The following is a 288358-nucleotide window of genomic DNA, read 5'->3' as shown; positions in this document are numbered from 1 at the left end:
TTTTTCCAGATAGACCTGAGTCCTTAACTCTCCACCATGCTAGTTAGAAATACTGGAAGTTGCAATCCCCAAACATCTGTAAAACCTTTTTCTCTTTCTAGATTCAAAGTTCTAAGCTGGAAGAAGAATGAACCCAGAATACCCAGAAAACAAATAGGATGAAGACATGCTGTTCTGGTTCTACATTATATCTTGGTTTATGAAGGCAATAAAAAAGTATTGGAGTGTATCTTTGTAGTTCCATTGATTGCTCAAATTTCAGTCCAATTCCACCCTTTGTACATTTGAAAGTATTACCTTAAATATCCAGAGAAAGGTTTTTAGATCTTGTATGAGAAGACTCAGCTGGATCAGACATCTCCTAGATACTAAAAGGAGCTTCTGACCCCCATACATTAGCATTTATTTCTTCTGAATAAGAAATTATATGGCACAGGGCAGGATCACTTTTTCTCTCCATAAATTATGTTAAACAAGTAGGAAAATGCAATTTGGAATTCACTTAAACATCTAATGCTTGATTTGGCATCTAAGCAGAATTTAATTTAATATTTGCTCAGGATGTCATTGTAGAAGTATAGAATTACTGTCTCTCTAGTTTTATTAGCCTTGAGGACCTTGAAATGGGGATTTCATCTGATTATTGTTAATTTGCCAAGATATATTATAATCTGAGGCAATTTAAAATGAAAGGCAATATAGTATAAAATGTAAACCAGCAGTTGTTACTTTTGCTGCTTTGAAAAAACCTTTAATAAGTAGTGGTCCATGAGATTTTAATGATTTCAGATTTCAGATAAAATCAGATGAAAATTTGGCATTCTTGCCTGAAATCTCATAAGATTTTACTGTTCTTGTCTATAATATGTCCCATAATCTAACCAAAACAGCATGTCTTCATCCTATTTGCTTTCTGGGTGTTCTGGATTCATTCTTCTTCTAGCTTAGAACTTTGAATCTAGAAAGAGAAAAAGGTTTTACAGATGTTTGGGGATTGCAGATGTTTGGGGATTGTAGAAACACCACAATCTCACGAAAGTTAGGCCAAATTTAAACAAATTAATTTAGGATCTTCTAGTTTCCATGAGAATAGATCATGACATTTTCAAAATGGAGGGAAGGGAACTAAACATGGAATTTCTTATACCCAACTCCCAAATTATTCAATTATTCAAACATATTTTATCATTCCGGAGAGTTTTTAAAAGTTTTTATACATCTACTTATACACAGAACTAAATATTCATGCATTCTGTTCCTCTTCCATGCAAGAGTAACTCTCCTAAATATATTGTCCTTGTTAAATGTTCCACTCATTAATTTTTATGAACAGACATCACCAGGCTTGAATAAGAAGGCTCAGGTCTGTGCCGTGTGTTCCTGGGAGCCATTAAATGACACCATGAATGCCTGTCAATAAGGACACTTCAGGGGCCACATGGACAAAAAAAACAGCCTACCAGCAAGCTGATGGAGGCTACACCTACAGTCTTTGTTAAGTTATGTCATTTTCTTCGTCTAGCAGCATGATGTTGTGGCATTCAAATTATAAAGGTGTGTCATTCTCCTATTTGGCTACAAATGGAAAAGGCCATCTCTGATCATTTAATTTTGGTAGGGAAACAATGCAATAAAGTGTACAGCTTCAACTGAACTGCGAAGCATTTGCAGCAGAGTTTGTTAGTTTTTAGTGATAATCACTTTTTGTTTAAAGAGGGAGTGATTGATGGAGGTAGCCAGACAAAAGGGAGAAAGTATTCTAGAGTGATGCTCAATACACTCAAACTGTATAGCATGGCTATGTCTGAACCTGTCATGGTTAACAAATGCTGCCATGCTGCCATGGACAACTAGAGCTGATGTGACTTGTTGCAATGGCCCTTGACGCTAAGAGATGGCTTAGCACAGGATGCTAGTGTATTGGTTATTGTGTTGGAGTAGAACTAGGGGAGATCGATACTCAGCTTTAAGTACAGTTATGGAAATTCTAGGTGACTTTGGACCAAGGGTGAGATCTCTGTTATTGGGAAGAAAAAGTAGAAGAGGAGATCCTAGATTAAAGGTGAGACAATCTGTTTAATCAAAAATAAAAAAAATCTTTTCAAAAAAAGTAAACAATATAGAATAAGAATTTATAAGAAACACAACACTGCCTAAGTACAATAATGCATACAGTTTAACATACTCAAAATAATTCAAGAGGCTGTATGAAGTTTTGTGACTTACATCTGTTATGTTCACTTCTCACTTTTATCCACAATTCCAGAGGTATTTCACGAGAAGAGTACCCCACTCCTCTGCTCACAATAAAATACCTCATGCCATCAGACTTGAGATTTTGGGCTTGGAGAACTTAGAACTACACCGATTAAGGTCTGACATAAGCATAGTACACAAAATTGTCTGCTACAATGTCCTACCTGTCAATGACTACTTCAGCTTCAACTGCAATAATACATGGGCAAACAATCGATACAAACTCAAGGTAAACCGCTCCAAACTCGATTACAGAAAATATGACTTCAGCAACAGAGTGGTCAATGTCTGGAATGCACTAACTGACTCTGTTGTTACATCCTGAAACCCCCATAACTTTAAACTTAAACTGTTTAGTGTGGCCTTCACCCCTTTCCTAAGAGGTCTACAAGGTGGCATGCATAAGCGCACCAGTATGCCTACCGTCCCTGTCCTATTGGCCCCATTTATTTGTACCCATTTCCTGTATTCATGTCCATGTTTATACTTATACATGTTTGACTGGCTAAATAAATAAATAAACAAACAAATAAATAAGAAAGAAACGTTATGGCTGTGTTAAATATGTTTTACCAGCCTAATCCATCGCCCTTATAGGAGTCATACCGTTCTGATGAATTTTATCTGCATAGTTTATTAGACATGCTTGCCTACTTTGCTGGGCTGGCAAAATTGTTATCGTGTCAAATTTCCCCAGCAAGTTCATCTTTAGATCACTTTAATTCAGATGATACTTGCCTGAACTTCATTTTGACTTCTCCAGTGATATCAATGACCTTTCTTTATTCATCAGTCGCAAGTGAGACTAGGGCTCAATTCGACATCAGAATTTATCAAAACAGAAGCAATTTTGTTATTAATACATCTTTTTCTTCAACTAAGCATTGAATTATCCTACTAACCGTGTTTATTGTTCTTATTTAGAATCTACTATCTTGCTAATTAAAATGAAGGGTTTAATGTCTTTTCATCTAGATAACTTAATTCCCATTTTTTAAAATTGAAAGTTATATTTAAAACTGATTTCCTGATTAGCAATGGAATTAATAACATGATCAAGCCTTTCTTAATAGAAAGTTTTCATCCTTCACTGTAAAACTAAAAAGAGGTTATTAAATGCCACAGGGTGATATGATTGGGGCCAACTGGGTTATACCTTTGGCACCAAAGTATATAGCAATAGTGGTAAGATTTTAAGTCATAACAGTTAATTTACAATAGTTGTTTTCAGAATTAAAACCAAATATTGCAAAATAGTTTCCTAAGTTACAGACATGAACATTTACATATTGATTTTGTGATTCTTGGAAATGGATGCTCATAACTTTTTAAAACGTATATTTTAGATTTAGTTTTTTTAGTTAGTTTAGTTCAATTATTTATTTAACCTAACAGATTTTACAGAAGTAGAAAAAAATGCAAAAAATTCATTACCTTAATGAATTATTTTAATGAATTTATCTTAAAATAAACCTTATGGCTTTATCTTATGTCATTATTGGTAGACTGTGTTTGAAAGATGCTATAGAAGAGGAACAAGAACTGATAAGTGGATTTTAAAATACCAAACTACCAGAATGTGACCCTGGGCAATTAAACTTGCTGATGTCTTAATCATTCAAAAGCATATTTAAATATTTTTTTAAAAAGTGACCTGGATAATTTTTGTATATTGGATTTACAAAAGAAACTTGTGAAGTTATGAAAGATATTGTGACAAATGATCAAAGAAAAAATGAAACAAAATAAAGTTGTAATACAAGATCATGATTGTTAAAGGTAAAAAGAAGAAAATAAAGATTTATTTGGTTTATTTGATCAAGATTAAAATAGCTATGTTATTTTTTCCAGAGCGCTGCTCAGGAGAGCCCAAGCAAAGGTTAAATACAGCCAAACTGCCCAGAACTGAATTGAAACTTTAAGCCACGCCTCTGGTGCTGATTATCTTCAGATTTTTTCAATTCAGCTAGCCCAGCGAACGCGCCTAAAGTTTCTCTTCATTTATTTTACTAGCTTGGACTCTCTTGAGCATTTACTGTGATTATTTTCAGTTTAGGAGATGAACAGGCTGAGTGAGTGTAATTAGACTTCTTTAATTCGTTCCTGACTCACTCTTCTTTCCTCCGGCGTGCTGTTTAACTCCCAGGCGCCACTCGGAACACAGGCAGCTGCTGGGGCAAGCGCGTGGGTCGGAGTGCCAATGCCAGCGCTGTTGCAACCCTCGCTGAGGCTCCTGCGGTTGGCGTCCATTTCTTGAGTGGTCGGCATGCAGGTGCGGTGCCTCAGAGCCCCGGATGGCTTGGCGGCAACTTTTAAAGTAATTAGATCTTTCCGGCCGCCATTTTGGGAGCTATTTGCAGTTTCAGTTTCTGATTTCAACCTTGTGCCACAGCTGCCTGCAGCCTGATTCACAGCAGGAGCCACGAGGAGCCACTCTTTGTCCAGCCTGGCTGGCAATTTGGTTTGTGTCCCTTTCACCTGAGCGGCAAGGATTGGGGCCGCTGGTCACAAGCCTTTTTCCTGCAGTGCTGGGAGCGCTTTGTTCCACCTGCTGGATATTGGTGCTGCGACCCCCCCATGTCTCTTCAGAGCGTCTGTTGGTTTGCAGGGCTTTTGCAAGGTGGTGAGTGGAGGTAGCCCCTGATTATCATTTGGCCCACAGTTCCTATGTGGCTGAGCAGGCTCCTGAGGATTCCACCCAGGCAGGGGGTTCCTCCAGGGTTTTCTCCAGGCAGGCTGGTGTGGCTGCCAGGGAGGCCATCAGGGGCTCCAAACCATACTCCAGGCCTGGGCCTAAGCAGGGATCAGGGCCAGACAAGGATGTGGTGCATCGCCAAAAAAGCGACCCTCAAAAAGCAATTCTCCAAGGCCCAGCACCAAACACAATCCTCCCAATCGGTGTCTCCTGAGGAGCCCGCCATGGAGGTTCCTCTGGCCCAGCCTAGGCCTTTTTCAGACAGCGAGGATGAGGGCTGGAAGTTTTCCCCATGGCTTCCATGTCTAGAGCAATATCACCAGGGCCCTCAATGGTAGATCAGGCTGATCTTTTCGCTTGCCCTTCGGATCTCGAGGAAGGCCCTGCCCCGGGTCCCCTGGCCCCTCAACTTCCGCCTTCAAGGCCAAAGCCCAGGGCTCGACCCATGGAGGATCTTGGGCCTGACCTTTCAGTGGAGATGCAGGAAGTTATCAACAGGGCCATTTCCCAGAGCATCGAAGCGGGCATGTTGCACAAGGGCAAATGCACCTGCAAAACTAAGCACCTAGAGCCCCAGCCAGTTCCTGTGGTTGCTTCTCCTCCACGTCCCTTGCATTCCCCCCATTCCTCTTCGGATTCCGAGGCTTCAGACTGGGAGGAGGGGGATGACATTCTGCCTGTTCAGGAGGCTGAATTCTCGGGGGAAGAAGGTGCAGCGACTCAAAAGCCCTTTTCTTCGGGTCTCTTTAACATTGCAAATTTCAAAACCATTTTGGACAAGGCCACGCTGGCCATCTGTATGGGGTCCACTCCATCTGTTCAAGCTCCTGCTGAACTGGATGACTTGTCTGAGGATTTGTTTGAAGAACCGGTCTTGGTCCAGGAGATCATTCCTATTCCCAAGATGTTTCTTAATTTGGTTCAGAAACAATGGGCCCAGCCTGCTACCATGGCTACCCCCTCTAGCAATGATAAGAAACTGTACACTGTGGATGCCAGCCTGGAGGATTTACTTAAGCTGCCACTTATCGATCCTCTGGTAGCGGTCCTCATCTCAATGTCTGTGCTTCCGCCTGATCTGTTGGAGGGCCTTAAGGCTGAGGATAAGAAATCTGAGAATGCCTGTCATAAGACACACCAGGCGGCCACATGAGCAATTAAGACGTCTGCCTCGGCTTCCTTTCTTTCCAGGACTGCTCTCCTCTGGTTGAGGAAGTTAATGGCAAGGGTTGCAGTTAAGGATACCAAGTTGAGGCAGGAGATTAATAAAATCATGGCAGCCACTGAGCATACTGCTGATGCCACCCTCAGTGTGGCTAAGTTTGCTTCTCGGGCCCTGGCTTCGAATGTTACCACCAGGCGTCTCTTGTGGCTGAGGCATTGGAACGTTGACATGCGCTCCAAATGGAAGTTGGTTTCTGCCCAACAAAGGGGTCAAGCTTTTCGGGGAGGTCTTGGACTCGGTCCTAGTGGAAAATAAGGACAAAAAGAAGGTGATGCCATCGGTTTCTAAGAAACCCGATAAGAAGGGCTTTTATTCCTACAGGAGGCAGTCCTTTCGGAACTCGGGACCTTCTTCCAGTTCTGCTCAGTCACATTGCCCATTCAACCAGCAGGTGGACAGGTCCCAGGACCGTCAGTCCTTTCGGGACAGAGGTCGCCAACCTTATTACTCCAGACGCCCCTTTCGGGGAGGATCTGTCTCCCGTCCTTTCAAGAAGTATAAGTGGCTGTCGGGAATCAGCTCCCATAGGGGGGCGGCTCCAATTGTTTCATGCCCAGTGGGAGCAGGTCACGTTGGACCAGTGGGTATTACAAATGATCCAACTGGGTCTCACCCTAGAATTCCTCTCTCTTCCTCCCCGTCATTTCATCAGGTGCCCCGTTCCCTTGTGCCCACTCAAAAGATCCCTCATGGAACAGGAAATAAGACATCTCAGGGAATCAGGGCCATAGAGCCGGTTCCTCCGGGTCAGGAGGGGACAGGGTTCTATTCCATCCTGTTTTTGGTCCCCCAAAACTCCGGAGGGTGGAGAGAGATCCTAGATTTAAAGAAGCTAAATTATCATGTCACATATCGGAGGTTCAAGATGCAGTCCCTCCAGTCAATCCTGGGCTGCATCAGGCTGGGAGACATTTTGACCTCCATAGACCTAAAAGAGGCCTACCTCCACGTACCCATCCACAAAGCCCACCGCAGATACCTGAGGTTCACCTACGTCGGCCAACACTACAAGTACCAGGCCATGCTGTTCAGCCTATCAGCCCCCAGGACGTTCACCAAGGTTCTTGCAGCAGTGGCGGTGTCCCTCAGGTCACAACCAGTAAGGCTGCACTGCTATTTAGACAATGTGCTCATCCAGTCATCATCCCCCCAGCAGGCAGTCAAGGATCTGCAGTACACTATGCAGGTTCTTCTGGGTCACAGCTTCTTCATCAACTTGGAAAAGAGCCATCTTCAGCCAAAGACCAGGCTTCAGCACCTAGGAGCTGTCATCGACACCGTCGCCTGCCAAGTCTTCCTATCACCGGAGAAGGTGGAGAGCCTCAGGGCCATGCAAGTTTGGTGGTCTCCTCGTGCCAAGATAGTTCTGCTGTCGCAACTCCTGAGCAAGATGATCTCGTGCCTATCCATCGTTCCGTGGGCACGTCTTCACTCTCGTCCCCTCCAGTAGCTTCTGCTGCCCTATCAAAGGGCCAATGAGAGCAGTTCACCGCGGCTCGTTCCGGTCTCCGCAACAGTGCGTCGCTCACTCAGGTGGTGGTTGTCTCCTGCCCTGAAGAAGGGGTCTCCATTCAAGGAGTCGACCTGGCTCACCATCACAACAGGTGCCAGTCTGTATGGTTGGGGGGCTCACTTCCGCAACCAGATAGCTCAGGGCAGGTGATCCTCGGCCGAGGCATCGCACAGCATCAACTGGTTGGAGCTGAGGGCGGTCTGGTTGGCCCTGCTTCGATTTCAGATGGGCATTCAGGGTCATCACGTGAGGGTGCTGATAGACAACGTCATGACGAAGGCACACATCAACTGCCAGGGGGCACGCGGTCCAGGTCCCTGATGTCAGAAGCCGACGACTTAGGTTGGTGAGCGGAGCTCCATCTGCTGTCCATACAGGCGGAGCACATCTCCGGCAGGGTGAACACCCAGGCGGACTGGCTGAGCAGGGTGACTGTCGATCACTCGGCGTGGTGCCTGCCCCTGCAGCTGTTCCACCACATAATTCAGAGGTTTGGTTGCCCCCAGGTGGATCTGTTCACAACAGTGGCCAACTCTCATCTTCCCAGGTTCTTCACCAGGTTCCACGACCCAAGGGCCAAGGGGGTAAATGCTCTTCACTGCCCTTGGCTGAAGGGACTGCTCTACGCCTTTCCCCCATTGCCTCTTCTTCCCAGAGTCATCAGGAAGATCCTGGAGGAAGCAGTGGACATCCTTCTGGTAGCCCCTTTTTGGCCCAGGAGAACCTGGTTTGCCGATCTGGTGAGTCTGTCCGTCCGAGACCCATGGCGGATTCCTCCACACAGGATTTCTCTCTGCCAGGGGGCCCTTCTTCATCCAGAGACCCAGTGGCTACAACTATCCATTTTGCACTTGAGAGGGATCTCTTGAGCAAGGACAACCTTTCCACCAAGGTGATCAGCACCATTCAAGCATCACGTCATCCTTCCACGACTCGGATTTAAAATGCCACCTGTAGGGCTTTTGTTGCCTGGTGTTCTTCCAGGGGTGTTTCAGCTTCTTCAGCTTTGATTCCGGTCATCCTGGACTTTCTGCAAGATGGCCTTGACAAGGGTTTGGCGCCTAACACTCTTCGTCATCAGGTGGCTGTGCTCTCCGCCATCCTGGCCCCTGAGGGTCACCTTTCTCTCGGCCGTCACCCCACCATTTGCAGTTTTCTCAGGGGGGGGCGACTAACCTGAGTCCCCCAATGGTGCACAGATACCCGTCTTGGGATCTTAATGTGGTTTTGCGGGCTCTGGTCGAACCACTGTTCGAACCTCTCTGTTCGGCCAGCTTGAAACATCTGACCTTTAAGACCATTTTTCTCATTGCCATCACCTTGGCTAGATGTATTTCTGAGCTGGCTGCCTTTTCTGTCCACGAGGACTTGTGCTTGATTCACCAGGACAAGGTGATCCTTTGGCTGGATCCTTCTTTCATGCCTAAAATTAATTCCTGGTTCCACCGGGCCCATGAGGTCGTCCTTCCTGACTTCTGTCCGCATCCGAGGCATCTTCGTGAGGAACACTGGCACAAGCTGGATGTTTGCAGGATGCTACGCAGATACATCAAGCATACGGCCAGTTTTTGACATTCTGAGTCGTTGTTTGTATCCTTCCAGCCGTCGTCTCAGGGCAGGAAGGTTTCCTCGTCTACGATTGGCAGATGGCTTAGGGCCTGCATTGCTCTCGCCCATTTCTGCAGTCTCGACTGGTACCCAGTCACATCACAGCGCATTCGACCAGAAGTGCTGCCACCACCGCAGCCTGGGCGATGCGGGCTCCCATTGAGGAGATTTGCAGAGCGGCCACATGGACTTCCTTATCTCCGTTTGTGCGGAATTACAAGTTGGACAAGTTTGCTTCAGCGGAAGGGGCCTTTGGGAGGCGTGTGCTGCAGGGTATTCATTCCAGCAGAGAGACCCTGTCTGCTTCTGCTTCCTGCCCTAGTGACATTTAGCTTGGGTATGTCCCTTGCTTGGACTCTCCTGAGCAGCGCCCTGGAAAAGGACCATTGACTTACCTGAAGGGTCTTTTTCGGGGTGCTGCAAAGGAGAGTCCACCCCACCCTGGGGTCTGGCTTCACTGTTATCACGTTTATGTCCTTAATGTTCCAGTTGAACTTGTTCCGGTTATGTTTATGTTTGATCCAATGTTGGATTTCTCAAGCGCGCAACAGTTCCACGTCTTCATTGAAAAAATCTGAAGATAATCAGCACCAGAGCGTGGCTTACAGTTTCAATTCAGTTCTGGGCAGTTTGGCTGTATTTAACCTTTGCTTGAACTCTCCTTTGCAGCGCCCCGAAAACGACTCTTCAGGTAAGTCCAATAGTCCATCTCTAATAACCATTAATGGATTTCTACTGTCTATGACTAAACCACAAGGCTTTATGGATTTGTTTATAGAGAAGAAATATGAGGAAATTATTTGATATATTTTAAGATAAGATGATAACTTACTGAAATTGTTGATACTTGTTGTGAAGAAGGGGATGATAAATTCTTTATGTATTTGTTTTCTTTTTCCTTACTACATTTGTCTAAAATTTTCCACTAATAAACACATAGAGGTAACCCATATTCATACACCATTCAAAATAAACAATGAAAAGCTATGAAGGAAACAAAAACTACCAGAACTCATCCTTTCCAGCAGCCAAGACCTAGATAGGCAAGGATTAACACCAAAAATCAAGCAATACCTTAATCAAGAGATATCAAGGACAAATCACACCACCACCAACACTGGCAAGAGAAGCTACTCTCTGTTAGGTAATTAAAGATTTGCAAGCAAACAACCAAACTTAGAGAACACCAAGGACTCCATAGCACAGTCTATGTATAGGAAATCTTGCTTATTTCATTGCCAACAGTCTTTTTTTTTACTTTTTAAATAAGCAAATTATTTAACTCATTGGATTCAGTTTGATTAAGAAAACACTGTAATATAACAATGTTTTGCACTCCAGATCATTCATTTTTGTGCTACATTAGGAGAGCAGACAGAAAGTATGTGATACAATGGGCATTTTGATAATATTTATGAATAGCAGTTCCAACAGAGCTGGAGAGCACCACATTGCAGAAGGTTAATATTTCTCATTTTCTCTGTGAAATGAGAAAAAAAATCATATAGAAGTCCAAGGCTTCAAGTACATGCACAGGGAATACGTTTGTTGTCATTCTTTCTTTGACAAGATTGTTCTTTATTCCACAAATTATATTTAATACAACATTTAATATTATCCACAGAAAAAAATGTAAGATATTCTACAGAAAAAACTACTTTTCAATTTATGTAAAAAATAGTAACTTTTTTGAAAGAAAATACAGATGATTTAATGGGCTCATAAGTAAATAATGTATGTCCCCCCCTGCTCCATGTCTTAATGTGGACTGAAATGATTAACAGGCTTCTATTGTACCCAGGCAAGACAGAATTAGTTTCATAATTGCTAATAACTTCAGAATCAAACATTGGTATAAATGACACGTGAAAGTCAATATATTTACATTTCTATATCTGAAGATTGTGCTCCTGTATCCATGCTGCATGCATGGATACCTCTGCTGATCAGATGCCAATGAAATGACTTTCAAAGTGGGTGAGGCATCCCCGTTGCTTTTGAGCTAAATACAAATGACTAGATAGAATATATTTGCTCAGTTTTCAAATTTTCAAAATCAGTATTGTTTTGAAGAATGGATCACACTAAGTGTAATTATTATCAAATATAGTTTCCATTCATCGAAGTCTTCCAAAGTAGTCCTGAAATGATTCTGGAAGAGCAAATTTAAATTTACTTCTAAATCGAGAATCCTAATTATATAAGGTTCTCCAAAGAACAACTCAGGTGGAAGAAAATTTGAATATATACCAGAACCTTAGAAAACCTTATGGGAATTGTTTTCACTATTGGATTAAATCTGAACTAACTTTAGAAATACTGGACATTTTATTATATTAATGGTTTATTTAAATTCCACTGACGTAGAAGCTAAATTAAAGCACATGCTTAATCATTTCCATTGGACCAGAAGAACTTAGAAAAGTATTTCACAAGGATGAATTCAGGGATGTGCAGTCAGGGGAGGCAGGGGGGGCAGAGCCTCACCACTGTCATCATGAAAAGAAAAAAAAATGTAAAAGGAAAAAGGCTGAGCTAGTTGCTGCCAGAATCACCATGGATGACTCTGCTTAGTGTTTAACTGTTTAAAAAAGCCTCTAAAAAAGTGCTTTCTACAGGAGGCGGCAGGAGAACGAGGTGCCTCATCTAGTCTGACTTTATGATCACTCGAGCAGAGTTAAGCAAGGGTTAAAAGCCGAAAAATTCCTGACGTAGATGAGGCACGTTCTCCTGCCTCCTGTAGAGGGTGTTTTTTTAGAGGCTTTTTAGAAGCTCTGGCAGCAACTAGCTCAGCCTGACCTCAGCTCATGCCTTTTTCCTTTTACATTTTTTTTCTTTTCATGATGGCAAGCAAGAGCAGAGTTGAAATCCTCTCTGAAACAGCTGGAAAAGATACGTGTGTGGGTTGGAGGGAGGGGGAGGAATTCAAAAAGTTTGATTGCATGCAGAGCCACGTTGCCTTTTCAAAAACACAAACACACACACACCTGGATAAAAGTATATAAGCCCAGCTTCACTGATTACAAGTTTGAAAAGGCAATGTGGCTCCACCTGCAATCAAAGGCTCAGATCATAAAGCAGCAAGGGAATGGGTGGGGGGGTATGGCAGAGGAGCTGCTTTCAAGCCATTGGAAAATATATCCAATCCAACTTCTGTGTTTGTGTTTGTTTGAGAGTGAGTGAGTGAGAGAGGGATCCAACTTCTCTCTTTGTGTGTGTGTCTGTTTGAGAGAGGGGGGAGGGAGGGAGAGAGGGAGGTAGGAGAGGGAGGGAGAAGAAAAAGAATGAAGGAAAACTTTTTCACAAAGGAGAAAAACAAATGCTGTCACTTTAAATCGGAACTGAGCATGCCTGGCTATGGAATTCTGGGAGTTGAAGTCCACAAGTCTAAAAAAATTTGAAACCCCTGTGTCAGTGCCTCACCAGCCATAAACCTCACCGCATGTCACTGGTATGTATCTATCTACCTCCCTTAGCTGTAAGTTAAATGGCTGTTCATCTGCAGAAGATTTATGGTACCATCGGTGAAAAGAGTCTTAGTCTTGACAATTCATTGTGGGAAATATGTCCTGCCTATGAGCCAACTATGAGCTCTGTAATTATTTATTTTAAAAAACTGTAGATACTTTGCATTTGACCTGGGCCTGTGTGCAAAGAAGGGGTCCCAGCAATGAGCTACTATGAAGAGTAATGTATGCACTAATATATAATAATTCTTAAAAAAGAAAATAAATATAAATATTTTTTCTATTGAATTGGCAATAAACAGCTATTGTTGTTCCTTCTGTTGCTTATGACATCTTCAACTAAAATCAGAAGAAGCTCCTGTCTGTCTCAGGAAGTTACCAAATGATTTGTTTGCAAGAGGGCTTTTAATAGCAATAGCACTTAGACATATACCGCTTTGTAGTGCTTTACAGCCCTCTCTAAGCAATTTTACAGAGTCAGCATATGGCCCCCAACAATCTGGGTCCTCATTTTACCCATCTCGGGTAAGGCTGAGTCAATCTTGAGCCTGGTGGGATTTGAACTGCCAAATAGCAGGCAGCCAATAGTCAGCAGAAGTGGCCTGCAGTACAGCACTTTAACCACTGTGCCACAGAGACTTTTAAATAATAATTGCATATGGATTCCATTCCATTCATAAAATATAGTGTGGGTGTTAATTAGTCTAAATCTTAATATTTAAGTTGATCACACAAGAAATATTACACTGGATAGATATTTTTATCTTTCACAGAGATTTTGTTAAATATAGTTTTACTAAAAAAATTCCCAGAAACTGCCATTCAACTATCTCCTTTATCTAAACAAAACAAATTGACATAATTTTTTAAAACCTGAGTTTGTCTTTTAACATGTTAACATAGAGCCTGGAAACTGAAATTGCTTTAAAGCACCACATTGTCTGAAGAGAAGAAAATTAATTGCTCTTTTAATAGATTCATTCAATAAATTCTTTGGAAAAAAAATGGGTAATTTATTTTCCACATCAAATATATGGAGATGCTGACGGAGATGCTCATAAAAACTTGATTTATATTCTACTTTTTTCATAAATTTACCATATCTTCTAAATATTATTGATAACATTTGATTCTGAATTTAAAATGTAAGCCCTAGAGTAGCAAGATCAAGACTTTGCAGCATGAATCTGAATATACATTATGCAGAATGCACTAAGTTATAACAGTTCTGAATTATTTTGCATTTTACATTGTGGCTGTAAAATGCGATTATTACCTCTTAGACCTCTGTAATTTAAATATGCTCTAAATGGGAAAAAGTTAAATCTAGCCTGATGGCCCAGTGATTAGAATACAATATTGCAGGCTAACTGTGCCCCAGTCTGGAGTTTGATACTGATGGGGCTCAATTGTTGAGGCCAATATGCTGATACTATAAACCACTCAGAGAGTGCTATAAAGCACTGCGGAGTGGTATCTAAGTCCAAATGCTACTGCTATTGCTTTTGCTGTTTCCTCTTTTTTCTTTTTATTCCAGAACTAACTTTCCATGAATTTCTAACAATTGTAAATGTTCTTAACAACACATTTGAAAAAGTTAGTATATTTGCGATAATGGTGAAAGTTAGTATGGTATATACTATGAGTATTCTTACAAAATAACTGGTGCTCTAGGGCTGGTTAGTCACAAATCTTCACTTACAAGCAGAGGTGGTATTCAGCAGGTTCTGATCAGTTCTGGAGAACCGCTAGTGGAAATTTTGAATAGTTTGGAGAACCGGTAAATACAGTATCCTTCCCTGGAGTGGGGTGGGAATTGGGATTTTAAAGTACTCTTCCCCTGCCACGCCCACCAAGCCACGCTCACCAAGCCACACCGCACCACCAAGCCACACCCACAGAACTAGTAGTAAAAAAAATTGAATCCCACCAGTGCTTACAAGGATCAATGCGATAAAAGTTGTTTCTACTAGTTTTGCTCCTGGCTGTTTCTGTTTCTGTGCTACCCAAGCTTATTTTTGCTGATTTTCTGGATGAGCAGTGGCAACCATCCAACATTTGCAAGAACTTTTAAGTGATATATAAAGATCATGTTGGAGTTGATGATTGACTTTGCAGCAACCAAACCTCCAATTTTTTAAACATTAAAATAATCTTTACATACTGTATATTCTGTAGGACAGGGACACTGATAGATAACTGAGGAAGTAGCTACAGCATACTGATGCCTATGTTAGCAGGCTGCCAACTGTGCTTCAAAATATTAATAGATTAAATAGCCAATCCTTCTGATCTTAATATTGAATCCTAAATTATTTATTAATTTAAAGCTTTTGAAAGTAGTTGTTGCATATGAACTGCATGACCACCCTAATGAGACTAGATACAATTCATCCAGTGATGTGCGGTGAGGTTTATGGCTGGTGAGGCACTGACACAGGGGTTTCAATTTTTTTTTAGACTTGTGGACTTCAACTCCCAGAATTCCACAGCCAGGCATGCTCAGTTCCAATTTAAAGTGACAGCATTTGTTTTTCTCCTTTGCGAAAAAGTTTTCCTTCATTCTTTTTCTTCTCCCTCCGTCTCCTACCTCCCTCTCTCCCTCCCTCCCCCCTCTCTCAAACAGACACACACACACACAGAGAAGTTGGATCCATCTCTCACTCACTCACTCTCAAACAAACACAAACACAGAAGTTGGATTGAATATATTTTCCAATGGGTTGAAAGCAGCTCCTCTGCCATACCCCCCACCCACCCATTCCCCTACTGCCTTATGATCTGAGCCTTTGATTGCAGGTGGAGCCACATTGCCTTTTCAAACTTGTAATCAGTGAAGCTGGGCTTATATACTTTTATCCAGGTGTGTGTGTGTGTTTGTGTGTGTGTGTGTGTGTGTGTGTGTGTGTGTTTGAAAAGGCAACGTGGCTCTGCATGCAATCAAACTTTTTGAATTCCTCCCCCTCCCTCCAACCCACACATGTACCTTTTCCAACTGTTTCAGAGAGGATTTCAACTCTGCTCTTGCCTGCCATCATGAAAAGAAAAAAATGTAAAAGAAAAAAGGCATGAGCTGAGGTCAGGCTGACCTAGTTGCTGCCAGAGCCTCTAAAAAGCCTCTAAAAAGAGGCAGGAGAACGACGTACTTCATCTACGTCGGGAATTTTTCAGCTTTTAACCCTTGCTTAGCTCTGCTCAAGTGATCATTAAGTCAGACTAGATGAGGTACCTTGTTCTCCTGCCGCTTCCTGTTGAGAGCACTTTTCTAGAGGCTTTTTTAAACAGTTAAACACTAAGCAGAGTCATCCATGGTGATTCTGGCAGCAACTAGCTCAGCCTTTTTCCTTTTACATTTTTTTCCTTTCATGATGACAGTGGTGAGGCTCTGCCTCCCCTGCCTCCCCTGACTGCACGTTCCTGATACATACAGTACATAGATTAATAGATAGATAGATCTGGCATCATTAATATTGACTCCTGCTGACTACGGTAACTTGACTATTTCCTGCAATTTTCTGGCAAGATTTTGAATGTGGTTTTCCATTGCCTTCTTCCTAGGGCTGAGAGAGAGTGACTGGCCAATGATCACTAAGCTGGCATCCTCTCATGGAGTTGTCTTCAGTTCACCATTGTTACTCCGAGAAGTGTCTTAATGTATTCGGTTATTTTGAATGGGGCCTTTGCTACTCTTATTTGCACAACAGCCAGTTTGCATATTTTTTCTCAAACCCAATGAAGCTGGAGGAGAAGGACACAATGGAGTACTAGATATAGTGCTCTTTTTGCATACACAAACCCCATTAGTCATCCTGGGGAGAATGCTAGTTTAGCCAAGACGTTCCTTGGCAACAGTGATGTCAAGAGCATAGTTGTGAGAGTCAGGGCTAGTGGATTGTCCTGTTACATCTGCTGTTTGCAATTAGTTTTCTGCACTAGAATTAGTTTCCTGCGCTCAGAAGATTTGGAAATATTATTTGTATGACTTCCACGTGAAATTGTTTGAAATTTTCTGCACCCAAGAATCCATGTTGGGAAAAATCTGGAAACTCTAATCTGATCTGCAAAATAATATGGTAATAGGGCTACTTGCAAACTACTTGTAGGTAAATTCATGTGTGGACAATACTTTTAAGGTGACCATTGAGATGTTGGTAAAATGGAGCTCCAGATTGTTGGGGGCAATATGCTGAATCTGTAAACTGCTTAGAGAGGAGTATAAAGCACTGTGAAGCGGTATATAAGTCTAAGTGCTATTGCTATTTCATAGTGTTATAAAAATAATTCCATTGTTTTTATTAGTAATAAGTTTTTAAGTGATATATTTTAAACTTTATTACATCGTCAGAAATACATTATAAGAGGAGGAGGAGGGGAAAGGGAGAAGGAGGAGAAGGAGACTCCATCATGAAATTGTGTCCTTGTTATTAAAGTAGGACGTAAAGTGAGATTTGGACATTAAGTGTGAAACCTACTGGGTCAGGCTGGACAGCCACTCAGGGCCTCTTTACTTCTATATTAAAAGCCACATAGACAGAGTTGGAGCTTGCAAAAGAACAGGAAGCAAATGCCTAACCACAAGATGTATTAGCCGATGTCCCTATGTCAAAACCTATGTCAAAAGTCCAAGGTTCAATTAAAGTTCGTTAATGACACATACTCCATAACAAAAGGAGAAGTAAGACCCCCCATCTCCTTATAAGGCTTTCTCCTCAAGGTAACCACTAAGAAATGAGTTAAGTGTTTCCGTGTTACGCTGCCTTTGAGAATGTATAAGAACGCGTGCTTCGATAATGAAGGTTGTTCAGAACTTGCAATGCTAGCCATGGGCTAGCTTTCTGAACCTGGTTGCGAAATAAACTTTTCCTGTATCCTGAGAAGTCTAAAGCCTGTCATTTTCTGCAACAATATTGTGAAATTTAAATTTCTATATGGGTTATCCCACTTACCAGCATATTCTCAATAGATACAGCTTATTATTATACTGTTTAATGTAACATAAGAATTAAGAAAATGAATCAGGAAAGTCCCAGATCAGATCCTAGTCACTAAGGCAGCAATGAATTTGCTATATGGCTGTAGGCTAACCACTATCTCTTGGTTCAGTCCATCATCCATAAAATGAATGTAATAACACTGCCAATTATTATAAGGATTATTGGATAATGTATGTGATGTAGTTTGAGCACTTAGGAAATTGGTAATAAAATGCCAAGCATTATTATTCTCTCCACAGCATCAACTGAATTGAAATATTTATTTATTTAAAAGATTTATTTAGCAACCCAACTTATGTAATTGTGACTTTGGACAGCTTACATCAAATAACCTATCCTGCTGTCCATACAATATTGCAAATTAAAAAAAAACATAAAACATCAACAGAAAATCCATCAAACAATGTATCAGACAATATAAGCCAGAGCTTGCCAACTATATACTCTTTGGGCTCATCTATCATCCAAGCCCTGTGCTTGAAGGAGAAGCCAAGTTTTTAAAGCTTTCCTAAAAGCTAATAGGATCAGAGGCCATCCAAATCTTGGAAGAGAGATTGTTCCAAAGGGAAGACACTACAACAGAAAAGCTACATCTCTCAAGTTCCAAGAAATGATGCTGCCTCAACAACAGGACCATGTGAACATGTGGGATGGGGAAAAGTACCAGTCCTGTACTAATATTGTTTTTTCCAGCATCTTGATTTGCATCCAGTAACTTTATATGAGCCAGTGCAGCCCATGAAGTACTGTGTGACATGGTCCCATTGTGATATAACTACCTGGGCAGTTGCTTTCTAGACAAACTGCAGCTTCCAGGAGCTCTACAAGGGCAGCCCATGCAAACCATGTTGCAATATTTTAACTGGGAGCTAAGGCAGGAGTAACTGCAAACAGAGCTTCCTCATTCTAGGAACAGGTGCAATTACTATATATGATGGTGGTGTAAAAACACTCTTTTGACTACAGCTATCATTTCCTCATGCTGTGAATTCAGGAGGACCTAAAATTGCACTGGGTTCTCAATGGGGAGTGCAACCCACCCCAGAATCAATGTGGGAAATCTCTAGGTTCAAGGGGCCCCAAATTCACCTGATGTGCTGTTGCCTGAAGATTGTACATGAGTAATGCCTCTGCTGTTATATTTTTTTAACATACAGAGGTTTCATAATTGTAATCACTTTGGTCATATATTCAAAACAGCAAACATGTTAATAAGATCTCTATGAACAAAACAGACTATCAAGTGAATTGCTGCAGAGTTTGGGAATTAATTCCATTGAACTCAGCAAATTAATTTCTGAGTTAACATGTACTAGCATGGCCTAACTTTGTTCTAACTGAGGGTCTCCATATGATTAATGTCAGGTTTCTTAGTCCCAGTCAACGAACAATCAACTACATATATTAGCAACATAATCCCACACTGGTAGATACTATTTTACAAAAAGGTCCATAAAATTCAGTGCATTTTACTTCTAAATAAAGTACACACAAACTATTCCTTTATGGTATATATCAGATAAAAGTACATCAGAGCTGCTACTGATATATTGTGGATTATTATGAGCACTAGTTCTATTATGTTGTTTTATTATGGATGATGCCCCTATTTTTTCTCGCTGCTTTCCCTTATTTTTTTTTCCCTTTTACACACTCCTCCAAAGGAACCTCTGTGTTCTGATCATCTAGCTTGCTTGTATTTGCTGAGCTGGCATCCCTGAAATGTTGTAAGAAGCGATGCAAGAAGCTATGTCTATTTGAGAGATGGGACATTTGTTCTAGACATTAATTTGTAAGAGTTGCCAAGAAGCTGCCTGCTTGGCATCCCCATTATAGCTTTCATTTCAGCACACACTTCAGAAACAATTAAGGTGGCGCTGACTATAGAATGTAATAGAAAGAAAACAGCAAGTAGTGTCAGCAGCAGGAGGAGCAAGAGGAGGAGGGGGAGGAGGTGGTGGTGGAAGATCTAAGTAGAAATAGCTTATTAAGAGAAGCTGTAAAGTTCAGCTTGGTATCTCATTGCCTTGAATCAATCTGGCAAAGGTGAAATGCTCTTTGGGCTATTCTGTGTCCATTGACCAGATCTGATTTAAGAGCTAATATAATGCTATTGTGAACAAAAAAAGTACCAGAGACAATGTGGTATTGATCTTGCTTCTCCTTCAAACTATAATTAGGCCTGGACTTATTGCAGCTCCCTTTTCTCATTTGCTCCTCCCCTGTCAAATTCTGAGAAATAACCAAAGTTTAATTTCCCCACTCAAAACAGAAAAGATCAGGATAGTCTTGTGAAAGCAAATTATGTTTTTAGCTTCATGGCTGTTAGGATATGAAATGTGGTGACCCAAAAACATAGATGATGAGTAGTTTATCTCCCAGGCTTCAAAGTACTTGATTAAATAAACCAGATAGCTTTCAATTACTGCTAAAAATGAGTAAGAGTAAAAACGTGTGTGAGAATAGATACATAATTATGTAAAAAAATTCATGCTGTTACCCTCTTCCACAGAACCCAAGTCATTGATCTATAAATAACCACCTTGTTCTTATCTTTTGTTCCTGAATAGCTAAACAGATGGTGTTTTTACTTTACTGGTGGTATATTAACTGTTTACAAGTCAGGACCTGCCTTATTATGTTGGCTGAGTAAAGCCTTAAAGCAGAGTCCTGAAAATCAATTAGATGTCATCTGTTGCTGTTATTAAGAATATTGTAAGAGATGCCATCTGTACAACTGTACTAATGCACTCTGTTTATATGTTCCAGATGTATTAAGGATTATAACATATAAGTGACCACAGCAAACCGAGACTGTATCAAAATGATGACACGTGTATGAGGACATAATGCAAACTCCACTCTTGCCCCCTGACTTCCAATGTAAGTATAGAAATTATGATTATGGAATCATGATACATATGAATAAGTGTATTGATCACAACTTTCTCTATCCATACTTCTTGCTTTCTTTAATGTCTTAAAATGGCAGATGGCTAATATTATAAGGAGAATTTCAAAAGTAATCACATCTGTGCATTACTTCTTGGAAATATCAGTAGCAGGTCAAGAATTTCTAGTCCTTGATTTTACTAATTATATAAATCAGGATAAAACCAACCAACTGAGATGGTGGATTTGTGTTTTCAGAATTTATTTGAATTGTAATTCTATTTCAATATTTTAAACTACAGTAATTTTTAACATCTTTTCCATCCCATTTATTTCAAATAAGAAACAGTCCTAGGAAGAAGCAGGTAGGCTTTTAAAAAAGAAGTTCAACTAAATCTATAGATCTAAGAATAGAAACTGGTAATGGATTTTCACAGGCAAGATGAACACAGTTTGATCATTTTCTATTCCATGTACTATTGTTCCTGGTGATGACTGATACTGCTTTTTGAAAATGTGATGATACATGATACAGTATGTAAATACTTATTTTTAACCATTTTCAATTTGATTCTAAAAACCATGTTTTTTCCCTACTGCAGATGGAAATCATAGTCAATATTGAGAAAGGAATACTACGTCCAGCACAAGCTCCCAACTATCATTAAATAGATACTTCTTTCAGTGTTAAACAACATGCAACCATCATCATCCTACTTCCAGACAAATGCCAAACCACGGTTATTATGGACAGAGTACAATATTTACTAAAAGCAAAAGAAATACTAGAAGACAAAAAAGCTTACATCCAGTGAACAGTAACAGAATACAAAAACTGGACAATTGGATTAAGAGAACTCTTAGTGACCTTTCTAAGAAAGGCCAAATTACCCAAGAGGAACAGTGATGGATGAGAATCAGTGGACCCTTCTTCTCATGCTTCTGCAGATGCCCCAAAATACACAAGCCTGACCTACCTCTACACCTAATTGTATCATTACTGGGGACCCCTAAATACACCATAGCAAAAAGAATTAGCAAAAATAACATGGGTACCTCACAAGAGGAAGCAAACACCCCATCAACTTTCCACAACAGTGCATTCAATCAGAAATATGACTATAGATGAGGATGAAATCATGGTCTCGTTTGATGTCACAGCCCTGTTCATCTCCATAGATCTGGAATTAGCCAAAGAATCTATGACCACATTGCTCCACACCATACTTGACTTTACCAAATACATGAAGATTGAAACACCCAATATTATCTCATAAACCTCTGCCTAACCACATACTTCCAATTTGATGGACAAACTTACCAACAAAGGTACACTTATGGGATCACCACTTTCAGGACTTGTAGCGGAAGTCATTATCATATGCAATGTCTAGAAGCCATAGAACTTTCACAAATACAACCCAAAATATGGATCAGATATGTTGATGACACCTTCAACACAATAAAAAGGACCAATTAGAAAATACCCACAGAACAGTGACATGCAGTGAGGTTTATGGCTTGTGAGGCAGCAATTTTTTTTAGACTTGTGGACTTCAACTCCCAGAATTCCACAGCCAGGCATGCTCAGTTCTGATTTAAAGCGACAGCATTTGTTTTTCTCCTTTGCTAAATAAGTTTCCTTCTTTCTTTTTCTTCTCCCTTCCCCTCCTTCCTCCCCCCCCCACAAAGTTGCACCAGGAGGATGAAGTTTTAATTCCTCCCCCTCCCTCTGACCCACATGTACCTTTTCCAGCTGTTTTGGAGAAGATTTCAGCTCTGCTCTTGCCTGCCATCATGAAAAGAAAAAAAAATGTAAAAGGAAAAAGGCATGAGCTGAGGTCAGGCTGGGCTAGTTGCTGCCAGAGTCACCGTGGATGATTCTGCTTAACTGTTTAAAAAAGCCTCTAAAAAAGCACCCTCTACAGGAGGAGCCAGGAGAACGATGTGCCTCATCTCATTGGCTTTTAACCCTTGCTTAACTCTGCTTGGGTGATCATAAAAAGTCAGACTAGATGAGGCACGTCGTTCTCCTGCCGCCTACTGTGGAGGGCCCCTTTTTAGAGGCTTTTTTAAACAGTTAAGCACTAAGCAGAGTCATCCATGGTGACTCTGGCAGCAACTAGCTCAGCCTGATCTCAGCTCTTGCCTTTTTCCTTTTAATTTTTCTTTTCTTTTCATGATGACAGTGGTGAGGCTCTGCCTCCTTTGCCTCCCCTGACTGCATGTCCCTGCCACAGAACCACCACAACCATTTTCAAATTTATCAGAAAAGAAGAAAACAATATCTCACCCTTCCTGGACATAACTACAAATATTCTCCTTTATTGGTAACACGCAACAATTCATTGCATCAAGTTTCTCACTATTCTTCAGAAACATTAAACATAAACATTGCTTTGAGAACAAAATGGAGGAGGAAATGCTATAAATTCCACTGGGAAAAAAAGATACTATGGGTGACTAATTCAATGTTTTTTTCTAACATTATATTAGCCTATTTACTTCAATAAAAAGTATATAATTTTTAACTATTGTGCTCAGTTGTGTAAGATGCTGATCAAGAATATTTTATTCTATCGCAGTTTCCTTTTCTTGTAATTATTTGGTACAAATGTGTGCTTTTAATTGTCCCATGCTTGGAATGTAGTATTCTTCTAATATGGTATGCTGGTTCTAATGAAATATGGTAGTTGGCATTTTGTATATATTGCATACATATTGTTTATATTGTGTTACAAAAATAATCTCAATTCAAATAGCTTCAGATCTACACAATAGCCATTCCAAAATAAATATACATACATAAATATATATCATTATCATAACTTTCCACCCTATGTGAAAACTAATTTTAAAAGTATAGCTTTGCGGCTTAAGTAATAATATAACATGGCAAAATTTAGGCCTTTTCTAAGCAAAATTCATTAAAAGGATTGCAGAGGCAGACAAATACAATTTTGTTCTGTCCTTGTTACTTCTGTATAACCATTTATATGAACAGTGCATGGCAATTCAAATATGGAATTTACGTTCTTGAGAACTGAAGTGTGGAATGATTACATTCTTGGCTGTAACAGAAAGAGAAATTGTCCCCCACATTCTTGTAAATACATTCTGAAATGCTTGGAAATATTTCTATATTATTGTTTCAGTTACTCTTCCACAAGATAGGGGAATTTTTACAGTATGCCTTTCTTCTGAGATATGTGTTTATGTGTGTATGTAACACTCAACACCCCCAACACTCATGCAATCCTTTGTTAATGACACCTTGTTCAATGACCTTCAAAGTTACAATGCCGCTGAATGAGTAGTACCTATAACCAGTGCCTGAACTTTTCAAGACCTATGATCAAGCATTCCACAGTCATGTTTGTGACCTGGGCACTTGACTACTCATTTGCATTTATGATGTTGCATCATCTCATGGTCACATGATTGCAATCTGTGTTCTGTTTTTCCAGCTTCCCATAAGCAGAATCAATAGGGAAGCTGGCAGGGAAGCTCACAAGATCCTCAGGTAAGTCTCTGATACCCATGGGCCTTGATTTCATACTTGTGCTGCATATCTCTGGCTATTTGCACCACAACCCACACCTTCTCCTGACACCAGCCATCCCAAGGCCCGCCACTCTCATGCCAGCATCTTCTGCAGGGGTGGCTTCTGGCAGTCACTACTGCCGGTTCGCTCATGGGCAATCAGCACGTGCACACTTGATGTGCAATGTGCACGAATGCGCCGAAGCAAAAAACAAGATGGCAATTCCAGCCACCCAGGCCTCCAAACCACTACCAGTTCAGTTGAACCGGTCCGAACCTGTAGGAACCCACTACTGATCTCCTGCCACTAATGCACATTCATGCAATATGATCCATACAGCAGCAGCCATTTATCTACCTTCCAGTTCCCACTGACTTTGGTTGTTTGAAGTCAGCAGGAAGTTGCAAGGAGGTGCTTGCTTAATGATGGCAATGGGGACTACAGGGTTGCCATCATTAAGTGATACAGTCATGTGAGGTCACACTTTATGGCCCCATCACATAGCAGTGGAAATTGCAATGTCTCAATTGCCATTAAATTTGAGGATGACATTCATGCATCAATGTATGTCAGATATACGAAGGTCTTGATATATGAACAGACCTTGGCTGATTGTTCGCAAACTTAGTTCTTACCAGACTAAGCAACATCTTCAATGCTAAAAGGGAGTGGGATTTGCTCTCTGTTTATGCAAAAGTTTTCTGGTTTATTACTTGATTGTTGTTAATCCTACTCATCGAGGTATAAATAGCTAGGAAGGAGGTATTCTGTCCTTTTTTTTACTTTTTAGCTTTTTATTGTCTCTTTTCAATAGTGTGTAAATGCTGTTTATCTCTATGTGCCTATTGATGGCTGATTTGCCTGAGTGCCAAGCTTCCTGGAATTCCCTAGCATTTTTTAAAATGTAGCTTGTTCTAACATCTTACAGTTTTCTGGCAGATATATAAATTCTACTGAAATTACATTACTATTTGTAATACATACTACCAAATTCAATTCTATCTTTTATAGATTACATTCAACATTTATGGTTAGGAAGTAATTTATAGTTATATTCTAAGAATACATCTCAATTTGGGATGCTGCCTTCAACCACCTAGGGCAGGGATGTCAAACTCACATCATCACGCTTTCATCACATGCCATATCAGGACTTTCCCATCCTTTGCTAAACTGGACGTGGGCATGGCCAGCACGTGATGAATATGGCCTGCAGGCCAGGAGTTTGACAGCCTTGACCTAGGGTGAGAAATTTCCTTTGAATGCAGTTTATCAAAATGCACTATTACCTGTATTATTTTAGGATTTAGTTTTCTCTCCTCATTCCTTTTTGTGCAAAACTGTATTAATCAATTTATTTTATTTTATTTATTAAACTTGTATGCCCATTTTGTCTTCATAGTTCTTTAGGCAGATTAGATAATTGTTTTGCCATCTATTCATCTTTGTGCAAATATAAGCATATTGACATATTAGCAAAGTAATTGCTTAGACAAATTGAGATAATTAAAAATAATATACAATTACCTTATACAGCAATGGTTATCAAAGAAAATTCGAGGCAAAAAAATAACATGCTATTAAAATGGACAGCTTTGGATCCAATTAAATTGCATGCCTATATTTGCAGGGAGGGAACAGGGCAGGACATGGAATATGAGTTATAAGCATAGTCAGAAAAAAAACCTGAATAGATATGCAAACAGCTCTATTCGGTCAAGAAAATACTTGTGATGCCCTCATGGCTACCTCTTGGCCCCTCGTGAAGAAAGGAGGCTAGAGTTCATTCATGGGCACTGCATTCATTCTCCATAGGTTTATGCTTTTTATGTTACGTGTTTCTTCAATAATGATACAGGTCTTCAGCTTACAACAGTGAGGATTCGGCAGAACCAGTAGTAGCAGCGGCAGGAGGCCCTACACACCTGTCTGGATGCTTCTACACATGTGCAGAAGCAGTGCATCTGGGAGCGCATGGGGGAGTAAGCCCGAACTGGTAGTAAAAATATTTGCAACCCACCACTGGCTTATAACCAGTTGCTTAATGATTGTTCAGAGTTAGAACAGACCCCTCTAGAACTAATTATCATATGTTCTTGGAATTATAATGCCTGCACACATACCACATGGTCACATGATTGTATTTTGTGCACTTCTCACAGTTAGAATAGAGCTGGAATGGATGTTGGAGGTCTTCTAGTCCTATCCCTGCTCAAGAAGAAGACCTTATACCAGTGATGGGTTCTGGGCAGCATGGCCCGGTACAGTCGGACCAGTAGTAACCGGGAGGAGCGGCCATCGTACCGGTATAGTGGCTTGTTTGGCCCACCCGCCCATGTTCCATACCTATTTAAACGCGACTGGCCAATTGTGCATGTGCACACAGTGTGTGGCACCTGCGCTAGCTCTGCTGAGCAGTTGGGTATTGCAGAGTGGTGTGTGCGCATGTGTGTGCAGCATGCGTGCCCGACTAGGATGCCCAGTCCCATGTGCTGCGTACCGGTTGTGACGGGGTTCCACCACTGCCCTATACCCTTTCAGACAAGTGACTGTCCAGTCTCTTCTTTAAAACCTTCAGTGATGAAGCACCCACAACTATGAAAGGCAAGCTGTTCCACTGGTTAATTGTTCTCACTTAATTAAGTTTCTCCTATTTCCAGGTTACTTGTCTCCTTGATTAGTTTCCATCCATTGTTTCTTGTCCTGCCTTTCAGTGCTTTGGAAAATAAGTTGATCCTCACTTCTTTGTGAAAGCCCCTCAAATACTGGAATACTGCTAACATGTCACTCCTAGTCCTTCTTTTCTATAGATAGCCAAATCCAAATCCAGCAACCGTTCTTCACATGTTCTGGTTTCCAGGCCTTTAATCGTCTAGGTTGCTCTTCTCTGCACATTTTCCAAAGTCTCAACATCTTTTTTGTAGTGTGGTGACCAAACCTGGAAGCAGTATTACAGGTGTGCTCTTCTTCCAAGGTTTTATAAAGTGGCACTGATATTTAATATCAAACTTTTTCTTTGATGGCAAAGAAAAGTCAAGCATGTAAAAAAAATAAGAGTGTTCCAGATTGGAAAGCTCTAAAACACACGAAAAGAGAAGTATCCCATTAGGGAATTGCTTGTGGTGGTGTAGGTCAATTGTAGAACATAATCATACATTAGATATTTTTGCTTTCTTCTGTGGTTTAATAATTAAACACTGTTTCTAATTAAAAAGCAAAGTTCAAAGGCATGTTTTGATAACTAAAAATGGCTTCTTAAATATGAAAAGCTTTTGGAAGGAGGCAGGGATGGTATTCACCTACTTTCCCTACTGGTTTGCAAATGTGAGCATGCATGGGCGCTCGCTTCGTTCACATGCATGCGCTAAGCCTTCAGCACATATGCTTTGATAGTGCACGCAGCTGCCACACATGTGCACAGCTTGAAAACATGCTTAAACGGCATAGAGCTGGGGTGGGCGGGCAGGCCCACCCATGATTCCCACTACCAGTTTGGGCAAACTGGTTCAAACTGGCTGAATGCCACCTCTGGAAGGAGGGAAAGAAAGGATAAGGATATTAGATTTAGGAGTCTACATACTTTATCTAGTCTCTGTCAGAATAACCATTGTAATTGATCAGTATTTCCTGGTCTTCAGATATGTGAAAAGTAAAAGTTCTTGGTCACCTAGGAAATTAGCCATCTAAGAAGGGACTATAGGCAGCCCAAAAAATAGTCTTGCAAAACATTATTGGAAATAATGAATTGAATGATTTGCATAAGCAGTTACAGAAAATATGGAAACAGGAAACAATAAAAGATTTTGTAAAACATCTGGGATGGGCTATGCCCAGCTCAGAGAGAGAGAGAAAAAACACTGCTTAGAAAGCACTGAGACAACTTAAGGAATAGCTGAATGACTTTCAAGGTGAGTTTTGATACAGAAATGCCATTTCTTCTTTCATCCTTGTCACAAATGAGCAGCTTGTTGTATTTTTCTTTAAAGCCTTGGAGAGAAAATCTGTAGGATCATATAATGGAGGCAGAATTTGGAGTTAAGCCTCTCTGCATAAGGTTCTTTGTGATAGAATTTCTGAGTGAAGAAAAGGAATACCCACTCTGCAGTGGACAGGAATTGGTTTTATTTTTTTGGAAGGGAAATTTGCAAACAAGAATTGAGCTCGAGAGGATTATTTTTCCTGAAACATATTTCAGATTAGGGAATGAATTGGGGCAAATTGCCACTGAGTTTAAAGGGGTAATTGTAAGCTATTTCTGGTGTAATGAATCTGTACTGTGAAGTGAGCATTATGGGTCCCCCCCTCCAAGCCGAAAAGTGCTTTCTGTATAATTCCAAACTATATACATAGTTTATTCTTTGATGGCTTTAAAGGTATTAAAAATTGTTTTGAGTATATACCCAAAACATCCATTTTAAAAAAAGTCTTAAGTAGGGTAAAAGTACATTCTTCCAGTTGAGCTGAACATTTGATAACTGCATGTCCAAACATGCTCTTATTGCTTTATTTCTGTAACTGATAGACTCCTTCAAACAGTTGTTTTCTTAGCAACTGCAGTATATGGACATGATTTTCCCTTGCTTTTTTCTTTTTTTCTTTTTTAAAATTCTTTGATCCTTGAGTTTCTTGATAGTCTCCTACCCAAAGACTAAATGGTCTGGCCTTGTTTATTTTCAAGGTCACCAAGATAGGTTAGATGCTGCCGGCAAACATTTCACCAACGTTCATAAGAACTGAAGTCTTCAGAGTGTATTCTAAAGCAAAACGTTTATTGAAATGGACGAGTGCTGTGAAAAAGTGATCTGTTACCTTTGCAATTTCAGATACATTTACAGAATGACAATATTGGCCTTTATCACCAGATGTATGTACAGGTGAAACTCGAAAAATTAGAATATCGTGCAAAAGTTCATTTATTTCAGTAATGCAATTTAAAAGGTGAAACTAATATATGACACAGACTCTTTACATGCAAAGCAAGATAATTTAAGCTGTGATTTGTCATAATTGTGATGATTATGGCTTACAGCTCATAAAAACCCCGAATCCACAATCTCAGAAAATTAGAATATTACATGCAATCAATAAAACAAGGATTGTACATAGAACAATATTGGACCTCTGAAAAGTATAAGCATGTATATGTACTCAGTACTTGATTTGGGTCCCTTTTGCAGCAATTACTGCCTCAATGCAATTTGGCATGGAAGTTATTAGCCGGTGGCACTGCTGAGGTGTTATGGAAGACCAGGATGCTTCAATAGCAGCCTTCAGCTCTTCTGCATTGTTCGGTCTCATATCTCTCATCTTTCTCTTGGCAATGCCCCATAGATTCTCTATGGGGTTCAGGTCAGGCAAGTTTGCTGGCCAATCAAGCACAGTAATCCCATGGTCATTGAACCATGTTTTGGTGCTTTTGGCAGTGTGGGCAGGTGCCAAGTCCTGTTGGAAAATGAAGTCAGCATCCCCATAAAGCCTGTCAGAGGAAGGAAGCATGAAGTGCTACAAAATCTCCTGGTAGAAGGCTGTGTTACCCCTGGACTTAATGAAGCACAGTGGACCAACACCAGCAGATGACATGGCTCTCCAAATCAATACAGACTCTGGAAACTTCACACTGGACTTCAAACATCTTGCAGTGTGTGCCTCTCCATTCTTCCTCCATACTCTGGGTCCTTGGTTTCCAAATGAGATGCAAAAGTTGCTCTCATTGGAAAAGAGGACTTTGGACCACTGAGCAACAGACCAGGTCTGTTTTTCTTTAGCCAGGGTAAGATGCTTCTGATGTTGTTTGTTGTTCAGGAGCAGCTTGACAAGAGGAGTACGACATTTGAAGCCCATGTCCAGGATCCGTCTGTGTATGGTGGCTCTCCTCAGTCCACTCCTTGTGAAAATCCTCAACACTTTTGAATGGCCTTTTCCTGACAATCCTCTCCAGGCTGCAGTCATTCCTGCTGCTTGTGCACCTTTTTCTTCCACACTTTTCCCCTCCACATAACTTTCTATTAATGTGCTTTGATACAGCACTTTGGGAACATCCAACTTCTTTTGCAATTACCTTTTGAGGCTTTCCCTTCTTATGGAGGGTGTCAATGATGGTTTTCTGCACAACTGTCAGGTCAGCAGTCATGTGATTCCTATTGAACCAAACTGAGAGACCATTTAAAAGCTCAGGAACCCTTTGCAGGTGTTATGGCTTAATTAGCTGATTAGAGGGGGACACTTTGAGCCTAGAATATTGCACCTTTTCACAATATTCTAATTTTCTGAGATTGTGGATTTGGGGTTTTAATGAGCTGTAAGGCATAATCATCACAATTATGACAAATCACAGCTTGAACTATCTTGCTTTGCATATAATGAGTCTATCTCATATATTAGTTTCACCTTTTAAGTTGCATTACTGAAATGAATGAACTTTTGCACGATGTTCTAATTTTTTGAGTTTCACCTGTATATGTCTATATATTTATCAGAATAAAGGTAAATATTGTCATATTTAAAATACTTTAAATATTTAAAATACAAACTCAAATACTTTGGCCACCTAATGAGAAGGAAGGACTCCCTGGAGAAGAGCCTAATGCTGGGAACGATTGAAGGCAAAAGAAGAATGGGACAACAGAGAATGAGGTGGCTGGATGGAGTCACCAAAGCAGTAGGCGTGAGCTTAAATGGACTCCAGAGGATGGTAGATGATAGGAAGGCCTGGAGGAACATTGTCCATGGGGTCGCGATGGGTCGAACATGACTTCACAACTAACAACAACATATTCCTATATAAGTCCAGAGTTGGTAAGCCCCTCCCCCATCCCCCTCTCTCTCTTCTTGCAATATGACTCTGAAAACAAATAAATATTGTTAGTCTTGTCTGAATAATCTGGCCTGATTTCTTTTATAGGAACTGTTTTGTAGTGAATACAGTGGGAGGTTATGGGCTAGAAGGCAAGTGGTACATGCATTTAAGAGAACTGAAAAACTACAAATTTCTACTTTCTACTAATTCTCAAATTCTAAATTAAATTAAATTTAGTATCTTTACTCTTTAATACACTGATGTAATATTAAAACACATGTTAGGCTGTACCAAACTATTCAAGTCCTTGATTTGCTATGGAGATATACAATCTGGCATCCAAAAGTGCATAATTTGTCTTACTATAGTTACCATTCAGACATGATTTGTGAAACTAATTTGTATATAGCATGTACAAAAGCCATGGTGACACAAGGGTTAGAATGCAGTATTGCAGGTTGACTCTGCCCACTGCCAAGAGTTTGATCCTAGCCAGTACAAGGTTGACTTAGCTTTTCATCAAAGATTAGTAAAATGAGGACCCAGATTGTTGGGATAAACAGCTTAAAGAGTACTGTAAAGCACTGTGAAGCAGTACATAAGTCTAAGTGCTATTGCTATTGTACATTCTTTTCGGCTACAACCAGTTATACATTTCAAGAATTTTCTGCAACTCTTGACAGTTATTCATTTGTATCAAACTGTTCAACTGAAATGGAAATAATAAAGATTATTTAAAAATAAAAACACCAATTTTAAACCAGTAACTGTGAAAATAGCAGCAAACAAAAACAAGCTGCATCACACAGTAGACAATCAAAATAATAGCTGACAGGAAAAAGTGTGAAAAATCCCAAAAAATACTATAGTGGTACCATAAGGGGAGGGGAAGTGTGTTTGTGTTTGTGTGTGTGTGTGTGTGTGTGTGTGTGTGTGTGTGTGTGTAGGCATCCATGTGTGCAAAAAAATATTTCTTCCTTGCTTCAAAAACCCAATGGTCTACAATGGAATGCAGAACTGAAGGAATAATCTAAAATTCTAAAATAGAATTTTTAAGTGCTCTTTGAAGACATTCCAGGGAGATCACCATAAGTCAGCTATGAGGAAACTGAAACTGATATATATGTTTTCTACAGGTATGGTCAATATTGTTCTTTTATCGTTGAAAAAATCAAATGAAAGAACAAAATTGCTCTCAAAACAGCTTAAAATATAAAATCCCACCATTATAGTAAAATAAGCATCCTCTTGAACCTTATGAACATCTGATCAAAATTAAGGGCAGTACCCGACAGAGGGCGGGGCTTGATGTCACAATGTCACGACATGCAATCTTGGGGCTCCAGGATTGCTGTCAATATCTCTGTTGTGGATGTCCCTTTTTGGACCTAAACCATTCTGAAGGAATGGTGATAGAGAAGAGCAGTTCCTGCTGATCTCAGGGACATCGCAAAGTCCCTGATCAATCCAGGAGAAAGCTCTTTTTGCCAGCTACAAGAGAAGCAGTCAAAATGGCTGCAGAAGGTCCCAACCTGGGACAGTCCCCTGAAATGGAAGCAGAACAGGAGAGACAGTGTGTCGAAATGGTGAGAAAAATCCTTATTATTAGAGAAGACAAAACCCAAAAGACTTAGTTAAAATAAAATTGAAGACAGAAGGATGTAAGTGGCGAATTAACCCTGGTTTAAAACTATTGTGCTATCTTTTTCACTTTAATTTTGTTTGTTTTCTATGGATGGACTTTTTACAAATGCTTCTTACTTTTAAATTGGACTGGTTTTTTTCCCTTCTTCCTCTATACTTCTTCCATTTTGATATTTGTGTATTAAAACCTTCTTTCCTCACAAGGCTCGGTCAGATTGTAATCTTTAAACATTTTTTTCTTCACTTCCCAAATTTGGAGCTTATAAAGAGAAGCAAAAACAGAGGGAAAGGATGTAACACTGCCATCTAGAGGCTAGAGGCTTGGCAACATCTGATAATACAAAGCTATTGGCTTTGTTTACTGAAAGGGTCAGTGGCTATACAGGTGTTTCTTTGAAGGAAAGAGAAAGCTTTGACCTGAAAAACTTTACTGAATTTGTTTGAAACCTAGCAAAAGTCTTGGATGTTTTAGTGGCAGTGTCTATAACCTAGAAAAATGGCCCAATATGAAGAAGAAAAGGGACTAACATTGCAAAGAATTATGCTAGAAATTCAAAAAGTCTTAATAATCACAAAGAGAATTGAAAAGAGACTTGAAATTATAGATCAAAATACAGAAAGTACGGAGGGAAGAATTGAGAATACTTATAAAACAACGATGAAATTTGAGGACAGAGTTCAAAAAACCACAGAGACATATGAAAGTGATAAGAAAATTGTTGACACTGACAGCAAATCAAGAGTGGAGGGAAATGATAAGTGTGAAATATGGAAAGGAGAGATAGATGAACTGGAACTCTATCTCAGATGTCAAAATATAGATGAAGAAAGGAGAGAAAATTTGGCAGAAACAATGAGAGTAATTTCAGCAGAAGCACCAGCGATAACAAAAGTCAAGCTGATGAAAGGAACAGATAGAGGATTTCGAATCTTTATAAGATATGCAATGAATAACAAGTTGTCAAGAGAAGTCCACATAAGACTTATCAAGAAAACAGAATACAGATTCTACAAATGGCAAGAGATATTAGACTGCACTATTTCTGGAAGGATACAGGATGATGAAATGAAATGTCACAACAAAATTTAGTTAAATGTAGTTAAATTTTGAGTACTATGTATAAGTCAAAGTAAGAATAGCTATAGTCAAATAAATGATCAATAATGATAATAAAGCATTTATATATACTAGATTGATAATATGAAATTTTATACAAATTGTAAGTGAGGATGATGGGGATGATGTTGAAAAACCTTTTTTAAAAAGATAAATAATTATATATAGAATAGAATATAAAGATATAATATAATTGGATGATTTCAGGATGATGTAATGAAATGCCATAATATAAATTTACTTCAAATTTAATATGTTTTATATAAAAAGGATGTAATAATAGCTATGCTAATGGATGTTTAACAATTATAATAATTTGTATACATATATATTAGATTGGTGATACTAATAATGGAAAAAACATGGAATTGAAAATTATTAGAGAATATTATCAATGCTAAAAGAATGACTTAGAATAGGATATAAAAATTCTATATTATTGGATATATTGAAGATGATATAATGAATCATTATAATATAAATGGATACATATTTAGAATACCTTGTTTAAAATGGAGAAACAATAGTGATAATCAAACAAATGAAGCATAATAATAATAATGTATACAAAGATATTTGATTGACAATATGTGATTTTTGATAAAGCTCAAGTAATGACTATGGAAAGGATGCAGAGAGACCGTGTAACAATCGACACACTGTATACAGTTGAAGAGGTTTTTATGTTATATGTTTTGTCTGTTCGTTTTTGTTTGAAAATAAAAATTGTATTAAAAAAAATAAGGGCAGTACCCAATGAAAGAAAACAAGTGAAGATAAATTATGGGAACAAGCAGAACAATTGTATTAATAAAAGATTTGTCTATAAACTCCCAGAGTTTCAGAGATACCTAAAGATATTTCAGAAACATACAGCAGGGGGGGAAAAATGTCTGGAACGCAATTAACTTAAAAACATTAATCCTTTCCATTCATTTTCCTGCCTGCATAAAGCACAAAACAGGATAAAGAATTCACCAGTTGCTTATGAGAGTTGGTAATCTGTAATTTGCAATGTAATATCATGAACTCTGTCATGCTACATAAGCATTTAATTAGAGTAATTTAACACATTGTAACTTACCAATGGATTTGCAGTCAGTGCATTTCAAACAGCTGAGTTTTAGAATAATGCCGTGATTTCCTTTCCACTAAAACCTCATTGGGGTTCTGCAGCTGTGGAATCTCATGAATTTGACTTATGCATCAGCAGACGAATGATTTTCCAGGAACTTGAAAACTAAAGATAACAGACCTACCTCACTCTAAATAAAAAAGGATTAACTATTGAGGTTATTTACTATTTATCCAGAACAAATGAGAGCCTGGTCCTTATAGCTTCCTCCAACTCCAATTGCCAAGCACCAGAACTTTATTTTGCTATCAGTTTGAAATAGATAGAAGTATAAAAAGTAGTACATACATGAAAATATGTGAAACTAAGGGATTATTTTCCCAAAAAGTAGAAAAGGGAACAAGGGGATCAGCCATATTGGACTTAATTCTCACTAACAGAGAGGAAATGATAGAAGGTGTTGAAGCCACAGGAACCCTGGGGGCAAGTGACCATGCAATATTGGAATTCAACATTAAGCAAACACAACTAGTAGAACAAAGTCAAACTAGAGTCTTCGACTTTAAGAGGACTAATTTCAATAAACTTAGAGAGAGCTTGGGAAGAATTCCATGGATGAGAATCCTCAAGGGAAAAACAACTCAAGAAGCTTGGGAATTTTTGAAAAATGAGAGTACAAAAGCCCAGTCCAGCACAATACCAATGAAGAAGAAAAATAACAGCTCCCAAAAGAAACTAGCATGGCTGCATAAAGAACTCTTTGACAAATTGAAAGACAAAAAAGATAAGTATAAAAAGTGGAAAGAGGGGGACATAACTAAGGCAGAATATCAGCAAATAGCCCGAGCCTGTAAAGATGAAGTGGGGAAAGCTAAGGCTCACAATAAAGAAAGGCTTGCCACAAAAGTAAAAAATAATAAAAATATATTCTTCCAACATGTTAAAAACAAGAAAAAAAGTTAAGGAAACAATTGGTCCATTGCTGGGAGAAAGTGGCAAGAAAGTGACAAGCAACAGGGATAAAGCAGAACTATTTAACTGATTATTTGCAGCTGTCTTTACACAAAGGGATAAAACAGTCCAACCTGTCAAAAACAGCACCACAAAAATCAGATTAGGAACACAAGTTGAAATAGGGAAGAAAATGGTAAGTGAGCACCTGTCTACCCTAGACGAGTTCAAATCACCAGGACTGTATGGATTACACCCCAGGGTTCTGAAGGATGGATGGATTACACGCCAGGGTTCTGAAGGAACTGGCAGACGAGATCTCATAACCACTGAACTATATCTTTCAGAGATCCTGGAGCACCGGGAAACTGCCAGAGGACTGGAAAAGAGTTGATGTGGTTCCCATCTTTAAAAAAGGGAAAAAATAGATCCAGGAAACATTTTATTGTATTGTATTCCCCTCCCCCCCCCATACACTTTTCCTTTAAAACTCAGGAGTGAAAAAATGCTCTTATGCAAGTACATGATTTGGCTTGGCTGGATCAGAGGTGTTATTCAGCCGGTTCTGACCAGTTCTGGAGAACCGGTAGTGGAAATTTTGAGTAGTTCAGAGAACCGGTAAATATCACCTGTGACTGATCCCACCCACATCTATTCTCTGCCTCCCGAGTCCCAGTTGATCGGGAGGAAATGGGGATTTTGCAGTATCCTTCCCCTGGAGTGGGGAGGGAATGGAGATTTTACAGTATCCTTCTCCTTCCACGCCTACCAAGCCACACCCATAGAACACACATAGTAAAAAAATTTGAATCCCATCACTGGGTTGGATGATTGTGTATCATTGCTTTGCCACTGCAGCTGCAAGTTCTTTTAAAAAATAACTGCCATTCCTGTTTGCTAAAGATAGCAAAAGGTTTCACAGGTTCTAATGGACTATTCAAAATTCCAAATTTATTCTTAGTTCCTTCACATATCTGGGGATATTTTCTTCAAGTAGACCAAGCCTGTCTCAATAAGAGATGCATAAAATTCCTTCTGTTCAAAGATTGGAAAGCAATTGTTGATCTGGCTAACATGATATAGTATGGAAATAGCATAGCATAGCATAGCATAGCATAGCATAGCATAGCATAGCATAGCATAGCATGCTGACTCTGTAAACCGCTTAGAGAGGGCTGAAAGCCCTATGAAGCGGTATATAAGTCTAACTGCTATTACTATTGCTAGCATGAGACATTAGTGAAATGGATACAGTTTGATAGCAAGGTTCCAGTGGGCTGGAAAGCTAGAAGGTCAGAGTTTGTAAATAGATATAGGAATGAAACTTTGGTTATAAAGGTAAATAGAGGAGTGGAAAATAAAGTAATTAGGTCATATAATGAGATAAGACGCTTCTTAATTAATTAAGTGTAGTCTGCAAAGAAATGAACTTGAGAGGGTTTTTTCAAAGGTAAGGAGGGGGAGCAAAATAACCTTATAGGAGATGAAAGCTGGACCAAAACTTGGGAAAGACAAGGAAATGTGTAACTTTTGAGGCAGTAACAGCTAGACCTAGGAGGTCTGCTTGATGCAGAAAAACTTGATTCAGGTAAACCAGAGGTCTTCAAACTTGGCAAGTTTAAGACTTGTAGACTTCAACTCCCAGAATTGCCCAACCAGCTGGCTGGAGAATTCTGGGAGTTGAAGTCCACAAGTCTTAAACTTGCCAAGTTTGAAGACCTCTGAAGTAAACCAAAGGGAGGGAGGGTGGTGGGTATAGCTGGAAGAAAAAGAAAAGAGAAGGAAGCTGCTAGCATAGCAAAGTGCCAAGATGAGAGAGAAGAAAAAAAGATCAAGATTTAAAATGAGACAGAAATTTCATTCAAAGAATAAGCAACAAGAAGACAAAGCTTTCAGGTGAGATTAATTAGAAATCAGGCAACTTTTGAGAAGACAGTGAGAGCCAAGCCTTCCAGTTAGGAGAACCAGTGACAGAAAGATTACAACTGTAATCTGTAAACATTTGCAACTGTTGTTAAGAATGGAAATAGTTCTTTATAATTTTCCTTTCTTTTTCTTTTTCTTTCTATGCACTTTTTCACTTATTATTTCCTTTTCCTTTCAAAATTTTCATGGTTTTTATTTATAAATGTCTTTAATAAAAATTTTAATATATTTAATAAAAATAATATATAAGAAAATGTTAAGCTGTTGGGAATGGGGAAGGAGAGGCTGAGTAAGCCTCCAAACCCTGAGATTTCAGCCCTCAGGAGCTACTGTTGTGTAAAATTCTTGTATCTATGTAACAGGTTGTAAAACTGATTATTTTACTTCAAGTAGTAAAATAAAAGTAAGGTTCTTTAAATTTTATTCTATGCAATTAACAAACATTGTAACTAGAATAAGTATTGGATTTTAATTGACAGTGAACCACCTCTTAGGGATTCTTGCGGGTTGGGAAATTGTCAGCAGGTGTGGCTAAAGGTGTGGCACTTAGGGATTAGATAAGAAACTGACAGAGACAAGTTGGGAGTTCTTTGTGGAGCAGCTCTTCAAATTTAGGACTACAAATGAAAACTCTTTGCTTTTCTCTATTAGTTGCAATCCAGATCTGGTGACTGTAGGAAATAAATTTCAAAACTCCCACAGAAACCTTTGTGAGAGCATTTTGTGAAATAAAGAAAATGAATTCATAATCTTCAAAGGTGAGATAAAATGAGCAGATGCAAGAACAGACAAAGGCTATTTTTAATAACTGTGACCAAGATACAGTTTGGTTTGGTGACGGGCTGCTTTTTTCATCTCTGCATGAAGCCAACATCTCGTTTTCCACAGTTATTTCAGATCTGATCACTTTAACATATGGGTCAATTTTCTCCTTTATTTACAAATATATCCCTAAACATTCCTTAGTCTAAATGATTACATAGCTTCTGGTAGCTGATCAAAATCTGATATCACTTGAGATCCCGTAAGGTTTAAGTGAACCTGTTTAGTATCTTACCATTGTAAGAAATAAGAATGTTTCTATTTTGACTTGCTGCATCCTCCTCTTAAAAAAAAAATATATTGTTGGAAAAAGCTGTGAAGCTCAGTTTTCACACAATTCCAAGAGTCAATATGCATGTTATGTTGCCTTTGGAGAAGTTTTCTTTTCTTTGAACTGGGGGCCCATCAGGATCTCTATTTCACAACTTTCAGAATTTTCTTCCCCTATTTACTAAAAACACATGCAGGAAATTATTCAGTGTCTCTGCCATCCTGAAATTTTTTTTTTTGTGGCATCTTCAGTTTTCTTTCAGTACAGGCTGGATTGACCCAATGTACTAATCTAAGATTATATGAACCAGATTTACTGAATTAATCCAATTCCAGGGTTTACACAACAAACTGAGCCATAAATGAAGCACATTATTTGGATTAATGGAGTGTTTCTCAATCTTGACAGCTTTAACGTGCATGGACTTCAACTCCTAGAATTCCCCATCCATTCAGGCTGGCTGGGGATTTCTGAGAGATGAAGTACACACAGCTTCAAACTGCCAAGGTTAAGAAACACTGGATTAATGAAATTAGCCAACACCTTTGTAGCAGAGGTGGTATTCAGCAAATTTTGACCAGTTCTGGAGAACCAGTAGTGGAAATTTTGAGTAATTTGGAAAACTGGTAAATACTACCTCTGACTGGCCCCACCCCCATCTATTCTCTGTCTCCTGAGTCCCAGGTGATTGGGAGGGAAGGGGGATTTTGCAGTAACCTTCCCCTGCCACGCCCACCAAGCCATGCCAACAGAACCAGTAGCAAACATTTTTGAATCCCACCACTGCTTTGTAGGCAATGCCTGTAGATTGTGTGGATCCAGCCATGTTGATTCTCCTGATTTTGCTCTTTTCCCCTGCCTTGAAAACAGTGGGGTTATTCATAAACATATTTATCCATAGTTGTCTGAACCATAGTTTATGGAATTAATGTATTCTTCTGGGATTGTAAAACTCAGTGAACCATAAACCTGCTCCATGCCTAGGTATGCTAAATATGGCTAGCTGATTTATTAAATGTTTTGTGAAAATACAAGTAACTCTCACTATTTTTTAGGCAGCAATGTGGTTACCGCTATTTTCAAAAGTTGGAGATTTCCCCCCCCCCCATCTTAGTCTTAGCTAACTGTTCTGAGATAAAGCATTGTTCTTCCCTAATGATGATTAGATAGCTTCTTCAAACACTGCTATACTAGTACAATGAGTGAAAGAAACAAAGAACACACATTCTTGTCTTACAGAAGAGGTGATATATTTGTAGCTCTCCAGAATTGCTCAAATACAATTCCCACCATATTGAGGTGGCTAGCAAATGTAGCATAGTATTGTTTATAGAATCACAGTTTACCAACTTCATATCTCCCTCAAAACACAAGCGATAAAAGAGGAAGTAAAGAAGAAGACAGTTTACCAGCCTCTGGGTTATAGTGTATGCCAAAGGCAAGAAACAAAGAACACTTGGGTATTTTAAAATTAGTGTTGTTCCCAGGAAAATGAACAAACACAGGAAAGCCCATTAATTAAGGGAAGTACAAACACAAACTCTAATTAAAACCCTTATAAAAATGGTTGTCAAAATGTATATAGTTACTGTATGCATAGTGAAGATTCCTAGTTAATTGGGTCTGATATTATATGATCATATTCTTTAAGAGAGACAATTCTGGAGCTAATTTTGGCTCAGCCAAACTATAAAAAAAGTGGTCTTAGACTTTTATTTATTACTCTCAGCTCTCCCCACCTGCAGTGGCTGTACGTACATAGTACTATAAAATATAGAGGCATTTCAAGAAACAAAACTAGATTGAAAATGCACACAGGTGCTGTATAAAGTAAAGGTTCCCCTCACATATATGTGCTAGTTATTCCTGACTCTAGGGGGCGGTGCTCATCTCCATTTCAAAGCCAAAGAGCCAGTGCTATCCGAAGACATCTCTGTTGTCATGTGGCCGGCATGGCTAAGGTGCACGGAAGCTACTGCCCAGCTCTTCACATCCCAGAGTTCAAATAATTACATTTTACTTTAACATGTTATATGATCTAAAATAAATATGATCATTCCATAATTCTAGTCCATCAAAAACAATAATTACATATTGATGGGGCAATACTTTTATTAGGACAAATCGAAACTGTTCAAATGGTAATGCAGGTTTTCAAGTTCTATGACAACCTTTGTCATTAAGACACTATCACTTGAGAAATACTCATTCAGATAAAACTATATAGAATTATTTTGAATAAAATTGAGACCTTGGCCTGCATATTTTTTACCAAATATTTTTTAAAGATGCATTTCATTTTCATTTCATTCAAGCTAAATTAGGCATAGCTAATACTAGTCATCATGCCATCCAGTCATGATTGACTTTCACACATTTATCTAATATAAGTAGTAAGAGAAAACATTTTTTATATATTAAAATTAATTATAATTGGATTAATGCATTTGATTTAGTATGTGGGATATAAGGTTATCTTTTCCTATTCCCTATTCTTTTAGGTCAGTGGTTCCCAAACTTGGCAACTTTAAGACTTGTGGACTTCAACTCCCAGAATTCTCCAGCCAGCTCTGGAATTGTTTCCCTTTAGGAAAATGACAAGTGAAAAAAAATCCAGGCTGCGCCAATAAACCCTAACTGGCTCAAAGTTGATGAGATTTAGATCCTTGTATTAGTTTCCACCAAATATTTTAAAATTTTATAAAACCAGCGAATCGGTAGCTCCAAAGATCAGCTGAAAGCGAACCAATTCACTCTGCTCTACAGGTGGGCCTGCCTTAAGGTGACCAGATTTTCAGATTGGAAAAGAGGGACGCCCTTGACCGGGGGGGGGGGGGGGGCTTGATTAAAAAAATTTTTTTTTGTCAAAAGGTCACCCCAGGACACTGAAACCAGCATAAATACGAATCTGTTGCCAAACAAAATTTTGATCACGTGACCATGAGGATGCTGCAACGGTCGCTAAGTGTGAAAAATGGTCGCAATGGTCGCTAAGTGTGAAAAATGGTCATCAGTCACTTTTTTTAATGCCATTGTAACTTTGGTCACTAAATGTTTTTCCCCTCCTCGAGACTCCTCACTTAGCGACCATCAGAAATACAAATCTGTTGCCAAACATCAACATTTTGATCGCGTAACCATGAGGATGCCACAACGGTCGCTAAGTGTGAAAATGGTCGCTAAGTGTGAAAAATGGTCATCAGTCACTTTTTTCAATGCCATTGTATCTTCCTGATTATTAAAAGTGCAAATTCACTCAGTGTCAATCATGACTCCTGAGTCCATTTCAAAGTATTGTGCATAGAAATTTTTAAAATGGCTTGTTTCAATTTATTTTGGATAGAATCTTTTTTTAAATAGTCTAAGACAATTTAAAAAAAGAATCAACACAGAATACCACTATTTTAAAAAATCATATGCACAATAAATAAAATATTATTTTAAAATACATTGAGCCTATACTCCTTACAGTAAATGACTCATCTGGAAACAAGCCAATAGCATTTTTTGTGCTTTCAAATTTACAGATTTTCCAAAATCAGCTTAAAGTCCAAATATTTAAAGACCACCCCCCTCAAAGCTATCTTACCAGAGCTTTAAATATCTTCTGGGGAGGCCCTGCTAGTAATCCCATTCATGACAAAGGTAGGGCTTTCTAGTTGGTAACATCTTAATTTGAGGCTTGATTGGAACATTATACAGAAGTTATTGAAAGACAGTAAAATGGACATCAACAATCTCACACCCTGCTCAAAGTTGTGACAGCAAGTTTAAATTTTTGACCTTAACTATCAAGAAAAAAAACAATTTTAAAACTGGCATGTCAGTGACTTCTTAAAAGTCAGGATGCCTGGTCAAGATTAAATTGCAGGTAGATTTCTTATCACTTTCTAAAAAGAGAAAAATTCAGAACATAACAAATAAAAGGTTGTGAATTTCACAGATGAGACAGAAAACCACAAATGGGCAAATATGATCTAGAAAGGCATGACTCTCCCATATTATGGGAATCCCATAAGCCCTGCAGATGTTCATAATGAAATTATATTTAACTATTTGGGACAGAAAGACAACACAGACTATTTTTTTAAAAAAATTCACCAATATCACACCATAAGATTCTTTATCTTTTCTTTGCAACAATTCCTAATGGCACAAGAAATCTCCATCAATATCTATCCCCAAGAAGAAAACTCTTCTTTCACAGCAAAATAATGTAGAAAAATTACAAACAATAACTCTTTTCAGCTTTATGCACCACCCCAGTAAACACAAATGTTTGATCAGAAAAAATATGTCCAAGATAGGAGCAATAAGCTATACACCATGATTTAGGAGTTTGATTTTTTTCAAAAATAAATGCTAAAATACTAAACTGTATATATGCACATTTAGGTAAATAGTGTTCTGTATACCCTCTCGGAGGCGGCGAGCGATCCCAATCACGAACGGACGCCGCCCACAGATAACTTCCACGCGGTTCAGGCAGGGGCTTCTGCCGGGTGGCTGGACCCCCGGAAGTGAGAGGCTGCGATCCCGCCGCCCGGCAGAAGCCCCGGCGATCGATCCCAATCACGAACGGACGCCGCCCGCAGATAACTTCCACGCGGTTCAGGCAGGGGCTTCTGCCGGGCGGCGGGACCCCCGGAAGTGAGAGGCTGCGATCCCGCCGCCCGGCAGAAGCCCCAGCGATCGATCCCAATCACGAACGGACGCCGCCCGCAGATAACTTCCACGCGGTTCAGGCAGGGGCTTCTGCCAGGCGGCTGGACCCCCGGAAGTGAGAGGCTGCGATCCCGCCGCCCGGCAGAAGCCCCGGCGATCGATCCCAATCACGAACGGACGCCGCCCGCAGATAACTTCCACGCGGTTCAGGCAGGGGCTTCTGCTGGGCGGCTGGACCCCCGGAAGTGAGAGGCTGCGATCCCGCCGCCCGGCAGAAGCCCCGGCGATCGATCCCAATCACGAACGGACGCCGCCCGCAGATAACTTCCACGCGGTTCAGGCAGGGGCTTCTGCCGGGCGGCGGGACCCCCGGAAGTGAGAGGCTGCGATCCCGCCGCCCGGCAGAAGCCCCGGCGATCGATCCCAATCACGAACGGATGCCGCCCGCAGATAACTTCCACGCGGTTCAGGCAGGGGCTTCTGCCGGGCGGCGGGACCCCCGGAAGTGAGAGGCTGCGATCCCGCCGCCCGGCAGAAGCCCCGGCGATCGATCCCAATCACGAACGGATGCCGCCCGCAGATAACTTCCACGCGGTTCAGGCAGGGGCTTCTGCCGGGCGGCGGGACCCCCGGAAGTGAGAGGCTGTGATCCCGCCGCCCGGCAGAAGCCCCGGCGATCGATCCCAATCACGAACGGACGCCGCCCGCAGATAACTTCCACACGGTTCAGGCAGGGGCTTCTGCCAGGCGGCGGGACCCCCGGAAGTGAGAGGCTGCGATCCCGCCGCCCGGCAGAAGCCCCGGCGATCGATCCCAATCACGAACAGACGCCGCCCGCAGATAACTTCCACGCGGTTCAGGCAGGGGCTTCTGCCGGGCGGCGGGACCCCCGGAAGCGAGAGGAAATTGTCTGCAGGCGGCTGGCAGCGCCCCAACCTCTCCTCCTGCCGCGGCGAGCGGAAAATTCGATTAGAATTAGATTACTCACCAGTCAGCGCAGCTGCAACCTCTTTCGTCTTTTGGCGAAAGGAAATGGAGACTCGCGCAGGCGTGCTGAAAATTTCCCATCCCAGCCAGCTCACTGATTGGCTGGAGTCCAGGCCAATCCAATCAGTGAGCGGCAGGCTGGGCTGGCTTAAATTTGTAGGAGGTAAAAGGCTAAAAGCACGCTTTTTTGGCGCTCGCCGCTCCCGCCCATCAGCTGCTAGCTTGCTGGGCTGGCTCATCTGGTAGGATAGAGAACAGAACGATGAGCCAGCCCAGCAAGCTAGCAGCTGATGGGCGGGAGCTGCGAGCGCCAAAAAAAGCGTGCCTTTTAAAAAGGCGGGCGGGACGCGGGAAAATGCATTGGAAAGCGGGTGTGTCCCGCCAAAAGCGGGACGTCTGGTCACCTTAGCCTGCCTGCCTGCTCCTGGGCTATACCTATCTATATTTCCTTGTATCTTAGCCTAGCTGATAGGCGTGGCAGACTGGATTTCCGCACCTCAGCTGTTTTCCTCTGAACTGTGCATGCGCGCACAGCGTGCATCAGGCACATCAGTCCTGATGTGCGCTTACTGAACCGGTTGTTAAGTCGGTAGGATCCCACCCCTGTATAAAACCTAATGTTTTGCATTTTCTTGGTACGAGTCTGTTGTTCACACATTTACTTTTATGGCAAAAGTAGCTATCAGAATAGTGTGATCTAAGTGCTGATTGAATTATACACTCAGTCAGCACTTTTCTCTCACAACTATCCTTTATTATAGGGGTCCCCAACCCCAGTTCAGAAATGGGCCACAGAAGTGGCAGGTGAGCACGTGCAAATGGAGCTATGTGCACGCTCCCCCACTGCTCACGTGGAGTCACCCCTCCCTTTTGCTGGTTCACAAAGCTGGAAAGTTTGGGAATACTCTTTTATTAGATGAATGATTGATTTAGCTATTGGTTCATACAGGATACTTGGCTTGTTAGCTTTTCTATAAATTGTAGTGTGGTGTGGATATTTACACTTTATTAGTCATCTTAACTTAATGAAACAATCTACTGGATGTCATATCTAAAATATCCCCCAAGGAAATTCAATAAAGATAGGCATGTAGCTGATAAACATTCCAGCAGTGAAAATTTAGCACTGCTGTCATTGGTGGGTGGTTGAGAAAATATTTATCTAGTCTAATGTTTCCATGGCTAAATAGTTTTATAGCATTACATAATCATCTTTTTAACATACATTTTCAAGTTTCTGTTTGCATATTTGTCTTCCAACTCATTGGGACTTCTCAATGGAAATCCTTGGATTGGTAATTCAGCAATACTTGGTTGACACTATATTTTCTACCTCTTCTAATATATTTTTGAGTAAGAGATAGAGACTTTAAGGTTAATTTAGAACATATGTAGGTAAAAGTAGTGGAATTTGTGTCAATAAAAACAAAATAAATTACATAATTTATTTTTCTTTGAGCAGTGAATATTTGGAATTTGAATATTTGCCTAGCCCAGTGTTGGCAAACCTTTTTGGCACGGAATGACAAAACAGGTATTGTGAGTGAATGCGCATGCATGTGCCAGAAACTGGAAGAGCAACCACCCATTGTGCATGCACACGATAGGAAAATGATCTTCCGGTTTCAGGTGCACACATGCACACTAGCCAGCTGGTCTTCACACATGCATGTGTGCCAGAAACTGGAAGACCAAGTGGCCGGCATGTATGCATGTGCCGGAAACCAGAAGAGCAGTCTCCCAGCGTGCACATGCACATTGGGAGGCTGTTTTGGGGTTTTTGGCGCTCATGCATGCTTGAAGACCAGACGGCTGGCGCACCATCTGGTCAGAAGAGCAATGGATGACGGCTCATGTGCCCAGACAGATGGCTCTGCATATCACTTCTGGCATGTGTGCCATAGGTTCTCCACCACGGGTCTAGGCTGACCTAGATTTCAAAGCAGGGAAAGTTCCACATCTTTCCCCAACATTATTTTTTTTCTCTTTCTACACCCATATCTATGTCAACCTCAAAAACTACTTAAAAATTTAAGAGTATAACTCCACTCAATTGAATGTTATTTTGTTTTTGGAAGAATGGGATTATGATTTATTTCTGGACTTGTTCTGAATTGAAAGTACTTTCATCATGTAACGAAGCAGTAGACATTGCAACTAAGCATATTTTTTTAAAGTAATGCTACAGATCCAACTTACTAATTTTAGATGGTCCTGCAAATTGCAGAATTAAGTCTGGCCCTCTGCCACAAACAGCAGCTGACAGTAACTAACTCCGAATCATATGAGATTCTTCAGATGCTGATCTTCCTAGGGTGTGAACATGTTAGCTTAATGCAAAGTTTGTTTGTGCTATTATATCTGCATCTAAATACTGTTCTTAGGAGAACAGAACCTAGAAATGAACTTCAGATACAGCAGGTAGACACACGTCTGGATTTTCCAGGCCCAACTAGGCTTGTTACATTTATGAGCATAATCTTCTTGCATTCAGCTTTTTCTCATGCATATATAGGTTAGATTTTTCTTTCATTTTTTCTAGTCATTCTCTGTTAAATAGATCATAGATATTCTAAGATGCTGAAACACTATGATGAAATATGCAACATAAGAAAAAGGACACAGGAGATCGGTTCAACACCTTAATTTGCTAGGTTTGTCTTCTGTTATTAGTATTCAATGGCATCAGATCTTATGGTGTGTGAAGCATTCATCTGTTTGATAAATATTTCTGCCATGGAGATTACTCTAACTCCCAATAAAATAAGCCAATGCCCTGCTTTTAGGTCATCTTCCTGCAGCAGGATGCTGTCCATGTCCATGTTTTGAGAAAGTGTGATTCTGAGTTTATAAATTAGCATCATTCTTGCCACAGTTTCATAAGGAATCAATAGACACTCACTTGCAGGAGATATTTAATCCATGCTGGGTTGTTGATAGCAAACTGAGTCATCCTCTTTTTAATAAACCTAATTAATAAGGGGAGAAAAATAAAATGTGATAAAAAAACTCCTTATACTGAACTAAGATATATCTTTTTCTATAGTTGGTGGTCCATGTAGTTTTAAATTTAAACTTTAAAAAGTTTCAATAACTTGGTATTCTTTGTCTTTTCCATTATCCCTGTCTACGTACTGTGCTGACCAGTTTTATTGCAGTGCCTTTATTTTTATTGTTACCTGCTAGGAAATGTAGACATGTTAAGCATCGTTGAGATATTTTATTCATCAAAGCTTGAAAAAAAATCTCTTAAGGATTATTATTGTATAATAATCAAACCACTAAACAAAACAAGAGGACTACATTTCAAAACAGTTTGGAAAAATAATTAAGATTGGGTAAGTATCATAGAAATACAGTAACTGACCTCCAGGTGTTTGAACTTATATTAAACGGTTCATAGATCCATAGAAATCAGCAGTAGTTGTTAATATTAGTTAGCAGTTCTTATTAACCTTTTGTAAGTTGGAGTATGTTGTGTATTTCAGGAAGATTTCAGTTCAGTGATAAAGACCATAGAATGCATAAGGTGCCAGAACAATCTCTAATATCTCCAGAAATTCTGGATCATTTCCAGACAGTATAAGATTGTTTATGGCTTCCTTTATTGTTGGAATTCAACCACTGTGGTATTTAGTTTATGACTTAGAGTATTGTTTGTGAGTCTAGTTGCTAGATAATCTTGGGCCAATCATTCTAAGACTACAGATTTTTTGCGAGAGAAAAAGAACAATAAGCACTGCCCTGAACACCTTGGAAGAAAGATGGGATAGAAATCAAATAATTATATGTGAGGATTATGTTGATAATCATGGGACAAAGTTTTTCATTGAAATAAATAGGAGCAATACAACTGCCATATTCTTATGTAGGAAAAATAATATTTTATTTGCCCTTAAGGTTTTGATTTTGGATGCAGCATTTCAATCTCAATTGTTGCATATATAAATGTGGAATTTAGAAGAAGTGATGAATATTTCACCATCTTTGATTTATCAGAATTTACAGCACTTAGTTCATCATTCTGTTGGTCTTTTCCCTCTGATTGTGATTGAAGTATGGTGTAGCAATTATATTTCAACATGATGTAGGAAATGGAAGAAATATAATCCAGAAGAAAAATGTTCTGCTAGGAGACATGAATAGATGGATGGAAATGAAATAAGAGTACACAGAAAAAAGTGGTCTGATCATTTGAAGACCCAAAAATGAATATGAAAAAGACTGACAAATATCTGTTTGGAAGAAAGTTTTGTTGGTTTTTATGCATAAGTCTTTTCTTTCAGGCACATAGCAAAGAAATGAGTATAATATAATCACATTTGTAAACCAGTTTATATTTTATATATTGGGTTGCTTTTTTAAAAATGTTGCATGCTTTTTTGTTTGTTTGTTTATTGCTTGTTTTGTTCTATGTCACCCAGCATTAACGTTGTTTGAATTGGGTGGTCCTATAAATCCCATAAACAAATAAATAATGAATAGAGTCATAAATAAATAAATAATGAATAGAGTTGAATTAGGGAAGGTTTTGTGAGACTTTAGAGTTGAAAATTGGTTGCTAAGTATGATTAAGAGTCGCATATAATGCACCCAAAGCATGACTGAGAATAAATAGAATTCTTAACAAATGGTTCAACAATGAATGAGATTAAGGCAAGGATGTGTAATGAGTTCTGCGTTCCTTTTTTATATCTATAAAGAACACTTATGAAGATGGTAGAAATATATTGATTGTGAAAATATGTGTATTTTGCATAGACCTTTTGTTGTTGATTGGGGATTCAAGAAATTTTCAGCAAATGTTACTGTATTGTATGCTCCAATGGAGCATGGATCTAAAAATTAATGCATCAAAGACCAAGGTATTTGTCTGATAGGAAAAAAAGAAGAAGTTGTATATTTCCACATCTTTATGAACATAGAAAAATAATGTTGTTTCAGTGAAATGAAAATAGTTTCATATAAGGGCATGTTTTTGCCCACTATGTTTTGCAGGAATGAGAGTTGGTACTGCATATCCGGAGAAACATAAAAGTCAGTTGAAAGGAGTGGGAATTGAGTATTTAGGCAGTGTAGTAAATAAAAAAAAGAATTAGGATTATGAATGATTGCTAATGGTACTGTACATGGCTTGAATTTAAAAGTGAATGATCAAGGTGAAAAAAATGTGGAGATGGGTTGTTTTTATAAAAAGAATGAATGAGGATCAAATTGCAAAAGAAATAGACAAATAAACAATGAACAGTTGAAAAGGGAGAGTGAGAAAGTCTTGGCTAGAGCTGTGAAATCTTGAAAGAGATGCAAAGTTTAAAGAATAAAAGGCAACCTTTGAAGAGATTGGCAGAAGCAAGGATGGTCTGTAGGACAAAAAGATATGGAAGGTATAGTGAATAATATGGGTATTATAATTAGCTAACTTTTTTTATCTTCTTTCATGCATTTAATCCCTGTGGCTTCTTATTCCTTTTATCCTTACCTCAAAGGATATGGGTGTATAGGTACATATGGGCTTGGAAAACTGAACTGGTTCCTTTTTAAATGACTAAAATAGTTGCAAACTTCAGTTTTTATTTGCTTTACAATGCTTCTAAAAAATTGTAGACTGAAATAAATATTTTTAATTATAATTTTGCTTCCCTATGGATAGAGAAATAAGAGAGAAAAATAGTTATAACTGCAACAACAAAAAATCACATTTGCAACCAGCCTCCCTTCCATTGAGGACCTGTATACTGCACTGGTTAGAAGAAGGACTGAAAAATATCCATATCCTATCTCGCATCCTGAACATTAATTGTTTCAACTCCTCTCCTTGGGATGCTGCTACAGGGCATTGCATGCCAAAACAGCCAGACAGAGGGACATCACTCTGCTGAACAGCTAAATCTCTGTTCTTTCTTGAGCAAATGGAAAATGTTCTTGATTTGATTAAGGTCATATTATTGTTTGTCATTTTAACCTTTTAGTTGTGCCTTGGTGACTTTAAAGGCAAGTGTTCTCCATGCTACCCTGTCAAGCACAGTTTTTCCTCCCACTAGTTGTTGGATGTTCATCTTTGTATCAGTTATGATGGTCTCATAACTGATACAGCATGTTTTTTGCTTGCCCCTTTTTCTTGTTTCACTAACCATTCCTAGCACCATTGACTTCTCTAATGAATTTGCATACATAAATGAGCCATGAGGGCGCAGTGGTTAGAGTGCAGTACTGCTGCCTACTTATGCTGACTGCCAGCTGCCTGCAATTTGGCAGTCCAAATCTCACCAGGCTCAAGGCTGACTCAGCCGTCCATCCTTCTGAGGTAGGTAAAATGAGGACCCAAATTGTTGGGGGGACAATATGCTGACTCTGTGAAGCACTTAGAGAGACCATAAAGCCTTGTGAAGCGGTATATAGGTCTAAGTGCTATTGCTATTGCTATAACATGGCTAAAGTAATTCAAATGTAGTCTTGTGATTTTGGCTTCTAGTGATGTGTCTGGTTTTATGGAGTTGGTATTGTTCATAAAATTAGTGATGGCACTGGATTTTGTGGGCCTCTTTGCTTTGGATCCTATGGTAGAGACATTTGTGGATGAAACCAATCTATATAACCATCAAGAAGGCATGTGCAAGAGACGTGGAAAAAACTGCTTTGTTTTCTTCCTCCTGTCCTTCACTCTCCCTACATATTCAATTTGGTGTGGCCTATATATAGCCCTGTTCATTTCCTACATTGAAGAATTGTGCTAGGACCCAGTTTAGGTTCCACAGTTGATATATTAGCAGGGCTGAAGAAAGCTATGGTTCTGGCTATCAAAAAGCAGCATGAAGATATGGAAGGGAACCCACATGCTGCTGAGGGAAGCATTCAGTGTCTTAGAAATGACTTGTCTCTCTGGCCAAAGATTTTGCTTTAAAAAAAAAAAGAATTCGAGATAATCCCTGCGTGAGGAACATGTGAAAAATGCTTGGCTTCTCTATTGCAGATCATATTTTTGCTTTAGTAAGTTTCTCTTAGCTAACAGTTTGTCTTCATTAGCTATTCTGCATTCACTTTACCTTCCCACTTGCCTACTGTCATGCTGGTGCAGAGACAGATCTTAATTATCTCCTGCAAGGATACCCAGGTAATTTACATATGTGAGTATAGTCCAGGATGAAGAAGTGACCATTCAGCATTTTAAAAGACCATACTGGGAACAAAGTGTCTTTGCTATATGGTCAAAAATGCAAAAAAAGAAAAAAAAAGAAAGAAAGATGATGATGATGAAGAAGAAGACAAGTAAAAATGTAACCATATGAAGCAAAACCACCCATTAAAGCAATGAAAAACGAACATCTTGTGCTATACATGTTGATAAATATTGTAATTATGCTTGTTTCTGCTCTTGCAGAACTGATCTAACTATTGCTATTGAACAAATGTTTTCTTTATTGATTGGCCTTGCCTGCTATGGGGGTATAGGATCATTATTCCACAACATTGGTAAGGTAGTGTTTTTTGTTTAAAAATAGAGTTGTCTTCAATTTGACAATAACCTACTGCGTCACTGAATCCCTTTTAGCTTATTTGAAATTTTAAATTACTCTTCAATTATCTCAGAGTAAATTGGACGGCTTCTTGCAATTCTTGAAGGTAAAGAAGCAGCCCAAAATAAAAGTGCTGCCCCAACTGAAATCTGCCATCAGATTTAAGCTTAATTGAAAAGAATATGCAATATGTTTTGTGAGCGGCTGCACTAATTTACGTGGGACTATTCCATTCAGTTCTGGAAACATTAAATTTAAAACACCATTAACGGTCAAATCTCAGAACTCCTCTCCCCTCCCAATTTTCCTTGCTTACTTGGCAAGGGGAAAAGCAGCTCTAAAATGATGTTATTCTGACAAGGTTATTATGCATCTTGTGTTCCATTAAGTTCACAACCATCTAAATGTTCCCACTGGAGTGAAGGGAGAAAAGTAAAACCTTCAGCTAAATGTTTTTAAGTATTATTGCTGAAGAGGGTCTAGTTTGCTTTTTTTTCATACAGTTATCCTTATCTGAGGTACTATAATTTAGAGTGTAATTTAGGCAAGATGGAAATTCCCAGAACCCTGTGCTGCAATTAATATATCTGCCATGTTTTAGATAATACCTTGTCCTAAGTTTAATAAGGTATTGAAGTTCTCATCTGTTGATATTGTCATCACAGTTTGACTGCTACTAAAGAGATGGTAAGATTCATGGAAGTACTTTTGACATCAAAAACGGAATGGGTCATATGTATCTCTTTTTCCCATATTATAAAGTATTTTCCTTTTTAAAATTAACATTTTCCTCCCCACATTAGCTCATGCGATTCTTTTTGTATTTGCTTTTATTTGAGTGTAATCTTAGTGCTATATTATTGTCTGTACTTCAACTTGCTGTTATTTATTTTACTATATTATAAAATTGGGAAGCAATGACTCAGTGGCTAAGACACTGAGCTTTTCGATTAGAAAGGTCAGCAGTTCGGCGGTTTGAATCTTTAGTGTCGCATAACAGAGTGAGCTCCTGCTATTTGTCCCAGCTTCTGCCAATCTAGCAGTTCCAAAGCATGTAAAAATGCAAGTAGAAAAATAGGAACCACCTTTGGTGGGAAGCTAAAAGTGCACCTTCGGTATTTAGTTATGCTGGCCACGTGACCATGGAATCGTCTTTGGACAACGCTGGCTCTTCGGCTTTGAAATGGAGATGAGCACTGTCCCCTAGAGTCAGGAATGATTAGCACTTATGTGTGAGGGGAGCCTTTACCTTTACCTATTATAAAATTATGCATTATGTATTACTGTAGTATATTATTTTAGTATTATATTACTGTATTATATATTTACAGTAAATATATAATACAGTAATATAATAAAATTAGGCATTATGGACAAGAAAAGACAAGGGAGAATGTACAGAGAACATCTGTTATAAAGACACTAGTAAGTTCTCTTGTGCTGTAAGTAATAAGTGAGTTGCAAATGACTTTTTAAACTATCTTTCTCTCTTTGGGCTTGGCATAGCTGATATAAATGGTTAATCTGCCGATACTTGAGACATATACATCCATCATAAGTGACATCGTAGGAAAAAGATTGTGTGACTAGCATTGTCTTTCCTTGTTTTTTTCACTTAGGTCTCAACACCCCCAAAAATGTAGACAACAAAGATGGACAAAGCCTAGTCCTGCTGCTCAAGGCTTTTTCCATTATGTGATAGAGTTATCTAATGAAACGTATCTTTTCATTCTTGGCAATTAGGCTTAGCAACTACCATCCATTTAATCTCTTGTAGTTCTTCACATAATTGGTCTCAAGCCTTTAAAAAAGATCAGCATATGATAGGGAGCATTCAGCAGCAGTGGGACGAAAGAGAGGATCCAGAGAAATCTGTAGAGGTACAAAATAAAAACATTGCACCATCTGTAACTGTTGATGTACAGCAGCACTGGAATCACAATGGAAAGATATCATCTGTGCCTGCAAAGAGGATTCCACAGAATGTAAAAAAAGGAGTTTTTGTCTCCATGTGTCACTATGCAGCTAGAAGAGAATCTGGGAGAAATGTCACTGGAGAATATCTGTTGGCGTTTTTCCAACACGCCTAAGAATATATCTCCCGTGAAGCAGCAGGCACAACATGGGGAAGAGATAATAGCTGCTAAAATGAAACAGCAGCAAGCAGAGGAAGGGGTACGTGGGATGGATTCTAAGTGTCTCCACCAAGAGGCAAAAGAGTTCATTCTAAAAGAAACCCTGCCACAGCAGCTTAGGTGGAACTGGGACTCAAAGCAGCTAATGCTGGAAAAGCTTTTACAAGAAGAGCAAAAAGAAAATAAATTAAAGAAAATAGTCACTGAGAAGAAACTGCATCATGACACCCCAAATGCAGAATCAATGGGAACATTAAATGCTCATCTATGGAATGAAAATGAAGAAGATTCAAAAAAGGGCCACTTTAGGGTTGCTACAGGAGAATATTCTTGATCAACAGCTATTTAGTTTAAATAAAGGAGAACAAAATATACTTGTGGTATAGAAGGTACCTGGAGGCCATAATCTATAATAAACAGAAAAGGGATGTACCCAACTACTTTGTTGCAATACCAATAACAAATGACCAGGCTAAGTGATTAAATGTAGCTTAACTATAGAAACTAAGAAATTTACAAACAGAGCCTTTGTCTCTGATTAGTACCTGGTCTGTTATAAAAAAAGGTGAAATTTATTCATAATCAATTGTTCATATAGTCCTAGCCCCCCTAGCAGGAAAGACATTATTATGGTTGGTCCCTCCAGCAAACCAGTCGGCCTCTCTTCTGAATGGATACATAGACATAGGTGAAACAGATGATGTAGCCTGCGCATTAAAAAAATACTATCTTATCCAGTATCCATGGCAAAGTACACGATTAAAGTATTTTGTCTATAAAGCTGAAACATTGGCTTTTCTACAAGGATGTTATATAAGTGATTGACTAATCTTGCTTAACATTGTGAGATAAGAAAAAGATTAACAAAATAAGCAGTCCAATGTGTTGCAGAATTAGAAATTGCTATCTCTGTATATTGTGCAGTCTGCTCTGTAGTTGAACTGGCAGCAGTCTGGTAACACCTTTGATAAAATATCCACTTGGTTTCAGAAATTCAGAATTATGGAAGAGATATCAGTTCCCCATTACTTAAATTAGAATTACTCCTATGAAAAGGGCTGATAAACACTTCTATGATTGCCAATTCATTCATTTCTCAAACATTTGCATCTATGAGGGTACCATGCAGTGTTTTACACAGGGATTATCCAGGATTATTTCTGTGGTGGTTTTCCTCTCTCATTGTTCTAAATCAAATGATGGGTCCATTTGTTGTGCCACTTTCTGAATCTCAGAAAGTCCCTTCATCCTTTGTCCTATTTATCTTAAAGTTGATGGTCTGATCCATGCTTCCGACTTGTGAGTTGGGGACATGCCACCTATTACCAGGAGCAGTGGTGGGATTCAATTTTTTTTACTACCAGTTCTGTGGACTTGGCTTGGCTTGGTGGGTGTGGCTTGGTGAACGTGACAGGGGAAGGATACTGTAAAATCTCCATTCCCTCCCCACTCCAGGGAACTGCAAAATCCCCATTTCCTCCCTGACTCAGGAGGCAGAGAATAGATTGGGGCGGGGCCAGCTAGAGGTGGTATTTGCCGGTTTTCCGAACTACTCAAAATTTCCATTACTGGTTCTCCAGAACTGGTCAGAACCTGCTGAATACCACCCAGGGGTGGGTTGCTGCCAGTTTTACTACGGTTCACAACCAACCCACACACCAGATGTGCGCCAGACACAGATGTGCTGTTCAATGTAAATTGTTCTTTGTGCATGCCCAGAACAATTTACAGTGAACTGCGCATGAGCAGACACTAAAAACCAAAATGGCGGCAGCCCAGCAGTGATGAGGGAACTGGTTTGGGGGCATGGCAGGCCTGGGTTGTTGCGGTTCTACGATCTAGGCCTAAATTCCACTTCTGGTTCGGCAGGAACAATCCACCTGTGATACCACCTTGGACCAGGAGATTGTACTATAAGGCCTTTTAAGTCCTTTATGGGTTCTGTTCTATGAATTTTCTTGCTCTGGTTCTAAAATATAATTCTTTGTTCTATGCAGGCAAGAGCAGGGAAGACTGATCCACCTGTTATGCTTCAATTTGATCTACTGCTTTCATTCCAGTTGGCCAGTCTCTGTTTCCAAAGATTATTTCATACTGAGCTGGGCTATCAGTCTTGAAAGGCTGGACCATTGCAGATTTTTTGTGGGGCAGGGAGAAACAAAAATGGATCAATGAAGCACTGCCCATTTCTTTCTTTCTTCTTTCTTTCTTTCTTTCTTTCTTTCTTTCTTTCTTTCTTTCTCTCTCCTTCCTTCCTTCCTTCCTTCCTTCCTTCCTTCCTTCCTTCCTTCCTTTACTCCTTTTAACAGTTCAGCAAAAAAGGATGAAATACTAATACCTTTCTTTTTGATTTATTTTTACTGGCTTAGTTGACAAGCGTTCTATGTTTTTAGGCCAAATGAGAGAAAGAACCAGGAAAGGATTGTCTTTTGAGTACTCATGAAAAACAATACGCCCATAGAAGGAAAAGAAATGGAGCTTGCTTTCTTGGCATGTTTGAGAGAGAAAAATAGCCTTTTTGACAATTCCCTTTTCCAATACAATTTTTAATTATAAAAATTCTGACAGGCTTTCTTTTCCTAAGAATGGCTTAGTCTTCATTCAGTCTTCCAGACTCAGGGCATGCCATGAGTATGACTCTGAGGGTTGGTCAGGGTCCTACCATGAGGCAGAAAGGAGGTTTCTTTAGGCCCGGCTCTATATTGGGATGTTTATTAGAAGATTGGAAGACATTAGAAGGCCACATCTATGTATACTATGAGTGTAGCAAGGAGGAGGTCTCCACCAGATTTCTTGGCCTCTGCTTGATCCGTTCCTTACTATGTGAAGGGATGAATGAGAGCTGTATTAGTGGTAACTAAGGTAAGTGTTTTGATTTATTTTGTTATTTCAGGTTTACTATTATTATTGATTATTTTGTAGAATGTATTGCTGCTTCTAGTGTTTCAGAAGCTACTCAAGTGAAGACAGTCAAGTTTGTTATTGTCATACTTTACTTAGAATTGTTGATATTGCTTTCATTGCCGGAATGATTTCCTTTGGCTTTGTCATGTTGTTTTGTTTTGTTTTTATGATCACTATAAATAAAATTTATTGTTGTGTTGTAATTTTTATGTGCTATTGGTCAGTTCAATTTACCATAGAATATTTTAACTACTATGGAAATTTTTTGCTGATCGTTTTGTAAACAACAGAGTTTATATTGATTTGATGGTATATTACTAGAACAAAGAAATGAATAAATTATAAATTTTGCTGTTTCAGGATGAGTTGGTACTATAGATTGCACAAGAATCTGGAGGAAATTGGCCTGTAATGAATATCTAACCAAACTGTGGGAATTCATATGGTAACCTATGCCAATCAGTTTCCCAAAAATTTGATGACCATTCCAGGAACTATCTTCTTCTTCTTTTATTTGGGGTTAAAAGATAATTAGGGATACTGAGGATGTACTTTTTTTCCTTTTGTCAAATCTACCCATTTTGCCCTGAGATCCACCATATTTTTTTTAATGTTCCATGTTCATCTAGTTTCTGCAGTTCTGAATTTTTATTCTGATAACACCAATTTATTTTTCCACTTTCTTTCTTAGATAGTAAATGAACTGAATAATACTTGGTAGCAATTTTGATAAGTATTGCCCATTATAGATGCATTTATCTTATTTTATGTGGAACTTAGGAGAGCAGTTTTAAATTGCAGTTTTGGAACACAAATGGAAATTGCTGACATCCAAAATTCTACAGTGTTGCAGAGATCTGGAATCATGATTTTTTGGGGGTGGTAGCCGGTGTAACATTACACCTGCCTGAAATGTTTTAAAATAGAAAATCCTTCACTCTTGGTGACTACTATGCTCTTGGTGACTACTATGGCTGTATGGTCTTAGTAAATGATGCATTTGGTTTAAGGTGGTCTCTACATATATGCTTACATGAATTCCAAATCACATTTTGCTTATTAAATCTTGATCTTTGCATAGATTTACTATTTTTTTCTGAATTTTTTTCTGGATTATTGATCAGTGTTTTGATTACTTGGTGTAAATTCTATGCCTGCCATAATAGAAATAAGACTTGATGGGCTGTCTACTAAAAGCAAGGCTATGATACACACTTGAAAGAAAACATGGAAGCCTGTATTAGTGGCTGTCTGGAAAGAACAAAGAGTGTTTATTCACAGAGAATATGCACGTCTAACCCTTGTAACCATTATAGGTGGTTAGATGGCTGATAACAGTAACAAAGAGTTAGACATTCGGCATATCTCAGCTACAAGTTAGAAATAGGGATGGACTGGAGTGAATAGAATGTGTATTGGATAACTCCTAGAGCATTCATTACTCCAGGCTTAGGAACAGGGACAACTAGAGACCAACAGAACAAATTGTTAGATCATTACTAAAATGTTTATTAGATGATATTTCTTATACAGTATATCTCACCTGGTCCCGCCTCTGCTTTAGTGAAATTGTTTAAAGCTCTCTTAATCCTTTCTCCTGGGACTCTTTTTGCTGAAGCACTTCAATAAAAGGAAACAAAACCTACACCTCGTGTCTGGTGTTCATCAGCTTCGGCATCAGACTCAGACCCAAATTGGGACAACACACTTACAAAAAAAATAGAGATAGAAACAAACTTGCTCCTCATCTAATCCAATGTGATCTGCAGTCAGCATATCTCATGTTATCTACCAAGTGGCATGTAAGATTGTATAAGTAACAAAATCTTGTAGTACACCAATTTTCATTTTACAAGAGGTTTTCTTCAACTTTTCAGGAAACAAAATAAAATTTGGCAGAGCCCCCCCCCCCGCCCCCCAGTCTCTAAAGTGGAAGACAGCTATGTTTAAAAAAAATGATATTTTTTAAGAACATCAATAGTAATGTAATGTAGCTGCTTAAAATGCCTAGTATATTCTAGGTTACAGTAACAGTGTTCAGATTACAGGAATGCATCTTTCTGCTGTATTAATTAGGCAAAATTTGGATAAGTTGTTTACTGTAGGTCTGGGAATTTGGTTTTCAAAATTAAGAATCAATACATAAGCTAACAGAAACATATCTAGGAAAAAACAAACTGATGAAGGGAGCAGGAGGCAAGTCTTATAAAGTTATAATTGGAAAGTAAACCTTTCTTTCTATATATATATATCTGTTCAATTTCATTTCTTTACCTGAAAAGTTGAAAAAAGTCTTCTAAGATTGAGGAAATTGAGGCAATTTCCTCAACTTTAGAAGATTTAGGCAAAAAAGTGTCCATGCTTGTCAATTATACTGGAACATGTATGTCTTAAAAATGGTTGTAAAGAGACATTTTTCTGATTTACTATGTGATATGTCCTTAATTATTGGAATACAGTGTGTGTATGTATGTATATATATATATATGTGTGTGTGTGTGTGTGTGTGTGTGTGTGTGAAATGTCATTAGTAGTACATATTCCTATATTTTAATCTGTCATGTTTAATACATATTCAGGTATATCTTCCTTTTATTTTTTTATTGAAAAATTATGTGTGTATATAAACCCCAAACTGATAATTTACTGAGAATATCTCCCTCAAGCTACATTTAAAAGGTTATGGAGCTTTTCCACTGGAGGCGTTTTGTGGACTGCAAGTTATTTATTGATTTCTTCCTGAAGAATATGAAATCCCTGGGGTACACTTTTTAATGTTAATTTTCCCTGTTTCAGATGGAACAGTCTCAGTAATGAGGATCAGAAACTCCATAATGATAATAAATTTTAAAAGTGATAGTAGAAGATACTCTACTTTAATATGAAGCAATAGCAGTAGGAAAGGTCTATGCATTGTGTCTTTGCAAAACCTCTAATATTTTTTTCAATAGTCATCAGTATATTTTTGCTGACCTGTATTTGAATCTCTTATGATCTATATCAGTGGTCTCCAACCTTGGCAACTTTAAGACCTGTGGACTTCAACTCCCAGAGTTCTGGGAGTTAAAGTCCACAGGTCTTAAAGTTGCCAAGGTTGGAGACCACTGATCTATATAACTCATGTATTGTGATACACTAAAATGCTAAGTGTCTCTAAATGGTTGTTAGCTTTCTTAATATATGGAAAATATTTAAGTGCTATTTTTTCTTTTCCAGTAACATAAATGTATTTTGCTCTGTTTGAATTATACAAATCCGAATTATAAATTATATCAAAGCTTATTTTCCCTTGGGGATTTCTTTTGTCTTTCATTCTCATCTCACATGCAAGCTTACTAAGGAAGATTCTTTCAAAAGAAGTATTTTTCTTCTTCTGCTTTTATAAATCAGTGATATACATTTGGAATACATTCCAAAGAGATAAAAATGGGCCATGCAATTTCAGAAAAATAATGTATTTAAAAATAACAAATTTAGTCAATTGAATGGATTTATTATTACAATTTATCACATGGAAAAATACATCAGTTTCTTCTTGTAGTCATACATGGTTAATTATGGAAATGCTATTCTATTTTCAGTCTACTAGCAACTGACAACTGCATAAAGATCATGTTAATACTTATCAAAATCTTTTATTTTTGTACTCACAGTGAAACTGAGATCCAAAACAGACAATGACTGATCAATGTTTCAGAATACAGATGACATGTAAAAATTTCAAAAAGCCTCTTATAGCAATGCTAGTTTTTAAGCAAACTGCAGGTGCTTTTTTCATTGTCTCCAATTAATAATATTCAATTGAACATTTTGAAGAGGCTCACAAGATTTTTAAAATCTATAATGAAATAGTATTTCTTAATAGAAACAACTACAATTGTTAAGCTTGAGTCACTTCTCATCCTTCTTTATTTCAGATTTTAGATAAAATTGAAGATGTCCAAGAATCTATATTTACCCAGGAATCTAAACTGCTGAAAGCTTTAGTTCCAATGTAGACAATGCATCTAACCATTATTGTAGCTCATCTGAAAACAGAAAATGATATAAAAAGGTAATGGAACTTAAGATATATTTTTTACCAGCGTTACCATTTCAGAATGTTGGAAATGATTTTTTTACTTTTTAATCATAAAGTAGTTTTATATTTCTGGTTAAAAAAAAACCTCAACAGCTATTTTTAAATTAACTTGAATGAAAAACAACTTAAATATGGCTGCCATCGATACCTACTGAGAACAGCTGTTTTTTAAATCATAAAAAGAATTGTATCACATTTTAGCAAGTTCTAGATAAAAGAGAAATTGGTCCTGTAGCAACACAAAACAAGGGCAACAGTAACATCAGCTGCAGCGGTAGTTAAAGGTAAAATTAACAGTTTATGGTGAAAAAGATTGATGTCACTGGTTAAAAAGTAGAGTATTTCCATGTTGGCATCTAGAGTGATAGGTAGTCTGGAAAATAATGGCTAAGAATGACCCTTGTCTAGATGATACAGCCAGTATCTAAACTACCCTGAAGGAACTCATATCTTTAAAAGATTATAGAGATTTCATATATTATGCACAATTTCCAATTATAACAAGAAAAAAGCACAGTCTAAATATAGATGCTTCCACTCTAGGATGTCAGACATTAAAGATATAAACAGTCAGAATTACCTAGCTTGGTGACTTCCAGGTATAGTTATCCACTGACAAAACAGCATGGTCTGAACAGAGATAAAACAGAACAGAGATATTCTTCTAAGAAGAAGGGTGCAATTTTCTTCTTTTATATCAGGTGTGTCCAGCCTGTGGCTCACAGATTGCATGTGGCCATGGATTGTGATTAATGGAAGATAACAAAACATATTTTAAAAAAATAAAGGAAGATTAATTATATACATTAACTATTTTATATATATTTATGTACATGTGGCCCAAACAATTTCTCTTCACTCAGTGTGGCCCCAGGCAAGCCAAAATATTGAACAGACATGTTTTATATCCATGTGTTACAGATTTAGAATCATGTCCTGTCTTTTTTTTGTGTGTGTGGTAACGAGGAGAAGCAAATCTTTATTGAAGTTCAGGAATGGACTTCCGGGATGTCCATGAGCTGTTTTTCTCCCTCTGGAGGCTTCAGGAGGCTTCCCTGAAGCCTCCTGAGGGTGAAAAATGGTCTAATGCGCAAACCAGAAGTTTGGGAATGGACTTCTGGGTTGCCTATAGCGTTGTTTTTCTCCATCCCTGAAGCCTCCTGAAGCCTCTGGAGGGTGAAAAAAAGGCTGAAAATGAAGGCCAAAATCAGCTGTCAAGCGCTCGCTGGAGCTGACAGGGCAACACCTTGCATGCCCTAAAAAATGGCTGTGCGTGCCACCTGTGGCACTCGTGCCATAGGTTCGGCATGCGGGGCATAGAGTGACTTGCTTAAGTTCCATTAAATAACTTAAATCCTTACAAATCTTGACCCAAAGGTGCTTTTTCCAAAGGCATCTGGGCTTTGTTTTTCCCTGAAGACATTTCGCTTCTCATCCAAGAAGCTTTTTCAGTTCTGAAATGAAAAAGCTTATTGGATGAGAAATGAAACATCTTCAAAGAAAAACCAGAAAGTTTTGCCTTTTGAAAAAACACCTTTGGGACAAGCATGACCGGGATGACTGAGAATATCCATAGACATTGTGAGTCTTGAGTTCAGCTAACTCAAAGAGACATGTGTGGGTATCTCTTGGTTCAAAGCTGAATCCAAATTTTGTTTAAGAGAAAAGCATCAGAAAAAGCATCTGTTTTGAAAAGTGGAATGGCTAGCAAAATATATTATTTTTTTAAATAAAATTTTTATTTTCAGACAAACACACAACAAATATCACATAAAGTCCTCTTCAATTACACACAATGTATCAATTGGTTACAATGTCTTTCTGTGTCCTTTCCGTAGTCTTCACTTGAATTTTATCAAAATTCACTTATTGACAATCAAGGTATCTTTGTATACATTGTTATTATTCTAAGTCATTCAATCATTTTAGCATTGATAACATTCTCTAATGGTTTCCATTTCCATGTTTTTTCCCATTTTTAGTATCATCAGCCTAATATACATGTATACAAATTGTTATAATTATTAAACATCCATTAAGCCCAGCTATTATTACATCCTTTCAACATAAGGCATATTAAATTTGAAGTAAATTTATATTATAACATTTTATTACATTATCCTGAAATCATCCAATGATATTACGTCTTTATAATCTATTCTATATAGAATTGTTTATCTTTTATAAAAAAGGCTTTTCAACATCATCTCCATGATCTTCATTTACAGTTTGTATAAGATTTCATATTATCAATCTAGTATATATAAATGCTTTATTATCATTATTAATCATTTATTTGACTATAGCTGTTATTACATTGTACATTGCACTCAAAATGTAACTATATTTAACTAAATTTATTGTGACATCATTCTATTATTTTAGCATTGATAACATTCTATAATGATATTCAATTCTATATTATTTCCGCCCCCATCTAATATACTTGTATACAAATTGATATAATTATTAAACATCCATTAAGCCAATTATTATTACATTCGTTCAACATAAAGCATAAGAGCCAAGGTGGCGCAGTGGTTAGGGTGCAGTACTGCAGGCCACTTCAGCTGACTGTGATCTGCAGTTCAGCGGTTCAAATCTCACCGGCTCAAGGTCGACTCAGCCTTCCATCCTTCCGAGGTGGGTGAAATGAGGACCCAGACTGTGGGGGCAAGTTGCTGACTCAATCTGCTAAAAAAATTGTAAACCGCTTAGAGAGGGCTGAAAGCCCTGTGAAGCGGTATATAAGTCTAATTAATAAATAAAATAAATAAATAAAGTAAATTTAAAGTAAATTTATATTATGACATTTGATTACATCATCCTGAAATCATATTACATCTTTATATTCTATTCTATATAAAATTGTTTAACTTCTATAAAAAGGCTTTTCAACATCATCTCCATATCCTCACTTACAGTATTGTATAAAATTTCATATCAATCTAGTATATATAAATGGTTTGTTATAATTATTAATCATTTATTTGACTATAGCTATTATTATGTTGTACATAGCAATCAAAATTTAACTACATTTAACTAAAATTTACTGTGACATTTCATTTCATCATCCTGTATCCTTCCAGAGATAGTGTAGACCAATATCTCTTGCCATTTGTAAAGTCTGTATTCTAAATGTTTTCTTGATAAGTCTTATGTGGACTTCTCTTAAGAACTTGTTGTTCATTGCATGTCTTATAAGATTTTGAAGCCCTTTATCTGCTCTTTTTATCAATTTCACTTTTGTTATCATTAGTCCTTTTGCCGAGATTACTCCCATTATTTCTGCCAAATTTTCTCTCCTTTCTTCATCTATTTTCAGACATCCAAAATGAAGATATGGTTCATCAATTTCTCCTTTCTGTATTTCACACTTGTCATTTCCCTCCACTCTCAGTTTGCTGTCAGTGTCAACAATTTTCTTATCACTTTCATATGTCTCTGTTATTTTTTCAGCTCTGTCCTCAAACTTCATCGCTGTCCCCGTATTTTCTGTATTTTGATCTATAATTTCAAGTCTCTTTTCAATTCTCTTTGTAATTATTAAAAGATTTGAATTTCTAAGAAAATTCTTTGCAAAGTAAGAGCCTTTTCTTTTCACATTGTGCTATTTTCCAGGTTATAAACACTGCCAAAACATCTGAGACTTTTTTGGTCAAACAAATTCAGTGGAGTTTTTCAAATCAAAGCTTTCTCTTTCCTTCAAAGGAACACCTGTATTAACAAAACGTTTTCACTGAGCCTTTCAGAAAACAAAGCTTAGAGCTTTATCAAATAATGCCAAGCCTCTAGCCACTAGTTGGCAGTGTTACCTCTTTTCCATCTGTTTCTGCCCCTCTGTCCGAGAGAGGAAAAGAAAAAAAGTGTAAAAAATATGCTCCGTCCCAGCCTTATGAGAGAAGAAGCTTTTAATCCATGAATACAAAAAATGGAGAAAGTATAGAGGAAGAAGGGAAAAAAAGAGAACAGTCCAGTTTAAAAGTAAGAGGCATTTGTAAAGAGTCCATCCATAGAAAACAAACAAAGTTAAGGTAGAAAAGATAAGATGATCATCTTAAACCAGAGTTAATTCGCCGTTGATTTTCTTCTGTCTTCAATTTTATTTTAAATTCCAAGTCTTTTGGGTTTTTCCTTCTCTAATAATAAACATTTTTCTCACCAAATCGACACACTCCTGTACTGCTTCTGTTTCAGAGGCTTGTCGCAACCTTCGGCAGCCATTTTGGTTGCTTCTCTTGTAGCTGGCAAAAAGAGCTTTCTCCTGTATCAATCAGGGGCTTTGCGATGCCCCGGAGATCAGCAAGACATGCTCTTCTCTATCATTGTTCCTTCAGAACAGTTTAGGTCCAAAAGGACCATACATAAACAGAGATATCAACAGCAATTCTGGAGACCCAAGATTGCATGTCGTGCCATTGTGACGTCAAGCCTGCTAGCAAAATTTTGACCAGTGCATTAGAAGAGCAGGGAGTGACTCTGATTCACCACTTTTCTAATCTGCTGTTTGAGAAAGAGGATTCATTCTGCACTAAGATGAGCTTATTCTTGCTTAAAATTACTTTTTTTAATCTCAGAGAGTGAAGCAAATCAGTCTACAATAGGCTAATTATTATTCTTTTGCCACACAAAATCAGTGGGAATGACTAAAATAAATTGGAAGCAAACAGTACCTGTTTTGTAAATTTGTATATTGCAAAAATGAATTTGCTGTCCTACCATATGTGAGGAAGTAGTGATTCAGGGCACAATAGAATGCCAGAGATGCATGCTCTTTTTTTTGTATTCTAAGAATCCTTCCATGGATTGTGCTTAAAAAAACCGGGTGAAGTTCAGCTGCTCTTTTCTTCCTCTGTATGAACAGCTAAAAGCAAAATATAATAGCATATCATGCAGCGTATCAGACAATAATCAATGGAATTTAACTGGATAATGGATTTGTTTTGGGATAATGAACAAAACAATGTAATACAACATTTATATATTTATTAAATTTATATGCCTCCCATCTCATTGTCAAGTAACAGACCAATTAAAAAGTAATATTGGCTTTTTAGACCAGGTCAGACTTAATCTTGGAGAATATTTGGATAGTATTTTCTCCAGCGATTCTCTGAAGTTTTAGAAAAGTTTTCAAAAAGTGAATCCAGTAATTTTGATTCCATCATCCATCTCCCAGGATTAATTAATTTCCTTTTCACTCCCTCTTTACGCTGTCCTTTATTCTTGAAACCAGTAAAATGCAGTTGCCAATGGAAGAAAACTTTTGTAGTTTGGGGTTGAACAGAAGGATCCTTGGTGCTCTTGAGCTTGATAATTTTCTTGTAGACATTTCATTACCAAACTAGGTAAAAACATCAGTACTGATAATGTTATTTATTTTAGTAATGAAGTATTTTCAAGAAAACAACCAAGCTTAGAGAACACCAGGATTGCCATAGAAATAAAGCTGCCTACCATTCACTCCCAACTGTAAATTGCTACTCTTTCTTTGTCAACTGTTAGTTCATTAAACTTTCTGTTTGTATTTTTAATGTTACCCCATATTTGTCACTTTACATTTCCATCAATGAAAAGAGTATATTCTAACAAGGGTAAGAGAGAGGAAGGCTTATCTCTGGCAACAAGAATTGTCTAAATGTTTCAGCCATGTTAATATAATACAATAGCACTTAGACTTATATACCGCTTCACAGTGCTTTACAGCATATTGCTCTCAACAATCTGGGTCCTCATTTATCGACCTCAGAAGGACGGAAGGCTGAGTCAATCTTGAGCCTGGTGAGAATTGAACTGCCAAACTACTGGCAATCATCAGCCAGCAGAATTCGCCTGCAATACTGCATTCTAACCTCTGTGCCACCACCCTCTGTGAGGGTGACAAACAGGAAGCTGTTTGTCATCGCCTTCTCCAGATTCAAGTTCGAAGTTCCTTCTCTGGATGTAATGGGCTGGGAGAATAATCTTGGAGATAGGAAAAAGAGTCGCAATTAGGGCAAAGTCAAAGCAATATATCAGCCCACAGAAGGAAGGGGAGTAGAAAAAGCAGATCAGAAGGGACTTACTTCCTAAAAAAATAAACACAAGGAGAGCAGAAATACTTTCTGAATTGCAAGTTCTGTGTGTGTAACTTTACAACACAGGTACTGTCAGTACCAGAAGTGGGTTGCTCCTGGTTTGGCCCAGTTTGGTTGAACAAGTAGTGGAATTCAGGCCTGGGTCACAGAACCAGCAGCAACCCAGGCCTGCCACACCCCCAAATCAGTTCCTTCGCCGCCGCTGGGCCACCACCATTTTTATTTTTAGTGATTGCGCATGTGCAATTCACTGTAAATTGTTCTGTGCAAAGAACAATTTACATTGAACAGTGCATGCATACACAGTATGCGGATGGTGCGTGGATGGGTTGCGAACTGGGAGTAAAACTGGCAGCAATCCACCCCTGGTCTGTACTCATGGATTTAGTTTTCTGTCTGGACTATCTTCAGGGGCTGACAGTTGATGAATAAGCTTGCTATGTGATTGCAGAGCCCCATCAGTAGCTGCTTTCTTTTTAACCCAAAAAAGTTACCGTCACCTGGAGTTCTATTACTGTTAACATCTTTGTCAGGGTTAGTAGCCCATCAAGATTATAATCCCCTGGGGGTAGGGATTATCCTGAAAAAATACCTGATCTCTCACTATGAGAACAAGATTTAATGTAGCAAACATTATTCGGTATTTGCCTGAAAGAAGGGAGAGGACTGATTTATAAGGATTACCCTCCCTACAAAATGATAATTAGGCAGAGAAAAACTCATCCGTATCAATTACCCTATTCCCAGGAAATTCAAGGTGACCTTTTTCTAAAGGTAAAGCTTTCAGGAAAGCTTTAGGTAAATACCGTCTTTTCCTGCCTCTGACATGATAGATGTAGTATTATGTCACACTGTGTGATTTGAAGCTGGAGCTGGCTCTGTTCCAAGCCACGAGGGCAACAATCTAAGGCAGCAGATGCTGAGAGAGAGAGAGAGAGAGAGAGACAGAGAGAGACAGAGACAGAGACAGAGACAGAGACAGAGATTTGAGCCTTCAGCTCAAGCATCAAATTATCTCTGCTTAACCTAAGCACGCTTATCGGAGAGAAACTGAACTTAGGTTCACTTCCCATTCCTGTCCAAAATAAATATATGCTTAGAAAAAAGCTAAAGGAGCACAAAAAAATGACGCAGTTAAGTTACAATGCTTGAGGATGTATTCCTTTTCCTTAGTTTTCTGAGCTTAGGGCAACTGCGCTAAATTATAAATGTCGTCTTTCATTTTCTTAGGTTGACCTTCTAAAATCTGCTCCAATCTTAACGTTAATTCTGTTACTGCTTTTTACGAGTGTTTTTCCTGCTGCTGAGTGTGTCTCATTCATTTGAAGGGCTTTTTCTGCTCTAGAGCACAGCAAGGCTGAAGTGCAAGCTCTATTGCAGAGGCAACTCTTCTGCATGACATTTCGTGGGATCGGCCAGTTCAACAACAAAGTGATTTATGTTAAAATGTCAGCAGATGAACAGCACACGTTAAGCAAAATTGCAAGTTAGTATTCAAATATTCACTATTTGCATAAGACGAAGTAGATGTTGAAAAGCTAGCTAAAATTATTAATACCTTGAATTTTTATATAATGGTCATTTTCTCCTGAACAATTGCTATATATAACTTTATTTATGCTTCCTTTGGCATTCATTCTCTCATCCTTTCCTTTATCCCTGGAGCCTCTTTTTCAAACGCAAAACATTAGTATCCCAGTTAAGTCTATTTGATTTATGAGCAACAATGCCATATCTGTAATAGTCTTTATAAATATGAAAATGAGATATATCCAGAAGCATACAGATATTTTGGTCTGAATCAGTTGCAGATATGCATGGCTGGAATATCAGGTGACTGAGATAAATGGTGAATGAAATTTGCCTTCCAGTACAAAAGATAATAAATATTTTTCCCACTTGTTTAAAGCTTGCATAATTCCATAATTCCCAACATAGAGGTAATTACAATAAAACAATCCTTATACAAAGGAAATAAAAAGCCCATGAACATCACATAATAATGGTGTGATGCCTTCATAATGATTCTCAGAGGTGGGTTTTTGCTGGTTCGGGCAAACTAGTAGTGGCGGCAGAGGAAGGCTCTGCCCACCCACATACGCTGAAGCATCACACGAGCGTGCAAGCGTGCGCATGAGCAAACCCGTAGTAAAATAAATTGAAACCCACCACTGATGATTTTGTTTAGTGCTCTGAAGTGCTCTTAGTAGTCAAGGAAAAGCAGAAGAAAGAGATCCTATGTGTGCCTAAAATTACTTTATTAGTACTGGAACAAATCACATAATCTTGAAAGTCTGAATCTCTTGTATCTTCATGACTATTCAAGGGATGTCTTCTTATCACCTCCCACAATCTGGGTTTAAGCATTATTTCTGTGTTAATTGCTTTCTAATCAGTCTTCCATCTCTCTGTCAAGGTCATCCTTTCCATCTCCACATTTAATTCAGCATTCTCTATTAACAGAAACATCTGGACCATCTTCAAAGGAGTCCAACATGTAACACACACTGCAGTAGTTTAAATGAGAAGTTACAAGGGCATGGATTATTGTACTAAGGTTGTCTCTAACCAAGTTCTCAACAGAATGAATCAGCCATAGCTAGTGAAAAGTGCTTTGCATCACCAAGGCCAGGTGTGTCTCTAGTGACAGAGTTGAATCCAGTACTCCCAAGCAATGAACTTGATTCTTTGGGGATAGAAGTCCAGAGCAGGTTGATTTCTATTAACCTAGTCAGATAAATAGCATCAGCAGCAGCAGCATTTCTGTCTGTCTGGTCTGACCTTCAGTTTGCTGGCTCTTATTCAATCCATTATTGTAGCCAGGCAATTCAGCAATTCCTTTGCCTCATCTAAATCTGATGAAAAGCAGAGATAAATTTAAGTATCACCAGCATGTTGATGACATTTTATTTTAAATTTTTGAATGTTCTTATCCAGTAGTTAAATATAAATATTGAATAGCATGAGAGATAACATAGAACCATTTTTTAAACCCAAAGTGTAACCATAGTGGGGTCAAGCAAAAAACTCTAAGCATCATATTTTGTATATTGCCAGCCAGGTATGAGTGGAACTGTTCTACTCACACTTCATTTAGATAACTTCTCCAGAAGGATATCAAGGTCAATGGTATTGAAGGTTATTGAAAAGTATGGGGAAACCATTAAGATCACACACTCATCTGTCTCTCAGTAAAGGCAATAATCACCAAAGCAGTTTCAATGGCAAAATTAGATTGAACTTGTGACTGCAATGGACTTAAAAATCTGGATTTCTAAGGTCACCACCACTTGAGCATCTTATCCTGAAAAAAGATAATGGCTATTAATCTGTAATAATTTAGATGTTCAAGGTCCAATTAAGTTTCTTTTATTCCATAAATGGCCATATAATAATCTACTATAATATATTATAAAGGGAATTTGGTGGCTCAGTGGCTAAGATGGCTTGTCAACCAGAAAGGTTGGCAGTTCAGTGGTTCGAATCCCTAGTGCTGCATAACGGAGTGAGCTCCCGTTACTTGTCCCAGCTTCTGCAAACCTAGCAGTTCAAAAGCATGTAAAAGGCAAGTAGAAAAATAGGGACCACCTTTGGTGGAAAGGTAACAGCATTCCGTGCACCTTTGGCATTTAGTCGTGCCGGCCACATGACCACAGAGATGTCTTCGGACAGCGCTGGGTCTTCGGCTTTGAAACAGAGATGAGCACCGCCCGCTAGCGTTGGGAACAACTAGCACATATGTGCAAGGGAAACCTTTACCTCTACCTTTACCTTATAATATACATATTATAATAGTACCACTCTTTGAATGGAGGGATTCAAACCTCCTGGATATCTTCCTAGTAAATATAATAAGCCATGAAGAACAAGAGGCAAGCAAACTTATGTTAGCCAAAGTGGACAAAACACCTTGTCTGCATCATCAGACAATGAAGATTAAAGCTCATCCTAAAGACCTGAACAGACAAAACTCAGGACATTTGTACAGATTGAACTGCTTGGACTGTAAAATCTAAGGCTTGACATATTTGAAGACCTTTGCCCTAAAAGTATTGAGCAAGACAAAAGTAATAGTATCCAAAGCTTGCCAAGTTATTTTAGAACTGCCTCTTTCCATCCTTGGCAGTAAAGATAGAGTAACAACAGATTTATATAACTAGCATTTGCTGATCTTTTATGATTCTTACAGTCTGCAGCTTGAAGTAACTACTTGATAGCCAAGTCAGTCCTATTGCTTACTGTATATTTTGATCCTTGAAAAATAAAGATTTGGAAATTATTTTTATGAAAACTAATGGATGGAATGTTTGATTTTTCATGACCTTAGTCTTTTCCTCCCATTTCCTATGGCTTAAATCAATCTTTTATGAACAAGAGAGGATCCAATTATCGATCTTTGATGGATTCATTATCTCTGTAAGCCTTAGGCTGCCTTAAACTCTTGTATTACAAGGAGTTACGGACTCCTCTTTGTAGCCTCTATAGCAGTGGACTTATATACCGCTTCATAGGCCTTTCAGGCCTCTCTAAGCGGTTTACAGAGAGTCAGCATATTGCCCCCAACAATCTGGGTCCTCATTTTACCCACCTCGGAAGGATGGAAGGCTGAGTCAACCCTGAGCCGGTGAGATTTGAACCGCTGAACTGCTGATCTAGCAGTAGCCTGCAGTGCTGCATTTAACCACTGCGCCACCTTGGCTCTAAATCCCTTAATGTTCAAACAACTTTGTACTCCTTTAGCTAGACTAAGCAAACACATTCAAGATAACTTTGGTTTATTTTGGAAAAAGCTAAGAAAGATTAGACCACCACAAAATCTCAGGTTACACTGATTAGTGAAAGAAATAAAAACAATGGCAACTTTTCCCATACTCTGACCAAGAAAGCCACAACAATCACAAGTTCACTGACATGGAATCTTTACTTTTATTTTTAATTCTCCAAACAGTACTTTCAAAAATTTCCATATGTGATGCTTGAAATAAGTCCCCATTTTAGTTGGTGCGACTTCCAATTCATTCAGCATCTGTATGTGCTGTCAACAAATGGCTTCATTTTCACTCCCTTTCTGCAGGAATTGTACTGAACTCTTTTATGGAAATGAATATTGATGTCTCAAGCAGCAGAGAATTTAAACCACACCTGACATTTCTAAAGCTCTCCAAAGCTTCTGCACTGAGATGGAAGGTAAATAAGTAGATTTAAAGCTGCATGTTTGTGCTTTATTATGATTAGCTTTTTTCATCATGAAAATATTTCCAACTAATTATGAATTGCCACATTGAAAAGAAACTGCTAATTTTATTCACTTCATTGTTATTTCTAAAACAGTGGAAGGATTAAAATTGATGAGTTAGGAACCACTAATTTTCAGCCCTGTCTCCTGAACATGAAGAGAATAGACAACTTTCCCATTAGTCAAAAAAGAAAACCTAAAATTTGAATCCTGGACTATAAGCATATATTATTTATATTAGGCTTCTAATTTGATGTACTGGTATAGGCAGATCTCTCTCTCTCTCTCTCTCTCTCTCTCTCTCTCTCTCTCTCCCTCCCTCCCTCCTCCCTCCCTCCCTCCCTCCCTCCCTCCCTCCCTCCCTCCCATCCTCCCATCCTCCCTGCTCCATTTTTTCTGCACTAAAGGATCTAATCTTGCAGAGTCATGAGTCTTGCCAAAGAACCAGTTTGGTTCCAGAATAAGTGGCTGGAGTTCGGTAAGCTAAGATTCTCAGTTTGCCTGGGAAAAGTCTGATGCAATCTAATAAAATGAAGGGATGATTCATGGTCTTAATTTTGATAAAAGAAGTAATCATGTTGACCTTAAAAAATGCACCTTGTCGCAGATTATATTGAGTCCCCTCCCTCTCTCTTCTATCCCATTCTATAATTTTTCCATTTAAAAGTACTGAACAGATGATGTTCTAAACTGGGAGCTAGTTAAGCCTTGTGTTTTTTTCTGTAAATTAAACACAGAACTGTAACTGACTACATCCTTATTGCGATATATCTCTTTTTATATACCAGTGTTGGAGAACCTATTCGGCACTGAGTGCCGAAACGGAAGTGGGATTCAAACATTTTTACTACCGGTTCTGTGGGCATGGCTTTGTGGGCGTGGCAGGGGATGGATACGGCAAAATCCCTATTCCCTCCCCACTCTCAAAATTTCCACTACTGGTTCTCCAGAACCTGTCACCCCTGGAATGCATGCACATGCGCATGAGAGTGCTAGAAACCAGAAGAGCAGCTCCCCAGCGCACTTGCAAGAGCACTGGAAACCAAAAGAACTGTTTCCCACACACCGGTCACCTGGTCTTCCAGTTTCTGGTGCACATGCGCGTGCAAAGACCAGCTGGCCAGCACACATGCACATGCAGTAAACTGGAAGCTCAGCTTCCCGACACGCATATGTACAACAGAGAGATGCTCTTCTGGCTTCTGGCACTCCCCCGCACATGAACACCAGCTGGTCAATGCACATTTGCATGCCGGAACCCGGGAGAGCAACGGACGATGGCTGGCATGCCCGGAGAGATGGCTCTGTGTACCACTTCCGGCATGTGTGCTATAGGTTCGCCATCACAGCTATATACCATAACGTAATGTTCTGAATGAAAACAAGACAGTACATGTGAAAGTGACATGAAAATGTAACTCTTAAATTTAACCAGAGTGTGAGAGAGATTAGATCAAATTAGGAAAAAAATGTTTTTATTGGATTCAGTCCCATCAGGCTGTAGGAATATTTTCTTTTAATCTAATGGTTATTTCAACTGACAAGAGTGGAAGGAGTTGTGATTATTTGGGTTTTCTGCTGCCCTTTCCTGTGTTACTTTGAATATTGTTCTGGAAGGTGTCCATTTTCTGGAATAAGTTGTGATGCCAGTTCCTCTTACACTAGAGAAGATATTTAAAAAATATTTCTATGAGCAGAGCAGCATCACTGCATTCAGCTTCTAAATAAATAACCATGCTTCTAAAAATGGCCTTGACTAGAAGGATGGCAATGGAGACATGCTGAAATGAAAGTACTCTTGTTGACTGCCTGGAACATCACAGCGGGTGATGAAGCTATGTGTTTTTTTTTAAAGACGATGACATTAAGTAGGCCATTTCCTTGCTATTATAATGCTGCTCCTTTCCATCCCAGTTCTCAAAAACTGGATTTTATGTGCTTTACCCCCATACCACAATTAAAAAACAAAAAACAAATCTGGCACAGTCATGATCAGACAAAGTCCAATTATTGCTGTTTGGCTGCCCTTTTAGTTGGAATAGCAATAGCTCTTAGACTTATATACCACTTCACAGTGCTTTACAGCCTTATCTAAGCGGTTTAGAGAGACAGCCTACTGCCTCCAACAATCTGGGCCCTCATTTTACCCAGCTTGGAAGGATGGAAGGCTGAGTCAACCTTGAGCCAGGCAGGATCAATACTTCATTACAACCCATCCACCCCCGCCATCAGAGAGAAGAAGCACTCAAAAGGTCCATGCACCTGTGTTCTGAAGCAACGTTATTTCCAGAAGACTTCTGAAAGAGTAGAATCCCATAGGGCCAGGATGGCAAACCTATGGCACACGTGCCACAGGTGGCATGCGGAGCCATTTGTCAGGGCATGTGAGGCGTTGCCCTGCCAGCTGGCCAGCGTGCATGCACACGCTGGCCACCTGAGTTCAGCCTTTTCTAAAGACATTTTTTGCCTTCCCCAGGCTCCAGAGGCTTTATAGGAGCCTGGGGAGGGCGAAAACAGCCTCCCTGCAAAGAGGCTTCAGGAGCTTCCAACGTACAAACCGGTTTGCTCGTAGGGCCATTTTTCATCCTCCGGAGCTTTCCTGAAGGTTCCTGAAGGCTCAGGAGGGCTTAAACCAGTACTACGAGCAAACAGGAAGTCCATTTCTGAACTTCCAGTTTGTCCCTAGGGTCGTTTTTTTTTGCACTCGGGAGGCTTCAGGGAAGCTCCTGAAGCCTCTGGGAGGGTGGGGGGCAGGGGAGGCTGTTTTCGCCCTCCCCAGTCTCCTATAAAGCCCCTGAAGCCTGGGGAGAGCTAAAAAAGCATCCAAAAAATGGGTGTCATGCATGCATGCGCTCTGGGGGTGTGTGTCGCACATTGCATTATAGGTGCAGCAAGCCCACACACAACCCCCCTGTGCTCCCCCTGCTTATGGCACGTAAGCCAAAAAAGGTTCGTCATCGCTAGCATAGGGGAAGCATTATTTTAATTTTCTATAGACTGCTGGAAAGCCATGCCTTGAAGGCATAAGCTGCAGTCTTTTATTGTATCATTGAATTATTTGGGGGCAAACGATTTTGAATTCAGTACCACTATGCTGGTGTTCCTTTTGCAGTTATGTCAAATATTATGTATTTTCTGTAATAATATATTAAATATTATGTAATATTATGTTATGTCAAATGTTATGTACTGACCTAAGCATAGTACACAAAATTGTCTTCTACAATGTCCTACCTGTCAATGACTACTTCAGCTTGAACTGCAATAATACATGGGCAAACAATAGATACAAACTCAAGGTAAACCGCTCCAAACTTGATTGCAGAAAATATGACTTCAGCAACAGAGTGTTCAATGCCTGGAATGCTTTACCTAACTCTGTTGTTACATCCTCTAACCCCCACAGCTTCAACCTTAAGCTGTCTACCCTTTCCTAAGAGATCTGTAAGGGGCAGGCATAAGCACACCAATGTGCCTATGTTGGACATAGTGGCGGGGCAGGCAAAAGCCGCTTTCTTTCTTTTGCCCAGAGACGGGCAGCTCAGGCGGGCTGCAGCCTCTGGGCAAAAGAAGGAAAGCGCTTTAGACAGTGGGATGTCGGGGGAGAAGACTGCCTCACCAGCCATAAACCTCACTGCACGTCACTGGTTCATGTCCATGCTTATACATATACTTGTTATCTCGTACATATTTGAGAAATTAAATAAATAAAATAAATAAAAATAAAAATGCAACACAGAGCAATTTTTACTCTTTGAACAGAAGGGCTTCAAATCTCATTTAGGTGGCGCAGTGGTTAAATGCAGCACTGCAGGCTACTGCTAGATCAGCAGTTCAGCGGTTCAAATCTCACCGGCTCAGGGTTGACTCAGCCTTCCATCCTTCCGAGGTGGGTAAAATGAGGACCCAGATTGTTGGGGGCAATATGCTGACTCTCTGTAAACCGCTTAGAGAGGCCTGAAAGGCCTATGAAGCGGTATATAAGTCTACTGCTATTGCTATTTAGTTGATTGCATGATTTATATCAGGTGCTGTTCAGGGCCTTTAGGACTTTGCAATATACTTGTGATATGTTGGTGTAATCGTTAACTGCTAAACGGATAAAGGATCCAAGTTTTATCACTTTACAATTAAAATAAAATATTGTTCTGATTAGATTACAGTCTTCCTGCTAAGAACAATATCTGGCTGGCTTTTTTTGCATGTGTATTTTTATGAGGTCAATGTAATACACCAGAGGAAAAAAAATGATGACAAACCATTGGAAGGTTAATGGACTGCTTTCATGGAAGAAGTCTGGTTTTTTGACCTCAAAGTCCTGGTTGTTTGTTGTATTAGGTATTTCTTCAGCTATCAGTGTCGTCTTTTTGGCATGTTAGTACTACCAAGTCTAGAAAATATCAGTGGTTTACAAAAATAACTGATTATTCCATGTCTCATGTAGTGAGCTGAAATGTTTGCAGTGGCAAGCTTAATGGAAAGATAATGGCTATTTCTTTATTTTAGAGAATGAATCAGCAAGAATTTGGCTATACATAAAATAATTTCCTATAGAATTGGGACATCATTTTTTAGAGGTCCTAAAATTAGTTTAACCTATCCCTGAATATAAATAATAGATGTGCATACAGGAAAAAAAAACCTAGGATCAATCCAAGGCAACAGTAAGGTATAACAAGCATTTTCATGAAATAATTCCCATTTCCTTATGTATTTCTGTAGGTTTTGCTCCCAGAATGCTAGAAATGAATCCATATAGCAAAAGTCCTCATAGACTTCATCCCACATCCATATTCCTAAATTAGCATTTTTATCTGCTGCTCTAGCTATGTCCCGAAACCCATTTAAACTATTTCTAGTAGTCATTTTACTAGTTTGAAATGAATAAAACATTTCATTTTTGTATATGATTTTCCAAATCTCCTCAAGTGAAATTTCTTGAAATGCCCATTCATGTATCACTGGTCCCCTTCCCATTTAAAGGTCTCCACCTCTATAGGTATAGAGAGAGTCTGAGACAGACATTCATTTATGTGTTCCCTAGCTTTTTTTCTTTTACTGCAGGTCTATCCCTTCATTTTACCATGGAAGTCAGTGGCCCATAAAAGAAGAATAGGCAGAGAACTGAGATATTGAAATAATTCTTGCAACTGCATTAGAAATGATCAATGTACTTGACATTTTTGGCAGTTAAGTGGTTTGAATCCCTCGCGCCATGTAACGGAGTGAGCTCCCATTACTAGTCCCAGCTTCTGCCAACCTAGCAGTTCGAAAGCATGTAAAAATGCAAGTAGAAAAATAAGGACCACCTTTGGTGGGAAGGTAACAGCATTCCGTGCACCTTTGGCATTTAGTCATGCCAGCCGCATGACCACGGAGACGTCTTCGGACAGCATTGGCTCTTTGGCTTTGAAACGGAGATGAGCACCGCCTCCTATAGTCGGGAATGACAAATACATATATGCAAAGGGAACCTTTACCTTTACCTATTTATATTTATGGAGATTTTCAGTCATCCAGGTCTTGGTTGTCCCAAAAGTGCTTTTTTAAGAGGCAAGTGTTTTTTTTTTTAAAAAAAAGACGTTTCACAACTCATAGAAGCTTCTTGGAGAAGCTAAACATCTTCAGAGAAAAACCAGAAAGTCCACTTGCCTCTTGAAAGAGCACTTTTGATCTTATTAACTTGAATAAAATACCTTACTTTCCCAGGACTCTGTGTGTTCTTCAGGTTGTCTATTCTGCTTATGCATTTTATGTGTTACAGATTCCTTATATATAAAATAGGTATACATTAGGGGAAAACTTATTTAATCTATTTTGTACATAAATCTACTCACCTGCATGTTTGAGATTCAAGTGTCAAAATTCCTAGTCATATTGGTGGTCACTTATTGACCAAATCCATATTTTTGGATATGTTGGATCATTAAATAATTTGAATTTAAGAACTCTTACCGTAGCTTGTATAAATTTAGGGAAAAAATTATTCTATACTTTTTAATGTTTTTGTTAATATGGAGAGATAGATATAGTTATCAAAGCAATAACTTTCAATATAGAAATACTCTTTAATAATTATAGATCATAATGGGTCTCATTTCCAGAAGATACCTGTGGGAATTAGCTGTTCGTAATTTAAAGGAACTGTGAGTAAATCCTTTACGCAGTGCCATGAAGATGCTGCCAGCAAGACCCAAAAATAGTTCTTAACTTATGACCACAATGGAACACGGAATTTCGATCATAGATTGTTGAACTCATAAGTCGTAAAGTGAGTTATTGCAGTGATTAAGCCATTGTCACTGTTAGGAAAGCTACTGTACATTGTTAAGGGAATACAATATATCCAAGAAGGATGTTTTTGCCATTTTTCTGCTGGAAAATGGCAAAAAATATTGAATATCACATGAGCAGATGATGAAGTAAACCAGTTGCAAGCCAATTGCCTGAAATGCAATTTCAGATATTAAGATTATTAAGATAAATAAGAAACATTCCTGCTTTGCAAAAAATAAAATAAAAAAATTGAACCTGTTAGGGGAGAAAAAAAGAGATATGTAACAGATTCAACAGCTATAATTATAAGAGGTATTCTGATGCCATCTACTGGTTGTAATTTTTTTTCACGCCTTTAAAAACTAGAATCACTATATAGAATATTGCTTCTGTATTACAATTTTAAACTTAAATATGTATGGATTTAGTATTTAGTATTAGAAACATGTTTATAAAATACAGAGTAGTATAGCAGCAGGTAAATAAAACATTCTAAGAATCAGATATCACTTAGAGCAAAGAACAATCAAGGATTCAATTGCCACCTTCAATAGTTTTATGTTATTTTATAATTAATTATTTTTGCATTATTTACCATAATAAGCCCTATAATTAAAAGTTAAAGAAGGATAGTTGTGTGAGTTGACTATATATATTTTAAGATTGATGACTAAAGGTACCCTTGGAAGTTGGTTGAGTTCCAATAACTAATTATGAGCACAAACCAACTTAGCGACAATGTGACAAAACACTTGTGTTCTTTATAAGTTTCTATTTTTATTAATGCAAAATATACTGATAGAATAGTTTGTATTACATAATCAAATCATATGTAGAAGTCAAATTGAGGTGCCAACTATTCATTCAGATTTCCTATAATTATATAAAAGAATATTTTATAAATAGCGTAATTATATAAAATGATCCTCATAGTGTAATAACCTGCCTAGTTAACTTCCTTAAGGGTAATGCAAGACAATTGATCAATAGATACTTGAAAGATTAGCTGAAGCAGCCTTTTTTGCATCACAAAATACTCATAAAATTCTGCAGTGTGATGGATTCTGTCTTGTCAGTCGAAAACTCTACATATTATATGAGATTTTAATATTGCGTTGGCACAGTATATTAATGGATGCTTTGTGCACAATATTAGACACCACTTGATTTGTACTGATAACCAATCAATAATTAGTGGCTTTTGCACTTTTTAATGGATGTGTAGGAGATGGATGTTCTGGAAAGTATACTGTAGCTGTTGTGTCTCGTACGGGCTAAATTATTTCTAATATTGAAATAGAAAAATATGAAGACGCTTATTACCTTGTGGCTTCTCACTAAATCAATTGCAAAGATGCCTAAAAGGAGATTAGCAACTCAGTGTGAACTGTTGAAAAGGAAAATGAGCTACAAAATTGTTCTCTGTGTGCAGTGGTGGGATTCAGCCAGTTGGCCACACTTTGGGAGAACCGGTTGTTAACTTTCTGAGCAGTTTGGCAAACTGGTTGTTGGAAGAAATAATTCGGGCAGAGAACCAGTTGTTAAATTATTTGAATCCCACCACTATCTGTGTGTGAAACAAACACGTGTACATAGGTTATTGATGCAGATCAGAGGTGGGTTCCTATCAGTTTGGACCAGTTCGGTCGAGTAGGTAGTAACTTGGCCTCCCATGCCCCCGAACTGGTTCTATTGGTGAGGCCATAGGCATCGCCATCTTGTTTTTTTGCTTCTGCACATGCGCAGAAGAAAATTTGTCACTACTGCACATGTACGTGCTGCACACATTAAGTGCACGTGTGCCCAAAGCGCATCCCTGAGCGAACCAGCAGTAAAAGAATCTGGAATTAACCCCTGCTGCAGATCCATGGAAGGCAAAAATTTTAATGGCTGCAATCATTTTGGCCAGGAGTCAAGAACAGGAGGATTGTTTCCTTATGTCCGGCTTCTTAGAGCCATCCCACCGGCTAATGCGCAAACACAATGCTACAGTGTAGTAAAACATCTGGAGTCTTCTTATGGATTTCATATACACCATTTTGTTCTTTTCCTCTATAAATAACATATTTTCCTAAGAAATGGTGCAAATTAAAATCAATTCAAATTTTATTATGACCTGATGCTAGTATGCTTAGAACAATAGTCAAACTAAACATCAGAGTATCTATAAATGTATATACTGTATCAAAATACTAAGCTATATACTAATTGAAATGAGAACATTAGTGATGATTTTAATGTTTATGTTCTTCAGAAGTCATTATCTGCTACCTCCTACAACAGTGATGGGCAACCTTTTTGGCGTGGTGTGTCAAAAATCGGCCAAAAATCGAGCATAACTCGCGTTGTGTGTCACTTCGACAAAAACATAAGACTCTCTGTGCCGGCCTGACTAGAGAGAGGCGTGCACTGTTCTCGCACTCCTCTCCTGCGGGTCCTCCCTTGCCGCGCTGATGACTTGTGTGCGCATGGCACGCACGCCTTACCAGCAGCCCCTGCGCTCAGAAAGGGGCGGCGGCGATACAGTAAGTGAGTGTGGGCGGGGGAGATCACACGTCCCGCCTCCCCTTCCTCCAGCACAGATTCTTTCATCCTCGGCGGCCATGCAGGAGCCGAGGATGAATCGCATGAAATCCTGTGCGTGTCACCCCAAATGGCTACGCGTGTCAGCACTGACACGCGTGTCATAGGTTCGCCATCACTGTCCTACAAGCTAAGTAGAAAAAGTTGGCAACATTAAATGTAAAGCCAGTATTTATTGGCTAAAAGAACATGAACTAACTTGAGTATAATAAAGCTTCTTCTTATTCTTATAGCTAATAAGAAGAGCCAAGGTGGCGCAGTGGTTAGAGTGCAGTACTGCAGGCCACTTCAGCTGACTGCTATCTGCAGTTCAGTGGTTCAAATCTCACCGGCTCAAGGTTGACTCAACCTTCCATCCTTCCGAGGTGGGTGAAATGAGGACCCAGACTGTGGGGGCAATATGCTGACTCTGTAAACTGCTTAGAGAGGGCTGAAAGCCCTATGAAGCGGTATATAAGTCTAACTGCTATTGCTATTGCTAAGAACTATTATATTACATTTACTTATTTTATTTATTTATTTCATTAAATGTGCCAATTAGTGCAAAAGAGGGAGAGAAAAATAAAGCAAAATATTACATCAACTTATAGATAAGTGAATAAATTACAAAAATGAAAAAATGGCATAAAAATATAGACATAAATATAAAAGCTGATGAGCTGTTCTGTCTAACTTAACCTACTGTATAAAATCTCTTATCTATAAAATGTGTATATTCTATGCACTACTTCCCTATCATTGGTTAGGTGCACCTAAAAATAAGTAAGAAAAATAAAATACATAAAGTAAATGGGCTACCAGTAAAGGGTATTAGGAATAGTGGTGAGATTCAAATTTTTTACTACCGGTTCTCTGGGCATGGCTTGGTGGGTGTGGCATGGCATGGCTTGGTGGACATGGCTTTGTAGGTGTGGCATGGCATGGCTTGGTGGGCATGGCATGGCTTGGTGGGCATGGCTTGGTATGGCAGAGGAAGAATACTGCAAAATCCCCATTCCCTCCCAATCAGCTGGGACTTGGAAGGCAAAGAATAGATGGGGGTGGGGCCAGTCAGAGGTGGTATTTATGTGGTTCTCTGAACTACTCAAAATTTCTGCTACCAATTCTCCAGAACTGGTCAGAACCTGCTGAATACCACCTCTGATTAGGAAGCTACAACAGGTGCAGAATGCAGTGGTGCAGACAGTTTTTGGGCCCCCAAGAATGGCCCAGAGACACCACTGCTTCACAAGCTGCATTGGTTGCTGGTCTGCTTTCAGGTGCAATTCAAGGTGTTGGTAATCACTTTTAAAGCTCTTCATGGCATTGGTCCAGGCTAGAGATATCCCACTGGGTTGTCCTGCCTTATCCATTCCGGTAAGGGAAGAATGCTGTGAGTCCCATCAGCCCATTTATTCCAGCTAGTGGGGTACAGGGAAGGAAGTTCTCTGCTGTTGCACTTGCCCTCTATCTTGTCCCATTCCCCCCCCACCCAAAAAAAATGTGAAGTCAGCTCCAACTCTCCTGACCTTTTGTTAAGAGCCTGAAGACCTGACTCTGCCAGTTAGCTTGGGAGTATTACAATGAAGATGTTTGATCGATTAAAAACAGATCCCACCTCACCCCTACCCCTGCCTTCCCTATCTGTAATTGCATTATAGTGTTTCATATATATACATGCATATTTTTTCTTCTCTAAGGCATGTCGAGTATAGTTTTGCTAGTCTCTTGTATAAACTGTGACCACCAACTTTCAGCATTTCGACTGTAACACAGTCATTTCCTGAAGCTTTGCCATTTTTCATTTATTTTTATGGCACTTGATACTTCTCCTATTAGGATATCTGGCGTTTCCTCTTTTGTGGGTGTTGTTACTTTTGAGTGATCTTGATTTTTCTATAGCTCTGAATATAATTTTCCAATTATTTCTAACATTTCCTGTCTTGTTCTACACACAGAGCCATCTTCATGTTTTAATGCAAAAACCTTCTTGTATTTATAAGCTTGCCTTTTGCTCTATTAATCCCTTTGTTTTCTTCAATTGCCTTTTTCACAAGCTTCATGTTAAATTGACACATTTCTCCTTGGATACATTTTCTTATGGTCTTGCAAAGTTCAATGTACTCCAATTTATTAGTGAGACTTCCAGTATACTTCAATGCCCATTGTTTTGCCATTAAATCAATAGATTCATCAGAGATTTTTGACTGTACAGAGTGTTTTCTGGCAGTGTTATAGATGTAGCAGATTCAATGATGGAGTTTTTTCTTACTATTGGTTCATTTTAATCCATAATGTTCATCTCTTCCAGCTCTTGAAATAGAGTAAAGTTATTTGAAAAAGAGCCAGGTTATGTTTAATAAATTCATCAAAGAAAGAAAAAACATATCTGGAGAAGAACTATGTGTAGTAGACCACTACATATACTTGGCTAACTGATTTCAATGGAAGGCATTACAATAAAGGAAATTGAACAGTGTGTTAAATGTGGTTGGCAGGCATTTGGCAAGCTAAGCATAATTTTCAAGAACAACATCCCCCATGCCTGAAGAGAAAAGTTTTTGATCACTATAACATATGGCAGTGAAACATGGATACTAACATGGATACAAAAACTAAGAGTGGCACAAAAAGTCATGGAAAGATACATGCTCTACTAAAGATACCACAAGACAAGACAGAAAGACCTGCATAAAGATTAGAGAAGAAAGAAAAGCATACAATATCATCGAGAGAGTAAAAGAATTGAAATGGAAATGGGCTGGTTACATAGCAAGAAGAACTAGTGGCAGGTGGACCAAGGCAGTCGTAGAATGGATCCCACTTGATAAAAACCATCCATGAAAGAGACCTAAAACAAGATGGAGAGACAACATCAGCAAGTATTGCAGGCCCAATTGGCAAAAGACAGCTCTGGACCGTAGTTGGGAACATGCAGAAGAGACCTTCATCCTGCAGTGGATAGACAATGGCAAAATGATGATGATGATATACTATATCATATAGGTATATATGCGCATACATTTATATTGTGTGTGTATGTGCATGTATGTGTGTGTATGTGTATATAAATCTCTGTCTGTCTATTTGTCCGTCTATCTATCTATCATCTATCTATCTATCTATCTATCTATCTATCTATCTATCTATCTATCTATCTATCTATCTATCTATCTATCTATCTATCTATCTATCTATCTCCTTTTAATTGTAAGCCACCCAGAATTACCCTGTTGTAAGATGGATGACCAATAAATTTTATAAATAAACAAATGTAAATAAATAAAGTAGATAAATAACTTTACATCACAGAACTTTAAAATTGGGTGAATTGTATAATGTTGCCTAGCTAAGCCTGCTGATGGCTAAAAGAAAAGCTACATCTGTTCAGTCTGGAGTGGCTCATAGCAAAGAAAAAAGTGTCATGAATCTAAATAAAATCCACGTTATGATAGAATATGAGTGATTGTTTCACCTTCCCCTAACCCACATGGGAACAAATTGTAAACTGTGTGGGATATATGTCATAACATAGAGAAAAAAGTGTTATTATATGCCTTTATAAAGACCAATAATAATTGGGTTGGGAAGGTGCGTAAAGATATGGGCTAGCTAGGAGCTTTGAAAAGCATTGGAAATTTTACAAAAAGTAGACAAATGGGTTAAATAACCACTCTTTTATGTCTATACATTATTCATTTATAAATTTGTTGACCTGGTCCCAATCTAAAATTGTGAATAGATAGCAATAGCACTTAGACTTATATATCACTTCACAGAGCTTTAAAAACGTACTATTTCCTCAATTAGAGCTGAAATAGCTTTATAGAAAACTTCTTGCATCATAATACTTTTATGCTTCAATAAAGTAATCCATAACCGTACATCCTCTTAGGATTGTTGACGTACGTGTGGGTTGTGAAGAACATGATAATTGAAGTATTTACAACTTTAAAGCACCATTTCTATATTTCTATGTTGTGAAATTCTATAGGCTTCATCATCAAATTTATAAAGGCTTCAATCACTTATGATGGGCTGCAAACTGCACTACAGCTCTGTAATATAGAAGCATGAAAAGATGTTATTACGGTATGTTAATTTGTTCTAAAATGACAAAGATCACTGAACATAACGTCTAGACTGCGATGACTCAATGACAGTGCATCGTGCATTGATACGCTTTGGAACAGAGCTTATTTATTAAAAGGTGGCTTTACTATGACACTTCGCTTTACATGTTATCACAGCAGGAAAATTGTTCTCCCAAATTTACTCTTATTATTAAACAGAGAACTAGTTTGATGTAGTGGTTAAGGTGCTGGCATAGAAACCAAGAGACTGTGAGCCAGTGGTGGAATTCAATTTTTTTTACTACTGGTTCTGTGGGTGTGGCTTGGTGGTCATGGCTTGGTGGCCATGGCAGAGGATGGATACTGTAAAATCTCCATTTCCACCCCACTCCAGGAGAAGGATACTGTAAAATCCCCATTCCCTCCTGATCAGCTGGGACTCGGGAGGCAGAGAATAGATGGGGGCAGGGCCAGTTACAGGTAGCTTTTACTGAAATATATTTAGACACTGTTGCCTAATGGATTTATCCTTAAGGCATATTTGGGAACCCAAAACTCAAAGCCTTATATTACATTTGGCTTTTCTTTACCTCCTTTTCTCTTGGCATCCTGGGCTAGGATAACTTCAGTTTGCTGCTCAATCATTCTGTTTCTCTGCATACCACCTTAGGACTAGGAACTAGCTGGTAGTACATTTCTATAGCTAGATATATTCTCAGGTGATTTCAGGTGTATGCAGCTTTGGACCAGTAGAAATACGTTGATTATACCATAGTTCCTCTCCCAGAAGTTAATTGTTTCACAAAGTTACATAAAATCTCAGAATAGGCAAAATAAGTGTGTAAGTAGCAGAAGTGGTATCCAGCAGGTTCTTACCAGTTCTGGAAAACTGGTAGTGGAAACTTTGAGTAGTTCCTAGAACCAGTAAATACCACCTCTGACTGGCCCCACCCCCATCTATTCTCTGCCTCCCAAGTTCTAGCTGATCAGGAGGGAATGGGGATTTTGCAATAACCTTCCCCTGGAGTGGGGAGGGAATGGAGATTTTACATTAACCTTCCCCTGCCACGCCCACCAAGCATGCCATGCCCACCAAGCCATGCCATACTCACCAAGCCATGCCACACCCACCAAGCCATGCCACGCCCACCATGCCATGCCCACAGAACCAGTAGTAAAAAAATTTGAATCCCACCACTGGTAAGTAGGTAATTAAAGTCAAGGTTGTCTGAAGGATAAAGTAATCCAAATACTCGTGAACTTAATAATCTGTCTAATGATACTCTTGAGGTAATATGGGTCAATTTTAGATTGTGTCCTTTTTAAAAGTATGGAATATTGTTGGCATTTGCTTGTTTTGTGTATGTGTGAAAGATAAACTATTTTGAGGGTGTTGGACTAGTGGAAGCAGGACAGGTTTGAATGGAAGAATGCATTATCTGTACCATTTTTTATCTAACTGTGGATACAGAATATCACTAGGAGTTTGCTTTGTGGTTGCCATGGAGAGTTATAGCCTCATTAACAGGACTAGGGAGATGGTAGATTTCCAGATTCTGCTGGACTACAAATTCCCCAGCATCACCAAAGGCTACTGTTGGGCTGCTGGGAACTGTAGTTCAGCAACTTTTGCTTTCTAATAAAAGTTAAACAGCAATTTTGCATAATTGTACTCATGCTGGCCATTAATGCTGGCGTTATATCCGATTCATTCATTGAGGTTTCTGTTTAACACATAATGTCTCTCTTTTATTCTCTAGGGCTTCTGAAAAATTTGTGAGAGCTTGTATGTGGAATATAAAAATATTCCTTTTGGCCCAGAGCTCCTAAGTCAAATGGATCTCTGTCCCATGCATTTAAAAAAAACATAAGAGTCTGGGCACTATTACTGTGACTATTCACTTAATATATGCCCTGTAAATTCTGAAGATAACAGAAATGCAGAACATCAGGCTGATGCCCAGACAGAAAAGTGAAGCAAGTGTTCCTTGATATTATGGTGCATATAAAGAAATGGAAACAGTGCATGGAGACAATGATCTTGCTGTTCAAAGAAATTGTAATGAAGCTAGAAAACATGCTAGAGATTCAATAATTGTGAGGAAGTGGAGATCAAGAAAAAAGAAAAGAAAAGAAAGGACAGATAGCAATTTGGAGAAAATTGTAGTAAATGGCAAAGTTCTAAAAATATGAAGTGTTAAAATAAGTGGGTGAAAATATAAAGTGTTTCCCAAATGATATAAATAAAATTGCCACAGGAAACATCAATCAACCAATGATTGTTAAGATATTTTTCAGTTCTGATTTGAGAGAAAACGTAATTGCTTCAGCAATAATGTTTAGTACATTAGTACATTGATGAATGAAGCAGGAAACAATGAACATTATGTAAGAAGAATAAGGACATAATATGAATATATGATTGCCTGTTTGGGTTTACATTTTGCTATCTTTAATTGAAGTGTTTTATTGAAGTGTTATTATCCTGCAGGATTGCTTTTTCAGTACTAAATTAATGGAACTGCTTATCTGAAATGTATACAGTACTTAATAATAAAACAGCTTCCATGTAAAACGATTTTACTTGGGAATTAAAGAAATAAAACTTGAATGCAATATTTAGCTATAAAGGAAAATATTTCTTATAAGAGTGAAAACTACAGCAATAATTAACATTGGATTCCCCAAATTTCATGTTCTTTGAGCAATAAAGAATGCAGTACAAATATAATGATGCATTTGTTTATTAGAGGCAAAAGAGTGCTTGAATATATATATTACCAATTTTAACTCATGTATGTATGTGTGTGTGTATGTATGTATGTATATATATGTATGTATGTATGTATATGTATCTATTTTATCTATACTAGTCTCCCTTTATTTATCAGCACAAATACAACAAATGTATATGTATATGTATATGTATATGTATATGTATATGTATATGTATATGTATATGTATATGTATATGTATGTATGTATATACATGTATGTATGTATGTATATATACATACACACATACATACATACACATATAAACATACATACATAAGTTAAAACTGGTAATACATATGTAAGCCAAATCAGAGTACTCCACTCATTTATTTTATCAAAAATAAAATATAAAATTATTACATGGTCTTTATCTCTTTTATCTAATACTGCTTGTATTACATTATGCTATAACATTACACTTCTGTCAGGTATTAGTAACGGACTTCCGGTTGATTTCACGGCGGAAATGGACTGGAAAATAGCGGAGCTCTAATGAGTCCCATGAAATTCAGTCAGTACCCGCTGCCGGGGGGCCTTCAAGCCATAGCTGTCTTAAAGAGATGTTGAAGTAAGGAGAGACATTTCGTGGATGATGGGGAATTGGCAATTTCTTCACCAGGACAGAAGCAGCTCTCCTGATTGGCAGCAGGGGCAGCAGCCATTTTCCAATGATCGTCTCGAAGCTGGGGCAACTGAACAAGAATTGAGCTGCAGCAGTGTTTGGACGGAGTACTGGAACTGTGTGAGAGAACTACCAACTCTCACTTAAAGAAAATTTTTGGAAATTGGTAATTGGTGTTTTTAAAGTTATTCCGGAGCTTGTAACAGTGGATATTAGACACTGGGAGAAAAAAGAAAAGAAAATAATTTTGGATTATAAAATAAAAAGCTCAAGAAGAATTCGTGTATTTGGGAAGCTGGGGAAAGCCAATCCATTCTAAAAATGCCATTTACTGGATGAAAAAAAAAGCACTACAAAGTTCAACAAACGGTGAACAATTAAAATAGACAAAATAAGAGAAGTAGCAGTTGGAAGATCTGACCTTGGCTATGCAGAAGAAGATAATTTGGACATTGTGAGAAAATTTAAGGAGTGCTTGTGTTTTTTTCTTCTCCTTTTTGTTTGTTATCTTTGAAGAAAGCTAATTGATAACTAGATTTGTCTATTCATGGAATTGGATTATAATTGGATTATATTAATTCAACAGAGCACCCTACTTTTGAAAAGAAGAGAAATAATTGAAGAAGAAAAAACAAGGAAATTAAATAGACTTTAAATTTGGATTAACTGTGAAGAGAGATAATTGGGGAAGTTTTAAAATGCTGATTCTGTAAACCGCTTAGAGAGGGCTGAAAGCCCTATGAAGCGGTATATAAGTCTAACTGCTATTGCTATTGCTATTGCTATTAAAAGTTTTTTGAATTGTTATAAAATGGAGCTTAAGATATATGGAGAAATATTTTTGATGTTAAAAGTAGTATGTGAATCTTTGATAGATAATAAAGAAACAGAAAGTTTGTTTAATCACACAGAATAGAAAATAGAAGAAGAATCTGAAAGGGGGAATTTAAATGAAATGCAAGAAGCTAAAAGCTTAGAAGAGGAAGAAGTAAAAAATAAGAATCAATTAGACAATATTATGAAATTTATAGAAAGGTAGAAAGAGTAGAGAGGAAATGGGGAAAGCCCTCCCCAAAAAGAAGCAGTTAAAAAGCAAAAAGAGACATATTCTGCAGAGGCAAGTGAAAGTTTTTATGAAGGGGGTGCAAAAAACACAACATAAAGTGCATAACATATAAAGTGCAACACATATAAAAATTTAAAAAAGAGAAATAAGACTTCAAGAAAGGCGGGATAAAAGGCAGATCAAAAAATCATTAAAAATGGAATGCTTAAAAGAGCAAGAAAAGGTTGATAAAAGTGGGAAGATTTGAATATATTGAACTATGATTATAAATATTATGTATAAGATGTGACCTGGTCCACGCTTTGTCCGGAAAGTACTTGAGAGACCGCCTGCTGCCAATTACCTCCACCAGACCGATTAGATCGCACAGAGCAGGCCTCCTCCGAATTCCATCCTCCGGCCAGTGTCGACTGGCGACTACCCGGAGGAGAGCCTTCTCTGTGGCTGCTCCGACCCTCTGGAACGAACTCCCTGTGGAGATTCGCACCCTCACCACCCTCCAGGCCTTCCGCATAGCCCTTAAAACCTGGCTGTTCCGACAGGCCTGGGGCTAAAGAATCGTTGCCCCTATCTCGAATGGTATGATTGTTGCGTTTTTTAATTATGTATTGTTTTTTGTGTTGTTGTCAACTGTCTGTATCTCCCTTCCCTTGTTTGAGTTGTGAGCCGCCCTGAGTCCCTTCAGGGAAAAGGGCGGCATACAAATGAAATAAAACTCTAAACTCTAAACTCTAAATGAAGGGGAAAAATGGGATCCCTAGAAGAGCAAAGGATAATGGATAAGGAGGAAGAGAAGAGAGGTATAATTATAGAGTAAATATTAGTACGTATATATAATGAACTGGCTTAGTACATGGAAATGTGAAAGTAGATAATTAAATAAATACTATTACTTTTGAATGTAATTTAAACAATTTTGGGCGTGTAAAACGTTACTGATTGGGGAAGGGGAATTAGTGAGATAATTTGTAGTAATAGTAATTAGCTGAAGACAAAAAGAAAAGGTGCTTAGTAATAATATGTAAGTTTAAATAAATTAATAGAAAAAGATAAAGGATTATATAAAAATGAATATTGATAAAAGTGGGAAGATTAGAATATATTGAAACTATGATTATAAATATGATGCATAACATGTGACTTGGACCACACTTTGTCTATGAAGTATGTAAGATGGAGGAAAAAAATTGCAATAAAACTTGTCTTTTTAAAAAAAGGTATTAGTAGCACAATTTGTCCAGCAGAGGGCACAAATGAAAAAGTTGGTGGAATTTATTAGAAAAATTGACTGCTTTTATTTTAAGCTTGGTAGTCTAAAAGCAACTATATTTTAAAATTCCTATAAACAAATTTACTGGATATTATTATTCCTATACTATTGATAGTAATATATATTCACAAACAAAGAACATTACTGATTTTTGAGACATTCTAATTCAAGGGGCCCTTTTACAATAATTTGTTCTGTGACTCATGTCTTTGAGTCTTTGGATAGTGTAGAAGATTCTGTAACAATATTTTGCACTGTTTTTGTTTCATTTTATTTTAGCACAGATTGAATGACTATTTAATGCACTTTCAAATTTTGATTATTTGATTATTTATTATTTATTATTATTATTTTTATTACTCATCCCCTTCAAAAATAGTAGGTTTGATAGAGCGCCTTAGGATGCAATTGCTGAAGGCATGATGCATTAGTGATTATTGTTGAAGTAGAATCAGAAAACCCAAGTTTGAGTCCAACCTTAACTGGGGAAATTCACCAGCAATGCTCAACCAACTAATAGTTACTGTTGAGGAAGACCCTGCATAAACCACCTTGAGAAAATATGGGTTAAAGTTCTAACAAATCTTGAAATAATGATTTTTTTTAATTTTAAAAAAGGGTATGAGTGAGTATCTTGATAGAGTAAAATATGCTGGTTTTCGAAAGGATAAAACAAGCGTGTTGAGGAAAAACAAACATTGCTTTTCTCCAAGTTATTCAAAACTTCAGTATATGGGTGACTTCTCCCTGCTTATACCATATATTTTGGTGTGTCTAAGGCAGGGGTGTCAAACCATCATGATGGAGTCACGTGACATATCGGAACTTTTCCCCCTTCACTAAATCAGGCGTGGGCGTGGCCAGCACGTGATGGCATCCTGGTGTCCTGTGGGCCAGGAGTTTCACAGACCTAGTCTAAGGTCTCTACTGCTCAGGCTTATCCTCCTATGTTTTTCCATCTAGGAGTCACCTGTCAGTAGTTAGCCATTTTGGACCGTGCGCTAAAACATTTGTATCTCTGTTCTAACAACTGATAATCGCAGATGATTAAATTGGTCATTGCATACGATAACACTTGGATATTCACTTTTTTTGCCCTACTTCTTAAATTAGGAATATAATATGCAAAGGATAGGAAAATTGCATCCACAATATACTGTTATATTCCAATTGTTGCCATCTTTTTTGTACGCATCCTTGCTAATTCAAGACAACCAAAACACAGTACTCATGCTCTGGTCATCTCCCACCTGGACTACTGCAATATCCTCTATGTGAGGCTCTCCTTGAAGATAATCCAGAAACTGCAGCTGGTGCAGATGTGATCAGCTTTGGGTGCTTTGAGAATTGTGTGTGTAACACTACTGCTGTGCGAGCTGCATTGGGTGTGGTTTGCTCTCAGGTCCAATTCAAGGTGTTGATTATCACCTTTAAGACCCTTTTTGGCATAGGATGCCGTTACCCGAGGAACTGACTTATTACAATCACATTAACCTGAACCACCTGTAAGAAGGCGGGGCTTAGCAGTGAGAAGAAGGAGTTTCAGGCCATTCCTGAAATTCCCCTATTCCAGAGGAATTGGATGGGTCGTTTTCGATCCTAGCTGTCCTGGAGAGACAGTGAAGGTTTGGGGAGATCCAGTGACCTCAGAGACGTTCGCAGGTCTCGGGGGAGCTCAGAATTCAACCCCTTTTGCCAACCCTTTCTGGATTAGCTGTATGCTAACCAAAACTGCAGGTAGCCCCTAAGAATGGTAGAAGTGATTTCAACTGGTAAGCTGATTTTATTACTCAAAGAGAGATGGTCCGCATTAAAATCTAAGCTAATTGAAACCAAAGAACAGAAGAATCTAGCGGCCAATTGGTTTTTTTTTAATGGATTTATGGCTGGTGGTTACCCTATTTCTTAAATGTTTTGAATGCAGTTTACGTGGATAAAGGAAAGTTTACTTTATTTCAACACTCCCTCAGGCTCTCCTTAAGTGGGCTGTAAACCAATTTACTATAATTTGGCTTCTTATAACTTGACACTTTTACTGCTTGGCTGTGTTGGTCTAAGATCAGATAAGATTGCATAGCTCCCAGCGTGTCCTTACTTGCAAATATCTTCTGCGTCACATCATGGCGTCTATACTTGCTTCAAGTGATTCGTTTCAAATGATTTTTTCCGCTTTTCAAAAGTTGTTTGATACATATGAAAAATCTGAAAAAAAACTGGACTATCTGTTGTTTTCAACATTAAAATATGAAGGAAAGAGTGAGAACGTTGAATGTTTGAGTGCGCCTGAAATTCAAATGAAGAATGTCAGAAAGGAAGTCTCTCAACTTGCTGACACGTCGGGCATCTGGTCTACTTCGGAGGCAGAAAGAGAAAGAGATGCAACGCTTGAAAGAGGGGCAGCCATACAGAAAATTTATCTCAAAAGACAGATTGCAGGAGGAATGAGAAGCATTAAAGAATCTATACTTTATGAAAGATTATTTGCAGAATTTTCGATACTACCCTTGAAAATCAAAGACAAATTGAGTGGAACAAGCCAAGGACAACATTATTACACCAGAGGCACCCTAAGCAAAAAGGTGCGAAGATATTTCTGTTTGGACTTGCTTATAAAAACGTTTGGGGAACTTGTTTTAAGAATGGCAATAGGACTAAGGAAGTTTTGCTATTGGAGAGACATAGGCTGATAGATTGAAGAATACAATTGAAAATTAGCTAAATCTATTTACTCTTATTTGTAATAGATATAGCTGAATAATAATTGATATTGATAGTAATGTATATAATGTGGAGTTGATATGATAAATAATAATTGGATATGAGAAAGGAAGGTTGGAAATATTTTTGGATTATATACAAAGGTTATTAATCACAATAATTATCACTATTAAAAATAAAATAAAATATATACAGTTAAATGTTAATTAATATGGGGAAAATGTTATGATATATGATATAACTACATAAAGAAGGGAGAATGATAATAAACTATACTGCATGGAAGATGGACTTTTTGGTATTAAATACTATGGATGTTCAGCTAAAATAGGATATGAGGATTTGATGTTAATAGAGGATTTTACAAACAAGTAAATGAAATGTCAGCAGGTGTTATGAATTAATTCTTTGGCATAGTTAAGGATTAAGGATGTTTAAATAACTGTAGTCAACTAAAAGTGGAGGTATAATGATGTTAATATGGTAAACATTTGAGTTAAGATATTTGAATTAATATGAATTAATGGAAGAGATGCACCAAAACATGTTGTAACCAGCTGATATACTTTTTTTTATATAATATATACCTGTGTTCTTTGTTTTTGTTTTTGTTTTGTTTTTTCTTCCCTGCCTTGTCTTTTATTCTTTTTGTCTTTTTTTTTTCTTTTCCCACTGGTGTGGGCATGTATTGTTTAAGATTATTATTTTTATTAATATTTTTAAATAATAATTACAGTCAAATGAAAATGGATATATGATGATGGTGATATGTATGAATATTTGAGTTAAAATGCTCGAGTTAACATGAGTTATGTTTGTTGACTGTGGAGGAGATGCACGAAAGTTTATTTGTGACCGACTGACACACTTTCTATAGCATGTAAAGAAAGATGTTGTGCTTGTTTTAAATTAAAAATTAAAAAATTTTTAATTAAAAAAAACAAACCTGAACCACCTGGTCAGGCATTGAGGGTATACTACAAGCTCCATAGGTAAATAATTTTGACTGGCTGAGTCTAAGAAAAGAACTTTCTTGATTTTCAGATGACACCAAGCCAGGAGGAATTGCTAACACTTTAGAAGATAGACTACAGATCTTGACAGATTGAGCACTGGTTCGTGTCCAACAAAATGTAGTTCAAGGGTGAGAAAAATAAGGTCCTGCACTTAGACAGGAAAAACCAAATGCATAGATACAGAATGGATAATACCTGGCTCAACAGTGGTAAATAGCTGTCCTAATGAACCACCACTTAAGTTTGAGCCAGCAATGTGCTGCAGCTGCTAAAAATGCCAGCGAAATCCTGGGCGTCAACAGAGGTATAGCATCAAGTTTGGAGAAGTTATAATACCACTTTATACTGTGCTAGTAAATACCGCATATAGTTCTGTTCACCATGATGCAAACGAAATGATGTTGAGACCCTAGAAAGTGGACAGAGAAGAGCCACATAGATGATGAAGGGCCTGGAGGCTAACTTGTATCATGAATGGTTGAGGGAGCTAGGCATGTCTAGCCTATTGAAGGAAATGGTTAGGGGGAACAAAACTGTATTCCAGTACTTGAGGGGCTGTCACAGAGAAGAGGGGATTGATTTGTTCTCCAAAGCATAAGGGGTAGGGCAAGAAGTAATGGGTGGAAGCTTGTTAAAGAATGATTGAATCTAGAAGTAAGGAGAATTTTTTTAGAGAATAAGTAATGAATAGTTCACTTTCTGGATGAGTGGGTGCTCAATCACTAGAAGTTTTCAAAAATAGATTGGACAGCCATTTCACCACAATGGTGTATGCTCATGCCTTGAGCAGGGGGTTAGACTAGAAGATCCCCAAGTTCCCTTACAGTCCTATGATTCTATGTTCTAGATCATTAATCTAGAACAGAAGATAATAGATTTGTGTATGGTGAAATATGACTTTGGATCAGCATTGAGTGTGCAACAGGTAATTACAGTGTGAAGACAATGACTGGCTGTTAATTGTTGGCTTCAATTGGTGTTCAAATGCAACAAAATATTTTTTTCATTTTTTTATGTTTGCCCATGTAAACATAAGAATGATTAAGAGGCAGTATTTTTAAAACTTTTCAACTGCTTAATAACAACTCTTTTTATGGATGTAATTGGCTTATATGACCTATTAACAAACATTCCGTCGTGCAGCAATTATTTTACTAAAGCTCATTAATTTCCTATAGAACATAGAAAATATGTAATAAGCCATACTTATATTTGTTTTCGGGCAGCTTGTCTATTCAAATTCCAAGCTTATATCAATGTCAATACTGACATTTGTATGTAAGAGTTATTCCTTTTTCAAGGTGCAAAATAATTAAGCTTCACTGTTCATTTACAACTAAGGCAAGTATTTACCATGTTCATTAACTTGGCATTCTAATTGCAAATGGCAATAATGTCAAAAATAGCTTTCACACTATCCAAATTTCCTTGCATTCCAAAGCCTGTGATGAAACTAACTTCAAACTTTAGAGCTTTATTGGTATTTACCTGCTCCTGCAGGAGAAGAGTCAGGCTCATCTCTTCTTCTATGCCTGCATTTTTCATCCAAATTAATTAAAAGGATTTTGTTTTAATGCATAGAGTTTGAACAAGCTGAGTGACAGATAGCTTGTCAAGTGAGAGCAGTGATGTAGTTCTAAAGATGATGATCCTGATCTTGATTTAATCTAAAAAGTATGAATTGATTTGTAGAACTAGAGACTATTATTACCTCACTGGCACTATCTGTGATTAAGGAGAAACGGATACACAACAGACAATTTTCAGCTCTGTAATCTTAGAGATGATGCTACTATTACCTAACTTTTTTGTATGGTGACTCGTTCATTGAGAAATATCATGCAAATGTCTAAAAGGAAAAGGTAAAGGCTTCTCTGTCCAGTTGTGTCTAACTCTAGGGTGTGATGCTCATCTCTGTTTCCTGGCTGAGGGATCCAGTGTTGTCCGAAGACAGTTTCCATGTGGCCAGCATTGCCATATGCCAAAGTGACATGGAATGCTAATATCTTCCCACTGAACTGGTACCTGTTAATTTACTCGCATTTGCATGCTTTCGAACTGCTAGGTGGGCAGGAACTGGGGCAAGATGGCAGCTCATCCTGTTGCATGGTGCTCACATCTCGAACCCAGGCTGTTGGCTTTCCAGCTGACAAGCTCAGTGTATTCAGTTGTGAAGCCATCATGTCCTCTGCAAATGTCTATGGGTATTGAATATACCTGCCACAGAAGGTACTATTATCATATGAAATCTCTTCCACATACATATACACAAATCTATTCCATATACACATACACACAGGCATATTCATGTTTATATATACAGATACTTTGGATGGCCATTTTTCCATTGAAGTATGCTATCCATAGTAAATATTATATGTCATGTCTGAAACTCTTTAATCACATTCAGGCATTTGTTATTTGTATGGTTGCAGTCCAGGGCTGGGATACACTTGGCACTTTGCCACTGTCATTTTTTGTCCTTACATCTATGTCTCTTCTCCTTACCTTCAGCTGCAATGCAAGGAAGGGCTGTGGGAGCATGATGTGGGGAACAATGGGATAACAAGGCACCTGCTCAGCATGGACCTTTCCCTGCTCCCCATAATTAGATAAAAAGAAATAAGGAAACAAGCTCTTCAGTTGACCAAGTGGGTGATTGTATTGTATAATGTAAACCAGGGGTCTCCAACCTTGGCAACTTTAAGACTTGTGGACTTCAACTCCCAAGTTCAACTTGTGGACTTCAATTCCTCGCTGGCTGAAGAATTCTGTGAGTTGAAGTCCACAAGTCTTAAAGTTGCCAAGATTGGAGACCCCTGCTGTAAACTGATGACATTTTCATTATATGAAAAGGTGAGTATTTACTACGGTCTTACATCTTTCTTCATTGCTAATGTTATTTCTGGCCTAAGGATATTTCCAGCAATATTTTGGAACAGCATTATATGTCCTCCTGAAATGCTATTCCTCAAAATGATATTACAATCTGTCAGAAGTCATTTTATCTAGCTACTTTGTCTTAATGAAATGGTTGGAAACCATTGTTTTCTTTTTAAGAAAGACTACTCATCTCATAAATGCATTTTTCTCACCGAGAAAAATATGAATCAAGAAACACTGTCATTAAGCTCTATTTAATTACTCTTATGACTCTTCAAATGCTTAGAACCCTGGGTAGGTCAGTTGAAGCTGTATACTGAGACATACATTCTTTCATTAGTACGAGATTAAAAGTTGGGTCACCAAAGTTATATTTTGAATACTTTCACTGTGGCCAATTCAAAGGTCAATTTCCACGAGGGTATGCATGCTATCATTAAAAGGTTCTATGCTTTGGTGGCTCAGTGCCTAAAACGCTGAGCTTATCTATCAGAAAGGTCGGCAGTCTGGCGGTTCGAATCCCTAGTGCCATGTAAGAGTCAGTTCCTGTTACTTGTCCCAGCTTCTGCCAACCTAGCAGTTCTAAAGCATGTAAAAATGCAAGTAGAAAAATAGGGACCACCTTTGGTGGGAAGGTAAGTGTTCCATACACCTTCGGCATTTAGTCATGCCGGCCACATGACCACAGAGACACCTTTGGACAGTGCTGGCTCTTCGGCTTTAAAACAGAGATGAACACTGCCCTCTAGAGTCAGGAACTACCAGCATATATGTGTGAGGGGAACCTTTACATATATAAATTAAAGGCTTTTTAAAGGACATTAACCAAAAAAAAAACCTATTGAATTAGAAGAAAGAGTTCTAATATTGCTTACCAAGGGCCTAGGTAAGCATTTCAAGGATTGAAATATTTTTTTAAAAAAATTATTATTCAACTTCTGTGACAGCCCAACTTAACCAAGTGATTCTGTGGTCTTCTCAATGCTGACATCATTTCTGACAACCCCAGCCAGCATCTTGGCCCCATCAAAGTGCTCCTTGCAGAAGATGCTGAACATGGAACTCTTCCAGAGTGATTGTAGATTTAGTGGCTGCTATCTGCATTTTTTATATGGGTTTGGGGGCTTATTTATTAATTCATATATAATTTATATTTACCATGGATATTTGATGTTATGTGAATTCATTAACTACCAGGAGTCCTAGTAGATTATGGAAGGTCAAATAATTGAATAATTTCAAACAGAAGCAGGATAGGTTTATGAGATTCCTGCATTAAAGATTTTGAAGGGAAAGGTCCCTTTCCAGCATTTTGACCTAGATTCATTACCTTTCACCTGAACATCCAAATGATTAGCCAGTTCCTTGTCTGCTTAAAAATTAGTGATTCTAAATTACTAAAACAAAAATGTGACATAAATGCATTTGATGAAGGTTCCTTTAGTATTTTTCAAATATATATATATATATATATATATATATATATATATATATATATATATATATATATATATATATATATATATATATATATATATATATATATATATATATATATATATATATAAAGTAATTATGCTATCTGGAAATATTCCTCCTTGCCCAGAAAAATATAAAAATAGTTATCATTTATTTCATACTTGTCAACACCATTAAATTCAATGGCATTATTCTGCAGTCAGCATAGGATTGCAGTCTATCTTGCCCAGATATTTTTAGCTTGAGCATTATCTACAGGCCTCAGGCAGAAGCTCTGAGTCATTGTTTGCTGGAAGTCATGTTTCAAAAGGACAGATTCAGCCTTTTGTCATCCTTTAGCAAACACAAATAAGTTGGGAGCAATTTTTTTTTTGCCTAAGACTTGTTTTTATTTGGTATTACTTGCATACATTTGATGGTTTTAAAGGCGTAATTATCAAATACATTATTAACATAAGCAATTGTGTAATTAAAAATATTTTAAATTTTTCCTTTTTTTCTGGAAACACTTAAAAAGGATTAGGGTTAATCATTTATTTTACCCTCTATGTTGTTTGGAAAATGAATGAGAGTAATGTGATACGAAATCCTATACTTTTTTGTTGTTGATGCTTTCAAACCAATGTTGACTGTAGTGGTCTCATCGTGACTACTAGACTAATCCTTATGGTTTTCTTGGCAAGATTTTCAGAAGTGACTTGCCATTGCTTGCTTCCTTGGACTGAGAGTGAGCAAAGATCATCCAGCTGGCCAGTTAAGGTACAGCTAGGACTCAAAAGTCTCTTGGTTTCCAGCCTGGTGCTTCAACTACTATACCAAACTGGATCTCCATTTGTTTTTTAGTACAAGATAAATGTATGAGGCCATTTTTTTTTCTTGTGTTCTGTAGATCTTCTCACATATCCAACAAGGAGTAACGTTATGAAGAATCTGCAGGCTGATAGGGGCTTGTTTCAGAAAGGAAAAGAGAGAAACAAAATAAACAAGAAACATCATATGAATGCAACTTAAGTAACTATTTGATGTTAAACATTTCTAAATGGACAACAGGCAGCATAGGACCTCATCTTCTCTGAGCATGATCTCTCCTACCACTTTAATTGCACTGGGAAAAAGAATGGGGCTTTCGTTGAGTAGTCAGCAATAGAAATTGTAAACTAAATGCTTATGTTTCTTGAGAGTAAGGCATAAAAGCAGAGGTTTCTTTTGCAGAAGACCACTTGTGAGAAAAATTTGGCAGTTTTTGGTCCCACAAGTTCGGAATTAAACAAACAGAAGCTACACTTTGGATTGATGGTTACCCACTCTTTAACTGTATGTTTTACCGCCCTAACTACAATTCACAGGATGGCTACTACAGGCATGAAATGGTTGATAGAGTATGTCAAGAAGAGGGATGTGTGTGGCTTACTAGATGTTGCTGTTCGGTAGTGGCCTTTCCATCAGCCTCCTTGGGTAAGATACGCTGGGCGTTAGCATTGCCCAGGAAAGGAGACAAGAGCAGCTGATTTAAGACACATGCTATGCTTAATGCTTAACATATAATGTGCCATTCAGATAAATATTTATACATTTCCTCCACAATATGAACCCATATTTGGTCACTGACAGAGGATTCCACCAGCTTTTATACTTACAGCATATACTCTAACTTCTATTGCTACTAATAAATTATGTTGTGACATGAAAATATGTCTGCTCTGGCAGAGAAATACTTGTGCCTTGCTATACCACTGTGGCATTTATGACCTTGTAGATTAAGTATGTTCTGTCTAAATATCGGAGCAAGGAGGGAGACATATGGCCCATCAGCTGAACAACATCCACCTGCTCCCACCATCAGGCTGAGTAGTGAGAAAAGCTAAAACATGTACTTCAACAAAGTACTTTTGAAAGACCTCACATTTTCAGACCTGCATAAATGTACCTGCATTGTACCCTTCCATGGTGAACCAGGTAACGTTGATCTTTAAGTGATATTCTTTATAGCATTATTTAGAAAAATGGGAAAAATGTAATGCTGGTATTACACAGTATTGTTCCCTGAGACAGCTGGAACTATCTGCATCATGGTGCAACATCGGTGAAATCCCTAGTTTCCAATAAAAGCAAAGTCGTTTGGGAGAAAATAGGATATGAGTGCTCAATTGTTGTATTACACAGTGACTCTCTTGGCAGCTTTCATCTTTAAATCAATCCATCAGTACGGCTTTTATTTTTAGACGTATGACTTAATTATAGTGACAAAAGACTTCTGGTTCATTGCCATTAAATTTCTATGGATATGACTATTCAGTTGTCCAATGTTTGGCATTCAAAGGCCAAAAGAGGCGTGCAGGATATGAACAAAGAGCATCTCTGCAGTTCCTAAAAAACAGCTATGCCTTTTTCCAGAAAAGAATCATGTAGAGACTGTGAGATCCCAAAAAAAAGATATGTTGGTTTTAGGAACAGCAGATAGAAAGAGGTCCACTCCTGGATATTTGAACACTATTTTGCATTTCAGAAATGCTGCACAGCCCTAATAAGTAAACATTGTTGCATTAATCCATTGTGTCCCATTTAATATTTGGTAATTAGTACTAAAAGGAAATGATTGTAAAATCCAGTTCATTAAGAAAATATAAGTCACTCATCTCAGCTGCATGCAGATAGATGATGCCTTAGTGCAGGGCTCTCAAACTCCTGGCTCGTGCACTTAGCCATGCCCACACCCAGTTTAGCGAAGGGGAAAAAAGTCCTGATATGTCACGTGATGCCGTGACGCTGTGAGTTTGACATCCCTGCCTTAGTGGAAGAAGAAACTATGAAATAAACTTTGATTATTCAATTATTTTCCTCCCAGAATTGAACCATCACTGAAATATCTCTAACAGAACCAAAGGAATCTATTTGAACTTGCCCTTCATTTTCATGCAAGATCTTGCAACTGTATCTTGGGTGCAAGATCCAGTTGCTCTAGTCTTAAGACAAATTATTAAATCCAGAATAGGAGTCAATAGCAGTTCCTGCCAAAGTGAGATTCTTACACCCTGTTAATATAATGCATGTTCAGCCAATGCAACTGTACATAGATTACAAAATTAATACTCATTAGAAAAGCCAATTTAGAAATGCCCTGTACAATCAACCTATATCCTCTTTTTTAAAAAAAATAAACCAACACTTAAGGAAGTGGGAATGGACATTAAAACCGTATTGTCACACATTTTGACACTTGGAATGGCTGTTACAGGATCTGATTTGATCCAGATTTCCTTCTAGGACTCAAGCTAATTCATGACTTGAAGGACACTTGTGCAAAATATCTTTGGATCAACCAGCATGTTTTTAAGTATTGTTTTGATTTTTGATTTTCCAGACCATGATGAAATCTAGTTACCCTTTAATTTCTCTTAGCGCTTCAAAACGGCTTATTATGAAATGAAAATGTGTGCAAGATCCAGCTGCTCTGCTCTCAGACAAATTATTAAGAAATCCAGAATAGGCTTCAATAGTGGTTCCTGTCAAAGTGAGATTCTTATACCCTGCCAAAGATAAGAGCTGAACTGCTTTAATGCATATTCAGCCAATGCAGCTGTACATGAATTACAACATTAATACTCATTATAAATAGAAAAGCCAATTTAGAAATGCCACGTACAATCAATCTTCACCCTGTTTTTTTTAAAATAAACCAACATTAAGGAAGTGGGAATGGAAATGAAAACAGTATTGTCACAAATTCTGACATTTGGAATAGCTGCTACAGGATCTAAAAAGATATAGGTATTGATTGCTGCAGAGCTAATATAGATCCTTTAAATGTTACTTCTGACACCACAAAATAGAACATAAATCTTATGAAATTGAAGACATTACAGCAATTTATGGACCGATTAGCAGGAATGAATATTTTACAAAATATGAATTACATAATTAAAGAAACTATGTGAATTAGGCTTTGTCCAACTTTATTATGTGGAGTAATGCCTAAGCTAAATTGAATCTGCTGAATATCACTTTTTTTTGAATGGAGATCTTTAAAAACGGAGATTTTTTTTCTACTGGAAATTTTCTAACATGTTAAGATTGTTGTCAGCAACCAGAATAATGATAGAGAATGCATGCTGTTTATATGTCAATAACAATCTTTCAATACATGCTGGGAAATTTCCATTTGAAAATCTAAAGCTATCATCATGTCAGAATTCAGGCAGGCACATGTATAACTCACACCATCCCACTTTAGAGTTTTATTTTAAAAATTGTACCATTTGTTCTACTCCACTATCATTCAAGACCAGAGTGAAAAAAATATAGAAAGTGTTTAAAGAGCCTCCTCCTAAAAAACTGATGATGGGGTGAGGAAATTGTGATTAGATTAAATGGAACTTAATGCACTGCAAATTGCAGTTGGGAATACCTAGATCCAGACAAAAGCTACAACTAAGATTGGTATTTGTGATACTATTTTGAATATTTAAATGAAATGTTTGTACCAATATCGATGGGCATCATTGTCCTGTGCAATACATTATTAAAGCTCTGCAGTGCTTCGGATTTGATTCCAAAATGGTGATTTGGAATATATGGAAATACAAAGCAATTGTGTGTTGCAGCTCTTTAAAGCAGCTGCCTCTTTTCCTAGGATCATGGGGCAACAGATACCAGGAAAAATAGGATCCCCCAAAAAGAGGCAACTGCTTTAAATTGCAGACAGTGTTATGCTAAGCATAGAGCTTCTACTTTTGTACTTAACACACTCAGAAGTACGCACTCTAAAATCAAATTTAAAGTTAATAGAGCTTTAATGACCACATTGCATCATACCTTATACTTACTATAATGGCACTGAATCATCTTGTTCTGCTGATTGATATTGATTGACTCACAGCGCAGTACAACATTGATCTGTTGGCAATGGTTGATCAAATTAAGCTATTAAATATGACTGACAGTCATTTGGGATAGCAGGTTTCATGATGATGCTGAAATAAGCATTTTAGGATTAACTAATCAATCTTAACTGGCAAAAGCTATTGTAAAAGCAATCTATTGGCATTAAACAAAATTATATCCAAAATCATCTCATTATGGATCAATATTTGGTTATTATGATGTGGAAATTATAAATATTTTAAACTGTTGGGCAATTATGGTATACAAAAGCAATGTATTTGCTTTTATTCTCAGGGGTGATTGAACTGGCAAAGAAATCCTTCCCATAATTAGATTAAGGTATTTTATACTCAATTTTACAATATATTGAGCCGGTCCATAAAGAAATGAATATTTTCCATAGTTTTAAGAAACATTTACCTTAATTTTCAGATTCTTCAATAGTGAAACACGAAAAATACTTAAAATATGATTGGGCTATAAAAATCTGAACAGGTTCAACAGAACACCTTCAATAGATTGAAGGTGGCAGGTGCAGAAAATTTTATTTAATGCTGTCTATTGGTCCATTTAGATTTTTAAAAATTCAGTTATAGGATCTGTAATGCATAAAATAGGATTTCCCACTTATATTAAAAAGATTTTACTTTGGTTCTATGACTTAGTAAATACTTAAGGATATATTCTGTTCCACCATGAAGGTTAAGAAAATCCCTAATTCTTATACTGAAAACAAAATTTGGCTTCTTTTGTAAGCATTTAGCAGAAAAATTAAATGCTACCTAAGTAGGTTTTGTCATTGTAAACATATTTTATTTCATTTAAAAATGATTATTAATGGTGTTAATTGATACATGTGCAATAATACTCGTACTCATTATTTGAATTTAGGAAACTGGTTGCTCAGCTGGCCACAGTGCTACCCCTTTTTCCTTCTGATAATCCTATTACAGAAATAAAAACAGTGCAGATTTTTACCTGCCACCTTTTCCCTAGTATTCAGCTGCTAATCCTTTGAAAACAGTGTTCCGTACTAACAAAACATCAAGAGAGAGATGCATTTTGCTGGCTTGAAAACCACCTTTATCTAAAGATGGGGACAGGGTGCGCAGGTATGCCATAGCAAAAACAGATAGAAAGAAAATGGGCAAATAGAGTTTTAAAAAAATCAGTAAAGTGCACAATTATTGTCAAACATTCTATTCCTGTTATTTCATTGAATTTACTGAACAGTCATTGTGGACTACAATTTGGCTTGAAAAGAAAAGAGGCTTACAATGCAAACACCTGGTAGGTGCTACTCCTGAAGACTTTTGTAAGAATTGACCAATGCAATTCAAGGATAACCTACTTCGGCTCTTTGGATGTTGGCCCGTTTCCCAGATCCACAAGGGGCAGAAGGATTACAAGTTGTTTAGATGTTTGTCTCCAACTTATTTGAACCTTTAAATGCCAATGTTTTCCAGATCTGCATCTTCCAGGCCAACAATGGCATCTGATCTTGAGATCATGAAAAGTTTCTCTTTATTTGTATACTGCCTCTGAATTTTCAAAGGCTGCTGCTCTGTTTGTTCCTTGCTGGTGCTCTGTGAGGAGCCAATTTCCTCACTGGAGCTAACTTCACAGTCTTCAGGTGCTTTATGGGCAGGGGTATTGGCAACAGACTCCAAGGAGGTGCCCGACTCCTCCAATGGAGTGTAGCCCTTATTGCTTCGGTACTGATCACACTGAGTGCTCTGGGAACCTTTCTGATCCACAGATGGTGTAGGCAGATGAGAATCCCCCAAATCGAGGGATCTGGAGTAGCTGGAAGATGAAGCTTTAGCTAAAAGACTGGAATCAAGGTCAGTGCTACTACCCAGTGTCTGAGAGGGCTCAGGGAACAGGTATCTCCTGGAATCAGGGAGGCAGCTTGTGCTCTGGCGTCGAAGCACTACTTTACGCTTGTTCATCCTGGGCAACACTGTCAATTCCTGTGCTGTGTCTAGGTAGCTGCTCCTGAGATCTTTTAGACTAAGTTCAAATTCTCCCCGAGGAATTTCTTGGCCATCCCGTTCACCCAGCAGCCTCTGCCAGTCACCATAGTCTCTATCAGCCGTTTCCCCCTGAGCCAGTGGTAGCAATGTGAAGGTGCTCAATGAGGAGCCCACGATGGAACTGGCAGTGCTGTGTTGGTCCCAACTATCTGTGGGGGTACAAGATGGGTTACGGACGCTTTGGGCCAAGGCAGCTCTTTCTTTATAGATGCTATAAACGGCATCAGCCAAGCTGGGTATTTGCTCTTGTCTAGAAGTGGGGAAGCAGCGAGGTGAGGAAGCCAAGTCAGGAGGGGAGAGGGGTGCACTCACAGATGGGTGCCAGGTATTCTTGGTAAGCGTGGCAGTGGCTCCTAAGGTTTCTCCTCCCGAGCTGCTGCCAGGTTTCAAGTCCAGCCCACGAGATTGCACACAGTTAACAAAGCCATTTATTGGGACCGAGGCCACAACAGAGGGAGCCCCATCCTTTGGCCGAAGGCTGTGTGCATCTATGACAGTGGAGTACAGGTCCCTCAGATTGATAACCTTAGTCTTCTTGTCACGATTCTCATGCAGCACTGCATTGGCACAAATGAAGAGGAAGATGCCAATACCCATGATGAGGGGCCCAAGCACTTTGAGCTTGTCTGAATGCAAATATCTAGAGAAAAGATGGAAAAGCAAATTTTTTGAGCTGGAGGGTGATGATGGGGCAGGCAGAGGAGAAAGTGCTTTCTGGTTGCCAGAGAAAGAAGAATTGGTGCCTTCTAGGTAAGATTCTCTGGTTTCTTGTGTGTAGTTCTTGGTGTGGCTTTCAGGGACATTACCATATGATTTCAATAATGGGCTGCGGCCAAGGCCCCCTGTCCTATAAAGGGGTTTGGGCCAGTAGCCAACCACAGCCAAGGCAATCCCCACAAGCAGCACTAGAATGCCACAGACAGCAATGAGGCCAGAGAGGGAGCAGATTTTGAGCTTGCCCTTCACCACTACCACATCATTCTTGAGTTTTTTTTTTGCTTTGCGCTTGTGTTTGGAGACTTGGCCCTGAGGCCGCAAGGGATCCTGTTTTCTGGCTGAGATCCTCAAGAGGCCTCCAGTGGCGATCATGGCTGGCTATCCAGGAGAAGGTTCCCTACAGCAGCATTGGCTCCTGTGGCAAAATAGAGTAAAAGAACGTAAGAGCAATGATCTCTTTTAAAATAATATTCTTAAATCTGCTCAGTCACTACTGACTAATCAGCCTCATGTAAGCCCTATGATGCAACATGAGATACTAATAGACAAGAGGAGGAGAATCCTTTACAATAACTTATCAGTTTTATTATCACCAAGCTGACCGCATGGTCTTAACTATGTTGCCTGTGGATCACGATCATGATTGTGATCATCTACTGATACAGTAGGGCAACCGAGAAGGACTATAAGCTTCCATTTCTTTTTGTTTACAATAACTTAGCATCAGATGAACATTTTCTTCTGTGGATATGAATTCCAGTAAATCAAGGCTTGTAATTTGTTCTGGAGGGAACAAGCTAAAATATACACAAAAGAAGATGCAGATTCTGATAGTTTGGGTTTTTACTGTTTTGCATAGAGGTCCATACGTGCTTTACTACTGCATAATAACAACTTTGCACACCTCTAGCACTCCGGAACCTGATTATGTTCTATCTATAGATTATATTAGCTCTAAAGAACTTTTCTATCAAAATAGCTATGCTTCTGTAGCCTTTAATACCTCTGTATTCTTTCATTTAAAAAAAATATTTAAATTTTATAGTACAATAGAAATGGAAGAAAAAGGGGGAAATAAAAAAAGAAAAAATGATAAAAATAAGACAGAATTTTCAATTCTGCTCTTCCCTCAATTGAATAATCACCATCTTACTCTTTCCCCCTCCTTCTTTAGCCCTTTCTAATGCCCCAAATCCATAAATCATTGGCCAAGCCTTTTCTTCTTTCAGTAAAGGCTTCCAGTCTTTTAAAAAGTCTTTATTGTCTCTCTCCTCCCCCTTCCCCAAACAGATTAGCTTTGCAATTTCTGCAAGCTCTGTCCATTTTATAATCCAATCCTCTAATGTAATCACTATATTCCTCAGGTAGGACTGCCTTTAAAGATTGTTCACAAGACAGCAACTATGTAGAAAGTGCTGAAACCAAGAAACTGTTGTGGCTTAGTGAGTGGAAAACAACCATCCATATCAACTTAATTTCTCAGCCCAATTAAAATGCTGCTATTGATTTTTGAAGACTGAAGGATTGCCTCTTTCATATTGCTACATCAAACCCTTAAATCAGCTCCAGTGGTCTTACTGTGAGGTCTACCTCTACTGACTGCTTGATTTATAGGGATCCGATAAAGACTTTTATTGGTAACTCTTTTATTGATAGACCTTTTATTGGTAACCAGGCACAATCTTTTCTTCACGAAACTTGACAACTACCTTAGTCAAGAAGAACATTGTTTATAGATGGAGTTTATTTTATTGTTCTATAATTATGTTTTGGTATCAGTTTTATGTATTCAGGTCTATAGTATTATTATTTGGCTCATTTTTCTTTTGAGGGCTTAATGAATTAAATACTATCTTAGTCACGTAGACAGACAGCATACAAGTAACATGAATTACATTGGTAAATAAATTTTTCTAGGATCAGGGTTTTTCCCTCCAGAAATTCATGCATGACACCTAATTTTACATCTATCATGTGTACATCCCCAAACCTCAAAATATGTTCATTTCTCAACATTTCATATTTATTGATAATCCCATCTGCTTCTCTTTCCTTTTGGTCACCATGTAACAATTCTATCTTAATATTTCCTATTATGCTATTTAGGTATACTAATGATGAAAAAGTACTGCATATTCACACCTCAACTTTTAATGAAACTTCATTTTAATTATATGCACTATCTCTTTAACTTGCAATGGAACTGCATCTTAAGGAACATTTCTTCTTAAAAAAAACACACTTGGGAAAATGAAACTTCATTTTGTGTGAAAGCACTAAGTGACAATATTCTTGTTCATACTTGGTTCTGATTAAAGTTCAAAGGGATTCTGTTGTGGAAATTATTAGTGACTAAATGCTTTCACAAATCCAAAGTTTCATCAGAACTCCGAAATTTTATATTATGAGCAAGTCAGTAGCAAAAAATATCTAGTTATAGATGCTCTTAGTAATGATGTCCCTATCTGAATGCCAGGCCTTAAGTTGCATAAGTACAGAAAGGAGCATGCTCTCTTTGTTAGCTCCAAAGATGGGTAACTTTTTCAAGATTTCACCATGTTTACTATGGCTTTGGGCTAAATAAAAGCAGGTGGAGATGATGTATCATGCTTCATATAATCTGAAAAACTAAAGCCATTTGTACTTCAGTGAATGCAATAATGTATATGTATGTTGACATATACATATAGGGGAATGAATGCTACTCCTGTTTAGACAATATTAGACTATTCTTGGAGGTTACAAGTAGTAAATTTGACTATTTGAGTAGCATATGAGTAATTCAAAGCATGTGAGTAATTCAAACTACTGAAACAATGCATTTTATGCAAAGGAGGTAAACATAATGTAGAAGGATGTAATTGGCATGGATGGTTGTAAAGGTACGTTAATTTCACAGCTTTATTCTAAACTGTAGCTCATATTTTTTTCCATGCTGCATACAAATTTTCTTTTGTATATCTATCCTTAAGTGAAACTGGAACATTCAAATTCCTTAAGGGTCCTCTACTGTAAATATAAGTCTATCTGTTTCATAGAATATCTAGACTGACTTCTGCTCAATCTTTCTGGTATGGGTACTTGGAAACTTCCTTAACTCTGTCTCAAATCTTCACAACTGGATGTATGTTACAAACTGGTCTGGAGACCATATGTTTCTACTTCCTAGGGTTTTCGTTTTTAAAAAAGGCTATGGTAGCATTTATTGAGAACAAAGAATCTTGAGATATCATCTTTTGACCCCAAATTTTATTGGGTTACTTTGTGTTGGTTTTATTTTTTGCTACAGACACCATTTTACTTCTGTTCTGCCAAAGATCCCACGAGGAATAAAAATTGTGGTCCAGCCTGATGTAGGCAAAAGGAGGGAAAAGATTTAGTTTGTTTAAATGATTGTCATTCCCTGTTTGAACATTAAAGGAATGAAAAAGGAAATCTGCCAAGTTAAATATTTCCTGACCTGATAACTATGAAAGGATTAAGGCACAAACAATGTTGCAATGCATGTATTCAAATCCCCACTGCAATATTATGTGGAACTGTTATCCCAGCACATCATAAGAGAGATAAAACTAGAAAGTCAGAAAAACAACAAAACAAGGAGCTTTTAGTTTCATAAAATAAACTAATTAAGGAAAACCAGGTAGACAAAATTATGTCTGCTGAAAAGTAGTGCATAAGGGAAAAAAAACCTTTCTCTTTTTATAATACTATAATGTATGACCACCTAATGTATCTCAATACTGTGGAGTAACTGGTCTATTTGAATTATTTATCACAAGGTAAATAATTGTCACCAATGTGTGTAAATGAAAATGAAAGGTATCAAATATATTTAGGGAAGGCATATTAATATTCAGTACTAGAAAAAGTATGCCTCCAAATACCAACTGGCACGGCACACAAACTTAGAGATGCATTCGTGTTCATATTTTACTTGCATAATTTCCAGAGATAACTCACCCTGTTAGAACAGAATGTTGATTTAGATGGGCTTTTGATTAATTCATCAGCAACCTATATTTGCATGCATGGACATCAGGAGTGAAAACAAAATAACATAGTGCTGATTTCTTCTACCCTTCCTTTCATTAACTGCTCACATTAGAGAGTCATGAAGTAAAATTTAACATTCCTACATGCATAAACGTGATGCATGGATGGAAAAGAGCATGATACTTTTGAATTAGCAACTGAGGGTAAAATATGAAAGAACTGTGGGAAGGTCAACCAATTAAAGATTAATTTCAACTATTCTATAAAAATACGTCAAATCAACTTTATATCTGCCAATTGCAATTTTATATCATCCCTTTAAAGTTCTTTATGTTGCAGTTTTGGCTTTTTTCTATATCAAAATAACCAGTATTTAAACATTTGGCATTGTCTTAAAAGGATAAAAAAAAGCTTGATGAAGCCTTCACATCTTGTGCATTTAATATTTCCTGTTCTTTTGCTATGAATATGTACCTTTCTATGGACATTAGATCAACTAATAAGCCGTTTCCTGGTTTCAGGCTATTGTTTTTGAATGAGGCCAAAAGCTTAGATTGCACAAGAAGCTTAGTAATGGCCATCTATCTTGCAAAGAAAAAGGAATTAAATTAGAAAATGTTGGAAATGAAACTGGTGTGTATTGGGTCATTAGCATTATGTATATTATATACTGTCTTGAACAATATAGGGGTTTTATTTAAGTTAGACTTTCTGTATTACTGTTGTTATACTAAAGATAGTCAGATTTTAATATCAAAAGTTTGTTTTAAGCAAGTCATATTAATCTTTATTTTCTATATAACAGAATTTTTTTAAGTTTAGGGGATGAATATATTCTCTGGACATATGCCTGATTTGGAATCACGTACGATGTTCAAGGTAACTGGTTATGTAACATCAGTGAATTTGCAGTCTATCGATGAAAGAATGCAGTGGCAATAGAGATGTACAATACTAAACCTTGTTTTTTTTTTAAAGAAAAGACACTATTTTGAATAACCCAGAGAACAAAAAGCTCTCTGTTGAAAAGCAGTTTGAAATAATATGCAAGATTTTGTTTATATCACTGCACGAGGTTTTATAATCAGTTATTCAGACAACTGAATTCTGCAGTTCTTCAGAAACTGTTCAGTTGTCTGAAAATATTAATTAAGGGTCATATCCTTGCTTTTCCCAGAGTAAATGAAATACATTATAAGAATGAACAGTAACAGCATTCATTTCAACATGTCGCATAAAGTTAAATCTTTTGCCTTGAAAACAAAAAAGAAATCTGCATCCTAGGTAAGCTTATTTTCTTCATCAGCTAAATTGCCAGATTACCTGAAAACCCCCAGATTCAACAATGTTAAATTAAATGCTATGCCCCCCTCCAAAGAAAAATACTGATTCTGACAATATACCTCAAGTAATTCAGCAATCAATACGATCTCTTGCTTCCTCTTTTATTGCATTTTAAAATAAGATTTGATTTCACACACACAGAACCCAAAGATTCAGCTTTTAATGGGGGGGGGGCACCACTCTAGAATACATATAGGCAGAATCAATGTTAACTAATATGGAAAGTAAAAGAGTCAGAGGTAGAATTCCTCAAAGGAAGCCCACCTACTGACTGTTCATTAATATCATGTGACGAAATACTCTTGATTCTAGATGGACCCGGGTCTTGGGGAACATGCACAGAGATATATCAAAGTAAGCTACATCAACGAATCAGTATACCATTACCCCTGCTACATAACCAAAGCAATTCCAGATGGTTGTTTATTGCCGTTTTCCAGGATTTCAGCAGCGTTTCAAGTCTAAAAGGTCTACAAGAGTACATGCATGCTAGAAGCCCACTCCCGGCTACTTTTCTTTGCCTTTCCCAATGGATGAATGAGTAGAAAACAAAACTAAACCGGGGGGTCGGGGTGGGTGGGTTGGGTGCGAAGCAACCTTCCAAGTCCGTCTGGATATAATTTAATGCAGCCTTCCCAAAAGAGCAGCTTGTTCTTGGGAGAGAGTTTCCTGGCTGCTGCAAGTCGAAACGTCCCTGCAGGGACAGAGCCTAATAAAACATTATGGCTGTCATACCTGCTGCTCTGCTGTCCTACATAATGTAATTAGCCAAGTGGCCTGTGCCTCTGGAGGGCAATCTGCGAAAGATGGAGCTAAGAGGATTCCCGTCATGACGGACAGCCTGGGGGGGGGGGGTTAAAAGGTGGCCGTGCGGAAGACCGGTTTCCGCTTTCGCCGTGGGGTCGGTTAAAAGGGAGACCGGCGTCTCGTCCCGAGTTCCCAGAACAAAACTTCCCGCCGAAGAGAGACATCCATTTACAGGCACTTTTCCATCTGCCAGGCGCCCATTAACCGGAGGTCGTCTCAACTCGTCAGTCCCTCAATTTAGAAGCTCCCGGAGGCGATTTCTCTACGGTGCCATTTCCCCTTTTGGTGCCCCCAAAGAAGAGAGAAGCCGCCACCAGAGCCACCCATCATGGTGGTCCAGGCGGGATGGACTCCCAGCCCCGCTTATGTGGCGGACCGGGAGGCGAGGGATGGGGAGTGGGTGAGGGGAGCTGCAGAATCCCCGGGTGAGTTTCTGGTTCAAAATGGCAGCATTTAGCAAACGCAGAAGCTCCGTCTGGTCTCTTACCGGGGAAAATCGGGGGGTGGGGGGTGAGGTCAGAACTGCAGGCAAGTTCCTCGGAACCCAGAGAGAAATCCGGGAGAAACTTTGCAGCCGGGCAGGTGGGCGCCGAAGACCCTGCGGCCCCTCCAGCCCGCCCCCCGTCGACTCGGAGCCATCCCCGTCAGAGCAGCGAGGCTCTCCCTCGCCTCAGCCTCGCCGCATCCGGGGCCGCCGGGCGCGGCGAGCAGATGGAGTTTCTGCAAAGTGCGTCGCCCGCCGCTCCAGCCCGCATCCTGCCTGGCGCTCCAGATTTCGGGGTCGCCCCTCCGCTCCTCCCCTCTCCCTTCGCCTTCCCCGAGGCTTTTGTGAGGGGTTGCGGTTGCGGCCGCCGCTCGACGCGGACGGCGTCTCCTGCCCCGCGGAGCTGCTGCTGCTGCTGCTTCCAGGCTGCTGCGACTCTTGCTCCTGAATGGCTCAGTGTGAAAGCGGCTGCTGTTGGTGCTGCCGGCCCGACTCGTTGCAGTTGCTAGGATACCGGAGCCATGACACAGGGAAATTGCTGCAGGATGGCAATCATTATACCTTCCAAACTCCCGTGTGTCACCCCCCTCTCCTTTAGGAGGGAGCACTGCCTCGCTCCCTCCTCTCCCCCCTGTTGCTACCACCTTATTTTCTCCCAGGGCACCTGCGAGCGAAGTGGCGGGCTCGTCCCTCTCCGGAGCAAGCAAGCCGCGGGAACAAACTCTTGCAGCGAGCAAAGCCCTTTGATTTCGCTTCCATACGTCCGACGGCCGGTCGTTTGAACGAACGAGAATCCCCCCCCCCCCGGTTATTTTTAGAGATTACTCTGGCGTCGTTGGATGGGCCGGGAGGAAGCCAAATTGTCAATGCGCGGGGGGGGGGGGAAGCTATCGCTTTCTTGATATATTCCTTCGCTTCCCTTTGCTTTGTGCCACCTCCCCCGCAGCTGCTTAGCCTGCAAAATTCAGGAAAACTTAACGCACGCTCTGCACTAGTTTTCATTGAAGGCAAGTGGCTCAGCTCCAAAGTGAGTATGCTGTGATCTGCATTTTTTTTCTTTCTTTTCACTCTTCGTTTGGATTTTGCACTCCGCCTGCTTGAGGGACTCCTTTTCAAAACTGATTAGTCGAGTTCTTTTTTTAAAAAAACACCAATACTTCTTAACTTGATCTGTGTATTGTCCTGCGTCCCAGTTTGGCACATTCCAATTGCACATTCCAATTGCAATTGATTAGATTGTTAGTTTTTGACTGCCCCTGCTTTCAACTGGCTTGAATAAATAATTGTGAAAATTAATTCTCTGAATCCTGTGGGTGATTTAGTATAACTCCTAAATAATTGAATACATGGATGGTTTTATTTTGTACGTGAACAGACTTTTCTGAAGAAACAATTGGTTTTTATTTTCTTCCAAAACATTATTTCCTGCTATGCTTTAGTTTGTACTGTACATACTGTACGGTTTTAAGTGAAAATCTGCACATCTTCCAAAGTTTATAATTATGTGCTACATAAGACTAATACTAATCTCCAGGTCTCAAGACTTCACATCTTGCTGGTGTTTCAAAGACCTGCTTCTTTTCCTGGCCTTTTGTGGAGGTGACTGAAGCCTCTTTAAACAGGTTTGTTTTTTTCTGTTTCTACACTGCTCATTATTTTGCCACCTCTAACCTTTCAAATTTCATACTGTTTTTATTGTCATGTTTCATGTTTTACTTCATTTGTAAACTACCCATCGGAAATAAGACAGCATATAAATTTAATAATAAAGTGTATGAAATAAAGTGGACTCTTAAACTATACCAAATCTCGGAGACTTAATTGGCTATCCTTCTTAATTTAGGCTGCAGTTCTGAACACATTTTGCTATACACTCGGACTGTAAGCAGTCATTATCACCATCGGAAATAAGACAGCATATAAATTTAATAATAAAGTGTATGAAATAAAGTGGACTCTTAAACTATACCAAATCTCGGAGACTTAATTGGCTATCCTTCTTAATTTAGGCTGCAGTTCTGAACACATTTTGCTATTTCATCCAGGTAAACATCCAGTGCTGCATAGGTCTTAGTTTACCTATTCTAGCAAAAGAGTTTTAGCTGACATAAATCTCTTTACCTCAGATAAATCTGACATACAGTACAATTTTTTTCTTTCTCCTCAACATAATAGTTTATGCACAGCTAAAGAAGGCTCTTTAAGTTTCTAATATGTTTCTTTGGGCTTTTTGAAATCAAATTTTTTTGAGGTTTCTGAATTTCCTTACCTTTTCTAACATTTCAGCCTGTAAATGTAACCCTCTAAGACTAAATGACCAGATTAGCCTCATGATAGGTTCTGTTTTTACCCTTTTCAGTTCTGATGGACAGATGTGTTGCAGATTGAGAACTACAGTAACACAGTAACCTGACGCAAATAAATCCTGCCTTTTTCCAGCTTTTCAGAGCTTTTCCAAGAGCACTCGGACTGTAAGCAGTCATTATCACACAGAGCAAGCTACTCAGAAGAGAGGCAAAGGGCTTTTGAGCTGCACCTGCTACAGAGAACATTGGTGTAAGGGCTTGTGCTGCTGTTACAGTATTACAAGATGCAAAGCAGAGAGAGGAGGAATGTGCGTGTTTTTGCAAAGGAGAAATTCAGTTGGATACAGGGAGGTCTGTTTTTTAAAATAGTGCACAGTACGCTAATGAAAATCCAGGGGGTAGAATGAAAGAAAAAAACCAGCTGCTGAAAGGATTTGTAAAATCTTGGCTATGAGGCCCAAAACTATGGTGTTTGGCAGAAGACATACAAATGCCAAGATCAGAGTTGTCTTTGGTCTGCAAATGTCTATCAGAAGATCTTCCCACCCACCCACCCATCCATCCATCCATCCATCCATCCATCCATCCAATTCTTTAGTTCATAGCTATTTTATTTGAAATTTGTAAACATTCAGGGAATAAACTACATGCTCTCTTGAACTACATTTAGGATTGTGGCTTGCCATTGAAGATAACAGGCTCATCTGATTTACATAAGTCATTCGATTTCAATTATGTAATTTATATTTATTGTAGCTATTATAATTATTGTAATTATAATGTATTTACATTGGCGAAATAGATACCTAGGAGAATGTTAGGCTAAGAAATCCAATTGAACTGCCTTGCTTTTAAGGAAGTAGAGTACTCTCTTTTCTCCATCCTTATTAATTATTACCAATTAGCTACAAGCCTATTGAATAATATAGTAATCAGTAATATGTAGACAGATTTAATTATTTATGCAATGCTGTAGATTGTCCTGAAGAAAGAATACAGCAGCCTATTTTTTTAAAAGTTTACTTTTGAGCATTCTAAGGCAAATATTAAATAAAATGCATTCAGTTCTTCAACCTTACCCCTGCCCTCACCCCAAACACCCTAGAACCGTGATGGCAAACCTATTGCACATGTGCTGGAAGTGGTACACAGAGCCATATTGTCAAGCCGGCCTCCCTCAGCAGCCAAGAAAGAAACCACTTAACTGCATTTTGCAGAATTTAGAGTACTTTTACTGGTTATGAAAAGATAGCAGCTAAGCAAACCAAGGTCTGAGGCAAAAGCACGCAAAATCATACATATCAATGTTTCTCCAACCCCCTCCCCCCGGTAACCCCCACCCCATTGTCCAATCTGCAAATCCCTCAGGTGTCATGTGGGTTTCATCTCCAAGGAGCATCATCAGGTTGGTATGCAGACCAACTCTAAACACCAGTCTTCAGCATGCGCAGTAGATGGTGAGAACAAAACTCCCTTTTAACAATCTCTCCTGTACCAAATCTTCCCCTCCCAAATGCCAGCCCCCCCTTCCCCGTTTCAATGGCAACTGGAAGCAAATAGCGAAGCAGAGGCTGACATCCGGCCCTCCTTCAGGAAAAGAAGTCATCCCTGTAAGAAAATAAAACAATAGAAAAGATAACATAAAATATATACATTTCAGATATAATCCAGGCTTATCAGGGTACTTGGCATAGAACTTTTGTAAAAGTCCAGGAACCCTAACATGAGATTTATCCACCCATTCAGCCTGGGAGGGAGGGAATGCTTTCAGAACACTAGATACTGAATTCGATTTCTATGTTTCCTGGAGTCCAAGATTTCTTTAACTTCAAAATGCTGCTCTCCCTCAATAAGAAGAGGAGCAGGGGGTGCAGGTAGAGGCGCATGAAAGGAAGAAGTGTGCTCTGGTTTCAACATGTTCACATGAAACACAGATAAATCTGCTTAAGTGCTTTGGTAACTCCAATCGTACAGAAACAGATTAATGATTTTCACAATAGGGAAAGGACCAACATACTTCAGTCCCAGCTTTTTAGATTTTTGGGTGGTTTGCAGAAACTTAGAAGACAAAAACACATGATCTCCCACTTTGTACTCTTTTGGCTTCACCCTCTTTTTATCAGCCTGTTTCTTATGCGCCCGATGAGCAGCCTCCAACGCCTTGCAGGTCATGGGCCAAAATTGGCGAAGTTGATCACTCCACTCGGAGAGGGACAAAATTTGTGGTTTCTCTCAAGGTAACTCAGGAATCAGTACAAAGTCCTGCCCAAAGACAACTTTAAAAGGGGTCAAGCCGGTACTGCTGTGCACAGACTTGTACGCCACCTCAGCATGTGGTAACAGTTCAGCCCAGTTATCTTGCTGATAGTTGATGAAAGGCCGGAGATACTGTTCCAAAACAGAATTAGTCCGTTCACAAGCCCCATTAGTCTGTGGATGGTGGGTGGAGCTTAGTCCCTGGGCGGAGCCAATTAACTTCAGAAACTCCTTCCAAAAGAGAGAGGTGAATTGGACCCCCTATCCAAAATTATGCGTTCAGGCACTTCCATGTAATCGGTACACATGTGAAATAAATAACTTAGCCAACGACTTAGCTGATGGGATTTTGGAACAGGGCACAAACCTTGCCCTGGCACGCCAGCTATAAGCCGTTGGTCTTCTGGGTTCCACTAGATCTTCATGTGCAAAGGAGCGCTGGAAATTGGAAAACCAGGTGACCAGCGTACATGCACACGGTGGAAACCAGAAGCTCGGCTTCTTGGCGCATGCATGCACACCAGGGAGCTGCTCTTCCAGTTTCTGGCTCTTCCCCGCTTGCACGCACATGCTCTCGTTTTGGCACTCAGTGCCCAAAAGGTTCGCCAACACTGCCCTAGAATTACTTTGTTGCAAACCAGGGTAGATTGGGGTTGGGTCTTTTGCATAGGAAGGATCATATCATCTTTTAAAAAATTTCAGTGATTAAGGACCTAAATCAAATGGTCAAATCTTTGCCTTCTTATCTACATAACAACGATACTGTTATTCCTAATCTTGTTTTTTTTTAAACAAGGGTTGGCTGTATCTGACTGTAGCCATGGCCTCCATTGAAGCTGAACAAAATTTTGACCTTGAGCCAATCTGCATTTCTTTTCTACCTCAACTAGGCGCTTGGTGAAGCTTCTTTTCAGATTTACCAACCATTCAATTTCAGGTGCCTATAGATAAGGCAGTGCTTGAACAGTGAAATTCAACAGTGAGTGAAAAAGAAACAAAGTTGAAATACCATATTGTTATACTCAAATCTTTAGCCTGATTTGCAGCCAAACTAAGTAAATTGGATTATTTTGGTTGAATCTACTGGTACTTGTGGGTATACTCTTCGTCCATTTCTGATGGTTGCTAGCATAGTTTGAAGAGTTTTGTCCAGTATTCTTAAAATATAGAATGTTAAAGAAGAAGATCATCATAAGCAACAAAGGGAAATAAGTGGTCTATTTCAAGAACAACGCTTTCATTTGAGCGTACTAGAGTGCTGTGAAAAATTTTAGACATCATTTCCCAAGCAGCAGGTCATGAGTGATTTTAGCTAAGCTGAGTATTTTTCCTAAATTTTACCACCAACTCATTGTCAATAAAACCAACTTTCTGTCTTTTAAAACCTGTGGTTTTATATTTTATAAAGATTACTGAAGATTTATTTATTTAGTCAATTCATCTTGTCCATCTTGAACAGGTGACTGAGTGATGAACAATATTTAAATTAATGTTATTACAACTGCAAGAACTAAAATATAGAACAGCTAAGAAATATACAGCAGTCTCTAATACAACCCGGTGTGGTGGCTCTTCATAAACTCAGGGCCCAAGGGCTGGGCGGATCTTTAGGACTTTGCAAAAGAGCAGAAGGATTGTGGCCAACCTGATCTCTGGAGGAGGATATTCTGAGGGTGGGAACTATGGCAGGAAAAGCTGACCTTGTCGCTCTCCTCCCCCTTTGCCAAAGAGAGCATTTACAGTTTTGACAACTATCAAATAAGATATCAAGTATCTTATTTGAGATTGAGTGTTAAGTTTGGAAAAAGATGTTCTGGACTACCAATAGTCCTCGATTTACAATAGTTCATTCAATGACCATTCAGCAGCACTGAAAAAAAGTGACTTATGACAATTTTTCACACTTGCGACCTTTGTCCCCCTGATCAAGTGTTCAAAATTCAGATGCTTGGCAAATGGGTCATACTTATGACCGTTGCTGTGTCCCAAAGTCATGTGATCACCTTTTGCAATCATTTGACAAGCAAAATCAATGGAGAAGCCAGATTCACTTAATAACCATGTTACTAACTTAACAACTGCAGTGATTCACTTAATAACTATGGCAAGAAAGGTCACAAAATGGGACAAAACTCATTTAACAAATGTCTCATTTAACCAAAATTTTGGGCTCAATTGTGGTGGTAAGCCAAGGACTACCTGCACTTACTTAGACATCCAACATACAGAATAAAAAGGGTTCAGTTATTAGGCATATTATATCTGCCTTACAAACACCTGAATGGCTGCTAAGCTTGAGGTTTTTCAATCAGATTTTTAGACATCTCGGTGTTCAGCTTCTGTTTTTCTTTTCCAGAACTATAATAACGTATTAATTTTACTGATATGGAAGTAGCCACGATCACATGAAATCTAGGATGATTTAATCCAGGTGGTGGTAAAAATGGAAATGTCATCAACAAGTAAGATGTTTGAAATATAAGCACAGCAGGCTGTGATTGTACTCATAAAGACATAAATGGTGCAATTACATATCTGATTTTTCATAGCAAGTTTTTGAAATTGTTAATATATAGCTTCATGCTCTGGGTTTTTTTTTGTAAAACTTGCTTTATCTTTTGATGATACATTTGTTCATTGATATCCTGATTTGTCATGGTTTCCAGAAGCAGCAAAATATGCATGATAAATGGTTGATGTATGGGGGCGGTGCTCATCTCCATTTCAAAGCCAAAGAGCCAGTGCTGTCCGAAGACGTCTCAATGGTCATGTGGCTGGCATGACTAAATGCCAAAGGCTCATGGGGCACTGTTGCCTTCCCACCAAAGTGGTCCCTATTTTTCTACTTGCATTTTTACATGCTCTCGAACTGCTAGGTTGGCAGAAGCTGGGACAAGTCATGAGAGCTCATTCTGCTATACGGTGCTCAGGATTTGAACCACTGAACTGCCAACCTTTCTGAGCAACAAGCTCAGCATCTTAGCCACTGAACCACCGCGTCCCTTAAAACTATACTATCCTACAATGTATACTATCCTAGAAATGTCATAGATAAAATCGTGAAAATGGTTTTCTTCAAGCCAGGGAATTTTTTATTTTATTTTCCACAACTTATCCTCTCTGCTTTCTCCTATGCAGGTCAATGTGGCATGATATCTACAGAAAAGATGGGACCGATACTTGTATCAGGGTTTGGTTTTTTTTTCATTTTGAGGGTTAAATTGTCAGTATTTGTTAAACTTCTTGTAGACTTAATACATTAACTTCTTTTCATTCCTTACCAAAAAAAAATCAGATAGTGTAACTGTCAAAACTTACTGCAATTGATCTAACAATTCCAAAGTCTGCTATTATAACCATGGGAGTTTGGGAGCAGGTAGCAAAATATGGATGTCACAAAGTCATGGTGCAAGTTCTGCTGTACATCTTTTTCAGATGTGTCATAATATTGCATGTGTGTATATTGGATGGAGCTTGCTTCACAATGCAGTGCTTGGTTTTTTTTTTTCCCATTCTGACAAAAGCCCCAGAATCTTCAGATGTATCTGGTCATCAAGATAACTCAGGATCATAGCAGATAACAGTTTTTTGCATGATTGTTTTGTTCGAGAAACAGGTGCTACAGGCATGGTAGTTAATGTTTGGCATTAATTCACACACCATACTATATTTTTATAAGAGTGTAGTTGGTGAAATTGAAACAACTGTAAAGTGGGATTTAAACAGTAAAGCCTAAATAATCTTAGTGAAACCCTTTTCATATTAAGAAGACTAAGTTAGTTCCACTACTATAGCTTCAGTGTCATATTGATATACTGAAAGAAATGCGAGAACTTTGTCATTCTAGTGGAAAAATATAGCTAACTATTCTTTGGAGAATTTAAGACCTTAGGATTTAAGCAGCAGGGTTTTTCCCCCCCAAATAATAACTTGCTTTGTGCATCATAAGGATTTCAAACTAGATTGTTTTGGTTGTGCAGACAATATTTATTTCAGGCTTCTTATATTTTTGTTTTTCTCCTTTCTCTTCACAATTCACCTTCATGTGCTATTATAGATAAAGTGCAAAAAAATATACTTAATATGGTGGAATGTAGTCTGGAGGTTCAGAAGCAAAGAGACTGTGAAACCTGGAATGCCTGATAGGCAGGAAGAGACCAAGGACAGAGCCTCCCTATCAGTATACTGTATCTATAGTTAGGCAGATAATTGCTTTAGTCTGGTAAGATTCTGTCTGTAGATTAACAATAAGAAACTGTTGATAAATAACTCCATGCGTCATTCTTGTTTCTTAAGCCTAACAAACTACCAATATAATAATTGTGTTTAACTGTAGTAAGTCTGCAACCTTCTACTCACTTACATGGGAGCATCCCCCATATTTTTTGGATTATAAAATGCTCCAGTTTATAAAATGCACCTAGCTTTTGGGAAGAAAAACAAAAAAAAAATGCTTCTGCCTCCCAGCAATTTGCCTCCTTGCAGCAAACAATCTGGTTAGCTTCAGCACAAGCTTATTTAGCACGAGCAGCTGATTGGCGGTTGGATCGGATTCCCAGAATACCACCTATCAGTTGTTCCAGGCTGTGGGGATTGCCGCCTATCATCACCTTCATGCGCTCCATTTTTGGTCTCTGTGTGCCCCATTTTTGGCCTCCTCATGTTCCATTTTTAGCCTATTCCAGGTGGTGAGGATCACCACTGCCATTCGGTGGCGATAGGTGGCAACAGCGCCAATCCCCTCTCCTTGGAATGGGCTAAAAATGGCACATGTGGAAGCCGAAAATGGGGAGATTATGCTGAAGCTGACCAGGTTGTTTGCTGCAAGGAGGCAAATTGTTGTGAGGCAGAGACTGAAAGGCAGGGGCCAGTGGGTGCTTATTTGTACTCTATGACTATCATTAAGTGTTGTACCTTATGATTCTTGACTAATGTATCTTATCTTTTTATGTACACTGAGAGTATATGCACCAAAGACAAACTCCTTGTGTGTCCAATCACACTTGGCCTATAAATAATTCTGTTCTGTTCTGTTCTGTTCTATTCTATTCTATTCTATTCTATTCTATTCTATTCTATTCTATTCTATTCTATTCTATTCTATTCACTAGAACTGATGAAGTTACCTAAATAGGGTAATGAAATGTCTGCAAGAAAAACAAGCTCAGAGAGCCCCAAGGACCCCTCATTTCAGCCATGAGTTACAAATATTTTCCTTTATTTATATCTTTTATTTTTAACCTGGTTGGTAACAGTTATCTACAAGCTCATCTGCACTGAATCACTTCTCTTCATCCATTTGGATCAAGAAGGGTGATCCTTCACTTAGGAATTATCATCTCCAGGGCCCAGGAGTGGAGTCTTCTTTGTAGCAGGCCCACTTCTTTAAAATGTCTTACCATCAGAGATCAGAATAGACTCCATCCTGGAGGGCAGTTATAGTTCCCCCCCCCATTTTATTTCTTTGGTGTTTTTTTTAAGCTGTGTATTTGCAAGATGGTACATAAAACAGAACTGCTAGATTGGAGTGGAATACAAGTCCCTAATAAACATATAAATAAAGTAAATCTTTTCTCCAATTATTAATGTCAGTGATCTATATCAAACTTTGATCCCTTATCATATTTTTTTCAGATGCACATGATGCCAATATGTTCAGATAGTGAATATAATTATTTCACTGAACTTGAAGTTGTTTGAGGAACCCTGAAGAGCCCTTTCATTATTTTAGCAACTCAGTTCAGATGACCAAGCAATACTAGATTTTAGATAAAGAGACTCTAGATTTTTAATGGTTTGTGTAAATTTTTAATGGATTCCTGGGGCAAAATGGCATGTTTGTTTGGGGAGCAAACAAATTTGTATTACCATGATACAAGCATGAAATATATCCTAAAATGGCATTATCAGGTAGTGAATAGTTGTGTGTGTGGGGGGGGGAGAATGAGATTTCTTTTTCATTAAAGGAACTAGCTCCTTGATTGCTTTGGTTATCTCTATATTTGCATTGGTTTATACTTGTGAGCATTGCTGGAAGCAAAATATACTCCTGCCTTCTTTCAAGACTTTAAGCAAGAAGTCTTATCCTCTGGTAATCCTTAGAAGCATTTTGACAGCATCCTTTAGACTTTTATAAAGATAAATGTTGTTTTCAGTGCTAGAAAATGAATGTGGACCACATCAAATACACTGGAAGTTAACTGCTTCTATTGGCTTTAATTTATAGTCTCAAGGATATATAAAGATAATAATCTGGCCAGGAATCAAGTGTAGAAGAAAACAACTGCTTCATTTTGGTTTGCTGCATATCCAAAAAAAAAAAAAAGAAAACGTGGCTATTTTATGTCATGTTATATAATGACACTTTGTGGAAAAACGGTGCTTTTTATTTTTGATGCTTCAAAACAGGTTCTATTTCATTAAATGCTAGGAATGTTTTTGTAAATAAAATGCTCAGACATGACTAGAAGCAGCCATTACTTTCTCTGACTAACACTCAAGAACAACTATGCAGGGAGCACAATGAAAAAATAATAATTCAGAAATAAATCACAGCAAGGAACAGAGAGGTGAGCAGAGCCTCTCACAAAAGTGGTTTGTGCAAGGAGGTGGGCATTCAGTACTCTAAATCAATGGAACAACTTGTGGGTGGTCTATCACTGCAGGTTTTTAAAAAGCGATTGGACAGCCATTTTCACGGAATGGTGTAGGGCCGTGATGGCAAACTTATGGCACATGTGTGCCCTCTCTGTGGGCACACACGCCGTCGCCAGTTGCACTTCCGGATTCCAGCATGTGCATGCACGAAGACCATCTGGCTGGCGCGCATGCATATGCCAGAACCAGAAAAGAGCAGCTGGCTGGTGCGCATTCGTGCTGGACAGCTTGACAGTGTACATGCGTGCGATAGAACCTGAAATATCATCTGGCACGCACGCACGCTCCAGTTTCAGCACTCGGTGCGGAAAAGATTAACTATCACTGGTCTAGGGTTTTCTGCTGGCATAGGGGTTGGACTAAAAGACTCCAAGGTCCCTTCTAATTCTGGTATTTTGTAAATGTGTTATTTAAGATAAATGTTTCCTTATCCAGTCATGTCCAACTCTAGGGCTTATCTCTGTTTCTTGGCTGAGGGAATCAGCATCGTCCAAAGACATTTTCCATGGTCCTGTGGCCAACATCACTATATGTCAAAGGCATATTATTTTGGTAATGCTGTTACCTTCCCACCAAAGTGGTAGCTACTAATCTACTCGCATTTGCATGCTTTCAAACTACTGGGTGGACATTTATTTACATAGTCTTGAATTAGCTGTTCTGCTCTCTAACATTCTGAATTACAAACACAAAAACAATAGTCGTTTCCCCAAATCAGATTACTACACTTGATCATTTCAAGGTATCTTCAGTCATTTCTGTATAAACAATACACTGAACAACATTTATATCCCACTTTTGTGCGGTTTTGAGCAAGTTGATAAAAGCAACAAAACATACATTACAAAATACGCCTTACGTGCATCTCCTGAATGTCGCAACTGCCAGCCCCAAGAGCTTAGCCAAAATTTGTTCACCAAGCTGTATTCTTAATGTGAACAAAAGGGGAAAATGATTAATTATCCAGGAAGTAATTATATTAACTGCATTAATTTAACTTAAAATTGAATTCAGTTTGATTCAGTTTTTAATTAATGTTAATCACATTTCATTTTTGTCCTAGCCACATTTATTCATTCAGTTTGAGAAGAGCAGCTGAAAGTCAAAATGGTGAAAAAGAATCTGAGTAAATAGTGTGGACAAGACTGTACCTATATATTCTGCAAGGCCCCTCTGGCTTGACAATGTATTTTCCTGTGATTTACAGAATACTTTGTCTCCCATGGAGATGAACCAAGGCTTACAATACATAAAGCAGGAGACTTATTTCTATCCCAATGATAATTTACAAATACTGTGATTTTTCCCATTGAAAAGGCTTATTTTTATTTATATGGCTAAAAGTATCTATATAGTAAAAGTAAATGTTAGGAATTATTTTTTTCTTTCCATATTATTACAACAACAGTATTCTGGTCTCACAATTTTCTCTATGGATTATTTTTGTAGCTATATTTTGTAGCAAATTTGTAGCTATATAATTCCTAATCTGTAAGATCTTTGTGTACATTTTCTCCTAAACTACATGTGGTTTGAAGGACAAATGCAATTAAATCTTATATTTTAACAAACGTATTTCATTAATGCAGACTTAAACTATAAAGACTATCATGACATAGTTCTTTATAAAAATGTAAGTGCCATTATTTATACGTCACTTTAGAAGAGGACTTTGCCAAACTTTATTTTTATAGAAGGATGAATGCAAGATTAGCTTGAAGCTAGCATTTGTCTTGCAAAAAAACATCCAATTTCTCCTGTCAGCAGAGGTCACGGTGCTGTTTAAATTCCCAATGTACATTGTACATGCAGGGTTACAATTAGAATGCTCTTCATGATCACAATTTTCTAGGAAATTAAAATAGAACCACTGACAACCAAACTAATGTTGTTTTTCTACTTTATTTACTGAATGATTTTTAAAAAAAATATAATTTGCAATGGTGGTTTGGTTTATTTGAGATCTCATAAAAAATTAACTATGGTTCTAAGTTCGGATTTTTCACTGACTTGCACAATACTTTATCAGGAACTTGGAACATTATGCTAAAGTGGATGTTTGAACAACTCATAAATTTATCTTTTTATAATGAGAGAAGATGACAGTCATGCACGAGTGCCAGATGCTAGACAATTCATATCCTGCTGAAGTTAAACAAATATATATATAACTCATCTTTAGAATGCACAACTGAAGTGTAACAATGAATACTAAATTCACATTTGCAGCCATTTTCTATGCATCCCTGAGACATCTGGCTCATCGAAAAACTTGCAAGTAAACATATCAGATACTTACCATTAAAAAATTAAGTGGTTCTAGTTAAAAAACTGTTTTCAGTTGCAAAGGCAGCAATACTTTTTAAAGGGCCTAAAACATCAGTTTTAAGTAAGGTGACCAGATTTTCAGATTGGTAAAGAGGGACACCTTTGACGGGTGGGGGGGTGGGGGCTTGATTAAAAATTTTATACGGAGCAACAAAATTTTTCATACAACGCAAAAATAGTATTGTAATATTTTTTTTATTTCAACATAACTACAATTTACAAATATAAATTGTAACTGTTGCCAAACATCAAAATTTTGATCACGTGACCATGAGGATGCTGCAACGGTCGCTAAGTGTGAAAATGGTTGCTAAGTGTGAAAAATGGTGATCAGTCACTTTTTTCAATGCCATTGTAACTTTGGTCACTATACCACCTTTCTTGCCACAGTTCGTAAGTGAATAACTGCAGCTGGTATTTTGTATTTTGGATAGAATCTTTTTTTAAATAGTCTAAGACAATTTAAAAAAAGAATCCACACAAAATAAATTGAAGTAAAACATTTCAAACTATTCCACACAGAATAAATTGAAGTAAAACTATTTTTAAAAATTCTATGCACAATATATTTCAAAGTATTGTGCATAGAATTTTTTAAAATGGTTTCACTTCAATTTATTTTGGATATAATCTTTTTTTTAAATAGTCTAAGACAATTTAAAAAAAGAATCTACACAGAATAAAACTATTTTAAAAAATCCTATGCACAATAAATAAAATATTATTTTAAAATACATTAAAAAAATAAAAGAAAAACCCCCAGCTCACCTATTAGCAGGCAGGCACTCCAAGTCAATCCAGAATGATGTAGATGTTAATACAAAGAACGGAGCAAATTAAAATTGTGAAATTAGCCTCAAAGAAAAATATTTTACCATTTTTCCCACACGAGCCGACCTCCAACCTCCGTGCCCCTGCCCTCCAGGAAATCCAGGAAGGAACACTCGCTACCTCTTTAGCCAAACTATTTCCTGGAGCTCTATGGTACTGGGTCATCTTTTCTTATAAAAATAAATAAAATGTGCGGGGCGTGTGTGTCCGTTTTCTTGCTTTAACGTTTTATCTTCAATGAAAGTACTGAGACAGAGAGAGGGGTTAGACAGAGTGTCTTTTGTCTTGCCCCGGTTAGGATTTCTTAAGCAAATCCACTTTCAACATGAAGCCAGAAAATTGGGACTTTTTAAAAACGCTCCGGGACACTGGACAAATTGTTATAAATCATGACTGTCCCGCCAAAATTGGGACAGTTTTAAGACATCATACTGAGCTCTTTTTCTTTGTCCAGTTGAAACAACACGAAATAAGAGCCATTATCCAAATATGACCAGATATCTTCAAAAAGAGCTTTAAGCATCGACTAGAGGTGACACATTTAGGCAACTCTTAAAAAATTGTCCAGGGCTTGGAGATTCGGTATTATAACAGCGATGAATTTGGATAATTTAAGTATCGTAAGTTGTTTAATTATTTTTTTTTGGGGGGGGCAGGTTATTCCAGAGGGTGGTACACAGGCAGAAATAATATTCTGTAATAAAATTTCATAGATGCTTTTGGATTCAGGGTAAATAACATGAGTTACTGAAAGAAAAGCAAGACAAAAAAATTGACTTTTTATTTACACTGCTCAGACCCTCTGTGAAGGGGGTGGACAGCTTAAAAATGAAATAGGTGATTAGATAGATAGATGATAGATAGATAGATAGATAGATAGATAGATAGATAGATAGATAGATAGATAGATAGATAGATAGATGGATGAAAAAGGTAGGAGTCAGACTCAGTCAGACAGACAGACAGATATTGTGTCCATGAAGCAGAAAGGAGAAGAATAGTAGATCTGGGAAGTACAAAAATATGAATGAAACGTAAGTGTCAATGAGGGTCAATGAGACTGGTAGGCATGTATGAAAGCTAGAATATATAGACTGATATTATCCTCCAGTGAATTGTGACAGTAGAAAAACTAGGATGAGTTTTGAAGAAAAAACAAATAAATGCAACCCAGGAGAAAAATTATTCTAAATGAATGGGTGTGAATAAGTAACCATTTGGAGAAATGAATGAGAATAGTGACTCTGGGGAGTATCAGCTTAGAAGAAGGTCTATTAGTTTTGAATACCTGCTATCAGTATAAGCTCATACCTATCCATGGCAAAAGAAAGAATATACATTTGAACACACAATTGATTTGACAACTTATGTAATATTAAGAGTGTGATGAATATAAAAAGAGTTTCTGAATCTGGGACAGACTATTATTTGATTATGTCAGCAATAGACCTTGGGGAAAATAGACATGAAAGGAATAATAAAGGAGTGAGAGAAATAAGAATCCAATAGAATGACTGTAGAAAGAGAAATAACAGTATTGCATGGAAAACAAATAATTAAAACAGATCAATCTCCCAGAGAATTAATTGATTAATGTTTTAGAAGGATGTGTACTTTAGGAAAAAAATGTAGAAAGTATTCAAACCCTGAAAAAAATCCTTTGATATTGTGCAGTGAAAACTTGGATCAAATTTTCCCCAAATATGAAAATCCTTCTTTCTCCTTTGTAATTAAATGGTTTAAAATATGACATTTATGATCTTCAGCCATGGTTACAAATGGAATTATTTCTTCACCTATCAAGATGTCTTGAGGAACTAATCAAACATGTCATCAAGCTTTTGTGTTTAATTTGATATTGGACATGTTATCTCACTGTCTTATATCTTTATCTGAAAGTCACTTCCCCAGATGTAATAGAATGTGTGAATGACCTTGGGGAATGAAGGGAAGAGATGATGCCTAGGAAACAATCAGACAAGAGAGTAGGAGTTCTTGAAGTATGTACTTTCACACTTGCAAGACTCAGTTAATGTTTTACAATAGAGATTTAGTTCATTTAGGCATGTTTTCTGTGTGATTTTTCTGTGTGATTTAACTGGGAGGATTGACACCAATAAGAACAGCCATGAAAATCCGTACTCATTACATTTGTTCATGCTTGCTGAACATCTCAGAACATATAGAAAATATTGGCTATCAATTCTTTCTTCGGAAAACATTTTGTGTTTTTGAAAGTATGACATGATAGAAGCACATTTATAAGTATGTATGATGGGCATGTGTTATTTTTGTCTAGTTTTTGTTTAACATCTATATCGTTATTATTATATGGAAGTTATTAATGTATGAATTTGTTAATGTAGTGGATGATTATGTGTGTTTTATGCTAAAAGAACTGGCACATCATTGATGCAGTGATAACATTCATGAATATTATTCCATGTAGTCAAAGTTTGGTCTTGCGTTTATAGATGACTATTTTATTTTATATGTATTATAATTTATTATTATTTGAATTTTGTGTGTATTTTCCCCTTATTTATTAAAAGCAATGAAATTTAAAAACACGAGTAAGATGAAATGTTTAGTGAATGATTCAGGATTGAACATGATAAGAATTTCTGATATTTCCATGTTTACCTAATTTACATTTATAGATAAATATGTAGGAGATATTTGGGTCATATTAGAGATTGTCAGTTGGGAAGATAAATGTATGCACTTTTATTCCCTTCTTACTCTCAGAATATATTACTGATTCTTTTATTAGTATCCATTACCCTGAAAATCATTAATTCTGCTTATAAAATTGTGTCTACATTGAATGGGTCAAGAAGTATGGGAAAACAAAGAAGTTTTGGTCAGATGGAGTTGATGAGAGGAATGAGGTAAGATTTTTAAAACGGTGCCTTGAGCCCTTTGCTGTGATGTGATCTGTGATGAGTTTCAACTGATTCAGCTGATTCCTGAAGAAGTGGACAAGTTTATCTGTGCTGTCAACTTGGTCACCTGTTTATTGAATTCATGCCCAATCTTCATTTTAAAAGAGGCCAAGGAGGTGACCTGTTTTTGGGTCAGTGCTATGGTGTCAATTGTTGAAGGAGGGAGGCCATTTTTGACTCAATGATTGTAGATAACTATTGTCATGTTTCCATCCTTCCAAGGCACCCATCCTTTGGTAGATCCAGTGGCATCTTGTTTAAGTGAAAAATTAGCACAATAAAATACATTTTTTTACTAAAAGTATACATGGAATGAATATTTAAATGGAATCAATCATGCAAATGTTAAAAAATCCAATCGATCATGCAAATGTTAAAAAAATCCAAGTTACTAAGTAACACAAATTAATAATGACAATTTTCACAAATCTTTGAGAAGAAATATGTGATAATAGACTCAAGATGTCTATACAGCAAAAATCAGTCTACAGCATCAAGGAAATAAGTTCACACACATGCACATGCATGCACGCATGCACACAGATGCACAAAAATATGTATATGTATACCTATACTTTGAATCAAAGGAAAAGGCAAACTTCAAAATCTTTTTACTTGCTTGTTTTCTTCTCTTATAATCTAGCTCTAGTAGTGGTTTAAAGTGTTTCATTTATTACTATTGAATATATTGGGAAGCATTGGATTTCTCAATTTGGTCCAAACTAGACAAACCATGCTGCATTAGATCATTGTTACAGAGCTGTTTCCTTATCTAAACAAAATGAGCATGGATAGGCAAAAAAGTAATGGGAGTGACTTCTGATTGCCTTTTCCTTGTGAGAACCTGGCAAGAGCATCAAAAATTGTTGGCCTAAAATGCACTGTTTTTCCAGTGAACGGTCATGACAATGAGAGCTTTTATAGTATATAGTATGTAGCTTTCAAAAGTTTCCATTTTTAAATGTTTCCTTGAACTTTAAAGTTATTTTTAGTGATCTTTTATTACATTAAAACATTTTACCACATCCAAGAATTATGTCCTTTTCTTTATAACTAATCTCCTAGGAAACTTCTTTACTATCTGCCAGTTAACTTAATCATGATAATGTGCAATTCTTTCTTGTCCACTTTCATTTTCCCTCTTGACAAATACACACATTATAGATAATAAGATTTGTCTGCTTTAAATTATTTGGTCTTCCTGTAACACATTCAATATTTTTCCTGCTATGCAGATTGAATAGATTTTTAACTGCAATTTTAAATATCCTCATCCACCCACATTTATTGTGCATGAACTATGTTGTGAGCTGCTGAACTTAAATAGATGGAACTTTGGAGTTAAACCCTGGAGTTAAAGTGGTATCATTTTTGTAATTGAGTGTTTTGCTTTGCCTCTTCTTTGTCTTCCAAACTATGTCAGGATTTCTTAGCCACTCTCTCTCTCTACAATTTTTGCAAAACAGAATAATTAATATGCACATACTTCACATCTAATATTTCATCCATATATTGCAACAATAATCATTAGCATGTGTAAAAAATATACGGTGAGAGAACTGTAGCCAAAGCTATCTTTTAGCTTTGAATTTATCTCAATATCCTTAAGGTAGTCTTTTCAGCCGTATAATGTTTGTAATACAAATTATAGTGATCTGAATATTTTTCAAACTAAAATAATAAAATAGGAAGTAGGCTAACAAATATATTGTGTACTTTGTGTGTTCACATACAGTATGTATACACTATGCATATACATACATATGTACATTATGTCTCTGTCTCTGTATATATACTCTGTTTTCCCTAAAATAAGGCCTCCCCCGAATAAGCCCAATTGGATTTTTGATCACAAAAGCTAAAATAAGCCCTGTCCTGAAAATAAGCCCTTCCCCAAAATATTGCAGCACAGTAGCAGCCATGATGTGACTACGCTTGCTGCCTGCTGCACCTCAAAAATAATAAGACCTCCCAGTAAATAAGGCCACATGCTTATTTTGGGGGTGAAAAGAAAATAAGACCCATTTATTTATTTATTTATTTATTTAATATATATATACATACACACACATACATACATATACACATACACACACACACACACTCATATATATATGTATACATATACATATACACATACACACACACACATATGTATATATAGTTATTTGTTCAAAATTGCTAATCTCTGAAGGTTCTTCACCGATTGCTTTGAAATTTTGACACAATGTTGCATTCGAATACAAGAATGTTTTTATATATGTATATTATATAGATGTCACACCTGTAACAGGTAAAAACATAATTTTTTGTAAAAACATGCTTTTTTGAAAACCAGCACCATCTGGTGGATGTAAAAGTGACACACGCTATACTAAATATTTCATGATTCTGTTTCAATGTTTCCAGCGCCATCTGGTGGACATAAAAGCAACACACGCTATACTAAATATTTCATGATTCCATTTCAATGTTTCCGATTGCATTGTTATATTGAATTTTCATAGATTTCGATTTATTTTCATTTTGATTTAATTATTTCGTGTGACATTGCATTGGAATTGAGCTGTGTCATTTACCATAGCGTTCATTTAGTGAGCATAGTATATTTGGAACAGTTTGGCCTCTCTCCAGCTTCGTCCCAATGATCCCTTTATATGTGTGGCTGGGCTGCGGCTGCACCCATTGCCCTTTCTGCCCCTCCTCTGATGAGCTTCAGCCATTTCCGCCAAGGGAAGCCAAAGCCCTTCGGCCTCCTCCTCCCCTCTCTCCCCTCCCCTCCCACCAGGCCTTTGCTGTCTGCAGCGGGGCACCACCTGCGCCATCCCTCTCCCGCCCCCCCGTCCTTAAGGCAGCCTACCCCTGGCCAACCCAGCAGAGCTCCAGAGGAGGCAGAGGCGGAGTGTCTCCTCAGCCCGGCCGGCCGCATGCGCTCTCCAACCCCCCTCACAGTGAGCCAGCTACGGCCTCATCAAGGCAGTTCAGATGGGGTGGCTGCAACGGGGCTGGGGTGGCCCCTGGGTGCCCCATGAGGTGGCACACCAAGGATTTCTCTCTCACTCTCCTGGACCACCAACTTGGGGGCGCCCGAGTGCAGCTCCTCTGAGGAGATGCTCAACAACTTCCATGAGGCCGACAGCCCCAGCGCCGTCTTCCCCAACCAGCCTCCCCCGGTCCAGCAGCTCCAAGACCTGACCAATGGCAGCACCCACCCGCCCCACTACGCCCAGACTGGGCCCAGCAACGCGTGGCCAGGTACAACTGCTCTCTCTCTCTCTCTCTGTGTGTGTGTGTGTGTGTGTGTGTGTGTGTATGAATGAGAGATCTTTTACAAATGTGTCCAATCACTGTATCTTTTTAAAAAAAATAATGTATTAAACTTATCAAGATATATAATGCAAAGGAAAATGAAAATAATGGGAAAAGGAGAAGGAAAAGGGAAGAAAAAGAAGTGTAGGGTAAAGGGGGGAAAGAAAGAATCTGATTCTTTTTAGTGCAGTAGAATAACATAATAACATTACAGTAATGTTTCACTTTTGCATACTTACTGTGTACTAACCATTTCTATAACAACTAACTTATCTAATCAGCAAAAGTTGGTTTGATTTTTTTTCCATCTCAAGCACAAAATACAGAGGTGGTTTCCAAGTAGAAACAAGTTGGATGTGTTCTTTGATTAAAGCAGTTAATTCCACTAGTTCTATCAGTTTTTCCTCTGTAGAATATAAAGTATTTTTCCATTTTTGTACATAAAACATTCTTGCTGCTGTCAACATGTATAACAGCAAAGTTTCAGAGGTTTTTTTTCCAATTTCTTTCAGGATAAATTGAACTAAAAGATAGTGACCAGCGCTAAGTCACTTAGCAAGCTTCTACTACATAGTGAGCTACTACAACTGAAAGGGGAACTTCAACCAAAGTTCACCATACAGAAGCTCATCCCCATATTCCGGGCCAATGTATTTTCTTCCCAATTTTGAGGTCAAAAGCACATCATTGTAAAAGGCTGCTAGATTAGCTGAGCCCACTAAGGATGGCAGTGAGCTACTTGAGTACACTGTTGGTGAGAAAATATGGTGAAGTCAGCTCATAAATTTTACTGTGTTCTCACCAGATCAAGCTAGAAAGCAGGAGATGGTGAGTTCTAGTCTTGGCTTAGCCATGCACTCCAGCTGGGCGACCTTGGCCCAGTCACTCTCAGTCCAACTCACCTTACAGGATTGTTGTTGTGGGGAAAATAGGAGGAGGAAGAATGTGTTGGATATGTTTGCCACCTTGAGTTATTTGAATAAAGGCGAAATAGAAATAAACATGATGAAAATAATAAAGAGCCGAGGTGGTGCAGTGGTTAGGGTGCAGTACTGCAGGCCACTTCAGCTGACTGTTATCTGCAGTTCAGCGGTTCAAATATCACCGGCTCAAGGTTGACTCAGCCTTCCATCTTTCCGAGGTGGGTGAAATGAGGACCCAGACTGTGGGGGCAATTTGCTGACTCAATTTGCTAAAAATCTGTAAACCGCTTAGAGAGGGCTGAAATCCCTATGAAGCAGTATATAAGTCTAATAAATAAATAAATAAATAAATAAATAAATAAATAAATAAATAAATAAATAAATAAATAAATAAATACATACATACATACATACTTGGTGGCTTTCTTACAGCAATGAGAAACTCAAATCTAGTACATTGGGGTAGGGGGAGAAGTTAGATTTGTCATTTCAAAGACGTTTTGCCAGTGAACCCAACTTTTCTCTTAGCAGATAACTCTTGAAATTTTGCAAAAGAAGAGACATTTACTTCCCTTTAGTTCCTCTCTGATTTTAAACATTGCTATCATATCCAAAGGCAACCATTAATATCCAGACATTGCTTCTTTTAATTGCATTTTTATGCAATATTCTTTTCTTGAAATCTTTTAGCTTCAACTGTTTTTATTTCTACAAAATAAAAACTTTCAGTGGCTTTGGTTTTCAGTGTTGTATTAATATTTTTGTCCTTTATATTGTTCCATAATTTTATGGAGGGGGATTGGTGAAAGTTGGCTAGGATAACTTACAAACGCAATAAACATTTTCAACTGGCCTACCAAGTGCCATGAAACAAAAGTATGATTTCAGCATATTTCAGAATTTAACAGGAATTATATTTTCAGGATATTCATAATACAAAAACATTATTCCCAATACAGTCAGCTAAAAATGTCTGTGGAGATTCTCTGTCATCCAGGCCATGGTTGTCCCCAAAAGTGCTTTTTTCATAAGGCAACTGGAGTTGGTTTTTCCTTAAAGATGTTTCGCTTCAAAGTTTGAAAAAAGCACTTTGGGGACAGTCAGTTAAAAAGATATCAGTAGTTCTCTTTACTAAAATTGGCTTAGATTCTAAGCGTCTGAATAGAAGAAATAGAAATAGCATGAAATTGCCACCTCTGTAAAATTATTGGTGGGATCATCATGGGAAAATACTTAACACAATTGTGTTCCAATCACCTGCTGCCTTATTTAAGTGATTTCCAAGTACTCCAACTTTGCATTGCTTCAGTGACCTCTTAGCGCCTCTACAAAACTGATAATTAGATTCCTAGGGAATAATAATATTAACATAAGCACTAGCATACACTGCAAATATGATATCATCTTTCAGCATTGATTGCTGCTCTGTGTGTCCCAGAAATCTTCCATGTTAGCCAAATGCCTTATTTTATTGAAACTGCCCTGAATTGTAGAGTAAGCTTTTCCGGGATAGGGAGTCGAATTGTAAGATAATTTGATAGCTCTGCAGTGTGTCTGTCTGTCTGTCTGTCTGTCTGTCTGTCTGTCTGTCTGTCTGTCTATCTATCATCTATCATAGGTCTGTCTATCTTCTACCTACCTACCTACCTACCTACCTACCTACCTACCTACCTACCTACATAAACCCAGTATTGGTTTCAGAATTGTGATGGTAAAAATAGTTTGGGAGGGGGAAGAGCAATAAAAACATTCCAATCAGTGTAGTGATTTATGATGGCAATCAAGGAATAGCATAAAGAGAAGCCAAAGGCTTTATGCTGATTTAGAATTTTATGTATGTCTCTGCTGTCATCTGGTGGTCATCCTCTTTTTTATAGCCCATATATGATATATTATAAGGCAAAAAGAAAATAAAAAAGGAGAACTGTAGTGCTACAGCAATTACTTACAAAATAAGGTTTCTAATAAAAGGTAAGGTAAAGGTTCCCCTCGCAAATATGTGCTAGTCGATCCTGACTCTAGGGGGCGGTGCTTATTTCCATTTTAAAGCCAAAGATCCAGCACTGTCCGAAGACGTCTCCGTAGTCATGTAGCCGGCATGACTAAATGCCAAAGGCACACAGAACATTGTTACCTTCCCACCAAAGGTGGTTCCTATTTTTTCTACTTGCATTTTTACATGCTTTCAAACTGCTAGGTGGGCAGAAGCTGGGACAAATAACAGGAGCTCACTCTGTTACTCAGATCTAGGGATTCGAACTTCCAACCTTTCTAATCGACAAACTCAGCATCTTAGCCACTGAACCAAACTCAGCATCTTAGCCACTGAACTTAAGGTTTCTGATAGGAATATTTTATATATAAACTAAGTTGTTGTTTTTCACCAGTTTGTATAGTTTATATCAGCTTATATAAATAATAAATGCTGATCTAGATTGATTTTTAGCTTTACTCTGGAGCACTACAGCAAATGAAATGGAAGTTTCTGAAGCTCACAACAGTGCTTATAACATTTGTTTAATTGATATAAAAGAGAAAATATTAAAGGGAATTCTCTCCTTAATCCAGGAAAATATCATTGTTAGACCCTGTAGACATGTGCTGAAGCCTTGGTGACTATCAAAAAACACATATGCTCTGGCTCTTAACAATCCATACCTTGTTAGGATTGTGGAGTTCATTGCATATTAATATTAATAAAATCATTAAAAATGGCTCCTGGATTGTTCTTATGCAGAATACTGAATCTTCCAAAATCATGAATTTTATAATGTGGATGTAAAATCTGAATGAATGAAGGCAAATATATATGTCCCCGGATAATATTGCAGGATCCAATCTGGGTGGTCAGCAGGACCAGAGGTTTAGTCTTCCAAGCTTTTGGACTCGTGCTGGAGCCCATCTCTTCAGGAAACTTCTCTCTAACCGAATGTGTTATTGTATTATATTCTGTTAAGAGAGAAGTTCCTTGAAGATGGGCTGCAGCACAAGTCCAAAAGCTTAGAAGACTAAACCTCTGGTCCTGCTGCCTGACCCAGATTGGATCGTGCAATAAAATTTAAAAGCCATCACTGATTCAGATATGAATAGCCACCTTCTGTACCTCAGTATTTTGTTTTTCAGTGGAACAAACTTATATACTTGATAATGCTCCTAATCTGATTTTCAAAATAAAAGCTTACATTTCTCCCTACTAAATTGTCATATTGTTCAAGAATGAAGGTGAAATCACAGAAATGGGAGGAAAATGGCTATACAATTTGTTTAATCCTTTTTTAAAAATAAATTGCAGATATTTGGCAGTAAATATCCTAAAGAAGCAAGTAAGTACAAAGAGCAGAGTATTCTTTTGCTTTGTATTTTTCCCCTCTTTTTATTTCTAGTCAATGTATCTTTGGTTAATAATGTACCATATTTTTCAGAGTATAAGATGCACCTTTTTCCCTCAAAAAAGAGGCTGAAAATCTGGGTGTGTCTTATACACTGAATATGGCATTTTTGGCCTCCCAAAACTCCGCCCCCTTCACCAAAATGCTGTGCATTGCCTTTAGGAGGCTTTCAGAGTGCTCCTGGGGGCTGGGGAGGGCAGAAATGAGCAAAAAATGGGCCGTTTTTTTGCTCAATTTCCCCCCAGCCCCCAGGAGCACTCTATAAACCTCCTAAAGGCTATGCATGCCCCCTTTTTTTAAAAAAAAACGGGCCTGTTTTTTGGGAGGTCTGCAGAGTGCAAAAACTTTTTTTAAAAAATTGCCTCTTCAAAATCTTGGTGCGTCTTATACTCTGAAAAATATGGTAACTATACTCCTTCTGCATTGTGACTATAGTGGAGACTTTAAGGATTCCTTCAACCTGCCCAGTACCACCGTATAACTTAAGGTGACCAGACGTCCCGATTTCAGCGGGACAGTCCCTCTTTTGAACAATTTGTCCTGCGTCCCGTTTTTTTTTTAAAAAGTCCCGATTTTTTTTAAGTTACGAAAAAGTCTCCAGCCGCCTTGAGGCTCTCCTAGCAACTGGGAGCATATATTCTTCGAGTCGAGCGCATTCCCACCCGCGCGTCCTTGGGAGCTGTTGCCAATGGCTGAGGGAGGAGAACACTTTACTCCATGTGGAGACCACGGGCTTCCCTCATGGATTTTTTCTTCTTCTGTTGCTTTGAGCAGCCCCTCCCTCCCCCCTCTCTCTTTCTCTCTCTCTTGGAGCTGGCGGCTGCCTCTGAGGCTGTCCAAGCTCAGCCCCTCCCCCTCCCCCCGGACTGCTGCTTCGCCTCGGCTGCTCGGGGCTCCTACATTGGCATTGCGTGTTGTTTGGGGAGGGGATTACTGTGCCATAGAAACACAGTGTATGTCTCACATGGCTGATAACCTGGTCTCTATACAGAAGAGGTAATTTTAAAAACTTCGGAGCGAATCCAGAAAGAGGGGAGAAAGAGGCTGAAGGTGTGCACAGGAGGGGGAAATTTATAAACGGCCCAGTGAATCCAGAGGAGGAGTGTGTGTGTGTGTGTGTGTGTGTGTGTGAGAGAGAGAGAGAGAGGCTGAAGGTGTGCACAGGAGGGGGAATTTATAAACGGCCCAGTGAATCCAGAGGAGGAGTGTGTGTGTGTGTGTGTGTGTGTGTGTGTGTGTGAGAGAGAGAGAGAGAGAGAGAGAGAGAAAGAGAGAGGCTGAAGGTGTGCACAGGAGGGGGAATTTATAAACAGCCCAGTGAATCCAGAGGAGGAGTGTATGTGTGTGTGTGTGTGTGTGTGAGAGAGAGAGAGGCTGAAGGTGTGCACAGGAGGAGGAATTTATAAATGGCCCAGTGAATCCAGAGGAGGAGTGTGTGTGTGTGTGTGTGTGAGAGAGAGAGAGAGAAAGAGAGAGAGACTATCACTAAGTGTTGTAGCTTCTGATTCTTGATGAATGTATTCTATTTTATTTTTCTTTATGTACACTGAGAGCATATTCACCAAAGACAAATTCTTTGTGTGTCCAATCACACTTGGCTAATAAACTATTCTATTCTATTCTATTCTACTCTACTTTACTCTACTCTACTCTACTCTACACTACTCTACTCTACTCTATTCATTTCTATTTCAATTCTAATAAGGAGTTTAGCTTGTCTCTTGAAAATGTAAGGTAGCATAAGGCATTATAATGCAAGCTAGCCTTAGCTTTCAAACAGTTCATTTAGTGACCAAAGTTACAATGGCATTGAAAAAAGTGACTGATGACCATTTTTCACACTTAGCTACCATTTTTCACACTTAGTGACCATTTTTCACACTTAGCGACTGTTGCAGCATCCTCATGGTCACATGATCAAAATTTTGATGTTTGGCAACAGATTCGTATTTATGATGGTTTCAGTGTCCTGGGGTCATATAATCACCTTGTGTGACCTTTTGACAAAATATATAATTTTTAATCAAGCCCCCCCCCCCCCCTCCTGTCAATGGTGTCCCTCTTTACCAATCTGAAAATCTGGTCACCTTAGTATAACTCCTTTGGATTATCATGAGTGCATTAGAAGTTAAGGAATAAAAAGGGTAAACAAAACTTTTATAGAAACACATTTCGGTGGCAGTAGAACCAATATAATGTTTCCAAATGGGGTAATAAAAGGTGTAATGATGCCATTCACTATATGTCTGCAACAATGAGATTATAACATTCTAAGTACTGTGTCTAAATAGTTCTCTCTCACATTTGAGAGGCAGGCATTCTTCAGGCCTTTTATATTCCATTCCAACCTTTTCTACACAATCTATTTTTTCCAGTTCAAATTATTATGGAGAGGAAAGACATGCGAAATGTGAAAAATGGGTCAGAGACTATATGTACCACTGCTGTCTTTTCCCTGCATTTCCCTGCTTAAAAATCTCTATAGCAAGCACTTTATGCCTCAGTAAAGATTGGAGTCATTTGACAAGGATAAGCATTGAATGGAAGGAAAATATTTATGATAGTGATGGAACTTAAATCCACTAATCTGTTAAGGATTTGGTCTATTATGGATTGCTTGCTGAAAATAGAATTTGATAAAATGCAGGCTAAAAGAAAGATAATGAGAGAAGTTAGTAAATAAGGAAGGCATCAATATCACAGTAAAAGATTTTTTTCTAACAAACAAAGACAAGGGTGAGAGTTGTTAAAATGTTATTTTAATAACAATAGGAGAGCCACAGATTTCCTACATTTAATCAAAAGTACACACAAAGCCCAAAGACACCAAGAGAACAGTATTTGTAATGAGCAAACCCTAAGAAAAGATTGTTCTAATATTGTATTCATAAAAATAAATAAGTCCTATATAAAATTTAGCAACCATACTTATAATACCTGGAGAGTTACCTGTTTTTTTACTTCAAAGAGCATTTCACTATGTTATATCATTTCTAAATAGCATCTTTCTTACATAAGCTCTTGGACTTGTTGTCTTCTTTTTACAACATTGAGATAGATACCGATTTGCTTAAATGTTGTTATTTACTATATATCACACGTAATCCCAGGAAATGGCTTTAAGGTGATGCTACACTCAAGTTTACAACTCCTAAGTGGTTCCTAAGACATTAAATCAGAAGCACTGCACAACCCTAATGTGATGATTATAATAAATTGAATTTAAAACTTGTCTTAACACAATTAATGTAGAAAAGAGACAATAAGTGCCTTGCCTGCTTGCTTTATCTGTTGTACAGGTGGTAGCTGTTGATACATAATTTCAATATCCCTGCTATTCTTATCTTTTCATTTTCAAATTGAAAGTGGAAAGACTTTTAAGTAGAAGAGGCTTTCATGTGAACTTTTCCATATGGACGTGAAATATTCATGAACAAAGCAAGATAATCCTTCCCCATATACTCACGGTCCTATTGCCAAGTTCTAGCTTCCTCTTGCTTCAGCCATGTAATTTGGGGCCACTGGTATGACTGAATTAAGAGAAAACGGAACTGTGCAAGATCAGTTATGTCTATTGATGATGTTATGGGAAGTTGTTATTAGATGGTGAGTGGGGAGGGTCGTATCACTCACTGATCTGTCCTGTCTGGAAGAAGTGATAGCCATTCAAGTAGAACTTAAGTAAAATAGGGCATGTTGTGAGGATGTGTGTACGTGTGTGTATTCATATATATGAATATATAAGAGGGACGCCTATTGAAAGAAGCCTGGTTTTCCAACAATAACTCCATTAATATGCACATCGACCTGCTACCAGCTTACCAAGCATTGAGGCACCAGGAAAGATCCTGCAGGAGGAGCGGATACCAATTTCTATCCGGGAGTAGAGATCGACGGCAGATCTGCTCTACGGAGGCATAGCCAGCCCAGGTTGAATGCTGAGGAGCCCGGCAGAATTGTCTCAAGCTGTAATAGATATGAACAATGAGTAACGAGCCAGGCCAGTTACAAGAACATGGGCAAAATAGCAAATGAAGCTGGTTGATATATCAGATGTGCCTGTGAGGCAGAGGAGGGGGGGATGTGTGGGAGGGAGCCGGAGAGAATGCTATTAAAGCAACATCGGACAGTTCAGCATTATTCCCTGGGGATGAGCAACCCAACCTCTGCTGCTTGATAGGGGAGGAAGGAACAAGTGCTAAACTTCCAATGATTAACATGTCTGAAGGAAAAATGACAGAGCTAATTACAGGTGGGAGGCGGGTGGATGGGCCCATCATGTGAGCAATGGCCAAATTGATCAATGATGTATAAAGGCAAATATCTCGTCAATGGTAGTTTTTGTAGTCTGATAATGATAGCAGAGGCTAACGAAATCTAAGTGGGTAATATACTGTATTTTAAGTTCCGGAGAGGGCAATGTCTGTCTCTTCTTTTATAACTATACCTGGAACTCATATTTTTAGGTTAGTTCACAATATGTATGTATGTGTGTATGTATGTATATGTATACACATATATACACACAGTGTGTGTGTGTGTGAATATATATGTGTTTGTGTACACACACATACACAAACGCACGTGATCCTAGACTTACAACTACAATTGAACCCCAGATTTTTGTTGCTAAGTGAGACATTTGCTAAGTGAGTTTAGCCCCATTTTACGACCTTTCTTGCCATAGTTGTTAAGTGAGCCACTGGAGTTGTTAAATTTATAAAACAGTTATTAAAGGAATCTGGTTTCCCCATTGACTTTGCTTGTCAGAAGGTGACAAAAGGTGATGACAAGACCCTGGGACATCCTAAAGATGAGTCAATTGCCAAGTATCTGAGTTTTGATCACGTGACCATGAGGATGTTGCAATGACGATAGGTATGAAAAATGGTTATGTCATTTTTTGCCTTTTTTGACTTTGAACAGTCACTAAATGAACTTTTGTAAGTTGACTATGTGTGTGCAACAAACATATACTGTAGATACAGATACACTCATAATAAGCTCATAACAAGATCTATCTATCTATCTATCTATCTATCTATCTATCTATCTATCTATCTATCTATTATATATATATGTATATATATATATACACGTATCTACCTACATACCTACCTACCTACAAACCAGGGGTGGGTTCCTGCCAGTTCTAACTTCTTCTATGGAAGAGGTTCCATAAATCTACAGTGCCATTTAGAACTGGTTCCAGCTCCCTCCCCCTGTCCGTCCGCACATCATCAAGATGAAGAGTGAGAGGAGGAATTCTGGGAGTTGAAGTCCACAAGTCTTAAAGCTGTCAAGTTTGAACACCCCTGGGTTTTTTTCTAAAGGGTTAGGGGTGCAAGGGTCTTGTAACTTGACAATTTTAAGACTTGCGTGCTTCAAATGCCAGAGTTTCTGAGCCAACATTTTGGTTGCTAAGCAAGAGCATTGTTAAGTGAGTTTCACCACATTTTACAAGTTGGCCATGCCCACCCAGTCACGTGGCTGGCAAGCCCCTCCCACCCAGTCACATGGCCGGCAAGCCATTCCCACAAAGCAGGCCATACCTACAGAAGAGGTTCTAAAAAATTTTGAAACCCACCACTGCTACATACATACATCAGACCATATATCTTATGAGAAACCATTGATTCATCCAAAAAAGATGAATAGGAAAAGTTTTTCAAGGCCTACCTAAAAGTCACTGGATTGAAGAATTAAGAGGAAGAATAATTTAAGAAACTTAAATTATTTAATCAACATTATATATGGGCTTAGTTGGTAGTTGGGGAATTTTTTTCTTGATTAAAGATACATTCCTTTGGAGCACTCTGATGGACTCAATAACTATGGAAGTGGAAGAAAGCAGGTCCATGGTTAGAGATATGTGGGGCATCGCTTTTTTTCTCTACCAGTTTTTTACTCCTTCATGCCGGTATTAAATTATACTGAACACTTCCCATAAACTTTACGCCACACTCTGCCCATGCTTGTTTTCATTTAATCTAATGAAACGATTAAATGAAATCTAACCTGATTAGCATTTTATTGTGCACTCTACAAAAGTCAACCACCATTAATTCATTCTGAAGTTAATGCACAGAAATCTGGTTGCATATCTGTTTTGCTTGCTCTTGCCTCTCAAATGGAAATTTTTATTTATTTATTTAGAGATCATATTTATATGACCGCCCATCCCATAGAACATGATTCTGGACAGTGCACAACATAATAATGAAATAAAAATATCAAAGCAAAATGTTGTTAAAATAACATGTTATTATTTAAAAGACTAATGAGAATGTTTGACATTATGAATAGTGGCCCCAACTCAGGAGCTCACCATCCCCTTTGCCCCCTGACTTGTGCTTATAGCCAGGTTTTGAGGGATTTCCAGAAAGGTGAAAGAAAGGGGCTAATCTCACCCCCCAGGGCAGAAGAGGCTGGAGAGATAACATTCCACAAAGCAAGTGACATGGGAGAATAGGGCAGTCTCCTAGGTCCCTCCAGATGTAACTCCTTAGTAAACAGAACCTGTAGCATACCTCTTCTGGTATTTGATGGGACAGGCAGATGCAATTGTAAAGAGGTGCTTCCTCAAATATCCTGTCCTAATAGACATATATGACTTCACAGGTCTTTTACAGCCCTCTCTAAGTGGTTTACAGAGTCAGCATATTGCCCCCAACAATCTGGGCCCTCATTTTACCAACCTCATAAAGATGGAAGGCAGTGAGTCAAACTTGAGATGGTAAGAATTGAACCGCTGGCAGTCAGCAGGATTAGCCTGTAATACAGCATTCGAACCACAGCATCACTACGGCTTTCTACCATAAAGGGCATTACAGATATTGTAACTATCACTATCATCATCTTTGAGGCAAACCCAAAAGCATTACTTGGAGACCAACAGCATTGACAAAATCACCACCAGACAATTGCCGAAGACACTTGAAACCGCTTACATTTGGCGACAATACCTTCAAACAACATCTCCTATATCAGATCTTTGAGATGCCCCAATAGATATATAAAAATTCGAAATCTAATCTAAACATCTGGCTGACTGATGAACCATAATAAGAATGTCCAGTCCCAGGCAAATACACAAAGGGGTGATTTTGTTCACTTTGTCCTTCAAAAAGATGTTAGTAACCTTGTTCTAGATCTATTTATGCTCAAAAATATCTGGCAAATTAAGAGTACCACAGAAAGTTTGTTCTTGTTTTTTTTTAAAAAAAAATAACATGTAGAAGAATTGAGGATGCCAAAATGATTATATTTCTAATGGATAAATGTATAAAAAAACTTTGCCCTACCCTGTCCAACATTTTAATGCATATTGCAAATAAGAGGCTGCAGTATAGTTTTTATTAGCTTTATAGAGTGAGTCAGAATAAATAGAGGGCAAATCCTTGAACAATAGCATAGATTTTTTTGATAGAGTCCAATGGCTTAAGCAGGAAATGGTTGCTTACATGCACTAGTATTATAGTATTACTATAATGCATCAAAAATAACTTTTGCCTGAGAAGTTTGTTATTAAAAAGATTATACAGTTGTTCCTGATCAAATTGTGAGGAAAAAATGAACACTATCCCATTACATTTTATTCAGCTAAAGCGACAAAGTTTAATTAAGGAACTTGCATCATTTTAACTTTACCGACATAATGCTTTTCAACCAAGCTTTCCAATTTATCCTACCTTACTTGAATTTAATCACAAATCCTGTTCTCTGGAAACTTAAAAGTCATCGTCTGTGGACTTCAATAGCAGCAGCTGTGATAAGGTCAGTATTTTCTCAAGGGTTATTTCTGATACACAAAGTGGTTAGATGATTATGTTTTATGTATTATGTATGTACACTTCAAATTCATATTCCCAGGCCTAAGGGGGGGGATAAGTGAAAATATTTCATGGTTAAAGTACTTGTTTCTGACGAGATGTTGGGATGTGAGTATGGGGCTAGAATTTGTGTTATATTATGATGCACCGATGCATATTTCTTGTCTTTTTTCATTATTATGTTTTGTAGCAGATGCCAATTCTCCAAGGTGGTTTCCAAGAAAAGATGACTACAAACTAAATGCAAAAAGGCATAAACTGAGAAGTCACAATAACAATGAAACATTTAGCAATGTTGAATTGTCATAGTATTAGGAAAATTTTAATCTAAGGCTGAATTATAGTAAAATGGATAGAAGATAAACCTTGTTGAATCTTCAATAATTGGAAAGTCATCATTGAAAAAGCCATCTCTTCTAAAAGAACACAGAAAAGACACAGTGTCAAGCCTGCAATCCATCTTTTACTTTTTGGACTTAGGCCTGCCACACTTTATATTATTCTATTATGCATTTTCTATTGTGGAAAAATAGTAGAGAGGATTATACGGAGTTGGGTGATATGTAGCCATAACAAAATTCTTTCTAGAAAGCCAAGGTCATCCTTTGTCTCTATATCTGGCTGGAACTGGATGGGTGGAAACTGCCAGCATGGCAGTGGAAGGTTAGACCATGTGATAGACTTGTGGGTGTAGGGGCAGGATCTTGAACTTTCAACTGGGTGGGAAAACCTGGAAGCTTTCAGGTTTGGGTTTTCCCAGATGTGCCAACATGGCTCTCTTAATAAATTGGAACTTTGAGGGATCCTTTGGTTCGGACTCTGATTTACTTTTGGATGCTATTTGGAACCCTGACACATAGCACATTTCAATACTTCAGTTAACAGCCACTGGACATGAAAATATTTAACATTATTATCATATTCAATCCAAATTAACAATTTACTAGCCACAATCTGCACTAACTTTAAAGGCAGTCCTATGTAAAATGCATACTCTATTATGAAGTTTAAGATAGTTCATCTTAATTAGGTATGTTCGCTGCCTCGAGTTTATATTTAGAAGATGGAAGAATAATAATAAAAGATCAAAGCAAGTGTACAGATCTAAACACATGGATGTATCAGCACTGCAGGAAATAGTATGCCGAACATTTATATATATTTCAAATTAAAATATAGTACTGTGTTTATTTTGAATGATAAAATTGGCCTCTTTCCTGTTTCTACACTATGCATGCAGCAGCTTACACTAAAAAAAGCCTTACTAAAATACCATATGTTGAGAGTATAAAATGCACTAAATAAAAAATCCCTACATTCAGACTATGAGTTTGTGTTAAACATATGTCATATATGAAATATGTGTTTGAAAACAGATGGATATTTTCTCTTATGCTACATAAGAAAATGGTTTATTTCAGATGAAACTCTACATAAAATTGCATTACTGAATCTTCATAATTATAAATAAGTAATTATTTATTTACACAAAATTATTCTTTATGCAACTGATAAAGTATGAACCAGACATTTCAAACATGATTGAAAAACCAACTTTTTAAAATTCATAACCCTACCATAACTATTGAGCCCCTGCATGCATTTGGTGATCTTTGGGCAGTCACCTCAACCAGCAGTCCTTTAATTACAGGTTAAATGGGGACAAAGAAATAGTTGAACTCCATGCATATTTTAACATTCACTTTACATTTTTAATTTAATACTTGAAGTTGAATTCACTTAAAAGTCCATTTCTCCAAATTACCTCACTGTGTAATATTATATATACATATACATACTTATACACATACACACACACCTTATGTTTATATATGTGCATGTATGCATATTTGTATATGTAAGAAGTATTTTATATCCTAGGTAGTTGCTTGCATAAACTGCAGGTGTTAGGTCAGTGGTCCCCAACATTTTCGGCTCCATGGATTGGCAGCAGCTGTGGCGGGTGGGTTTCGCACATGCAACCTAGTTCCCATGCATGCATAAAGAAAGTCACATGCTGGCCTGCCGCTTGCATGTCCCCATTCCCAATGGGCTGTGGACTGTAGTGGTCCACAGTCCAGGGGTTGGGAACCCCTGCTTTAGATAAAACACAGACAAAAATACACTTGGAACTTTAGGACAATTGAAAAAAATACTTTCAAATTATCTATAGACACATGATCAACCCACTTATCGTAATACTAAAAACTGTGAGTCAGCTTTTGAGTATTTTTTACATTTGTGCTAATGTAGGTAGCCATCTGTCACAAGCTCATTTGTGAAAATAAGCTTAATTCATTATTTAATTGTACTAATAAATATTCACTCTTAATGGAATTCCATTACATCACAGTCCTCTTCAGATTTACCCTCCTAAGTCCCAAGAGAAGCAGCTTCTGAAAATGAGATGGGGTTATGTTGCTTTCTTGGCAATTCCGGGAGAGCACACAAAGCAGCCCATAAATCATCTGCTCCAGTTGAGATAAAAGCACCTCTTCTTTAGGAATCTATTGATTTCCCCCCTCATGTCTTGTATGCATGATATGGAAAGAGCCTCCTATTCATTCCCTCGGTATATTTGAAGCTCCATCCATCCTATAGAAGAACTTTGCCTGCTCACCTTGGTCAATTTTTGACTCCTGCCAGGCCAGTGGCTTCCAAAGACAGGGTTTCATGGGGCATTGGTCATGAAAACTGTGTACCAATTGAGATGAAATAATATTTGGAAAGAAAGTAAAGAAAAGAGGAGTTCGATCCTAGGTAGAGGCGGATATTTCTCCCTCTGGGCACAATGAGAATATATCTGCAGACCAAAACTCTGGATTGGTGACAGGAAGGGCACTCAGCCATTAAACACTCTGCTAGGTCCATTCAGTTGCCCAGACTCCACCCCACAATGGATTTTGGGGTCATTAAAAGATGTTGATGATTTTCACATACAGTATACACATACAGTATGTATGTATTTTCGTAGATTTTCACGGGTGTAGGTATCCTGGTCTTGTTGTATTTGGGTCTTTCCCCATGTAAGATTGAGATTGTCTTGGCAACATTTCAGCGAGGTCTCACTCGCCATCTTCAGGCTGGGTTTTGAGCTTAAAGTGTGATCAGAACTGCCATCTTTCTATAAATCTTGGTGTGTGTGTGTGGAGTGCTGGCTTTGTTTCAGTAAGTAGAATGATTGGTTGTGTGGTTGTATCACGATTGGTAGATTGGTGCTGATTGGTGCTGGCTGTGTGTCTATTGTTGTTTCATGTTCAGTGACGTGCGGTGAAGTTTATGGCTGGTGAGGTAGTCCTCTCCCCTGGCACCCCACTGATTAAAGCGCTTTCTTTCGCCCTCAGCAGAGCTCAGGAGGGCGAAAGGAAGCGCTTTAGTCAGTGGGATGCCAGGAGACAGGAGAGAATGCCTGACCATTCTCTCCTCTCTCCCGGCACCCCACTGATTAAAGCGCTTTCTTTAGCCCGCAGCAGAGCTCAGGAGGGCGAAAGGAAGCACTTTAGTCAGTGGGATGCCAGGAGACAGGAGAGAATGCGAATGCCTGAGCTGCGCCACCTCGGCTATATACGCCACCTCGGCTCTAGGCTAAATGAGGCACGTGGTTCTCCCACCTACTCCTGTAGAGGGCACTTTTTCAGAGGCTTTTTTAAACAGTTAAGCACTAAGCAGAGTAATCCACTGTGACTCTGGCAGCAACTACCTCAGCCTTTTTCCTTTTAATTTTCTTTTCTTTTCATGATGACAGTGGTGAGGCCCTGCCTCCCTGCCTCCCCTGACTGCATGTCACTGTTCATGTTGTAATGGCCTGGGTGGTGGGTGGGGTTCTTTTGTTGACTAGGGCTGGTTTCCAGAGGTCTGGTAGGTGGCAGGTATCATCACATTTATTCATGTTGTGGGGGTGTTTCTGTACTTCGATAGCTTCCATAATTATTCTCTAGTTGAAGTGTTCTGTTTTGGAGATTAACCTGGTTCCTTCAAAATTAATTTCATGTCCTGTAGCTTTAAGGTGCTGGGAAAGAGAGGAAGTTTTTCTTTTTTTCTTACAGCGTTCTTGTTTTCTGCAATGCGTGCATTCATTCGTTTGTCCTATGAATGTTGCAGGGCAGATTTTGCATGGTATTTTGTAGACTCCTTGGTTTTCTAGCTGGATTTTGTCTTTGGGGTTTCTTAAGATGTTGGCTATTTTTTGATCAGTGTTGAAGGCTGTCTTGATATTGTGTTTGTGGAGAATTTTGCTGATTTTATCTGTGGTGCCTTTGATGTAAGGGAGGAGGGCGATGCTGTTGTCCTGTTCTGTGTCTTGGTTTTTGTGGGAAGTCTCCCTTTGGATTAGGTTGGTAATTGTTTTTCTTTGGAATCCGTTGGAGATTAATATGTTTGTGAGAGTGTGTAATTCAGTTTTCAGGTGGTCTTTGTTGGCTAGGCGTTTGGTTCTGGAGATGAGGGTCTTGGCTATGGAGTTGATCTGTGCAGGGTGGTGATGGGATGGTGCAATCATGATACAGCCACACAGCCAATCAATCCACTTACTGAAACTACGCCAGCACTCCACACACCCCCACCAAGATTTATAGAAAGACAGCAGCTCTGACCACGCTTTAAGCCAAAAACACCAGCCTGAAAATGGCGAGTGGGACCTCACCGAAACATTGCCAAGACAATCTCACTCATACATGGGGAAAAACCCAAATACAACAAGACCAGCATACCTACACCCGTGAAAATCTACGAAAATACATACATACTGTATGTGTATACTGTATGTGAAAATCATCAACCTCTTTTAATGAACCCAAAATCCATTGTGGGGTGGAGTGCCCTTCCTATCACCAATCCAGAGTTTTGGTCTGCAGATATATTCTCATTGTGCCCAGAAGGAGAAATGTCTTGACAACGTTTCGGTGAGGTCCCACTCGCCATCTTCAGGCTGATGTTTCTTTTGTGTTGTAACGACCTGGGTGCTGGGAGAATGATTATGTTGTCTTTCCTCAAGTTGGTGAGTGCTTTTTGTTCTTCCTTCTGTAAGTTGCTTCTGGGTTGATTGCTGGAGCAGAGGACTCACTCCACTTCATAGAAACTATAAAGAAACAAAACCTACAACCCTAACCCTAACCCCTAGTCAACAAACAAACCCTACCCACCACCCAGGTTGTTACAACACAAAAGAAAACACCAGCCTGAAGATGGCAAATGGGACCTCGTCGAAACGTTGCCAAGACAATCTCAATCTTACACCGGAAAAGACCTGAATACAACAAGACCATCATGACAGAAAGCCATTATTTTTACTGTTGCCTTTGTTACATTTGTGTTGCATTTGTGCTGATAAATAAATAAAGGGAGACTAGTATAGATCTATTTCAAGTGACTAATATAACTGCCTGATATGTAATACAGCCCAGGTTCGATTCCCAGTAAGGTATGGCTAGCTGATGAGAGCTAAATAGCTTGAAATAGATCTATACTAACCTCCCTTTATTTATTTATCAGCACAAATGCAACACAAATGTAACAAAGGCAACAGTAAAAATAATGGCTTTCTGTTGTGATGGTCTCTTGTGACAAGCCGATAGACAGAGAAAGGAAGCAGTATGCTTCCTCCCATATTTGGGCATACCAGGGGTTGTGACACAATACATACCTATTTCCCTGGCATAGCTGATAAAGGAAGAGATCCTGATGCTTAGCGGCTAATATAACTGCCTGATATGTAATACAGCCCAGGTTCGATTCCCAGTAAGGGTATGGCTAGCTGATGAGAGCTAAATAGCTTGAAATAGATCTATACTAGTCTCTCTTTATTTATTTATCAGCACAAATGCAACACATATATATTGTGTGTGTATGTATGTATGTATATATATATGTGTGTATGTGTATATATATCCTCCGCTCTCAAACTCAGGAACAGCTGGCATTGTCCCAGAAATGCGGCAAACATGGCCAGACTCCCATCATATTTATCTGGTATGGCTACTTGGCACGTCATCCTTGGCGGGGGGGTGGGTGGGTGGGTTTAAAATAAACATAAATAAAGTCTCTGGCAAGAAGATAACAGAATGCAAAACAAAACTCTTACAAAACAATTCACTTCTCCAAGTGTCTCCTTGAATCAGGGTTACAGAAAGCAAATCACTTCTCCAAGTTTCTCTCACAAACAAACCACGACCGATGAATGATGAACCTTGACTCCTGCAACCAGGGCATGGCACCATCCATCCTTTTATCACCAGAAGACGCCACTAACGAGCCCCAGCTACATTGTTAATCTTGCATCCCGACTCAACTCACAGCAAACTTCTGCTGAGTCACAACATATATATATATATATATATATATATATATATATATATATATATATATATATATATATATATATGTGTGTGTGTGTGTGTGTGTGTGTGTGTGTGTATACACACACACACACCTACAATACACAATACACAAAATATATACATATACACACAATATATATAATATATATATAAGCCGAGATCTCACATTGCTCCTGGAAGCACAAAGCCTGAAGATGACGAATGAGACTTCATCGAAACATCGCCAAGACACCTCCAATTTTACATGGGAGAAAACCCGAATAACTAAAGACCTACATACTAACACCTGCGAAAATCTCAGAATATATATATATATATATATATCAGTGACGTGGCGTGAGGTTTATGGCTGGTGAGGCACTGACACAGGGGTTTCAAATTTTTTTAGACTTGTGGACTTCAACTCCCAGAATTCCACAGCCAGGCATGCTCAGTTCCGATTTAAAGCGACAGCATTTGTTTTTCTCCTTTGCAAAAAAGTTTCCTTCATTCTTTTTCTTCTCCCTCCCCCTCCTCCCTCCCTCCCTCCTTCCGCCCTCTCTCAAACAGACACACACACTCAGAGAAGCTGGATTGGACTATCTCCTTCCCTCTTTCACTCACTCTCTCTCAAACAAACACAAACACAGAAGTTGGATTGGAGCCGATTTGAGCCTTTGATTGCAGGTGGAGCCACGTTGCCTTTTCAAACTTGTAATCAGTGAAGCTGGGCTTATATAGTTTTATCCAGGAGTGTGTATGTGTGAGTGTGTGTGTGTTTGAAAAGGCAAAGAACGTGGCTCCGCCTGCAATCAAACTACACTTGGGGAGGGATCTACACTTGATGATGAAGTTTGAATTCCTCCCCCTCCCTCCAACTCCCACATACCTTTTCCAGCTGTTTCAGAGAGGATTTCAACTCTGCTCTTGCCTGCCATCATGAAAAGAAAAAAAAATCTATGTCAGGAATTTTTCGGCTTTTAACCCTTGCTTAACTCTGCTCAAGTGATCATAAAACGCCAGACTAGATGAGGCACGTCATTCCCCTGCCTCCTCCTGTAAAGGGCACTTTTTAAGAGGCTTTTTTAAACAGTTAAGCACTAAGCAGAGTCATCCAAGGTGACTCTGGCAGTAACTCAGCTCAGCCTGACCTCAGCTCTTGCATTTTTCCTTTTACATTTTTTCCTTTTCATTACCACAGTGGTGAGGTTCTGCCTCCCCTGCCTCCCCTAACTGCACGTCCCTGATATATACATATACATATACATAAACATATACATATAGGTATACGTATACGTATACGTATACGTATACGTATACATATACATATACATATACATATACATATACATATAAATATACATATACATCATATACATATACATCATATACATATACATCATATACATATACATCATATACATATACATATACATCATATACATATACATATACACACACACACACACACACACACACACACACACACACACACACACATATATATATATATATATATATATATATATATATATATATATATATATATATATATATAAACTTTATATTCCTTAGTTCATTCAAGTAGGGTCATAGAACTTTTACCACTTTTCATAAGATTCATCCAAGCTTTAACAAATCTCTTTTGTAAATCCAATGCAAAAAAACTTGTCCGGGATACTCTCTTATTTTTGTAATTTCCTTTTCATTTTTAAAACATCTTTTCTTTACCCAATGAGATATCTGTGTTCATGTTATTCTTGTAAATGCTAAGCTCAGCTCTGTAACTTGTGACTTTCATTTGTTGATTAGAACTCTTTGACCCACTCATTTCAGATGCTGCCTGAAACTGGCCAGATCTTAATCAGTTTCATTGAAGATTTTATTGTTGTAAACGTCTTCATTGGCAAGAAAATGATTTTTTATTACCTTATTATTTTTACTACCATTGTAGTTACAAATGGTCATTATCTGAGGCAATTGTTAAACAAGGACTATTATATTATTGAAAATCAGTGAAATTGCTCTTTAGGAACAGCCAAGAGGAAATTTGTAAACAAACAGAAAAAAAAAAAAGGCTGCAACTGTATATAAAGAAATTTGAGTTTAAGAAATATGAGAATTTAATTAGATCAGAAAGGAACTGGGGGACCTTTGTTAAAACTCAGGACTCATTCCCTGTTCTTTTCAAGGAAGGATATTCCTGGAATACAAGATGCAAAGAATTTTAGATTTTCTCCAATGACTTTGCTATCTGATTTATGATAAGCAATTATTGGTAATGGACTTTTGAATTCTTTCAATTGAAAAGTCCACCTAGTATCTACTCTTGTTTGGCACCAAATATCTTTTTATTCTCTCTTTTATGATTAATGTCCTTGCATTGCTATTGTGGAGGATTTAAGTGATTTTATTTCTGTAATTGTGTTTTTATCTATCATTCATTCTTATTGTGATATTTTGGTACCCTGGGAAATTGTAGTATAGATGTGTAACACAGTTTTAGAAATAATAATAAAAGGACTAAAAAACAGTGGCACTCTGTTGATAACAACCATAACAGTGAAATGGGTTATTAGATATTTTCACTGAAAAAAATATCATCTGAAATGAAAAGTGTAAAAGCTTTTTCCTTGATCTTCATGTGCTGGGTATAATCTATGAACTATAATTTTTGTCAAAAAATGTCTCATGTTATTTTGAGAAGCTTTTGGCAACAATCATACATGTCATCAATATATTTACTATACAAACCTCTGTAGCATACTTTTTTTAAAAAAAGAAAGGCATAATAAATTGTAGAAAGCATATTACTTTGGAAAGATCAAATGACAAGATAACAGAATTGTGTCTATCTGATTATACTGGCACCTGATAAAAGAAAACATGTTGTCTCTAATTTGTAATCTCACTCTTCTCTGTAAGCCTAATAATTAAAAGGAGAAATAACGTGCCAGCGGATTTGCAAGCCAGGCTTTGCTTTATTGTCCCAGATATAGAAAGAGGCTTCTCAAATGAAAAAATAATCCTGGAATTATCAAAGTCCCTAAATGTCTAAGAAGGAAATTGCAACCAGAGTTACTGCACTGTGATCCCAGTCCAGTTAAATAAATAGTGTAGAATTCCCCATACGTTTCCTACATATATGTAACCACTGTTTCCAATTCCTACCCTTACAAATCTATTGCTTCTAAAATGGATAACAACCAAATACAATAAATATTTCCCTAAAATTCTTTCCTGTCTTCACCACTTTAACACTGACACTTTTACAAAACACTTTTACTGTCCCCCTCTTTCCCTCTCATATTTATTTATTTATTTATTTATTTATTTATTTATTTATTTAATTTATTTATTTAATTTGTTTGTAGCCCATCTCACTGCAAGGTGATACTGTGTGGCTTTATCAGGTCATTCTTTTAATACAAATCTGCCTTTGATATCACTCCAGCATTGCTTGAAGTGCCAAAGTAGAGTAATCAGTCACTATTTTGATATTGTGAGATAGTAAAGTATTCTATCATTGTAGAAGTGTCAGCATTATAAGAGTTTTTGTTTTTATTCCAATTGTTTGAATTCACAATCCAACACTGCAGGATTTTAAGAAGAGGTTGGACAGCCATTTGTCTGAAATGCTATAGGCCAGTGATGGCGAACCTTTTTCCCTCAAGTGCAAAAGCGTGTGTATGCGCACTACCATGCACACGTGCCCACACCTATAATTAAATCCCTCCCGCATCATGCCCACCTGTGCATGCATGCGTGACATCCTGATGCCCCCTGCACTTGCATGCATGGCTTTCTTGAAGCCTGGGGAGGGTAAAAACGGCCTCCCCCGCCCCCAGGCCCTCCAGAGGCCAGAAACAGCATGTTTCCCAACTTCCGCTGGGCCCGTTTTTCATTGTCCCCAGGCTCAAGAGCCTTTCTTGGATCCTGGGGAAGGCAAAAATGGCTTCCCCCCTGGAGGCCCTCCAGAGCCTGGAAATGGTCCATTTTCCAACTTCCAGTGGATCCAGTAGGTCCATTTTTTGCCCTCCCCAGGCTCCCACCCTACTAGTAATAGGTGTCTTGAGTGCAATCCAGAGGTGGGTTGCTTCCAGTTCGGCCAGGATCGGACGAACCGGTAGTAGCGGTGGCGGGAGGCTCTACCCACCCAATCACCAAGAGTCTTCTGTGCATGCACAGAAGCATGACACGCACGAGCATATCCAAACCAGTAGTAAAAAATTTGTAACCCACCACTTGTTCAATCCTAAAACAACTGGAGCACCACTTGAAAACTATCAGCATTGACAAAAGCGCTATCAGTCAAATGCAAAAGGCAGTTTACTTGGAACAGCTCATATCCTGCAACAATACCTTTAACGCAAACAAACAGGAATATCTCCTTATCACAGAAGGATCTGTCTATCACAGAAGGACTTGGGAAGGATTTGATAGGTGAAAAAAATGCTAAATCTAAACATCTGGCTGACTATGCAACCAACCATCATAATAATAAACCTATTAAACTTGAATGCTGCCCAATTCTGAAAGGCTTTGAAAAGTTCACAACAAAGAAATTACAGTCAAGTCAATAAAACATAAAGATAAGAGATGGCAAGTGCGATAAAGCAAGGGAGTCTCACTTGCCAAAAGCTCAGTTGAAGAGCACTTAATTATACATTATTATATAACAATATTCAATATTTGGTTCAAAAACAACTTCCTAGAAACATAATGCTTTAGTAGGCTCTTGATGCGATGAATACACAAGTTGTTGAAAGGTATAGGGCTGGATTAATTTCCCAACCTTGTGCTTTCTATCATTGACTCTGAAAAATATTTCAATTGGTCAGATTGACATAAATGTCGACAGCTGATGTTCAACACACCTGCAGAACTTCAGATTTAGGAAATCTAAATGCAAAGAAAAAACTTGTCTGCTAAGGCAAAACTATTGTAAAGGTACAGATTATAGTTTAATAAAATAGATTCATGATATTATCCTAGCACATAAAAACATCTGATCATTTCCAAGGGACTACATTTTTTTCAAACAATTCATATTTTTGAAAAGAGTAGATGTCATAATATGAAAGAACAAAAACAGATGTACAATATTTGCCTTTAATGAGGAAACATACTTGTAAGTATTTGTTATATTTGGTCCAATATGAGCACCAGGTTTGGCTCCATATTTATCTCTACAATACAAGAACTTATATTTGATAGTCCCTTAGAATAAAGATATTAGAACTCATGTGCTGGGTCTAGAATTTACAAATATATGCATATTGAGATTCATGCATGAGTTTGCATACACAAACATGAATGCATTAAAGAGGAGCAGTTCTCAAAATATCAACACATATGAGAGTATGATATATTTCATTTGTTTGGGAACAAATAAATTAGTTCTATGGCTGCTCCTGCTAGCCTAGGTGCTAATTTGCAAATCAAAAATGAAAAAGTTACATACTGTATGTTTTAACAGTCTTAACAAAAGAACTGTAAAAACAAGACAGTAAAATACACTGGCGCATAACCTCAACATACTGAAATATCTCTAGGCTTGCTCAGAGCAACATAGCTTAGACAGTGTTTTCGGTCTTTTACCACGCGCTTCTGGGTGTTTTTCAAGAAATTTGGGTGAGCAATTAAGAGGGCCTCTTTGGGAAATTATCTGTGGATTTTGGATGATAAATTACAGTGTGATGACTAAAACCTGAAACTGTCAAAGGTTATTTCAAAAGGGTCCCTCGCCCAGATCTAATTTTAGCCTTAAGCATCTGCACATAATTTAAAAGTGAGGATGCAGAAAACAAAAACCAGAAGAAAATTATAGTCCAAGTAAGGCATTCAAGGCCAAGTGGACCTAAAGTTATCAGTTACTTTAACTGTCCTATGGAGCCAGAAAGAATTTACCCATCTAGTATACATAATTAATCCTCATTTACATTGACAGCAGGGTAGAATACAGATAGTCCTTGATATATGACTGTTTGTTCAGATTTAAAACAGCAATGAACAAAGAGACATATGATTCTGCCCTAAGTTATAGCTGCTGCTGCAGCCCCATGATCATGTAAACAAAATTCGGACAGTTGGCAATCTACCGTGCAAGCAACCACACAAATGTAGCAGCAGGTCCCATTGCCTATCTTCCACCCCTGCTGTGTCCACACCCTCTTCCCTGTAGAATACTCCTAAAGGGCCAGCAACAGCCTATGCTGCGCCCTGATTGGCTGGGACGCAGCATAGTCTGTTGCTAGCCAGTTAACGCATTCTGATTGGCCCTTCAATCCACAAAATTCCCCACCCCCTATCACAGCTCAGTCCACTTACCTTTTCCACAGATATCTTTTGGGAAGCAACTGCTTTGCCACATGGCCTTCCTACATGGAAGTCCTGCGACACTATCCCAGAAGCGAGAGCCATTTTGTTCTGGGATTCTCATTTTTTTCTGAGCACTTTCCACAGTTTGAAATGATTAATAAAATCAAAGGCTTTTCTATAACCAATGAGTACATCCTAGAATCGTTTTTGATAATTTTTTGTCTTGAAAACAACATTTCATTGTCCTCATGACAAAACAGGTAGTCCTTGACTTGTGACTACAATTGAGACCAAACTTTCTGTTGCTAAGTGAGACATTTAAGTGAGTTTTGCCCCATTTTACAACTTTCCTAGCCACAGATGTTAAGTGAATCACTAGTGTTAAGTTAGCAATGTAGTTATTAAGTGAATCTGGCTTCCACATTGATTTTGTTTGCCAGACGGGAACACATGAACCTGGGACATCATAAATATGAGTTGGTTGCCAAGCATCTAAATTTTGATCGTGTGACCATGTGGATGTTTTAATGGCCGTAGGTGTGAAAAATGGTCATGTCACTTTTTTTCAATGCCGTTGTAACTTCAAACGGTCACTAAATGAACTGTTGTAAGTTGAAGACTATTGGTATATGCTGTTCAGGAAGTCACAGTAAGGACAGGACATGGTGAAACCGACCACTCCCAGGTTGGAGTCCACCAAAGCTACCTGCTCTCCATTTATGTATTCAACTTATATATGTAAAATCGATATTAAGGGAAGCTGTATTGATAAGTGTGGTTTTAAAATATGAACAAGAAGTATAAATACCCGAATTATGCCATTATAGTGATGATAACATTTATTTATTTATTTATTTATTTATTTATTTATTTATTTATTTATTTATTTATTCATTTATTCATTTATTCATTTATTCATTTATTCATTTATTCATTTATTCATTTATTCATTTATTCATTTATTCATTTATTCATTTATTCATTTATTCATTTATTCATTTATTTATTTGGTTTGTCAAACATGTACAAGGTAACAAGTATAACTATGAACATGGACATGAACAAAGGAAATGAGTACAAATAAATGAGGGTCAGTAGGACAGGGACTGTAGGCACGCTGGTGCACTTATGCACACCCTCTTACGGAACATTTAGGTCCACAGTAGACAGTTTATGGTTGAAGCTGTGAGGGTTAGAGAATGTAATAATGGAGTCAAGTAGAGCATTCCAGGCATTGACCACTCTGTTGCTGAAGTTGTATTTTCTGCAATCGAGATTGTAGTGGTTTACATTGAGTTTGTATCTATTGTTTGCCCGCATATTATTGAGGTTGAAGCTAAAGTAGTCATTGACAGGTAGGACATTGTAGCAGACGATTTTGTGTACTCTGCTTAGATCAGACCATAGGCTGCGGAGTTCCAGATTGTCCAAGCCCAAAATGTTGAGCTTGGAGGCATAAGGGATTTTGTTGTGAGTAGAAGAGTGGAGTACTCTTCTTGTGAAATACCTCTGGACTCATTCAACACACACATGTGTGTGTGTCTCTGTGTGTCTGTGTGTTTGTGTGTTTGTGTGTGTGTGTGTGTGTGTGTGTATGTATGTATGTATGTATGTATGTAATATTTGTGCTGATAAATAAATAAAGGGAGACTAGTATAGATCTATTTCAAGCTATTTAGCTCTCATCAGCTAGCCATACCCTTACTGGGAATCGAGCCTGTGCTGTATTGCCTCTAAGGCAGATGTGTTAACCATTGAGCCACAGAGCTCGACTCCTTATCAGCCAGCCAGGGTGAAAGGTATCTATTTAGATTTTACAACCCCCGGTATGTCCAAATATGGGAGGAAGATCACTACTTCCATTCAGTAAGGGTATGGCTAGCTGATGAGAGCTAAATAGCTTGAAATAGATTTATACTATTCTCCCTTTATTTATTTATCAGCACAAATGTAACAAATGTAACAAAAAGGCAACAGTAAAAAAAAATATTGGGTTCTGTCTGGATGGTCTCTTGTGACGAGCCGAAGGACAGAGAATGGAAGTAGTGATCTTCCTCCCATATTTGGGCATACCGGGGGTTGTAAAATCTAAATAGATATATATGTATGTATGTATGTATGTATGTATGTATGTATGTATGTATACATTATATATATATAATCTTAGACTTGACAATGAAAATATCAAAGTTGGGGATAGCTTTTGCCTTTTAGGATCAACTTTCAAGAGTAAAAGAAAATGAAAAAGCAGCCAAGAAATGCACTGCAGACAAGCATTCAGTAGAGCAGCTATTAAGGCCTTGGAAAAGATAATGAAATGCCATAATCCATCTTTGCCTACAAAGATCGGAATTATACAAGGAATTTTATTCCTTGTGACTTCTGGAGAAGTGAAAGTTAGACTTAAAAAAAAACAGGCTAGGAAGCGTGTTGATGCTTTTGAACTTTGGTATTGGAAAAGGATATACTATGGAGAGTCAAGAAAATACTACTATGTCATTAATTTCTTTATTTCTTTTTTTCAATAGATTTTAGACTGTGTTTGTTAAAAATCCATACCGTGTACGGGTTCTGGGAAGTCAGGGGGGGGAAGGAGGAGGGGGGTTGGGGGGGAGGGGGGAGGGAGGGAGGGGTATGCATTAGGCTAGACAAGAATTTGGTGGTAAACTAGAATTATTTTGACATACAAAAAATTGTACTCCGATGTCTTACTGATTGAGGAATGATGAAATGTTTGTTTTAAAAGAAATAAAACTTTTGAACACAGACAAAAAAAGTAATTTAAAAAAAAGAAAAAGAAAATACTACTATGGACAGCCAAAAAACCAAACTCATCTATCATTAATCAAATCAATCCAGAGCTCACGCTTGAGACATAAATGACCATGCTCAAATTATCCACTTCTGGACATATTATGGAAAGATTCAGCTCCCTGGAAAAGGATGCAATGCTGAAAAAGATAGGAGGAAAGCAGTGACGTGCAGTGAGGTTTATGGGTGGTGAGGCAAAAAGAAAGAAAGTGGCTTTTGTTGGACATAGCGGCGGGGCGACCAAAAGCCACTTTCAAGTGGCTTTTGCGGCTTTTTCTTGAAAGCGGCTTTTGGCCACCCCACCAGTATGTCCGACATAGAGGCGTCCCGCCTCTATGTCGGAAGTAGCAGCAGGGCAGCCAAAAGCTGCTTTCTAGAAAGAAAGTGCCAGCCCGCCAGTAGAGGTGGGTAAAAGACCCGCCTCTGCTGTTGGGCTGCCCCTCTCTTCTCAAACAAGCTGCTTTCTAGAAAGAAAGAAAGTGCCAGCCTGCCAGCAGAGGCGGATAAAAGACCCGCCTCTGGTGGCGGGCTGCCCCAACATAGAGAAAGAAAGCTGGTGGGCTGCCCTCCCTGCCTCTCCTACCCCCTTCCCTCTGAGTGAAGAAACAAACACATGCACACACACACACACACACACACACACACAGACACAAATTACTTACAATTACTTACAAATTATATTAATTTTGAATTCCTCCCCCTCCCTCCGACCCACATACCTTTTCCAGCTGTTTCACAATCACAGAGGATTTCAATTCTGCTCTTGCCTGCCACCATGAAAATGTAAAAATATAAAAGGAAAAAGACAAGAGCTGCTGAAGTCAGGCTGGATTAGCTGCTGCCAGAGTCCCCAATGGATGACTCTGCTTAACTGTTTAAAAAAGCCTCTAAAAACGCCCTCTACAGGAGCATGCAAGAGAACCATGTGCCTCATCTACATAAGGAATTTTTCGGCTTTTAACCCTTGCTTAACTCTGCTTGAGTGATCTAAAGTCAGACTAAATGAGGCATGTGGTTCTTCCGCCTCCTCTTGTAGAGGGCACTTTTTAGAGGCTTTTTTAAACAGTTAAGCACTAAGCAGAGTCATCCACTGTGACTCGGGCAGCAACTACCTCAGCCTTTTTCCTTTTACATTTTTTTTCTTTTCATGATGACAGTGGTGAGGCCCTGCCTCCCCTGGCTGCACGTCACTGGAGGAAAGAGACGAACAATCAGCAGCAAGGTTGATGAGCTCTATTATAGAGGCGATAGTGCAATATTGGAGACATGACAAAGAAGGTTAGGGATAAATTATCTTGGAGAAAAATCTATCTATGTGGTTGCTAGGATTTAAAAACATGTTGATGGCACATCATCAAAATTAGTAAAATTACCTGAAGAAGGAGGTGGGAAAATAATATGAACAAAGGAAATGATTAGATGACAAAGCAGCAGGATTATGGCAAGGATTAGGGAAATTGTATAAAGTAAATTTGAGGTAATGTCAGGGAGGGTATCTTAAGAAAAAAATTTACATGATGAAGTGTGCCTAATCTCTGGTTTTTTATTGTAATTGGTTTTAAAAATATTAGTGTATTATTCAGTTCTGTCAATTGTAGCAGAGAATGTTTTATGTACAAGACATTTGTTATTCTGCATATCAGCTTTCTGTAACGGACCCAGATTTTTTTACACTTCAGATCCTATTAACTCCTGCTAGCACATTCAGAAGTACCCACATGAAGGTCAAAGACAGCCACCATCTTGTAACCAGCATTCTTCTTTAATGAGAATAATTTATGTTTTTTAACTTGGGTTTACATTTTGCTGCAATAAACTAGGGTTCTCCCAATCAGAGATGAAAGATTAATTACTTTTTGTTTTGATAGTGTTGTGAGTAGTATGGATTAGTGGTGGGTTTCACATTTTTTTAGAACCTCTTCTGTAGGTGTGGCCTGCTTTGTGGGAGTGGCTTGCTGGCCATGTGACTGGGTGGGAGTGACTTGCCAGCCATGTGAGTGACTTGCCAGCCTTGCTGGCCATGTGACTGGGTGGGTGTGGTGAAGCTCACTTAACAATGCTCTTGCTTAGCAACCAAAATGTTGGCTCAGAAACTCTGGCATTTGAAGCACACAAGTCTTAAAGCTGTCAAGTTACAAGACCCTTGCACCCCTAACCCTTTAGAAAAAAAACCCAGGGGTATTCAAACTTGACACCTTTAAGACTTGTGGACTTCAACTCCCAGAATTCCTCCTCCAGTCATGTTGGCTCAGGAACTCTGGCATTGAAGCACGCAAGTCTTAAAGCTGTCAAGTTGCAAGACCCTTGCACCCCTAACCCTTTAGAAAAAAAACCCCAGGGGTGTTCAAACTTGACAGCTTTAAGACTTGTGGACTTCAGCTCCCAGAATTCCTCCTCTCACTCTTCATGTTGATGATGTGTGGATGGGTGGGGGAGGGAGCTGGAACCGGTTCTGAATGGCACTGTAGATTTGTGGAACCTCTTCTATAGAAGAGGTTAGAACTGGCAGGAACCCACCCCTGGTATGGATGCAAGTTTGTGCTACATCTGTAGGCAATAAAATGCATCTATTCCATAATGTAAGATAGTGAATGGGAAAATTAAATAAATAGGTATGTTTTTAAAAATAAAATAACTCATGCAGGATGATCTTTTTATCATGGAGTCAGGGCTGGAGGGGAAGAGAAATGCAACTATTGTCCTGCCATAGTTGTAAAGAAAAATTACTCCCTTACCTTAACTTTACAGTTTGCATTGATACCTACGGAGGCTTGCTTCCCAACACAAAAATTAATTGAAGGCCGAGTTTTTAATAGTGGATTAAAGACAGGAATTAAATTGTCCCTTCATACAGTGTTCCGCTTAGTTCACCTCCTGCATTTCATATTCTAAATATGTTTACTTATTTATAGTCATTTTATTTATGTCCTGTTTCATATGACTTACTTATTTAACAACATTCAGTAGATTTCTGCTTCCTGGCAAAAAGTCTAGAATCAATTCATCTGGTTCTTGAAAAATAATGTGTTCAGTTGAAGATGAATTGAAGACTGATACCTTGGAATCTTTAGTGTAAAAATTAATTTGGAATGGATCAACGCTAGTTCTAGTTATCACAGTCAAATCTTTTTCAGCATACATTTTGTTTCTTTTGCAAGTCAGGCCATTCGTGAAATGTTCTCAGCACTGAAACCAGGCTGTGATGAGTCATTTTAACCAGAGCATCTTATGTGACAATTAGGTCAATATGTAGAAATCTGAACAGCTTATATTGTTGCTGACATGACAGAAACTTCAGCAAATCTACTTCTACTCCTTCATCAGGAAGTTTAAAAATCTTGTTATTTTTACTTGTTACTTTTTCTACCAGGAGAGAAAGGAAAAAATCTATCTACCACAGTGAATTAAAAGGGCCAGCATTGTCAAATTGCTACGAAATTAGTTCTGGGGGAAAAATGTATATTTACCCTTGAGTAGTTGTTATCCATTCACATTAATAAGATGGATATATAATACATTGTTTATTATGGTACCATTTTCTATTAAATCTAATGAGAGAATGAGAGAAGTACAGTTATATCTTGGTTCAGCTGTCTGATGCAAGATTCCTGTGTTATTAGCCAGGTGTTGGCCCTAGGAATAGAATAGAAGGGACAATTAAATTCCACTAATCATATGTGAATGGGCAGTTTTGGAGTTCAACCAGACCAGCCAGTGGATGGAAAAGAAAAGAGTCCCTGTGGATTTTACTCCACTAGTTATTGCCGATTATAAGGGGTGGCACTCTTCCCTGTTTCAAAGTCATGAGCCAGTACTGTCCAAAGATGCTTCTGTGGTCATGTGGCTAGCATGAGGTTGTGAAGCACTGTTTCTAACATGAGATCAGGACATGAATGTGTTTGAATGCCTAGTTCAGAAAGCTGTCTCTTTATTAAAACAGAGGGCATATCATTTCCCTCTATTATGGCAATAATGCCTAGACTGACTTTTGGAGTTCAGAAGCTGATGCACCAATAACAAATTCATAGGATATCATTGGGGAACATAAAAAAAAGCTCAATGCCCTTATTAATTCTGTAGTTCTAAAGGCAGACTCTGTTACTTCCTCAGACATTATCTATTTATGTGCGGTGGCATTGTCCATTCCTTTCTCTCTCCTTATTAACTGAAAAGAAAAATAAATGAAATTCTCAGGATAGTCCAGTTACATTCATTTTGTTCCCTTTCACTAGGTAAATCTAGCAGCTGGCCACAAGAGACAGGATGTATGCAATAGAAATGTTTTAGAATTTTTGCATAACAATGCCAATCAAATATAAATTTATCTTCCTTGTGAGATACTTGACACACCTAAATCTGCTACCTGCAGGCTTCTGGAATAGTTTCTAAATGCTTTTGAAATGCAGCCCCACAGAGAGTAAATGAAGGCGTCCAAATAGAAACTGTTGGTGTTTAAGTGAAACATTCTGGATCTGAATGATAACAGTTAATCTGTCTGTGTATAGGTATATCTAAAAGAAGAGTACTTCTAAAAGAGCGTTTAGGAATAAAGCTATTTGTATTCTCAAGATAGATCAGTAATTTACAGACCATTTAATTCAATTGTTGAAGTCTAAATACAGTATAACACTTCTGAATCTATTTTTTTTCATGTTATTGTCTGGGACTGGGTATAAGTGTTCTTTTAAATCTGCCCTTGTAAGAGAAGCTCTGAATTTGACTCATCTAAATGTCATTAAATATATGTTTAGTTTCCTTTTTGTTCTCTTTATCTTCTTCCTTTACCTAAGCTACTTTTCTAACTCAGCAGTAGGATAACAATATAACATAATAAAAATACAGATAAATAAATAATTAAAATTGAATAAATATGCAAATACATTATCCTTAAATGAATAAAAAATGTGGCAGGATCAGAAATTCAGGAAAGTGATGTTTCCTGTGAGAAAAGTACAAATTTATAAATACATTTTGCATGTCTTTTTAACAATTGTAACAATTTAAGGAATAACTACAACCAACTCAGATAACTTTGATTGTTCTTATAAATATAGATACATTTGTGTGGTTTTATATAGGATTAGATGTAATTATCATGGTGGTGCAATAGTTAGAATGCAATATTATACAGGCTAACTTTGTCCACTGTTAGGAGTTCGATCCTGACCAGCTTAAGGTTGACTCAGCCTTCCATCCATCCGAGGTCAATAAAACGAGGACCCAGATTGCTGAGGGCAATATGCTGATGTTGCAAATTGCTCAGAGGGTGCTATAAAGCATTTTGTAGCGATTTATAAGTCTTAAATGCTATTGCTATTACTATATGATCTTTGAAATTCTATTTGCATATATTTATATATATGCTGGTCTTGTTGTATCTGGGTCTTTTTTCCGTGTAAGAGTGAGATTGTCTTGCAATATTTCAGCGAGGTCTCACTTGCCATGTTGAGGCTGGTGTTTTTGGCTTAAAGCGTGGTCGGAACTGCCGACTTTCTATAAATCTTGGTGTGTGTGTGTGTGTGTGGAGTGCTGGTTTGTTTGGCTGTGGATTGATTGGCTGTCTGGTTCTATCATGATGGTAGATTGCTGATCGGTGCTGGCTGTGTGTCTGTTGTTGTTTTGTGTTGTAACAGCATCGGTGGTGGGTGGGGCTTATTTGTTGACTAGGGTTGGTTTCCAGATGTCTGGTAGGTGGGAGGTATCATCATGTTTATTCATGTTGTGGGGGTGTTTCTCTATTTTGATAGCTTCCATAATTATTCTCTTGTTGAAGTGTTCAGTTTTGGAGATTAATTTGGTTCCTTCAAAATTAATTTCATGCCCTGTAGCTTATATATTATATGTATAATTTAACTAAAGACACTGGATAATAAAAAGTTTGCTTCTTGAATACTTTTGGGTGTATTTGGGTGTATAGATTTTTGGATGCTAATCATGAAAATAATCTGTAATGTAAGGCACCACACATCATTTTATAGAAATATTCTGATTTGGCAATTTCTTCTTATTTATTTTAAGTTCACTAATTTTCTTTTTCTGAATTGACATTGACAGTTTGTTCACAGCTTTGGGTTGTGAGCATGAACCATAAATGACATGAGTGTTAAATCTCATGTCTGTCTTGTTATACAATGGCAGTATTTACTCTTCAGTATATGTTGGTTGTGCTGCAAACATGAAAAAAACATACAAAACATGGAACTGTTGTTCCATGTTTTGCTGCATATGTAGTACACTAAGTAAGCTTCAACTGGAATGTCTGTGAAGATCTAAAACTAGTGGTTCTGTTGCTTGGAAAGCCACTCTGATATACCAAGTACTGTTGTTACATATGTAAATAGAACAGTTGTGCAAGAGAATCTCATTACATTAAAAAGAAATAGCCACTCTGTGGGAAATTATCCCATAATTGGCTGGGTGAAATTAGCTGGGATCAATAGGATAGGATAGAATATCTGGATCAATATCTATCTGGATCAAAAGTATCCCAGTGAACATTTGCCAAAAGCCATATGGAAAGAACAGTCCTGGGAAAGCTTTTAGATAAGGAAGCCGAATTCATTTCGGGTGTCTATGTGAATAGCAATACACGGATACGCACAGAGATGAGAGGCCTCTATTATCTGAGATATAAACACACAGAATTAGCCTTGCATCCTTTTGCCGCCTCGCGTAACAAATCAGTCATTCCCATATGCCTAATGTAGCTCTCTGTATGATTTACAATTCCTACCTCCCTTATCAAAGAGTACCCTTTGTCCCTCCTCCCTGCCCTTTCTGCCAGAATGTGTAATCAAGAAGTGATTTGTAACATACTGTGAGATGCTTTGTTTGTATTAAACTGCTGACTAACTTTCTTTGAACTTTCCTAATAAAGGGGCGCTCTAAAAGAATAGAGACTTGCCATTTTCACCCAGTCTGCAGTGTGTGTGTGTCTCATTGCCAAAGCAGCCTAGGAATTAGAGATTCGTGAAGTGGTCCATCGGATTGTGAGAATGCTTGTATTCCCAATGCAAGCTCACTCTAGCAAGTGGTGACCTCCGACGTGATCCATTTCACAACGCCAGGAATCAGTCGAGGTGCGACGCAGGGAGGCCCGGACAGGTCGAACGGACTCATCGCGTGCCCAACACCCCCATCTCTTACCCAGGCCAATCCGTAAGTATGGGGACAGATTTATCTAAAGAACAGGTGGTTCGCCTTAAGGAAATTGGACATTTGTCTAAAGAGCAGATCGCTCACCTTAAGGAAATTAGACAAATAGTTGGAGCTCACAAAATTATATTAAAGGATAACGGAGACACATTCACGCTTTCCAAAAAGCAGGCAGATGAATTAGCATCTTTAAACCCCACTGCCCCTCCCAAGTATGAGGAAATAACAACAAAGGCTATAGGGGGAGAGAAAAGGGAAAGCAAAGAGGAGATTTTAAAGCAAACTCCTCAAGAAGAAAAATCCAACACCCCAGAAAAATCTGATATCCCTCCTAAATATGAAAAAGTAACAACAGAAATTGCAGAGGAAATTAAGGAAACAGAGATCAAACAAGTTCCTCAGGCAGAAAAATCTAATATTTATCCAGTTTTAAAAAATACTGAGTACTCACTCGGTCCCCTCACTGCAGGAATGCAAAAAAAGAGAAGTGGGGAGGACGTGAAACTGAAGGACCTAAAATTAATGGCTGCTTTTCCTGTTGATTTTACAGGACAAAACCCTGTGTTCACTCCCTTGCCATCTAGTGTTTTAAAAGATTTGTCTCCATATGTTCAAGGTTTAATTGCAAGTTTGTCTGAAAATTATGTTTTATTGCCAAATGAATGGTACTCAGCAGCAAAAATACTTTCCACTTGGCAGATCATCATGGAATGTTTAAAAACTCATGAACAAGCCGTGATGGGGGGACCAGACACCCCCCTGCTATATTTGAAAACCTCTTTGCTAAATTCACACTCTCACTCTGAATCCAAGGCTTTCTTTTCCCTTGTATGCATGCCTTTGTTATCTTTAGCCTTTGAAGTTCCTCAACATTACACTTCGGGAGATTAATTTTGGGGCATTCGGCTAGCCCCACACAAAAGGCTGCTTCTTATTTTCCTTCTCATTTCAATCTCTTGGCAAGTGAATCTGCCTGGCTCTTCCTATTTCTTCTGGTGATTCCGGCTACCTCTATTTCATTTCTTGTCTCAAGGAGTTCTTGTTACTCCCTTTCTTACTTACTCATCTAATTTTTCTTCTGATTGCTTTAAGCACACTTTTCTGTCTGAGCACCTGAAACTTTTTCACAGATGTTTCATTTCTCAGAAACCTGCACTCTTTGCAACTCTAATTACAAAAGCCCGTGTCAGATCTGAATTGGAATGGAGAAAAAAATGTTTTTATGCATGCATGAATGTGTGCCTAAGTTTTTGTGCACTCTCAAGGTAATTGTAGATAAGATATTTTCAATCCAAAAGACAGGGATTTTAAAGTGTTCAATTTTGTAACAAATTTGCTGACTTTCTGGCCACCATCAGATGAAAATTGTTGCAGCTGTAATAGTTGTCTTTTAAAAGAAAAGTAAGAAATTTAGTAAGTAATGAGGTAAAGCCTGACTGAATGGGGAGACCTAGGTAATTGGACTTGATTACTTTGATGTAATGTCTGTTAAAAAAAAAAAAAAAAATCTTAGGTTTCTATCCCGGGTTCTGTAATTAAGGCACGTACCGGTTGTTTTAAAACTGCATGTTAATTTGTGGGGGAGAGATTTGTTGTCTCAGTTTGGGGCAACCCTAACTTTGGAGTAAGGTAGAGAAAGAGTGAAAAAAGAGTGAGAAAGAGGTAGAGAGAAAAAAGGAAGTGAATAAAGGTAAAGAGAAAGAGGAGAATTGAATTAAATTGATGTTTGAAGTTTGTAAATGGGCTTTTGGCTTGAAGCCGGGAGAGTGAGAAGAGTAGTTAGGATTTAAACTGCTCTCTGAAATTCCTCGCTGTTTGAAGAATGCATGACAAAGGATTTTGCATGTGAAGTTAATTTACACAAGCAGTTTGATTGCAGTGTTAATATATGTTAAATGGTAAAAGTTGGTATGCACGTACTTTGATTTCTTTCATATAAAGAAACAGTAAGTTGCAAAGATTGTTTAATGGTATGTGTGTATGTTTGTGTGTTATCATTTCCAAGCTTGTCAAGAGAAGGCAGAGTGAGAACAAAGGAGAGTTTGTGAGAGGTTAGCCCAGCCATTCCCCCCCCTCCTTTCCCCCTGAGCCTTTCCTTGGAAGAAAACAGGAGAAGGGGGGAGAGAGAGACGTGTGTGTGTGTGTGTGTGTGTGTGTGTGTGTAACTGCTTTCAGACCTAGAGGGAGAGAGACAGTAAGAAAATAGAGCTCATTGGCTTACGTATAGCTTTTTGAACTGATGGTAATGAATGTTTTGTATTAAGAATAAATGAAATGGACCCTTTAATGAAACTAACATTAAAAAACAATGACCCAATTTGGATTAAACAGTGGCCCCTCCCCATTGTCAAGTTAGAAGCCTTAAAAGAAATTGTGTAACAGTTGTTATTAGATTAAAAAAAATAGAATTGTCAAATAGCCCTTATAATACTCCTGTATTTTTAATTAAGAAAAAATCAGGGAAGTGGAGAATGCTTCAAGATTTAAGAAAGATAAATGAAGTGATTTGTCCCATGGGGCCCCTGCAGTGCGGGTTACCCAACCCTAACATAATTCCTCAAAATTATGCTTTAACAGTCATTGATTTAAAAGATGCCTTCTTTTCAATACCTTTACATAAAAAGGACAGAGTATTATTTGCATTTACAATTCCTGTATTAAATTATAGTGAGCCAACAGTAAGGTATCAGTGGAAAGTTTTACCCCAGGGAATGCTAAATAGCCCAACGCTTTGTCAATATTACATTAATAAAATTTTAAAACATTTTAGAGCCAAGTATAAAGGTATCCTATTCTACCACTACATGGATGATATCTTGCTAGCAATAGAAAAAGATGCACAAAGTGCATATCCACAGATTTTAACAGAGATCGTACAAGATTTTAATGATAAAGGATTTAAAATTGCTTCAGAAAAAATTCAAACTATGAAAATATTTTCAAATATCAGACGCACTTCAATTGGCCTTAAGTGACTATTTAGGGACAATTAAATACCACTATCCCACAGATTATAGGTTTTTGTTACTGAATCTACAACATTTACAATTGACTTCCTTACAAAGTAAACTGCCAATTAAAAATGCAGTTACAGTTTTTGCTGACGGAACTAAGAACAGGGGTGCATGTGTGTATCAAATCTCAGGACAGTGGATAACTTACCACACGCACCCTCAGAGTTCAGCACAGCGTTCTGAGTTGGCTGCATCCATATTAGCATTTGAGAAATTAAAAGACCAAACATTTAATTTAATTGTGGATTCATTGTATGTTTACCAAGTGATTAATAACTTGTTTGATGCCTATCTTTCACCAGCCCTAGATAAGCAATTGTTAGATATGTTTTTACAGTTACAGCAATTAATTATGGATAGAAAATTTCAATATTTTGTGGCTCATATTAGGAGTCACCAGTCACTTCCTGGAATGCTAACAGAGGGAAATGATTATGCAGACAAAGCCGCTAGGGAAAGTTTTATTGGATTTGCAACTCCATGGGAAAGCCATGAGTATTTTCATCAAAATGCAAAAGCCTTAGTGAAGACGTTTGGAATTTCAAAAACTGAGGCTGTAGCGATTATCCAGCAGTGCTCAACCTGTAGCAGGCAAGAGCCCCCTGGAGATTAAAACAGATAATGGACCCGCATACAGTAGCGCTGCATTCGCTACCTTTTGTGATCAATGGAAAATTGTCCATAAATTTGGCATCCCATACAATTCCCAAGGACAAGGAATTGTGGAAAGAGCAAATTTAACACTAAAAATGATGCTTGATAAACAGCAAGGCCCCTTTAAGATAGGGTTGCCTGAAATCCAAAACCGTTTAAGCAAAGCCTTATACACACAGAATTTTTTGAATCTTACAGGCTCACCCATAGCTTCTACAGCCGGGGAAAGACATTTTCAGCGTAGCGTAGTTTCTCCCCGCCCTCTTGTTTATTACAGACAATTGCCAGACCCTCAGTGGAAGGGCCCAGTGGAGCTCGTTACTTGGGGACGTGGTTACGCTGCTGTACAACTCCCGGACAGAGTGTTGTGGGTTCCTGGAAGATGCATACGACCGTTTCATGAGAGACCAGTGAAGATAAAAAGGATCCCGAAGCAAGCCTATCCCTTTTGTTTCAAACAACAGACGACTAGAATTGTTGCTGTTCCCACTGTTATTCCTGTGAACTTTGCACTCACTGCAAAATTCCATGTGACATTGTGATAATTGAACAGTATCTTGAGGAAAATTTTTCCTATACCAATCCTTCTCACACTGAACTTCGTATCACACCAACAGTACAACAAGCTATTGACAATCCTTTTTATAACCACTATCACCAAGGGTCTATTGACCCCTCTTTTGATATCTAGTACTCAAGATGAAAATCCGTCCGGAACAGGTCGTTGGCCGGTCATATGTTCCCAGAGTACGTCAGCCCCGATGCCCATTTTTCAGAGGACCTTCGCCTGGACAGGAAATGGGATTTTGGGATTTTTGGGCTCTTCCGATGTCTTGTAAGCATTTTCTGTTACACCTTTTGCTAATGATGTTGGGAATGGGAATTGTGCTTTTAATTACATGGGGGGCATGTGAATATGAACGCAAAAATAAGAAGGGAATAGTGGAGGATATTCAAGAAATTCCTTTCACACACAACCACTCAAAAAGAGTGATCATTCCATACTCCAATGGGGAAAACTGCAATTCTCAAGGGATATGCATCTACCCTCACAATACATACGGAGAAGCCAATACACAAGTTACCTTAACTTGTTATTTGAAAAATCCAGCTGCAGCATGTTTACATGGCGATTTTTGCCTGCAAAATTCAAAAAGGCAATCCAAAATGTGAGAGGTATTTCACACCCGAAAGAGAATGGCTGCTCTTCACATATTAGAATAAAAATTACAGAGAATTCTATAGGTTGGTATCAATGCACACAATACCAAAAAGGGTTACCTAATAAAATAATAAAAACAGAAGTAACCTCAAGAGCAAGTATAAAATTTCCCCCAGTTAGTGAGTGGTTCTTAACACTATTGAGTTATCAACAAGAGATAGGAGGAGACAGCTCTCGCCACCTTACAAAAAGAGAGATAAAAGAGGACATTTGCACAGCCTGTTTACAAAAAACCAAACAAGGCAAAACAATTTCCATGACCTTAATATATTATACTATGAAACCTGAATGCAATGGAACTTTAATACCACCATGCACACATAACAATACACAATACAATCAGTGCTATACACCAAATGGGATACAATGTTAGGACCTATAACAAGTAGCATCTATGTTTATGGCTATAAAGGAGGATCAACTAGTTTAAAACATCAATTTCTTACAGCACAAAGATTATCAGGGTACATAGCCCATAATGTTTCAAAGGGAATGGCACCTGTCACTGTTTGTTTTGATACATGTTTAGCAATTGCTATAGGGCAAGGAACAGGATCCGCGGGGGTAACCTGTGGAGGACAGTCGTGGGAACAATCATACATCCAAAACCATAGATATTTATTCACTCGCTCGACACTTTCAGCACATGGAGGCTATACCCAACCAAGTGTATATTGGTATACAAGTGGCTATGGACCTAACAATTTCGATCTTTCTATTACTCCAGTCACTACTGATTGTCAATCCCATCACTGCACACCACTCTGCCTTTCTGCACAGGTAGCAGGTACTTTAGGTACCCGATACTATCATTATGGTATTGGTATAGATAAAGCAGGAAAGGATCCTTATGGATATATTATTGTAAAGACTGAAGCAACAAAATTGACAAATCAACCTGTAAAGTTTTTTTGGAGTTATGAGCAGGAGATTGCTAAACTTAACGATCTACCTACACCTCCAAAAGCAAAAAATATGTTTATTAATTTGGCTCAAGAAGTTGCTACAGAACTTATGTTAAAAAATTGTTTTGTATGTGGAGGAACCACTATGGGAGATCGCTGGCCATGGCATGTACAAGAAGCAAATTATACTGAAATAGCACAATGGAAAGGGAACTTCACCTTTAATAACAACTTCAATGAAACCTGGCAAGTTACCTCTCATATAATAGGTCACATATGTTATACCAGAAATAAAAATAATCAGACTAAAAGAAATAAACCTATGGGATTTTTAAAATGTTCTAATGAATGGGAAAATAACACTTGGGTTTCACAAATTAATATGACCAAACCTGAAAACTCATTGCTGGAAGTAACTAAGTTACGAGGACTTTCAGACCCTGAAAATGATACTATTGTGTGGAATTCACCTGATGGGTTATATTGGATATGTGGTAATTTTGCCTATAATATGTTACCCACGGGTTGGTATGGGTCATGCATCTTAGGGGCGATTCAGCCTTCATTCTTCCTAATGCCTATAGAGAAAAAACAAAAACTGGGAGTCCCTGTATATGATACTCTTGAAAGACGTAAACGTACAATAGATCTTGCTAAAGGGATAAAAATAGGTAACTGGAAGGATGATGAGTGGCCCCCTGAGAGAATTATTGCATATTATGATCCTGCGACGTGGGCACAAGACGGTTCGTGGGGATATAGAACGCCGATATATATGATAAATCGCATTATTAGATTACAAGCTGTATTAGAAATAATTACAAATGAAACTGCATTGGCATTAACTAAGCTTGCAAAAGAAAGTGTATTGTCAAGAACTTATATTATGCAAAATCGTTTAGCCTTAGACTATTTGCTCGTTGCCGAAGGCGGAGTGTGTGGTAAATTTAATCTTAGTAATTGTTGTATACAAATTGATGATTCTGGAATTGTGATAGAAAAAATAACTCGAACTATGATACAAACTGCACATGTTCCTGTACAAACTTGGAAAGGCATATTGGACACTGACGGTTGGCTTGGAGGTATTTTTAACAATTGGAAGCAAGGTTTATTTTTTATTGGGATGATATTTTTGGGATTAACTATGTTGCCATGCATAATACCATTATTGAGATCCACTATGCAGAGTATTGCGGATGCTGCTATCCAGAAGCATCACGCATTATTAATAAGTGTCAATACATCAGAATTAATAATCCCTGGATATCCAATGGAAGGGGGATTTGTGAGAAAGAAACAACCCATGGCAATTGCTTCCATTTAAAAAATAAAAAAGGAGGAGATGTGGGAAATTATCCCATAATTGGCTGGGTGAAATTAGCTGGGATCAATAGGATAGGATAGAATATCTGGATCAATATCTATCTGGATCAAAAGTATCCCAGTGAACATTTGCCAAAAGCCATATGGAAAGAACAGTCCTGGGAAAGCTTTTAGATAAGGAAGCCGAATTCATTTCGGGTGTCTATGTGAATAGCAATACACGGATACGCACAGAGATGAGAGGCCTCTATTATCTGAGATATAAACACACAGAATTAGCCTTGCATCCTTTTGCCGCCTCGCGTAACAAATCAGTCATTCCCATATGCCTAATGTAGCTCTCTGTATGATTTACAATTCCTACCTCCCTTATCAAAGAGTACCCTTTGTCCCTCCTCCCTGCCCTTTCTGCCAGAATGTGTAATCAAGAAGTGATTTGTAACATACTGTGAGATGCTTTGTTTGTATTAAACTGCTGACTAACTTTCTTTGAACTTTCCTAATAAAGGGGCGCTCTAAAAGAATAGAGACTTGCCATTTTCACCCAGTCTGCAGTGTGTGTGTGTCTCATTGCCAAAGCAGCCTAGGAATTAGAGATTCGTGAAGTGGTCCATCGGATTGTGAGAATGCTTGTATTCCCAATGCAAGCTCACTCTCGCACCACTCTAAAATAATTTGATTCCAGAATTAAAAAAAATGTGACACATGAATCAGTCATTGACCCAACAAAAATAGTTTTGCCTTCGCTTCTCATAAAACTCAGACTGATTATTAAAAAAACTTGTTAACGCAATGTACAAGAAAGGTGAAGTTTTGTTATCTGAGACTTCAGATGTTTCCAAAAATATGCCAAGTTTAAGGAAGGCATTTTTATTGGTCCACAGATCAGGTATGTCATCAATGACAAGTGGTTCAAAGATCTGTTAATAGGGCCAGAGAAAATCACCTGGAAAACATTGAGAATTTTATTGGAAAGTACAGAGCATCAAACTACATTCAGCTAGTTGACAAATTTCTTAAAACACTTAAGACCATGAAGTGCAATATGTCACTGAAGATTCATTTGCATTCAAATGCATTCACATTTGGATTTCTTTCATGAAAATCATGTTTGACAGTGGCATACATGGTGAATGACTTCACCAGGACATTGTCAAGATGGAAAACTGGTACAAGGGCAACTTGAAACCATCAGTGCTGGCTGACTATTATTAGACTCTGCAGCGAGATGCATCGGATATTGGCGTAAAGACAAAATGAGGAAAATCAGCAGCAAAAACATTGACAAATGGCGTAAAGGCAAAATGAGGAAAATCAGCAGCAAAATACTTTTAGCCCTGTTAAATTTATGTAGCACATAGGAAACATTTAATTAAATACATTATAGTCATTAAAAGTTATTTTTGTATTTCTCAATATTCATTCTATATTGTCCAGTGATAGTCTACTTCCATAAATATAACATGTTTAGAATATATCTGCATTAATGTCTTTAAGTATTAACCCTGGCTATTTGTTAACATTTAACCTTATAATTGGAATTTTTCAGGCAATCCCCAGAGAAATTATAGACTAAGCTATGTCACTAAATGATACTGTAGGACTTGCATGTCTAATTTGGGAAAGTAATACCTGTTTTGCTTTCCTTTAGCAGGTTTAGCATTCTGTTCTATTTGAATTCACATGTTCTGAATACTTTTATCCTTCATTATAGTCTTTCATTCAGAAAATATGGTGCATATTACATTTGTATGTCTGCTTGATATAGAAACACACATCTAAAATTTCTATTGCTACAAATAAAAAGTAAACATAAAATACACCGAAACAGCATAATAATAGTATAGTGGTGGGCACAGTGGTTAGAATGCAGTACTGCAGGCTACTTCTGGCAGTTCGAATCTCACCAGGCTCAAGGTTGACTCAGCCTTCCATCCTTCTGAGGTGGGTAAAATGAGGATCCAAATTGTTGGGGGCAACATGCTGACTCTGTAAACTGCTTAGAGAAAGCTGGAAAGCACTGTAAAGTGGTATATAAGTCTAAGTTATTGCTATTCCTCAATCATAGGTAAAACAATCAGAAGCACAAAATCAAGTCAATGGGGAAGTTACACCTGAGTCCAGGCCAGACAGAAGAAGCTACAAATAAGCTTTGCATTGTCTGGCAAAATACATTAGGATGGATGGATGGATGTCATCCAAGAGATCACCAAAGTAGCATGTGGCTCAAGACTCCCTAGAGCCATTCCTCATGAGCATAATGTGTTCCTGATATAGAGGGATATTTTTTTATAAGGCCAGGCTTGTGAAAGGTAGATGGATCAATCTAGTTTTGATATTCATGTATATTAGTTTTAAAAGACTGTTTTTGATAAAAGCAAAAGAGGAAGCCCTTGCATAATTGACTTTTATTTGTGTTTGTGTGTGGTTATTTTAAGATCCATAACATTCCCCTTTTGGTATAGAGGTTTATTGTTGTGGTTTACACTTGTTAATAATATTGCATTATTTAAAAGTTTTGTAACACTGGTAGACTGGCTGGTACTTACTTCTGAGCCTCTTTGGCTTTATTTTTAGCAATAGCACAGTTTATACATCTTTGTGTCTTCCAGCCATGAATTTAAAGTGAGCATAAACTCATCAATAGTATCAACCAAAATGCACACTGTAGCTGGGTTAGTCTTACTGTGGGAAAAGATGAAGATAAAAGGCAGATTTCTTGATTTGCTTCATAAAGCAAACGCAAAAGTTGGTGTCTTCTTCTGAATCAAAGTTCAATTCAAAAGACTTGTTTGGAGTTATCCAGGCATGGTTCCCAAATTGAATTAAAGCCCAGATGCAGTTTAAAACCGATAGTTGGTATTGGTTTTGACAGCAGTGATCACCTTGCCTGAGAAGGTATTCTTTTCCTGTTCAAAAACATTGCCAGCCCTCTTCAAGCTGACAAGTGTTGGCAAATGATGTTGTACATTTCTGTCTATAGATTGGAATGTTCCATTTTCTTTTTATAGAGGAGATCCAATGGCAGGATGCAAAGGATAAAAGCAAATACTGACATATAAATGCCAGTGGCACAAAAGAAGATATTGGTTTGTAAAGAAAGGAGGCAGGTGAGATTTTTTTTAAAAAAAGGGAGCTGGCACAATAAATTTGTCAAGATAATATACTGTCCTGAGGGATGCTGGCATTGATGGCTCAACCTGCTGAGCAGAATGGTGAATATCTGACAGGTTATCTGGATAACAAATGAATCTCATAAACTTATGTTTTTGGAATGGAGCTGCCAAGCCTTAGAACTTGTCAGATTGGGTGATTCTGTTTTCTCAAGGTTAATGAAGGACAAAGTCTAAGTTCTACTTAATATGTGTACCATATTTATGACTTCTAGTGCACTATCATTTATTTGCTTAAAAAATTCTTCCCTGTGACTAGGTATTTCCATTCTGTATATCCATTGAAGTACAGCAGAGTAATCCCATCTGAAACTAGAGTCTTCTACAATTCTGAATAAAATACTTTCAAAAACATTTTTATGTAATGTCTTTTTATAGTTATGAGAAACAGCAATAGATCAGAAATTACATTTTATGAATTGGTCACAGCTTTAGTTTTATGTAATCAGTACTTAGAAAGATGACTGCACATATAAATCACTACTTTTAATAAATAAAAACAACTTTTCTGAATTAGACTCCAAGAAATACATAGCATAGGACAGTATGAAACAATGCAGTGTGAAGGTTGCTTTCCCACTTTCTTCTCCCTGCGCCTCCTCCTTTCCTTGTGCTAGCCGCTCTGTTTCCAATTTCTCCATTGCAGCACAGTGTCCAGGATCCACTTTGATAGTATTTGTGTGTGTGTGTGTTTGTGTGTAATTTAACAACCGGTTTATCCAGAGTCAAGTTGGCCATTGCAGGAGGCTTATTCCACCTGTGCAGCGGAGCTGGATGATGGGCCATGCCTCCCACAAACAGCCAACCCGACCTGGGTGAACTGGTTGTTAAATTATTTGAATCCCATCACAAATATAACCCCTTACTTTCTCCCAGCAGAAATTATTTAAAAGGAAGAAGAAATAGCAAGAAGGAGAAGGGTGAGAGGAAAGAATAGCAGCACTAGGGAAGAAGGGAAGGGAAACACAAGTAGGGTAAAACTGACTGGAGGTGAGGTAAGAAAATATCTGGTCAAGGAAAAAAGAAAAGTGAGAATGCCTTGTTTAGGTACAACAAAAAAGGATTAGATTAACCATACAAATAGTATCTAGCCTTCAGACTAGGAGCCAACTTAGTAGCTACCAAACATTTACAAAAAGCAGTCTGGAGCCGCTTGCATCTCATGCTGATTTCTTCATTTTTAACAGTTCTGTCTATTTATTGAAGAATGTAACATGGCAACCTCATCATCCAGGTCTTTATTTAGGGCAAGGGGTGAACTTGCATATTGGGTCACTATGACATATAGATTATTATTACATTTCACATTGTCATCTTAAATCATGCAACTTTTATATGGCACAGATGGTAATATATGCCCAGTGTAGTGGGAAAGATTTCAAACATGGTCTAGGTATCAGTCTTTATACACTGCTGAGACAAGAGAGACCAGACTACTGCTGATTCCCTGCAGTTTAGAAACATATTCTGTATCCTCTTTTTCCAGCATCTTATTTAAAATACAAAATTAGCTCACCTGCCATTGCAGCATGCAGTTCATAATGGTGCTGATTGACTAAAAGTCTATTTCACAACCTTTGTCTCTGAATTATGTCAAAGAAGCAAAATTAAATGCCATTTTTGCCCTGAAAAATTCACAAAGAAAGACCCAGCCATGGTGGTAAGGGGTTAACTTTCTGGCTCTGCTACCCAGGCCAGTAACCAACTGCTGTTGCTGGCCTGGGTAGCTCATTTTGGCAGGCAGCTCCAATTGTAGTTCTTGGCATTCGGTGCTACCTTAAATGAAAATGTGACAGAGAACATTTTCTGCTTCTGCTGTACTATAGCTATTGATCACTTACATAGCTCTTGTAATTTGCAAAGTACTTTACAATATGTATTGTACACCAGAAAATAAATATAACCAGGTATCCTTTCTTATTGGGACAAATTCTAGGGACTGGAGCAGTTGGGTTAGATCCAGAATTAGCAGAGTGGAGATCTGCTCCTGCTGAAAGGCAAGGAGACAATCTTTAAAATTCTGCCTTACTGCATCTAATGACAAGCTGTTCTCAGAGGTAACACGTAGGGCTTGAGAGAACCAATACATCTTTTTTTTTCATTGTCTGCAATAGAGGGACCATATTCTGTTCCATTTTGTTTTAAAATAGATTAAAGAAAAACTATCCCAAAATTTTCCCGATTTCAAATTAATCTTAACTAATTAACAGAAGAAAAGTATAGATACATACAATGACATTAACAATATCAAATAACTTCAAAATTAATAATCACCATGACCTGGAAAAGGGAAAGAATTTGGAAATCTGTAATAAACAAAGAAGTTCCAAAAATGCAATCATATTCTTCGAAAGTCTTCATCAGAACATCATTAATTAAAATGTTGAAATACAACAGATAGCAACATGTTGCTGAAAATCAGGTGCAGTTTCTTGATGTCCTAATAGACTCCAAATATTAGAGACATAATTAACAAGATGATTAAAAATGCTTTTGGAGCTAATTTGGAACAAACCACTCATGTGATAAAGATTTTGAATTGCAGTTCCAGCAGAAAATGATTATAAATTAGGCAACAACTAGTTTCAGTGATAATTCATCTTGCTACACAAAAGCATTGGGAAATTTTCCCTTCTTCTTTTAAGGACTTTAAGGAGAACTAAACACCTGTTGAACTGAACAGTACATTTCTCAAATTATAAGCAGAAAACTTATTTTCAAATTTGGTTTCATTAGTGCAATTCATTTTAGACAATTGTTCCAAGTTTTCAAATTCATATCCTCCCAATTTTTCCCTCTTAATCCATTTCAGTCCATTGTAATTTTTCATTGAATTTCACAAAGAAAAAACTATGACAACAATAAGAAGTTTAACTTGATAAATAAACTATATTGATCAATTACAGAGTCCAAACAGAGGGGAAAAGAAAAGGAGCATGGAAAGGAAGGCATACAAATATTTACCTGTATGTCAATATGAATTAGAAGAAGCAGAGTAGAAAAAGTATTGATCCTTTTGAACGTTGGTATTCGAAAAGACTTCTGAGAATGCCATGGATAGCCGAGAAAATAAGTAGGTCATAGAACAAATATCAGACTCAAGTTATCACATTTTAACCAAATTGAAGTCCTGGCTCTTTTGAAAAGTCTATAATATGGGGGGGGGGGGATGGGGATACCAGCTACAAGATGGATGCAATTACAATGAATGCACTGTTGGAAGTTCTGAGGGATCATGTTGGCCTCACATCTTCTCATCCTGGAGAAAACCTATCAGCATTTTTTAAAACATCTTCTCCTGTACATACTACCCTGAAAATAAGACCTCCCCAGATAATAAGCCCTATTGGGCTTTTGAGTGCATGCGCTAAAATAAGCCCTCCCCTGAAAATAAGCCCTGCCTGAAGATATTGCAACAGTGGAGCAGCCATGAGGTGACCACGCTCGTGTCCTCCTGCACCTCAAAAATAATAAGACCTCCCCAAAAATAAGGCCAAGTGCTTATTTTAGGGGTCAAAAGAAAATAAGACCTGTCTTATTTTCAGGGAAACGTGGTACTGTGTTGCTAGAACATCACTTCTAAAACGCAGATGACCTTTGATTACTCTATGGGAAGATTTGCATATTACTGTCTTTCTTAATGTAAATATTGTTAAAAATAATAACCACTCTTTATAAGTAAGTTTGATTAAAGAGAGTCAACATTTTAATGCTAGGTTTGTTGGGCTAAGAATCCAGAAGAAACAAAATATTTAGATCTGTTCAAATAGAATCCGTAATATTTTTTTTAACATTCTTAGCTGAACGATTTTGGTGACAACATAAAATTTAATACAATAACATAGAGAAATAAGGCAGAATTAGCAAACATTTCTTTCTTTGTTGAAGCCTTGTTTGTCTGTAAAACAGCCTCTCTCAATTTGCGCCTAGTACAATAAGGAAGGATTACAGTATAACACATGTAATATTTAAATATTTAAAAATAATATTTAATATTTAAAAATAACTCTTGAGGGAATATCAATTCAAGTGTTATCTTTTTGAATGTATTTTAATATGTTCTTGAAATTAAAGAGGATATTTTATTAAAACCATAATTCATAAGAAATTATTTTTTTCTGAATTTGATACCAGAACATAGACTGGACTATACATTGGAGGGAAAGAGTTAAGGTATTTAGGACAACATATATTCATTTCAGAGCAAGAGTGCATTTATTTTGTAATGCTTTGATAGGACACAATTTCAAACGAACATATTTGACATTATGATTAGAGCTCTTTTAATAGTTGCAAATGTGCTATAACAAGTTTGAATTATTTTGGGACGTGAGCTGTCTCTTCAGGGTTTCCAACTGATCCTCATGTGACCATTCATGTGTGTGTCACATGATCCTAGACCTCAATTACGCAGCTGAATGGAAACATTTCCTTGAAAATATATGCTTTATCTTTCTGGTTGGTGAGATCTCATTTCCTTTAGCATTAGAGTGACATTTAGAAACCAGTTCCATCAGAGTTGTTCAGAAAGCCGAGACACAGCTAAATGGAACCCCACCCCAGTGATGACTAGTAAGGGACATTTTGACAGAAATAATAAATATTAGTGGTGAATTGTATTAAAAGTATTCTTAGAATAAATATATTGCCTGCTTGTGTGATGCTTAGCCAAGATAACATTTAAATGTGTGATTAGGGTTCTGAAAATACAACAAAGAATTAAAATGCTTAAACAAATGAACCAAAGAATAGAAATTATGAGGAGCACAGAAAAGCAACAAACCCAGTTGAGGGTTTGAACTGAATAGAAGAGGTTGAAAACAGAGCTTTGATTCACTTACCTCCCGTACCGGTTTGCAAATGTGAGCACGCACTCACATTTATAATTGATATTAATTAATATCAATCTATGCTACATATATGAGTTAATTTTCTATTGTGATCAAAATTATAATACTTCAAGCACACAAAACAGCAAATGCAAGCTACTGCAATACTGGACAGATTCCAGATAGTATATTGGTGATACAACACAGCATAAGGTGAAATCAGATATGTGAAAACATGATAAATAAAATGTTAATTTTTTTAAAAAAAATCCATGATTTATTTAATACTAATACTTTATTGTTCAACTTTTTATAATCCCAATTCTTTTGATAAATACCCTATGAAAAGTGAAATCCTGTTTTCATATTGGCCATGTATCACTGGAAACCAACATATATCAGTTGTTCTCCATCAATTGTTCTTGAGATGTATTCATAATTTAATTTATCCTTTATAGTAGGTTTTCCAATAGCTTTAAAGTTGTCAGTACTGATGATCATTTAGCTTATTGATCAACTGTATTGGAATTCTTTTAGCTTATTGATCAACTGTATTGGAATTCTTATAACAGATATTTTAAACTTAAAACTGCAGCCATAATATGGTGATTATAATGAACATATATGAATGATGAATGCCATTTAAGTCCTGCTTTTAGTTTCTATGGTTCTTTACAACTTCCATTTCTTTTACATATGTACAGACACCATTTTTCTGTCTTCTTTGTGACTAGTAAAAGAACACAATGTGGATTGCTACTGTTGGGATGTTGATTGTACCTAAAGAACAGATATATTTACTACTGTTTCAGTTCTGATGAGCTAATAAATGGAAAGAGGGAGTAAAAGTATTACAGTTATGATCCAATCTGCATTTTTTAAAAATTACAGTCAGAGGTGGTACTCAGCCGGTTCGAAACGGTTCACACGAACTGGTAGTGGAAATCGTGGAAATATTCTATTGCACATGCCCAAGATGGTGTCCTGTCGCATTTGAGGAGAGCTTCAGGGAGATGATTGTCCTTCTTGGGGCTTGCAGGGGGTACCCTATCCCATCGTTTGTTCCAGGTCCAGCTATGAGAATTTCCTCCCTTGAGCTGCGATTTCCTGCCTTGTAGCCAGAATGCCCTGAGTGAAACGGGACAGTTGGTGGTGAAAGGAGAATGGAGAGCGTTGGAGGCTGCCAGCGTGGGTGTGGTCAGTGGCGGCAGCGGGACACCTGGCCTGGCGTCTCTGCAGCCGGCGTGGGTGTGGTCAATAGAAGCGGTGGTGGGACGCCCGGCCTGGGGTCTCTGCAGCTGCCACTCCCCACACCGTGGTGTTATCCCGATTGCTGCCCCCCTCCACATTGCTGATGGACGTGATAAATTGGATCAGCAGGGAGTGGCTGAGGCAGCTGGCATGGATATTGACGCAAGCGGAAGATGGCTTCGGTAATTGGCGTGGGTGCGGTTGGAGGGGGAGTCCTTCGTTGTGGCCTCCTCCTGTATCACCGCCATTGTCTGGGCCACCATTTTGTGTCATTTGGCCATTTGGCCCCTCCTCTTGTGACACTGTGGACTGGGTCAATGGAGTGTGTCCCTTGCGATTGATATGAGTACAGCTGGTGTGGATGGAGCTTAGCTGTTGGAGCTGTTGAAGTTGGAGCAGACGCCACTGCCACCACTGCCGCCACTGCAGCCATCACTGGCCACTTCACCACCTCGCAATTTATCATCTGCTGCAATTTTGACATCTGGCTGTTACTCTTATATATTGTCCTTAACACCGACCATTGCTATGATGGACATAAGCTTCCTGCTACCCCCTTGAACACTGTCAGCTGCCCCTCCCCATGGACATGTCATCTCCTCATTCCATCTCCCCGTGATGTCACCCCATTCAGTTGATGCCACGCTCGCCTATATGTTATACTGCGACAGATATATACTCCCTTCGGGAACTCCTCCTTTCCCGGGGATGGCCTTCTTGCCTATCAAAACTCTTCCTTAATGACAGATCTTGGGATCCCGAGAGGTGGCATGTGAAGAGGAGACTTCTTAGGGGTTTCTTACAGGGTTTTTTAAATCAAATTTTAAGGAGGGGGCAGGGGGTTGATTCGGATGGCTCAGACAGGCTTGGGGGGAAGTCTGCCAGGGCTTTGAGTTTGACCCTGTGACCCCCGAGGGCATGGACAGGATTATGGGGAGACTCAGTGCTGCCACTTGTGTGCTGGAACTGTGTCCCTCTTGGTTAGTTTCAGTTTCCAGGGAGGTGACATGACTCTGGCTCCAGGAGATTACCAACGCTTCATTGAGAGAGAGGTTCTTTCCCACCATCTTGAAGGAGGCAGTGGTGAGGCCCCTCCTTAAGAAGCGTTCCCTGGACCCAGCTTCTTTAGCCAACTATCGTCTGGTCTCCAACCTTTGCTTTGTAGTGAAGGTTGTCGAGAGTGTGGTAGCATGTCAGCTTCCCCAGTACCTGGATGAAGCTGTCTACCTGGATCCATTTCAGTCGGGTTTCAGTCCCGGGTACAGCACGGAGAAGGCATTGGTCGCATTGGTCGATGATCTCTGGCAGGCCCGGGACAGGGGCTGCTGCTCTGTCCTGGTCCTATTAGACCTCTCAGCGGCTTTCTATACCATCGACCATGGTATCCTACTGTGACGACTCGGGGTTTGGGAGTGGGGGGCACTGTTTTACTGTGGTTCTCCTACCTGTCGGATTGGTCGCAGTTCGTGTTGACTGGAGGGCAGAGATCGACCCCAAGGCGCGTCACTTGTTGGGTACCCCAGGGGTCAGTTCTCTCACCCCTCCTGTTCAACATATATATGAAACCGCTGGGCGAGATCATCCGTGGTTTGGGGGTACGGTATCATCAATATGCTGATGATACCCAACTTTTCATCTCTACCCCAAACCACCCAAATGATGCCCTCGGCGTGATGTCCCAATGCCTGGAGGCTGGATGGGGAGGAACAGGCTCAAGCTCAATTCCTCCAAGACTGAGTGGCTATGATTTCTGTCATCCTGATTTATGCATCTTGTTCCATCTTTGATGATAGGGAAAGAAATTTTAGCCTCCTCAGAGAGGGCCCGCAATCTGGGAGTCCTCCTGGATACGCGGCTTAGTTAGAAGAACACCTGACGGCCGTAACCAGGAGAGCCTTTTACCAGGTTCGCCTGGTACATCAGTTGCGCCCCTTCCTGGATCGGGATGCTCTGTGCACAGTCACTCATGCCCTCGTCCTTTCTTGCCTGGACTACTGCAATGCTCTCTACATGGGGCTGCCCTTGAAGAGCATCTGGAGGCTTCAGCTGGTCCAGAATGCGGCCGCGCGAATTATCATGGGGGCACCTAGGTGCTCCCATATTACACCCCTTTTAGGCGGCCTGCACTGGTTGCCGGTTGTTTTCCAGGTGCCATTCAAGGTACTACTTGTGACTTTTAAAGCACTCCATGGCTTAGGCCCAGGGTACCTGCAAGACCACCTACTGCCACCGGTAGCCTCCCACCGTCCAGTGCGATCCCACAGAGCTGGCCTCCTCAGGGTGCCGTCGGCCAGACAGTGTCAGCTAGTGACCCCCAGGGGGAGAGCCTTCTCTGTGCGAGGGCCTTCCCTCTGGAATGAGCTGCCTCTGGAGCTTCGCATAATCCCCAACCTCGGGTCCTTCCGACATGCCCTAAAAAGTTGGATTTCCCAGCAAGCCAGCCTGGCCTGAACAAAATAAAATAAATGGTAAATTTAAATGTTAATTTTAATCTAATTTTTAAAATGTTATTGTTAATATTAATTGAGTTTATTTTGGGATACTCTATCCAGTTTCCTTTTTAACTTTTGTAATATGCGTTTTTTTAATGTTGTACACTGCCCTGAGTCCTTTGGGAGAAGGGCGGCATATAAATCCAACAAACAAACAAACAAACAAATCGTGGGTTCATCCACCTGCCCTGGATCTATGCCATCCTATTTAGGCATGTTTTCAAGCTGCGTGTATGCGTGCAAGCCGCACGTGCGAACAAAACGCATGCACAGACAGCTGTGTGCATGCAGTGCCATGCATGCACTCACATTTGTGAACTGGTAGGGAAAGTAAGTGAATACCATTCCTGCTTACAGTCCTATAATTTGCAGAAGAATAGTGTGTCATATTCTCTTGCTAAACAAAGCAAGCCAATATGTATTATTTTTCAGGCATTGTAATAGTAATATAAATAGAATATTGATCTTATCCATGTTTTATCAACTGGTGCTTGTTCAAAATGCATAAGTGTGAATGGAATTGTGGCATGACCAGAAATATCATTTCTTTCTTTTCTTTTTTTTTACTTATTGAGATTTCATTGCCTATAACAGTAAGTATTTCTGAAGACAGATATTCTCTCTAGATGACTCATTGTACTATTACAATATGTTTGTTCTCTCAGCTACTTATTTTCCTCACAGTTGGAATAGTTCCATTTGATTTTTGTCATGCACATTCAAGAAAATTTATAATTCATCTACTCTGTTCTTTGTCCCTAAGATGGAAATGAGAAATTATTCATGGAAACTGGAATATATATTAAAAGTCGCAAGTTTGAAAACCCCATGTTTTTAAAAACTCTGTTCATTATTACCAGAAAGTTGTTAAAGAAAGCAGGTCTGTGACAGTGTATTTGGATTCATAAGCATAAAAATTACTGCTACAAAATTCCTTGGGAAGCAATATGTTGTTTTTTTCCCAGCAGAGTATCAAAGTCAAGGGATGTAAGGATGAAAACAGTTTATTTTTTCCACAACTCTTTAATTGATTTTAATTAGTTTTCAGTTATTTCCATGGTTGATACACAAGCTTAATGATATCAATTTACCACAAATAACAGGCACTTAGCAAGAAAAATTGTACAGATAGAAAAGCAGACGGAAAGCCATAGCCTGTAGTAGCAGAGAAAAAGTAACATGAGTAGCGAACTGATGAATAGAGAAATTAATTTACATTTGTGTTAAATCTCATTGGAGTTTTCAATCAAGTTTATTCAATTGGTTTCCTGTAGGGTTTTTGTCTGTGCGCTCCCATCAAAATGCACACATGAGAACACTTGTTGCATTTAATTTTGAAATGCTTCCATACTTATTGGTTTTTTAGAAAGTGGGTTTCTACATCTAAGAAAATTTCTTGAACCAGAGATTCCCCAGTCATCTTAGTTCAAGAGCTGAACCACTACACCACACTTGTTCTTTGGCTCAGTCAGATTCCTTCTTTCTTCCTTCATCATCAATGTTTAGTTGTGTGCTGCGATATCTGAAATCTCGTTTGATTGTGGGTTTGCTTTTTGTTTTTTTTTTTTTGTGGGGAGGTAGCATCAACAGCTGTACTAGTGCTTTTGATTTAGCTTTTGTATTTTGTAGGTCAATGGATTAGTTCAATAGCCTTTTGTTTCCATGGTGAATCAGATGTTACAATCCTATGATTAGTGACAGCTAGTATGGCCATTTTCTCCCTAGGAGCTGAAGCAACCAAAATTGAATTCACCTGGAGCAATTAGTCCAACCAAGTTCAGAGATAGTTAAATTAAATAATGCAGAAATCAGTGATATTAATGGAGATATTTATTTCAAGGACATAATTTTATTTTTGTTTTTATAAACTTATTTCTAAAAAGCATTTCCAAAAGAACATGTAGTGGGAAGTTGCATTATAACTGTCATGATGGACTCAACCATAGTTTCAATTGGGAAACTGAGCATCCTAAACCAAGTTAAATACAAAACCACCAGAACATTTCTGGAGCTCAGCATTCAGACAAATCAGTCATCAGTTAACACAGAGATAAACCACATTTATGCACCATTCAAAAGAGAAAATAAAAAAGCTAACAAAACAAAAAGACCACAACACATCCTCTCCATCAGTCAACACCCAGATAAGCAAGGATTTATACCAGACATACAATCAAACAGAAAACAATATCTTAATCAAGGAATTACCACAAGAAGACTATATCCAATATTGGCAGGGCAAATTATTCTATAAAAAAGGAGCAAGCAAACCCCTATTATTATATTAAAAAGATTTTTTAATTTTTAATTTAAAACAAGTACAACATCTTTCTTTACATGCTATAGAAAGTGTGTCAATCAGTCACAAATAAACTTTTGTGCATCTCCTCCACAGTCAACAAACATAACTCATGTTAACTCGAGCATTTTAACTCAAATATTCATACATATCACCATCATCATATATCCATTTTCATTTGACTGTAATTATTATTTAAAGATATTAATAAAAATAATAATCTTAAACAATACATGCCCACACTAGTGGGGAAAAAAAAGGTCAAAAAAAAAAAAGACAAAAAGAACAAAAGACAAGGCAGGGAAGAAAAAACCGAACAAAAAACAAAAACAAAGACAAAGACAAAAAAAAAGAAAAAAAGAAAAAAGAACACAGGTATAATATATATATATATATATATATATATATATATATATATATATATATATATATATGTGTGTGTGTGTGTGTGTGTGTGTGTGTGTGTGTGTGTGTGTGTGTGTGTGTATCAGCTGGTTACAACATGTTTTGGTGCATCTCTTCCATTAATTCATATTAATTCAAATATCTTAACTCAAATGTTTACCATATTAACATCATTATACCTCCACTTTTAGTTGACTACAGTTATTTAAACATCCTTAATCCTTAACTATGCCAAAGAATTAATTCATAACACCTGCTGACATTTCATTTACTTGTTTGTAAAATCCTCTATTAACATCAAATCCTCATATCCTATTTTAGCTGAACATCCATAGTATTTAATACCAAAAAGTCCATCTTCCATGCAGTATAGTTTATTATCATTCTCCCTTCTTTATGTAGTTATATCATATATCATAACATTTTCCCCATATTAATTAACATTTAACTGTATATATTTTATTTTATTTTTTAATGGTGATAATTATTGTGATTAATAACCTTTATATATAATCCAAAAATATTTCCAACCTTCCTTTCTCATATCCAATTATTATTTATCATATCAGCTCCACATTATATACATTACTATCAATATCAATTATTATTCAGCTATATCTATTACAAATAAGAGTAATTAGATTTAGCTAATTTTCAATTGTATTCTTCAATCTATCAGCCTATGTCTCTCCAATAGCAAAACTTCCTTGGTCCTGTTACCATTCTTAAAACAAGTTCTCCAAACGTTTTTATAAGCAAGTCCAAAGAGAAATATCTTCGCACCTTTTTGCTTAGAGTGCCTCTGATGTAATAACGTTGTCCTTGGCTTGTAATCAATTTGTTTTTGATTTTCAAGGGTGGTATCGAAAATTCTGCAAATATTGTTTCATAAAGTATAGATTCTTTAATGTTTCTCATTCCTCCTGCAATCTGTCTTTTGAGATAAATTTTCTGTATGGCTTCCCTTCTTTCAAGCGTTGTATCTCTTTCTCTTTCTGTTTCCGAAATAAACCAGACGCCCGACGTGTCAGCAAGTTGAGAGACTTCCTTTCTGACATTCTTCATTTGAGTTTCAGGAGCACTCAAACATTCAACGCTCTCACTCTTTCTTTCATATTTTGATGTTAAAAACAATAGATAGTCCAGTTTTTTTTCAGATTTTTCTGAAGATTTTTCATACGTATCAAACAACTTCTGAAAAGCGGAAAAAATGTTTTGAAATGAATCACTTGAAGCAAGTACAGATGCCATGATGTGACGCAGAAGATATTCGCAAGTAAAGACACGCTGAGAGCTATGCAGTCTTATCTGATCTTAAACCAACACAGCCAAGCAGTAAAAGTGTCAAGTTATAAGAAGCCAAATTATAGTAAATTGGTTTACAGCCCACTTAATGAGAGCCTGAAGGGAATGTTGAAGTAGGGTAACCTTTCCTTTATCCACGTAATCAGCATTCAAAACATTTAAGAAATAGGGTAACCATCAGCAATAAATCCATTAAAAAAAAAACCAATTCGCCGCTAGATTCTTCTGTTCTTTGGTTTCAATTAGCTTAGATTTTAATGTGGACCATCTCTCTTTGAGTAATAAAATCAGCTTACCAGTTGAAAACACTTCTACCATTCTTAGGGGCTGCCTGCAGTTTCAGTTAGCATACAGCTAATCCAGAAAGGTATGGCAAAAGGGGTTGAAATCCGAGCCCCCCTGAGACCTGCGAGCGTCTCTGAGGTCACTGGATCTCCCCAAACCTTCACTGTCTCTCCGGAACAGCTAGGGTCATTAACGACCCTTCCATTTCTTCCGGAATAGGGGAATTTCAGGAATGGCCTGAAACTCCGTCTTCTCACTGCTAAGCCCCACCTTCCTACCGCAAACCCCTATTATTGATGATATTACCTAATCAAGTATTAGGCCCAAACCCAAAGGTAGCAGAACAAAACCCCATTGAGTCCATCCTTATTTGCTTATTCCTAATGAAGAGACTCTTGCCAAATTAAAGCTATATCTTTCTAGCTTTGGACTTTGTTGGGGGGTTGAATTTGGGGAAATAGAAGAATTGCTTTGTGCTTTGCATGCGACCTTCAGTTTCTACCTGACTGTACTGCAACCATTTTCTCTGAGTAAAAGTTCTTTTGATTCAACTTAAGCCCTGGCATAGCTTATTTAATGGAGTGAGAGTTCTTCCACATGAGCAGTCTTGCAGATCATCTTTGTTCTATTCTCTTTCCAGCCTGCCAAATTTTTGGATTGGGCTGGGATGGAAATTCTTCACCCTCATCTTATGAGAGTTATATGTTTTCTGTTTGGCCCACCTCTTGCTCACATGGTGGTGATGGTGGAGCTGGCTGCTCACCCTCTGTCAGCACTTCTGAACTTTGTTCTGGAGCTAGCTACTAGCAATAGGTCTTCTTCTCTGACTCCAACTCTAAGCCCATGATTTAAATTTATGACACTGACATAAATTTGCACTAAGCCAGCTAAAGTGACCAGACCTGCATGGGAAAGCTTGTCATTTATTTTTAAAGAATACACTTAATTGGTGGGCTCTAAATAATAAAAGATAAGATGATGAATCAGACTGAGACATTTAGTTGCCATGGAGACATGATGTGTGTTGTGGCTGAAGCTTCAGAGAGCTACTAAAATGAAACTGTCAAAACTATGAAAAAATAATATGAGGGAAGGAGAGGTTTGTCTTTTCCTTTTGTTTTTTGAGACACTTTCACTTTTGGATTACCATAGCTACTAGAAAAATGGTAAGACAGGGCGGGAAGGGCTCACTAGAGGAACCTGCAATAAAAATGTTTACAAAAGATATACTTCATAAATTATTTCTGTTGCATCCTCACGACGCAGCCGGCAGCGGGGCCAGAGCCTCAGGTTCCTGATTGGCTCTGGGCGCCAGCCGGCCGGCGGAGAAATGCTGGCCTTCGATTGGCTACCCACCTGACAGCTGTCAAATATAAATAGCTGTCAGGCAGGCTTCTGTTGTTCGTGTTCTGAGTTCATTGTTGCCTGTTATATGCTAATAAAAGCTGATTCGTTTACCTCAGTGCCTCATTCTTAAAACTGGCGATGAGGATGAGCGACATGGACCCCGTTATCGTCCAAGCCTTGGCTCCTTCTTCAGTTTTCACCGCTTTTCAGCCAGAGGCTGAATTCTGGGATGCCTTTCTCGAGAGGTTCGAGGTTTTCCTCCAGGCTCATGACCTCTCCGATCTCCCTGAAGGGAGGAGACGGGGAACCTTCCTACATTACTGTGGCCTTGAAATGTTTGCCACCGCCAGGGCTCTGTCCGCACCGACCACGGTGCACACGATGCCTCTCGACCTCCTCATGGCTAGGCTCAAGATCCACTACGAGCCGACGCCATCTAAGTATTCGCACTGGCAGTTCTTCAGGCGCTGCATCCAATGTGAGGGGCAAACAATCAGCCAGTACATGGCTGAGCTGAGGGCTGCTGCAATTAATTGTGAGTTCGTCAACCTCAAAGATGCCCTCTTAGAGCAGTTCATTTATGGGCTGCTTGATATTAATCTCCCTCGCCGCATATTGTCCTACGCAGAACTGTCCATGAAAATCACGGTGGACAAGGCCCACGTGTATGAGATGGCCGGCCAGTCCACCCCTGATGTCCGGCGATTCCCTCTGTCAGCCATGCCAGCACTGCCTCACTCGGCTGTCCATTGCCAAATGATGGTCAACAACCCCTATGCTGACGCTGCTTCCTCCATTGACCACCTCCGGTCTCTGCCCTCTCGGGATTGCGATGTGCGCCTCAGCTGTGGTGGCCACCATTCCAGGGCCTCCTGCCATTTCAGAACGGCTCTCTGCTGCAAGTGCGGTAAAAAGAGCCACATCGCAGCCCTGCATTTGCAGCTCTGCTCCGGGGGACGCTCGCAGCCAGAGGCTCCCGCCGTCTGCTTCCTCTGCTTCTTCTGCTGCTTTCAGATGTCCGCCTCCTGGTCCTTCTGCCACCCACCTGGGGTGCTACACGGTCTCCGATCCCAAGGCTCCTATGCCCGACTGGCTGCCTGACTCTGCTGCCTCCTCTTCGCGTCTTACTCGCCGGCCGCCCCTGCCGGATGGAACTGGACACGGGCTCAGCCCGCACGATAATGTCCTGGGACACTTTGCAAGCATTGCTCCCAAACATTACGCCTAGTCAGTTTTCCCCTGCATACTGCCTCCTGAGGGACTACCAGGGCAACCCTATCCCCATCCTGGGTTGCAGGAATTTCCATGTCCAGTTTGGGAGGTTTAAGGGTTCCTTGCCCCTTGTTGTAGTTCAAAGCCCCCTGGCTTCCCTCCTGGGGCTCGATTGATTCAGGGCTTTTGGCCTTAGCATTGCCGGCATCAATTCTCTCTGCCTCGCCTCTTCCCTTGATTCCCTCCTGTCAGAGTTTGATGATGTCTTCTCTGATGCCCTGAGTTGCTACAAAGGCAACCCCATCTCCCTTAATTTGGATCCTATGGTGGCGCCCATCCGCCTAAAGGCTCGGCAGGTTCCTTTTGCCCTGCAGGCTCGTGTGGATGCAGAGATTGATAAACTGATCTCCCAGGGCCCCGTTGATCATGCCCCCTGAGAGACCTCCATAGTGTTGCCTTTGAAGTCCGACGGATCCCTGAGGATCTGCACGGACTATAAGGCACTCCTCAACAAGGCTCTGCAGGCGCATCCCTATCCCGTGCCAGTTGTGCAGCATGTTCTGCACTCCTTGGGCCAGGGCAAGATTTTCGCTAAATTGGACCTGGCCCAAGCGTACAAACAATTGCCAGTTGACAAGGCCTCCGCCACAGCCCAAACTATTGTGACCCACTGCGGGGCTTTCAAATGCTGCCGCTTGCAATTCGGGGTCAGCATGGCTCCCGGAATATTTCAGGGGCTCATGAAGCGGGTGCTCCATGGCATCCTGGGTGTAGTGCCCTATTTTGATGATGTCCTGATTGCTGCACTGGACCAATCAGGACTTGTCAGGAACCTTAGCGTGGTGCTATCTCGTTTCCGAGATGCCAGCTTGCACTTGAAACGATCTAAGTGCCAGCTGGGTGTGCCATCTGTTGAGTTCCTGGGGTTTCTTGTGGATTCCAGAGGAATCCACCCCACCCCTTCCAAAATTGAGGCCATTACCTCCGCTCTCACTCCCTTCTCCAAGGCGGAGCTTCAGGCATTCCTGAGGCTCCTCAACTTCTATGTGTCCTTCATCCCTCACAAGGCATCCGTTACGGAGCCTCTCCACCACCTCTTTGATGCCTCCGCCCCTTGGGTTTGGACAGACCGCGAGGCACATGCGCTCGCGGCTGTCAAAGCCCTTTTAACTTCTTCCCCCGTGCTTGTCCAATATGACGAGCACCTCCCGCTGATCCTTGCCTGTGATGCCTTCCCCTTTGGTGCCAGGGCTGTCCTGAGCCACGCCTACCCCGATGGCTCTGAAGCCCCGATCACCTTTTACTCCCACACCTTGTCCAAAACTGAGCGCAATTACAGCCAGTTCGACAAGGAGGCCCTTGCAGCCGTTGCGGGGGTAAAACGCTTTCATCCCTACCTGTACGGTCTCAAGTTCAACCCTCCAAACCAACCACAAGCCCCTCTTGGGCATCCTTTCTGGTGACTGGCCCACCCCCCTATCCTCTCTCCCCGCATGGGTCGCTGGTCAGAGTTCCTCACCTCCTACTTCTACTACCTCCTCTACCACTTTGGCAAACACATGGGCCACACCGACCTCCTTAGCCACTGCCCGCTGCCCATCCCTGTCTCAGACCCAGCACCCATGGTCTCGGTTGCCACCTTGACGGATGACTCGTGTGTCCCTTCTCTGCTTCGGACATCTCCCAGGCCTCCCGATCTGACCACCTCCTCCAGAGGGCCCTGGACGCAGTTCGCCGGGGCTGGATGGAGGAGACTCGCTCGGCCGAGTTCCTCCCATTATTTTCGCCGCCGGGACGAACTGTCTGTCCTTCAGGACTGCTTGCTCTGGGGTTCCAGGGTCATTGTTCCTGCTGCCCTCCGCCAGCAGGTCCTCCGCTGCCTCCATGAGGGCCACTCGGGCATAGTAGGAATGAAGGCTCTCGGTCACAGCTATGTCTGGTGGCCCTCCATGGACACCGACATCACCGCCTGGGTCCAGCGGTGCACTCCCTGCCAGGCCATCCACTCTGCACTGCTCTCTGCCCCTACCCGACCCTGGACAGCCGTACATTCTTCCTCGTGGTGGACGCTTTGTCCAAATGGGTGGACGTCTTCCCCATGACGTCCACCACGTCCGGTGCCACCATCCAAATTCTTGACTTCCCTTTTTACGACCCACGGCATCCCTAACGTCATCGTCTCTGACAATGGCCCTCAATTTTCCTCTGCCCCATTTCTCTCCTATCTAGCTTCCCTGGGCATCCGACATGCCCCTGTTGCCCCCTATCACCCGGCCGGCAATGGCATGGCTGAGCGTGCCGTTCATTCGGCCAAGGAGGACCTGGCCCAGCTCTCCCACCTCCCTTGGCCGTCCCGCCTCCACACCTATCTCCTGGTGCAACATTCTACTCCCTGCCAGGCCACCGGCAAAAGCCCGGCTGAAATCCTCATGGGTCGGTGCCTTAGGACCACCCTTGACCGCTTGCATCCCTCCTTCGCTCTCACTGCGGGCCCCCTTCCATATCCCCCTAGGGATTTTCTGGGGGGTGAGGTGGTCTTCACGCAGAACTATACTAGAGATCCAAAGTGGCTACTAGGGGTCATTCTAGAGCTAATTGGACCCTGCTCTGTTTTCGCCCTCCCCAGGCTCCTATAAAGCCTCCGGATCCTGGGGAGGATGAAAAATGGCTTTAAAAAAGGCTGAACTCAGCTGGCCAGCTGGCATGTGCACTGGCCAGCTAATAGGGCAACGCCTTGCTTGACTGACAAATGGCTCCGTGTGCCACCTGTGACACACCTGCCATAGTTTCGCCATCCCGGATCTAGAGAATAAATTACAGATTTGCCAGAATCTGGCAGAGAGATATCCCTAGGGCCACTTTGGTGCAATTTATTACAAGAAGACAAGGATCAAGTCCTCCAGCAACAATTAAATTCAAGATTGAAAATGAATAATACAAATGTAACTTTTTAAAAGAGATTCCAATTAGAATTTTATTAAAAGAAAAAAAATATGTCTTCTTGACTCAAGATTTAAAACAGAAAAAGATCCCATTTTAATGGAATAAGTTGGAATATGAGATTTTTACTTTTAAACAGCTGAGATTACTGAGATGAATTCTGTTCAGAAGATGAGAGAAGTTTTAGAAATAAAAGAGAATTGGAGATCAAAATAGAGGTTTCAGAGGAAAACAAAAACAATAAAACCAAAATTGGAAAAAGATTATATTGAATATGGTATTACAACTATGGACTTTTCTAAATATTTGGCCTCTGCATGGATTGTAAAAGTTTAAAGAGCAATATAAATGCTCTTCAAAAGAGAAAAAACTGTTATTTGGAAAAAATAATACATTATTTTCCTACAAAAGACTCATATCAGAAAAAAAGATCAAAATATTTGACATATTTATTATTGGGTGAAGAATTTATTTCAGCAGGTATCAGAAAAAAAGTTCAGTTGGTTTAATTATTAACACACAACTAAATCCAGAACTTGTATGATGAACATGGCACATTTGTTACAAAAACGCACTTTGTGCCTCTCAGCAAGAAGCATTTATAGAGAAGAAATGATATGTAAACATAAATGTTAACTTATTATGATAGAGTAAAATTTTCTAAAAAGGAGTTGTAAAATAATATCAAGATTTGACAACAGGCTATACTTGTCAATGAATTTCTCTTTACAAATATCAAAAAGGTTTAAAGCGAATAAATGATTTTATGGATTTAAACAATGCAAAACTGAGTTTGAAACAGAATTATGTACAAATGACCATATTGTTGCTAAAATTAATAATTTTGGCAGAAATAAGGGAAGTCAGCAAATTAATTAATTTATGATTAAATGGGCTATAATTTTGGTTATAATATACAAATAGATCAATGGAAAATATGTAATTGAAAGGACTGACATTTATGTTTGTTTGTGTTTGTTTATGTTTAATTTTATTTGTATGCCGCCCTTTTCCCTGAAGGGACTCAGGGCGGCTCACAACTCAAAAAGGGAGGGGAAATACAAACAGAATAACAAAAACATAAAAACCATACATAGTTAAAAGCACAACAATCATACCCTTCGAAGTGGGGCAGCGAGTCTTTAGCCCCAGGCCTGTCGGAACAGCCAGGTTTTAAGGGCTATGCGGAAGGCCTGGAGGGTGGTAAGGGTACGAATCTCCACAGGGAGTTCATTCCAGAGGGTCGGAGCAGCCACAGAGAAGGCTCTTCTCCGGATAGTCGCCAGTCGACACTGGCCGGCTGATGGAATTCGGAGGAGGCCTAGTCTGTGGGATCTAATTGGTCTAGTGGAGGTAATTGGCAGTAGGCGGTCTCTCAAGTACCCAGATCCAATACCATGAAGGGCTTTGTAGGTGACAACTAGCACCTTGAAGCGTACCCGGAGATCAATAGGCAGCCAGTGCAGCTCGCAGAAGATAGGTGTTACGTGGGTGAACCGAGGCGCACCCACGATCGCTCGTGCGGCTGCATTCTGGACAAGCTGAAGTCGCCGAATACTCTTCAAGGGCTGCCCCATATAGAGCACGTTGCAGTAATCCAGTCTGGAGGTCACAAGGGCACGAGTGACTGTTGTGAGAGCCTCCCGGTTCAGGTAGGGACGCAACTGGTGCACCAGGCGAACCTGGGCAAATGCCCCCCTGGTCACAGCTGACAAATGATGTTCAAAAGTCAGCTTTGGGTCCAGGAGGACTCCCAAGTTGCGGACCCTGTCTGAGGGGCGTACCGTTTGACCCCCCAGCCTGAGAGGTGGAACACTTGGCCAATTAGTAGGAGGGAAGCACAGCAGCCACTCGGTCTTATCTGGATTGAGTACAAGCTTGTTAACCCCCATCCAGTCCCTAACAGCCTCGAGGCCCTGGCATATCACGTCAATCACTTCATTGAGTTGGCACGGGGCGGACAGATACAGCTGTGTATCGTCCGCATACTGGTGGTATTTTATCCCGTGCCGTCGAATGATCTCACCCAGCGGGGGAGATCATATTAAAGAGGAGGGGGGACAGGACCGAACCCTGCGGCACCCCATACGTTAGGGGCCTAGGGGTCGATCTCTGCCCTCCGACCAACACTGACTGCGACCTGTCCGACAGGTAAGAGGAGAATCACCGTAAGACAGTGCCTCCCACCCCCACGTCCCGCAGTCGTTGCAGAAGGATACCATGGTCGATGGTATCGAAAGCCGCAGAGAGGTCAAGGAGTACCAGGATGGAGGCATGACCTCCATCCCTGGCTCTCTAAAGATCATCGATCAATGCGACCAAAGCGATATTATATTAAGTTCTAGTCTTAAAGAGATTTTTTATTAAATGATGCATCATTGGTTGTCCTTCAAATGTTTAGGGACAAATGTCTAGAATGTCTAGAGCGTATAAACTTATGAGTAACTCTAATTTTTAATTCTTTTATATTTCACTACAATACCAAATGGTTGGTGAAAGAAAAATTGTACTAATTGTACATGTCTTTTATTTATTTATTTCTTATAGTTGGCTCCCTATTAATTATATAGTTTTGATTTATCTCTCTGCAGCTCTGTTAACAGTTCTTGCAATAAATAAATACCAACATGGACTCAAAATGAGAAATAGGCTTCACTGTACATGATAAAATAAAATCTTTGCATTAACGAAAGTTGAGTAACTTCAGTAAATTCTGTGTTATCATTTGTAAAGGTTTGTGTCCCCTTTCAAATGTCCATTTAGATTCTGTGTTAAATTCTACTTTTTCATTTATCTGATTCTTAGCTATATGACATTCTGCCCTTTTGATCATAAGAATGAACTAAACAGTTTAGTTCCCTTTGTGAGAAATCAGTATTTGCTGAAAACAGTGAAAATGGCTGGCATATAAAAGTATGCTTCTAACTGCTTTATCTTACCTAAAAGTTACGTAAATCAGGAGAAAATAAAATAAGCTGACTATAATAGGAAAGAATTGCATATGAAGCATGTTTGGTGAAACAAGAAAAATGAATATGCAATTAATGTATATGGATTGAATCAAAAGATTAGAATATTTAAGGCACCTTGGTCTTATAATTTGTTTAGAATAAACAAAGATTCAACCTCAAAACTGCCATATGAACGAAGATAAATAGTTTGAGATACAGGTAGTCCTCAACTTATGACCAGAAATGAGTCCAAAAATTACATTGCTAAACAAGACTGCTGTTAAGTTAGCTTTGCCCCATTTTACAAACTTTCTTGCCAGAGTTGTTAAGGGATTCACTGCAGTTGTTAAGTTAGTAACATGGTTGTTAAGTCAATCTGGCTTTCCTATTGACTTTGCTTGTCAGACCTTTGCAAAACGGAGCACATGACCCTGGGCACTGCAAGCATCATAAATCCATGCCAGTTGCCAAGCATCCAAAATTTGATCACATGACCATGCAGATGCTACAACAGTCATAAGTGTGAAAAACAATCATAAGTTGCTTTTATCAGTGTTGTTGTAACTTCAAACAGTCACTAAATGAATGGTTGTAAGTTGAGGACTATCTGTAAAGGACTGAGAATGTTGAGGATTGTTGAAATGCTCAAGCTGAAATATTAACAAAAGACAGTGAATAAATGTGGTGAAAGCAAAAACATGAAAGTACGAAATCGTATAGTGAACCATACTGACATAAAGTACATTTGGGTATATTTTCTTTCTTTCTCTTGCCCAACGTTTCTTCCTTTTCCATCCAAACCAGCTCAGTATTATCTACTGATCAATCATTTTTCTTAGCTCACTCTTTTAGTTCGTTTGCTTTACAGTTTCTATAATATTTCTCCTTTAAACATGATAAGTGTATATATGTATGCAGTAACAAGCACATTGAATGGCACCAAGTTATCTAATCCTGCTCTAAGCATGAGCATTTCTATAATTGACATTATTTTTTCATACTTCTCAAAGTTCACAATGAAAATTCTGATAAAGCCTAACCATATGAGATTTAGTTCAGTCAAACTCAGCTAAGGCATGTAAACATAGCAATTACAGTAACTATAGACACAGTAACTCCAGGCATAGTTTTACACTAGTCTGTTTCAATCAAACTTCAATCATGTGCATTACATCCATTTGAAGCAGGAGTTCTTGATTATAAATTGTACCTTGGTTAGCCTAAGGACTTTTACTATAAATTTAGCAATTTAGGTAAAGACTTAACAGTGTAACAGTGTTAGGCAAGCTCCCTGTTGGGAGAGCGAGTGCGTTCAGAGAAGCGTTGTGAGAGTAGTGTTGGGAAGCTGGCTGTTAGAAGTGCCGTAGCATGAACTATTGTAAGTTTTGTAACTGCTAGCAAACTTTGTGTACCGGACTGTTTGTATGATTATGGACTATGTTATTTGGATTATTCCTTAACTGAAAGACATTGATGACTGACTGTCTTAACCGTGTATGACTTGGACTGTTTGATGGACTCTGATACCTCTATTTCCATGAAAGTAAAAGCCTAAGTGTCTCTGTATGCTGGTTTGTGTGTTCTCCAACACTACTCTCACACTGGTTATGGGCCCAGGTTATACCAGATGTAGCTAAAGGAGAGTTGGTGTTGATACACAATACCACATACAGACAGCTGTTTCATTAGTGATTGTTACTATCCTGGAGAAGATGGCGGGCGACCCATCAACAAGCCTATCGATTGTAACCCGGTTGGATGGAACAAACTATGTTTCCTGGTCTATGAAGTGCAGTCTAGTCCTGCATAGGGAAGGTTTATGGGATGCTGTACAGAATCCACTGGATGTAACTGCTTGGAATCCAGATAACAATGATGATGCCAAGAGGATAGCAGATTTTCAGCAATGCAACGAATGTGCGTTGTGTATAATTGGTCTAACACTGAATGACCAACAATTATTACATATTCATGGATAAAATTCTGCTGCAAAATGTTGGGAGAATTTAAAGAGGATTATGTACATGACACTGTAGGTGCACACATACATCTCACACGCAAACTGTTTAGGGCATGTCTTCTGAAAGGTGGAGATATGTTAGCTCATTTAAACTTTATGAAAGGGGTTTTCCAGAAGCTACATTAAAAAGAGCTAATTTTTTCTGAGCTACATCAAGTTTATATCATACTCTCCTCACTGGATGAGAGTTATGATGTGTTTGTATCTTCTCTTGAAGTCCTAACCCAAAATGAATTAACATTGACTGACATTACTGCACGACTGTTGGAAGAGACAAGAAGAAGGATGGAAAGAGAACAACTGAGAGAAAAATCACCACTACATGAGGAGTCACCTTCTACTGCCTATACTGTTCGAAAATGTTTTTCTTGTGGGGCTAAGGGACATATAGCTAGATTCTGTAAAAAGGCAAAACAACAGAAGGTCGGAAGAGCTAGAAAAAAATGCTAATGTCAACTTAGCTATGTTTACTTTGGCCATGTCTAGTAATACACCTGTAAACCATGATTTGTGGGTTGTTGATAGTGGAGCATCATAGTGCATTGCTAGAGATAGAAAAAGGTTTGTAAAAATGACCATGAGCAAGGAACATGTATTTTTGGCAAACGGATGGAAGGTGAGGGCGTCTGGTGAAGGTAACACATATTGTTCATTCCTAAATGAGCAGTTACCAATGTTATATGTACCTAACCTGAAATTCAACTTACTATCAGTTAGGGCTCTGGTTAACATTGGCTATGTGGTAACCTTTAGGGGAGATATCGATATTATTGAAAAGGAGGCAACAGGGTTACTGCTACTTTAAAAAACGGTTTGTATGTTATACCGGATGGCCAGATGGCTAACACAGCTTATCATAATGTTAAACCCCATGATGAATGTATACATTTACTTCATAGACACATGGGGCACATTAATTTCAAGTTGCTGCAACAAACTATTAAGTTGGCAGAGGGAGTAAAAATAAAACCATGCAGAAAATATTTAAACTGCAATGTTTGCAATCAGGAGAAAAGCAAAGTTACTCCAGCAAACAGACTGAATGGTTTTAAAACAAAGGAACCTCTGGAGGTTGTTTTTGCTGATATAATAGGACCTAAGAAACCCAGTTTGGGAGTTGCCTGTTATGATTTGAGTATTATGGATCATTATTCACAATACGGTTTTCTGTTACTTAATAAAAAACAAAACAGAAATGTTTCAGAATTTCTTTAATTGGCTGAGGTTTGCTGAAAGAAAGATGAAAGCCAAGGTTATTACTGTAGTTACTAATAATGGGATGGAGTTTACCAATTATAAATTCCAAACAATGTTAAAAACAACTGCAATTGAGCACAAACGTTCTGGTCCTTATAGGCCACAACATAACTTGTTTGTAGAACAAAGGGGGCAAACATTACAGGCCATGGCTCAAACTATGATAGCTGATTCAGGTTTGCCGGAAACACTGTGAGATGAAGCTATGATGTGTAGTAACCATGTTTTAAATAATGTGATGAATACAAAAACCAGTGAATTGCCATTCACTAGGTAGCATGGCAGAAAACCAGATTTGAGTTACCTACATACATTCGGAGCCCCAGCATGGGTTCATATACCATCACAAGTGAGACTGAAAGGGCAACAAAGAGCTCAACAGTTATTTTTTGTAGAATATGAGGCTAACTATAGATCATTTAGGTTTTGGGAGAAAGCACATCTAAGATTTACTATAGCACTAGTGCTAGGTTTATAGAACATGTGGGATGGAATAAATTAGAAACAAATGATAATGTAATTATCAACACCCAAGTAGTCCCTAATGATGAGGTAGTAAAACCAGTAATTAAAGAAATTAAGGAAGAAGTACAGTTACAGGACGAACGAGAAGAACAAGAGCAGGTTATACAGGAGAGTCCACTGGTGAGTCCTGAAATACCTAGACGTTCAACTCGTGTAACAAGACCACCTGACAGGTATCAGGCGTCTATAGCATGTCAGACAAATAAGGTTCCTGCTAGTTACCAAGAAGTAACTCTATATCCAACTGAGGAACAGAAAGCTTGGAAAGATGCAATGGAAAAGGAATTACAATTATTGTAAAAGTTAGAAGTATATGAAAATGTGAAGTTATAACCAGGTAAACATGCCATTGGTTGAGAATGGATTTTCAAAATTAAAAATAGTGTAGATGGGACTGTAACCCATAAAGCCAGGTTAGTTGCACAAGGGTTTGCTCAGTCAGCCAATGACTATAATGAGGTCTTTGCACCTAGTTTAAAGGCTACAACGTTATGTGCAGCATTAGTGTGGACAGCTAAGAATGAATATATAGTTAATCATTTAGATGTAGAGACAGCATACCTTCATGCACCGTTGCAACATACTATATATTTACAGAAGCCTGCAGGATTCAAAACTGATAGTAAAATTGATTGCTGGAGGTTGAACAAGAGTCTGTATGGCTTGAAGCAATCAGGATATGGATGGAATCAATGTATAGTTAAAGAGTTAACTAAGATAGGTTTTAAAGCTGGCATGGCTGATCCATGTTTGTTTAAGAAAGAAAATGATGGTGTGATTTCATTGTTGCTATTGTTCACTGCTGACATAGCATTAATCACTAAAACTGAGCAAGAAGCTATGAGGATTATAACACTGTTAAGGATGCAGTTCAGTATAAAACATCTCGGTGAGATTAGGCAATATCTTGGTTTGCAAATAGATAAAACTAGGGGAGGATACAAAATCTCACAAACTGAGAAGATTAACAGCTACTCAGAACATTTAGGATGGAACCGTGTAAACCGCCAAAAACTGCAATGGGCCAAGAGTTTAGCCATAATGACGTACAAAGCCCTGTATTTGATAAAGGTGTTTATCAATCATTAATTGGTAGCTTATCGTATCTGAGTAATTGGTGAAGGCCCGACATAGCATATAGTATAAATTAATTAGCCAGGTTTAATGCTGAACCTACTGAAAGGCACTGGCAAGCTGCTAAGAGGATATTAAGATATCTTAAGCACTTAAGGACTTAAAATGGAGAAAGTTAAAAGTGAACATGGGTATTGTAATAGATCCCTGAACTTTGTAATGAGAAGATGTGGCTTAGAGACCTAACAATGAGGAAGGAAAGAAAAAAGTTGGGCTGTGAATGACTGTCACCATGGGGGGGGAGGGGAGGGGGGGTTGTATGTTTAAAATTGTATTTGTATCTGTATGTTTTACTCTTAAAAAAATGTATAACTAATGAATGCCGATACAAAAGGCTGTACATTTACTTTATATTGTTATGTATGTTTTGTCTTTTCTTATGTTGTTGTATTTTTCTTTCTGTTTTTAAAGGTAATAATGTTTAATAAAAACTATTTTTTTTTAAAAAAAAGAATAATAATAAAAAAGATATCTTAAGCAAACGATGCATTATGCATTGTATTTAGAACCTAAGGATGATCTGAGCTTAACTGCATATGCTGATTCAAGTTTTGCTACAGATGTGTCTACATGGAAATCAACCTCAGGGTTTGTTGTATTTCTGGGAAAAACACTAATTGGATGGTGGTTTATTAGACAAAAACATTTAAGTCTATCAACTATGGAGGCTGAATTCTTATGTTTGTCATTATTATGTACGGATTTGGTTTGTTATAAACTCCTACTTGATATGGGGATTGACATACAAGAGCCTATTGTTGTTTATGAAGACAATCAAGCAGCAATTCAGATGGCATCCAATCTTGCTGTAAAAACTAGGTCAAAACACACTGATCTAAGATATTGAAATGTAAGGCAAAGTGTGAATGGTAAATTAGTTTCACTGGAATACTGCATGTCTGAACATTACATTGCAGATCATTTTACTAAGGCCCAAGGTAATATAAAGCATAAATGCTGTTGCGAGGAATATGGCTTAAGATTGTAAGATTTATATATTGTCCTACCCAAAGGAGAGAATGTTAGGAATATAATCTAACCGTTGGGTTGGCAATATATAAATCATGTAACAATGCTGTACCTGTTTCTTTAAATCATGCTGTAAATGTGATTGGTTGCTGTTTCCTCAATCGGCCATAAGATGGAGCCAGAATCACTGTTAGACGCTGATCTGATCTGAGTGTTTGGAAGCTGGCTGTTAGAAGTGCCGTATAGTGATCAGTGTGAGCTATTGTAAGTTTTGCAACTGCTAGCAAACTTTGTGTACTGGACTGTTTGTATGATTATGGACTATGTTATTTGGATTATCCCTTAACTGAAAGACGTTGATGACTGACTGTCTTAACTGTGTATGACTTGCACTGTTTGATGGACTCTGATACCTCTATTTCCATGAAAGTAAAAGCCTATTTAAGCTGCAGTGTCTCTGTATGCTGGTTTGTGTGTTCTCCAACACTACCCACACAACGCTTCTCTGAACGCACTCTTCCAAAGGGGAGTTTACCTAACCCCTAGGCAGAACTGTTTCATTTGTCATGCTTCCTTATACAAATAGATGTAAATGTAAAGAGCATGGCTTCGTAAGTACTTTGCCTAATCTCTTTGGAAAAACAAAAATGTGGAATTAATTTAACCCTAAGAACCTCTCATGCTGTACAAATGGAAATGAGTCATATTACAATTCCTTCTGTGGAGGCTAGTATGAAAGTAACCTTGACAACTTGTGTTAGGAGAAATGCAACAAATGCACTTCTCTGCTATGAGATCTCTCCATTTTACCACAACTCTGCTTAGGAAGGGAAAGAATTCCAAGTATTGCTTTCCTTGTCTACTTCATTTTATAATTTACAGATTGAAAGATGTTACAACTAAAGAAAATGTGGTATAAAGATAACTAATGATAAATACAAAATGCATATATTAGTCTTTGCTCTCTATTTGAATTTTTTTTTCATGGAGGCACAACAAAAATATAAATGAATGTCTGAAATGTGTTCCTCAAACAACCAAAGGAAAAAATATATTAGAAAAAGGTAGAAATATACAAAAAGCAAAATAATTACAAAGAAACCTCTGCATCCCAGTAAACACAATCCAATGCAGAAACTAGACAAAGAGCCCTTAATGGCCTAACCAAGAAAGGTCAAATCACAAAAGAATAATGGTGGATGAAGTGCAATAGCAGTAGACTTATATACCGCTTCATAGGCCTTTCAGGCCTCTCTAAGCGGTTTACAGAGAGTCAGCATATTGCCCCCAACAATCTGGGTCCTCATTTTACCCACCTCGGAAGGATGGAAGGCTGAGTCAACCCTGAGCCGGTGAGATTTGAACCGCTGACCTGCTGATCTAGCAGTAGCCTGCAGTGCTGCATTTAACCACTGCGCCACCTTGGCTCAATGGACCCACCCTTTGTGCATACCAAAAATGCACATGCCCAACATACTTAAGTTCTCAGCTTCTGACTTTTGGATGTAAGTCATTGTGGTCCAAAGTCAAGGCACTCATAAGACCAAACCCAATTTTGTTTATAGAAGTTATTAATCAAATCCCATGGTGGAAGCCTAAATCATGCAGCTGTTAAACAAATCATGTGATCATTAAAACTACGATCAGTTATTTAAAGACAGTTCTAAGTTATGAAAAGAATGTTTTATGGCTATTGTTTTAATGGTGTTGTGAGACTAAACACTTAATCTCACAATATATGGATAGGTTTAACCATTGTTTCAACCAAATTAAATCCCCAAACACTAGGGAATTCCTAGAATCTTGGTACTCAGACAAATCAGCAGCAATAAGCACATAAGCAACATTTATACACCATTTAAAAGAGAGTGTGAAAAGCTCAAAAGGAAACAAAAATTCAGAATACCTAGATAAGAAGGGATTAACACTGTCAAGCAATCAAGCAGTTGACAACAGTCTAATCAAGGAAGTACCAAGGTGAAAACACCTCACCAGTGGTGGGATTCAAATAATTTAACAACCAAACTGCTCAGAAATTTAACAACCGCTTCTCACAAAGTGGTGCAAAGTGGCTGAATTCCACCACTGCACCTCACCACCATCACTGGCAGGGCAAGCTACTATATATAAGTAGAGAGCAAATCCCACTCCCTTGTAGCAGTGAATATCAAGGACTCTGCACAAATATATTTAGAATAATTAGACTTGCGAAATCATTTGAATTTGAAAAATGTTTACAATAAGAATCTTACTGACTTTCAGATTTATATAACTCCTAAAACAGCTGTACTCCATTTCTATTTTTTAAAGGTAAAGTATTGAATGTAAGAAAAATATGTAAATCTCTATTGAAAAAGTTTGTTGTATTAACATGACTGGACAGGGGAAACCTTTACTTTTTATTGGCAATAAAGAAAAAAAATTGCTATCATTATATCTCTTATTAGGTCAAACACACTGTAGGCCTGCTGTTGCATTACAGCAAGGGGAAGAAAAGGAAAATAAAACAAAACAGATGTGTGAGATGAAGGCTTAACATAACTAAGAACTTAATTTTTATTTCCCATATGCTTCATTGACTGTACAGTTTAATCCCATAAAAGACCAGTTTTTGTGGGAGACTTCCGGTGGCACCATAGGTGTTGAAAGACGCTCCTGTTGGAACGCCAGCCCTGTGATCGCATTAAGCTGCTAGAAAAGCATAAATCAGCTGTCTAGCGGCTTGAAAACTTTCCCCTAGGGAAAAGAGGGGGAGGTGAGCAGCCAGGCAAGGGTAGAACTCCCCTAGACCCCCAGGAGCAATTCTGGGGCTCAAAGGGTGTGAGCTCCCCAGCAGTCTGACAGAGCTTTGCATCTGGGATGTTTCTGCTGTATCAGAACAAAACGCCGGGACCATCCCTGCAAACAACACTTTAATCTACATCTGAATAAGAAGCAGGCAGACCAAAGACAGGCGTGATTATAATTGCAAGTACAAACTTTAACTCTGATGTAGTATTACCTCCTTCTGTGAAGATTGAGGGCAACAAAAGGGAAATGAAGATGGCACCTGAAAGTAAAAGGATGTGGTGAAAGTGAAACTACTTGTTAAGCGTTTGTTAACGTCGTTAACCTTGTTCTAATCAATTGACTCAATTTTAAAAGAACAAAGAGCTCAAGATTAAAGAAAACAGCATTGGTTTACTAACAAACTATAAGATTTAACAAATTTGGGGATTAAGTGGCCTTTTTGGACTCAATAATCTGGCTGCTGGAGAGTGTGATTTCAATATTTGGAAATGGCTTCAAAGCAAACAAAAATAGTTGCTCTTAAGAGCGCTGGAAGTTCCCCAGCTCAGCATTCCAAACTGCAGTCTTTCTTAACCCCCAGCGGATACACAAACACTGACACTTGAAGCCCTCCAAGGCGCTTTAAAGGCATAAGCCTCTGTTTTGCAAGAAAAAATTACAACTGCTTTTAAAGATGTGTCTGACGAAATGTCTGAAATTAAGGATTTAATCCAAACCAGCAATCAACAAATAAGAGAGGATATTGTGGATGCACTTAAGGGCTTGCTTGGTTATGTAACATTGCTGGAGGATATAGTGGAAGAAATCAATCAGTCTAATGTGAACTTGGAGAACAAAGTTGATGAGGCTCAAATCAAGATAGAAAAGACAGAGGCAGAAGTTACAATGACACAATATAGAGCGATGGAATTTGCTTTGAGAATAAGAGGCCTGAAAGAAAATAACCAAGAAAATTTGAAAGAGATTTTTGCAGAAGCTTTTGCTCAGTTAATTGGCGAACCAAAGGCAGAATATGATTGGCAGATTGACAAAATCTATCATGTTAACTCATGGATTGCTAAACAGAGACAACTACCAAGAGATATTGTAATCTATTTTGTCACCAGGAAAACAAGGAATGGAATATTACAAGCGACTTATAAAAACAAGCTACAGGTGGCAGGACAGGAGGTGGCAGTATTGAAGGAAATCCCCCCTAAAATGTTGAGATCCAGAAAGGACTATGCATTCCTAGTTAATGAACTTAGAAATCGCCAGATACAGTATAGATGGGAGGTTCCAGCTGAATTGGTGGTGAATTATTTAGGAGAAAGATATTATATATTATATCTTAATTCAGTTTGGAAGGCAAGAGATTTTTACAGTAATGTACTAAAGGCTGGATACCCACCATCTCCAGGAGCCAGAAGAAGGAAAGGAGCAGGGGAGGCTAGAAAGGAAGCTACCCAGGTACAAGCCCAAGGAGGTGCCTTGAGTACACAAGAAGATTTAATGCAACTTTCGGGTGCTGTTCAAGCCTTGAAATTATTTGAGACAAAAGGAGTTATGGAACAAAGACAAATTTGAGCAGCAACTAAACATAAAGAACAAGAATTAAAGATGCAACAAGCTCAGACAACAACCCAAGAAACTATAAATACAAATACAGAAGCTGTGGGGGGAGCCAGACCAAAGAAGAAATTCCAGCAGGATTTCCAGGCGGCTCTTAAAAAGCTTCAGGGGGCTGAAGATGACAATTAAATTTTTAACCTGGAATGTTAATGGCTTAAATTCACCACAAAGGGAAAAAAATATTTCACTATTTGAAACAATTCAAAAATGATGTAATTTGTTTGCAAGAAACACATATTAGAACAAATGACCAGAAATATTTGATAAATGCAAGACTGGGAATACACTTTGTGGCATCTGCTCCGGAGAAGAAAAATGACATAGTTATATATTTAAGGAAAGACTTAAAGGCTAAATTAATTGAAGCAGATCCTCAAGGAAGATATATTGCAATTGAGTTATTAATAGAAAGAAAGAAAATACTCTTAATGGGAGTATATGCTCCCAATCAACAACAAGGAAAATTGTACAAGTTGCTGCATACTAAATTAATACAATGGGATTATAGATCATGTATATTATTGGGTGACTGGAATGGAGTATTAGATACTATGAAAGACAAGAAGGGACTTTTGCAAAATACTCAAACATGAGCAAGATTGCCTAAAGATTGCCATGGATGACATGGAATGGAGAGATATTTGGCATGAACAGAATGTTAAAAAACAAGACTTTACATTTTTTTCTGATAGGCATCAATCCTTTTCTAGAATTGACTTTATATTAATTACAAATGATTTTCATTCCAGGGTGAAGAAGACGAAGATATGCCCGAGAACTCTAACAGATCATAATCCGGTGTGGATGGAACTGGAATATGGAGAGGGGTCTAGGAAGTCTTGGAGGTTAAATGAAAATTTATTTAGATATGAGGGAAATGTGATAGAATGTAAAAAAACTATTGAAAGAATATTTTGTTTTTAACATGCATAAGGGAACACCCATGGAAATGGTTTGGGATGCAAGTAAAGCATATATGAGAGGTGTTCTAATGAATTTGAATAACCTACACAGACGTAGACAGGGGGAAAAACGGAAGGAACTAGAAGAGGAGATAAAAAATAAAGAGCAGGCGCTAATATCTAACCCAGATGATAAGAAGACAAAAGAAGCAATTACTTTACTGCGAGGGCAATTTAACATGTTGATGTCAGACCTAACTTGCTATATGCTAAACATAATACTTTTTGCAATGCAAATAAACCAGGTAGATGGTTAGCATATATGTTAAGGAACAAAAGTCTCGTAACATAGAGAAAATAGAGTACAAAGGTAAAGAAGTGTATCAACAGAATATGAATTTTATATGAGACTGTATGCTAGTACAAAATACAAGGTATAGATATAGATAGATATTTTGAGAAGGAGAATATCCCCATAGTTACAGATGAGCAAAGGGAAAAATTGAATCAACTGATAACCACGGAGGAAATTCTCCTGGTAATTAAGCAGTTAAAAGTTCGTAAGGCCCCTGGCACAGATGGATTGACAGCGGTTTACTATAAAAAATTACAACTAGAAATGGTAGAACCTCTTAAGGAATTATTTAGTAAAATACAATTAGGAGGAAGGGTACCACCATCTTGGAGAACAGCCTTTATTTCCCTGATTCTGAAAGAAGATCAAGATCATAGTCAGCCAAAAAACTATAGGCCTATATCACTACTTAATACAGATTATAAATTTTTTGCTAAAATACTAGCAAATAGGTTAATGTCAGTTATGCAGCAAATGATTCTCAATGATCAATCTGGTTTTATACATGGGAGACAAATGAAAAGTAATATAAGACAAATTGTTAATATACTGGAGTATTTGGGGAAGAATAACCAAGTCCCTGCAGTGCTTATATTCTTGCATGCAGAGAAAGCATTTGATCGAGTGAATTGGCAATTTCTAATGAAAATAATACAAAAGATGCAGTTTGGAGAGTATTTTATACAATCTATTAAGGCAATATATCAGAAACAAACAGCACAAATTATAGTTGAGGGTAGTTTAACAGAATCTTTTAAAATCGAAAAAGGAACAAGACAGGGGTGTCTCCTGTCTCCATTATTGTTTATTTTAACTTTGGATTTATTGCTGAACAGAATATGTGATTCAGATGATGTACAGGGAATTAAGATTAGGCATTATGAATACAGAGTATGAGCATTTGCAGATGACTTGGTTGTAACTTTAACCCAACTGGGGAAATCAGCTATAGGTTTAATGAACATAATTAATCAATATGGTTAAGTATCTGGGTTTAAAATAAATCTAAGGAAAACAAACATGATAGTTAAAAATATGACTATAAATCAAAAAGAAGAATTAGAAAGAGTAACAGGATGTGAGATAGTAAAAAAGGTTAAATATTTAGGAGTTTATATCACAACTTCAAATGGGAAATTATATAAGTGTAATTATGAACCATTATGGCACAAAATACAGACAGAGATGAATAAATGGAAAAATTACAACTGTCTTTGCTGGGAAGGATAGCAGTAGTAAAAATGAATGTTTTGCCTAAGTTTTTATTTCTTTTTCAAATGATACCAATACTCAAAAAAGATGCAAATTTGGAAGAATAGCAGAAAGGTATTAATAACTTTGTTTGGGCAGGGAAGAGACCGAGAATAAAACTTAAAATAATGCAAGATATACGTGAAAGAGGAGGTTTGAAAATGCCCAACTTAAAATTATATTATGAAACAGTAGTTTTATCAACAATTAATGATTGGATTAATTTAACAGAGGACAGAATATTGAATATTGAGGGATATGATTTGGTATATGGTTGGCATGCTTATTTAGTATATGATAAGAAGGTGGATAAGATTTTTAAAAGCCACATATTAAGGAATGCTCTATTGCGTGTCTGGAAAGAATATCAATATAAACTAAATGACAAGATACCTATATGGGTAGTACCCAGACACACGATAGAGAATATAAGTATAGAACAAAAGCAGGATGTAATTACATATAAAGAGCTTCTTAATATAGAAAGAGGTGTACTACAGTTAAAGCCTTTGAATGTATTAAGAGAGGAAAGGGTAATTCAAACCTGGTTTCAGTATGGACAGTTACAGGCTAGATGGAAAAAAAGACCAGAAAATTGGTATTATACAAAATGAGGAAAATTTGGTAAAACAAATTAGGGACCAGAGTCAAATGCATATAAAAAGGTTGTATAATATATTGATAGAAATATATTCTGAAACAGAGTTAGTTAATGATTGTATGATAAAATGGGCACAAAACTTTGAAGAACCAATAATGATGGAAACATGGGGAAAGATTTGGGTAAGAAATGTAAAATTTATGCAAGCTCAAAACTTGAGAGAGAATTTTTAATATGTGCTTTATAGATAGCATTTAGATCCCCAAAAGCTAGCTTGTATCTATCCAAATTTACAATCCAAATGTTGGAGATGTGATTATCTTGACGCTACGTATTATCGTGTATGGTGGACTTGTAAAAAAGTTAAAGCATTTGGGATAAAAATATGGTGGATTATTCAAAATATTTTTAAAAAGAGGATAAAGTTTACTCCTCAGTTGTTCTTGCTAGATATAATTACAGACTGTACAGTTATAGAGACTGAAAGAATGAGCTTGCATTGAGGATACAAGCATTCTCCCAATCCGATGGACCACTCCACGAATTTCTAATTCCTAGGCTGCTTTGGCAATGAGACACACACGCACACTGCAGACTGGGTGAAAATGGTGGTTTCTGGCTAAACCAGAACACTTTTTATTAGGAAAGTTCAAAGAAGCAAAATCTTCGGCAGTTAGTACAAACAAAGGATCTCACAGTATGTTACAAATCACTTCTTGATTACACATCCTGGCATTCCACATCCTGATAAGGAGAGCAGGGAGGAGGAACAAACGGTCTTACTGTTGCTTTGATTAGGAGAAATTAGGAAGTATAGAATTGTAAATCACACAGAGAGCTACATTAGGCATATGGGAGTGACTGATTTGTTACACGAGGCGGCAAAAGGATGCAAGGCTAATTCTGTGTGTTTATATCTCAGATAATAGAGGCCTCTCATCTCTGTGTGTATCTGTGTATTGCTATTCACATAAACACTCGAAATGAATTCGGCTTCCTTATCTAAAAGCTTTCCCAGGACTGTTTTTTCCATATGGCTCTTGGCAAATGTTCACTGGGATCAATTCAAATAGTTATTATTCTCTTGATCACAGCTGATCTACCTGGCCAATTATGGGGCAGATTCCCACATCTCCTCCTTTTTTATTTTTTAAATGGAGGCAATTGCCATGGGTTGTTTCTTTCTCACAAATCCCCCTTCCATTGGATATCCGGGAATTATTAATTCTGATGTGTTGACACTTATTAATAATGCGTGATGCTTCTGGATAGCAGCATCCACAATACTTTGCATAGTGGATCTCAATAATGGTATTATGCATGGCAACATGGTTAATCCCAAGAATATCATTCCAATAAAAAATAAACCTTGCTTCCAATTGTTAAAAATACCTCCAAGCCATCCATCAGTGTCCAATATGCCTTTCCAAGTTTGTACAGGAACATGTGCAGTTTGTATCATAGTTCGAGTTATTTTTTCTATTACAATTCCAGAATCATCAATTTGTATACAACAATTACTAAGATTAAATTTACCACACACTCCGCCTTCAGCAGCAAGCAAATAGTCTAAGGCTAAACGATTTTGCATAATATAAGTTCTTGACAATACACTTTCTTTTGCAAGCTTAGTTAATGCCAATGCAGTTTCATTTGTAATTATTTCTAATACAGCTTGTAATCTAATAATGCGATTTATCATGTATATTGGCGTTCTATATCCCCACGACCCGTCTTGTGCCCACGTCGCAGGATCATAATATGCAATAATTCTCTCAGGGGGCCACTCATCATCCTTCCAGTTACCTATTTTTATCCCTTTAGAAAGATCTATTGTACGTTTACGTCTTTCAAGAGTATCATATACAGGGATTCCCAATTTTTGTTTTTTCTCTATAGGTATTAGGAAGAATGATGGTTGAATTGCCCCCAAAATGCATGACCCATACCAACCTGCAGGTAACATATTATAGGCAAAATTACCACATATCCAATATAACCCATCAGGTGAATTCCACACAATAGTATCATTTTCAGGGTCTGAAAGTCCTTTTAACTTAGTTACTTTTAGCAATGAGTTTTCAGGTTGGGTCATATTAGTTTGTGAAACCCAAGTGTTATTTTCCCACTCATTAGAACATTTTAAAAATCCCATAGGTTTATTTCTGTGTTTTTGATTATTTTTATTTCTAGTATAACATATGTGACCTATTATATGAGAGGTAACTTGCCAGGTTTCATTGAAGTTGTTATTAAAGGTGAAATTCCCTTTCCATTGTGCTATTTCAGTATAGTTTGCTTCTTGTACATGCCATGGCCAGCGATCTCCCATAGTGGTTCCTCCACATACAAAACAATTTTTTAGCATAAGTTCTGTAGCAACTTCTTGAGCCAAATTAATAAACATATTTTTTGCTTTTGGAGGTGTAGGTAGATCGTTAAGTTTAGCAATCTCCTGCTCATAACTCCCAAAAAACTTTACAGGTTGATTTGTCAATTTTGTTGCTTCAGTCTTTACAATAATATATCCATAAGGATCCTTCCCTGTTTTATCTATACCAATACCATAATGATAGTATCGGGTGCCTAAAGTACCTGCTACCTGCGCAGAAAGGCAGAGTGGCGTGCAGTGATGGGATTGACAATCAGTAGTGACTGGAGTAATAGAAAGATCAAAATTATTAGGTCCATAGCCACTTGTATACCAATATACACTCGGTAGGGTATAGCCTCCATGTGCTGAAAGTGTCGAGCGAGTGAATAAATATCTATGGTTTTGGATATATGATTGTTCCCACGACTGTCCTCCACAGGTTACCCCCGCGGATCCTGTTCCTTGCCCTATATCAATTTATCATGTATCATTTATCATGTATTTAACATGTATCAAAACAAACAATAATGGGTGCTATTCCCTTTGAAACATTATGGGCTATGTACCCTGATAATCTTTGTGCTGTAAAAAATTGATGTTTTAAACTAGATCCTCCTTTATAGCCATAAACATAGATGCTACTTGTTATAGGTCCTACCGCTTTTGGTTCATAACATTGTATCCCATTTGGTGTATAGCACTGATTGTATTGTGTATTATTATGTGTGCATGGTGGTATTAAAGTTCCATTGCATTCAGGTTTCATAGTATAATATATTAAGGTCATAGAAATTTTTGTGCCTTGTTTGGTTTTTTGTAAACAGGCTGTGCAAATGTCCTCTTTTATCTCTCTTTTTGTTAGGTGGCGAAAGCTGCCTCCTCCTATCTCTTGTTGATAACTCAATAATGTTAAAAACCACTCACTAACCGGGGGAAACTTTATACTTGCCCTTGAAGTTACTTCTGCTTTTATCATTTTATTAGGTAACCCTTTTTGGTATTGTATGCATTGATACCAACCTATAGAATTTTCTGTGATTCTTATTCTAATATGTGAAGAGCAGCCATTCTCTTTCGGGTGTGAAATACCTCTCACATACTGGAATGCCTTTTTGTATTTTGCAGGCAAAAATTGCCATGTAATTAAACACGCTGTTTCCGGATCTTTCAAATAACAAGTTAGAGTAACTTGTGTATTGGCTTCTCCATATGTATTGTGAGGGTAGATGCATATCCCTTGAGAATTGCAGTTTTCCCCATTGGAGTATGGAATGATCGCTCTTTTTGAGCGGTTGTATGTGAAAGGAATTTCTTGAATATCCCCCACTATTCCCTTCTTATTTTTGCGTTCATATTCACATGCCCCCCATATGATTAAAAGCACAATTCCCACCCCCAACATCATTAGCAAAAGGTGCAACAGAAAATGCTTACAAGACATCGGAAGAGCCCAAAAATCCCAAAATCCCATTTCCTGTCCAGGCGACGGTCCTCTGAAAAATGGGCATCGGGGCTGACGTACTCTGGGAACATATGACCGGCCAATGACCTGTTCCGGACGGATTTTCATTCTTAGCACTAGATGTCAAAAGAGGGGTCAAGAGATCCTTGGTGATAATGGTTGTAAAAAGGATTGTCAATAGCTTGTTGTACTGTTGGTGTGATACGGAGTGCAGTGTGAGAAGGATTGGTATAGGAAAAATATTCCTCAAGATACTGTTCAATTATTACAATGTCACACGGGATTTTGCAGTGAGTGCAAAGCACACAGTAATGACAATGAGAACAGCAGCAGGCTTCGCAGGGGCAAGGGCAGAACCAGCACATTGGTTGCAATAGAAATTTTAGTCGTCCGTTGCTTGAAACAAAAGGGATAGGCTTGCTTTGGGATCCTTTGTATTACCCGTCTTCACTGATTTCTCATGAAACGGTCGTATGCATCTTCCAGGAACCCACAACACTCTGTCCGGGAGTTGCACGGCAGCGTATCCACGTCCCCAAGTAACGAGCTCCACGGGGCCCTTCCACTGAGGGTCTGGCAATTGTCTGTAATAAACAAGAGGGCGGGGAGAAACTACGCTATGCTGAAAATGTCTTTCCCCAGCTGTGGAAGCTATGGGTGAGCCTGTAAGATTCAAAAAATTCTGTGTATACAAGGCTTTACTCAAACGGTTTTGGATTTCAGGCAGCCCTATCTTAAAGGGGCCTTGCTGCTTATCAAGCATCATTTTTAGTGTTAAATTTGCTCTTTCTACAATTCCTTGTCCTTGGGAATTGTATGGGATGCCAAATTTATGGACAATTTTCCATTGATCACAAAAGGTAGCGAATGCAGCGCTACTGTATGCGGGTCCATTGTCTGTTTTAATCTCCAGGGGACTTCCTAAAACTGAAAAAGAGCGCATACAATGGTTGATCACTTGTTTGGTTGTCTCGCCCCGCTGTGGGCTTGCAAAAATAAAACCTGAAAAGGTATCCACTGTGACATGAATATATTTCCAGGGTGCAAAAGAAGAATATTGAGTGACATCCATTTGCCATATCTCACAACGCTTAATTCCTCGGGGGTTAACTCCCATAGGAATTGCGTTACCTTGCCTGCTACAGGTTGAGCACTGCTGGATAATTGCTACAGCCTCTGTTTTAGAAATTCCAAACATCTTCATTAAGGCTTTTGCATTTTGGTGAAAATACTCATGGCTTTCCCATGGAGTTGCAAATCCAATAAAACTTTCTCTAGCGGCTTTGTCTGCATAATCATTTCCCTCTGTTAGCATACCAGGAAGTGACTGGTGACTCCTAATATGAGCCACAAAATATTGAAATTTTCTATCCACAATTAATTGCTGTAACTGTAAAAACATATCTAACAATTGCTTATCTAGGGCTGGTGAAAGATAGGCATCAAACAAATTATTAATCACTTGGTAAACATACAATGAATCCACAATTAAATTAAATGCTTGATCTTTTAATTTCTCAAATGCTAATATGGAGGCAGCCAACTCAGAACGCTGAGCTGAACTCTGAGGGTGTGTGTGGTAAGTCACCCACTGTCCTGAGATTTGATACACACATGCACCCCTGTTTTTAGTTCCGTCAGCGAAAACTGTAACTGCATTTTTAATTGGCAATTTACTTTGCAAGGAAGTCAATTGTAAGTGTTGTAGATTCAGTAACAAAAACCTATAGTCTGTGGGATAGTGGTATTTAATTGTCCCCAAATAGTCACTTAGAGCTAATTGAAGTGCATCTGATATTTGAAAATATTTTTCCCACCAAGGTAGTGGATATGGAACGTAAATAGTTTCTGGATCCGTTCCCAGAACAGCTCGAGCTCTCTCTCTTAACTTTATAATTATCTGGGATAACAATAGATGCTTTGTTGAAACTGTTCTCCCCGGGGAGTTTGACAAATGTATCCATTCAATCACGAACACTTTTTTCTGTTGTGTTTGCAACAAACACCCTGTGGGCAAGTTTTTGGTATTGAAAATAGCTGCTGAAATAGGAACGTGTAAAATCATCCTGTCTACCCAGTTCTTTGCTAGGGCCGCTTCAATGACCTGAATACACTGTTTCTCTTTGTCCCCTATGGTTAGTATAGCAGCAGGCTCCTTTCCTCCTGCCAGCAATGCAAATAAAGGTTGTAATTGACTCGTAGTTAATCCCATGTAAGGGCGTGCCCAGTTAATTGAACCCAAATATTGTTGTAACTGCACCAAACTACATTTATCCATTTCAGGTAGTTTTGGAATTACTGGTGAGGCATAAGTTGACAAGAGACTAACGTGATTCTGAACTTAATAACAGCAGCAAGATTGTTGGTGGCACAGTACTGGAAGAAGGAAGAATTGCCTACTATTCAAGAATGGACGGTAAAAGTAATAAATTTAGCAGAGATGGCCAAAATCTCAGCATATTTGAAGGACCATTCAGATGAGAAATATAAGTTGGAATGGAGAAGATGGATTGATTACATTCAAAATAAATATCGGACTAAGAGATTTCAATTAGCTTACGAATGAACAAGGAATGTTATAATTTATCTAAATTTAGTTTAATAAAAGGGGAGTTAAAGTACGAGGGAGGAAGGATGCCAGAGGTGGGTTCCTACCAGTTCGCACCTATTTGGTAGAACTGGTTCGTCAAATCTACTGAACCGGTTAGAAGAGGTTTCACCAGTGGACCCGGAAAGCAGGCCACACCTACAGAAGAGGTTCCAAAATTTTTTGAAACCCACCACTGGTCCTTGGATATGATTATTCTACACTATCATGCTCATATTTATAAAACTCAGTGCCTCTGTGAAAGGTAAGGATGACTGCTGCGTTTGTGGTGCAATCAGAACATTGCGTGTGTTGAAGTTGTTTTAACGCAAACCAAAGATGCCTTTTAAAAAACAAGTTTACATCATATTCTTATGCATGGCAGTGCTGTGTGTGAGGTAATTTAAGGTGGTTCTGACAAGTGTCATCGGTATCTTCATATCCGGTCAGATGGGTGGCAAGCCACTCCCATCCGGTCACATGGGCAGCAAGCCACTCCCACAAAGGAGGCCACACCCACAGAGTAGGTTCGAACAATTTTTGAAACCCACCACTGAAGGATGCTATAGATAGTTAGCTTTGGTTAGTGTATGATTGTTAAATGTTTATACCCTGTATTTTGCTCTGGGAAGTTGGGGGGAGGGAGGGTTGGGGGGGAGGGTTGGGGGGGGGAGGGAAGGGGAAGGGGAAATATTTGTAAAAAATTATTAAAACTTTTCAATAAAAAAGACCAGTTTTTATTCCTTAAGATGTTGATCTCTTGTACTTCAGTTCTGGGTGACTCTCTGCCTATTCTGGAGAAATGGGGAGGAAATGACAGGACACTGGACACTGGCGTTTGTAGGATCACCATTTCTTTGATTAGTATCATGTTTTACAGTAAAGACATTTGAACAATGTCTTCAAATGGGATTGAAATTGTCACAGTGACCTCCGAATTGCATTGCAATTTTGTGATGCAGGCTGTGTCTTTTGATGAGCATTGAAATGTTGGCCACAAATACATTAGGAGCAGAATTTCCTTTACCATGCATGTTTGCCATTTGCCTTTCGTCACTGTTTTGTGTACACCTAGATTATGTCCAGTGGTAGGATTAATTTTTTTTTACTACCAGTTCTGTGAGTGTGGCTTGGTTGACATGGCAGGGAAAGGATACTGTAAAATCTCCATTCCCATCCCACTCCAGGGGAAGGTTATTGCAAAATCCCCATTTCCTCCCGATCAGCTGGAGGCAGATAATAGATGGGGATGGGGCCAGTTAGAAGTGGTATTTACCAGTTCTCTGAATTAGTCAAAATTTCCGCTACTGGTTCTCCATAACTGGTCAGAACCTGTTGAATACCACCTCTGATTATGTCCCTATTCCCTCAATTTAATGTTTAATCAATCATATTAATTCTTTTTTTCAACATGAAGTAAGTCTGTGGAAAAGGGGAGAATGAGACTGGCCCTATTTCCAAAACTCTCCCAGTGCCATCCATTCACCTGAGACACAAATGCATATACAGTTGATCAAACAAATAAATAAACACAGAGTCATCTATGAATAGAAACCCTACTGTATTGGCAAGTACCAAAGAGACAGGAATAACTCAGAAGTGCCTTCCTCTCTCTTATATCCACATGTTTATGTGGCAAGTACTGTTGTCCCCCATTTTTGGGGGTACTAAAGAAGTAAAAAAGAGTTTTTCGACTCAAGCCTGTGATTTTACAGATATCAGTCGATAAAGTGAGCTCTTCCCTCCTCTTCCTCTTTATTTTTGAAAGAAAAGCTGGATAGTATAGTTGATTCCATAATGCAGCCAATACCTACATGAAATAAGAGAAGATTCTTATTTCCTCCCTTAGTTTAATTCAACTAACTCTAAACTTTATTATTTTTAATTGATTGTTGTACGTAGAAGTGAAAAAGTTTGACAGCAGACTAGACATTTTAGCTTCATATCTGTTTTCAGTTGAACTTCTTTACTCATAATGCTGCTTGAAAAGCAAATACATATTTTAGTTGCCATGAGTAAAGAACAGAATATTTATTTTTTGAGGGCGATGGGGGAAAAATCAGAATAAGAAAAATATTAAAAAGTTCACACTCTTGTCTATAGTCTTTCAGTACTTTTTCACGCAACCAGATATATTGCCTTGAAAAATCATATCCGCTAGAAAAGCTCAAACTATATTTGATATGCCATGCAATTTTTTGTCGGATTTCCTTGACACACGACACTAATTTTTTCTCATGTCTTTTTCTGGTTGTCATACTCAGATTGTCTTGATTTGTTTGAGTGATTCAGTGTCAGTTTCCACTAGGCAATATTAATTTATTATTATATTGTACTTGATAGTGGAATAACATTTATTAACATCCTTGACTTTTTAATTTAAGAAAAGTAGAATCACTTTTAAAACCCTTAAGAATTATTTGTAGTACCAATCATGATGTACAGACATTTTTCCATCTGTTGTCTCATTTCAGAAATCCTTTTAATAAAATACCAACTTTTTGCAAAAGACAACTTTGGAATATAGGGATATTAGTATAAACTAATTTTAATCATGCCAGAAGGTATTTTATAACAAATGTCAGATCCAGCCATGAGAATCAAAGCCAAAATATGATGATGTGAAGATTGTAAGGCGAGCATACCATTTCAGCAAAATATAGCTTAACTTGCTTTCTTTCTGGTAGCTGAAGAAGGTAGAATACCATATATAACTGTGTCCAACAGTGCATCATTTCATAAAGGCTCCAGTGATCTGAGGAGTTGAGAATCACTAGAGAAATGATTACATGATCCAGAACAGATTAACAGAATAACCGGGACCTTGGAGGTCTTCTAGTCCAAACCCTGCTCAAACAGGAGACCCTATACCCGGGATGGTAAACCTATGGCACATGTGCCACAGGTGGCATGCAGAGCCATTTGTCAGGGCATGTGAGGTGTTGCCCTGTCAGCTCCAGCGTGCACGTGCATGCTGGCCAGCTGACTTTGGCCTTCTTTTGAGGCCATTTTTCACTCTCAGGGAAGCCTCCAGAGCCTGAAAAACCAGCCCTACGGGCAAACCAGTAACTTCCAGTTTGGCCATAAGGCTGTTTTTCACCCTCCTGAGCCTTCAGGGAAGCCTCCTGAAGGCTCTGGAGGGTGAAAAACGGCCCTACGAGCAAACCGGAAGTCCGTTCCTGAACTTCTGGTTTGCCCATAGGGCTGGTTTTTCGCACTCTGGACGCTTCAGGGAAGCTCCTGGAGCCTCTGGAGGGCCTCTGGGGGTGGGAGGCTGTTTTTGCCCTCCCCAGGCTCCTAGAAAGCCTCTGGAACCTGGGAAGGGTGAAAAAAGAGCGCCAAAAACGGGGGGGGGGGGGAGTGCTGGTTGCACTCCCATACATGCAGAGGGGAGAAGCTTACGCATGTGTGGCACTCCCATACACGACCCCACTGTGCTCCTCCTGCTTTTGACACGTGAGCCAAAAAAAGGTTCACCAACACTGCCCTATACCATTTCAGACAAGTTGTCCCATCTGTTCTTAAAAACTTCCAATGATGGATCATCCACAACTTCTGAAGGCAGGACGGGTCAGTAATCAATTGTTCTGTCAGGGAAATTCTCCTTATTTCTAGTTTGGTTCTTTCTTTGATTAGTTTCCATCCATTGCTTCTTGTTCTGCCTTCCAGTGCTTTGGAGAATAGGTTGACCTGTTGTGACTCAGCAGCAGTCTTCTGTGAGTCTTTTCAGGATGCAAGTTTAACAATGCAGCTGGGGCTCGTTAGGGGCATCTTCTGGGGATAAAAGGATGGATGGTGCCACGCCCTGGTTTCAGGAGTCAACGTTCATTCGTTCATTCAACATTCATTGATCATCGGTCGTGGTTTATTTGAGATACACTTGGAGAAGTGATTTGCTTTCTGTAACCCTGATTCAAGGAGACACTTGGAGAAGTGCATTGCTTTCTAAGAGTTTTTGTTTGGTATTCTGTTATCTCGTCAGGGACTTTATTTATGTTTATTTTTGGGCTCGCAGCCAGTCTGAGCCGAGAACTGATAAAGTGAGTTCCTTTTACGTTTGTCTGCCTGCCGTCTGTTAACTAGCAGAGAAGGGGGGACAGAACAGTTTGACTCCTGCCGACAAGCCTCCATTTCATTAATTATGGAACAATTAATGGCTGAAAATAGGCTAATGACACAACAAATCTGATGTTGTCGGACCAAATTAAACAGCTGCAGAGAGCTGCAAACCCCCCCCCCCCCAGCCAAGGAGGAAGTGCCCAGTAGCCATGACAGATAAATATGATGGGAGTCTGGCCATGTTTGCCACATTTCTGGGACAATGCCAGCTGTTCCTGAGTTTGAGAGCGGAGGACTTTCCCACTGACCGGACGAAGGTGGGATTCATTATCAGTTTGCTCTCAGGCACAGCTGCCCTACCCCCTTGTTAATTCAGCAGAGCCCTTTGTTGGATGACTTCCAGGGCTTTTGTGAGTACTTCAAACGGATGTTTGAAGATCCTATCAAGGGGGAAACATCAGCTAGAAGTCTGAAGTCACTGCAGCAGGGGAGTGGTTCATTGCAGGACTATGTTAGTGAATTCAGGCTGCGTAGCCAGGATTCCACGTGGAATGAACCAGCTGTAATGGACACGTTCCAGGATGGATTGTCTGAAGCCTTGCAGGATGAACTGGCGAGGGTGGACAGGCCACCGACGTTTGACGCATTGGTCCACCTGTGCCTCCGGATAGACGCCCGGCTGCAGAGGCGAAGGCCTCGCCGTGCATTCCAGGAGACCACCAGCATGCCGGTTCAGCAAGGGACTGCAGTGGACTGGGAGGAGCCCATGGAGTTGGATGCTGTCAGGCCTAGAGTGTCACATACTGAGATGGACAGATGACACGCTGAGGGATTGTGCTTCTACTATGGGGATCTTGGACACCTGGCAGGGAGTTTTGCTTCCACCTCGGACTGTTCTATCCGTTGCATCCTGTGCTGCCGTTTGTCATCCCAAGAAGAACAGAAGGGTTGCGCGGACTGTAGCCGTCCCTCAGCAACGCACTATCATGTCGGACAACCAGTACGTTTGTGCGGCCGTGATACCCCGTTCGCACAAGGTAGCGTGCATTCGGGGGGGGGTGGAATCCCAGGGCGAATGCCCTGCCGAGAAAAGTAGAGAACTCTGACCCTGCGAACTTGCTTCCACCTCGGACTGTTCTACCCGTTGCATTCTGCGCTGCCGTTTGTCATCCCGTGAGCAAGCAGTCTCTGATGCGGGATGCGCAGCGGGGTGACATCTGGGTGGAGCGACGAAAGGCAGAAGTGGGGCCAGCGTCCCCATGGACTTTGGAAGGGGATCTTTTGAAGTGTTGGGGCTGGCTCTATGTTCCCGCAGGGCACATCCGTCGATGGGTGCTCTCGCAGGTTCATTGCGCGTCTGCATCAAGACATTGGGAGTTTTTTCAGATGTTGCGCCTGGCCTCCTGTCAATTTTGGTGGCCCCATCTGAAAAATGACGTGCGGAGGTGCGTGGAGTCATGTGCCCAGTGCCAATGGGCCAAGTCTGCAAGGAGAACTCCACCAAGATTCCAGCCTTTGTTGACTCCGGTTCCCGAAGCACTGGACTTTGTTTCTAGGTTCCCGGCGGGGTACCAGTGTCTTGGACCGTGTTCCGTGGAGGCCATCACCAACCCTTCTGGGCTGCACCCCGATCGTCAAAACCGGGGGAAGGCCTCTGCGGGAGGGGATTGCGTGGTGGCTCAGCAGGAGTCGGTGGAGCTGCCGCCAGACTCTGATAGTGAGGGGTCATGTGGGTCAGCCATGGAGAGGGTGGAGGACCCTGGACAGGGTGTTAGGGTTCGGCTGGAGCTCTTTGAGCGGCCGCCAGTCTCCGACAGTATGGGGGCTGGTGCGTCAGCCTTGGAGAGGGTGGAGGACCCTGGACAGGGTGTTAAGGCTCAGCCGAAGCTGGTAGAGCTGCCGTCAACCTCTGAAAGTACGGGGGCTAATGGGTCGGCCTTGCAGAGGGTGGAGGACCCTGGACAGGGTGTTAAGGCTCGGCTGAAGCTGGTACAGTGGCTGTCAACCTCCGACGGTAGGGGGGCTAGTGGGTTGGCCTTGCAGGGCCTGGAGGACCCTGGACAGGGTGTTAAGGCTTGGCCGAAGCTGGTAGAGCGGCCGTCAACCTCCGACGGTAGGGGGGCTGGTGGGTCGGCCTTGCAGAAGGTGAAGGACCCTGGACGGGGTGTCAATGCCCTGAAGGGCGGAAGGAAACATGGTGGCCACCGGATACCTAGGGAGTTCCGATTCAAGGGGGCTATTCCTGCAGAGGTTTGGGACTCATGAAAAAGGCACCACAGGAAATGGGTTTGTGGACAAGTCATTCCGACCGCATCCAGACCATCGGAACCCGGGGAAAGGGCCCTGCGGTGGGGGATAGTGTTGTGACTCAGCAGCAGTCTTCTGTGAGTCTTTTCGGGATGCAAGATTAACAATGCAGCTGGGGATCGTTAGGGGCATCTTCTGGGGATAAAAGGACGGATGGTGCCATGCCCTGGTTGCAGGAGTCAACGTTCATTCGTTCGTTCAACATTCATTGATCATCGGTCGTGGTTTATTTGAGATACACTTGGAGAAGTGATTTGCTTTCTGTAACCCTGATTCAAGGAGACACTTGGAGAAGTGCATTGCTTTGTAAGAGTTTTTGTTTGGTATTCTGTTATCTCGTCAGAGACTTTATTTATGTTTATTTTTGGGCTCGCAGCCAGTCTGAGCCGAGAACTGATAAAGTGAGTTCCTTTTACATTTGTCTGCCTGTCGTCTGTTAACGAGCGGAGAAGTGGGGACAGAACATTGACCCTAGACTTATATTTTTTTGAAAAAGGAAAAAAAAGAAAAAATTGCAATTAATCTGTTGCTGCTACCATATATTCACAATGAAGTATTTTAATAATTATAATTACATATTGTAATTACATAATTATAATGTTATTGCAACATTCATTATAAAGAGAGTTATAAAACTCTTTTACAAGGAAATAAAATGTTTTTTACAAGTTTCTTTTCCTACTCTATATATGACATTTTACTGGATTAAATAAACATATAATATTACACATAACATTACACATAAATAAAAGTTTGTATACTGAGAAAAAGTCACTCAAAGAATGGAAAGCAATTTAAAAATTGGACTTGAAAACATTTCAGTATTTTAGGTTGCATTGCTGAAATAAAAATGGAAATTCTTGACTGGTTGAATTTTCATTTCAGTGCCACTCCCAGTGGGATTCTAAAACAGGCTTTAAGACATTGGCAATAAAATAAAATAAAATAAGAAAGTTTCTCTTTTCAAGCAAAAATGAAACAGAAGCAGGGAGATGGGCATACCCAATTCATCAATATATTACCGTAGCACAGTTAGGTCATAAGACTTCATTTATCATAAAAGACCCTTCTAAACAATGGATTCAAACTGAAACAATTTCAGAATCAAATAAGTTTAAATATCAGTAGTTTTTTCATCCAAAACATTTTTATTGAATAAAACAGATTGGAAATGTTTTTACAAAAACAATGTTTCATATATGAAAGAATAAAATACACAGTTTTGATAAGGACATTTCTCCTTTAACTCTTTTGATAACATATTTTGTTCATGATACACTGTATTGCCAAAAGTATTTGCTCACCTGTCTTTACTTTCATATGAACTTACTGTAAGTGACATCCCATTCCTAATCCATAGGGTTCAATATGACGTCGGTCTACCCTTTGCAGCTATAACAGCTTCAATTCTTCTAGGAAGACTGTCCACAATGTTTAGGAGTGTGTTTATGGGAATTTTTGGGCATTCTTCCAGAAGCGCATTTATGAGGTCACACACTGATGTTGGACGAGTTTACATGGTCTACCACTTCGTGGCTGAGTTGCTGTCATTCCCAAACACTTCCACATTCTTATAATACAGCTGATAGTTGACTGTGAAATATTTAGGAACGAGGAAATTTCATGACTGGATTTGTTGCACAGGTGGCATCCTATCACAGTTCCACACTGGAATTCACTGAGCTCCTGAGAGCGACCCATTATTTCACAAATGTTTGTAAAAACATTCTGCATGCCTAGCAGGGGTGGGTTGCTACCGGTCCCCGCCGGTTCTCACGAACTGGTTGGTAACCGGACCCGGAAGTAAGCCTGTCCCACACCCAGCCCTGTATACCCGTCCCGGCCGGAAGGTATTTTGTCCCTTCTGTCTTCCCGTTGCTCAGAAAAACAACTTCAGGAAAATCCTTTGCTAGCAGGCAGATTCTAGGACGCCTGCTGCCAGCAAAGGACCTTCCCGGAGTTGCTTTTCTGAGCAATGGGGAGATAGAAGGGACAAAATACCAGGAAGATGAGGAACACGAGGGGGATCCCTCCCCCCGCGGATGTGCTCCGGACCAGCGGAGCTTCCTCCTCCTTTTTAACCAGGCGGCTATCAGAGAGAAGAGGGCACCACATGCCTGTGGGCTTGTGCAGCAGCCGAAGAACAGAAGGCGAGGATTCGGCTGCTGCACAAGGCCACATGGTGTGCACTGAACTCTCTTGACAGCAGCCTGGTTAAAAAGAAGGACAAGGCTCTGCTGGTCCAAAGCCCATCCACAGGGGGAGGGGTCTCCCTCGCGTTCCTCATCTTCCTGGATGGGCTCCGGAATATCGCCAGCCACTCAGAGCCTCGCCACGGCTCCATGCCATAGAAATCATAGGCGCATGCGCACACCCCATAAAGTACAGCCTCGGAGACTTTGTAATGGTGGGAAACTGTTGGGAGAGGGGCTTTGGTCCTGCTCTGGGCTGTAATTGTGTGGGGCGTGCGTGCACCTATGTTTTCCATGGCATGGAACCGCAGCCGGAAGATGAGGAATGGGAGGGTGACCAGCGGGTCTCATCCTTCTGAAGAGGACCTGCTCCCAAAGAGAAAAACACCACTGCCAGGTACTTTTAACCTGTGATTGGAACACAAGGTAACCACAGGATATGTGTCTGTGTGTGAGAGAGAAAGAGTGAGTGAGTGAGTGAGTGAGTGAGTGAGTGAGTGAGTGAGAGACAGACAGACAGACAGACAGACAGACAGACAGAGGTACAGAGAGAGAGACAGAGAGAGAGGGAGGGAGGGAGGGAATCATAAATAGACAGACAGACACACAAAGAGAGACAGAGAGGAGGTGGGAGGGAGGGATAGACAGACAGACAGACAGACAGACAGACACACAGAGAAAGAGAGAGACACACACAGAGAGTGGAATCCTTGCTGCTTTCTGAGCATGGTGGTTTTCTGACATTTTCTGACATTTCATTACCAAACTAGGTAACATCATCAGTGCTAGAAGGGAGTGGGGTTGGGTGGGGGGAAGGAGGAGAAAGATAGGACAAAAAGGAAAAAGATAAGAAAGGAGAGGACTGTGGGGTCCTTTGGTGTTTTCTGAACTTGGTGGTTTTTAATTATTTTTAGGGAATTTTTATTTATTTATTGTTTATAGAATGTTTGTTACAAGAAATGTTATTCCTTTTTGCAAATGTTTTATTTGTGATGCAATATGTTGCTTTTAAGTGTACAGGTTGGTGCATGGTTTATGTGTCTCAAGGTGGCTGCTTTTCTATGGACAGGCCAGGTTGGTGCAAGGCAGCTTTGCCAGATTTTGTGTGTTTCTGTGTGATACCTGGTTGTTTAGGTAATTGTGAGGTGGCTGCTGGTTCTGTGAGCTTCCTGGCACTGTCCTTTATAATTTCCCACAATGCCTTGATGGTTTTTATTCCAGTGGCTTTGTCTTTCCTGTTCTTAGGGTTAGAGGAAAAAACTGGTTTCATCTGCAGTCTTTGGGGGGGAAATTGTTATTTTTTGGTGTGTTCCTGGCACTCTCATAGTTTGTGTTTGTGGGTGGTGTGTAATGTCCTGCAGTTATCTACACATTAATAATGATCAAGTACTAATAATATTTCCTTATACATTTCAGTGACCTTTCCTTACATAATTGGTGTTTTCTTTCATACTTTTAGATTTTTAATTGCTGTTTCTGTTAGTTAGCAATTGATAAAACAAATCTCACGTGAAAAAGTATTCGAAGCCTTCTTGATTTTAATTGTCAATTTATTCATTCCTGCACATTATAATATTTATTCATTTTCATATCTTTGTTTTTTCCACTGTTGTGCAAATACAATTCCAACAGCTGTTAACATTTGTAAAATTAAATATGTATTTATTCCCTTTGAAATACAAGTAGTAAGTAGCAAGCTACTTACCTTCACATGGCTGGCAAGCCACTCCCACTCGGTCACATGGCCAGCAAGCCACTCCCACCCAGTCACAAGGCTGGCAAGCTACTCCCACAAAGGAGGCCACACCCAAAGAGTAGGTTCCAAAATTTTTTTAAACCCACCACTGATGCCTAGGTACTTGATTTTATACACCTGTGGCCATGGAAGTGATTGGAACACTGATTCAGATTATTTGGATGGGTGAGCGAATACTTTTGGCAATATAGTGTAATTATTACGATTTGGCTAAAATAAAATCTTTTGACCTCATATAATCTGTATACACTGAAAGTTTTTAATAACAATAATGAACCTTTTATAAAGATCAGATAAAACAACTAAAGGATGATATGCTGCCATGCTTTTTTTAGTATCAATTTAAATCTCTATTGGGTAACAGAAATATTAGAAACTTTAGGTAATGTAAGAACTGAATTGTGGATTAGTAAAACCTCTTCAATTGGCACATCAGAAAAAATCACAGAAAAGGTAATAAGAAGCAGAAATCAGAATTTATCCTACTTGGTTGGATTTTATGATTTATCTTAAAAACAATAATTATAATCTAGTGCTCCTTATTTATGTTAAATTTTCACATGTACACTACCTGACTTTTTATTTACATGGTAGTAGGTCCTTCCCCCTCCTTTTTTTGTACTTTCTGAATTTTTTCCTTTCTGTTTGTATGTATCTTGGATTTACATTAATGCAGCTATCTAGTATTGCAAAAGGAAAGATAAATAAACTATTTCTTTAAAAAAGACTTTTATTTCTGTCAGTAATGGCCATTCTATGATTAGATATGCAGGAAACCAAGTGACGTATAAACTAAATTAATGTGCACTGTTTTAAATATGTCATCTTATTATGCATATTATGAACTTCATTTCTAGGAGCATAACGTTAGCACTGACTGAATCTTTATCTTTCTGATTTTTTATTCTAATGTGACATAGCAATTAAATGCAAAGCAGATCTGTATCAGTTACACTCCAGGCAAAATTTGTCTCTGAATTAGATGTCAGCATCCAGAACAATACAAGAACTAAGTGGCACAGAGAGTAATGAATGATGGAAATCTGGCCTCACCTCTCCCACTAACAGGAAACAAATCACATCAATATGAAGCGTTTGAAAACATAAAGGAGATAAATGGAACTCTCCCCTTATGTGTCAGTTCATGGAAGAAGGGAAAGAAAATTGGCTTTTCATAATAGTGGGTCTACTAGAAATGTTACATAAGAGACTGCAAAATCTAGAGTAATTCTAGAGCAAATTCTTCACAATTTGTTTCTGTTTGAAAAATTCAAGGGACAGGCTTTAGAAGACTTATCCAAGAGCAAGGGATATGGCTATTAATATCATATTGCACAAAATATCAAACCCATCCTTTAAAGTTATCCAACCTATGTAGAACAATTTAATTGGTCTTTAGGCAGAACTTGAATTGTACACAATACAAGGTTTCTATTCCAAGCACTAGTGTTGACCAGATCAATTCATTTGAATGAAACCTTCCATTTTCACTTTCTTCTATTGTTATTCATAAAATGGCAAGCTCTTCTTTCTTATTAAACCTTTTTCTGTATTCTGAGAGTCTTGACAGTGACAGAAATGAATTGTTCTTTAGCTGATTAATATCTGCTTTAGGCAAGACTAAATATTTTGAGAGGTGTGACCTTTGTAATTACTTGGTCATCAATCATAATAACACTGCAAAAGCAGTGACATTATCTCTTGACAATAAAAAAGAAAACTTTTGCATAAAGCAGAAAAACATGAATTTTTGATGTATGGTTTTTACGATTAGAAAATATTAGATAATAGAAAAGAGTGATAAAGGATAATTATGCCATTATACTTATATTTGCTGCCAAAGAAATAAGAAGCTTTTTCTTTCTATTTTTTATGTTTTCCTTTTTGCACATTATCCTTCCTTCCTTCCTTCCTTCCTTCCTTCCTTCCTTCCTTCCTTCCTTCCTTCCTTCCTTCCTTATTTCCTTACTTCTTTTCTTTCATTAGTCTGTTAATTCTTTATCTTATTCTTTTAAAAACTTTTAATAAAATTTGTACAAAAAAATTAATCCACAACATTCTACAGTTTTATTCAGATTCAGTAAGCAAAACATAGGATTCAATATGGTATAGTTAGAATGAATTTGCTCATCATCTTCCTTCTTTACCAAATTTTGTCTGTCTCCCATCTGACTCATTAAAAAAACCACAAATATGTTGCAACAATTATAAGAATGCCTACCTTCAGGTCTTAGAGCATACTTGTGTTTTCTCAGGTTGAAAAAGTCTAGAAGTCTGTCCCAAGAATCTTATGCCATAATTCCAAGAGTTGAGAATTCAGGCAGTTTGTTGTAAATTGATAGAAAGTGATTTGTTGAAATTACCCTTCCACAAGTTGGTATCCTCCACTTGTGTTAAAATTTAGTGCATAAAACCCCTGTGAACTGCCTCAGACAGTTTGTTGGCTAAGATTTACAGTAGTAGAAGTACAACATGACAGGAAAACATCTGGTTTGGGAAGACTGATTTAATTTAAAACTGTGCTGAACTCTGCTTCCAGGTGTTTAAAGGCTTCAGGATGATGGTGGTGGTGTCTTTTTCAGTCACCTTCTTGGAGTACTTTGTTTTAATGTTGCATCTGATATTATTTTATTTCTGCGAAGTGTTATATATTCTGTTAATAGTAGTGTTGTTTTCCTTACCCAGCTTTTCATCATTCTCCAGGGCTGCCTATTTCTCTAGGTCTGAGAAAGGCACAAGGGAGGCTTCCCTCTTGGTGTCTTCTTTGGAGCAGAAAACCTCTGGAGAAACAAATGTTCAGAGAATGAGTGGACAGCCAGCTACAAGGACCATGTAACCAGGGGTGGGATTCAGTCAGTTCAGACTGGTTCAGGTGAACCAGATGCTAATTTTACATCTGGTTTGCTGAACCAGTAGTTGCAAGGACTCATTGGCCCCACCCACCCCTCCACTCCCAGGAGTCTCCATGCAGCCCATTTCGGATACCAGGGAAGTGCAGGGCCCACACAGAGGCTCAGGGAGGGTGAAAAATGGGCCTCCTGGAAGTTCCAGAAGTCCTGAAATGGGCACATTCCTGGCCTCCGGAGGGCCTCCAGAGGCCAGAGGAGACCATTTTTGCCCTCCTGGAGGTTCGAAAAAAGCTTCAATATGCAAGAGCTATGCATATTGTCATGTTTTTTTTTTCCTTTGGAAACAATTTCTTTTCCATCTCATTAAAAGACAATGTTGAAAGAAAAAGGTGGAAGAAACTGTCAGAACAATTGTCTTCTAAATATTAAGCAGCCTAACTAAAAATCCTTGGTGCAGATGCATTTTGAAAAAGAAAGTATTACCTTTTTCTTGTTAAAAGAGAATGTTCGGATGAGTGGGGCCATCAGCAAAGGTTAATGTGACAAAGTCCTTTTCCTTATATAATCCAGCTAGTTCTCTATTCAGTCACTAACAGTTCCTTTAAAATACCCGAGCCCAGCTATGTGCAAAAGAAAACAGGTAGCAGTGGATAGAGGGCATCAAGCAAAACCAAGGAATATTGAAAGCCTCAAGGATTCTCTTCACTCCTATAGATGAAAAAAAATGGTAAACCAATTAAAAGACCTTCAGGATTAATTTCATCCAGTTATATCAGTTATTCATAACTAGCACTGAGCAGAAAACCTCTGCTGCATTTTCTTTGCCATTTCTATTCAATTTGATGAGATCATCTCTTTTAGATTCTTTTTTGGAAGGCAATTTTCATGAAATTCTCATGGGTGTTCTTGTACTAATCAGTATAGAAAGTGGCCAAGGGGTCACTTTCATTGCAGAATCATCTTTCTTTCTATTGTCATACTTTTTACTTCCTGTGCTTTGGTGAAATCTCAAGGGAAGGCATAGGAGGAACCTTTCTGTTGGACCTCTTCCTTAGTGAGATTTAGAGATGTAGGTTTTTCATGCAAATGAGGATGATTCAAATTAGCACATTTATTTTGGTATATGTAGCATGTGAAAGTGTTTGGGCTACATTATTTGGAATGGGGGGGGAAACAATTTAGCCCATTTTATAATAGTGGAACTTAAATTCAAATGTACTAAAAAACTCTGATATGTAGTGAATAGTTATTTCTGCATCACTTAGGCATGGAAATTCTAATTCAAACTGTGGTCACAAGTGGAGGGCTCACTATACTTTTGGACTCAAATGACTCTATGTCCAGTAGTCAAATTATGTCACATAATATGCAAGATCTGCAGCAGTTTCATTGATATGCTGACATAATTAGTGAATTAATTAATATTAATTTCATTATGCAATGAGTTTGAAGGACAAGTCATTGATTGCAATAAAGAATCTCTCTTGTGGTCTCCAAGAGTTTCATGTGACATCGGAGTGCAAATGTGGTTGTAGGTTTTAGATTTCCACACCACAATTCAATTATTTCATAGGGTTAGGGACATCTTTACACAAGAAATTCGATTAATCTGATATTTGTGAGATGGCAGAGAGTATAAAAATTGGCAACAATTTAGTCAATGGATATTTGAGGAGCCCCAGGAATGGATATCCTCTACAGTGGCCCTCCTAATGAATATACAACTTATTGCACTATTGGGCTGAGTAGCAATTTCTTGCCTGTAAATCAGATTGATTTTGGGAAAGCATTTTAATTTGCCTATGCTGCCTATATCTCAGCAGTTATATTCACCATTTATCATAATTAACAGCTAATGAGGCCGACTTTAATATTGGGCAATCATATAGTTGCAGGATGGCTTCAATAGTCAAAGCCTGCACTCTTCCTTGGGATTATTTGTGAAGTCATATGGACCAGAAACTCACAGGCAATGCCCTCAGTGAGACTGGCTTGCAGCATTTCCTGGAACTTGGTGATACTCCTCAAAATCTCACAGTCCAAATATCCTCAAGTTATAATATATTTACGTTTTGCAGGAAAAAAACAATCAATTCATATGTACAACTAATTTTTCCATCCGATGTGTAATAAACAAAGCATGGGTATTTTACTTCGTTTTTATTATGATAGCCAGTTTCCTGCAATTTCAAACAGCTTATGATTAAAGCAAAAATCAGTATGATAAGGCTGTTATAATGGCAACTTCCCACAAACTGAATGAACAAGGTTGCTCAGTCACAGTTGTGAGATAAGAAAGTTAAATCTCTTTGAGTATATTTTAATTTTTTTAGGTGAAAAAGAATGGGGAAGCTCGTATTTGAAAAACTGTGTTTGTAGATGCAAAGCTCAGCTTTTTATAACAAGGTCTCTAAACTTAGAAGACATCATTATTTTACAAAAACACACAGAGATCCCTATTCATTTTTATCACATCGCATATCTCCCCATCTGTTTGAATAGAAACCAAAAGATTATTTTTGTCATGGCAAACTATTTGTCCAGTTAGTCAGGTATCACTAACTGATGGGTAGGATCTCAGGCAAAGAACTTATTCATGTCCTGTGACTTCCAAGTAACAGGAGTTGAACCATCTTCATGCAAAATGTTATAATGAAAATAGTCAAACATAGGATGATCGTGTCAGCCACACAAGGGTGAGCAGATCAAGGGGCAGATACCACATAAGCCTAAAATGCCTTCTGTTAAGATTGCCAATAGTAACATAAAGTTTGAATGTACTTCATTTCCCTCTTTTATATGTTATGTGAATCGAGGGGTACTTGTCTGAGAGTTTGTGTAAACTTGGCCTTCATCTGAGTTTCTTCAATGTCTATCTCATTGTTGGCTTGACAACCAATCTTCTTTTTTTTCAATCAAGGTCATCTTCCTTACTCACTACAAATATGCAATATACCATTCCTGTTTCATCTGCTGTTATTTCTGCTGCTGCTGAAAGTTGAGAATCATAGCTAAAAAAAATAGAAGACTGAAACCACATTAGGCTCCATGTGGGAATGTGTTTTCTTTTCATTCATAGGACATTTTCAATAATAGTTTTTTTTGTATAGTCTTTCTATCTTCTGTGTAGTTCATGCAATACATTATAACAGCTATAGCCTCCCCCAGCCAGACTGTGCAATTTAACTGCATCTAAAAGGCAACGAGGAGAAGCAGGGGTGGAGGGAATCAGAGGTCTCTAGGGCTAGCCTCAGGAAAAATACCTAGAAATCTTTAGCAGCCGTAGTAGCAGTGACATGCGGTGAGCTTTATGGCTGGTGAGGCAGGAATTTTTTTAGACTTGTGGACTTCAACTCCCAGAATTCCACAGCCAGGCATGCTCAGTTCTGATTTAAAGCAACAGCATTTCCCCCCTTGCAAAACAAGTTTTCCTTCATTCTTTTTCTTCTCCCTCCCCCTCCCTCCTCCCTCTCTCTCTCCCTCCCTCCCCCCTCTCAAACAGACACACACACACAGAGAAGTTGGATCCCTCTCTCACTCACTCACTCTCAAACAAACTCACCTGAATAAGATTATTTTAACTGTGAAAAGTTAGCAGTGAATAGAAAACCCACTTTCTGGGTCAAGGTGATTCAGAGTGCTGGGCCACAACAGAGAAGGACGGCCTAGCTCCATTTCATTCTCACCTCTGTCAGCCCTCCCAAGTAAACTGGGCAGGAAACATTAGATGAACGAATTCTACTTTATTGTAAGATTACAATAATAGAAACTTGCAAGTCTTGGAATATAAACTTCCCATCCCCACTTTCTATGCTGTAAAGGCACAGGAGGCTCTTGTCTTTCTTGCAGTGACATGCGGTGAGGATTATGGATGGTGAGGCAAGAGCGTGGCAGCGGTGAGAACGTCCCCGCCGCTGCCGCGCTCCCCCACCTTGCCCCCCACCTCCTTCTCTTTTCTTCAACTCCTGCCAACCTCCCTGCTTCCCCGGGTCTCCATCTGCATATGAATCACGCCCGCATGAAGCGATCCCACTGCTGACAAAGCCATAAAGAAGCCGGAAAACAGCCGCCTCCATTCAGGGCTCAGCCAGTTGCAGGAAAGCCCCCCGCATTCCCACTCCCCACAAAACCCCCTCGAGGCACCATCGGTGCCAACCAAGAGCCAACCCAATTAATTCCCCTTTGCCTCCATAGCCCATTAAAGCCTCGGTCAGGCTGGCATTTCCCCCTGGCACGTCGCTCTCCGCTTGGCAATGCCATCCTTTATTTAAAAAAAATAAGTAAAAAGGGGGAAAACGGTTGGAAGTGGGAGGTTTTTTTTGGGGTGGTGGTTGGGAGGCAGAGAAGGGTGCCTTGATAAGAAAAGCAGAGGTTGAATCATGCCGTGGCTGGCGGGGGCCCAATTCTTTGTAAGCGGCCATTTATGAAATGGCTTAGGGGGAGGGAACACCTGCAGCAGACGGGGACAGAAGAGGGGGTGATGTGGGGAAGTGCAGCAGCAGCGGGGACATTCTCACTGCTGTTTCCGACAGGCATCTCGCATTTATGGTTTATCGCTCCCCCGCCTCGCCCCCCCGCTTCCTCCTCTTTTCTTCAACTTCTGCCAACCTTCCTGCTTCTCCGCATCTCCAACTGCATATGAATCGCACCCGCACGAAGTGATCCCGCTGCTGACAATTCCATAAAGAAGCCGCAGGAAAACAGCTGCCTCCATTCAGGGCTCAGCCAGTTGCAGGAACCAAGAGCCAACCGAATTAATTCCCCTTCGCCTACATAGCCCATTAAAGCCTGGCGGACATAAATGTGAGATGCCTGTCGGATACAGTGGCGAGGATGGAGGAGGCAGTGGGGAGCGAGGTGGCAGCTGGTGAAGAAAAGGGGGAGGAGGAGGAGGAAAGGGAGAGGGGAGCATGACGGGGCTCCCAGTGGGGGGGAGAGGAGAAATGGAAGGGGGGCACAGCAGTCAAAAGAAAGAAAGCTCCAGCCCACCAGCAGAGGCGGGTAAAAGACCCACTCCTGCTGGCGGACTGTCCCTCTCTTCTCAAACAAGGCTGCCCTCCCTGCCTCTCCCCCTTTCCTCTCTTCTCAAACAAACTCTCTCTCAAATTGAGAAAGAGTTTGTTTGAGTGAAGTGAAGAAAGAAACATATGCACAAACGCACACACACACACACAAATTACTCACTATAAAAAATACTTACAAATTAAATTACAGCTGTGTCACAGAGGATTTCAACTCTCCTCTCGTCTGCCATGATGAAAATGTAAAAAAAGTGGGAAAAAAGGCAAGACCTGCTGCTCCCAGTGCAGGAGGCAGAGAACCACGTGCCTCCTTTGCATAAGGAATTTTTCGCCTTTTAACCCTTGCTTAACTCTGCTCAAGTAATCATAAAGCTAGACTAAAGGAGGCCCGTGATTCTCTCACCTCCCCCTGTAGTTAATCACTAAGCAGAGTCATCCACTGTGACTCTGGCAGCAACTACCTCTGCCTTTTTCCTTTTAATTTTTTTTTATTTTCATTATGACAGTGGTGAGGCCCTGCCTCCCCTGCCTCCTCTGACTGCACTTCCCTGCTTTCTTGTCTATTGTTTTGTAGGCAACATCTCTTCCCCTTGTTCCCCAAGGCCATCCAAGCATCCTCTCCCTCAATGATCAGAAATCTTTTGGAGTCAATTGTTCCTAAGCTAACCAAACAAATTATATGGGGATTGCAGTGTGCTCAAGCACTTCTGCTGAACTGCCAACACATAAAGTGCTGCAGTCATATTCATACAAATGTCCAAGTAATCCACTTGGAAATTCCTCCCCTAGACCAGTAACCTTAAGATGGTTAACAATAAGCTAATTCCAATTAGAACAATGTCACCTGCACTGAACTGAAAACCTCACCAAGAAGTACCATGTTTTTCAGAGTATAAGATGCACCTTTCCCCCCAAAAAAGGTGAAAATCTGGGTGTGTCTTATACACTGAATACAGCATTTTCAGGAGACCTCCTGAACCCCACCCCACGCATTCCGTTTTTCACAAAAATGGATACACAGAGGGCTTTGGAGGCCTCCAAGGTGCCCCTAGGGGCTGGAGAGGGCAAAACTGAGTGAAAATGGACCAGTTTTTCACAAAAACAGGGCTGTTTTTTCCCTTCCAAGTCTCCAGGAGCACTCTGTAGGCCTTCCAAACTCTCTGCATTCCCTGCTTTTTACAAAAAATGAGTCCATTTTTTTAAAAAAATGGCCATTTTTGCCCTCTCCAACACCCAGGAGCAACCTACACGCCTTCCACGCCCTTTGCATGCCCCCCCCTTTTTTTGCAAAAACCAGACCTGTTGTTTGTCTCCCAACCGCCCCCCTGCGTCACATTTTTGCCCTTCCAGGCCCCCAGGAGCACTTTGCATGCCTCTCAAACTCTCTGCATGCCCCCTTTTTCACAAAAAAAATGGAGCATGCAGAGGGTTTGGGAAGTCTACAGGGTGCTCCTGGGGGCCGGGGAGGGCAACCCCCCCCCTTTTTTAAAAAAAATTACTTGTTCAAAATCTTGGTGCGTGTTATACTCCGGCACATCTTATAGTCTGAAAAATGTAGTAATGAACAGCAATTTTTTTTAAAAAAGATCCTTGAGAATAGGCGTAGGCATGTCAAATTTTTCAACTTTCAATTTCCAAACATTAGGGGTGCTCAACAGTTGTGACATGCCTTGGGGACTGTAAAGATATTTTGGTTACTTTAATATAACTTAGATGTGCTTGGTAAGTAAATACATAAGTATCATAACTTTTTAACATTTTGTTTGTTTCATTTAGGCAGTGGAATGAATTACAATGGATTGCAAAGTAGAACAGAAACTGGAATGCAGTGTTTGAGAGCAGAATCAGGATTTCCCAGATTCTAAGATTGGAGGGCTGGTATACTACAATTTTAGACCCCCTGCAATATATACCAAACATCAAATTTCAATGGCATTATGGTGCACACAGCTGATAATTAGTTCTAATAAAAATGATCAGATACCACCCTGCCTATGACCTTGTTAAATAGTTAAAATACAGTGTTTTCTGAAATAAGATTCATCAATCTATTTATATGCCTTAAAGCAGCTGTTGTTCAATCTCTCTCCTTTTTCCTTATCAGATTTTATAAATAATCGGGAGTGGTGGCAATTTGTCTACAAATTATAGATTAATTATGGATTTAATTAATATGTAAATAAGGCAACCGTGAGAGTGAGATTGCATTTTGTATTAATAAACACCTGGCTCACAAGGTCAAATCTATTTAAAATTAGAACACAAGTCTATATATGGCATTAAGTTCTGAATTGTTTTAGGGGAGCTAAAAAAATCAGTGACACTTTCCAAAGCTGGTTGTGAGTACATTTTTTTTTTTTTTTTTAAGATTTTATTGGTAAAAAGAAAATACAACATCCATAACTTGTAACAAACAATACAACTACATTTCGAGATATTCCCATACTATCAAATCATTATAAACATCAAAGGTTAGGTATCTTTCCCTCCCTCTTTTCTTCCCTCCCCCCTTACTTCCTTCTCCCCTGCCTTCCCTCCTTTCTTTTCTCCTTTTCTCCTTTCCTTCCCCCTCCTTTCCCTCCCTCGCTCCCCCCCTCCTTCACACATACCTTCCCTCCTTCCCTGCCTCTTTCCCTCCTCCTTCCTTTTCTCTTAATCTCCCTCCTTTCCTCCCTCCTTCCCTCCTTCCTTTCAACTCTCCTTCTCTCTTTCTTTCCCTCCCTCTTTCCCTCTTTACTACCCTCTCTTCTTCCCTCCCTCCTTCCTCCCCCAGTTTCTTCTCTTTCTTCTCTCCTTCTTTCTTCCCACCTTCTTTCCCTTCTCTTCTTTCTCTTCCTCCTCTTCTTCCCCCCTTCTTCTGCCTTTCCTATTCCTCTCCTTTCTCCTCTCCATCCTGACTTCCCTACTATCCTCCTTCCCTCCCTTCTAACCTTTGTTACATTTGCATATTTTCCTCTGCTGAGGACAATCTGGTTCTCTTTCCCTTTCCTTGCTTGAAGAGGCAAGGATTATACGTCTTCTCGCCTCATCTAAAATGAAGTTTGATCACTAATTTCATGCAGGTAATTATAGCGAATTTCCTATCAGCTTTTTAAAGTTTTCCCAGCATTGTAGCGTGACAAAATTGCTCGACGGTGGGTTCTCGCCCCTGATACATTTCTCCTTTCGTTTATCTCTCAGTTGTTGTATATTGTTCATTTGAGTTATTGGTTTAATCGTGATAGGTTAGTTAGCTATCTCTTTTTATGTCTAGGTCTTCACTGACTCATCAAGCCATTTGTATAGCTTCTCCCAGACTGTATAAAAGTCTGTGTCTTCTTTGTCATTAATTCGCATCGTCAGTCTGTTCATTTCTGCTAGTTCTAAAATTTTATTCATCACCATAGTGTTGGTGGGGGCATTTTCACTCTTCCAGCACTGTGCGTAAACAATCCTTGACGCTGTCAGAATATGGACTAGGAGGTATTGGTCAGATTTGCAAATTTTTTGATCTATTATTCCTAATAAGAAAGTTTCCGGCTTAAAGCATAGTTTAATTGACAGGATTCCATTCAGCCATCCTAGTATTTGCTTCCAATATGCTTTGGCTACCGGACACGTCCACCACATATGGTAGTACGTGCCCAGCACCGTTTTACATTTCCAGCATATGGCTGAAACTTCTGAAGACATTTTCGCCAGTCTTGTCGGTGGAAGATGCCAGCGGTAGAACATTTTATATATATTTTCTTTATAGGCCGTCGACTTTGTCAATTTTAGATTCCATTCCCAGACTCTTTCCCAGTCGTCTAGATCTATTTAGTGGCCGATGTTTTGGGCCCAGGTTACCATGACTTCTTTTACTCTTTCTGCTTCCGTTTTTCGAATCAGTAAGCAGTTGTATATTTTTGAAATTAATTTCTCATCTGGTCCAATTAAAATTTTATCTAATTCCTGGTTCTTGTTCTGGAAGCCAGGTTGTGCTAGATCGAATTTATGTTTGTTTTGAATTTGAAGATATGGCCACCAATCGATGTTTATTCCCTTATCAGCCAAATTTTCCCTGGGGTTTAGTTTGTTTTGGTCGTCTAGCAACTGTTGGTAGGTAACAATTTTATCCAAGTTTATCAAATTCGGGTATATCAGGGCTTCCGTCGGAGATATCCATTTAGGTAGTTGCGTATAGTATCTCCTTCTAATTTCGAGCCAGTCCTTAATCAATACCCCCCTTAAATGGTGACTACTAAAATAATTGTGGATTTTATTTCCCTCGCACCATAAGTAGTTGTGCCACCCGTATTGCAGGTCGTGGCCCTCTATTGTTAAGATTCTTTTATTAGCTAACATTACCCATTCTTTTATCCACATAGTTGTTGCTGCTTGATGATATGTTTTCCATTCCGGTAATCCCATTCCCCCTTGAGTTCTTTTATCCTGCAGGTGCATATATTTTATTCTGGGCTTTTTACCATTCCATATAAAGTTTCGAATCATTTTGTCCAAATCATTATGTGAGTACATTTTCAAGTATCAAATCTGGGAAACCTCTGAATGGACAGAGAAATTGGCTTGGAATATCTTTGCATATCCATACAGATTAAGAGTTCACTGAACTCTATTGTACTCTCTCTGTCTCTCTCTCTTTGTGTATAGATAGATTTCATATTTTAAGTCACATAAAACTTAGTACAATTTTTCAGGAAATTACAGGATATACGAAGAGTAGCTCGAGTCTGACTAATGACAACAGTTGCCAAGTGAAAGAGAAAATGAGAGGGACAGTTGTATATGATATGACAGCTGGACAAGAAGAGACTAGACAACCATTTGTCTGAAATAGTATAGGGTTTCCTGCTTAAGCAGGATTTGGACTAGAAGACTTCCAAGGTCCTTCCCAAGTCTGATATTATGTATAGATAAAGTTTGGGATTGGGGGACACTCTATCATCCTTATCTAAAAAAGCAGATTGAAAGTACTAGATTAGAAATATGGCTTGTTATCAAAATTAATTGTTAGTTTTCCTCAACAAGATGTCAGCCTTTCAGGATAGACCAGACCAAAGTCATGCATGCTAATATTCCTTTTACTATAAGTTTCTAGTAACATAATCTTGCAAGTCTGAATGTGTGTCTCCCTCCGTCCTTTTATCTTCATGAAACATAAATGGGATCTTATATGAGATGTTTACTCATACTGCAGTCCTGTTCTGGACTCAGAGTCTTTCCTCAAGATTATTCCTCACACCCATTACATCAAGAGACATACTAGCTATTTATAGGAGTTGAAATTCAACTGATTTGATAAATACCCCATTGAAAGGAGAATTATCCTATGACAGTAGAAAGAAATTTAGAGTGGATTTTTATTCCTTATTGATTTTTGAAATGGCTTTATATTATAGAAAACAGAAGATGGAGTATTAGGTTTCTATATGATCTAGATTTAATAATATGTTAAGAACTAAGCTAGTTCTATATTACTGTTGTCATACGTTCTCTTTAGTTTTAGTTCATTTGAATCACAATTATATATGCATAATTTATCAATTTTGTTTATTGCATTTCAATTGTAATAAAATATAACTCAAAAACTATTAATAGTGAATGTTGTGAGAGGTGCAAATGAATACTTATTACAAAATTATAGAGAAATACTTTATCTTTGAAATATGACAAAGTACTTGTCTGTAATCTTTAAAACATGACAATTCAAGCCATAAGAAACAGTATATTAAAATTTTGTCATTTGAGTGGGTTGAAAATGTTCATAAAATGATGAACAGTTTCTGCTTAATCTTAATCAAAAGATATGATTTTATTTCCAGATAGCAGATTTCTTGCCCTCGAGCAGGTGTTATATATAAATGTGGTAGGTTAAATTTGCTCAGGGTCTGAAAAGTATGACCCAGTTGGCCTATTATTTTATGAGATATCTTTGACAAACAAAGCAGTATCTAAATTGTTTATGTAAGGCAATGAATAGTCAGTCTATACCTGTGATGGCAAACCTATGGCACGTGTGCCCAAACTGGAGCATAAAGCCATGTCGCCTGGCATGCGCAAACTTGCCGGTTTGTCTTCTGGGTTTCTAGTGAGCATGCCCATGTGATGATCAGCTGTCCTTCACGTGTGCGGCAGTGCCAAAAACCAGCCTGTGCATGTGCGCTGGCCAGCTGATCATTGGGTGCGCATGCATACGTGGATGTTCAGCTTGTTCGGAGTGCAGCCCTGATGAGCACACATATGCGATGTTTCCACACAACCTTTTCGGCATTCGGTGCTGAAAAGGTTCACCATCACTGCTCTATACCATTTGGATAGGGCTTGGTTGGTTCCCTATGTTTCTATGTGTATTGATTTTTTAAAGCTCTTCTCTCTGAATGAAAATAGATCATTGGAATTTCTTATTCAAATAAAAATAAGTGAATGCAGATAAATCAATAGATCACTAGATAGATTACAGCATGGCAGCAATGCCCTGAAGAGTTCTAAATAACACTTTTAAACCTCCAAAGTTAAAGAGAAGTAATTTTTTTTTACATTAAAATGTCCCAAATCACAATAGCAATAGCAGTAGACTTATATACCGCTTCATAGGGCTTTCAGCCCTCTCTAAGCGGTTTACAGAGAGTCAGCATATTGCCCCCAACAATCTGGGTCCTCATTTTACCCACCTCGGAAGGATGGAAGGCTGAGTCAACCCTGAGCCGGTGGGATTTGAACCGCTGAACTGCTGATCTAGCAGTAGCCTGCAGTGCTGCATTTAACCACTGCGCCACCTCGGCTCTAAACTTTATACAAAGGTTTTTTTACATATTTTTTTAACTAAAGATTTTGATTAAACTCAGAAAAGGACAGAACAAAAAAAATACAAAAACAAAAATAAAAAAGGATAGTGTTGCGTTCTCGCGACGCAGCCGGATGGCATGGCCAGAGCCTCAGGCTCCTGATTGGTTATGGCGCGCCTGCCGGCCGGCGGGAAAAATACCAGCCACCGATTGGCCACCTGCCTGACAGTTGTCAAATATAAATAGCTGTCAGGCGGGCTACAGTTCGTTCGTGTTCTGACTTCGTTGTAGCCTGTTGCTTGTTAATAAAGACTGTTCCGTTTACCTCAGTGCCTCATTCTTAAAACTGGCACTGAGGATGAGCGACACAGACCCTTTTATTGTCCCAGCCTTGGGTCCTTCTTCGGTTTTCACCGCTTTTCGACCAGAGGCTGAATCCTGGGATGCATTTCTCGAGAGGTTAGAGGTTTTCCTCCAGGCTCATGACCTTTCCGAGCTCCCTGAGGGGAGACAACGGGGCACCTTCCTACATTACTGCGGCCCAGAAATGTTTGCCACCACCAGGGCTCTCTCCGCACCGACCCCGCTGCACACGATGCCTCTCGACCTCCTCATGGCTCGGCTCAAGATACACTATGAGCCGACGCCTTCTACGTATTCGCGCCAGCAGTTCTTCAGGCGCTGCATCCAACGTGATGGACAAACGATCAGCCAATATGTTGCTGAGCTGAGTGCTGCCGCAATAAATTGCGAGTTCAACGACCTCGAAGATGCCCTCTTAGAGCAGTTCATGCATATGAGATGACCAGCCAGTCCACCCTTGATGTCTGGCGATTTCCTCCGTCTGAGATGTCAGTGCTGCCTCACTTGGCTGTCCATTGCCAAATGATGGTCAACGACCCCTATGCCGACACTGCATCCTCCGTCGACCGCCTCCAATCTCTGCCCCCTCGGGATGGTGGTGTGTGCCTCAGTTGTGGCGGCCACCATTCCCGGGCCTCCTGCCACTTCAGAACGGATCTCTGCCGCAAGTGCGGTAAAAAGGGCCACATCGCAGCCTTTGCCACTCCGCTCCGGGGGACACTTGCAACCCGAGGCCCCCGGCTTCTGCTTCTTCTACTCCTCCTGCTGCCTTCAGACATCAACCTCCTGGGCCTCCTGCCATCCGCCTGGGGTGATACGCGGTCTCCGATCCCGAGGCTCCTGTGCCCAACTGGCTGCCCGACTCCGCTGCCTCCTCCTATGGCGGCCAGGGTAAGATGCATCTTCATGTCTTACTCGCCGGCCGCCCCTGCCGGATGGAATTAGACACGGGCTCCGCCCACATGATCATGTCCTGGGACACCCTGAGGGGATTGATTCTGACCCTCACCACTAGCTAGCTGTTCCCTGCAGACTGCCTCCTCAGGGACTACCAGGGCAACCCTATCCCCATCCTGGATTGTGGGTATTTCCCTGTCAAGTTTGGGAAATTTCAGGGTTCCTTGCCACTTGTGGTTGTCCAAAGCCCCCTAGACTGGTTCAGGGCTTTTGGCCTAAGCATAGCCGGCATTAACTCTCTCCGTCTTGCCTCTTCCCTAGATTCCCTCCTATCAGAGTTCGATGACGTCTTCTCAGATGCCCTGGGTTGCTACAAAGGCAACCCCCTCTCCCTTAATCTGGACCCTATGGTGGCGCCCATCCGCCTGAAGGCACAATGGGTTCCTTTTGCCCTGCGGGCTCGTGTGGATGTGGAGATCGATAAACTGATCTCCCAGGGTGTCCTGGAACCCGTCGATCATGCCCCTTGGGAGACCCCCATTGTGCTGCCCTTAAAGGCCGACGGGTCCCTGAGGGTCTGCACGGACTGCAAGGTGACCTCAGCAAGTCCCTTCAGGCGCATCCCTATCCTGTGCCCGTAGTGCAGTACGTTCTGTAGTCCTTGGGCCAGGGCAAGATTTTTGCAAAATTGGACCTGGCCCAAGACTACCAGCAATTGCCGGTTGACGAGGCCTCCGCCACAGCCCAAACCATAGTGACCCACCGCGGGGCTTTCAAATGTCGCCGTTTGCAATTTGGGGTCAGCGTGGTTCCCGGCATTTTTCAGGGGCTCATGGAGCGGGTACTCCATGGCATCCCAGGTGTAGTGCCCTATTTTGACGATGTCCTGATTGCTGCTCTGGACCAATCAGGACTCGTCAAGATCCTTAGGGCGGTGCTCTCTCGATTCCGAGATGCTGGCTTGCACTTGAAACGATCCAAGTGCCATCTGGGCGTGCCATCTGTCAAGTTCCTGGGGTTTCTCGTGGATTCCAGAGGAATCCACCCCACCCCTTCCAAAATTAAGGCCATTGCCTCCGCCCCCACTCCCTCATCCAAGGCAGAGCTTCAGGCCTTCCTGGGGCTCCTGAATTTTTATTCATCCTTTATCCCTCACAAGGCGTCCATTCCTGAGCCCCTACACCGCCTGCTTGATGCCTCCGCCCCTTGGATCTGGACAGACCGTGAGGCGCATGCGCTCGCAGCTTTCAAAACCCTTTTAACTTCTGCCCCTGCGCTCGTCCAGTATGACGAGTACCTCCCGCTCATCCTTGCCTGTGACACCTCCCCCTTCGGTGTCAGGGCTGTCCTCAGCCACTCCTACCCCGATGACTCCGAGGCCCCGATCGCGTTTTACTCTCGCACCTTGTCCAAAGCTGAATGAAATTATAGCCAGTTGGAAAAGGAGGCCCTCGCAGCCGTTGCGGGGGTAAAACGTTTTCACCACTACCTGTATGGTCGCCATTTCACCCTTCAGACCGATCACAAGCCCCTCTTGGGCATCATCTCCAGCGACTGGCCCACTCCCCCTATTCTTTCTCCCCGCATGGCCGCTGGTCCGAGTTCCTTTCTTCCTACTCCTATTCCCTCCTGTACTGCCTGGGCAAACATATAGGCCATGCTGACGCCCTTAGCCACTGCCCAGTGCCCATCCCTGTTTCCAACACGGCACCCTTGATCACAGTCGCAGCCTTGACCAATGATCTCGGGTGTCCCCCCTCCGCCGCCGACATCACCCAGGCTTCCTGGTCCGACCCCCTCTTCCAGAAAGTCCTGGATGCAGTTTGGTGGGGCTGGACGGGGGAGACTTGCTCAGCTGAGTTCCTCCCGTTCTTCCGCCACCAGGATGAACTGTCCATCCTTCAAGACTGCTTGCTCTGGGGCTCCAGGGTCATGGTACCTGCTGCTCTCTGCCAGCAGGTCCTCCGCCGCCTCCATGAGGGTCACCCCGGCATAGTGCAAATGAAGGCCCTCGGTCACAGCTATGCCTGGTGGCCCTCCATGGATGCCGACATCACTGCCTGGGTCCAGCGGTGTTCTCCCTGCCAAGCCATTTGCCCTGCTCCGCCATCCGCTCCTGCCCACTCGTGCGAGACCCCTACCTCCCCATGGAGCCGCCTTCACCTTGACTTTTTCGGCCCCCTGGATGGCAGTTCTTTCCTCCTTGTGGTGGACGCCCTGTCCAAATGGGTGGACATCTTTCCCATGGCGTCCACCACGTCCGGCGCCACCATCCAAATTCTCCAGTCCCTTTTTACCACCCACGGCATCCCTGACGTCATTGTCTCTGACAATGGCCCCAATTTTCCTCTGCCACCTTTCTCTCCTACCTCACTTCCCTGGGCATCCAGCATGCCCCTGTGGCCCCCTATCACCCGGCTGGCAATGTGTGCCATGCGTTCGGCCAAGGAGGGCCTGGCCCGGCTTTCCCACTTGGCATGGCCTGCCCGTCTCTGGACCTACCTCCTGGCCCAACACTCCACCCCCTGCCAGTCCACCGGCAAAAGTCCTGCGGAGATCCTCATGGGTCAGCGCCTAAGGACCATCCTTGACCGGTTGCACCCATCCTTCGCCCCAACCGTAGGCCCCCTTCCCGCACCCCCTAGGTCTTTTCTGGTGGGTGAGGGAGTCTTCGCGCAGAACTATGCCAGAGACCCAAAGTGGCTACCTGGGGTCATTCTAGAGCTAACTGGACCCTGCTCTTATAGGGTCCAGCTTGACGATGGATGACTATGGCGGCGCCATCTGAACCATGGCATCAGTGATGGAATGGGATTATGTGTCCCAAGACTTTAATTTGTATTCGTCACCTGTCATGGTAGCATTGACATCAATTGTTACAACTGAATAAAATGTGGTTTAATGTTATTCTCTTCATTATGTCCAATCAAAATTGTAATATCTATTAATTTTCCATCGTTTTCCCATCATGAGTTCAATTTATATATTTAGAGCTAGTATCTGTCAAGTGATATAATTTTTATTTATGATTTATCATCTCAATAGCTGACACCACTATAGCATATGGTAACCAGGTATTTGTAACATGAGAAACATCAAAGCAGTTTGACTTATTATTGGATAATTTGCTGTCAAACATGGAGAAATGCTAGACATCAGCAGATGTGTATCCAACCTAACAAATATTTCCCCCTAGAATTATTTTTGTCCAAGTATTTTAACTATGGAATGAGTTTGTAAGTGCTGGCAGTACCCAAGGAGTTTGCTGCAAATATAATGTATTGCTTCATGTAAAGGTGTCTGAGCCTATGATGAAATATTGATAACTATTGAGCTGATTTGTAATTTAGCTAAGAAACCTGCACGATATGACTGTCCTCTATTTTAAAAGATCTGAAGAATATGTTCACTAATTTAAATAATTAAATACTCATTCTCTGTAATTCACTCTTATCCTCCTTCCCTCACATGTCGGGTTAAAGACCAGAATATCCTTATTATGATCAAGAAAGTTTCCTCCCTCCCTCCCTCCCATTCATCTTTCTTTCTTTCTTTCTTTCTTCTTTCTTTCTTTCTTTCTTTCTTTCTTTCTATCTATCTATCTATCTATCTATTTATATATCTATTTATATATCTTTATATCTATATATCTATCTCTATCTATCCATCCATCCATCCTGTATCTTTTTTGAAGGAAGGATACAGTTTCCATTATGCCCATGATGCTGGGTGTAGTCAAGCACCTCTGCCAGACATCTGTTTGAAAAAACTGGCACTTTATGTGATAATAATTAGATAGCTTCACAAATAGGGTACTATAAAGTGATGCTCTGAAAACAACACAATATAAGGACAGATATGTTAATGCTGGAAAGATGAAACGAAGGAAGTAGAGATTGAAAGGAAACTGATAGAGGGTAGAAGGGAAAAACTGAATGAGATGATGGATCTTTGTGAATAATATGGCTGAATTTCAGCCTAGTAAATAGAGTGCTAAACAAAAGTGATTCAGAACATGCCCCACTAGGCCACTGTTACCATAGCAACTTTCAAAGGCATGCTGCTTGCCTTTTTTGGTGGATAGGCCACAAGTACAATCCATATTTCATATCTGCAATAATTACACCATGAAGGTCTTTATAGGAGCAACTAATTTTGTACCTGTTTGTTTACTAAAAATGACTGTTGTACTATTGTAGCCTCTACAAGAACATACTATTCCTTCCAGTCATCCAGACAGGGATACCATATCTGGACTGAAAAAAATACAGAAAAGAGATGCTGTTGATGATGAGGAGGAGGATAGTTAAAGTTGTGACAATGATGATTTAGTACCAACCTAGTGGTTGGTGCAGATTCTGGCTGCCCAGGTATGGAAATAATATTGCAATTTTAAAAAAAGGAATGATACATAAAATGGATACCATTCCTAAACTTCCTCTGTATTTTTACTGACTTAGTTAAAAATAAGGGGGAAAGGAATAACAGCTATGTAAAACATAAAGACTTTTAATTGGATGGTGGTTCTTTTGAAATATAGTTATTCCTGCATGTAAATATTTTATTTTTATTCATTCATTACATTTATATGCCATCCATCTCACTAGCAAGTAACTAGCAAAATTAGTATTACAAATTCTGGTATGAAACATTGGTTTCATCTATTGGTTGTCCAGATTTTTGTAACACATAATAACTTTTAAAATAGTTGAAGCAAAACATTTTGTATATACTGTAATAAGAATGTTGTACTCCAACAGTCAAACTCATTCATGCAGAAAGAGTATAGGAAGTAGCTGTCATCTACTATTTCTCTTCTGCTAACATTTAACAAGCACTGTTGAAATCATCCATCTTGTGGAATTTAACTAATTTCTCTGACATGCATGTTTCTTTCTTATTAAATATAAGTAGATTCATTTTTAAAATGCCAAATTCCTCCCCTTCTGTTGTTTTATAAAAACATCATTACTGTGTCAATCTTACATACTATAATATGGTGCAGTTAACAATATTATATTACATTGTGGGTTATATACATAGGCATCATTCAGATGTGCATTGCTACCAGTGTTGGGTTCCGGATCCGTTGCAACCGGTATGGTGCAACGGGGCCTGGCGACCACCACATGAACACATACAGCGCACTCATTCCTCATTACCTCCTGTGATGCTCCGTGATGCCTCTGCGACACTCCAGCTGCTCAGCGGAGAGTTGCGCAGGCGCCATACGCTGTGCCTGCATGCACAGATGGCCTGTTTCCTTCAAATACAGATAAGGAATGAAGGTGGGTGGGCCCTCCGTAACACCGTACCGGAACGGTACCCAGTGCTCCCGACAGGCACCGGTACACCCGTTCTGGGACGTACCGCTGCATCCCACCACTGATTGCTACTTTAAGTTAACAGCTATAGTAATAATCCTGACAGCTGTATCTTTTAAATAGGTAAATTTATTGCTTCATAATTTTTCATGCAGTATACTTTATTAAGGATAGAATGTATAAGAATATATAAAAGAGGAAAATAAAAGGAATGTGCAAGTGAGGGAGAATAGTTGCATATATTATTCACAAAACAATTTTGTTGGTAGGCAACAATTTTTCACAAGTAATTCTTGGTAGGCAACAGTTTTGCACAAGTAATTCTTACATTGGCAAATTGTTTAAGTTATGAAAAAGAAGGTAAGAAAAAGAAGGTAAGAATTCTATATATTCAACACCATTGTTTCAAAGTGTAATTGCTCTTTATTAAGCAGTGAAAAAAAATACTAATAATCGACTATCACACTTAAATGAATGACATTTAATGGTAAATAAATTATTTTGTAGGGATCACTCTGATTTTATTTATTTATTTTATTTATGTGCCAGAATAGATTTGTGAAGGCTTCATTATTCAGATAAATGAAGCCTTCACAAATCTATTCTGGCACATTTTTGGCAGTATTTCACAAGCAGCCCCAAACCAGTTGTACCTCAAGCCTGCTCATATTGTTTATGCAAGCTCATATCTTTCATCTAGAGACTACTTTGGAAGCCAACATATGTTTGCTCATATTGAAGATACATTCAGTGGACTGACAGATTCTCGGGACATGCAAATACAATTATAGTCTTCTTCAGAATTGAGAAGAAATGTGTGGAGGTCAAAGAGAGTAAATGGTTCCTTATGACAGCAAAGAACCGGGACAACTTAATTGTTCCACCACGTGACTCTTAACTAATTTTAAATGTAGATTAATTATCAGAAGCATCTGCAGCAAGAGAGGAAAAAAACTCTATAATATTCTGAGAATGGCGGGACCAGAAGTAACTGTAATGTAGCAAGAAAATGGCAATGAGTCTTAATTTACATGGAGATGAAAAAATCTGAAACTATATGTTTGGCTTATCAAGATGTGCATGTGAGAGAGAGATTGAGATTGAGATAATTTATTTTGAACAATAGTTTTATATAAATCAAAGGCTCTTTGAAACTTTAATTTTAAATACGTTCTTGAACTTCAGTGCACGCAGTGATTTCTCAACCTGGGGATAAAAAGCAGCTTGTTATTTACTTAACTATATTATCATAAAATAGGACCTGACCTGAGGCGCTCACATTGCAGTACTGGTCAGAGATTATATCCCCTGAGACTTCACAGGAAACAACAACTGAAAGAAAAATTGCTGGTGACTTTTTACCACTGCACCATAGAGAGTATTTTAACTCACTGCATCTGTGTATGGTTTGCCAATTGCACAGTGGCAGATAGGGCAGCGCTCCAGAGAGTTAACATTGCTCAAAGGATCATTGGTTGACTTCTCCTCTCTTTGGCAGAGCTTTATATCTCCCGCTGCCTTAAGAAAGTTTAAAACATTCTTAAAGATCCATCTCATCCTGGACACCCTTTTTTTTTAACTATTACCATCTGGCAGGCAATGAACACAAAGGACAAATAGGCTGAAAACAGCTTCTATCCCAGAGAAGTAATTATATTGAATTCTACTGTATAGTGTATAATTCTACTGTATTAATGCAGCAATTTCAATTCAATTGCATAGAATGTGAAAGATGTGTTTTTGTTTTATTTTTATCATTTTCTTATGTATAATGTACATTGAAGATGGCATTTAATTTCATTGTACGAGGGACAATGACAATAAAGTACTACTACTACTACTACTACTACTACTACTACTACTACTACTACTGCTACGGTACGTGTAAATGGTAACTTAGGCCAGTGTAAAAGGAAAATATCAGCACCCTTGTTGATTCTATTGACCATCCGGCAAGAATGGATGTGTCCGAAAGTTTATTTACTGCTTGAAAATTATTGTATGAAGCAACAGATGAGCTAGTGCTTGTATAGAAAACTGACTCATCTACTTATGATGTTGGCAGTGCTATAGCTGCCAGGGTCTCAGGTACCTGTAGCAGGACTTTGTTCATGAGTGGTGGGATTTCAAGAAAAATGGAGTAAAAACAAACCAAATGAGAGAAACTATGAACCCAAATGCAACCCAGGATACATCCTGAGAAAACCCTGTGGTAAAGCTGCGAAGTCATCAGAAAAATAATAATTTATATAAGGGCAAAGCAATGATCTCAGTTTCAAAGAGTAACACTTAAAAGAAGAAGCTATTGACAATTCAAAGTTAACAAAAGATTTCCATGCCAATAAACAAACACACAAACATAAATAAATAAATAAAACAAAAAACCAAACTTTATAAGAAATGGCCAAGGAGTTTGCACTAACTGATAATCAACCAGAGACAAAATAACGGTCCTGGAAGTAGCCTCAACCGTGTTTCACATAGTTGCTAACAGATTAGTCAAATCAATAATTAGAAATAAAATAAGCTTTCCTGACCAGTGAGCATATATTCTATTGTACATTATCGTAACAACACTTAACTAGTATGTAGCATTCAGTCCTGCAGATCACTTATGGAAGGGTAGGGAACACTTTATTCTACTTCAATCACAGTGAAGATCCTGGCAAGAATTTGCACTCTCTAGCGAAGAAAAAGAGAACAGTAAGAAGGCAATACTGGAACAATATGAAGACCTTCAGAAAGTATAATACAAAAATGATAATTCTTCAACAATCATTTTGTCTAGGAAATAACAAAAAGAATTTCCCATGAAAAGGATTGCCCCTTAATGTATACATTTCTTAAATATCATAAATATGATATACAGGTAATCTTCCACTTACAACAATTTGTTTAGTGACTGTTCAAAGTTACAATGGTACTGAAAAAAGTGATTTATGGCTGTTTTTCACACTTATGACCAAGGCAGCATCCCCATAGTCACATGTTCAAAATTCAGATGCTTGGCAAGACTATTGCAGTGTTCTGAGGTCATGTTGTAACCTTCTACAGCCTTCTGACAAGCAAAGTCAATGGGGAGGCAAGATTCCCTTAACAATCATATTATTAACTTAATAACTGCAGTGATTCACTTAACAATTGTGGCAATAAAAGTCACTTAGCAACTGTCTTGCTTAGCAATATAAACTTTGGGCTCAGTTGTTATTGTAAATTGAGGATTACCTTTATAGAGCTCTTCATGAGAAGGTTAAATGGTTATAAGGCCAGTGGTCAGAAAGAACCCTCTTAGACTTTCTCCACATTCTTTCAATATCTTATTTCTTCTTCCCCTAAGTATTACTGCTGGAAGTAACAATTAGTAGGAGCAACAGCAACATGAGCTACATGAAATCTTAAGGTGACCAGATTTTCAGATTGGTAAAGAAGGACACCTTTGACCGGGGTGGGGGTGGGGGCTTGATTAAAAAGTTTATACGGAGCAACAAAAAGTTTCATATAACGCAAAAATAATATTGTAATTTTTTTATTTCAACATAACTACAATTTACAAATATAAATTGTAACTCTTGCCAAACATCAACATTTTGATCACGTGACCATGAGGATGCTGCAACGGTCGCTATGTGTGAAAATGGTCGCTAAGTGTGAAAAATTGTCATCAGTCACTTTTTTCAATGCCATTGTAACTTTGGTCACTATACCACCTTTCTTGCCACAGTTCTTAAGTGAATAACTGCAGCTGATAAGTTAGTAACATAAGTGAATCTGGTTTCCCAAATTGCCTTTGTCAAAAGGCAATTAAAATGACCCTAGGACACTGAAACCATCATAAATATGAATCTGTTGCCAAACATCAAAATTTTGATCGCGTGACCATGAGGATGCTGCAACGGTGTCTTTTGTCTAAGGTGACCAGACGTCCCGATTTCAGTGGGACAGTCATGATTTATAACAATTTGTCCCGTGTCCCGGGGCGTTTTTAAAAAGTCCCGATTTTCTGGCTTCATGTTGAAAGCCCAGTGGATTTGCTTAAGAAATCCTAATCGGGGCAAGACAAAAGACACTCTATCTAACCCTTCTCTCTCTGTCTCAGTACTTTCATTGAAGATATTAAAACGTTAAAGCAACAAAATGGACCCCCCCGCACCCTTTTACCTCATTTTATAAGGTAAAATGACCAAGTACCATAGAGCTGCAGGAAATACTTGGCTAGAGAAGCTGCGAGTGTTACTTCCTGGATTTTCCAGAGGGGAGGGGCACGGAGGTTGGAGGTCGGTTCTGTGGAAAAAAATGGTGGCAAAGTTTCTTTGAAAAATATTGACTAATTTCACCATTTTAATTTGCTCAGTTCTTTGTGTTAACATCTATATCATTCTGGATTGACTTGGAGTGCTCACTTGTGCCTGCTGGTAAGTGAGCTGGTTTTTTTTCTTTTATTTTTTAATGTATTTTAAAATAATATTTTATTTATTGTGCATAGGATTTTTTAAAAGTTTTATACTGTGTGGATTCTTTTTTTAAATTGTCTTAGACTATTTAAAAAAAGATTCTATCCAAAATAAATTTTTCACACTTACCGACCATTTTCACACTTAGCGACCGTTGCAGCATCCTCATGGTCACGCAATCAAAATTTTGATGTTTGGCAACAGATTCGTATTTATGATGGTTTCAGTGTCCCGGGGTCATTTTAATTGCCTTTTGACAAAGTCAAATGGGGAAACCAGATTCACTTATGATACTAACTTATCAGCTGCAGTTATTCACTTAAGAACTGTGGCAAGAAAGGTGGTATAGTGACCAAAGTTACAATGGCATTGAAAAAAGTGACTGATGACCATTTTTCACACTTAGAGAGCATTTTCACACTTAGCGACCGTTGCAGCATTCTCATGGTCACGTGATCAAAATGTTGATGTTTGGCAAGAGTTACAATTTATATTTGTAAATTGTAGTTATGTTAGAATAAAAAATAATTACAATACTATTTTTGCGTTGTATGAAAATTTTTGTTGCTCCGTATAAGAGTTTTAATCAAGCCCCCACCGTGCTCAAAGGTGTCCCTCTTTACCAATCTGAAAATCTGGTCACCTTACTTTTGTCTTGCCCCAGTTAGGATTTCTTAAGCAAATCCGCTGGGCTTTCAACATGAAGCCAGAAAATCGGGACTTTTTAAAAACGCCCCGAGACACGGAACAAATTGTTATAAATCGTGACTGTCCCGCTGAAATCGGGACATCTGGTCACCTTATGAAATCTGGTTGATGGAATTAAATACCAATTCTGTCTGCATCAAATGCATCTCCTTTGTCATATTACTCCCTCCCACTTATCTGTCCTCCTATGTAAATTTTTCTGCATGATATTACCTAAATATTTATTTTGCTGTACTGCATCCTGAAAGCAAAGAGCATCCAAGTGGAGCCCAGTACAAGTTGCAAAACAGCTGTGGGGAAAAAAATCTTTAAAGATAAAAATCCTTATCAGCTGGCAGCGAATGGCACACTTTCAGCCTTAGCTGAACATTTTATAATGTCCATCTGGGATGTGTATATTTTTCCTTTAATCTTATTTGATGTTTTCATTCTGATGAGCAAATGTATGTATAAATACATATTTCTTCAATGGAACCCAAGTATTAGACTCAGACTAGTATTATGATTTTGAGAAATATTGTATGCCTATAGGATTGACTTACTGCAAGGGAAACAGATATCACATTTTGAAATGACTCATCTGGATTGATTACATACTAGCAAGTCAGTGTTGACTATTAATGACCACATAGAGAGATTTTATCCATAATCATCTAACCCCAATCAAGTCTTTTATATCTTCCAATGATGTACTTATTCCCACTGTATCAGAATCTGTCCATCCTGCTATTATAGGTCATCCTTTTCTTCTCTTTCTTTCCACCTTTACTTGAATATCTTTTCTGAAGCCTTCAAAACTGCTCTGTCAAGTGCCAATCTGCAATGTATTTCTTGACTGCTTGTTGCATTACTGCTGATGATTCATCCTAAAAGGCAGAAGCTATCTTCGTTGTCAATTTCCATGGTTTCTTATGACATTTAGTTTAACTTTCTTCTATTTCTTGATCTTTGGCAATCTGTTTTCACATTCATTCTTAACAAACTCTATGTTTGTTCAAAGTTCCTATGGTTCCTGTTCAATTCAGGACTTCAAAGGAATTCCGTTAAGATGGTGAACATATGCTCAAAATGTCTTGAAAACTGGATACTGTTATTTCTTCTCACATATGTGAAATGCATATTAAAGTGTACCTGACTATTAAAAATCTGTAACGTGGAGCTCAATACACTTTTCCTCTACTTTACTTACTGTGTCATGTGTTCATTTGTATGGTGTGTTTTCCATGAAATGCTTAGTTTAAAGCATATGTTCTGATTGAATATGCTTTAAAATCTACAAGTACAATGTATTTCATCCTACAGCACTCTTTGAACAACTCATAATTAGATTCAATTTTATATTCCAGTTCATTTGGATGAAGCTCATTTTCTTTTGGTGATAATTTTTTTTTATGTTAAAGACATAAGCACATCAACAAAAACAAACACATAACTTAAAAACAATATAGGAACAATAAGTTCCATCGTATATCATACCGCAGTTCCGAATCGGTTTCTTTGCAGTTAGTGTTTTCCCTACTATACATTTCTATCTTTCATTCATAATCTCCTTATTCGTTATCCATTTTTATGTACATTTCTTTATTTATTTAAACTTAGCTACTTATGACCAAATATTATTTACCTATATTATGCTTTATATTTTTACTGTCATTTATTCTCTTACATACAGTTATAGATATACATTCACATAATTATTCTTTTTCTTTGCTATTCTTATATTATTATTATTCCATTTGAAAGGTTATAAGGTATAGTTTAAAATGCTTTGTTTACCATCCTTCGCACCTGCTAAGACACCACCTTGTTTTGTCTTTCTTTTCTTTTCTCCCTCCCTTCCTTCTCTACTTCCTTCCTTTCTCGTCTCCATCCCCTTCTTCCTTCCCTTACCTCTTCCCTACTCCTACCCTTTTTCTTCTCCTTCCTACCTTCTCTCCTTCTCTTTCTTTCTCTTCCTCCCTCTTCTTCTTCTTTTTCTCTCCCTTCTACCCACCTTCCCTTACCTCTTTCTTCTTCCCTTACCTCTCCTCCACACTTCTTCTTCCTCTCCTACTATCTCTCCTTCTCTTCCTCTCTCTTCTACCCTCCACTCCTTTCCTTTCCTTCATCCCTCCATTCTCTACTTCCTTCCTCCCCTCCTTTCCTTCCTGGAAGAAGCTCATTTTCAACTAAAAGTCACAAGGTTGGCTTAAGCATTCCCTTTGCTGCATTCATTTGTTTTTGGAATCAATACTAGAGATCACATTTTGCATTTTTTTGTTATTTTATAGAAACAAAAAGGACATCTTTCAACAAGGAAAAACTTAATCCTTTTGCATTAGGATATTCTCAGAATATCAGATGATGAAATAAGTAGAAACTATGTAGAGGAATATTGATATTTAAAGATTTGAAAGTGGCAAGGAAAGTGTGTAGTGATTTATCACTAGATTTTCACCTGATACAGTGGTCAAAAAAAGTCCTCATTATTTTTTTCTCCATTTCACTCTGGACTTGCAAATGTATATAGCTGCTTTAGACCATGCCTGACAGAAATGCAGTTCAGTCTCTGTGAATATATATATAATAATCGTATCCTTTGTTATAAGTTGGACATCTACAGTAGTTATTTCAATAGTAAATCAGTACCAAGTGGTTCTGTTTTTACTTCATGCCCTTCTAGTTATTTCAATAGTAAATCAGTACCAAGTGGTTCTGTTTTTACTTCATGCCCTTCTAGTTTCATTCAGCACTGAATGGAGTCCTTGAATTTTAAGATATGATTAAAGACTATGAAATTTGGCATTTCAAATGTTATACACTGTTATTTAACACTTCATTCTAAAAAGTCAAAGGACAACATTAAATACAATTTTACTCCAATTAGGCTGAATGTGGATAGAATTTTCTAGTCAAAAGAAGCCAGTGGAAATAATGCTATGGAAGAGAAAGCATGGCACTCATGACATCAGAAAAATGCCAGCTATGTGTCAGAAAGACAGCTGGAAAATAATTAACTGTTAGATCAGGTAATGGATAGGCACACTCAGGTACCCTCGGGCTTGAGCTGAGTCTTCCGAGAGTAGGGCGGCATACAAGCTAAATAAATACAAATACAAATACGAGCTTGTCAATTTCCAGATCTATTTTGGGGTGGAGAGCAAAATCCCTCTCCTGGGATTTAGCCTATGTTGGGGTCCAAATTAAAAGAGATTGGAGTTCCCACATACTTACCCAGACCGGTGCCGAAGACGTTCTCGAACTCCTTTAAAATTGCTTCAGCGCTCTCGTCTTTCAAGGTGTTGATACTGGTCACTTCTAGGCCCAGGTCTTCAAACCAGTCAAGCCCCAGGAGGCTCTGCAGGTCACTGCTGACCACCATCACTGGGAGCTGGCCACTGTATTTCTTGAATTGCACCTGGAAGGTGCCTTGGCCCACAATGGGGACTCGGTTCCCCTGGTAATCGCAAAGGCCGATGTCAAGGGTGCGTAAATGCTGCTTCTTCCTGCTAGGGATAGCCTGCTTGAGTATGGACCATGGCATGATGGTCAATGATGACCCCGTGTCGATCTCCATCTCCCATGGAGATGCCTCGATGAGGACTGTGACCTTCAGGTTTTTTGACCGCCTTGTGTGGACTTGGCTGATTGAGGTGTGGTAGGTGACTCTGGCATCGCCCTCTGAGCACCGTGGTGGTTCTGCCATGCCCCTTGGTTGGGCCTCTGCTGGCAGTTAGCTCGGCTTCTTGGCTGCCAGGTCATCGTAGGGTGCTCACTTCTGCACACCTTGGCGATGTGCCCTTTACACTCGTAGCGCTGGCAGATAGTGTCGCGGAAATGGCAAGCCGATCGGGCATGGTCTCCTCCGCAACTAGCACAAGGCGGGAATCGTTGTTTGAATTTGCGCGCCGACTTGGCGTGGCTACTGCGCATGCAGGAGCCATCATCTTCTTCGCCTTCAGAGCTCTCGGCCTCTGCAGCCTCGCAGTGTATGCATGCACTCTGTGTGTCTTGCAAAGTGCTTTGATGCTGCAGTGTCTCTGTGGACTTGATAGATAATATGCTTCAGCTATTTTCTTACTATTCTAATGTAGCTTTTAAAATAATTAATATTGACCACATTCCTTTTATCATCCACACAGAAAATGTGTTTGATACTAGAAGCACATAAGTTTCATTTATGTAAGAATGATATACAATATTTTTTGGGGGGAAAGGGATCACAGTCTGTTCAGGGGGTAAAGATTTTAGTATGAAAAATTAAAAAAATAATGAACATTATTTCCCAAACCTTACTAAACTATACAAACTCTCCATTTTTAAAAGGGTATTTTAATAGGCAATATCTTTAATAGAAATATTGATCACTTGATAAAAATGCAGGATCCATCAGGTTATGTATGATATATACTATCAAATTATAAGAATTTTATGTTAGTATATTAATGTGTACTGTTTCTACATCTTAAATTTCAAATGTTGAAGTATGATATATTAACAGCATTGAAATTAAACACATTTTATATAATAAATGCACGTTAAATCATGTGAGTAATTATACATATGGCATTGTCAAGGAAGATCTAGAATATGTGGTGGCAATTCAGTTGCAAAGTTTATCAAATGAAGCCGATTCTGGATCTATATGCAGGGCATGCATCAAGAAAGAAAGATTTAATTTCTTTAATGAATACCCTTTGCTGGGAACTGGATAAAAGAATGTTTCTTCTGCTTCTGTTGCCTCTTTAATGGATATTTATAACCATTAACCAACTGTATTATTCTGAGGCAATTAACCAGAATAGGACCTAAAGACATACTGATGCTAAATACTACTGTACTGTACTTCTGTAGTTAGGTTTCTTCAGTATGTTGATGACATTCAGCCTTTGTCCTTATTTGTCAGCTGAGGCCAGGGAAACTATGGAAACTCTGAATCACTGTCTGAATGCAATAGAATGAATGTAGGTTAACAGATTGAGGTTCAGCACAGACAAAACAATGGTCGCTTCTGGCCACAATTGCCTTATGTATATTTTTATATTGGTCATCATAGGTCTGTTCATATAAGGACTGAGATTGGTGAAGTGGGAGCTGGCAGTTTCTAGGCAAAAAAGGAACCATTGTGTTGGCAACTCGACAGTCTCGTAAACCTATAAAGATACTAGTCAAATACAAATTAAGTTCAAAAGATCAGAAGAAAAAACCCTAGCGTGGAAACTCTGGAACTCTGTGTTCTTTATGTTGGTTTGTTTAAGATTTTGTTTTTGTTTGCAATAAATATTTCAATGCAGATCCAATAATTCTCTGGCAAGTCAAACCAATTGCTAAAAAGGGGATTAGTTTCTGCAAAGCAGTGATGTCCTATCAGGTTTTGGTTTCAGACCTGACAGTTATGTGGTAACCACTTCTACAGCAGCCTTCTTCAATCTAGATGTCTTTCATATATATGGACTTCAACTCACAGAATTTCCTAGCCAGTTAAATTGCTGAAACTTTGGGAATTGAGGGCCAGTTATCTGAAAGACATCAAGGCATTTTACAGTTTAAACTTGATGTGCGAATGAGTGCTTCCTTTTATTTCCTTCTGTGTTTGCCATCACTGAATTTTACTGAGTGTCCTCACAGTTTAGCATTTCATGAAAAGATAGAAAAATAAAAATCCCCTTCAATCTTTTTCCATTCCACAAGTAATTTTGTAAACGTCTCATCATCAGCTTAACTACCAACTTCAGATCACTGATGAACATTTTTGTCAGTTGGATAATTGAAATTTCCCTCTATATTTTCAACTGGGCAGTGAAGAAAAATTGAATAATCTGCCAGAGTACATAGTTGTTTCTCTGCTGGAAAGGATATTGATCTAGGAGACCTCTACATTGGTAGTATTACCATTAATGTTATATTAAGTGAGAGAAGATAAAGTAAGTCTTAAATGAGGTTTTTAACATAAAATACATACCAGAAATTTTGCCTATCAGTGTTCAGTTTTAATCCTTTTGTTTAGTTTCAGATATGAGTAGTATTTGTGTGCCCATTTGTAGAATTATTAGTAAAATTAGGTTTTACAGGAATGAACTTTCCTGTTTTGAAAGTATGTACATTTCATGAAATTCTCCTCAGCTATTGTAGTGAAGTTCTGCACTGCTTATTTTGAACACTTTGTATGTCTGTAAGAAAGCTAATATTATAATTGGCTCAGGATTCTTGAAAATTCTGTAGGAACCATAAATCTGTCTTGTTAAAAGAAAGAGGATAATTTTAATTATGATGAATGATGACTGTGGACTGTGAGTTACCATTATGACACAGAAGGAAAGTCCATTTTTAATATCTGTTATATAAGACCCAAATAGAAGGCATTCACTTGTTGATTAATTTGGGATGTAACAAAGAACAGAACAAAGGAGGTACAGTGTTTTAATAAAATAAAGTTGAATTTGAAACATTTTATTGCATTGAGAGCAAATCATTCAGCATTTAATGCTATAACAAGTTCTTAAGCTACTTTCTATTAATAGTGTGATAAACATTCTGAATTTTAAATATTAAAATTTCAAGACTTTTTGGATGCTCTTTATTTACATATATGTGCTTGATGCATATAATAATTAAAGAGGAAAAATGATTGATTATTCTTTAATTAATTAAAGGAGGTGGTGCTAGATTTCCGGAAGCAGAGAGAGGAACCGCCCCCCCTGTATATCCAGGGGAGGGCTGTGTGGAGAGGGTTTCCTCTTTTAAATTCTTGGGAGTGCTTATTAGTCAAGATATCACCTGGAAAAACAACACGTCTCTGGTGATTGGAAAGGCCCAACGAAGACTTCATTTCCTTAGAGTCCTGCGAAAAAATCAGGTGGGACAATGGCTGATGACTTTCTATTGGTCCACCATAGAAAGTGTCCTCACATATTGCATTACAGTATGGTATGCTGGTTTAATAGCTGCGGACAGGAAGGCACTACAGAGAGTGAACAATTCAGCACAAGAAACCATTGGTTGCCCTCTGGCACCACTGGATGATATCTCCAGATCTCGCTGCTTTAGCAGAGTAAGGAATATACTCAGAGATGATTCACATCCTGGTCAGTGTCTCTTTGCACTTCTATCATGGGGCAGAAGACATCAAAGTATAGCCAGCCGAACAAATAGGTTTAAAGATAGTTTCTATCCTTGGGCTGTCAGACTTTTAAATACAACCACAATCACTCCATGCACATGCTAGTTTTTTTCTTTTTCCTTCTTTTTTCGTTTCTGCAATAATTTCGCACCAGTGAGGTTAAAACCAATTTTGTTGTATTTATTTTGTACAATGACAATAAATATTATACTTACTTACTTACTTATACTTAATTAAAATGTTAATTAATGTAAAAATCAACCCTGGATAAAATTTCTTAATTTAATTATATTAGCATTCTGTTCTATTAATGATACATTGAATTTTGCAGTCATCCACATAAACATTTTTGATTCTCCTATAGGCAATAAATTGTTTGATAAATATATTTTGTTTTCTTTGATTCAAACTGTAGTAATATGTCCACAATCAAAATAATTCTACAAATAAACAGTTGTGTGTAGTTTATGACTCCACTAATTGGAATTGATCTTCTGAAATCAATAAGCAAAATGTTGGTTTCCATAGTGCATTAAATAAGACATCACATATCCAGTTTTTCTAAAGAATTGCTGCTATTTAAGATCCTCCCTTCAATTTTGCCAGAATCCAGAGCTAAAGAATAATGCAGAGAAATTGGGAGAACAATTTCTAACTTCTGCAGTGATGACTTTACTGATTGCTTGATTGTTCCGGTTATAGAAAACAGTATACCACTGCTTAAAATGAGCTGTAGTTTAGCAGCAATAACCTTTTTTCTGACACCCAGAAGGAAGGTGTCTCGTTGTGTGTATCTTTTAGAATCTGCTTCTGTAATAGCTGTACATATAAGATAACTTAGGGTTTCATAAAGAAGATTTCAGCTTTTTTAGTGCTACTTTATGAAACTAACCTAAAACGAGATATTTCTACATGGAATACCTTGATCATTCTGTGAGATTATTATTAGAGGAAGGGCAGTCCTCTCAACTCTCTTGAAACTCTCAGCAGTTTTTGAGATCACGTATCAAGATAATCTTTTGAATAGTTTTAATCTGAACTTCTAATATTCTGATTTAATTCTATTTGAATAGCCAATCCCAGAAGTTGGTGGTGATTATTGTTCTATAGGGTTCCTTGGGGCTCTGTTGATTGCTAATTTATAAAATTGAATTAACTTCTCATCACATGCAGCTACAATTCTTTTTTCTACCTAATCCAAGTAAAGTTTTTAATGTTCAGAGGTATTGCCTAAAATGTGAATGGAATGGATGGTGGTCTAAAACTTAATATGGCAAGATATGGCAGGATCCTGTTAGTATTTATTTTTTACAATTTGGTTTAATTGATTACCCAAATCAGTGATAGCCTGGATGCACTTCCAGATACATTATTCTCACTGGAATCATTTTCTTATTGGTTCATATTGATATAAAATTTGCAAACTTGTTTGGACAGACATTTTCATGTTTACATATACAGGAAACCTTCATTTGTATTATTGTGATGTATTACATATGGATCTGCTTTTGAAAATATCTAGAAATCACCTCTGATTAAAATAAGCCTATGTTATTGAGAATAGTGTTTTCAATTTTATTTTGAACAGTCAGTTTACATTAGCTTCCACAGTATTTTTAAGTCAAGGTCAAAGTGCTAGTTTTTAATCTTAACACCATTCAATTCAATTCAATTCAATTCAAACCTTTATTATCAGAGTACAACATGTGCACAATGAGATTGGCTGAACCTCCCTGCGTGCACCCACCCAACACAATACAACTCAAGTGAAAGACAAAAAATTCCTAGCCCAGTGAATCCTACTAACAAACACCCAGTCCTATTGCATCTATTGAACTTATTGCATGTTGCGCCGTCAATCTTACTATGTTGTTGTAAGGTTATTTTTCATTAAGGAGTCTGACAGCTCCCGGATAAAAACTGTTCTTCAGCCTGTTTGTGCAGCTTGCCTATGCTTCTATATCTCCTTCCAGATGGTAGGAGAATAAAGAAGGGCAGACCAGGGTGTGAGTCGTCCCACTCTGTTTAATATAAAATGGCAGAGGACTTGATTAAATGAAGGATTTACACTTTTAAATCCATGTAATAGTAAAATCTCTTTCAGTCAAACTTCTCTGCTGGGATACATATATATTGCTTTCTTGGCATAATATGCAGATTTTAAATACTGCATACTATATATTTAATGATCCTTTTCAGTATGCTCCTGAAAATCTTTTGAATATCATGTGACAGTTTGGATTTGGATTTCCTCACTCGGTACTTTGATTCCTTTTAGCACCCTAACCATTTTATTACCTGAGGCATTATTTCTAAAAGTATTTGCATATACCTTAAGGCAGTATTCCACTTTTGGGGTTTGTCTAGGTGAGGACTTAAACTTCTAGAAGTTTGTACAATGATTATGATGGCTAGATGGTTCTGGGAGTTGCAGACACCCATCTGCACAGGTGGTAGGAGACTAACTTAAGAACTTTAACAACACTTAGTATTAAATTTCAAGTGCTTATCTTAATTATAATCTTATTTTATTTATTTCATTCTGTACTGTGCCGTTTTGTTTCATTGATTTGTTTTATAGTGTGGTGAGTGTTAAATACAAGCAAAGTTTCAATAGGCTTTTTTTTGGGGGGGGTAATTTATAATTTCTCATCATCCACTAAAGTCAAAGATGGAGACAGAGATATTGAATATGACATCATTGGATTTTGGTCATGTATAACAGTAAAAAATCAAGTCATAAAAGGAACAATAAAATCTAAAACATAATGCAAAACAGATAACTCTTACTCATCTGCCCCAAATGGATAATACATATCTTTTTGTATTAGGACCTGGAAATCTTTTGAATAACTATTAATTTGGAACAACAACAACAAGCAGTCTATGAGACCTTGTTCTTTTCAGAGCCAGATCCCAAGGACCACACTAACATACTGAGTAAGCTGCTAAAAATAAGTAAATAAATGTCTAACATTAGCCTCAGTTTGCAGCATATAGCCTTCATCATGACAGGACAGGATTCTTTTTAAAATAAAAAACCTAATTTGCTTGGTCAAATAAAAATCTAATTCTGGGAAACCGGAAAATGTATATGTATTTTCTTATCAGAGAAAGAAAGCAGCTCTTTGTAATCCATACATGGAAATAATAATGTGTTTGTGTGTGTGTGTGTGTGTGTGTGTGTGTGTGTGTGTGTGTGTGTGTGTGTGGTCTAAATTAGAGTTACCTTTATTCTTTCCTCTATCCCTCAAGTAGTTATCTGGCACTCCAGATTTTGGTAAAGGACAGGACAAAAAGGCAATAAAAAAGGAAGGTTCACAGGAAAAGCAGCAGAGTAAGCCCTGGTTTCATTATTTTCTGAAGTGGAACTAACTCACCACAGGAACACTGCTCTAAATTAACTCCAGAAGACTCCAAAGACAGTAAAATACATCAACAAGCTTACTGCAGCACACCTGACTTAGCAAAAGGAAGTGTCCTTCCCCCCCAAACCTCGGAAGAATATTTATTGTTTCATTTGTCATCATGGAAGCATAGAAAGGTAATAATAACTTTTTTTTCAATTTCTCCTCAATAAATAGATGCTTAAACATTAAATCACTGGAACACATCATCATTTCTACAACACAATGAAAAATCTAGATTTTTTTTTTAAATTTAAGACAATAATCTGGAACAGGAAAAGGAGGTTAAATAATAAGAAACAATAGCAGCATTTTAAAGATGTAGAAAAGGTATTTTAAACCAGTCCATTATTAAGTACAGGTAGTCCTCAACTTATGACCGTTCATTTAATGACACTTGAAAACTACAACAGCCTCCGAAAAAAGGAAATTATCTATCCTGCAGTCATGTGATTGCAATTTGAGTACTTGACAACCAGTTCATATTTAGAATATTTGCAGCACTTTGAACCATCTGGTTTTCAACAAGCAAAGTCAATTGGGGAAGCCATATTTGCTTAATGACCATATAACTGGCTTAAAATTCATGGTAAAAAACATTGTAAAATTGGGTCCTGTCATGTGATGATTCATTTAAAAACTTAATTGCTTAGTGATCAGAATTTCAGTCCCAGTTGTGGTCATAGGTTAAGAATTACCTATAGATGCATTATAAAATTATATCGATTTCATTTAAAAATTATATTATATATCACTGCAGTGATTGAACAGCTGTTGATTATTGTCATAAATGAACATTTCAAAATTACTTATTTTCCAAACCAGTCTACCTTTTCCACATCATTATATTGTTTTATCATTTTTAAATTATATTGTTCTCTGTACTATCATGTACAGCTTACAGACTCTGGTGGTTTATAGATCTTAAAATAATCTCAAATATACTAACACCAAATATAATATATTATTTTTATCATTTAAAATAATTTATCAGTATTTTAGCTCTTTAAAAACACTGAAAATATAAATGGTTTTATAAACTATCTGAGTTATTCATGTAATTGGGAAAGATTCTAATTGTAATATCAGTGGTAACAAATGGGCATGAAGGTTCTCAAGTAGTTTGTTTCTAAAACCTGTTTTTCAGATTACCGTCTATTCTACGTCCCAGTCTTGTCTGTGCAGTTTACTCACTAAGATTAATTTGAGCTGATTACATTGTTTGCTAATCTTTTGTAACATCAAGCTGTTAAGAGTGTGTCATCTTCATATTTTGGAGTCTTAAGACTTGCAGAAAAGCATCAGACAATGCTTGCCTTTTCTAGCCAAAAGTGGAGACAAAGACTGGTCTACTAGTTGGTATGATTTCTACCTGGAGAATAAATGAATGCCTTGATCTGTTCACTTATAGTAGGTGTCATCAAATTCATATATTTTCTTTCTGTTAGGGAAGGAACGGGAAGGATTTATTTGTTTTTTATATATATAGAAAGGAAGCAGTATGCCTCCTCCCATATTTGGGCATACCAGGGGTTGTGACACTAAATACATACCTATTTCCCTGGCTCAGCTGATAAAGGAGGAGAACCTTGTGGCTTAGTGGTTAACAGAACTGCCTAATATGCAATACAGCACAGGTTCAAATCCCAGTAAGGGTATGGCTAGCTGATGAGAGCTAAATAGCTTGAAATAGATCTATACTAGTCTCCCTTTATTTATTTATCAGCACAAATACAACACAAATGTAACAAAGTCAACAGTAAAAATATTGGCTTTCTGTCTGGATGGTCTCTTGTGATGAGCCGATAGACAGAGAAAGGAAGCAGTATGCCTCCTCCCATATTTGGGCATACCAGAGGTTGTGACACTAAATACATACCTATTTTCCTGGCTCAGCTGATAAAGGAGGAGAAACTTGTGGCTTAGTGGTTAACAGAACTGCCTAATATGTAATACAGCACAGGTTCAAATCCCAGTAAGGGTATGGCTAGCTGATGAGAGCTAAATAGCTTGAAATAGATCTATACTTGTCTCCCTTTATTTATTTATCAGCACAAATACAACACACACACACACACACACACACACGTACGTATGTATGTATGTATGTATGTATGTATGTATGTATGTATTTAGTGTCACAACCCCTGGTATGCCCAAATATGGGAGGAAGCAGACTGCTTCCATTCTCTGTCTATCGGCTCGTCACAAGAGACCATCACGACAGAAACCCAATATTTTTACTGTTGCCTTTGTTACATTTGTGTTGTATTTGTGCTGATAAATAAATAAAGGGAGACTAGTATAGATCTATTTCAAGCTATTTAGCTCTCATCAGCTAGCCATCAAATCCCAGTAAGGGTATGGCTAGCTGATGAGAGCTAAATAGTTTGAAATAGATCTATACTAGTCTCCCTTTATTTATTTATCAGCACAAATACAACACACACACACACACACACACACACACGTATGTATGTATGTATGTATATGTATATTGGTTAATACACTGGCACCTTGGTATTCAACTGCTGTGAAACTCATTGAATTTGGTACTCAATGCATTTTGATGTGAAAATTTTGTCCAGTGATCATAATTTGTTTGGTACTTGACTCACTAGCTAGAACTTGACGGTGTTGGCTGCCTTATGACTCACTACATTATTCCTTATGGGGAAAATCTATTTAATACTCATCATTTTTGGTACTTATCGCACCTTCTGGAACCAATTAACAATGTGTACCAAGGTACTACTATAATTACCATTGTTTGTCAGTTGGTAGTTTTTGAGAAGCTGTGTGGCAAAAAAAGTTGTTTACTAAAAAGTCTAAACAAATACTCTGAAAACACTCCAAAACCTTTCAATCATCATGCCAGCAAATCACCGGTGCCTTCCAGTGTCCTGTTTGTGGATCATAAATTAGAAATCCCTTTCCAACAAGTTAACTGCTCTGACGTAATTTATCAAATAATACTGTAGGATAAAGCAGGAAGGAAAGAGATTATTCTTGCTATTTCATCCTGTGTCACTTTTTTAAACAAATATTGCTGCTGTAGATTTGAACAAGGCTCCATATATAAACAGTACAGATAGTTCTGGTTCAACAATTACAATTGCAGTCAGCAATTGTTGTTAAATGAAGCGGTTGCTTACTGAAACCATTTCTGTGCTTATGATCCTACTTTGGCTTGGCTTTACAGACATGCAAGGTTGAATGTACAAAGATTGGTTGTAAAGTTACTTTTCCATCATTGTCACAACTGTGAACAATCGCTAAATGAGGCAGTTGCTAAACAGGGACTACCTGCATATGACAATTCAGCATACTCTAAAGGAAGAACACACAACCTGCAGTTTCTTATTACAAGTAGGCAGTAATTTCCTGGAGGCTCAATAATTGCTTCCGAAGGCTAAGAATTAGCAACACGTTTTCCTCCCATTTTTAAAATGAATATATAAAAATGGAGTGTAAGCCATAGCATAAGCTATAAGCAAAAATTAATGTGACAAGTTTGCTATCATAGCATCTACCCAAGACATTAAGTAGAAGTCTCTACCACTGAAAAGTTGTCCATCATAAAACCAAGAAACAACCAATAGAGACAAAGCTAAAGCTAAACAGCATAGCCTCTGAATGGAAAACATGCCAGCTTCTTATATTTGTAGATAAATCTGAACATAGCAACTGCTTAATCCCAAAAATTGCTCTGAGTATGACTTTACCTTTCTAGAAATGTTGGACCAAATCAGTTACTTTATGCTGCTTCTCTTCTTACCTATATTTCCTACAAGCTGGACTTCTGCTATTCTGCCTTTCCTAACAAAGGCATTCTGTATTACCAAGACATTTACAGAACCAAGATGACTGTCTCTTACTTGAAAGTTAATGTAATAAAGACATGTAGTTTAAGGCAAAAAAGGGAAAGTGTGCTGACAAGCACTATCAGAAAAGCAGTCACTGATGTTTATTTATCACTTATAAGGAAACAGTATTATTTTGTAATGTTTCACTAAGAGTGACAAGGTAAAACCATTTAAAAACTAATTATGGTTGTAATGGGGCTCCTTTATCATAAGAGCAATTTTAAAAAAGATCTCAGGAGAGGTTTTTTGATGAATTTTGCATTTACTGAGAAGAGATATCTTGATAACTACTTCTTTCAAAGTAGTCAATTATATCCAATGAGAATTGAATTATTTGATTCAGACTGAATAAGGCAGAAATACATACTGTTTTAAGGAAAACAACAACAAATCAGAGAAGAAAAATTACTTGCACAGATTGGAACTTAATAAAAAGGAAATGATTTTTTAAAATGATAAATACCAATATATAAAAGGGATGTGGTGACTCATTGGCTAAGACGCTGAGCTTGTCGATCAGAAACGTTGGGAGTTGGGCAGTTCGAATCCCTAGCGCCGCATAACAGAGTGAGTTCCCATTACTTGTCCCAGCTTCTGCCAACCTAGCAGTTCAAAAGCATGTAAAAATGCAAGTAGAAAAATAAGAATTACCTATGGTGGGAAAGTAACAGCGTTCCGCGTGCCTTTGGCATTTAGTCATGCTGGCTACATGACCACAGAGATGTCTTCGGACAGCGCTGGCTCTTTGGCTTTGAAACGGAGATAAGCACCGTCCCCTACAGTCAGCTAGCACATATGTGCAAGGGGAACCTTTACCTTTACTCAATATATGTATTAGTTATGTCCAACTGGAGAATGAATACTACTGAGTTTGGTTGTTTTCTTGCAGACATTTCATTACCCAAACTAGGTAACATCATCAATGCACTGATGATGTTACCTAGTTTGATAATTAAATGTCTGCAAGAAAACAACCAAGCTCAGAGAGCACCAAGGAACCTTCATTTCAATTCTGAGTTATAATTCTTCTCCTTTATTGGTAATGAAAATTTATTCAAGAAAGGGTGAGGCCATCTGCAAGAATGTGTTGCACTATTGCGATTGTGTTTATAGCTTATGCTATGGCTTACACTCGATTTTTTTATATATTCCTCATTTCAAAAATGGGAGGAAAATGTGTTGCACCTTTGCAAACTCATTCAGACAAATGATGATGAAGGAGCTGTGTGTGTGCAATGTCATGATGCACATACCAAAGAGAAAGAGCTTGCGTCACAATGGGTGACATTATTTTCATCACTTCTGACTTCTCATCCTTCCCTGCAGATGTTTCTGGAGAAGGATCCTTGTATGCAACTTCCCATATGCCAAGAAAATCTGCTTTGAAGGATAGGAGCTGTCCTTCTCCTTGGCAGATTCTAGCAATTCAGTGTTTTAGCATTTTTGTAAGAAATTAATTGTCCAGCCAGGAATCTGCATCATTTTATACAGTATGCTAGCCAAGTCCTTCATCAATGATCATCATTTGCATATGAAAAATGGCTCTGCTGATTTTATCCATAGCATTTTATAAAATACTTTGATGATTTTTTTAAAATTAACTTCTTATATAACCAATGCTTTCTAAAAGCAGAACAACATATAAAGCACACTGGAAAACTGACTGAGGTTTTTTTAAATTATATACATAAATGTAATTATAGCTGTAATACAGTTCTGATTATATATGTCTTATTTTGTCCATAAAAAGAAGACGATAGCATGCTTATCAACTGGCCTGAAAATACAGTTTTGTCATCAAGTAAAAATCCATGAGGGTGGTAAAAACCATAAAAATAGCAAGAACAATTGTCACATTTTTATACTCTATGGATGCCCCTGAGTTGGGTACTGTTACTAGGGGGAGAGTTTTTCACTGTATGACCAATCTTATCTTTTATGTATTTCAGAACCCTGGTATTCAAACCCAGGAATTTAGCATCGATACTCCAGAGTACATTAGAATGAATGTAAGTAGCTGTTCCTCAATCTTGGTTTACTGCCTTGTAGAGCACAAGAGCCCTCAGAGGAATGTCTGATCCAACTAAAGGAGTTGCAATGATTAGTGAATACTATTGAACCCCCAAGAATGCAGAAAGCTGCTTAAGATGCTTTCTGATAAGCTTAAAAATAAACCACAGTCATAGAACAGCTAATCTATTTAATGACAAATATGAAAGGGGATTAAATTAAAATAATAATCCTGCCAGATATTTTCTGATATCCATACAATATTGACTCGCTAAATACTCCATAATGATTCAAAATATAGTGAAATGAACTAAGCTTGGGTAATGCACTTTGATTTCATTTCAAAAATAGCTTCTTCCATTCCATATATGAAAACCACTTCTTTTTAAACCTTTTTTCCCTGTTGCTCAGTAAACACAAATTGACATGTTATAAGGGCAACTTTTGGATTGATTATTTTTACTGAGGAAACATAAACCATGTTGACTCTGAAATGACAGTAATGTCCACCACTTTTATTTAGACAAGTCAAAATACCACAACAACTGATATGCAGACTTTCAACTCTTCTTCAAGAATGCCGAGTTATTTAACATTTTCCACATTCAGTTTTGCTGGCAAAGCCTAATTTGAAATTCTACAGAATAAAAAAATCCACTGAGTACAGACTAAAGGAATACAGGATTGTATATCTGCCAGATCCTGGATTTTTAATTTCAAATAATTAGTTTCTTGATATTCATGTAGACATTCATCTTATAAAACAGAGTATATGAAATCAAAATTAAGCATTGGTTTTGTGTAAATATTTAATCTGAACCATATCCAAATGGAACTCCTTTATTAGATAGATGGAGCCTTAGTTCTCCTGCTTGAGCAGGGGGCTGGACTAAAAAAACATCCAAGGTCCCTTCCAGTTTATCCTATCCCTATCCAGTGGTGGAATTCAATTTTATTTACTACCGGTTCTGTGAGCATGGTTTGATGGGCATGACATGGCTTGGTGAGTGTGGCTTGGTGGGTGTGGCAGGGGAAGGATACTATAAAATCTCCATTCCACCCCTCTCTCCAGGGGAAGGTTACCCCATTTCCTCCCAATCAGCTGGAACTCAGGAGGCAGAGAATAGAGCAGGGGCAGTCAGAGGTGGTATTTACTGGTTCTCCTGAACTTTCCACTACCGGTTCTCCAGAACTGTCAGAACCTGCTAAATACCACCACTGCCTCCTATCCCTGCCCTATCCCTATCCCATCCCAATCATCTGAAGCTAGAGTTCTTCAGAAGGTTCCCAATTCAGCTCTTTTATCTTTTGACCTGCTTAAAGGAAATCATATTAGCCTTCCAGTTTCAGACTGCAGAAAATAATTATACCTTATGCTTCTAATGTACACACTGCATCAAGGGAAGCATGTGGACGAAGAGCCTGCATTTTGCTCTCATTTCTCCTCACTGGGATTGATTAAAGTGAATAGTCTAGGAAGACATATCATTTAGTAGCATAGAGGGCATTACTCTAGGGAGCCTCAACAAATCACAGCACTGCTTTTTATCAAGCCTTGCCACCTGCACATTTGTAATTTGTTCCATGGATACCAAGAGGCTATAATAACACAGCTCAGCTCAGAGCAGTAAGGATGAATGTTTGGCTCTATGACAGCAGAATACACCATGTGATTCAAGTAAAAGAGGGACAGAACAAATTTCATAACTTCAGACAGGCTACTATATTAACAAGAGCTAATATGATAGCTCTTCAATTTTAAACAAAAGTAGACAACCCATTACCCATTCAGTCATCATTTCAGATATTTCCTAAACAGAGAAATAGAATGGGTACGGGTGAGTAAAAACTCAGTTTGGGGCAGAAGCAAGTTCCAAATTCCTGTTCTGCATTGAGTTTCCTTCCGGAAGCTTACAGCTAGCATCTTTCTTCCCACCTTCTTTCTCTTTCTTTTCTATCTCTCTCTTCCTTGCTCCCTGTTCCATTTTTCCTTCCTTCTTCTCTTCCCTCACCCAACAGTAACCAGCTTCTGCCTGTGGGGTGGGAGCAATGGAATGCATGAATGTTCAGTATGGCGCAAAGGTGGAAGGTACATAATTTCTTTGTTAACTTTTTCCCTGCAGGCTTTCCACAACCAAAGAAATTACTAATGCAAAGATGACAAAGAGTGACAACAGTCATAATAGTTCCTTTCGGGTTCCCCACTGATTTCTGGGAAGCGCTGAGAGAACATTAAAAGTGATGATCATGTGACTACAGCTGAAAGTGAGAGTAGCATTCACCATTCCTTCTGAAGTAAACCACAATTTTCTTACCCTTGTGCTATATAGCTTGGTCCAGGCAAAGGTCTCAGATTCTGGCTGATCAAACAGGTAACACCTGAACAGCTGGAAAAGTCAGAGAATAAGGATGTAAGACCTGAACACCCATACACAATGAGTAAAAGGAAAGCAGATCAGAGAAGATCTATTACACTCATCAACAAAGAAGTAAACTTTCTAATTAGTGACAGCTGGCTGCAGCCTATATAAAAATCTGGTCTGATTCTCTTTGCTTTTGAAAACAATGTTTGACATTGGCTCCTCCATGACATTCATGTGTTGTTTCTGCTTCCTTGGACTGGACAACAACCCTAATCTGTTTCTGAAACTTTGCACTAACTCTGAATGATTCTTCAACATGCTCCATTCTCAAAGCAAAATTTGCAGGCAAGCCTTGACTTTGTTTACATTCTTATTTACATTCTTGTTCACATACATTGTTCACATACTTTGTTTCACTGTAAATTCTTTAGCCTAGTAGCAAACTGACAATTATCCCAGAAACCATGTGTGGCTAAAGTCTACGGTAGATACTATAATATAATCAAAAATTATAATGAAAAATGAAATCCTGTTATTTGTGAATTAAAATAGAAATGTGTATATTTGTGCAGGGCACTAATCCAAACAGAGTAAAGCACAATCATTGGCCAATGGAACAGTCACAATTTAGAAAAATGGAAGACTTGTTAATGGAAAAAATTAAACGGAACCAGAATTCTTGGAAAAAGATATGGATGAATAATGCCAAAATGCACCTTTTAATTACTTTTATGTATAGTGACGTGTATGGAACTCTAGACTTAACATTCAAAATACTGCATTCACTGTGGCTGGAAGCCTTGCCTTCTTGGTTGTGTAATTGTATAAATTCATTAATTGTGCTCAGTTATATATAGACTAACATTTCCACTTGCCACTATCCAAGTAGTAAACATACTATAGTGAAAGTGTGTATATCCATCTTTTTAAGTCTAAAGAAGGCCCTTATGAAAATATGTTACATCTGAATGCAAAGGTTAAACTGTTTCAATGAATCTTTAAGTGAACAAAAAGTGACACTCTCTACAGGATACAAAATTAAACATGACATTTTTCTGTAAATAAATTCATACTTTCCATTTATGTGCTATTATCTACAGGTTCAGAATTGGAAGACAGCAGATATGACAGGTGACTATTAATTTTATATAGTATATCATACAATACCTGACATTAATAATAGAGTAAATTCAGTTATGATGCAAATTTGCTTAAGGTGATAGGTGTATTTCTGAATGACCCAATTTAATATATTGTGTTTCCCTGAAAATAAGACAGGGTCCTGTCTTAAAATAAGACCCTGTCTTATTTTCTTTTTACCCCCCAAAATAAGTGCTTGGCCATTTTCACGGAAGTCTTATTATTTTTGAGGTGCAGGAGATGGTGAGCATAGTCACCTCATGGCTGCTGCTGTGTTGCAATATTTTCAGGAAGGGCTTATTTTCAGGGGAGGGCTTATTTTAGCACATGCGCTCAAAAGCCCAATTGGGCTTATTATCTGGGGTGGTCTTATTTTCGGGAAAACAGGGTATGAAGCAACACATTTTTTTAAACAAAAACCCACCTTAGATGTATTTCTGGCACATTCAGCTATGAAATATAAGAATTATATTGTACCTTAAATTATATATAGATTTCTAAAGCAAATCTATACATGCTTACTTAGAATTAAATCCCATTTTCTTGACTGGGATTTAGTCCCAAATAAATAATGTGACAAAGCTGTGGATTTAGTGAATTAAGGACATAATGCAGTTTTGACTCTCTCTTATGTTTTTCTATATTGCCCTCAATTTAATCTTTTTTTCTTGCTTTGCCATGTTTCTAAGCCATAAACAGAACCTTCTGTCCAAATGAATGAGGAGACCAGTTAGCTTAAATTCTCGCCTCAGCAAAACAGACCTCGAAGGAACAAAACAAAAAATAAGTGAATACAAAGCAGAGTTCTAGCATCAAGCAAGACTCAAGTCAGCATGCAAGTCAAGCATGCTGGGCAGCTCCTTGGGGAACTGAAGCTTGAGGCTCATTAAAGTCCAAACTCAAAGAACTGCAGTTAGGTATAAATAAGCTGCAGTAAGAAAAGCTTGCCTGTTAAAGGACCAAGCTTGCTGAATACCCTCTAGATAAGGAAAGGTTAGATGAGGATGAGGGTAGAAGAGGAGGAATCAGCTTCCTTGAATTAAAGACGGCTGACAGAATGGATTTGGTACTTCCTTTTCCATTTGTCTGAACTCCCAATATCACCTCCTAAAAAAAGGAGAACCAGGCCCGTCTGTCATGAAAATTTCCTTAGTAACCCTCTGTTACATTTCAGTCAAAACCTGCATGGGAAATTCACCAAGAAAACAGAAAACAAAAGTTTAAAATATTTTGATCTTAACTGAATTCCTGATTCACATAGGCAGGTAACACTGATTAGGTTATGGCAGTGACAGCTAACCTTTTGGTCTTCATGTGCCTAAAGCATGCACACACACACGATAGCACACATATGCATGCCTGCACCCTTAATACAATGTGTGCATGTCCCCCCCCCGCACCCCACACCCCACGCATGCTCCATGATGCATTTCTTGCCTCTCTAGGATTTACCTCTTATCTGCTCCTGTGAGGCACTTCTTGTTGGATGTATATAGTTATATTCTTGATGGCTTGGATAGTGTTTTAACCACACTGCAGAGACCCAAAAATCAGCTGGCTGGCGGGAGATGCGCACACATGCTCGGTGGAGCTCAGCTGAGATGACAACTTGTGTGCCGGCAGAGAGGCCTCTGCATGCCACCTGTGCCACATGTGCCATAGGATTGCCATCACGGGACTATGGGGAGAAGCTTCTTTTATTATTGTATCATGCTTTAAAGAGATAAACACTTTTGAGCCACGGTGATCTTTTTATTCCTCACTAAAAGTGAAATATAAATTACTTCAGTAATTTGTTCTATTAATAAATTAAAATAAGTGGCAACTTTAAGTTTAGGGTATATACTTATGAAACAGGTTTTCTTGTTCTCTTCTGTATATAATCTCGAATACTTCCCAAATAATCTCTGGAAACTTCCATGTCCTCTAAAGAAGAGGTAACATTATAGCGTGCATAATTTTCTTTCCCTCCTGTTTAAATACAATTCAGTGCAACACATAAGTCTTTTTGTTTTCCTTTTTATATTGAGTAGAGATGGCAACCAATGTATACTAATATGTTTTAATACCCAATTACTCACCTCATAAGTCCATTTGTATAAATAGGTGGTTTGGGAATTTGTCAAAGCAGTATATTTTAAATGAACAGGGTAATTGTCTATTAAGATAATGACTACTTTGGGACTTCTAACCTGCAAGTTAATTGTTGTCATACAAACATGTTAAGTATTGATAATAGCTTCATTATAATATATTAATTTAAATTGTTAATGTTTGATCTAGTAAATTGACTAAACCTAGCACTCAGTAATGTGGTATTTGAGATTTCATTAAGGGACAAGAATCTGATGTGTATCAGAGGTGGTATTCAGAGGTTCTGAACAGTTCTGGAGAACCAGTAGCTGAAATTTCAAGTAGTTTGGAGAACCGATAAATACCACCTCTGACTGGCCCCGCCCCCATCCATTCTTTGCCTCCCGAGTCGCAGCTAATTGGGAGGAAATTGGGATTTTACAGTCTCCTTCCCCTGCCATGCCCACCAAGCCATGCCCACCGAATTCGTTGTAAAAATTTTGAATCCCACCACTGATGTGTATGTGTGTGTGCAAATGGATGGGTGTATACGTATTAAATGTGAGGTCTAGATGAACTCCAGGTGGAAAAACAAACTGGAAATAAAACTGTTCTGCTAGTTTTACACTTGTTATAAATCCTTTGGTTCTACAGTGAGTACCCATGGTCCTCTGAAAAAGCCAAATGCCTGTTGATTTCATTCATGTCAAAGCTTTCTAAAACTTCAATTTAAGGCTTGGAATGGAAAGAGGGCTTGGAAATTTAAGCCTGAAATTTGAAGTGTACTTTCACTGTTTTTTATATACTGCCACAAAATCTCAAGATAGAGAGGTAAACTTGAACCCAGGAAAAATGCAGCAGAGTATAATGGGAAGTTGTTGCTTCAGAAAGCTCACAGATTCTAAATGCTACAGTGATCTATTTGAGGCAACATCGTGTTGTAAAAAAAAAAAGGATGCACTCTAATACTTCCAATCCAACAGACTAAGATGGTCCACTTCACCTTGGGGGAAAAGAAATTTATACACACTCACCCAAGCAAATGAGACTTCTGAATGCCAGATGACTGTCTGATTCAATATGATGCAGTGGCAATGAAACCAGATGCTACTTTATTTTTATGAAGCCACCTCCAAAGGGCAGTCTGTTGATGCCTGACTAAAGCAAAGCTTTTCTTATGCAGGGCTGTTATTTAGCAAGCTGCTGCTCTAGTTTTTGTCTCACTCGGTTGCAGGTCTGCTTGTTTTCCCTTGAGCTTGTTTCATTTCACATAAGAAGGCTATCAATGCAGGCTGTGACAAGCAGTTTTGTTTTTCAGAGCCTGATACTGCTGTTAGTTAACAAGTAATTACTATAAATTATTGTTTAAATTACAATCTCAGTTGTTTGAATAATAAGGTGTAATAATTACTTTTAAAGAATTCCATTGGGGCAGTAGAGGGATAATTGAGATGGCAAAGACCAAAACACAGAATCATTTGGATTTTGTTTCCTTTGAATCAAACTTTTAATGGGCTCCTTTATTCTCAAAACTGTCTTTACCAAAGATCCTTTTCTTAGTTACTGAATGTTTATGTAACTCCAGGAAGGGTACAATCCCTGAATCACTTGCAAGTGCCTGCTTTCCTGTTGCCACTTGTGCCTCTTTTCCATTTTGTAGAATACATTTTCTGCCTACAAATAGACTTCATTAATAATGCAATAAATTTAGAAAGATCATTGTTTCTGTGTAAATAACAGAGGCAGCAGACTCTTTCCAGAAAAGCAATAATATAAACTCTTGAAATCTTGTTTCCATTCATACAAGATTCCTCGTATCAATCTTGGCAATATTAAGGTGTGTGAACTTCAACTCCCAGAATTCCTCAGCCAGCAAGCATATTTCTGAATCTCTGCTACACCAGAAAAACACATCTGTAATAATATGTCTCAGAAATAAATCCAGTGGGGGTTTCAGTGGGTTTAATCTCAGGAGACTGTATATCAGAGTTCAAGTGAGGTGATTTCTTGTACTCCTATTAATTTTCAGAATAACTTTCCAATTCAGTCTGAAAGTAAAAATATGTTGTATAATCAACATTCATGGAAAGTTTTGATGAAATTTGCGCATATATTTACAGAGACTATTTTTTTTGCTCTAGAAAGAGAGAACCGTTTCTCCTTGAGTTTTCTCCTGCAGTATGTGCACATCAGAAACTGTTAAGGTAACCTAATCTGATGTGAAAGTCACATTGGATTGGGGAATTTTCTAAAAATAATTGCATGCTTTCTCCTCTGAACATTTTTAGGAATTTAGTCACTTCAACGGTTATATTGCCTGGTCTATCAATTTCATTCACTTATTCTGATGCTTACTATTACTGTAGTCTTATTAATTGTAACATAAGGTGACCAGACGTCCCGCTTTTGGCGGGACACCCCTGCTTTTTAATGCATTTTCCCGCGTCCCGCCCGCTTTTTAAAAAAGCACGCTTTTTTTGGCGCTCGCAGCTCCCGCCCATCAGCTGCTAGCTTGCTGGGCTGGCTCATCGTTCTGTTCTTTATCCTACCTACCTACAAATTTAAGCCAGCCTAGCCTGCCACTCACTGATTGGATTGGCCTGGACTCCAGCCAATCAGTGAGCTGGCTGGGATGGAAAACGCGGCGTGCTTAAAGTTTTCCATCCCAGCCAGCTCACTGATTGGCTGGAGTCCGCTTAGCATGCTGCATGAGTCCCCCACCCATCCGTTGCCGCTCGCATGGGCGGGGTAGCGTAGCGAGTGAGCGGGGAGCGAGCTCGCCTTTCCAGCTCCACTTCCGGACAAGCTGTGGGAAAACCTCTGTGAAAAGTGCCACCTGGGGCCGCCGCTTCTTCTCCGAACTCAGAGTAAGTGACGGGCGGGGCGAGTGAGGGGGGGTGGCGGGATCGCTGCCCGCTGCACTGCAGCTGACTCACCCCGGGCCGGGCGGGCTGGGAGGCTCTGGGCATCCGGGCGGGAAGAGCGCAGAGAAAGGCAGAGCGGCGCTCGACGCGACTCTGCTATTTCTGCTGGAGGAGTCCCTAGATAGGGAAGGCGGGTGGCGAGGCAGAGCAAGGGAGCGCAAACGGCGGATCCCGGGCTCATATGCAGAGGGAGCTCTCCAGGCACAGGAGCGCTGGAAAAGTGCTCCGCTCATGCACCCACCGGGATGGAGCACGCTCGCTCGCTCCAGCCCTGCCTGCCGGCACGACTTTGAAATGTTGGCTTGCCGGTTGCCTTCCACGTCGGCCCGCGCGGAAAGCAATCCAGCCCTTTCAAAGTCATGCCGGCAGTTTAGAACTCGCCCGCCATTCAGCGAAACATCTAAATACATTTTATTTATTTCATTTTCATTTTCATTTTATACAATCACTTATATACTGTGCGTAAAAAAAAAAGAGAAAAAAAAAACCCAACATGACACTTCATTCCCCCATACACCCAGCGAAACATCTGAATGGCGGCCGAGGGGCACGCTAAAGTGCCGGCATGAGTTTGAAGGGCTGGCTTGCCTTCCATGTCGGCCCGCGTGGAAGGCAAGCCGCACTTCAAAGTCATGCCGGCAGTGGGAAGCCTTTGCCGGCCCGATACCAGCTCTGAAGTTGCTTTCCTTTCTACTAAAGTCCCTGCTCAGCAAAGCAAGTCCGGGGAAGTCCTTTGAGCCGGCTAGAAAAGGTCTGCCGCGAACTGGGAAGCTGACGCACCCCCCTCCTCTCTGCCCCCCTCTGCAACCCCGGATACCCTCTGCCGCCGTGCCTGAAGCATGGGAGCGCTCACCAGCCGGCAGAACGCCGGAGTGGAAGAGGTGGATGTCCCGTCCAATTCCCTCTACAGATACCCCCCAAAATCTGGTAAGACGGAGCAAGCGGGGGGGGATATGCGAGAGGTTTGCGGGGAGTCCCGCATGGCAGGGTTTTGCGCGTGCTCCGTACTCTGAGTTGAGGGAATGGCGAGCAGCGGCTGCAACCTCAGAGTTCGGCTAGGCGAGAACTTTAAGGCGAGCGGCGGGACGGACCCTTGCTGTCAATCTCCCCACCTTGTGCCTTTTCGCAGCCGTCCCATCATTCTCCCCATCTCCCGCCAGTGGGGCTGCTCCTGTGATGGGGTCCCCCCCCCCCGTGGCTGCGAAGGAGTTCCCGAGAGTTTTAGAGGGTCAGGAGTACGACCCTCATTGCAACGTCGCCATTTGCAAGCTCCGGCTGCTTGGGAGGGTGGTTATTTATTTATTTTTTTCTTCTTGCTTCCGCTTTCTTGCCGGCTTGCAAGGATTGTGGTGGCGGCTTGGATGGAAATAGTGACATTCGTGGCATCGCGCTTGGGGTTAAAAACTGCTTTTCGTTCGCGGCAGCAACTGCTCTTTGAGAATTCTTGCTTGAAAAAACAGGACTCCCTCACGCGGTCCTGAATTGAGGTCCATCTCCCTCCACCCCTAATTAAAAAGCCCCTGGTAAATTCTTGCCTGTCCTGTGCCACTTGGCATGCCTGCCTGTTTAGTTGTTACTGCGCTGATTGAATTCTAAAATACCCCATCAATCTTCCGATGTAACATTTAACCATCCCCGCTGCTAATGAGAGTTCGCCCCTTCGCCCGCTGAGTTGGAGTCGGCGATGGGACGCGCGGGGTCGGTCGGTGGCTCTCTCGCTCACTCCTCCCGCCGCGGCGCCAGCAGCAATGGGATATGCTTGGGGAAGGGACAGCCAGAACCACCTGCCCGGATTTGTGCTCCAGCCGTCGCCACTGCTTCTGCTGCTGCTGCAGCAGCCACCAGAGACTCCTTCCCCTCCGCCGCCCGCATGGAGTGGGGAGTGAGCACGCGAAAGGAGAAAAAAGGAAAGGGCGACGGCTCCAGGACACAGCGACCCGTGGGAGCGCCGGAGGAACCGGCGGATGTTATAGCTGCTTTTCGTTTCTCCGCCTCTTCCTGGGGATCGTGGAGGAATCTTGGTCTGGCATCATTGAGGAGAACCTACCGCGCGCCTGTTTCGAGGCTCATCACTAGCAAATACCCACCGCTAGAAGATGGGGAGGGTAGCCTGGGTCTTCTCGGGCCAGGATCGGACCTTCCTGGCTGCCTTTGCCACTGCTGCCGCTGCCACTGCTTGGCAGGTTCTCCTCAATGATGCCAGACCAAGATTCCTCCACAATCCCCAGGAAGAGGTGGAGAAGCAGGGCGGAGAGAGGAAAGGAAGCTGCAGCCGAAGGGAGAGACGCTCGCCCCCGTGTTCAGCAAAGCAATCCCGCTGGCGGCACCTGTGCTGTGGTGGGAAGCGAACTGCGGGTCCCCCCCTGCCGCCGCCTTCTTCTTTACCTCTGCATCTTCCAGAGCCCGGGGTGGCTGTCAGGGTGCTGACGGTGGAGCGGACGCGGCCAGTTTGTTACTGCTTCCAGGGATCGAGACGGACGAGGGAAGCGGCGGTGGCGGACATCGGACGTCGGCAGCGACTGTAACGACCGCTCGGGCGAGGTGCAGAGGAAGAACGGAAGGTCCCTCCTGCCCGCGACGACGGCTCCAGCCATGGACGAGCAAGCTGGCCCCAACAACAACAACGCGCTGCTCTTGCCACCACCTCCAGGTGGGAAGCAACCACGCCTGTGCGGCGCCTGTGTTGCGGAGGGAAGCGAGTCCGTGAGGCATGGTTGCTTCCCACCCGGAGGTGGCGGCAAGAGCAGCGCATTGTTGTTGTTGAAGAAGACGCCGGGGCCAGCCTGCTCGTCCATGGCTGGAGCCTTCGTCGTGGGCGGGAGGGACCTTCCGTTCTTCCTCCGCACCTCGCCCGTGTGGTTGTTACAGTCGCTGCCAACATCCGACGTCTGCCACCGCCGCTTCCCTCGTCCGTCTCGATCCCTGGAAGCAGTAACAAACTGGGCGCGTCCGCTCCGCCGTCAGTGCCCTGACAGCCAACCCGCCGGCGGCTACCGGGCCTCGCTGGAGTCAATTGCAAAACTGCATTCAGCGCTTTGAGGACCTGAGGCATCTTGGGAAATGCAGTTCCCTATCGGAAAGAATGGAGTAGCTGCGAATTTGTAACAACAACAGAAGATAATAACTTGGTGCTTCGCAGGTTACGAAAATCTCAAGTTTGATTTGCACACTGTTTTTTAAAAGTTAGATAAAGAAATTATGCTGTGAAAGCGACTAGAAAGCCGCCCCCCTCCCCTTCCTGTATGCGAGAAAGGGAAGGAGAGGAAGGAAGGAGGGAGGGGGGAAGGAAAAGAAGAAGGGAGGGGGTGAGAAGATGGAAGGAGAAAAGATGGATGGAAGGAGAAAGAATGGAAGGAGAAGGAGGAAGATGGAAGAAGAAAGGAAGAAAAAGAAGAAGGGAGGGAGAAAAGAGGGAAGGAGGTAGGAAGAAAAGGGGTAGAGAGGGAAGAGAGGGAAAGAGCAGAAAGACAAAGAGAATGAAGTTGATAGGCAAGAGGAAGGAGGAAGGAAGGAAGGAAGAAAAAGGGAGGGAGAGAGGAAAGAAGAAAAGATGGAACTAGAAAGGAAAGAAGGGAGGGAAGGAGGAAAGGGGAAGACAGGGAAAGAGCAGAAAGACAGAGAAGGTGAAGGTAGATAGGCAGAAGGAAGGAAGAAGGAAGAAAGAGGAAAGGATGGAAAGAGGAAGGAACAGAAGCAAAGAGGAAGAGAGAAATGGAAAGCAGAAAGACAGAGAAGGTAGATAGGCAAAAGAAATGAAGCTGAAAGAATGGAAGGAGGAAGGAAGAGAAAAGGAGGAAGGGAGTGAGTGAGGAAAGAAGAGAGGATGGAAGGAGAAAGGAAGGAAGAGAGGGAAAGAGCAGAAGATGGATAAGGTGAAGGTAGATAAGCAAGAGGAATGAAGGAAGAAGTGTGGTGTCTCGAGGAGGGGGAAAACATTTAGTGACCAAAGTTACAATGGCATTGAAAAAAGTGACTGATGACCATTTTTCACACTTAGCGACCGTTGCAACCATTTTTCACACTTAGCGACTGTTGCAGCATCCTCATGGTCACGTGATCAAAATTTTGTTTGGCAACAGATTCGTATTTATGCTGGTTTCAGTGTCCTGGGGTGACCTTTTGACAAAAAAATTTTTTTTTAATAAAATCCCCTCCCCCGGTCAAGGGCGTCCCTCTTTTCCAATCTGAAAATCTGGTCACCTTATTGTAACAGAACTATTTGGAAGTATTTCTATTAACCTTGATCTCTCTCAGAAGGTTGCTCTAGGTTCCCTGAAACCACCTCTTTCTCCAAAAGTTGGAGCTGTCCCAAGATCAGTTCCGATGTTCAGATCAGTGGTGGGATTCAATTTTTTTTACTACTGGTTCTGTGGGTGGGGCTTGGTGAGTGTGGGAAGTTATCATCCAGCCCTCTCCCAGAAAAATGAAATATCCTAGGAAATATTGAAAAGGCAGAATATTTCTCTGGATATGAAAAGAAACAATTGGCGACCCACAGATGGGACTCCAAGCTAGCATAACAAATGGATATGGCCCAGGTAAGCCTCCCATGCCGGCACAGACCCCGTTGAGTCTGTGGGTGGACTTTATCTTGGCCTTAACCATTGGATCTAGGTTTTAAAGGGGTTTTGAGTTTGAGCTCAAAAGCTGCCTGGAAAGAAGGTGAGTATCTCTAAATTTTAATTCTCTAAAATGTAATTTAAAGCATGGCAAAGCATGGGAGATGTGTGTATGCATGCATGTGTGGGATCCTTCTCCTGATCACAGCTGGATCTTGGTTTCTCTGTGTGTTTTACCAAGAGAGCCTGGAAAATATTAGGGTCAGGCCAGAGCACAGGACCTTCTGTTAGGGAAAGGAGAGTGTGTGTGAAAATGGATGGAAAAATGAATGAAAATTTTGTTGTTGTTGCTGTTGTCCTGTGAAAGCAAAAAAAAAGCAAAGGCTCATTGCGTGTAAAGAAAGGAGGTGCGGGTACTATTGAAAGGGCAGAGCTCCCCACAGATTACCTTTTTGATCTGTAAAACCCTAGCGGAATTCCCTGGCAGGAAAGGGGTTGAATACTTTGTCGAGGGAATCGAAGTCCTTTCCTGGAATTTTTTTTCCCCCTGAAAACCTATGGCGGGTCGCCTGGCTAAGCCAAAGTGAGCCTTACATCTTAAAGGGTCATGGGAAGCGTTAGCTCGAGGGTGATGGGAAAATCCCTTGGAGATTTCCTAAAGCAAGGAAATCGTGTGAGAAATGGGCTTTACTGAAAGATAATACAGGAAAACTAATTTGGCTACATAAAGGTACTTAAAAGAAAAGGGGAAAATGTTGGGGTTTCTTTTTTCTCTTGTCTGTTTGTCTCTTTCTCTGTCTTCTATGCAACCACATGGTTTATTTGTTAAGATTTGTGCCTTCTCTAATTTAACAGATTTGTGCTGGGAATGACTAGGATGTGAAAACCTGAGAGTTCTTTTCCCCCCCTCTTATTTTCTCCTTGTCCTTGTCTAAATGTGTGCCTAAGTCTTTGTGCACTCTCAAGGTAATTGTAACTAAGATGTCTCCAATCCAAAAGACAAGGATTTTAAAGTCTTCAAAGAAAGAAAAGAGTAAACTGGCAGAAATTGCCTTCACTCAGTTTGTTCTCACCCCCCCCAAAAAAAAGAGTACAGAGAAGTTTTTTTCCCTTCCTTATGCCTTAAAGTAACAACCCAGGAAATGTTTTAAGTTCATTTACAAGAAAAGTTTCATCCTTGCATTTATTGTGTGTTTAAATGATTTTATCTGTTTATTTCCTTCCTGAAGCATGTGAATCCAGACCCCATTTCTCATCTGTGATATCCCCATAATGTTACCAGTTTATCTGTTTAATAACTGATGACTTTACCTTTTTTTAAACTCTGCCTGCAAGCTTTCTACCCACCCCAAGCCCCTCCCTTACATCTAATGTAAAGACAATGTAATGTAAAGACAATGTCTTTTCTGTGGGGGAGGGAACCTTGTTTTCATGTTTTTCAGCCTTGGAAGATTGTACTCTTCAGGTGAGTATAGATTTTTTTCCCTTTTGGGGGGAAGGAGGAGAGTGTGTGTGTACATGTATGAGATGAAGGAAATTCCTACTAAAGGTTTGCCTTCAACCTGAGTAAAAACCCTCTGCACATCTATCTGACCAACCTACTCTATTCTATCCTAAAGTAGAAACCTGGCCTCTAGAAGACAGTGTTGATTTAGATTTTGTAACAAATTTGCTGATTTTCTGGCCACCATCAGATGAACTGAAGAGAAGTTCTACCTGAGTTTCTTCCCCAAAGTGACTAAGGAGTCCACAGGGATATGTTAGAAAGCTGTTGCAGCAGTAATAGTTGCCTTTTTAAAAAAGTAGAGCTGGAGCCCCACCCAGATGCAAACAATGTGTTAATGAAAGTCTCCATATATCTTGGCCTTTAAATCTATGCCAGCGCCCTGCTGGGAGGTCCAACCTAGTAACCCTGGCCAATGCAAACAATGTGTGGACAAACATATCTATACATTGTCTCTATAAATCTTGACCTTTAAAAGTATGCCAGTG

General features: G+C 39.0%; 1 protein-coding gene across 1 annotated transcript; it reads right to left on the bottom strand.

Annotated features, from left to right (window-relative positions):
* Positions 1-105336: 105336 nt before the first annotated feature.
* TMEM200C (transmembrane protein 200C) lies at positions 105337-107166 on the bottom strand. Its single transcript, XM_032223456.1, has one exon. It carries the CDS (start codon positions 107145-107147, stop codon positions 105468-105470), a length of 1680 nt encoding a protein of 559 aa, XP_032079347.1. The 5' UTR covers positions 107148-107166; the 3' UTR covers positions 105337-105467.
* Positions 107167-288358: the final 181192 nt, after the last annotated feature.

This window comes from Thamnophis elegans, chromosome 8 (assembly GCF_009769535.1).
Source record: "Thamnophis elegans isolate rThaEle1 chromosome 8, rThaEle1.pri, whole genome shotgun sequence".
Lineage (NCBI taxonomy): Eukaryota > Metazoa > Chordata > Lepidosauria > Squamata > Colubridae > Thamnophis > Thamnophis elegans.
Note: the sequence above shows the minus strand (reverse complement) of the source record. Positions and strands in the feature narration are given on the sequence as shown.

Excerpts from the sequence above, each read along its gene's own strand:
- TMEM200C (XM_032223456.1), bottom strand. The coding sequence starts at position 107,147 with ATGATCGCCACTGGAGGCCTCTTGAGGATCTCAGCCAGAAAACAGGAT.